This window comes from Meles meles, chromosome 17, assembly GCF_922984935.1.
Source record: "Meles meles chromosome 17, mMelMel3.1 paternal haplotype, whole genome shotgun sequence".
Lineage (NCBI taxonomy): Eukaryota > Metazoa > Chordata > Mammalia > Carnivora > Mustelidae > Meles > Meles meles.
Genome location: NC_060082.1, coordinates 38037465 through 38267328, shown reverse-complemented (window position 1 = coordinate 38267328; position 229864 = coordinate 38037465). Strand labels below are relative to the sequence as shown.

Sequence of the window (229864 nt, the reverse complement as noted above, 5' to 3'; positions counted from 1 at the left end):
CACTGTGGCTGGCCCTTGGTTGCTGCAGAGAGAGTGACACAGAGGGTTCCAGATGTTTAGGGACACACATGTGTGCACAGAGGGCCTATCCCGTGGGCACAGGGGCCTCTGTTCGGCCCTGAGGACCCCGGCTATCCAGACTGGCATCCCCTCACTCTCCGGGCACTGGGAGCTCCACGCAGAAATCCATCCACCTGGGCATGTGTTTGGCGCACTGACTACGTGTCTTGCTCGGCACTTGCCCTAGGACTTGCAGGGCCGTGTGCAAACGACCAGGAGTAAGACAGGTCCCACCTCCAAGAACTGACTATCCAATGGGGACATAGACTCGTGCACGCATCACAACAACATGAAACGACGTCCATGCTCCTGGGGCAGAACAGTCAGGCTGTGAGCGGAGGGAGCCTGCTGTGTGGCTACAGGACTGGGAGCAGGCTTTGTGCTGGATGGGCTTGAGAGCTGGAGCTTTCCATTCACCCGTCCAGGAAATACTTACTGAGAACCACCTGCCTCGGGCATCATGCTGGCACGGGTTAACCAGAGGGAAAGATGTCCTGGATGTGGGGAACAGCATGAGAGAAGGCGAGAGCCCAGGATAAAGAGGCCTGGCCTCTTCTGGAAGGTTCTGTTACCACAGCCCTGAAGGACACCTTCTTTGCTCATTCCCGTTTTCTCTACCATGACCTTGCTGCGGCTACTTTTCCCTTCTAGGTCAGAGGGAGAGCTTTCAGACTCCTCTCTGGGTGAGGCACAGTCCTGGGCCTCCCGTGGTTCAGGCTGTTAGATGGCATCTTCTCCCCCAGTTCCCTGGGATAGAAAGGACCCACGGAGACCTTCAGGCGGCTGTGAGTGTCCTGACATGCAGCCAGCCATGTCCTCCATACCCAGAGAGAAGAAGGGGCCCTGGGGATGGTCCTTGATGGAGATTATCCCTGGGGAGGCAAGAAGTGTGCCCCTGGAGTGGAAAAGTCCCCCAGAGACACGTCTGAGAAAGGACAGGAGGGCTTCCCACTGCTACCTGCACCCTCGAAACATTTACTACTAATTAATTTCTGAATTTCATCACAACGCTGTCCTGGTTACACGGGGGAAGCACAGTCAGCTTGCAGAAGGCTGCTATCTTGCACACCCGGGATTCTGATTGATGCTCCCCCAGAAATGGGGGAAGGGTGGGAGGAGGAGGGAGACGGAGAGGAAGGAGAAGGGAGATGGAGACAGAGGAGGGACCCCTGGTGGGCAGGTCCTGCTGGTCTCAGGGCTGCTGGCTGTCCGGGTGGGGGTGGGAGAGCTCAGCAAGCCCTCTGCTGAGCTCAGGCGGGAGCGGCGTCCCTGGGACCCTTGCCACCTGTGCCAGCACCAACATGGAAATGGAAGTAATAACACAGAGACATCATCACAGCCCAACACCACGAGCAGGGAGACTCACGGGCACCCGCCATGTCACGCCTCTAAGTCCCTGTTTGCACCATAGGGATTAAAGCAGAAAACTCCAGCTGCTTCCTCTCTGTCTGTTTTGTTGTGTTTTTATGGACACATGGAATTTTTACCTTTTTGTTTCTTCTTTGGTATGTATATGAGGTTGGATAGCGTGTGGACACAGCAGCTTTCCTGCCACGTTGGAACATCTGGATCATGAGACGTCTATGAGGCTTGTTGAGCATAACTGAGCACCTACTATGCGCAGGGAAGAGTGCTATGCGGTTGTCGGGCTACAGACATGCGTAAGATGCGACTTCTGCCCTTGCGTGCCTCCCTGCTGTCTCAGGAGAGAGACTGCAGCCAAGACAGCGGCTTTGCCATGAGCAACAGGCAAAGATGGAGATGGTGAGGGAGTCACGAGGGCACAGGGTGCCTCCCCACCCCCGCGCCAAGCTTGCAGGGGCGGGGAGGTGGGAAGGCTGTGGCTGTGGTCAGATCTCCGTCTAGCTGAGGCAGGAACCACAGCAGGGGTCCGAAAAGAAATAACTGAATGTAACAAACTGTTAACTTGTATAAGGGCATAAGCAGGAATTCAGCCCATGACTGGAGCTGCCAGATGTGTCAGGGGCAGCGGCCTCTACGGCTGCTCTGCTACGGGTAGGGCCAGCCACGTGAGCAACAGGAGGAGATTGGAGGCGCTGAAGCTTGGAGACGTGGAGGAGAGACCCTGTGGGACTGAAACTCAGCCTTGGAGAGGGGCCATGCCCCGGCGACGCCCAAGTGCAGGAATAGCGGCCAGGTGGAGTCCGCTGTTGCCAGCGCCTTGTCCGCAGAGCCCAGTGTGGACCCGGGGGTGGACTCATGAGGGGCTCACCGGTAGGCCGGAGACTCGCTCAGTCAACGCTGACTTCCCAGCCACAGCAAAGTGTCAGGCACTTCCTCGCCTTGGAGGCCCAGTGGCTAACACCGCCATGAATATCGGTCTTCATGGGCTTGCCCTCTGGTTGAGGGAAGCAGACAAGAAGCAAAAGCAAATGAGTGAGTGAGACGGCGCATTGGCGAAGAGAAATAAAGCAAGGGGAGGGGAGAAATGTGGGAGCCACCTGGGGGGGGGAAGGGGATCTGTTCAGGTGGAAAGGCCCCTCTGCCCAGTCAGTAACTTCCCCAGGCCTCAGCTTCCTTGTTGGAGGGAGCGGGTGAGGGGGTGCTTTTTTTCCCAGCTCTCCGACCCCAGTGGTCTGTGTTTGGGGAATGAAAGTGCCTGGAAGCAGCTCCCAGATTGTGTGGGTGGTGACCCTGGGCCACGTGGGTGGGACAGTCTCAGAGCACGCATGCTTGTGTCCCTTCCGGGGTGGGGGGCGGTTTTCACGTCCTCACCCCTGTTCAGCCTTCCCTCTCCAGCCCACGAGGGCACAACATTAACAGCAATAACAGCTCCTGGCGCTGAGTTTTTCTAAATGCCAGGATTTCTGTGAAATGTGTCATGCGTCACTTCATTAATCCCTCCCGCTCTGCCATGTGTGCTTGTGGCCTTGGGCCACCTGGTCATCACTTACCTTTCTGTCCCTAAATGTTCTCACTGGAAAATGGGGATAATTATCGGACTGACCTCATAGGGTTGTGACTGGCATGAAATGAGCGGACCCACGTGTTCAGACAGCACGCAGCAAAGGCTCTGTTGCTGTCTGGCTGTTCACACTGCACGCGCCACTGCTGAGGACAGTGAAGTTCAGAGACGGGAGGACAGTCTCAGCTCTGGCTGCTGCACCGAGCACCGTGCATGAGCTTGTAAACAACAGACACTGATTTCTCCCAGATCCAGGGGCTGGAAGTCCAAGGACCGGTGCAGAGGGGCTGGTCCTGGGCTGAGCCCCTTCCTGGAGGCAGACAGTCTCCCCGTGTGCCCTCCTGGTGCAGAAAGGGGAGAGAGGGCTCTGGGGCCTCTTTGCAAGGGCACTGATCCCACCACAGAAGGTGTACCCTCGCTAGGGCCCTGGTCATCTCCCACTGACGCCCCCTCCTGAGACCATCGCACTGGGCTCAGGCTCCCACGTAGGGATTTGGACACACATGTTCAGGCCATCACAGTGACCAAGGCAGAACGCAAGCCTGTGTCTGTCTGCTCGTGTGCATGGTCCATGCCCCACACTCCTGGGACGGTTCTCGCTAGCCTGGTCTAGGACCACCCCGGGACTGGCCAGCTTCGGGGGGCTTCCAGGAAGGGGGCAGGAGGAGCAGTGAGTGGAGTCTGGGGGGCCAAGGTCTGAGCCAGTTCAGTGGTCAGAGAGCCAGGTGGCCAGAGAGTGGGTGGAATGGGCAGAGCCAGGGAGTGGCAGGCAGGTGGGCAGGTGAGGCCGGTGGCTGGGGATCGGGACGTCAGAGTGGGTGGTGCGGGTTCTAGAGTGGACGAGCTCACAAGAAGGTGGAGGAGTCAAAAGAGGGGGCTCAGGCAGGACTCCAATTGTTAACTATGGGCCAGGCAGAGAGGGGGTGTCTGTGCCCTAGGATCCCAGCTGAACCCAGGGATATCACCAGTCTGTGGGCTCAGCCGAGGTTCAGCAAGCACCCTCAACATGGCCCGTGGCCAAGCACAAATGATAAGGGGGGGGCACCCCGCTGGCTTAGTCAGTGATACGTGCGACTCTTGATATCAAGGTCATGAGTGGGGTGAAGAGACGACCTAAATAGACAAATCAATAATTCTAAAAGATGATAAGAGTTCCTAGGAATCTATGGGAAGCATGACAGTTGGGCCCTGTCCCCTCAAGCATGCGGCAGCTCCAGCCCATTGGGCTCCAGCACACCTGGCAGAGAAGCCGAGAATCTTCCTGCCCAAGACAGAAGCCAGTGTCTGAATGGAGAGAGGATTCTTTCTCTGGACAGAAGTTTAGTTTTCTCAAACCTGATAAAAATGTAGTATTAGAAGCAGCACAGAGAGAAGACATTTGGACAAAATTCCAGAAAAAGTCAGGACGTTTGTTGAGTAAAAACCCAGGCTCAGGGTTGGACGGATGTGGAATCCCCACCGAGCCTCAGTGTCCTCACCTGTGAAACGGGATTGCGGGCTCTTGCTGGGCTGCGAAGGGAGACCTGCGGCATGGCGCGTGTCTGACTCCAGGTTTAGGGACAAGCGCCAAGCACGTGACTTCCATGTTAGCTCTCCTATTTCAGGTGAAAGTCCCGTTCAGAAAATCAGGGAAGTGGGCCTTCCTTGCAAGTGCGTGTACTTCCCGCGCATTGCTGACGCTGGTGGCTCCCGTAGGTGTGGAAACGTCTCTTACGCTGGCTCCTTTCTCGCAGCCCGAGATCCCAAGAGAGGCCAGATCACTGAAGGATCCAGCTTCCAAGAGCACCATCAGAAGCAAAACGTAAAATGTTTTGAAGTAAATTTTATTACGTTAAAAAATTTCGTGGGACTAGAGACTCTTTACACCAAATTCATCAAGTAGGATCACTATAAAAACAGGTGAGTTAGACAAAATCCATCTATCCAGCACACCTGGTGGGGTTAAGCTCTTGATGATGGCTTGGGTCATGATCTCAGGGTCGTGGGATCGAGCCCCAAGTCCAGCTCCACGCTCAGCAATGAGTCTGCTGGAGATTCTCTCTCTCTCTCTGACCCTCTCCCCACACTCTCTAAAAATAAATAAATCTTTAAAAAAATCTATTTCTTTATTTCCTCACGCCTATAGGAGATTTATAAAATACAACCTATCTGGGCTCCAGGTGCCCATGTCCTGGCATGATATTAAATGTAACATTAAGGGGTCTGGGCTGCGGTGTGGGTTGCTGGGATCAGGGCAGGATGCTTCATGGAGGGCTTTTTGTGTGAGTTGTTTTGCATGGGGACAGGACCTGCAGGCAGGAAAGGGGCATCAGAGGTCTTGGGTGTGATGCTGGTGTTGGGAAAGTGACCTCATCCAGGCCCTAGGCTTTTCCAGAAAAGCCCCGTCTGGGGACAGGGAGGTGAGGGTTCAGGGAGTAGGATGCCTGGCCCTGGCCCAGGGGGAGCAGAAGAGAGCTTGGGGTCCTTCCTCCGCAGGAGACCCTGGAGAGCACAGGCGACAGCCAGCTGTGTCACTGAGTGACACAGCAGAGTGTCCTGGGAAAGCCGCCCCCCACTGCCGTCTGGACAGTGGTCTTGGGAAGGAGGATACCCTGGCATCTCAAGGCGACGTATTTACTTACCAGTTGTCGGTCTGATTTCCAGCTTCCAGATTTTTAAGTTTGTTTTTTTTTTTCCCCTAACAAATATCTCCCTGAGGGCAGGGGCATATGAGCAATCTCTGTACTTTCACCTAGCTTTGCGCAGTGGCAGTATCGTAGCCAATGAGGTTTATCCGAGGCGCGATTATTGCTAATTGTACTTTCACCTAGTTTTTCTGTGTGCCTAAAACTGTTCTGAAAAAATTAAATCTTAATAAAAAATAAATAGAGCTCAGTGGAAAGGAACAGTAGCCCCTACGATGGGGCAGAAAAGGGAAAAATCCCCTGCCGAACTTTCAGCGGGTTTAGGGAAGAAGGAGGCTGGGTGCCTGCGTCCCGTCTGCCACCGTTGCGGGAAATCCGCCTTCACCTACTGTCCAATCAGTGAGTGACTTGGTTAGATTAGGAAACTGCTCATTTCCCAAGGTCTTCCTGTTATAACCCAAAAAAAGCTGATGGTGCATTTTCTTCTGATATTTAAATCTGCTATATTTTCTTACCCGTGATGTTTTACTTGTACTCGCTCTCTCAGCAGATGTCTCTGGAGCTCTGTCTCCTTGTCTGCATCCCCCGTGCACCTTGCTTGTCTCCAGGATGGGACTCTGGGTCTGACTTTGGTTCTGTTTTGAGCTCAGTGCTAGGATGCTGCCGTTGGTGGCCGTGCTGAAAGGCTGGGTGTGACTTGTGTGCAATCGCCTTCTGTTTCTGGGGATTTTTTCCCTAGGAATGAAGCTGACTCAACGCTGCTCTCAGAGGTGCTGGCACCTCAGGTGGGGGCTGTTGGCCTTGGGTGGCCCCGTGGATGGCGTCCAACGGGCACTGAGTGCTTGACTCCTGCAGAGAAGGAACCCTGTCAGTGGGCTTGTGCCACATGGACATGACTGTCGCTCATGACTAGACACCTGCTTTCCGGACGTGTCTCTGCCTCTGGCGGCCGGCTCCCCCGTGTCTGTAGTGCCATACGTACGTGACAGTCACTCACGGGCAGACCTGTTCATGCAGCACTTGGTAAAGTGCTTTAAAAATACAATTGCTCTCCAGTTATTCCTCACAAGCCCCTCCTGAGGTAGATGTTGTCTACGCCTCAAGGTTTTGAGGACTGGAGTCGTGGCGTTGCCGCGTGCGTCCCCACACTCCAAAGCCACAGACGGGAACTCTGGCTGCCACGCCAGGGCTGCCCACTGGCTCAGGGTGTTCTGTTTGTTCTGGAAACTTCCTCTGCAGGAGCTGTTTCCAATTCAAATGGGAGATTTGCAGGCTCAGAAGGACCGTGGAAGCAAGGGACTCTCACAGTGCCGGGACCCCCAGAGCTCGGGGTCAGAAGGACCTTGTGTCTGTCAAAAGTGACTCCCCTAAGGACACTCCTGGGATGTCCCTGGGGCCACTGTTCTCTTGGACACTCACTGAGGTTGGGCAGTCCAGCACTCCAGGGACAGGTGGGATCGGGGGTTGAAGGTGGGGAGCAGGGACTGCAGCCCCGTGAGTGCAGGCCCTGGGGTGGGGGTCTGCAAGGAGGAGGCAGCGTCATCTCCCCAGGTGAGGAGGCTCAACCTCTCCGTGGGGACAGAGAAGAGACAGCTCAGGTGAGTGGGGAGGGTGGTCCAAGCTTGGGTATTCATAGCAGGACTCCAGGTGGGTTCAGAGTTGTTCCTGCTGTCCTGGGAGCTCCTTGGGGGAGTGGGGGGTTGGGAGGTGGTTGAGACTGTCCAGGCTCATCCAGAGAACGATTGTGGAGCATGGACTCCTTAGTGTCTGGGACAACCCAGGGAACCTGAGTCTCCCTGGGGCTTCAGCCTCTGCCCAGATGAAATGGACACTTTTCATTCCATCTTCCTCGAATGGTCTGGGGGGCCCGCGCATTCATGGCTGCGACTGTGGCAGAGCCGCCTCCCATCTCCTGACCCACAGGATCTTTAGTGAAGTCTCATTCTCTCTGATTTCCAGGAAGAAGCAGAGGGTACGCAGGGGGCCCTGGGGGCCTGAGATCCCTGAGATTTCATGACGACCGCAGGTTGGAGAGGCTGTGGCATTTCAGGGAGTGTCCAACTGCATCTTGAGGAGAACGGGGGCGTCCTGCCCACAGGTCTCACAGGATGGGGGCTTCCGTGGTGTAGAATGGTCCCCTTTCTGTGTTCTCTGCCCAGAAGGCCTCTAGCTATGCGTTTTAAGTGCAGTGTTCTCCTTGGGCCCCAGGAATGTGGACCAGGACTCTCTGTTCCATGATCTGAAGGTGGACCCTGGGGCCACACTTGGGATAGGCTCTCTCGTGTCTGTGGGGATGGGTGTTTGACCTTCGGTAGCTCTTCTCACACAGAGTCACTGGGCTTCTTCTGCCTGAGAAAATCTCTTGCATGAGACCCGAGAGCAAGGCAATGACAGACACGGGAGGGCTGCCTGTAGCCAGGAACAGGAGTGGGTGTGGTGGAGGGGTGCCAACTATGACGAGGAAGGGAAGGAGGGGGCCTGCTGTGGCCAGAACAGGAGGGGGTTGCTGGCCACAGACAGGACAGGAGAGAAGGTGCCAGACATGGCCAGGATGGGCAGGGGGTGCTGGCCATGGCCAGGACAGCAGGGAGGGAAGTGGGGCCGGTTCTGGGCACCCATGGTGGGGCCAGGGCTCTGGAGTTGGAAACTGAGATTAAACTGAGTGAGCAGTGGTCCCAGCTGGCTCTTGGATGTTTTGTTTCTCTGCTCATGTTTACTGAGCACCTACTATGTGCAGGGCATTGGGCTGTAGCTTCAAGAAGGAGCAGTGTTGGTTACTGGTTTTTGGTTGCTGACTGGTTTTGGTTGCTGACCCTTGCCCAGGGTCTGCCTTCCTTGCTAGTCGAGCACAGGTGGCAGAGGCTGCGAGGTCACCTGCTCACTTTCAGGCTTCCGCGCATGCACACGGGACCTGGCCATGAGGAAAGGGCCGGTGAGGGAAGTCTCTGAGGGAACTTCTGGGAAAACTTCTCCTGGACAGAAGAGAAACGTGGAGAGATTGTACCTCCATGACGTGACGTGGCTGCATGGGACTGCATGGTCGGCAGCATCTCGCGGTGCAGGGGGGAACCGGGCAGACCCTCCACCCACAGCGCACAGCTGGGCCCTGTATTATACAGACGCATACGTGGAAACTGTTGCACCAAAGTAATTTTCCAATGATCTCTTAACTGTTTCTGAGGTATTTCACCTGCATTAGTAATTAGGATTCAACTTAGAATAGCTCCTAACCCCATAAAGTTTCTTTCTTCTGTTTTGACAAGTGGGAACTATCTGGAAGTCCCAACCATTAAGGCTAAGTGTGTTTTTTTAATTTTCATTTTTTTAATTAAAAAAATTTTATTAACAAATAATGTATTACTTGCTTCATGGGTACAGGTCTGTGAATCATCATCTTACACACTTCACAGCACTCACCATAGCACATGCCCTCCCCAGTGTCCCTCACCCACCTACCCTATCCATCCCCTCCCAGCCCCCCAGCAACCCTCAGTTTGTTTCCTGAGATTAAGAGTCTCTTATGGTTTGTCTCCCTCCCCGGTCCCATCTTGTTTCATTTTTTCCCTCCCTTTCCCCCACAACCCCACACGCTGCCTCTCAAATTCCTCATATCAGAGAGATCATATGATAATTGTCTTTCTCTGATTGACTAATTTTGCTTAACGTAATACCCTCTAGTTCCATCCACGTCATTGTAAATGCCAAGATTTCATTTCTTTTGATGGCTGCATAGTATTCCATTGTATATATACACCATATCTTCTTTATCCATTCATCTGTTGATGGACATCTAGGTTCTTTCCATAGTTTGGTTATTGTGGACATTGCTGATATAAACATTCAGGGGCACGTGCCCCTTTGGATCACTACATTTGTATCTTTAGGGTAAACACCCAGTAGTGAGATTGCTGAGTCATATGTTAGGTCTATTTTCAACTTTTTGAGGAACCTCCATGCTGTTTCCTTGAGTGGCTGCACCAGTTTGCATTCCCAATAATGTAGGATGGTTCCCCTTTCTCCATATCCTCTCCAACATCTGTTTTTTCCTGACTTGTTAATTTTAGCCATTCTGACTGGTGTGAGGTGGTATCTCACTGTGGTTTTATTTGTATTTCCCTGATGCCGAGTGATGTGGAGCACTTTTTCATGTGTCTGTTGGCCATCTGGATATCTTCTTTGCAGAAATGTCTGTTCATGTCTTCTGCCCATTTCTCGATTGGATTATTTGTTCTTTGGGTGTTGGGTTTGATAAATTCTTTATAGATTTTAGATACTAACCCTTTATCTGATATGTCATTTGTGACTATCTTCTCCCATTCTGTTGGTTGTCTTTTGGTTTTGTTGACTGTTCCTTTGCTGTGAAAAAGCTTTCTGTCTTGATGAAGTCCCAATAGTTCATTTTTGCCCTTGCTTTCCTTGCCTTTGGTGATGTTTCTAGGAAGAAGTTGCTGCGGCTGAGGTCGAAGAGGTTGCTGCCTGTGTTCTCTTCAAGGATTTTGATGCTTTCCTATTTCACATTTAGGTCTTCCATCCATTTGAGTCTATTTTTGTGTGTGGTGTAAGGAAATGGTCCAGTTTCATTTTGCTGCATGTGGCTGTCCAATTTTCCCAACACCATTTGTTGAAGAGACTGTTTTTTTCCCCCCCCAGTGGACATTCTTTCCTGCTTTGTTGAATATTAGTTGGCCATAGAGTTGAGGGTCCATTTCTGGGCTCTCTATTCTGTTCCATTGATCTATGTGTCTGTTTTTGTGTCAGTACCATATTGTCTTGATGATGACAGCTTTGTAATAGAGCTTGAAGTTTGGAATTGTGATTCTGCCAACTTGGATTTTCCTTTTCAACATTTCTCTGGCTATTCAGGGTCTTTTCTGATTCCATATAAGTTTTAGGATTCTTTGTTCTATTTCTTTGAAAAAAATTGATGGTATTTTGGTAGGGATTGCATTAAATGTATAGATTGCTCTAGGTAACATAGACATTTTCATCATATTTATTCTTCCACTCCATGAACATGGGGCATGTTTCCATTTCTTTGTGTCTTCCTCAATTTCCTTCATGAGTTCTTAATATTTTTCTGAGTACAGACTCTTTGCCTCTGTGGTTAGGTTTATTCCTAGGTGTCTTATAGGTGCAATTGTAAATGGGATCAACTCCTTAATTTCTTTCTTCTGTCTTGCTGTTGGTGTATAGAAATCCGACTGATTTCTGTGTATTGATTTTATATCCTGACATTTTACTGAATTCCTGTATGAGTTCTAGCAGTTATGGAGTGGAGTTTTTTGGGTTTTCCACACAAAGTATACTATCATCTGTAAAGAGTGAGAGTTTGGCTTCTTTGATGCTTTGGATGCCTTTTATATCTTTTTGTTGTCTGATTGCTGAGACTAGGACTTCTAGTGCTATGTTGAAATGCAGTGATGATAGTGGACATCCCTGCCATGTTCCTGACTTTAGGGGAAAAGTTCTCAGTTTTTCCCCATTGAGAATGATATTTGCTGTGGGTTTTCCTTGATGGCTTTGATGATATTGAGGTATGTACCCTCTATCCCTACATTGTGAAGAGTTTTGATGAAGAAATGATGCTGTACTTTGTCAAATGCTTTTTTAGCATCTATTGAGAGTATCATATGGTTCTTGTTCTTTCTTTTATTAATGTGTTGTATCACATTGATTGATTTGTGGATGTTGAACAAACCTTGCAGCCCAGGAATAAATCCCATTTGGTCATGGCGAATAATCCTTTTAATATACTGTTGGATCCTATTGGCTAGTATTTTGGAGAGAATGTTTGCATCCATGTTCATCAGGGATATTGGTCTATAATTCTCCTTTTTGATGGGGTCTTTGTCTGGTTTTGGAATCAAGGTAATGCTGGCTTCATAAAATGAGGTTAGAAGTTTTCCTTCCATTTCTACTTTTTGGAACAGTTTCAGGAGAATAGGTATTATTTCTTCTTTGAATGTTTGGTAGAATTCCCCTGGGAAGCTGTCTAGCCCTGGGCTCTTGTTTGTTGGGAGACTTTTTGATGACTGCTTCAATCTCCTTACTGGTTATGGATCTGTTCATGTTTTCTATTTCTTCCTGCTTCAGTTTTGGTAGTTTATACATCTCTAGGAATGCATCCATTTCTTCCAGATTGTCAAGTTTGCTGGCATATAGTTGCTCATAATATATTCTTATAATTGTTTGTATTTCTTTAGTGTTGGTTGTGATCTCTCCTCTTTCATTTATGGTTTTATTAATTTGGGTCCTTTCTCTTTTCTTTTGGAAGTCTGGTCTGGTCAGGTGTTTATCAATCTTATTAATTCTTTCAAAGAACCAGATCCTAGTTTTGTCCTAGTTTTGATTTGTTCTACTGTTCTTTTGGTTTCAATGTCATTGATTTCTGCTCTGATCTTTATTATTTCTCTTCTCCTCCTGGGTTTAGGTTTTCTTTGCTGTTCTTTCTCCAGTTCCTTTAGGTGTAGGGTTAGGTTGTGTATTTGAGACCTTTCTTGTTTCTTGAGAAAGGCTTGTATTCCTGTACACGTTCCTCTCAGGACCACCTTTGCTCTATCCCAAGGATTTTGAATAGTTGTGTTTTCATTTTCATTTGTTTCTGTGAATTTTTAAAAATTCTTCTTTAATTTCCTGGTTGACCCATTCATTCTTTAGTAGGATGCTCTTTAGCCTCTATATATTTGAGTTCTTTCCAACTTTCCTCTTGTGGTTGAGTTCTAGTTTCAAAGCACTGTGGTCTGAAAATATGCAGGGAATGAACCCAATCTTTTGGTACCGGTTGAGACCTGCTTTGTGACCCAGGATGTGATCTATTCAGGAGAATGTTCCATGTGCACTAGAGAAGAATGTGTATTCTATTGGTTTGGGATGGAATGTTCTGAATAATACATCTGTGATGTCCATCTGGTCCAGTGTGTCATTTAAAGCCTTTATTTCCTTGTTGATCTTTTGCTTAGATGATCTGACCATTTCAATGAGAGGGGTGTTAAAGTCCTTCACTATTATTTATCCTTGTCAATGTGTTTCGTTGATTTTGTTATTAACTGGTTTATATAATTGGCTGCTCCCATGTTAGGGGCATAGATATTTAAAACTGTTAGATCTTCTTGTTGGACAGACCCCTTTAAATATGATATAGTGTCCTTCTTCATCTCTTATTATAGTCTTTGGCTTAAAATCTAATTGATCTGATATAAGGATTGACACCCCAGCTTTCTTTTGATGTCCATTAGCATGGTAAATTATTTTCTGCTCCCTCACTTTAAATCTGGATGTGTCTTTGGGTCTAAAATGAGTTTCTCGAAGATAGCATATTGTTGGGTCTTGTTTTTTTTTTTTTTAATCCATTTTGATACCCTGTGTCTTTTAATTGGGGGCATTTAGCCCATTTACATTCAGGGTAACTATTGAAAGATAGGAATTTAGTGCCATTGTATTGCCTGTAAACTGACTGTTACTGTATATTGTCTCTTTTCCTTTCTGATCTGTTACTATCAGGCTCTCTCTTTGCTTAGGGGACCCCTTTCAATATTTTCTGTAGGACTGGTTTGGTGTTTGCAAATTCTTTTAGTTTTTGTTTGTCCTGGAAGCTTTTTATCTCTCCTTCTATTTTCAGTGACTGCCTAGCTAGATATAGTATTCTTGGTTTCCTATTTTTCCCATTTAGTGCTCTGAATATATCATGCCAGTCCTTACTGGCCTGTCAGGTCTCTGTGGATAGATCTGCTGCCAGTCTAATATTTCTACCATTGTATGTTACAGACCTTTTGTCCTGAGCTGCTTTCAGGATTTTCTCTTTGTCACTGAGACTTGTAAGTTTTACTATTAGATGACAGGGTGTGGACCTAGTTTTATGATTTTGAGGGGGTTCTCTGTGCCTCCTGGATTTTGATGCTTGTTCCCTTCACCAAATTAGGGAAATTCTCTGCTATGTTTGCTCCAACATACCTTCTGCCCCTCTCTCTCTTCTTCTGGGATCCCAATTATTCTAATATTGTTTCGTCTTTTGGGTATCACTTATTTCTCAAATTCTCCCCTCGTGGTCCAGTAGTTGTTTGTCTCTCTTTTTCTCAGCTTCTTTATTCTCCATCATTTGGTCTTCTATATCACGAATTCTCTCTTCTGCCTCATTTATCCTAGCAGTAAGAGCCTCCATTTTTTAATTACACCTTATTAATAGCTTTTTAAATTTCAGTTTGGTTAGATTTTAGTTCTTTTATTTCTTCAGAAAGGAATTTTCTAGTATCTTTCATGCTTTCTTCAAGCCCAGGTAGCATCTTGATAATCATCATTCTGAACTCTAGTTCTGACATCTTACTAATGTCCATATTGATTAGATCCCTAGCCATTGGTACTCCCTCTTGTGCTTTTTCTAAAAGGGAAGTTTTTCTGTCTTGTTATTTTATCCAGATAAGAATAGATGAATGACAGAACAAAATACTAAAAGGGTATCAATGACCCCAGAAAACCATACACAAGGAAATCAGAAGAGACCAGAAATGGGGAGAGAAGAAAGGAGAAAAAAATTATATATATATATATATATATATATATATATATGCATATATATATATATATATATATATATACACACACACACACACACATATATATATACACGTGCACACACACAAGCACACACACACACACATACTGGTGACTAGAATAGAGGCACACAGTTGATTCTGGGTGTATCTTGGTCTGTTAGAAGGAACTGACTCCCCAAATTTTAAAGAAAGAAAAACTTATATATTTATATATTTATAAGGGTAAACAAATTGAAGGGATGGAATATGAGTATAAAGATGAAAATTTAGGGGCGCCTGGGTGGCTCAGTGGGTTAAAGCCTCTGCCTTCAGCTCAGGTCATGATCCCAGGGTTCTGGGATCGAGCCCCACATCGGGCTCTCTGCTCTGCGGACAGCTTGCTTCCTCCTCTCTCTCTCTGCCTACTTGTGATCTCTGTCTGTCAAATAAATAAATAAAATCTTTAAAAAAAAAAGATGAAAATTTATAAAAGGATTCTAAAAAAGGAATTGATAAGATAAGAAGTTGGTTGAAAAAGGAAAAAAAAAAAAGAGGAAAGTGTATGATCAGGCTGGAGACTAGAACAAAGCTATGCATTAGATTTAGGGTATATTTTGATCTGTTAGAAGAAACTGTATTCCAAAATTTTAAAGAAGAGATAAACTATATGTATACAAAAAATAAGGTTAAACACAATGAAGGGATAGAATATGACTATAACAATGAAAATTTAAAAAGATTTTTTTAAAAGTACTGATAAAATAGTTTAAAAAGCTTAAAAGAGGAAAAAAGAAAAATTAAAAAATGGAATAAGAAAAAAATAAAATTTAAAAAATTTGACTTTGAAAGACTAAAGAATCATGGGAAAAAATCCATGAATTCTATGTGTTGCTTTCCCCTAGCTCTGGAGTTTGCAGTTCTCGTTGATCTGTGAACTTGGTCTTGGCTGGATGTTCTTGCTGATCTTCTGTGGGAGGGGTCTGCTGTAGTGATTGTCAAATGTCTTTGCCCCAAATGGAATTGCACCACCCTTGCCAGGGGCTGGGCTAAGTAATCTGCTCGGGTTTGCTCTTGGAGGCTTTTGTTCCCTGCACGATTTCCATACAACTTTGGAGGATGGGAATGAAAATGGCGGCCTCCCAATCTCTGGTCCTGGAGGAGCTGAGAGCTGGGGGCCCCCTCCTCAGTGCGCCTCAAAATAAAGCAGTCAGACCCTCCCGTCTCCCTGGCCTCTGGCCGCACTCCAAGCTCACCTGGCCTGTGACCAAGTGTTTCTATCTCTGGCACACAGCCCTGTTTGGAGTCTCCAAACCCCACAGATTTCAGCTGTGCGCTCCCATGCCACTCGTCCCGGAGGAGGAAGGAGGGGGATCTCCCTGGATCTGCCACTTCTGGGGTCCCTGCTTGAAGAGCATTGCCCTGACTGTGCCTCGGATTACGGTTTAAGGTAACCCTGAGCTGAGAGCCCCTCCTCAGCTCCGTCTCTGCCACTGGCTTCCCTGCTCCGATACCTGGAAGCTCTGTCACATTCAGGAACCACAGGTCTTCCTGTCACCCCAAGGGTCCTGAGACCACACTGTCCCTGTGAGTGCTCCACCACTGCTTAGCCCCTGGAACCACGTCCCTCAGTGGAGCAGACTTCTAAAAGTTCCAATTTTGTGCTCCGCTGCTCTACCACTTGCTGAGAGCTGGCCCTTCCCCCCGCGGTCTCTCTTCCCATTTATTGCCTCAGATTCACTTCTCCGCACATCCCATTCTACCTTCCGGATCGTAGTCGCTTTTCTGTTCCTAGAATTGCAGCTCTTCTTTGCCTCTCTCTCCTCTTGAGTTTGTCGCTGTTCCGAATGGTTTGATAACTATCTAGCTGAACTCCTGGGACCCAACAATATTTAGGTCTCCTACTCCTTTGCTATCTTGCTCAAAAGTCGAGTGAAGGAAACAGTGCGTTGTTACCAGATGAGCACTCAGCCTTTAACTCTTCTCCCCTGATTTCAGATTTTGGAAATGGGGTTCCTAATGAGACACCCACCTCTGGCCCCACCTGTGCATCAGGCTGTATGGTCGTGTCTCTTACTCCCAATGAGCAAACTAGGGTGACCCATGAGCCTTTGTCCCTGAACATATTGGTTGCGTTCAAGCTGTTACAGGTATGATGGGATGTCAGGGTGGTGTCTGTGGCTGAGTGGACCGAGGCTCATGGACCGAGGCTTGTGGACTGTGCACACAACCTTCCCAGGAGGAGGGAGACATGGGGCTCTCCAAATGCAGTCTCAAGAATCTCAAACCCCTCCTCCCCAGGGAACGCATCACAGATTGGTGACAGGCAATTAGGAAGTGTGTTTTCAGAGAGATCTCCAGGGCGGGGGAACCTGGGAACCACCGTTTACCCCACTTTGTCTCTCTCTTCATCAGGAGGTCCAGAAACTGGTTTGTAGACCCATCTGTTTGCAGAGTGCTGGGTATGGTTTAATTCTACATCCTTCTCTGGTGTGGGGGCAGGTGCACTCGCTCTGGCCAGCATGAGTTCTTTTAGTGTGTTCTGTCTGCAGGCTGCTCACCTGCCCCCAGGGACTGCTGGGCAGCCGGGAACAGCTATTGTTTCTGGAGTTTTCAGACTCCAGGCAGTGTGACAATACCCTGATTTTCATGGAGAGAGACCTGAGATCTGGTGGGCTAGTGTGGGCCTCTGCCTTCCAGCCCTTCTGAGCATTTGACCAGGGCCTGATTCCTGTGGAATGTAGCCAGCTGGGCATTTAGAGGAGACAGCTCACAGAGCCCCCACTTCCAACACTGGTTCCAAGCACAGAGGTTCCCAAAATGGCCTCTGGGTTTGATGATTCACTGGAAGGACTCACCGAACTTACACAAGCTCTTCTATTCACAATTATGATTGATTACCAGAATGGGATTCAGATGAAAACCAGCCAAGGGAGAATGTGCAGGTACAGAGCCCAGAAGGCACCAAGAGGGGAATCTCCATTCTCCTCCCACTGGAGTCAGGGGGCACAGGACCCAGAGTGGGATCCTCTGCCGTGGGGTCTAGACCCCTACGCAGGCCTGGACCTGCGTACATCCCCATAGCTGCTCTCTGGGGCTCTGTGGGCCCCGAGGCTGAGCCAGCCCCCTGGATGCCAGAAGGACCCCCCAACCTTGGGCTGGGGCCTCCCCTCCAGGCTCCTCTGTCCCAGAGGAAATGTTCCCGGCCACACGGGAGGGTCTGCCTCTCGGCCTGGGCTCCCTCTGCTTCTGCATCTTCTCTCCTTTGGGTCCAGACTGTGGCTTAGTCAATTAAATGAAGAAGTCTATGCAGTTGGGTCGAGACGGGGAGTTAGACTATGTGAGTGTTCAGTTTGTACAGAATATTAATTCGGAGCTATGGCAGTGCACAGGCTGGGCAGCGGCTCTGGTTGCTCAGAGGCCCATGTGGGCACTGAGTTCAGAGTGTGATTTCATTGTTTTGTGTCCAAGGCTTTCATAGTACAATCAATGAGCCTTCTTGCCCTGGTCACTCCGGTAAATGAGAAGTTACTCCCAAATGATCTTATCCGGTCCAATAAATGGATTAAATTATTGAATTTATTAACATCTAAATTAAGAGGTCTGAGAAAAGCAGTTCCCATTAATCACCTTGCCACAACCACCCCCATGGATAAGCGATTGGAGGAGGATTATCATTATTATCATTACTACTACTTATTTCTGGACACACACTGTTTTCGAACAATAACAGTGTTTTACAGAAGCTGCTCTGACAGTGTTGTTACTCATTTACAGATTTTCTGAGCCGGAAGCAAACAGGCAGTTGCTCTCTGGGGCTTTCTGGTGAGGACCTGGCGCGGGGAGGGGAGGTGAGACCTCTGCTCTTGGAGCAGGTGCCAGAAGCTGGATGCGAAGCTGCGTGTATTTTGCTGACCCCACGCCTCCCGGGGCACGAGGCTCTCCAGTTCTGGCTCTAGCCTACAACGTAGTCCCCCTCTCCCTCCCTCCTGACCCACTCCCACCCACCTGCTGTGTTGTTTGCTAGCCTCCCGCGGCTGGGCTCCCCGGGTGCCCCTGCAAGCTGTCATGCACCTGTGTGCTGGGGCCCTCCTGTGGCCCTCAGACTGGCTCCGCGTCCCACTCCCAACAGCAGGACACTCAAGCCTCATGGCCTCTGGAGCGAGTAGTGGTCTGTCGTCTGCTGCAGTCCCATATCTGGTCTTTTGGCAGCTCGCCTGGGACCTGACCCTTCCTGAAGGGCACGGGTACAGTCCCTCTGCTCTCCTGAACTCTGCGAAGAGCCAGAGGGGGCTTGCCCACCACCAGGAGAGACCAAAGGCGAGGTGTGTGAGGCCTTGCTGTCCCCTGTTTTGGAGCTGTCAAGATCCGCCAGGGGTTCACAGGGGAGTCAGAGGCACATTCCAGGCCGGCTGAGGGAGGTGCTGTCATCTGGCCTGCTCCCTGCCCCTGCCCCTGCCCCTGAAGTCCCCAGGATTCCCTGCAGGCTGTAAGGGGCTGGACTGTGAACACCACGGGACCACTTTCCATAGATCAGAACCCAGCACAGGCCCCTTCAAGGTGTGAGGAGGAGTCCCGGTCCAGGCTGCTCCCAGCCTTGACCCCATAGAGTACATGGGTCATGGCCTCTGACGTGGCCCAATGTGGCACTCTCTGGGCCCTGGTGAAGGCTGATCTGCTATTCTGTCCCTCTCCTCTCTCTCTCTCTCTCTCTCTTTTTTTTTTTTTTTTGTTTATTTACAGCATAACAGTGTTCATTGTTTTGGCATCACACCCAGTGCTCCATGCAGTACGTGCCCTCCCTATTACCCATCACCTGGTTCCTCAACCTCCCACTCCCCCCCCTTCAAAACCCTCTGGTTGATTTTCAGAGTCCATAGTCTCTCATGGTTCATCTCCCCTTCCAGTTTCCCTCAACTCCCTCTCCTCTCCATCTCCCCATGTCCTCCATGTTCTTTGTTATGCTCCACAAATAAGTGAGACCATATGATACTTGACTCTCTCTGCTTGACTTATTTCGCTCAGCATCATCTCTTCCAGTCCCATCCATGTTGCTACAAAAGTTGGGTATTCATCCTTTCTGATGGAGGCATAATACTCCATTGTGTATATGTACCACATCTTCCTTATCCATTCATCCGTTGAAGGGCATCTTGGTTCTTTCCACAGTTTGGCGACCGTAGCCATTGCTGGAATAAACATTGGGGTACAGATGGCCCTTCTTTTCACTACATCTGTATCTTTGGGGTAAATACCCAGCAGTGCAATTGCAGGGTCATAGGGAAGCTCTATTCTTAATTTCTTCAGGAATCTCCACACTGTTCTCCAAAGTGGCTACACTAACTTGCATTCCCACCAACAGTGTAAGAGGGTTCCCCTTTCTCCACAACCTCTCCAACACACGTTGTTTCCTGCCTTGCTAATTGTGGCCATTCTAACTGGTGTCAGGTGGTATCTCAATGTTGTTTTAATTTGAATCTCCCTGATGGCTAGTGATGATGAACATTTTTTCATGTGTCTGATAGCCATTTGTATGTCTTCGTTGGAGAAGTGTCTGTTCATATCTTCTGCCCATTTTGTTTTTATGATTATCTGTTTTATGTGTGTTGAGTTTGAGAAGTTCTTTATAGATCCTGGATATCAACCTTTTGTCTGTACTGTCATTTGCAAATATCTTCTCCCATTCCGTAGGTTGCCTTTTTGTTTTGTTGACTGTTTCCTTTGCTGTGCAGAAGCTTTTGATCTTGATGAAGTCCCAAAAGTTCATTTTTGCTTTTGTTTCCTTGGCCTTTGGAGACATATCTTGAAAGAAGTTGCTGTGGCTGATATCGAAGAGGTTACTGCCTATGTTCTCCTCTAGGATTCTGATGGATTCCTGTCTCACGTTGAGGTCTTTTATCCATTTCGAGTTTATCTTTGTGTATGGTGTAAGAGAATGGTCGAGTTTCATTCTTCTACATATCACTATCCAGTTTTCCCAGCACCATTTATTGAAGAGACTGTCTTTTTTCCATTGAATATTTTTTCCTGTTTTGTCAAAGATTATTTCACCATAGAGTTGAGGGTCCATATCTGGGCTCTCCACTCTGTTCCACTGGTCGATGTGTCTGTTTTTATGCCAGTACCATGCTGTCTTGGTGATCACAGCTTTGTAGTAAAGCTTGAAGTTGGGTAACGTGATGCCGCCAGTTTTGTTTTTGTTTTTCAACATTTCCTTAGCAATTCGGGGTCTCTTCTGATTCCATACAAATTTTAGGATTATTTGCTCCAGCTCTTTGAAAAATACCGGTAGAATTTTGATCGGAATGGCATTAAAAGTGTAGATTGCTCTAGGCAGTATAGACATTTTAACAATGTTTATTCTTCAATTCCAAGAGCGTGGAACAGTCTTCCATCTTTTTGTGTCTTCTTCAATTTCTTTCATGAGTGTTCTGTAGTTCCTCGAGTACAGGTCCTTTACCTCTTTGGTTAGGTTTATTCCCAGGTATCTTATGGTTCTTGGTGCTATAGTAAATGGAATCGATTCTCTAATTTCCCTTTCTGTATTTTCATTGTTAGTGTATAAGAAAGCCACTGATTTCTGTACATTGACTTTGTATCCTGCCATGTTACTGAATTGCTGTATGAGTTCTAGTAGTTTGGGGGTGGAGTCTTTGGGGTTTTCCATATAAAGAATCATGTCATCTGCGAAGAGAGAGAGTTTGACTTCTTCCTTGCCAATTTGGATACCTTTTATTTCTCTTTGTTGTCTGATTGCCATTGCTAGAACTTCTAATACTATGTTGAACAAGAGTGGTGAGAGTGGGCATCCTTGTCGTGTTCCCGATCTCAACGGGAAGGCTGCAAGCTTTTTCCCATTGAGGATGATATTTGCTGTGGGTCTTTCATAGATAGATTTTATGAAGTTCAGGAATGTTCCCTCTATCCCTATACTTTGAAGCGTTTTCATCAGGAACGAATGCTGGATTTTGTCAAATGCTTTTTCTGCATCAATTGAGAGGACCATGTGGTTCTTCTCTCTTCTCTTATTGATTTGTTCTATCACATTGATTGATTTGCGAATGTTGAACCAACCTTGCAACCCAGGGATGAATCCCACCTGGCCATGGTGGATAATCTTTTTAATGTGCTGCTGGATCCTGTTTGCTAGGATCTTGTTGAGAATCTTTGCATCCATATTCATCAGTGATATTGGTCTGAAATTCTCCTTTTTGGTAGGGTCTTTGCCTGGTTTGGGGATCAGGGTAATGCTGGCTTCATAAAAAGAGTCTGGAAGTTTTCCTTCTGTTTCAATTTTTTGGAACAGCTTCAGGAGAATTGGTGTTATTTCTTCTTTGAAAGTTTGGTAGAATTCCCCAGGGAATCCATCAGGTCCTGGGCTCTTGTTTTTTGGGAGGTTTTTGATCACTGCTTTAATCTCGTTACTAGATATCTGTCTATTCAGGTTGTCAATTTCTTCCTGGTTCAATTTTGGGAGTTTGTAGTTTTCCAGGAATGCATCCATTTCATCTAGGTTGCTTAGCTTATTGGCATATAACTGTTGGTAATAATTTCTGATGATTGTTTCTATTTCCTTGGTGTTAGTTGTGATCTCTCCCTTTTCATTCATAATTTTATTAATTTGGGCTTTCTCTCTTTTCTTTTGGATTAGTGTGGCCAATGGTTTATCGATCTTATTGATTCTTTCAAAAAACCAGCTTCTAGTTTCATTGATACGTTCTACTGTATCTCTCGTTTCTACCTCATTGATCTCTGCTCTAATCTTGATTATTTCCCTTCTTGCATGTGGAGTTGGTTTGATTTGTTGTTGATTCTCCAGTTCTTTAAGGTGTAGAGACAGCTGGTGTATTCTAGATTTTTCAATGTTTTTGAGGGAGGCTTGGATGGCTATGTATTTCCCCCTTAGAACCGCCTTTGCTGTATCCCATAGGTTTTGGACCGAAGTGTCTTCATTCTCATTGGTTTCCATGAATTGTTTAAGTTCATCTTTGATCTCCTGGTTGATCCAAGCATTCTTAAGCAAGGTGGTCTTTAGCTTCCAGGTGTTTGAGTTCCTTCTGAACTTTTCCTTGTGATTGAGTTCCAGTTTCAAAGCATTGTGATCTGAGAATATGCAGGGAATAATGTCAGTCTTTTGGTATCGGTTGAGTCCTGCTTTGTGACCCAGTATGTGGTCTATTCTGGAGAAGGTTCTATGTGCACTTGAGAAGAATGAGTATTCTGTTGTTTTAGGGTGGAATGTTCTGTATATGTCTATGAGGTCCATCTGGTCCAATGTTTCATTCAATGCTGTTATTTCTTTATTAATTTTCTGTTTCGATGATCTGTCTATTTCTGAGAGAGGTGTATTAAGATCTCCTACTATTATTGTATTTATATCAATATGACTCTTTATCTTGATTAATAGTTTTCTTATGTAATTGGGTGCTCCCATATTGGGGGCATAGATATTCACAATTGTTAGATCATCTTGGCGGATAGTCCCTTTAAGAATTATGTAGTGTCCTTCTGTATCTCTGACTACAGTCCTTACCTTAAAATCTAATTTATCTGATATGAGAATCGCTACCCCGGCCTTCTTTTGAGGCCCATTGGCATGAAAGATGCTTCTCCATCCCTTCACTTTCAGTCTGGGTGTATCCTTAGGTTCAAAATGGGTCTCTTGTAGACAACATATGGATGGGTCCTGTCGTTTTATCCAATCTGCAACCCTGTGTCGTTTAATGGGCGCATTTAGGCCATTCACATTGAGAGTGATTATTGAGAGATAGGTTTTTATTGACATCGTGTTGCCTTTGAAGTCTTTCTGTCTGTAGATTGTTTCTATATTTCTGTTCAATGATATTCTTAGGATTTTTTCTCTTTTTTTTTCTATTTTATTTATTTTTTCAGCGTAACAGTATTCATTGTTTTTGCACAACACCCAGTGCTCCATGCAAAACGTGCCCTCCCTATTGCCCACCACCTGTTCCCCCAACCTCCCACCCCTGACCCTTCAAAACCCTCAGGTTGTTTTTCAGAGTCCATAGTCTCTTATGGTTTGCCTCGGATTTTTTCTCTTTTATAGGACCCCCCCCCTTAATATTTCCTGCAGTGTCAGCTTGGTGGTTGCATAGTCTTTTAAGCCTTGCCGGTCTTGGAAACTCTTTATCTCTCCATCCATTTTAAATGTCAGTCTTGCTGGATAGAGTATTCTTGGTTGCATGTTCTTCTCATTTAGTACTCTGAATATATTTTGCCAGCCCTTCCTGGCTTGCCAGGTCTCTGTGGAAAGGTCTGACGTTATTCTAATGGGCTTTCCTCTGTATGTAAGGAGCTTCTTTGTCCTAGCTGCTTTTAAGAGGGTCTCTCTTGAAACATAATTCCTCATTCTAACTATAAGGTGTCGTGAGGACTTTCGAGAATCTAAAATCTTGGGAGGAAATCTCTCTGCCTCTAGTACATGAACGTTGTTTCCATTCGTGAGATTGGGAAAATTTTCATAGACAACTTCTTCCACTATATCTTCTAGACTTCTTTCTTTTTCCTCCCCTTCAGGGATTCCAATAATTCTGACGTTGGAACGTTTCATGGCATTGTTTATTTCCCTGATTCTTCCCTGATTCTGATTTTTGTGGCTTCTGAGCTGTTTGTTCCAGGCTTCCTTCTGATCCTTTCTCTCTATCTGTTTGTCCTCCAGATCACTAATTCTATCTTCTGTCTCAGTTACCTTAGCTTTTAGAGAATTTAGATTAGATTGGAACTCATTGAGAGCATTTTGAACATCATCCCTGGTGGCTTTCAGTTCTGCCCTAACATTGTGAACATCATCCCTGGTGGCTTTCAGTTCTGCCCTAATCAATTCTATTTGGTCATCCGTGGCTTTCTCCAACCTAGCTATTGCCTGGATAATTGTTAGTCTGAATTCCTTTTCTGACATATTGTCTATGTCAATAGCCATTAGCTCTGTTGCAGAAGGCCCATCCTCTGTATTTTTCTTCTGTTGGGTATTCCTCCTCCTAGTCATTTTGTTAAGAGATGACTGAACAGATGCAGCTGGACTTATCGATTGTGGTGCAGTCAATGTGTACCCTGGAATGCTTCTGGGCAATCAGGATTCCCCACCCAAATGAGAGAAAAAAGAAAAGAAAAAGAAATAGAGAAGAAGAAAGAAAAAGGGGGAAAAGAAAAAAGGAAAAAAGAGAGAGAGAGAGAGAGATAGGAAAAAAGGGAAGATAAAAGAGAAGGCTCAGCCCAAATGGGCCACAAGGTAAGATTTGTGAAGTATACAAACAAAAACAGACAAACAAAAAGACTGATAAAAGTATATGACAAGAGAAAAAAAAATATATATATAAGCAAAAAAAAGAGGGAAGAACCTCATCAGAAAGAACCCCAAGTATAAGATTTATATATTATCAGGACAAACACAAATTCACAGAAACACTGACAGAAGGAAAAATTGGAAGAGTGGTTATAAATTCTCAGTGTGGGTGAAGAAGGTTATTTTGATTCTTCCTGAAGGTATCTTGATGTTTTTGTTAAGGGACTCAACTTTCTTAAGTTACAGGGGGATTAGAAACTGGTTTGCCTATAGGGGTAGCATTGATTGGGGAAAGGGGATTACCTTGAAGTTTAACTCTATATGTATAGTAGAAAATAAAAATTAAACAAGAATAAACTAGACTAAACTAAGTTAAAATTAAAAAGGAGTTAAAAAAATAGAAAAGCAAAAGAAAACACGGGTGTATGTATCAAAAAGTTCAGGTTAGAAGGTTATTAAAGAATTTGATGTATTGGACATCTCAGTGTGGTGGTAAATAGGTTAAAAAATTATCTGTATGTATAAAAAAAAGAACCAGAATATTGGTAAAGAGTTAAAAATAAAAGTTGTATTTATGAAGTAGTGGTGGTTGTTCTCTTGTAGTCTTTTTTTTTTTTTTCTTCCTTCCTGGTTGGTTTTCTGGGGGAGGGGCCTGCCACGTGGGTTTTCAGACAATGATGTTCCCTGAGTTAGGTCCTCCCGCTCCCCTCAAGGGGGTGAGCTCTGAGGAACTGTTTTTTTCAGTCTTTTGTTCTCTGGGGGTTTTTATGTTCTTTCATCTGCTTTCTCTCGCCTTGACAGCTTTTGATGGTTTTTGGAGGTTTAGAGGAGAGCAAACTGCACCCCGACCTCCCTCTCAGAGAGAAGCCTCAGAATGTTTTGCAAAAGCTGCTGGCAGGGTTGGTTCTGAGTCACTGTCCCTGGGGATGCAGGAGCTCCTTGTTGTGCCCAAAACCAGGGCAGCGGCGGCTGTCTAGGCAGCTCCAGACCGCCAGAGAGGTTCCGAGCAGAGATCGCACACTGAGATTTTCCCGCTGTCCCGGGCTGGGAATGTCTGGTTTTTCCGGATGCCAGAGCTCCAGGCTAGCGCCTATGAGCACCTATCTCAAGGGAGGGTGTGGGACGCACGCGTTTCAGGATTGCCGTCTGGCCAGGCTCCCAGCCCCTCACGGGAGACAGACCCCACTCGTTCTCGGGCGCGGTGGCGTTCAGGCGCACTGATGGCTCAGGGACGGAGACCTGATTTCTCCGCCGCACTCTCTCTGGCTCAGCACCAGGGGAGGCTGTCCTGGGTCCGGGGACTTAGGTCCCTGACCCTAACCGCCCAGGTTCCCACTATTACCCCCCGCGATCCTTTGCTCTTTATTTTTTGAGTGCTTTCAACCAGACTCCAAGTTAATGCTGGTCCCCAGACGCAGAGCACTTTTGTGTTGGGGTGTTACTTTCCAATCGGTCACCTCTGGTGGCTCCCTCCCCCTTTTGTTTATCTTCCGATATCAGTCCGACGCTCCCAGTCTGCTTTACCTGCCACTGGCGTCTTCTGCTCCTGTAGAGATCCAGACGTGTATAATTCTGATCTCAGGCTGATTTCATGGGTGGTCGGAGTTCTTTGGTAGGTAATCAGCTCACTTTAGGGTACAGGTTGAAACGGTGTCTCCTCCTACTTCCCCGCCATCTTGACTCCCCCCCTCTCCTCTCTCTCAGGCTAAAAACCTTTCTTAGCAGTTTCCTGAGATGCCCCTTCAGGACTGTTTCTTGGGCAGTCCTGCCTTCATGCACCGTTTTCATCCCTGCAGGAGTGGGTACGGGTAGGGTGAGGGCAGGGTTGCAGCCCATGGAAAGCCCTCAGGTCCCGCAGGGGCTTGGGCTATCCCCTGAGGGTATGGGGATCCCTGGGAGGTGAGTCGGGAAGAAGGAGGGCGCGGCATCCTCCGCATGGGCGATGGGCTCCGGGCTCCAGCAGCGGGGCCAGAGTGGAAGGGCTGGGCCACAGAAGAATATCCGATAGCATGGCAAGAGGAGCTGGGGTGTCAGGGTGCCTAGGGTTGGAGGCTGGAGACTGAAACTGGTCACCGAGAAAGGCCGAGGCCGTCAGTCCCACTGTTCCCCCAGGCAGAGGTGTGCAGTGTGGTGGAAAACCACCTAGGCTCTGGCTTCTCATTCTGGGACGTGCATTAGCTGGCTGGGCCACCATCAGCCAGGGGCTTAAACAACAGACACTTAGCTCTGGCGACTGAGGTCCATTTCCGGGCGAGCTTGCCCCACGGGTGGCAGACAGCGGTCATCTTGCTATGTGGTCTCGTGGTCTCCTTTGCAGTAGCTCAAGCCTGGGTATGAAAGAGCACAAGGTCTTCAGTGTCTTTTCTTGTACGGGTGCTAATGCTGTCATGTGTGCCCCCCGTCATGACCTCAACCCGCCTCCAAACACCAGTGGGGCTATGTCATGAACTGGGAGGAAGGAAGACCTTCTTTCTGCTGGCCTTGGTGGCCTTCCTGGCCCCCAGACACTTCACGATTAGGAGGTTCTCAAGGTAGGTGTAGCAATGGGCCACAGCCCTGTGGCTGCCTGGAAAACCTTCTAGAGCTCAGCCAGGAGCTCCGGGACCACAGAGCCTGCAGACTCAGCAAGTCCTTAGGTGTATTCTTCCCTTGCCTCTGGGAAGCAGCTATTTGCAGAGGCCTGTAGAGCTTCCTCCTTTGCTTTGCAAAAAAATGTTAAGCAAACATTTAAGGATAAAGGCTTTATAATGATGAGAGCAAACAGGAGGGATACTGGTTATTATAGAATGTAAGTGTTTAAGGAAAAGAGGAAAGGAAAAGTATCTGGAAAGCTCCAGCTTGTCCTGAGCAGGTCTTCTTGAACTCACCTTTCTCACTCTTCAAACTGTGGGCTGAAGCCTCCAGACCCCGGCCTACCAGTGGCTCCGAAGAGCCTCGATGCCCAGGTGCTTTCAGGTAAACTGAGGGCCTCCTTCTTGGATCCATAGAAAGGCAGAAATAATGGCATGCCAAGACTGGAGAGGACCAGCTCTGCCAGGCCCCGAACTGGGCGGCAGGCCAGGCTACGCCCAAGGGAAAGATGGGGAGCAGAGGAGAAGGAGACCAGGGACCCCAGGAACGGCCTCAAGGACTTGCCCACCTGGCAGGTCCAGCTGGAATGCAGGGGTGCCTGCCAGGGAAGGTGCCATCAGGGTTCCCCGGCTCTCTCACACACCGCCGGCCCTGGGCACACTAAGCCTAAAATTGGACAGTTTGTCCTAACATGTGCTTTTGCTTGGCTTCGGCCACCCTCTATGGGCCTTGATCCCCTCGTCTGTGACTTGGTGAGCGAAATGCGCCTCTCCCCGGGCTGCCGTGAGGTTGCAAGAAGTGGGGCTCCCTGAGCACCTGGCCTGAGGGGCAGTGCCTGCCCGGCCACCTCTGGGCGTCCCTCCCGGTCCCAGGCAGGGGTCTGTGGGGGCCGTGAGGCCAAGGTGCTCACCCCACAGTGATCCCCGTGGACTCTGGCCTCCTCCCAAACTGCTCACCTAGCATCTCATTAGATGCAGAAGGTGAATGCCTTCCTGGGGGGCAGAGGGGTTCTCTAGCTCCCATTGGAAGCTACTTTGTACAGTGACTCTAGAAAAGACACATTTCACCCCATTCCGGAGCTGGAAGGGACCTTTGGAAGCCATTTGCTGTGGCACAGTCCTGATCAGCTGTGACATCTCTTGGTGGCAGGGGCAGCTGCCTGGGAACAGGGGCACAGGGACGGTAGGTCATGGAGCCTCGGAAAGAGGGATATATGGAGCCTAGTGACATCCATAGCCCAGGACAGCTGGGTGAATGTTGCCTGTGCGGACTCTGGACCCCTGCATGCGTTGGAGATCTCTGGGCCCTTGGTTCTTAGCGGGTCCTTGGAGGAGTGGAGCCTGGGGGCTTCCCTGGGGAGGTGGGGGTTCATGGTCGCACTGTTTCAGGGGAGTTTCCATCTCATTTCACATCCCTCCCAGTCCCACGTCCCCAGGGTGTCTGAGGATCTTGATGGGGGTGATTGTCACATGGCCCACCTCTGGCTCAGAACCACAGTGAGAAGTCCCAGTGAGGGGGCAAAGCTGGGTTAGGGCAGCCGCGGGACAGCCAGGTCTGGGTGTTGGGACAGCAGGGTGTACACATTCCAGATGTGGCCGAGGCCCAGGTAGACAGAGGCTGTCTCCCGGCCCAGGTGCCGATGGCCTGCAGGCAGGAGCTGCTCAGGAGAAGCAGACGATGCTGTCTGCAGGTGGGCGAGGGGCCTGGTGGACAGAGCGGCCCGGGGCCTGGACATGAGGCGGTGTTTCTGGAATCTCCCGGCAGCTGAGTGAGAGCCTTGGGGGACAGGAGACAGCAGTGGCAGCTTGACTGTGAGACCTGCTCCCCTGGCCCCTTGCCAGGGGCTCCCCAGGAAACAGATTCTCCCAGGAAACACTGGAAGAACACAAAGGTGACGCTCATGGACACCCAGGTCTCACATGGCGTCGATGCTACAGACGTGACAGGTCCTACGTGGCACATGTTGGTGTCACATTTATTGTGAGGGGGAGCGGCTGCACACTCGGGCTGTGTCCGTGGAAGGCACCCCGCCTGGTGGTGTGGGCCCATAGAGCCCAGAGCAGGTGCAGCCGCAGTGCGGGGAGTCGGCCCCATCTGGGAAGTGCCTGGCTGCAGGTCACTGTCTTGAGTGTGGGGTGCACCCTTCAAAGGCCTCACTCCCTTCCAGACTTGCTTTCTCCCCGCCCACCTGGCTCTTGACTGAGTCTTCCCTGGGGATCGCCCTCCGCATGGGCCCACTTCCCTCGCTTGCCTGGCAAAGATGTCGGTCCCAATAAACCTACTGCCTGCTGAACTCTGCCTCTGCGCCTGCTCCTGGGAGCCCACGCAAGGACAGCTGCAGCCCTGCAGTCTTTCCATCCCTTTACTGCCTCCTGAGTGGGAGGAAGGACAGTGACTGAGGCTGGGGACCTGCCTGCTGTCTTGGGACCCTTACGTGTGAGCTCTGCCCCGAGCAGTTTTCCAAAGCCTTGGAGATGCACGCAGAAGTGCAAGGAGACCCAAGAGAGGCTGTTGCACTCGCCAGGCGCCTGTGTCCTGTGCCCTCGGCTCCGTGGCCAGTCTTGGAGAAACAGAGGGAGGAGAGACTTGCAGACGACTGGGACTCTTCATTGACCCAGACCCACGAGCATCACAGGAACAGGCCACACTAGACCTTGCTTCTAGCCAGAGAGCAAAGATCCGTATATGGGCCAGACCCCTTGGAGTTGGGGTTCTCTAGAGAAACCATGCACACACTTGTGTGTATGTGTGTGTGTGGGGGGGTGTTAGAGGTATTTATTGTAAGACACTGACTGACCATGGCAGAGGCTGCTGGCTCTAACACCCACAGGCATCAGCAAGTTGGGGACCCAGGGACATGATGGTCGGCTGTTATCATCCCCTCTTCCTCAGGGTGTCAGTCTTTTATCTCTTAGGGCCTTTGACTGATGTACTAGATACACCCAGTGCATGGAGGGCAAGTTTTCTGATTTCCATGTTAATCTCATGTAAAGTACACCATCCCAGAGTTGCTCTGATGTGGTTAACCGGGGGGTCTTGGCACCGTGGCGCTGCCAAGCAGATGCAAATCCAGCCATCACCCCCCATCACTCCACCATGGGGCATCACCTCTGTTCATTTCAGGCAAGGGGACATGGCTCCCACCATCTTCCTGGAAGATGTCCAAGGACCTTGCCCATGGACTAAACCCAGGGACCACACCCATGGACCACAGAAGAGCAGGCAGGTGGCATCAGGTGAGAGAGAAACCAGGCACCTGCTAAGGTATAGTTGTCCCCACCTGGAGACGATGTCAGCCCCAAAGGGTTCACCTGTGTCTTCCTCCTTCTCGTGTGACTGTGGGTATTTCAAGATCTACAGCACTCGGCTGGGCCTGGCATACTCACTCTCCGAGGGCCACACAGTTAACCCTTTAGGTGATGGGGCCACGTTCATCTGCTGCATATTCTTTGTGTTACAACTCTTTAAAGACCACCGTTGGCTTGTTGGTCATATGGAGACAGTCCAAGGGCCGGACTGGCCTTCGCCAACCTTTACTCAAACTGCTAATATTCTCGGTACTCCTGGATGCTTGACATTCCAGACCCCTTCCTGTCCCTGAGGGTGCTCCCTGTCTCCCACCTCTTTCCCAAACCCAGCCGCTCAACAGGGCCCTTGGGACAGAAAACTGCAAGGTCAGCAGGACCAAAGGAGTGCCCACCAACAACCTCCACCCACCCAGAGGCCTCCCAGCAGAACCCGCCATCCTGCTTGAAGCTGCAGGCCCCCCACACCTGGGCCAGAAGGAGAGGGTCTGCTGCCCACTGACCCACGCATGGCCTGGAACCCATCCCCGGCCCGAAGCCACATTCAGGCAGGTGCTCCGAAGGGCCCTGTGGTGTCATGGAAAAGGGAGTCCCTGCCCGCAGTCCCATGAAAGCCCTCTAGAGCCCTGGCTTGGGTTGGCCGGATCACACCTGTCAGTTCCTTCCCAGGCCCCTGAGGGTGGGCGCTCTCTCGGCTAGCTGATGGAAATGGAAGGGTCTCCCCAACACAGAGTGAAGACAGTTACCCACAGGACCGGCAGCATGCCAGACTCGCCCGGAGGACAGGGTTCTCGAGGGCACGCAATGAGGCTGGCAGGGAAAGCCTGCAGGGGGATGTGGGCCGCTTGTGTGCCGGATGTAATACTGCAGTGGAACCATCCTGAGCATTGCACATGTTCTCCCTGCGTGCAGGGAAGCTGCCAACCTCTCCAGAACCTTCTCAGCCTCCCTGGTGGAAACGCTGCCACGCTAGCTCCCCGTCTGTGACCGCTTTCCCTAGTGCCTGGTGTGTACCTCCCCACTTTCTGTCTCTGTGACTCTGACGCCTTTGGGTACCCCTTCTGCAGGCAATCACATGGTGTCTATCCTTCTGGCCCTTCTGTGTCGGACTCTGCTGGGCGCACAGGGCTCTCACAGACGCCAGTGTGTCTGGTGTGCGGCCGAGGTGGAGGCCCCCACGGGGGCAAACTGCCCAGTGCATGGGCTTTGGGAGCCACAGAAACAAATTGCCCAGTGCATGGGTCCGGGAGCCACGGGGACAAACTGCCCAGTGCATAGGCTTCCAAAGTCACAAGGGCAAAATGCCCAGTGTACGGGCTTCCAGAACCCCGCTGCCAGGCCCTCCAGGGCAGAATCAAGTTATTGATGTCTTTAAAGAAGTTACGAGAGGGAAAGTGAGCTGGCCAAGTGTCCCCCCCAGATGTGGGCTGGGAAAGGAGATGGCACTTGGGGACGGAGCCTGGCCATTCCTGTCCCCTTCCCCTTGAGCCACCACCATCTCAAGTCAGCCTGGCTTCTTCCCCACAGGGCCTGTGGGGTGACCGTGTCCCCCTTGCAGTCATAAACCTTGGGTAACAAGATATCCTGGGGCAGGGAGTTGGACCCGCCGGTGCAGGCTCGCCTGCCTCTCCTTCCTCTGCGGCCCTGAGAGGAAGCTGTCATGTCCTTGGAGGCCACTTCCTAGCCTGTAAAGGGAAAGGACCGTTTCCGTGGTCCTTACACTTCCCTTTAGCAGCGGGACTCTTTCCTGGGGTAAAATCTTGCATGCAGTCTGTGGTAGACACAGAGAGCACAGCTGCTGAGTGCCATGGCGGGATAGAGCCCTGCTCATGGCCTCCCCCACCCCGAGGCCACAGAGGACACCCCACCCCACCTGCAGGAACCCCCGCCCCCACCCCCTGCTTCCTGGGTGCCTGGCAGCACCTGATTCTGGGACTCGCCATCCATTCCTACTGAGTGAGTTTCCTGCTCCCACAAAGGCCACGCTGCTGGGGATGGAGCCTAGGACACGCCTGGGAGTAGCAGTCCCGGCACATGTGCCTCCAGAACCAACTCCAGCCTGCCACGGGCACAGCCCTGTGACAGGGGTCCCTCCGTTCCCCCCGACCTCCGCAGTCCTTCTGTGGGTCCTCGTCCTCCAAAGTCCACCTGGACGCCCCCTCCCGCAGGCTTCCCCTCTGATGAGATGTCCCTCCACATGGGCATCACAACCCAACACCCACACCTCGTCCTGCTCTAGCTCTCTGCTCACTCCCCCTTGGCACTCCCCTGTTTTCTGGACCATCCCCGCTGGAGGCTCTGGTCCCTCGGCTCCCTTTGCACCATAGGTGTGACCCCATGCCCTCATCAGTGGGATGGACAGGATGCCCGCCGCACGAGGGTGCCGTGGGGATGGCTTGGGATGACACAGGCGAGACTCCTATCTCCTCAATCTCAGAAGCCCCAGCTCCATGCAGAATGACATGGGGGAGACATAGGGGAGCAACTGTGGGACGTGGGTCGGACCAAGTGAGGAAAGACCCTGGGGCCGTGGCAGGACTCAGACTCCGTTGTGCAGAGAGCTGGTTACGGCCTGAGTGTGTCCCCACGATGTTTATGGGCTTACGACTCAGTCCTGACCCCGCAGCAGGTCCGAATGCGACATTACTTGGAAGTAGGGCTGCTGCAGACGGAACCCATTATGCCGGAAAGGGATGGCGGTGGAGCAGGGCGGGGGCGGGGCTGGGGCTGGTGTCCCTGCGAGGAGGGCTCTGGACGCCGAGGCTCCGCAGGGAACGGCGTGCACAGCTGCAGCCAGCAGTCAGGGCACGGTGTCTGCGCCCCAGGGAGCACCAGAGACGCTGTAAACTGCTGGAAGCCGGGAGAGCGTGACACAGGGTGCCCCCGGCCTGAGAGGGAACGCTCTGCAGCCACCGTGCTTGGTGTCCCGTCTCCGGCCAGAGACCACGTCTCTGCTGAGTCTGTACGTGGTTAGGGCAGCCTGCCCACTACCACAGCTGGAAGCCTCTGCAGGACGGGGATCCGGGGGCTGCGAGTGACCACACAGGGTGAGCTAAGCCCAACAGCAGACCCGATGGGGCCTCACAGCCCTGGGCTGACCATGTACGGCTGAGAAGGATGGAGGGCCTCCGTGCCATATCAGCCATTGGTGCGGTGGCTCCTGGGGCCCAGATGGTGTGCGTCCTGCTCTTCCTGAGGACATGGGCCCTCCGAGGACTCTGCACAGGATGTGGCCTTATCCCCACGCCCATGGAGCTGAGAGAAGCTTCTGTGCACTTTGCGGTCAGCGAAGGGAGATGGGTCTGGAGAGGCCGTACAGGCGAGCGGCCCAAGGGAAAGGCAGCAAGAGCAGCGCCCGTGTCCTCCACAATCCTCGCCGTCTGGAAATGCATGCATAGAGCCTGGGCCCTCCCTGTGACCATGTGGGGCTGGTGGCCCCCAGGCAGGAGGGTGGGACCCTCCCAATCCACGGCCCCTGGAGGCCCAATGCCATCCTCTCGGGCCAGGAGACATGCTCTTGGAGGAGCCCTTCATCTGTTGTTGAATCATGTTTTTACATCATTCCTCAGCTCATTTCCTTGCTTGCGTATTCATGGCACGTAAGTGGGGAGACTTTCTTCTGTGTCAGGCTCCAAATCTGAGCCTGGAATTAAAGATAAAGCAGGAGAACTCCCGCCCTCCTGGGGCTTGCACTCCAAAGACGGATGAAGAGCTAGCCTGTCACGGAGACTCTGGGAGGAAGCAGGGGGGCTGTGGGAGACGCAGCGATCAGGGAGGCCCCGGGCGTGGGGCAGGGGGCATGAGCCACGTGGAGGTCTGGGGCAAGTTGCCTGGCCACATGTCCTACTAGGGAGGAGGGTGGGCCCTCTTGGGCCAGCCAGGACTTTGCATTTTGTTCTGGGGTGCTGGGCAATAGGGACCCATGGCTCCAACACAAATCTTGTGAGAAGACATGTCAGGCTCCTGAGGTCCCCGAGGGCATCTCCAGGGCTGATTGAGGCAAAGACCACCCAGACGCTTGTTCCAGAGCTCTGCGGGCCAGAACAACCTGCAAACCCACAAGACAGAAGTCCTACAAGCTGGCTTCTCCATTGATTCCCTTTTCCTGCAGCGTCTGACCTGCCAACCTGCCCGTAGTTACAGACGACTGTGTGTCACGGAGCTGGTGTGGCCTCCCTGTGGGACCACCGCACGTGTCCCTGGCCTCTCCCTACGCTGCACACACAAACAACACATGCACGTGTGTGCACACTCCACGCACATGCCATGCACACGGATATTCTGTGTGAGGCCCAGGGAGTTGGGAGTGAAACCTGAGCTCTCAGAGCCCCCTGTGGGCCTGGAGATGGAGAAGGAGGAGCTTCCGGGGCAGGCGGCTGGGGCCCCTCTCACAGCGGGGGCCCTGCCTCCCATCCCCGTCACGCTTTCCTGGGTGGGGGAAGGCTGGCCTCCTTGGCTAGAGTGGGGGCTAAAGATGAGTGCTGGGGGGCTGTAGTCCCTGTCCTGGTCTCTGGCTGGCCAACAGGACAGGGACACAGGGGCCCAGGTCACTGCCCCTCGTTCCTGCAGCTGCAGGGTGGCCTGTCTTCACAGGAGCATGGACGGGGTCCGGCTGGAAGCAGGTGGGTAGCTCCCTGTTTGCTCCTGTGTCTCTGGACCCCCTTGTCCTGGAAGGTCTGCCTCGTGGCCTGAGGACAAGGTCAGCAGCAGGTGGGTTTCAGGAGCCGTGCATGCTGAAGCCGACTCCTGCCATGGGATGGAGCTCATGTAGAACCATGCCTTCCCAGCCCAGAGATGCCAGGCAGCCGTGGATCCGGGCTGCAGAGGCCTCTGCGGGAGCTTGTGGGTGCAGGGCCCGCTGAGAGCTGGTCCTCCATCCCCAGCTTCTCCCGCATGCAGATTGATTTCCCCCATTTTTTCCACATTCACCATTTTATCTCCATAAATTCTCCAAGCTGGAGCATCACAGTGCGTTAGAGCTGTGTCTTCCATACATCAGTGCCCTAATTCATCACGTTGCTCTAGATGATGGCGGCCGAGCCCAGTAAACCCCGCACATCCCAGCTCACGGCTCGTGAATATAGAGCTTGGAAGAGACCGAGCGGGTTCCCTGTTTCTCTTCCCTGGGGGTTCTCTTCCTCGGGAAGGCTCACTTCCACCAAACTTGGGAGGCGGGATGGGGTGGGGGGGACAGGGCTAGGGAGGGGCAGAATCTTGGATTGCCTCCGTCCATCCTTCCTTTGCTGTTAACAATTATTTGCAGAGCACAAGCTGCACGCACCCACAGCTCACCTTGGATTTTAGGCTTCAGACACGGGGCTTGTACGTGTTTGTATGTGTCTGGCCTCTGCGTCATTAGTCAACACTCTGTCAGCAGAGTGTGTCAGCCCCCAGTAGCTGGGAAGACCAGCCGACCCCATGAACCCTGACGCCCAGTGGAGGCTGGTGCCAGGGCGGGGGGGGGGCACGGGTGACCCGGGGAGGCTTAGCCCTGGAGAGTCGATGCAGGCGGGGCTCTGCATTCCAGGAAGGAATGCAGGCTTTTGTTTTCCAGGAGACCAGAAAGGGGCTCTGAAAATACACATCGCACCCTTTCCAGGATGGCTAAGAGCCACCTGGTGAAGGACCGTACACACCCGTGCAAGTGCACGGAAACGCTCGGCTTCTTAGGGCCCCAGTTCTCCGAGTGGGAAAGTGAGGAAGTCCTCCAATACGCTGCCTAAGGATTTATCGTGGAGGATGAAGACTGTACACAAAGACTGGGCTACTGGGAGGCTACACAGCAATGCTTCTAAATAGCAAAATATTGAAAATAATATAAGTGTCCAACCATGTGTCTGCGTGTGTCTGTCGTCTGTCCAGGGAGGGAGTCGTGGACACAGGATAGACTCAGCTTCGGGGGATATAAACAGGATGTATGGTGTAGTCCATCTGGTTTGCCGATGCAAGTCCAACCACGTGGGTGTCCAGAAGGAGAAGGGTCCCGCGGGTGCGACACAGAGAACGTCTGGGAAGGTGAAGGGTGAATGATCGCGGGGCCAGCTCTCGGGGTGGAGGTTAAGGATTCTGCAGATTTGTGTTTTTTTTAATCTGTGTTTTCTGATTTTTCTACAATGGCACAGGTTACCTGTGTAACAAAGCATTAAGATTAAGAAACTGTATAATGCAAACCAACGTTCACAGCAGCACTGTTCACAGTAGCAAAACTGGAAACAACTGGAAGGTCCATCTGCAGACAGATGGAAAGCAGTGTGGCGTCGGCAAAGCCTGGAATGCGGTTCAGCCCGAAGACGGAAGGTCTAGGCCTTGCCGCCACGTGGATGGAGCTCAAAGACGCGCACTCAGCCACAGGAACCAGACACGGAGGACAGTTCTGCCTGCAGGGACCTGCAGTGGGCGAACTCATGGGGGCAGAGGGCTGGATGAGTTGTTCGGTGGGAACGGGGTTGCTGATGGGCAGGGGACATCCTAGAGGGGAACGGTGGGGACGGCTGCTCAGCGGCCGACTGAATTATACACTTGCCGAAGGGGAAAACGGCAGAGTTCACGTTTACGTGTATTTTACCACGAAGCAACAAAGTGAGAGGATAAAATGAGGGGGCCTTCCTGGCGGGCCGTCTCTGCAGCCTGGTTCAGCTCCGACGGGTGAGTCTGGGGAAGGTGAGAGGAGCAGCCGGCTCGTGTCCGTCTGTCCATGGGGCTGCGGGCACAGACACAGGAGCTTTGGTGGGAGACCTGGAAGCTGCCGGCGTCCTCCCCTGTGAGGAACACTGTTTTCATGAGGCTAATTAGCCCCATGTGCCGTCCCTGCGTGTGTCTGTGTGTGCACGTCAGTGTTTGCTGTGGTGAGGATATTCACGCTGATTAGAGTGGTGGCTTCAACCGATCCCCGAACAGCCAATAAGTGATCTCTTCTGGAAGCCTGTCGGCTGGCCATGCTGTGCTTCACCTGGCATCACACGTCTGTCTCTGGGCCCTGCAGACCACGAGGCCCTGCTGTTAGGTTTGCGGAGGCGACTGGAGGGAGACACATCCCCTCCTGCCTCAGAGAGACCCTGTATATCCCGCTGCCTTCACCCAAAGCCCTTTCCCTCAGTCGGACCGGATTCCCTTCCACCCTCGTCCACCCAGGACCCTTCCTCTGCCAGAGCTCGTCGTGGGAGAGCCCACCGGGAAAAGTGCCCCCAGAACATCCAAGGAAGGGCCTGCCCTCCCCGGCCACAGCCGACTAGCCGACTAGGCCCAGAAAAACCCCCTTGGGAGGCGAGGGCGCACCAGGTTCTCTTCTTTGGATTCTGGAGTGGAAGCATGCAGACGAGGGCTCATGCAGTGTTAGGTTTCTCTTGGTGCAGGGGGTAGATGAACCCCAGCTCATGTAAGCCAAGAGTTAGCAGCCACGGTGATTCCGGCTGGCACGGGAATGAGGAGATGCAGCGGGAGGCCGGGCTGCACTGCCCCAGTGAGACTCCGCTCCAACCACCCCGTTTCTCTATTTTCTTAAGTTCGAATTTGCAGGAAAAACTGGCCAGCACCGCTCTGGTCAGGCATCTACTAAGGGGACCATTGGCTCTGGCCAGGGGCAAGATCCCAGGGGAAGGATTAGTGATGGGGGGGCTTGCTCTGAGTTTGAGGGATCTCCCTAGCAAAGAGGGCAGCTCATGCCCAGACAGTCCCTTGAGAGGTGGTTGTGGAGGGGGAGCCACGGTGAGCACGGAGCACAGGAAGGCGGTCTCGGAGAGGGAGGAATGACCCCAGGGCCGGGCAGGAAGCAGGAGCAGGCGGTGAGGCAGAGGGTGTGGGAAGGTCTCCTTCACAAGCAAAGTCTGGGGCGCGGCTGCTCTCCTCTCTGGCCACCCCCTTGGCGACTCTCCCGCAGGTGAAGTCATTCTGCACGTCATTCTCCCCCGTGTGGGAGGACTGAGCTGCCCGTGAGTGTGGGCAGAAGGGGGTTTGCTCCCCAACCATTTGCTGGGCTGTGCAGGCCGGAGCTGTTTGTGAAAATTCAGTTCCAGAGACAGCCATGCGGAGCCTGCTTCCCAGCCCCCCGGGTCAGGGGCTCCTGGGGCTGGAGGTGAAGGACTCTGCACCACGGAGGCAAGTGTAGCTGGAGACCTTCCTCCCACGTCCCCGGGGGCCAAGCCAGTGCTTCTCTCGGAGTGAGGTCTGGGAGCTGAGAACCCTGAGCAGCCACCTCTGGCGTGATGGAACCGTGTAGGCCCTTGTCACCATCTGACCAGGTTCTGGCTTAAAGCGCATGCCCCTTGAATTCTGTCCCAAGGAAGGGGCGACACAGGATGTCCTCTCAAGGGCCGATGGATGAAGAGGGCCCAGTGGTGATATGATGATGGGAAGGACTGGACGATCCACTGAGCGGCAGTGGCACCGCTGGGGTTTTGGGAGAAAGATGCGGTGGACACGGGGGTAACACAGGGCAGGAAGTGTCACCGGGGCAGGGCAGGAGCTCTCCAGGCCCCTGGGGCAATGTGGGGCCAGAGACGACGGACGGACCAGGACAAGCTCAGGCGTCCAGAGTCTGGTCCCTGGGGTCAACAGTGGGCCAGGCAGGTCGGTCACAGAGTTCAAATGTCAGCTGGGTCAGTGGGTCCAGGGCCTGTGTCGAAAATACAGATCATGCTGTCAGAGATAGGGAGCTGGGGGAAGTGAGCTTGCCGTGGCAGCCAGCGGCCAGGAGAAGGTGCCCCGGCAACACAAGGTGGGGGTGCTGAAGGCAGGGTGGAAGCTGGAAGCTCCCAGCTTCCGGTGAGGAGTAGTGTCGGGCTGGGGAGGGACCGTGCACAGGGTCAGCCAGGAGGAGGAGCTCAGCTCATTCAGGGGAAACAAAGTCCCACGGGGCAGAAACCGCACATCAATGACTAGCAAACTGCTTCTCCAGCCTCTCAATGCACGGAGCAAATCTCTGTCGGAGAAGGTGAGTGGCTTGGAGCTGGGATCTTTGGAGCAACAGGTGACGAGCATCTGAGTTGCAAGTGGCAGCTGGAGGAGGGATTTTGGGAGCTTCCCCTGTATGTTCAATATCATCCCCCCCATCCCCCTCACCCCCACCTGAGTGACCCCCTGCTACACACAGAAGTGTAGCTCATAATCTGCCAAATTGTGGAGCCTGATCCCTTGGACCTGGACGCAGTAATGGCTTTGCCGACTCTCCCCCAGTCCTCGGCCAGACGCCTTGTCTCCAGAGGCAAGACTAGACTCTAGGATCTGTGTGCCGTCTAGCAACCTGACCTGAATTTCTGTCCAGGGATCCCGGTGGGGCCCCATTCTCGACTAAGAGTACTTACTCCTTCCATCAACTTCTCAAGTGACTGGAAAATAAGACAAACATAAAGCAGAATGAGGCCAAAATACGGCGATGAGCACTGAGTGGTTGAAAGGTGTAGTTTGGAGGAAGGGCAAACGGGCTTGTGAACTGAACCTTCAAAATTAGGTAAAGTGACCCTGTCCCAGGGGTGCTGGATGACCCCAGGATCCCCTGTCCCACTCCCCATGAGGCAGGGCTGATGCCATGATCGGTAGCCCCCCCCGGCTCCCAAGGAGACAAGGACACAGTGAATCAAGCCCACTGGGTTGTGTCCCAAAGCTCTAACCAGATACAGACACCTCTCCTGCTAGCGAGGGGCGGGGCCTCACACCTTCACCTGGGAAAGGCCATCTGAAGTAGGTGAAATTGTCCTCCATGTTCCAGAAACAGTGACATTGAAAATGGTCAGCACCCATCAGCCCACACATGCCGAGCAGCAGCTGAGGCTCCTCAGTGCCTGTAATGTAATCTAGTCTCATAGGATGGATGCTCTTGTGGTCCCCATTTTCCTGATGAGGAATGGAGGTGCAGAAAGGTCACGTGGACTGTAGGGCGAGGAACCATCTCACTGTAGGTTGCTCTTAGCCTCGGGAAAGAAATCCCCGGGGACAAACCCGGGGCTGGGTTTCTGCCTCCTACACAGCTCTGGGGAGAGTGAGTTTTGGGCATAATTAGACAAGACTGTGCGATGCCATAAGGCAGCCTTCCTCTCTCCACTTGGAACTTTCAGGGACTAATCAACAAGGGAGTCTTTCCCCCCAAATGCTTGCGGGCTTTATCACTCTTCTGAAGCCCTCTCCTAATTGTTAGGAGTCCAGTCCTGGGTTCTAACCCCCTTGGGCCCTGTCATCCTCCTTGACGCTCTGTGTCAGTGACACCAGGAGACCAGACGTTCTGACTGTCACCTTTGTCGACCTTGAGAGGCACACCTGCCCCCCAGGGTCCTCATGTTAAACCTGGGACCCACTAGACATGTGTGTGTGAGGGGGAGGATGTCCACAGCAGCTCCCGTCCATAAGAGACAGAGGGCAGGCGGGGGCGGGTAACAGCAAACCTCAGGTCCTTGGTCACCTTCCCTGAGAGGAGACAGCGTGTTACTGCCCCCTGCACCAGGTGGGACACAGATATGGACCCATGGACAATACGGTTCCCCTGCCTGTGGGGAGGCCTTCAAGAGGAGATGGCAGGCGTGTTGTACCTTTGGGCGGGGTGGCGCGGTTGTGCACAGCAGAATCGGGTGGGTCGAGAGCGTTGTGCAGACCCAAAGATGAATGCCAGAGGACGGCAAAGATGGTGTCTGGACAGCTGGGTCTGGAGCCATATCAGGGAAGACCTAGAAGAACAGACCCTTTTATTTTGAGCAGACGGGGAGCCACTGATGGCTTTGGATCCCGAGCTCAGAATGGAGAGCGGCACCTATTAGAAGTTCAAAAACGGGGTCGGGAAAGGCTGAGACGAGGGGGATGGCCATCCATGATGGCACACACCAGTACAAAAATCCCAGCTCACGACTTGCTTCCTTCACTCTTTCACAGAAACAAGGGACAGTCCCTCCAGGGTTCCCCATCACGGGGTCTGCGCTCCGTGTTGGAGGTGGTTCCGTTCAGAGGGACAGGGTTCATGCACCGCACTCAGAGGAGCTGTTTTTCAAACTAAGACCCGGATTCAGCCATGGCCATCCCAGTGTGCATCGGGAAGCTGTCCCTCTCTAAGGCACGGACGTCTGACCTCTCTGGCGATGAACACAGGTATGATACTCGCTTTGGGATATAACTGAAACCACCTGTTATCCAGATTTTAGTTCCCACCCAACCTTCAGTATCAGCACCAAGTAGGAGCTACCAGTTTAGAGCCTTGCCCTGTGGCACAAGAAAGGATTGTGCACAGCAGCGTTCCCTGGGAGGGGGGAGCAGAGCGGAGGCTTCCCTGCGCCCCAGGGCCCTGAAACACCATGACCTTTTTGGAGGGAGTAATGGACAGGTACATTTCTCACTGTAATTGTGACGACTCCCTCTTTCTCTCTTGGTCACGAGCCCAAGAAGCCGGAAGTAAGAGAGGGCTTTCGACAGGCTCAAGGCTTGGCTAGCATCCTCCACGGTGACTTCTCAGGCAGGGAAGAGGCAGTAGGAAAACAATGAATGCTAATTAGTTTACATTCATCAAAATTGTTACCAGGCTTCTTTTCTTCTTCTTCTTCTTCCCAGAGCTTTTAAGTGTGCGGGAGCAGGTTATCCAAATTTCACCCCTGTTTTTCAAAAATTAATAAGAGCCACACATTAGTGTAACATTCTGCCTGCTTCACAGAATATATTAGTACAGGTTTTAACTGCTGAAATTATACAGTCATAAAAAGATGATTTAGCAAAAACAATCATATCATTTGCATTCTGGGCTTCCCTGCCCCCCCCCCCCCCCCCCCCGCGGTGGCCAGGAGCCATGATCACAAGGCGGGGTGGGGGTGGGGGTAGGGGGAGGGGGGGAGACATTGCAGCCGAGTAATTACACCACCGTGATACTGCCCGAGGCCCTGGGGCTGACTGCTTCCCGGGAAATGCTGTTGGAGGGACAGGAAAGCCAGGCTCATTGGAGGAGGTGGATTAGGGACAAGGGAGTCCTGAAATCACCCCCCCAACCCGGGTCTTGTGTTTCCCGGAGGAATCCATTCTGGCCTCAGATAAGGGAAAATTAATTGGCACGCTCTTTTGTTGAAGTGGTTTTGTGGCGGCTGGAATCATTACCGCTCCGCCAGGGGAGGGACGGCACCTGCATCAGGGGAGATGAATTCTTTTACTTCCCTCTTCCCCATGTGGCACAGGACGGCAGCTGGGCACAGTACCTCGGAGCCCAGAGAAGGGCTCACACCTGTCGGGGCCAGTGGGACTAGACTGCAGACTAGGAGTCCCAGCAGGTCCCTGATAGTCCGGACCGTGGGCTCTGCAGGGAGGAGGCGCCTGGCTTTCCTCCCAGGGGAACACACTGCGGACAAGTTTTTGAAGTCCAGGGGTTGGAGCCACCAGGTGCGGCCCCTGGGGTGGGCGGAGACGCAGGGCAATCAGAAACCGGCTCAACTGAGTGAGGACTTTGTGGGAAGAGAGCCTGTGAGCCCGGCTTGGAATGCCCCATGCTGTTGGAAGCAGGTTACCTGTACTAATGTTACAAACTTTCCCACCAACCATCTGAGGGACAAACTTTCAAATCTTCATGGATCAGACAGAAAACCGAGACCCTGAGAGCTTCAGGAATTGGAGCAGGAACCATGGTGAGTAGCAGAGGGAGGCGTCAGCCCTGGGCCACGTGCTGCTAATGACCAGGCAGCACCATGTGGCATTATCTCCCGGCCAGCTCCCCGAACGCACAATCCCGGGTGCAAAGATGGGGCCAGGAGAGCTGCAGGTATGCACTGAAGCTTGTTTCATTGAGCGTTTTGTGGACTCTGGGGAGGGGACGCTGCTCTAGTATCTGTGAGACATCGAAGGAGGGAGGGAGGATGCCCCGGGTTCATGCAGCAGGGGCAGCGCACTGCGGTTGCATTGGTCCGCTGCATCGGCCCGCTGCATCGGGCTCTGGGATGCGGCAAGGGCTGCCACGGTGACTGGTGAATACAGCGTCCCCCCAGGAAAGGGTTGGGACTATCACCGAAACACAGGTGAGACAGCATAGGGCTCCCGGAGATACCTGGGGGCTCCTCAGAGGGGGATGGGGCCTGGGACTCTGGCCCCACTGGGGATGACTCTGGGGGGTCTCTTGCCTCCAGACTCCCAGTGGGCCTTTGCTGCAGCTTCCGTCCCCTCCATGAGCACAACCGAGTCCTTCAGGGAGCCTCTTTGTCCCCAAGGCCACTCAACACCCAGCATGTGACAGGGGCTGAGACTGGAATATTGGGCTCTCTTTCAAACCTTATGAGGAGTCTAAGAAGAGAGTTAAGGATTAGGGTGGGAGGCTTGAGTCTAGAAGGTTCTGGTCCTGCCCCCACTCCCGCACATGTCAGGTTGTGGGACTCCTGGCTCAGGAGCTCTGGGATGACCATCTGCATTTCCAATTTCTCGATGACTAAGGGAGTATGAGCTTTGAAAAACACTCTCTCTGTTGAGTCAAATTCGCCAATTGCTTGGAAAAAATGAGGAAATATTGTTGGGTCCCCAATGTTGGGTCCCCCAATAATGGGTCCATGATTAAAGGAGCGAGATTGATACAAAGCGAAGGTCAAGCAAAGCTTTATTTCGCGCCAAGCACAGAGAATCAAACCGACAGACTGGGGCAACGCCTCTTACAGAAAGCACGACCCCTCCCTTCCTCACAGACTAACTTTTATAGAGCAAAGGCCATGTGGTTGGGCCTGGCCACACACAGGTGGCCAATGAGATTGTAACACACAGGGAAAGCTGCACAGTCATGCTAGGTCCCACACGGGTGGCCAATTGAATTACAATTCACCCCGTAGTAGACATTTGAATTAGCCTATCACCTTAGTCAGAATGAGCACCCAAAAGTCATCCCCCCCCAAGGGCGGGGCCCATACTCCTTGGTAGCTCGGAGACAGTATGCGCCCCCACTGATTGGATGTCTCCACCTGGCCTGACCCACCCTTTTGTTTGGGCTGTTATCTCCACTTGACCTGACCCACCCTTTTATTTGGGCTTTGTTACCTAGGACTGGTTTCCGGGACTTGCTTTTAAGTAAGTTCCCCTGGGGAGGCAGGGTTAATTTAAGTTTTACTGCATAAACAACAAAATGGCAGTTCAACCGGGGTGGGGTGGCTCTGGCTGAATAGGCCCTTACAATATGCAGTCCTAGGAATTAATGATAGAAAATGAGGTTCAGCATTCTGAATGTGCGGCAGGAAACCGCAGGCTGAATGCAGCCCCAGGTCCCACGGAGCTGACGTGGATGGACAGGAGACCAACAGCAAGACAGAACAGCATGGAGCTGGGGTCATGGGAGTGGGCGGTTCATCAAGTCCTGCTTGGCTCCCATTCACAAGGGCAGGAGTTTGGGAAATGGAGACCTGCTTGCTCCTGACCTGGGGCCATTTCCTCCCGGGCGCAGTGGCGAGAGGTTTGGGTGGGTCCCTGAGACACCAGTGCCCCCCAGGACTCTGGTCACCCGATGCTATTCTGGGGTGGAGGTTTTGGAACCACAGCGTCCCCTCGGGGTCCACAGGCTCTGCACGTGATGCACTGACCCGCCTCCTCCCGCGTTTGACCTCGCTGCACACATGGGGAAGATGACACTATTTCCACGGCTCGCTGGGACAACAGCAGGGGGGTGATGTTTGATAGGTTGTATTCGCGCGGTGGGGAAGATGAAGCACAAGTTCTTCCTTTTCAAAAGCAATCACTAAGGAGAAACTTGAGCCTATGTTTGCGGGCTTACTTCCCAACATCAGCTTTCTAATTACAATGGCTGGGCAGAAATCTTATTTGAGATTTTTCTTGGTTAGCCTGGGATCACTTGCGTGGCTGCAAACGGTATCACCGTGTCTCTTACTCCTCGACTGGCTGAAATGCCCTCGATACCAGCCAGAATTCACAGAATTTGATCTCTTTAAATCATGCTTTCATGGTAAAAGGATTCAAATCCAGCAGCTTTTCCTTTTCTCCGTCAACAGATAGGTATCATTGTTATGCCCGATTCGCGTCTGAGAGACCACCAAGGAGCCAAGCACCAATGCAATTGCATGAGGGCTTATTTGACAAGCTTAAGCTTGGGCCCAAGTATACCCGACACAGTGGAGTAGGGACTTGGACCCCAAGGTGACATGCTTAAGCTTGGGTCCAAGTATACCCGACGCAGCGGTGTAGGGACTTGGACCCCGAGCTTAGTTAAGGCAGGGGTATTTATGGGTTCCTGTTACTAAAGCAGGGTGGGGATTCTTGGAACCAAAGCAGGGTGGAGGTTACTAAAGCAGGGTGGGGGAAAGTTCAGCCCTTGGGCACAGGGGTCTGAGATGGCTGTACTTATGCTAGGGCCAAACCTGAGGCGGGATGGCCTTGATTTTCTCGGCCTCCACATTTCCCCCTGAACAATTTTGACCCTTAAATCTTTAAGGTTGTTGAAGGTGGAAGGTCTCATCTTCTGTAACTTCTTCCTGCTGAGTAGGGACGTAGAGTTGTCCCTACCTATTCGGGTCATCATTGATCAGTTGGGGAATGTACAGGGGAGTAATGAAAGACAGAGGCAGCTGAGTCCAGGGGTTTAAATCAATCATTAAAGGAGAAAGAGACTGTTTAAAGTGCTAACCCGAGTAGGTCAGAACCCAAGAAATATTTTGTGATAATCTGGAACATCAAGATGGCTGCACTTACGTCAGGGCTAGACTCGAGATGGGTACAGCCTTGTTTTTCTTGGCCTCCACAATCATGATAATATGACTGGATTTGGAATGCCGTCCAACTTGATCATGTTGGGTCTAAACAAGCGAAGCTTCTCTGTGAGCCCGCACAGTTATTTCTCTACCGGTCTTCAATCGTTTTTAGGATTCGACTATAGGTCTTGATTAATATCACTGGTACATCACACAAACCCCAATTATCCAAAGTTAAATTGTTGCTCTGAGTTCATAAACTTGGGCCCTATACATTTGTATGTCTTCACGCAATTCTCGTACTTTTTTTTTTTTTTTTAAAGATTTTATTTATTTATTTGTGTGACAGAGAGAGATCACAAGTAGGCAGAGAGGCAGGCAGAGAGAGAGGAAGGGAAGCAGGCTCCTGGCTGAGCAGAGAGGCCGATGTGGGGCTCGATCCCAGGACCCCGGGATCATGACCCGAGCCAAAGGCAGAGGCTTTAACCCACTGAGCCACTCAGGCGCCCCAATTCTCGTACTTTTTAACTAATTCCTATTGGAGTCTCAAAAATTGTGAAACGATTTAAAAAGCCGTTAACTATTTTTTGGTATATACTGCATCGTGTAAATGATTCATAAATTAATTTTTTAAAAGATTTTATTTGTTTATTTGGCAGAGAGAGAATGAGCTGGCAGGGAGGGGCAGAGGGAGAAGCAGGCTCTGCAGGGCTTGATCCCAGGACCCCAAGATCGTGACCTGAGCCGGAATCAAGAGTTGGACGCTTAACTGATTGAGCCATTTGGGCACCCCTCATAAATTAATTTTTAGTTCTTCCTTTTTTCGTAAATTCCTACACAATCTGATAGACTTCACTGTGAGTCCCAGAAATGGGTATCACGATACTATTTGTTTCGATAAACAGATGGGACCAGGCAGCTTGGATTTTGTTTTTGATTTTTATGGTCTCACGCCACAAATAATTCTGACCTATAGGTAAACTTGCCCAAACGAGTGCTTCCCTGGGAAGGAAACAGGTGTTCCTTGAGCCTCCTGCTTTTCAGGTTAAGCACTTGAGTCACAGTCTCCCCCTTCCTGTCTCGGCAACGCACACACTGACTCTTGGAGTCTTTCCTCACCTGGGGTTGTTCCGGTCCCTGTTTGCACAGCAGAGAACGTTCTTCCGAGCCCCATCTTTGGGGATTCTAATGGGATTGGTGACTGAACTCGACCGTGTTATTAAAAAATGTTCCCTGTCCCAAACATGGGGCTCCAGCGTCCCAGCTGCCGGGTCAAATGAGCCGTTCTGCAAACATGAGAAGCATCTGGGCTTTTAGGTACTAATGCCTTGACTTCACACTTGCTCCTCCGGTTTGATCTGATAACAATATAGCTGATCTTTGATTTGATTCTTGGAGATACGGAGAACATGAATTTGTATTTCTCTGGTTCAGGTGGATGTTTTGTTATAACATGCTTTCATAGTTTGCTGGGGTTTATTCCTTCATTTCCTTCCTTCCTTTCCTTCCTTTCTTCCCTCCCCCCCTTTCTTCCTCCTCTCTCTACCTCTCTCCCTCCTTCCCTCGCTTCTTCCCTTCTCATGTTTAACTGTGACAAAACACGCATAACATAAATCTCACCATCTTAACCACTTCCTACCTTCCTTCCTTCCTTCCATCAAGAGCTATTTACTGACAAGATTAAGGACACAATGAAATACAGGTGCATTTCATATTATTTAGTATATGGAAGTCACAGTTCAAGTTCTGAAGAAAAACACGAGTAATGATAGCAAGCCACGTTTTACTAAATAGCATCTATGAGGTGCCTATCTCTGTAATCCCTTCAACCAAAAGCACAAATTTTCCAAATTCCTGAATGAGGGTCTTCAGGTTTGTATCTTTTTTTTTTTAAAGATTTTATTTATTTGACAGATAGAGATCACAAGTAGGAGAGAGAGAGAGAGAGGAGGAAGCAGGCTCCCTGCCAAGCAGAGAGCCTGACGTGGGGCTCGATCCCAGGACCCTGGGATCATGACCTGAGCGAAAGGCAGAGGCTTTAACCCACTGAGCCACCCAGGCGCCCCAGGTTTGTATCTTTAACAATAACTGATCACCTGCTTTCTTTTTATGTTTATTACTTATTATTGAGGTATAATGGACAAAAACAATCATATTAACTTGTAGTAACAATGTGTTAATATATATACATCCACTATGAAATGAGGACACAAGTATGCTAATTTACAACCGTTACCTCATACAATTATGTTTTAAGTTTTTTACTTATTTATTTGACAGAGGGAGTCACAGCGAGAGAGAGAGAGAGAGAGAGAGAGATAGCACAAGGAGGGGGAGGGGAGTAGGAGAGGGAGAAGGAGAAGCAGATTCCCTGCTGATCTGGGAGCCTGATGTGGGGCTGGATCCCAGGACCTGGGGATTATGACCTAAGCCGAAGGCAGACACTTAATGGCTGGGCCACCCAGGTGGCCCAAGTTTATACCCTTTAAATGACATCTCCCCGTATCTCCGAGTGCCCCTGCTCCTGGCAACCTCCATTCTACTCTGTCTTTCTAGGACTTTAACTTTTTTTTTTAGGGTTCCGCGTTTAAATGATACCGAACAGTATTTGACTTTCTCTGGCTGATTTATTTCATATAATACAATGCCCTCCTCTTCCATCTGTGTTGTCAAAAATGACAGGATTTCTTTCTTTTTCAGTGGCTGACTAATATTCCATTATGTACACTCCATTCTCTTTATCCATTCACCCGTGGACCCAGAGGTTGTTTCCATATCTCGGCCATTATAGAGAATGCTGCACTGAACATGGGAGGGCAGATATTTCTTCAAGATACTGATTTCACTTCCTTCAGATATTTTCCCAGAAGTAGGATTGCAGGATCATAGAGGAACTCTATTTTTAAATTTTTCTGGGGCCCTCCATCCTGTTTCCCACAGCAGCTGCTGCCAGTTTACGTTCCCACCAACAGTGCATGAGGACTCCCCTTTCTCCACATCCTCGCCAACACCCATTGTTCCTTGTGTTACTGATTTTAGCCATTCTGACGGGTGGGAGGTGAGATCTCCTCGTGGTTTTGATTTATTTTCCCTGATTATCAGTCATGTTGAGCATCTTCTCATGGGTCTGTTGGCCATTTGTGTGTCTTCTTTGGAAAAATGTCTGTTCGGTTCTTTGTCCATTTTTAAATTGGATTGCTCGGGTTTTGTTTTGCTTGACTATGGTTGTCACATGAGTTCCTTATATGCTTTAGATGCTAGCCCCATATCACACATGTGGTTTGCAAGGACAGCCCATTCTGCAAGGTGTCTTTCTTTTTTCTGATTGTTTTCTTTGCTGGGCATGAGGCTTTTAGTTTGTGTTTTGGTATCATACCCAAAAAAATCATTACCAAGGCCAATGTCAGAGAGCTCTTCCCCTTTATTTTCTTCTAGGATTTATGGCTTCTGGTTTTATTTTATTTTTTAAAGATTTATTTATTTATGTTGGGGGAGGTGGGGCAGGTGGAGGGAAAGTGGGAGAAGCAGACGCCCGCTGAGCGAGGGCCCAACTCAGGGCTCTATCTCATGACTCTGAGATCGTGACCTGAGTCGAAGTTAACAGTTGGAGGCTTAGCTGGCCAAGCCCCCCAGGCACCCCTAAGGTTTTACATTTAAGTAATTAGTCCATCTTAAGTTAATTTTTGGAAGTGGCTTAAGACAGGGGTCCAATTTCATTCTTTTACATGTGGATACCCAGTTTTTGCAACACCCTTTATTGAAGGGATGGTCCTTTCCCTGGTGTGTGTTCTTGGAGCCCCTGCCAAGGATGCGTGGCTTTATTCTGGGCTCTCCATTCTGTTCCATTGGTCTATGTGTCTGTTTTGAGGCCAGCACCACACTGTTTTCATGACTATGGCTGGTGATACACTTTGAGATCAAGACACATGATACCTCCAGCTTTGTCTTCTTTGAAAGGTGTAGGGGACAGAGGTCAGCCGGGTCATGGAGGTCTTGGACCACAGGTTACAGAGTTCGGTCCTCATGTCCAGAGATGGCAGTGTGGGTTACTCAGAAGCTGCTTCCGATCTTTCCAGAGGATACGGAACACAGAACGGGGGTTTGGAGAGAGGCAGACCTGGGCCCGATCTCGGCTCTGCCTCTTGCAGTGAGCCTTAGCTGAGCCAGGTTTCCCAAATAAAAAGTATGCATCTCGCAGACTGTGGTGAGGAATGCAGATAGTGAACACACGTAAAGCGCCCTAGTCCGAGGCCGCTGTGCCGTGGGCGCCTCCAGCCCGTGGTGTCCTGTGTGCCCCCTGGCCCGCCAGCCCCTTTCCTTGTGCTGAGCTGTCCGCTCCTCTCACGGGGAGGCTGTGTGACCAGCGGTCACCATGTCTGGGAAACCACGTGGAGAGGAAGGGGAGCACGCCCGCCACCAGCTCGAGGGCTGCCTGGGGAAGACGTCCCGCAGGCCAGCTCAGGAGCCCCGTGTGTTCTCTATGGAGGCAGCAGGTTGTTCCCAGCATTGCTAGTATTCCTAGTATTCCTCGTATCACCGTAGGAAGCCCTGTGGAGCCCCGACAGTATGCAGGACGGAGCTCTAGCCAGAACCAGACTGGCTCAGCGTTTGTAGGTAGACCAGATGTCTGGAGCACGCCAAGCCGGCAGTGTCCGTGGAAGAGTTCCCTCTGCCTGGCAGCCATGAGATGTGCTGCAGACCTTGTGCTAGACGGGTCCGTGTCGCCAGGCCACGCTTTACCGGGGAACATCTAGACCCAGCAGGCCGAACGCAGCCACTGCACACCAACCACCACGTCAAATGGGCAGATGTGTCTCCTGGTCCTGCAAATTACATCTGGTCACGTAGAGATTAGGGTGAGTTACAGGCTTGCAGGGAGCGACCCTTTAAAGAGGGCATGTGCACCCCGTGGTGTTTAAGTTGAGACTTCAGTGTCAGCGGGAGAGCACGCGTGGCACTGGTCGTAAGTAGCACGGCAGATTCTTCTTCCCACACAGATCGCCAGAGAGGGAGGGAAATGATGGGGGTCCCTGGCCAGACCGCGCTGCCGCAGTTCTGTGAAGGATCTGGGTCGGGGGTGCCATGTGGGCGGAAAGCCCCCTTCCCCGAGGCTCCGGCCAACTGTGCCCCTGTGTCCCGGGGGCCACGTGGGCTTGGCACAGCTCTTGCCCTCACTGTCCCCGGCACGGCCTCCTTGTCTCCTGAGGTCTTGGCCACGGGCGCTGCATTTCAGCAAGTCTCCTTCTCAGAGTGGGTTGGCCACCTGCCTGCTGGATCCAGGGACGCTGCTCCCCATGCCCTCCCACCTGCTCCGCAGCACTTCATGGTCTTGTCATTGCCCCCAGATTACAGATGGGACAACTGAGGACACAGAGATTACATCTGACCTCAGCCGACATGTCAGGAGCCTGGAACACATTTTACCTTGTGACCACCCTGCCTCCGCTTTTTCCTCCAAACCGTGGGCGCCCAATTCCTCCTACAGGATGTTCTTCTCACCCCGTCCCTCCTCCTCACCCCTACACTTACTTACCCCCTTCTCCTTTCCCTAGGACCTTGTTTCCAAGAGGCCTTAAAGATGGGAGCTAAGTTTCCTCCCTTCCTTGTCACCAGGTCTGGCATGTTTTCCATCCAATGTCTATTCTTCTGTGGGCTGGGAAGAAAAGCCTACTTGGAGGTAGACAGATGCCTTCTCAGGGAGAAAACAGTGTTGTGTTAGGAATTCAACACAGAGGCACCTCTGGCAGGGAAGCCAGCCTCTGGGTAAGGATGGGAAGCCTGGAGGGGGGATCCTGGGAGGTGAGGTCGGCCAGGACCCAGTTCCCCTGTTCTTCTAGTTTGAAGAACCTTCAGTGTTCACTGGGCACATGACATCCCAGAAGACAGTCTGCAAATCTCAACCTTTTGTGCCTGGTTATGAGTGTCCCCCACGTCTGACCAGCAGTGGGAAATTCCTCCCCAGGGAGGAGTGGGCCCTTAACCCATCTTTCCAGCTGTATGCTTTGGAGACTGTGGGAACGGAGGCCACACAGGCAGAGCCCTGGGGTCACAGGAGACTCACAACCTCCGCTTTGTTCTGTGAGACAGAAATAAACTTCTGTTTTGACTGCATGGTGCCTGCTGTCACTTTGGGGGTGTCTCACTCCCACCAGTGAGAATGTGCGGTGGGACAGGTCATGACAGGTGTCACGACAGGTGTCAAGCCAGGTGTGGGGGAGCAGCTTCCTAAGAACAGCATGTCCTCACGCTCTGGTCAGCCAGAGCCCGGCATCACCACCCTGACCCGGCAGGTCTTCAGCGAGGCTCCCCCCACAGCGCATCCTTGTGTGTGGTCTGGGAGGAAAGTCCAGGACGGCACGTGTCCCCTCCTAGGTCAGCGGGAGGTTGGAGGGGGCCAGCTCCAGCCGTGCCAGTGACATAGTGTTCAGAGAGCAGACTGAGATGTGGCCGCGTTCCCCTGAGCCTGTGGGGCATAGACACATGCAGGACAGTGTGGGACACACAGCTCAGTTACTCAGTGAAACTGAGTCGCAGGTGTGACCCCACAGCTCGGTGGCATCCCTCCCTCCTGTGGCATGCAGCATGATAGCCACAGGAGGCCGTCACGTGGTCAACCCCCTGCTCGTGCCCCTTGCTGGCTCTGCTCCACCATCTTGGTTCCTTGGCTGCTCTGCACGTGTGTGGGCTTAGCTCCCACCCCTGGGCCTTTGCACCTGCGAGTCTGTCTGCCTGGAGCGCCCTGCTGTCTGGGCCTCAGGTGGCTCAGCCTACCGGCCAGCGTATTACCCAGAGTGCCTCCCCTCTGCACCATCTTTGCCTTCCACGCTTTTGTTCTGACCAGCTCTGGCTTCACTGCTGCTGTGCCCTCCACAGCGGGGATCCTGGAGGTTCTGGATGCTTTCAGTGCACTTCCTGGCAGGGTGCTTCTGTCCACCGGTGTGTGAGCCTCATTCTTTCTGTTTGTTCCCGGCTCTGTCCCCAGGCTCTTCTGTGGGGCCCAGAGCACCAAGGTGTCGCTCTGCACCCGGGCATCATCAGCTTTGGGGCAATGTTGTGAGTCTGGATGAGATTACCTGGGAGAGGTTTTAGAAGGGAGATGAGGCTAGGTGTGCGATTTGGGGGTGCCATTCTGCTTTCCCGAGCTTGATGCACACTTGTCTGTGAAGCGCGGTTTGTAATATTTATCAGGCAGAGCCATTCCAGGAATTAAGTTTGATAACATATGTGAAAGCAGCTGGTATGAAGCTTGGTAGATTCTCAGAAAGTGTTATTTTCTTCCCTCAGAGTGTCCTTGTCCCATTTTGTTAGGAAATAAAGGTATTTATGTAAACCATTAAAACCAAATCTAGGCAAACTGACGCTGATTGATCAACCTCCAAAAAGTTATTCTTGGGTGCTGGAGGATGGATAAGGGCGGCACTATATGAGTTTTTCTGCTAAGAGGGCTCAGATTTCCTTGGAGAGGTGTGGGGGAGGGGGTGTGGGGGAGGGAGTCTGGGGGAGGGATCTGGGGGAGGGGTGTGGAGGAGGGCATGGGGAGGACAGAAAATGAGGAGAAGAGTATTTCGAGTGGCATGTGAGAGCAGAGGTGGGAACGCCCAGGATTCAAACCTCCGTCTGCGGGAGAATGTTGGCAAGAATAGAGCCATCTGAGGTGCGGCTGACTTGAGATGAGGTCAGGAGCGATGATGATGATGGTGGTGAGCCTGGTTTTGGCCGGGCTGAGTGTGAGCTCTGGTGGGGGTGGGCAACATCAGAGTGCGGCAACATCAGGCAGAAGCCAGAGCTCGGGGAGTTTGTGCAGCTCAGGAGAGAGGCTGGGCCTAGAGCAGAGGTTCAGGGGGCCTGCGTGGAGGCACCGAGGCCTGGAGGACGTCGAGGTCAGGCAGAGTCCGGTGACAACGTTCACTGGCGCCCTCTCCTCACAGCTGCTTCCTCTTCCACGTGGCTGTCTGGCTTCCCTGTTTGATTCCAGATGTCACTGCTCGTCCCCTTCCTCCATAGGGATACCTCCCTCTCAGGCTGCTGAGTGCCCAGCACGGTGCTGACCCCCTAGCAGATGTCAGTAACTGTCCAGTATGGTCTGCATCCTAAACCAAGAAGTGATGTTTCCTACCTGCCAGGTGTGTAAGCATGCACCAGGTGTGTGTGTACAATGTGTGTGTGCGTGCATGCACAATGGGTGTGTGTGCTTGTGTGACACGTGTGTGTGGGTGTGTGCAATGGGGGGTGTGTGCACGTGTGCTGCGGGCCAGGCTGTCCGTCTGCACACCTGTCGGGAGGCGCTCTGTCTCCGGGCTAGAGGGTGCGGCCAGGATTTCTCCCCTTTTGTAAAGTTACTTCGTAATTAGCAAGTGTCTTCTGCAGAGATGCTGTGAGATTATAAATAAATCGCAAACTTCACGTTCCCTTTACATTTATGGGTTGGCTTTCTTCCGAGAGGAGGAATTTTCTAGCCTGTCTCTGTGGGTGTTGATTCTGTTTTTACAAACAAACTGTCAGCATCGCGTAAGTCCCGCTGACTGAGAGCCCCAAGGGATTCCCATGGGCGTCCATCCTTGAGCCCCGCCGACACTGAGCCCGTTCATCTGTAGGAGCTGAACTGCATGAGGACGGTGAAGGCTGGGGTTTGCGGGGCTTCTGAGCAGGACAGGGCAGCAGACAAGGCTGAAGGAACTGTCTCCTATGAAAGGCTACGAGTCTGAGATGACCAGCAGCCAGGGTGTGTCCCTGTGATGAGGCAGGATGCACCCTCCACACCCACCCCGAGCCGCGGCGTCTCAGAGCCCCTGGTGGTCTGGGGGGCCGGGATGCTGGGGTCCCCCTCCTTTGGGCAGTGCCTTCAGGGGTACGGGAGTAGGACGGAGGTAGAGTGCGGCCACAAGTGCCATGGGGGGGTCCCCTGGTGTATTTGGAGGCCACCGTTCAGGTGTCTAAGATCTTACATGAGGAGGTCTAGACAAAAGCCGTCGAAGTGGAGGGTACCTCGTGCTGGAGCTGGGAGCCCCATGGGACGCACAGTCCCGTCCACACAGCGGCCCCAGAAAATCCCGCTAGCCGGGGCCTGCTTGGGCTGGGACAGGTGCCCCGCGGGGAGCTGGTCCTTCCGCCACCACCCCCCTCCCCATGCTGTCAGCCCGACTGGGGGTCCTCCTCGTGCAGATCGGCAGAGTGACCCAGGAAGTAAGACCAGGACGCCGTTGTCTCTGGCATGTGAGGACGGCATTCTCAGGAAAATCGAGGGTGGTATTAATTTATTGGTGAGTCAAGGATAATGTGAGCTCCTGGAACGCTGCCTGAGTGTGTCTGGGCCGCCCCATCACATCGAAGACTGCAAGGTTGTCCATGGAACGAAGCAGCTGTCAGAAAGCCTTGCTCTGAAACGCTGGGGGCATTCCCATTGTGTGTGCTTCAGTTTTCATGGGTACAGTGTTTTCTACAAGACGGTGCATGTCAGGCTTCTGAAAACATGCCAAGACTCACAAGCAGGGCAGCCACGCTCTCTCCAATGTTACTTGTCAAGTGATTTTCTGGAAGCTTTGAGACAAGCCAAACCATACTCCTGCAGTGGGGCTGGACAATACCCCCGGGGCTCAGACACCTGCCGGGACACCTGGAAGAAGCCTGACCTGAGCCCCTCTCCACAGTCGCACGGACGCTGTGGGCTGGTGTGCTGCCCTGGGAGGCTGTGTGCACGATGGCCCCCCCACCCCCACATCCCGGCCCCCCACGGTACAGAGGTCACCCGCCTGGGTCACGGTTTCACTTGCTGCTCACAGAACAGCTGTCGGGGTCTTGACCTGGCCAACAGGGACCTTCCCGCAGAGCTGTTACAATTCAATTTCAGTAAATATTTCTTGGCAGTCAACACTAGAACAGATGCTTGGGGAGGAGAGCTCAGGAAAGGCAGACAGTCCCGCCTTCGAAACACGGACAGCTTAGTTGGAATCCAACCAGTGTCGACTGAGGAGAAAGGAGCGCGTGAACAGAAGCTGGGGCTGGACTCACCGGGATTGCGTTTGGCCCCCAATCCTGTCGCTTGTGGGTTCGGGGGTCTGGGGGTACTGCTTGGCCTCTCAGAGCCTTCCAGAAGCTTCTGTGTCTTCATCGCAAATGGAGGGTTGCAGCCCCCCCCCCCATGGTCCCCGTGAAGATGAGTGGGGGACTGGACATGGAGCACCCAGCATGCTTCTGCGTCTAATCAGCACACCGAGAACAGCGACTATGTCTGGGGCTACAGGCACACTGGGCGCTGTCACTCGTCCAGCCCCCTCATGCTGCAAACCATGGACTGGGCAAGTGGTTCCTGCTTTCATCAGTCCTTTAAAAGCCCCAGACCCATCTTGGGGTTCAGCAGAAGGCTCATGGGTAATGATGCTTGGGCTGACTGCTGGTTCTCCTGTCCTCCTGCTGTGTCCCCAGGTGCCCTGTCTAGCGCAGGAGGCTCAGGGACACCCATGGGGAAATCTTGCAGTGGTCTGACAGCTCTGCCCCCAGCTCGCTCCCGGAGCCCCACACTGCCCATCCCTGGTAGCCCTGCCCACCTCCTTTGGCATGGCTCGGGGTGGGTGGAGGTCCCATTAACAGAGCTTCTATTAAACAGCCACATTATATCCCTTCTCTTTGACCAAGGTTCTTTTTCAAACACTAAACACAAATAATTATTCAGACGTGTATGAAGACCGTATGATTCAAAGCCGTTCCGGAAGGTTGTACAAAGAGCAGTTGCTGTGAGGGAGGAAGTAGGGGCTGTGTTCTCACCTTCGTCATTGCCGGTGTGCTGTGGGGTGGGCGCAGGTGGCTGCCGCTGGGCCCACCCTGGGAGAGTGCAGGGACAGGCTTTCTAGCCCTGGGGCTCCAAACCGCCACGCCCTTGGACTGGAGCAGCTCTAAGCACAGAGGTAGGAAGGAGGACTGCTTCCCTGGTTCTGAGACCTGGCGGAGGCGTTGGGAGTCAGGGGTTAAGTCAGTGAGTGGTGCCTCCCCTCAGGGAACCTAACATCCAACAATGGTGCCTGTGACCTTGGCAGGGGCTTCCATGAGAAGACAACCCCGGTCTGGGCCCCACTGGCCATATCCGGGGGGTGACGGTCCAATGTCTTGACACCTGCAGCCTCTGCCAAGGGAAAGCTCTGTTTCTGGACTCTTGCCCCAAGGCCTGCAAGGCTTCTGGTGACACAGGCTGCGAAGCCCTATGACAAGCAAGCCACTTCTTGCAGGACCTCCTGAGCTTGCAAGCCTGAGCTTGGCACCCCTTGTCCCTCTGGCCTCAAGGCCACCCAGCAAGACAAGCACTATCATCATGCCCTTTTTCCAGTAGAGGAAACTGAGCTCACGGTCACCGGGACCCAGGACTGTCCGTGAGCCCGTGGGGAGCGAAGCCCGCGTTTACACCCAGCGCGGCCGACTCTGTACTCAGCTGTTTCCAGTTCTTGCCTATTACAAATAGCGTTATTCAGAATACTTAAACTTTATCGTTGGAGATACAATGGTCTACGTGCACAACCACATCCTCTGTGAATGATGAGAGATGAGGATTCCACCCCCCTTTCCAAACCTTCTACGTTTTATTGCTTTTCTTCCCTTCCCAACCCCCTCCCAATTTAAAAAGCCTTCAGCATTAAAAATCATGTTTGCTGTAGGTTTTGGTAAACTCCCCTTATCAGATTAAGGAAATCCCTTTCTATTCCATTATTTGTAAGTTTTTTACAAAATCATAAATAGGTATTTTGAATTTCATCAAATGTGTTTTCTCTGTCTATTGAAATAACCATATTGTTCTGTTCTTTAATATGCTAATGGAGTGAATGATAATTACAGATTTTCTGAAGTTAAACCTTCTATTCCTGGAATAAACCCAGACTGGTCATGATGTGCTATCTTTTTTCACAAGGCACAGAATTCATTTTGCCATTTATGAAGGATTATTGCCTTTATGTTCATGAATGAGGCTATGATTTTTCTTCATTATATTTTTTGAATTTTAGTATTAAAGGCATAGTGGACTCGGAATGAATTGGTGAGTGTTATTTTTCTTTTTTACCCAAACGATTTGCATAAGATTAGACTGACATGTTCCATGAATGTTTGGTAAAACTTAACCTAAAATCACCTGTGCCTGGTGATTCTTTGTAGGAAAATCAAACAATTGATTCACACATTTTAAGGGTTTTGAGCTATTTGGACTTTCTATTTCTTCTTGAGTTCGTTATTTTATTTTTTACTTTAATTTATTTATTTTTGGGGGAGATTTTATTTATGTATTTGTCAGAGAGAGAGCAACAGAGAGAGCACAAGCAGGGGGAGAAGCAGGCTTCCCAAAGGGCAGGGAGCCCCATGTAGGGCTGGATCCCAGGACCCCGGGATCATGACCTAAGCTGAAGGGAGAAGCTTAACCAACTGAGCCACCCAGGCGAACCTTGAGTTGGTGATTTTAAAGGAATCTGTTCATAAGTTCGTGCATTTTTATGCATTCTTTGGGTATAGTTTCTCTACAGTACACTTTTTTCTTTTTCATCCCTGCTAGAACCTCATTATACCCCCCCCTTTTTTTAAAAGATCCTATTTATGTATTTGACAGACAGATCACATTAGGCAAAGAGGCAGGCAGAGAGAGAGGAGGAAGCAGGCTCCCCACTGAGCAGAGAGCCTGATGCGGGGCTTGATCCCAGGACCCTGAGATCATGACCTGAGCCAAAGGCAGAGGTTTAAACCCACTGAGCCACCCAGGTGCCCCTATACCCTTTTTATTTTTCTGATTATTTGTGCTTCTCTTTCTTGAACAATTCTGCTAGAAGCTTGTGTAACTTCATATTTTCCAAGCCCTCAGAACTGATTTGGGAGGCAGCAGGACCCTCCTTGTAAATTACAGACCCAATCCTGGGAGACCCACCTTGCAGGTGATAGGGCTTTACTACCTGGAACCCAGGAAGTAAGGTTTCCTCCTGCATCAGCAACAACCCACCAATGAGAGACAGTGACTGCGCAGCCAATGAGAAGCTACTACACTTCCAGCTCCCAGTTTCCTCCATTGGACTTTTAGTTTACAACAGCCCCTTCTTTCCTCAATGAAAGAGTCTCTTCTTTTTTTTTTTTTTTTTTTTTTTTAATATTTTTATTTATTTAACAGACAGAAATCACAACCAGGCAGAGAGACAGGCAGAGAGAGAGGAGGAAGCAGGCTCCCTGCAGGGCAGAGAGCCCGACGCGGGGCTCGATCTCAGGACCCCGGGACCACGACCCGAGCCGAAGGCAGAGGCTTCAACCCACTGAGCCACCCAGGCGCCCCGAAAGAGTCTCTTCTTAACTTGTTCTGGTCTCTTGCCTGTGGTTTTGCATAGCTTACTTACTGGAGTTTGCAATTTTTGGCTATTTCCAAAAAAATACACTTTTTGCTGGTAACATAACTGGGGTTTTTATTTTTAAAGTTAATGATGTCATAAGCCATAAGCCTTAGAGTATGGTATTTTCATGATTGTCTAGTTCCAACACTTAAAAATTTCTGGGAGTGTGGGCTGCTGGGTGGCTTAGTCCCTGAAGCATCTGACTCTTGGTTTCAGCTCAGGTCATGATCTCCTGGTTGTGAGATGGGAGTTCTGTTGTCACCTGTGCCCCTCTTGTTTGGCTTGGTGCTCAGCAGGGAGTCTGCTTCCCTTCTCCCTCTGCCCCTCCCCTGACATGAGCACTCTCTCCCTCTCTCTCTCAAGTAAAGAAATCTTAAAATACTTTTCTCTTTTTTTTTATCTACAAAGTTTTTAAAAGTGGGATTTAAAAATTCTAATTTAAAAAGTTCTAATTTAATTGCACTGTGGTTTGAGAACTTAGTCTACATGACGATGGACCCTTTATTTGGTATTCCTTGGTCAACTTCTGTAAATATCTTTTTGTTATATTGAGTCTGTATATTTCTGATAAACTGAATTGCTGATCCCATTTTAAAAATTTTACTAGTTTTTTGTCCTGTCAAATAAAAGAGGTACCTTGAACATTTCCCACTCTGATGATGAGTTTAATTTCCCTATATGTTCTATCAATTTTGCTTTACACACAAATGTAAGATTTTAGATTTGTTCTATCTTTCAGATGAGCCACACACTTGGTTATATAGAGATTCTGTCTCTATGATGCTTTTATCTGCTGAGGTCTCCTTTTCCAACAGCAGAAAGCGTCTTTTGGTCAATGTTCGCTTCACATATCTTTTGCTTCCAACATTTCCCTGTCCTTATGTTTGAACGTGTCCCTTGTGAACAGTGCATAGCTGAAATTCTAGAACATCTACTGTGACAAAGTTGATTCAGTATGGGGTGAGATTAGTCCTTTTTCACTCATCGTGATGACTGATGTGTCATCCTACTGTCTTCTACTATGTTGTAGCTTTTTGCTTCCTATTTATACCATCTGTTCCTTTGCTTCCAGACTATTAAAACTTATTCCATTTTTCCCCTCCTACTTGTTTAGAAGTTATGTTATATTCCATTTCTATTCTTTCTTGGTGACATTTGAATTTTTGCCATGCAAAACTGCTGAACTCTACCGTTAGTGCCTCAACCCTCCCACAAACTGCACAACCACGTCCTCTCTCAGCCTTCGCATGGTTGGCCAGCAGGATTTTAACGTTCTCCTTTTAAGCATTTTTATTTCCATAAGTTAGTCATGGGAATTAGATGTTAATATTATCTGTCACAGACAATGTTAATGTTTGCCCACTTACTTACTTTTTTTACATTTTAGACCTTTCTTCCAGGATCATTTTCTTCCTGGCGTGCATCTTTTAAAAGTTCCATTGGCTTAGGTAGTAAACTGTTTCGTTTTCTCTGAAAATGTTTTATCTCACTCTCATGAGCAAAGATATTTTTGCTGGGTAGACAATTGTAAGGCAAGTGTGATTTTTTCTCTTTGCATTCAGGAGATATTAATTACACTGTCTCGTGGCTTTAGTTTTGGCTGTTGAGAAAATTGCCATAAGTCTGTTACTCTTTTGAAGGTGATGTGTTATTTTTTTTTAAGATTTTATTTATTTATTTGACAGAGAGAGATCACAAGTAGGCAGAGAGGCAGGCAGAGAGAGAAAGAGGGAACGAGGCTCCCTGCTGAGCAGAGAATCTCATGCGGGACTCGATCCCAGGACCCTGAGATCATGACCTGAGCCAAAAGCAGAGGCTAAACCCACTGAGCCACCCAGGTGCCCTGGATGCATTATTTTTTAATGCTTTTAAAATCTATGGCTTGTCTTTGGCATGTGACTTTCAACGTGTGGAGGTTTGGATTTAATTTTTCTTCATCTTGTTTGGTAACTGCTGTCCTTACATTCATGTCCTTCATGAGTTCTAGAAAAAATACCTTTAAATCTGGCCACTCTCCCATTGTCTCTCTCCTCCCTGGACTGTGATTTGATATTGCAACTTTTTACTCTTTCTTCCTTGTCTTTTAACCTCCCTTTTGCCCTTTACATCTTTTTCTTGGTGTTGCTTTCTGGGAAATTCTTGCAGATCTATCTTCCATTTCACTGATCCTCTTTTCATTTGTGTCTAATACGCTACTTTTCTCACCCTCTGAGTTATGTTTTTAATAGCAAAAACTATATTTTTCATTTCTAAAACTTCTATGTCTTTTTCAAATCTTCCTAGTCATATTTGCTACTGCCTCCTGCTTGTTCACTTCAGGTTTCCAGTGCTTTCTTTTAAACATTTCATATGTGGTTATTCTCTATTCTGGTCCTGAGAATTCCAGTATATCACATATGTATGGATCCTAATCTGTCTTATTCCTGCTAATTATCACTCATGAGGATTTGTACCCATGTGTGATGGTCTCTGTGAACTCATGCTGTGCTGGCCTTGATCTGCGGAAACCTCGGGAGTTTGAAGTGCGAGCACTCTGGCATGGGTTGTGTTTGCTTCTGCCAGGAGCTAGGGATACTGCTGAGCTGGACCAAGGTCATTGCTTTCCAGTTCCTGGTCTAAACTGGGAATCTCAGAGTCAGCTTCTCTTTTTGTCATGCTTCTCTTTCTGACATGCTTTGGAATGTTTTTAGAGTAACTCTGCTCAGGTCTCTGACTATGTATGTGCTTGTGAGTGTGTCTGGGTCTCCACGAGGGTTTTCCCTACTTCCATAACCCCAGCAATGCAAAAACATTATATTTTATGAAGGATATAGCTGTTCTGAAGCTGTGGGAAGTAGAAGTTGGAGCCCGTTTTTTTTTTTTTTTTTTTTAAGATTTTATTTATTTGTTTGACAGAGAGAGAGATCACAAGTAGGCAGAGAAGCAGGCAGAGAGAGAGGGGGAAGCAGGCTCCCTGCTGAGCAGAGAGCCCGATGCGGGACTCGATCCCAGGACCCTGGGATTATGACCTGAGCTGAAGGCAGAGGCTTTAACCCACTGAGCCACCCAGGTGCCCCATGGAGCCCGTTTTTTTTTAATAGAAGGGAGAGGGGGTGTGGGAATTCAGGGAAAGGTGGAAATATTTCATCGTCATTAAAGTGAGCCTAACTAATTGCTGGTTATTGCTCACAGCATGTACTTACCCATATCTCATCTTGTCGTTGGTCTCTGGCTACCTCATGTGTTAAAGTTTGTTTTCTGAGCGCCAAGAGCTCAGTATCCTTTCTTCTTCTGAGCAGCTCAAGAACAGACTTGCCCTCTCCAGTAACCCCCATCCCATAACCACCCAGAGAGGCATGTGCAGCTGGACCAAGTATAATGCTTTATGCTATAATGCTGTCATGGACACAGAGATAAGTCCATGGGAAGGGCTTGGGACCCAGTCGAACCAGTCCAAGTCTTTCCTGGTGCTTCCCATGTTGGAGGCAGAGACGTCTCTCCTCTCAGATTGCAGATAGGAAACACATAAGCCTGAGGCTTTTGATGGCCATCTCCCATGGCATGTGGAGAGAGAGTCGATCTGTAGCCTTGGTCAACACATGGTTCTTAGCTGAGCCTCAGGAAGATATTTACAAAACGATCCTAAAGCAATGGGTAGTTTCTGCCAGTGTATAGATTGAGCCTGTTGGGGGAGGACTCCCCAGCTGTGCCATGACTGCAACATTGACCTTCTGCCCCTTGCCATCTTGAAGCCCATGCAAGGGTCATGGCTTTGAGCCATCATCCTTGTCTACCCAGCACAACAGATAACTAGGCTAATGGAGAAAGTAAGATTCAGAACTTTCTGGAGGGGTCCTTCCTCTGCTTTCAAGGATTAGCTCACCTCTGCTTAACCTCAAAAATGTAAGCTTGCTAGTAAATCTGACCACCTAGTGCCTTTGAGTTAAAACATCTGCAACATCAAAGAGAAACAATGGCCCCTTTTGAAGCGCAGAAAACTCAACTGGAAATAGAACTATTCTGGTTTCAAGTGCTATGAGAAAGGGAACTGGATCTCACTCTAACTAGATGTGGAACTGGAAAATACTCAGAGCTTTCTGGGTTTTGAAGAAGGCAAATCAATGACAAATGTTTGGTGTCTCAGAAAATAATCTTTAAAAAACCCATCGTTGACTCTTGAGTATCCAGCACATATAGAAAGGAGAAGAAGACTGTTCCAGATCATCTCAGTGACTGTCCAAGCACAGGAGGGGTTAATGACGAGAACACTCACCTGAGTCAGAATTTTCTGCCGCGCGCCCCCCCCCACCCCCACAGAATCGCTACAGCATCAGGATGGTGGGGGAGCATTAATGAAAGCTGGTCCGATGTGGAATTAATTCAATTACACAGTCAGTGGAGGAACACTCAGGTTCCCTAGAGCCAAAGTCAATTTCTTCAAAATTCCTGACGTCTTTCAGTTCAAATGCAACTAATATCATAGTCAGTCTTTAAATTCTGTGATAAAAGACAACAGGTGTGCTAAGATTGACAGGAGTTAGGTTACATTGGCATTCATTCCTCCAAAATTCTGAGCATACTTGTAAATCAGATTTTCCTTTTAATGAAAATCTGTCCGGCATGAGACTTAAGAAAATATATATTAAAAGCAAACATGGCATTCGTATTGTATGTTAGCCACTGTTCTCGATTCCTTATATGTGTTAAACCATTTAATTGTCACAACCCTATGGATTATGATCAAGACACTGACGCATGGATGGGTGATGACCTTGTCCAAGGTCACACATCAGATACGTGACATGGCATGGATTTGCACATGGCAGTCTGGTTTCAGAGTCTGTGTCCTCCTCACTACCACTGAGAGGCCATGTGGTGCGTACAAATGGCAAGGGGGCCATTGAGAACTGGGTTCAAATCCAGAACTAGTACTCAGAGATTGTGCTCAGCCTCACTACATCTCGGGTTCTCATCTGTGAGATACCATAGTACTTATGTCACAGAGGTTATACGATTTAAGAAAGTAATTGAATTTTAAAGTCGAGTGTACATTCAGGTGCCTGGCTTGAAGTAGGCATTGGATCAAGGTTTGACTGCTAGAAGATAGGATGTCTTGACCCCAGTTTTGATCTGATAGCTACAGATCTTCCTTGAGTTACAGTGGGGTTATGTCCCGACAAACCCATCACTGGTTGAGTATATCATAAGTCAAAAATGCGTGTAACACAGCTAACCTACCATAGGTCCTTGGTTAGCCTCACCTAACTTAAATAGCTCGGAATGCTTAGCTTGGCCCACGGTTGGGCAAAATCATCTAATACAAAAGCCTGTTTGATAATAAATGTTGAATTTAATGTTCAAATGTGTCATGTGATTCACTGAATATAGTGTACTGAGAGTGAAGACAGAATGGTTGTCGGTGAGTGGGCTGCTGAGACTCATGATTGCGTGGCTCATGTTGGCTGTGCCCACTGCGAAGGCAGGGAAAGCTCAAAATTCAAGATTCGAAGTCCGGTTTCTACTGAATGCATTTCACCTTCACACTACTGTAGAACGGACAACTCCTGTGGAACTGCCATAAGTCAAGAACCAGCTGTTCGTAAACACTGTGGACGTCAGAATACCAAGGCTAGTATGTTTTCACTAAGAGCCCTTTCCAACACAAACTCCTTCAAGCCAATTCAATTCTGTGGTCAGTTTTCTAAATGGTACTGTCATTGCTTCCATATTTTTGTATTTTTTTTCAATTTTAAGACATTCTTTACATTGAGATTATTTGCATTTATTTTTTGGTATGTTTTTTGGCAGTATCAAATGTGACCAATGACAGCCTCTCTGCTACTGTGGGCTTCCCCTTATGGGAATTATTTCTGCCAGGTTCGATTTCTGTAGGCCAAATCCTACAGATCTAAGCATTGTAAAGGAAATCTGGTTCTATCATTTAATTTTAGTCTCGATAGCAACTGTTTCTATTTGCAGTTTGCGGCACTGTTGAGCTCACTTTGTGTTAATAAATTTATACTAAATCTTGTTATCCTGGGGTCAATTTTTGAAGTTCCATTGTCTCTATCAAAAATGCTATTTTTTCCAGCAATAAACAATGTGAGTTTTATTTTGCTTTGAGAAACCTTTTGAGATCATTGTAGATTCACATTCCGTTTTAAGAATGCATGCGGAGAGATCCTGGGTCCCTTTGCCCAGGGTTTCCTGATGACGACATCTCACAAACTATGGTATATTGTCCCGTGTCCCCCATTCCTGCCCCAGGACACTGCACCAAGCTGGTCAAAAGACAGTACATTTTCATCACAGAAGGCCCTCTTGGGCTGCCTTTCATGGACACGTGTACTCTGCTCTGTCTGGACCCTACTCTGCCCTCCCTGTCTGCAATTCCATCCTTTCCATCACGTTCTAGATGGAATCACACACTATGTATATAACCATCCCTCAGAGCACTTCTCTGGATGTTTGTCCAAGTTGTGTGTGTCCATAGTTGGTTCTTTTCCATTGCTCAGTGGTGACTGGTGGGGAGGTTTGTTTACCCTCTGAGCTATCGAAGGACATCTGGGTTAACCCAGCTCGGGGCCAGTGTGAACAAGGCTGTTGGGAACATCCGGGAATAGGTTTCTGTATGAACTAAGCCTTCATTTCTCTGGGAGAGATGCCAGGAGTGCCAACACCGGGCCACGTGGTGGTGACATGTCTACTATCCGAAGAAACTGCCAAACTGGTTTCAGGAGAGGCTGTTCCCCTTACAATCCCACACAGCCTCTGAGAGATCTGGTTTCTCCACCTTTCATGGGGTCTATGTCTGACGTCAGCCCTTCTGATAGCTGAACAGTGATAAACCGTTATGGTTTCAATTTGCATTTTCTCATTCCATAACTTGTCATTTCATTCTTAACAGATTCTTTCTGGCCAAGTTTGAATTTTGATGAGGCCCAACTTAGGTTTTTCTTTTACAGAAGGTGTTTCTGGTGCCGGGGCTAATAACTCTGCTTAACCTTCGAGTCTGAAGATTTTCTCCAAGTTCTTCCCTAAAACATTTTACGGTATTACAATTTACATTTAAGTCTATGATCCATTTTGAGGTAATTTTGTGTAAGATGTGACCCTTGGGCTGAAGGTCTTCTCTGTCTCTGTATCTGTGTGTCTCTCCCTCTGTCTCTCTGCTGTGGATATCCATTTGTTCCAGAAGTGTTATGTTGAATTGGCTGTCTTCCTTCACTGAATCATGTTTGCATCTCTGACAAAAATCACCATTAGATGTATTTGTGCAGGCCTGTTTCTGGTGTCTCTACTCTGTTCCGCCGAGGAGTGAAATCTATCCCCTCAGCATTATCACAGGGTCCTGATTATGTGTCCTAAGCTATGAAGTTGGGTAGATTGATCCTCTCACTGCATTTCCTGTTTTGAAATTGTTTGAGCTATTATGAGCAGATTTGAGACTAGCCTTGTCCATATCTACAAACAAACCTACCTGGGATTGTGGTGGGAACTGCAAGCAGTCTGTCTGTGAGTTTGGGGAGAATTAACATCTTTATTCTGTTGAGGCTTCTGGTCGACGGACAGTATGGCCTCTTGTTTATCTCAGTCTTCTTTGATTTCTTTCATCCACATTTTGTGGTTTTCAGCAGACAAGTCTTACACAGGTCTTGTTTGATTTACGTCTAAGTAAACCTAGATGTGAATGGCGTTGTAATTTTAGGCAACTGTGAATGGTATCCTTTTTTTTTTTTTTTTTTATTTCAACAACCATGTGTTCGCTAATAGTATATAGAAAGACAGTGGTTTGGGGCCCCTGGGTGGCTCAGTGGATTAAAGCCTCTGCCTTCGGCTCCGGTAATGATCCCAGGGTACTGGGATCAAGCCCCGCATCAGGCTTTCTGCTCAGCAGGGAGCCTGCTTCCCCCTCTCTCTCTGCCTGCCTCTCTGCCTACTTGTGATCTCTGTCTGTCAAATAAATAAAATCTTAAAAAAAAAAAAAAGAAAGACAGTCGTTTTTGTATGTTGATCTTCTATTCTGTGTCCTTGCTGAACCCACTTATTAGAAGATTTTTGCGCATTCCTTGGGGTTGTCATCCAGACCACCCTGTCACCGGCCGCGTGGTGTTATCTCTTCCGTTCTAATCTTATCTCTGATTTCCTTCCCCCACCCAGCCCTAGAACTGGAGCCAGGAGAACAGGCATCCTTCCTTGCTTCGGATCTGGGACACAGCATTCTTCTCTCACTGTTGGCTGTAACGTTTGCGGAATAATTTTTGGAGATGCTCTTTACCGAGCGGAGGAGTTTCCCTCTATTTTCCTGAAAGGATTACTCATGAACGGGTGTTGAATTTTGTTAAGTGCTTTTTCCGTATCTGTTGATATGTTCTTGTGATTTTCCTTCTTCAGCCTGTTAAATATGTGAGTTATTGATATGGTGACTGATTTTTAAAGAATGGATCAGCCTTGAATTCTTGGAATACATCCCACGTCGTTGTGCCATGTGATTCTTTTTATACATTTTGAGTGTGATTTGCTGATGTTTTCTTAGGGACTTTTATGTCTACATTCATGAGGGACATCCTTGTGTGGTTTTTGGTTTGCTTCATTCTGTCCTTGTCTGGTTGGGTATCATGGCACCACCAGCTTCCGGATACGAACCAGGAAGGGGTCCTTCCTCTTTCATTGTCTGGGAGAGGCCGTGCAGAGTCGGTGTCAGCTCTCTTAAGTGTTTGTGAAATTCTTTTTTTCTTTTTTTTGAAGATTTTAATTTATTTCTTTCGGAGAGAGGGAGAGAGAGAGGGACAGAGAGAGAGAGTGAGTGCATGGGGCGGGGGGGCAGGGGCGGAGGGAGAGGGGGCAGGGGCGGAGGGAGAGGGACAAGCAGACTCTGAGCTGAGCACAGAGCCGGCCCCAGGCTCAACACCACGACCCCGAGACCACGGCCTGAGCCCAAACCAACTCAGATGCTCAGCCCACTGAGCCACCTGGGCGCCCCTAAGTATTGGTGAAATCCTTGAGTGAAATCATCTGGGCCTGGAAATTTGGGGGGAGGGTTTTTAAATTATGAATTTAATTTCATTTGCAGTTATGGACAGTTTAAGTGATCTATTTTGTCTTGGGTGAGTTGTGGTATTTTTTGTTTGTGGAGGACTTGGTCCATTTATCTAAGTTCTCAAATCTACATGTGTACAGTTGTCCCCCATTATATTACCCTTCTGACGTCTTTAGGGTCCGTAGTGATATCGTGGTTTCATTTAAGATGTTGAAATCTGTGTCTTCTCTTTTTTTTATCAATGGGTAGAGGTTTGTCCATTTCACCCAACTTTTCAAAACTCTCTGTTTTTGTTTTTGTTTTTAGTTTAATTGATTTCTGCTCTTTTGTTATTTTATTCTTGCTTTGAGTGTACTTTGCTTTTTTCTAGATTCTTGAGGTGGGAGCTTAGATAACTAATTTGAGAGTTTCTCTTGTATTAAAACATAGCCACTATTTTGCAAATACTTTCTTCTAGTCTGTGGCTTATTTTCTCATTCTTTTGATCAATATTTTTTTCTTTTTAGGGCGCCTGGGTGGCTCAGTAGGTTAAGCATCTGACTTTGGCTCAGGTCCTGATTTCCAGGGTCCTGAGATTGAGCCCCGTGGCAGGCTCCCTGCTCAGCAGGGAATCTGCTTCTCCCTTCCCCCACTCCTGCTCTTATGCTCTTTCTCTCTCAAATAAAATCTTTTATTTAAAAAATTTTTTTTATTTTTTATTTATTTTTTTAAAAGATTGTATTTATTTATTTGACATACAGAAATCACAAGTAGGCAGAGAGGCAGGCAGAGAGAGAGGAAGAAGCAGGCTCCCCGGTGAGCAGAGAGCCCAATGCGGGGCTCAATCCCAGGACCCTGAGATCATGACCTGAGCCGAAGGCAGAGGCTTAACCCATTGAGCCACCCAGGTGCCCAATAAATAAAATCTTTTAAAAGGAGAATTTTTTCTTTTTTTCAGTTTTAGAAATTTGACTAAGATGTGTCTTTATGCATTTCTGGGGGTTTACCCTTTTTTGGGGTTCACACAACATCTGGAATATGTAAGGTTAGTTCGTTTACCAAGTTTGTAAATTTTTCAGCCATTATTTTCTTGAGCCCTGCCTGCTTTCTCCTCCCTTCCCACCATGGCACTAGATCTTTTGTTATAGGCCCACAAGCCACAAGGCCTTCCCCCCTTCCTCCACCCCTGCCTTGGCAAATTTTCTGTTTCTCAGATTGGGTGATTTTGTTGTTCCTTTCTGCTGTGGAGCCTATCTACTTAGCTTCTTATTTTTGTTGCTGTGTTTTCCAGCTGTAAACTTTCCATTTGATGATTCTTTATACCTTTCATTTCTTTGCTGAGACTCTCTCTTTGCCAAGACTTAGTTGTTTTTATTTTTTTTTCCCAGTTGTTTCAAGTGTGTTCATAATTGTTTACGGAAGAACTTTTATTGTGTCTGCTGTAGAATCTTTAGCTATTTCTCCCACTTGTCATCCCCATGTTGTCTTTTTCATTCAATTAGAGATATTCTTGGTTCTTGGTATGCCAAGTGATTTTCAGTTGAAACCTGGTCATTCTGAGTTTCCTAAGACTAGATCTTATTTAAACCTTCTGTCTTATCGGTTTTCCTCTCTCACTGCTCCAGGAGGAGGGAGGTTGAGGCCTGGTTAATTCCCGGTGGAGGGAGAAGTCGAGTTTCCCACCAGGCTCCACCGCCACCTGCGGTGCGTCGGGTTCCTCGTCACTGCTGGCTGGGAGTGGGGGTGCTCACTCCCCTTGAGGCCTCACGGATACTCCCTGACGGATGGATGGTGACAAAACTTCCCACTGTTCACTAGCCTTTTCTGATACCACCTGGCAGGAAGAGGGAGGGGCACCCTGTTACTGGTGGTGATGGGTGGTCATGGTGGTTGTGATATGGTTGTGGTGGTGGGTGCTCATGGTGATCGTGGGCATGGGAGTGGGTGGTCGTGGCGACTGTGGTGGGGGCGGCAGTGAGTGAGGGTGGGTGGGTGTGGGGGTTGGAAGCCTCAGCTCCCTGTTTGGTCTGCACCGGCACTGGGGAACTGTGATGGCAGAGGTCTTTTTTGGCATGGATAGGGGTGGGGGTCACTGGGTTTGCTGTGGTGTTTGGCTGGAGTAGAGCTACTGTCTGAAAGTTTTCTGTCTTATTAGGCTGCCCTTTTCCTGGTTTGGCTAGAGACAGGAGACTTCTCAGTGCTTCTGGGTTGCCTGCTTCTTCTGCTCCAGGTCTGGGATGCATGTGGTAGAACGGAAACCCAGGGCATTCACTCTATACGGTTCCTCGGGTCCTGAGTCCATGGCCTGTTGGCCTTCTTTCCACGTCCAGAGTCTTCCCGTGTTTGTTTCATAGATGATTTTCAGGGTATATATGTATCTGGGAAAATACATTTATTTATTCTGAGGTTGTAATAGGGAAAAGTTTAAGTATATTCCATCTTCTGTCAGTCTGATTTTATACTGCTTATTGTTTCCAATCACATTCACCAATAATTGACTAATAGAATGATAGTACGCATTTCTTTCTTGGAGGAGAGAGCAAAGAATATTAGTGGCATAAAATCATAGGATATGGATGTGCGGGTTAAAACAGCCTGCTTGGGGCACCTGGGTGCCTCAGTGGGTTAAGCCTCTGCCTTCGGCTCAGGTCATGATCTCAAGGTCCTGGGATCGAGAACCGCATCAGGCACCCTGCTCAGCGGGAGCCTGCTTCCCCTCCCACCCCCCCAACCCCCGTCTGCCTGCCTCTCTGCCTACTTGTGGTCTCTGTCAAATAAATAAATAAAATCTTAAAACAAACAAACAGCCTGCTTAACTGTTTTCCTGACTGTATATTGACCACCGTGGTGAGCATGGGTATGAAATCTTGGACAGTGACCCTGGACTTGTAGCAGAGAGTCGAGCCTGGAAGCCAAGAACAGGATCGCGGAATGGATGTGGCCCATCCAGCCCAATATCTGCATGCTCCATGAAGACCGTCTGTCCGGGAAGGGTGACATCAGGGCCAGCAGCCCAGGTGCCCCACATTTCACAGAGGAGGAAGAATGAAACGAGGCTCAGAGACACCAGTCAGGGTCTGATGAATGGGAATCAAGACAGGGAGAAAGGAACTCACAAATATTACCAAGAATAAAATGCAACATTTAACAACATGGTCTGCATTGGGCTCTGGGCACTGCGCTGAGCGGCTTATGCTGATTATCTAATCTCTCCCAAGTACGAATTATAACTTTGTTTTACAGATGAGCAAGCTGAGGCTCAGGAAGTTAATTTCCTCCACAGATCAGTGGCATCAAGAGGAGGAGTTAGTTTTGCGGGAAGTCTGAAGCATCCAGCACTGTCCCACAATGCCGGGAATGCATGCAGCATGTGGCTGGAACAGTGGATTAACTTGAGGGAAGAGGAGAGAGTAGGTGGAAATTGAAGCAAGATGTAGGGGCATTTTTTGAGCAAAGGAGGGAGGGCCCAATGAGGCCTCACTGGGGGCTCCCAGGGCAGGGGAGAGGACACGAAAAAGGGAGAAGGTCCCGTCCCCACTACGTGAGAATATGGGTGCCTGGGTGACCCCATCTGTGGAGGGACCAACTCTTGATTTCGACTCACATCATGATCTCGGGGTTGTGGGGTTGAGCCCCACCTTGTGCACTAAGCTCAACGAGGGTCTGCTTGTCCATCCCCAACTCCCACTCTCTCTCAAATAAAAAAATAAATTTTTAAAAAAGTGAGAATGTGAATCTCATGACCTCTGATCAAAATCCTGGCCAGGTTATCTTTCATGCCATTTCAAAAAATCCTAGTAAGACAACCAGGCTTATTCATTCTTTCTTTTCAAAAGACAAATTTACATTAGGGGCTTTGAAGAAAAACCTGGCTAATTTTTTGATAGAAGCTTTGCAATGTGATGGGTTAAGTCCTACTCAGTTTGTGGCTCCTTGATTTGAAAATGTCATGCTCCTGAATCATGCTGAGTCATTCATTCAGGGCTGGTGAGGTCAATTAGACACCGTGTGGGTAGACAGACGACATCATCCACCTCCTTCAGGAGGGACAGAGGAGAAATAGATTCCAACCAAATTTTGTTCCAAAAGACTAGACAGGACTGGCCAAAGAGGAGCAGTGTGCAAAGAATCAGAGCAGAAGATTCCAGCGAGCTCTTGGATGAAGCAGCAGTATCCAAAACATGTCACAGAACACCTGCTTCATGGAGTGATCCGAGGAGAAAGGGGTTCCGCGGTTTGTGTAAAACTCTAGGTTCAACAATTAAATTTCTTTACTGCAGGCCTTCTCAGAGCCTTTAAAACTTTCAGGTGCATTATAAACACCTGAGGGGATGTAGTATGCACTTGTTTACAGAAATCTACCCCCACTCACCCATTCACACAATCTCTTTTCTATCTTGGAGATTTCTTCTGCCCAGTACCTCACATCTCACCTTACATTGATTATTTTTTTATTTGTCATCTCTCAAAGTATCCCTTGGAAATACCAATTATAATTTGTAAGTTCTGGGACAGGAAGAGACTTATGACCCAGAACTGAATCCCCTCCTGCAGACTTTAGTTCGTCAAAAAGGGCCTGGTGGTGCCTGGGTGGCTCAATCCTTAAGTGTCTGTCTTGGGCTCAGCTCATGATCCCAGGGTCCTGAGATCAAGCCCCCCATATCGTGCTCCTTCCTAAGCCGGGAGCAGGCTTCTCCCTCTCCCATGCCCCTGCTTGTGTTCCCTCTCTCATGGTCTCTCTGTCAAATAAAATCTTAAAAAGAAAAATGGGCCTGATGTGTGCTCCCAAGGTTACTGAAGAGCTAATATTTTCTATTTAAATCGAAACTTCGATCACAAGTCATTTTCTTAAACTCCCCAAATTTCTATCCCCAAACCTCTCAGCTCCCCGCATGAATCAATGAACTTGTTTATGAGAGGAACGTGAGCTATTTTATATTCTTTTTCAAATCAGTGCTCAGTTATAATCAGATTATAGAGGGCATCCCTCACCCCGTGCGGGTCCCCGGCGCCCGACTCTCAGCAGCCCGGTGTCCCGGCCCCGTGCTGGGTCTCGCGGGCCCTCCGGTCCAGGAAGCTGCTGGCCAGCGCGCGGGCGTGGTCTCTTCTGGAGGCCTTGGAGATCTTCTGGAACTCCTCGAAGGTGGCGTCTTTCTCCCGGGAGATCTGCTCCATCCTCTGCTCCTTTTTCCGGATGGCCTCCTTGATGCCGGCGATGTGGCACTTCTCCTCCTTCTCGGCTTTCAGCTTCAGGATGTGATGGTCCTTCTCCCGCAGGACACTGAGCTCGTGGATGTGCTGCACCTTGTCCCTGATGTCCCTCTGGACGTTGCTCCTGGCCTGCTGTCCCTTCTGCTCGGCCAGCTCGGCCAGCAGCCGCTTGTGCGCGCGCATCTGCTCCTCGGCGGCCTGCGCGCGCCGCCGCACCTGCTGCAGCCGCTCCTCCGGCTTCTGCGCCCTGTCCCTCAGCTCCCGCTGGCGCTCGTGCAGCAGGCCCTGCGGGATCTCGTGGGGCCGCTGGGAGCTCTGCTCCAGGGACAGCTTCCTCAGGAGCTCCTCAGCCTTGGCCTGGCAATCCAGCAGGACCTTCCGGGCCTGGTAGTTGACGAGGGAACTGAGGTTGGTCTCCTGGACCTTTTTCTGGGGCTCCACAGTGGGCAGGCTCTTCCGGTGGGAGGCCTGCTCCAGCTTCTCCTGCGGCTGCGGGCAGTCCTGCTCTCGCAGGCTCTGCACCATCCTCTCCGGCTCCTGCAAGAGCAGCTCTCGGGTCTGCCTCCGGGGCACAGGCTCTGGCTCGGCCACCGCCCTGGCTCGCTCCCGATTCTCCCGCAGCGCCCTGCGCGCGTGCTCTGCCGACCGGGGAGCTCTCCTGCCTTGGCTGTCCCGCCGTCGGACACGCTGCTCCTTTTGCCGCCACTGCTCCTGGCTCTCCTGCAGAAGCAGCTTGCGCTCCCTCTCCAAGGTTACCTGCACCTTCCGGTCCGAGCGCTTCAGCTCCTCCCAGGCCACTGCTGCCTGCTGCTGCAGCTCCCGCATTCTCTGGGCCTTCTGGAGCCGGGTCAGCACTAGGGCCACGATCTTCTGGTCCCTGGAGGACATGACTGCCTCCTCCAGCTTGCTCTTGAGCATCTGGGTGTGCGGGCTCTGAATCTCTTTGCTGGACACTGAAGGCTGGGAGAGCTGGCTGGCTAACGACTCCAGCAGATCACTGCTGTCCCTCTTATGGGCGCACACGCACGCCGACTGCGCCCTGAATTCTTGAGATGGCACGGAAGACTTCTCCGAGGGAGCCGAGGACAGGGACCAGTGACCTGGACCCCTGCACAGCGGAACCGCCCACTGGTCTCCGCTCTGCGCCCTCTCCACCCCCAAGATACCGCTCAGGGGGGTGTACGCTCCCTCGGGGTAAGGCGAGGGCGAGTCTCCCTGGGCCGGAGGGCCATGCTGGTGGGGTTGCCGCCGCCAGGCAGGGCTGTGCGTGCTGCCTCCGGGCTGAGGCTTGGGCCCCGGCTCGCCCCAGGCGTCCTCCAGGTGCCGGCCTCGGGGCCTGGGCCTCCTGGCGCGGTCCAGGGGCCTCGCAGCCACATCGGTCAGGCTGCGGCTTTCCCTTGGCGAGTGGGAACACCTGCGCCGGCGAGGCCCCGCTGTGGGCGCGCAGCGCCGGTAGGGCCAGGGTGCCGAGACCTCGTTCACCTCACCCGGGGTCGTGGCCCCCGAGCCCAAGCACGGCTCTGTCCCAGCTCCGGGCCCACGCAGCCGCGCCACAGACGCGTGCTTCCCGCCCGGGGCCAGGACGCAGCGCGGAGAGAAACGGCCCAAGCCCTCCATGCTCGTGCCCGCCGTGTGAGCAAGGGTCCCGGGCTCTGTGGTGCTGGGGCCTCCCCCCACCCCCGCACTCCGACCCCCGTGTCTGCGCCTGTGACGCTCTGCCCACTTCACAATGCTGTTCGGCCACTGGCCTTCCGGCACCTGCGTGGCCAGGGAGAGGGTACTGCAGGAATCAGGGGCCCAAAAGCTGAGGGGGCACTAGAAGCCCCAGTATTTCAGGCAGGGACTGACCTCGCATTTGTCTACCTTCAAGTAGCAGGATTTTAAAAGAACTCTAGTGAAGCGATCATTCCAGAACAGAACTCAGAGGATAGTCATGGTGCCCTGTGTGCAAAGTGAGCGGAGGCTGGAGCACATTCACACACTTCCCCACCTTTTTGCGGGTTTAAGTTAGCAAGCCCCAGTATGTTTTATTTACTTTTTTTTTTTTAACTTTAGAAGAGGAAAAAGACTAGTCTATTTTTTCCCTAGAGTAGCAATTACTGCCTTTGTCAAAATATGAATGTTGTGTGCACACTTCTGAAATAGCATCAGCAAATTACTGCTGAACCCACATCCATTGCTTTTAGAGTCTCTTTTCTCCAGTTTTGCAAGATTATTTTTCCTTGTTGTTTTAAAAAAAAATTTTATTTTACTTTTTCGGTGTTACAAGATTCATTGTTTATGCACCGCACCCAGTGCTCCATGCAATACATGCCCTCCATAACACCCACCACCAGGCTCACTCAACTTCCCACCTCCCGCTCCTCCAAAACCCTCCAGTTTGTTTCTCAGAGTCCACAGTCTCTCATGGTTAGTCTTCTGCTCCGATTTACCCCAACTCCCTTGTCCTCTCCATTTCCCCATGTCCTCTGTGTTATTCCTTATGTTCCATAAGTAAGTGAAAACATATAATTGATTCTGCTTGACTAATTTACTCAGCATAATCTCCTCCAGTCCTGTCCATGTTGATACAAAAGTTGCGTATTCATCCTTTCTGATGGAGGCATAATACTCCATATTATATATGGACTGTTAGGGTCTGTGATCAAAGGAACCAGACTGATGCAAAGCGAAAGTCAAGCAAAGCTTTATTTTGCACCAAGCATTGAAAATCAAACCAACCAGTAGGGGCCGTCTCTCACGAAGAGGCAGCGAGGATGACCCCAACGGACGAGGCCGCTCCTCAGAGAAGGCCACTCTGGACGAGGCCGCTACCCAGATGAGGCCACTCCGGACTATGACTATTACTCTGATGACGACTACCCGGGCTGCTAACCCAACAGCTACTACTCCTCCTCCTACTACTCCCTCCCACCAGCCTCACAGACTAACCTTTATAGAGGTGGTTGAGCCTGGCCCACACACACAGGTGGCCAATGAGATTGCAACACACCACAGTAAATATATGCGTGCCCCATTGATTGGATGTCTCCATCCGGCCTGGTCCGCCCCTATTTCTGGGGTTTGCAAGTAAATTCCTCTGGGAGAAGCAGGGTCAATTTAAGTTTACAACAAAACAGCTCCCTCTGGCTAACCACGCCCCTACATTGGACCATATCTTCTTTATCCATTCATCCGTTGAAGGGCTTGGATCTTTCCACAGTTTGGTGACCGTGGCCATTGCTACTGTGAACATTGGGGTACAGATAGCTCTCCTTCTCACTGCATCTGTATCTTTGGGCTAAATACCCAGTAGTGCAATTGCAGGTCATAGGGAAGCTCTATTTTTAATTTTTTGGGGAATCTCCACACTATTTTCCAAAGTGGCTGTACCAGCTTGCATTCCCACCAACAGTGTAAGAGGGTTCCCCTTTCTCCACATCCTCTCCAACATTTGTTGTTTCCTGTCCTGTTAATTTTGGCCATTCTAACTGGTATAAGGTGGTATCTCAAAGTGGTTTTGATTTGAACCTCCCTGATAGCTAATGATGATGAACATTTTTTCTTGTGTCTGTTAGCCATTTGTATGTCTTCTTTGGAGAATTGTCTGTTCATGTCTTCTGCACATTTTTTGACGTGATTATCTGGTTTTTGGGTGCTGAATTTGAGGAGTTCTTTATAGATCTTGGATATCAACCCTTTGTCTATAGTGTCATTTGCGAATATCTTCTCCCATTCCATGGGTTGCCTCTTTGTTTCGTTGACTGTTTCCTTTGTTATGAATAAGTTTTGATCTTGATGAAGTCCCAAAAGCTCATTTTCACTTTTGTTTCCTTTGCCTTTGGAGACGTGTCTCGAAAGAAGGTGCTGTGGCTGATGTTGAGGTTACTGCCCATGTTCTTTCTTCTCTAGGATTTTTATAGATTCCTGCCTCATGTTGAGGTCTTTTATCAATTTCGAGGTTATCTTTGTGTATGGTATAAGAGAATGGTTGAGTTTCATACAAAGCTGTCCAATATTCCCAGCACCATTTATTGAAGAGATTGTCTTTTTCCCACTGTATATTTTTTCCTGCTTTGTCGAGTTGTGGATCCATATCTGGACTCTCTACCCTGTTCCACTGGTCTGTGTGTCTGTTTTTGTGCCAGTACCATACTGTCTTGGTGATCACAGCTTTGTAATATAGCTTGGAATCATGCAACGTGATGCCCCCACTTTTGTTTTTCTTTTTCAACATTTCCTTAGTGATTTGGGTCTTTTCTGGTTCCATACAAATTTTAGGATTGTTTGTTCCAGCACTTCAAAAAATGCCAGTGGAATTTTGATTGGGGTGGTATTGAAAGTTTAGATTGCTCTGGGCAGTATAGACATTTTAACAATGTTCATTCTTCGATCCATGAGCATGGAATGGTTTTCCATCTTTTTGTGTCTTCTTCAGTTTCTTTCATGAGTGTTCTGTAGTTCCTCATGTATAGATCATTTACCTCATTGGTTAGGTGTATTCCCAGATTTCTTATGACTCTTGGTGCTAAAGTAAATGGAATTGATTCTCTAAGTTCTGTTTCTATGTTTTCATTGTTAGTATATAAGAAAGGAACTGATTTCTGTGCATTGATTTTTATCCTGCCACTTTACTAAATTGCTATATGAGTTCTAGTAGTTTGGGGGTGGAGTCTTTTGGGTTTTCCATATAAAATCACATGTCATCTGGGAAGAGAGAGAGAGCTTATTTTTCCTTGTTGAGGCTCCCTAAGGTCCAGGGAAAAGCACTGGATCTGATCCTGCAAAGGTGAGTCTGAGTGCCTTCCGCCACTCTTCACCTGTGTGGTCTCTGGTGTTCTGGAAAAGGGGAATGGAGGAGGGGAGCTGTCCTGAGGGTGAGATAAAGTTATTCCTAAGGGCTTTGCACTTCAGTGCATTAGTAAATGTTATGTTGATGTCCTGAGAGGTCTCAGTTAAGAATTGTGAGACTTAGGGGCGCCTGGGTGGCTCAATGGATTAAGCCGCTGCCTTCGGCTCAGGTCATGATCTCAGGGTCCTGGGATCGAGCCCCGCATCGGGCTCTCTGCTCTGCAGGGAGACTGCTTCCTCCTCTCTCTCTGCCTGCCTCTCTGCCTACTTGTGATCTCTCTCTCTGTCAAATAAATAAATAAAATCTTTAAAAAAAAAAAAGAATTGTGAGACTTAAATGAATATATGGGTTTACAGAAGTTTCTGAAGATTTCCCAGCTTAAGAAAAGAATGGAATTAGGGTAATGTTGGGGCCAGACAGGAAGGGAAACTCTTCAAGATGGCGGATACCCCAAAATGTCCGAGGTTCCCATCATCATCTCCTCTTGGGACGCCAATGGATCAATGACCTGCTGACAGCTCGACGCAGGCCCCTACACCTCTCCTTTTGGACTTCCCCAACTGAACCCAATACCCCTCAAACCCTGGAAAAGGAAGTAACTCTGACTGGTCGGATTACAATCCTTCCTTTGCATAGAGGAACTAACTCTGACTGGTCGGATTACAATCCTTCCTTTGCATATGAGCCGACCAATAGGAAATAGTTCTGCTTTTCAACTTTATGTAAACCCCTGCCACCTTGTCTTGCACGCGACTTCCCCGACTCACTGCCCTCTTTTGAGTCGTGGAACCTCGCCCGAGGGTGCCCACAATAAAGATCTGTTCTTGGACCCTCGCTTGTCTTGGCGGTCTCATTTCCATTTAGTTACCAAAAAACCTGACAGGTAATTCCATGTTCATCCTGTGATGTGAGTCTTAGTTGTGCTCCTTTGTCTGGGGTACAGTGGGGAAAAGTTCTGGGCAATTTTCTCCAAATATGGTCACTCCTTACAGAAGAGGACCAAGCAGGACTCTGTGAGTTACAAACTTTGCACAAATCCTCCTAGGCAGACCCGGTAGGAATTGATAACATGTCCTTAATACAAATCTCAGCTCGGGCTATGTACCCACGGTGCAGCCTCAGAGGGGCCCATCAGCATTCGGATGGGAAGAGAAGCCTGAGATTTCTTTGGTGCTACTTGTATCATCGCCAGAAAAATGCCTTTGTGATGGCAATTTTTACTAAGAGGTGACTTAAAAAAAAATCAAATTCCATCTGAAATGGAATAATTTAAATTAAGAGCTATTTAGGTATGAACTGAGTCATGCTGACACCCGAGTGTCCTAGCTCTCGTTAAAGCTTTGAAAAACACCTAGGAAATTTCCCTGCCTGGAAATCGGGCTGCAGCCAGTACCAGCCACTTCCTGCCACTGCAGAACAGGATTATGGGGGACGGAGCACAGGCATCCAAGGTCCAGGAGCCCTGCCAGCAACCCACAGAGTCCCCTCGACTGGATGCTTCGTTGCTCAAGTTCTGGCTTCTTCATCCCTGCTTGAGATCATCCGTGGATTTCAGCTCCAAATGTCACTGGAAAAGGGGAGTTCCGTCCAGCAAACACTGCTTCGTTCTGTAAAGCAAAAATGAGTTAATCCATGAAAAATGCTTTCAGCGGTGCCTGGCGTGTGGTTGCTGCCTGATAAATATTAGAATTATCATTATGATTATGCCAAGAGGAGTAAGACTGTAGCAGTGTAGGAGTGAATGGAAAGACCCAAGTTTGGTGCAAAACCAGGCCAAGAACCCAAGGAGTCAAATTCCCACTTGAGGGCTCTTGCTTGCTTCCCCCTGGGGGTTCTCAGAATTTCTTGTGGAGCTGGAGATGGCTCACCCCCGCTATGTTGCTGACTGAATGAAGGGCACAGTCTTAACTTGATCATGGCACAGGGTTAGAAGGTCACCTGGAGTCCTTGCCCACTACGTTGCTGGGAGAAACACATCTGGGGCACAGATGTGACAAGTGGTTATGATGAATTTCTAGAACCTAGGTGAGGTTCGGTGGGGTGAGGTCCAGCGCCGAAGACGAAGAAAGAATTCTTGAGACATCTGTGGTGCAAAATGGTGGTTTATTAAAGCACGGGGACAGGACCCATGGGCAGAAAGAGCTGCTGCCCTGGGTTGTGAGGATGGCAGGTTATGTACCCTGCGGTTGGGGGAAGGTGAGGGGAAGGGAGGTTTCAACAGAGTTTTCATATGCTAAAGAAGGCCTACAAGGTGCTGGGAGTATCCCAGAGGTCTTCAGGCTTGATCAATGTGGTCTTTTGGCAAGCCATTAACATCAAGATAGTCAGGAGATTCCTGCCTTGGAGGCAAGTTAACTATTTGTTTCTTGTTTATGGTGGTCAGGGGTGCCTGAGGAATGCTACACAGATTACCGAGGCGAGCGGGTGGAGAGGGGGTGCAAGGTGCCAGCTTTTGCTTTGTCCTCAGCCAGCCTCCTGCTCCCTCATCAGTTAGTGACCTTAACAGAATCCCTAGAGGAGAGAAGCCCAGTTCAGAAGATGAGTTCATCTGGGTTGTCAGTCAGGAGGGTTCCACGCAGGGCGCTGTTGGCATGAAAGTTAGGGGCAGCCGGGATCCCAGGAGATGACACCAGGACTGTGGCCACGCCTGGCTTCCATGAGGACCTCCATGTCTGGCTGGGAGTAGAGCTTCCCACTCCAGGATCACGGCAGCTGCCATGGGCCCCAGGCCAGGTGGGCAGCTTTGCAGCCCAGAGGCTTCTGTCCCTGCCCCTCCTCTGCCCCTCTGCCCCCAGAGCAGCTCACGCTTTACCTGCTCTACAGCCTGGGGCTCTTGGTAACACCTCATTGAGGAGAACTGGAGTTCTACTTATAGAGAGGGCTGAAAAATCTACTGTGTAGACAGCAGGGAGGGGTCCAGAAGTGTCTGGAAACTGAAGAAAGTGACCTGAGTGGGTCTATATTTTGCAGTGTGGGGGGCAAACGGGGGAGAAGTGAGGATTGGAGAGGGACCAGCAGGGAGATTGGTTCAGTGATCAAGGTGAGCAAAAAGGAAGGTGAACCTGGACAGGGGCTGGGGGCCAGGAGGGGCCAGGTCAGAGGTCGAGGGACCAGGACCTGAGGGTGGATTCCTCCTGGAGAAGCCTGGGCAGGTGTGAGCAGCAGTGACCAGCTCCATGAAGCAGCAGTCTTGGAGATGAGGTACTTGGAGTTGAGAAACAACAGATAAAATGCCCGGAAGGGACTGGACTGAGGTGGGGGAGGAGACACATTTCCTCTGAGGGCTGCCAAGGAGGCTAGAGAGCTTGGAGCTTAGCAGAGGTGGGGGGGGCAGGCATTGGATGGAGCCTTGGGGAGATGATGGGCTCCTCCCCCCGGGGGAGATGAAAGAGATGCTTTCCTAATGCTAAGCTGCCAAGCATTCCTCCATACTGCAAACAATCAACCTTCTTTTTATTTGGCACGAAAATCCCCAATGCATTTCCCTGGATGCCCCAGAATTTGGGCCTTCTGCCAAATAAAGATCCGGGACCCCTGTTTTTCATTTGTCGGAGTTTTGGAAAATATGGCAAACGTGCTCAGACCGCACAATTCAGATTAATCTCGGAAATGGGAGTATGCTCTGCATGCTTCCTGGGAAGCTGCTCTGGCCACTTCAAGTTCTCTCTCAGCACTGCTCCTGGCTCTCAGAGCTACTTTGTGGGTGGTTCCAACTGTCAAGTGTTCTAGAATGCACGCTGGAGTTCAAAAACTGACTGTGAGAAGAGTATACCAAATATCTCAACACTTTTGTATACTGGTTACTTGAGATGCTTTTTTTTTTTAAGATTTTATTTATCTATTTGACAGAGATCACGAGTAGGCAGAGAGGCAGGTGGAGGGGGGGGAAGCAGGCTCCTGCTGAGTAGAGAGCCTGATGCGGGGCTCCATCCCAGAACCCTGGGATCATGACCTGAGCCAAAGGCAGAGGCTTTAACCCATTGAGCCACCCAGGCTCCCCAATGATGAGGGAGCAAGGAGGCTGACTGAGGACAAAGCAAAAGCTGGCACCTTGCACCCCCTCTCCGCCCGCTCCCCTCAGTAATATGTGTGACATTCCTCAGGCACCCCTGGCGGCCATAAACGAGAAACAAATAGTTAACTTGGCAGAGATCACAATCCTGCCAGACAGGAATCTCCAAACTATCTTGATGTTAATGGCTTGGCAAAAGACAACAGTGATCAAGCCACAAGACCTCTGGTATCCCTGCACCTTGTAGGCCCTCTTTAGCAAATGAAAGCTCTGTGGAAACCTTCCTTCCTCTCACCTTCCCCCAACCACAGGGTACATAGCCTGCCATCCCTCACAACACCGAGCAGCAGCAGCTCTTTCTGCCCATGGGTCCTGTCCCCGTGCTTTAATAAACCACCATTTTGCACCAAAGATGTCTCAAGAATTCTTTCTTGGTCATTGGCTCCGGACCTCACCCCACCGAACCTCACCTAGGTTCTAGAACTTCATCACCGAGATGCTATTTTTTTAAAAAAAGATTTTGATTTATTTATTTGAGAGAAAGAGTGAGAGAGAACATGAGCAGGCAGAGGGAGAGGGGGAAGCAGACTCCCCCCTGAGCGGGAACCCAATGCTGGGCTCCCACCCAGGACCCTGGGATCGCAACCCTAGCTGAAGGCAGACGCTTCACAAACCGAGCCCCTCAAGTGCTCCGAGATGTTATTTTCAAACACAAAAAGGAATTAAAGAAGATACATTATTGGAGTGCCTGGGTGGCTCAGATGGTTAAGTGTCAGCCTTTGGCTCAGGTCATGATCCCAGGGTCCTGGGATTGAGCCCCAGATCGGGCTCCCTGCTTAGTGGGGAATCTGGTTCTCTCCCTGCCTGCTGCTCCCCCTGCCTGTTCTCTCTTTCTCTCTCTCTTAAATTAAAGAAAGAAAGAAAGAAAATACATTGTCAAAGTTAATTTCACATATTGCTTGTTTTAATGTGGCTACTAGTAAATTTAAAGTTGCCCCTATATATTATATATATCATGGTATATTTCTATTGCATTGCTTTGAGATCACCTTTTTTAAGAAGATGATTTTTGGGTCCAAGGTGTTTTTCTCACTGGCTGGATATGAGGGTAAATTATGAATTTTCCAAATGCAGCTTTGGAGTCGTTTCACAGAAACAGTCTTTCATGCCCGCCCCACGTTTTCTTCACCTCGCCCAAGAACACAGATGCCCCAGAATAACAGTATCTACAAATAGGCACAGAGCCACTCTCCAAGCAGGCACGCAAGACACGGACGCATTAACAATCCAAGAGCCACCAAACAGTGAAGGAAAAACAATCTCATGTGAACACCCAGGGCGGTCAACGGAAACCTTAGGCTCATGCCTTACGAAGAATGAAAACTGTAGTCTGTAAACTTCTTTAAAAAAAGAAAATCGTGGGATACGAGCCTGGCACCATGAAAGTCAGGTTTCCATGGAGACCAGCATTTACGCAGGGCTCGAAACTTCCACGTGGGAGCTTCTGCGCGCCTAAGCAGGTGGAGTGGATGCGGAAGCATCCCTGTGAGCGCGGTCCCTGCTAACCCCGTGCGGCTGCCGCGCAGGTGGGGCTGGCCTCCCGCGGGCACACACGGGATACACAGGTGTATCCGCGGTCACGGAGTGAGGACCCAACCCAGAGCTGTGGAATCGAGTGTGGTCAAGGGGGGCAGGAGAGGATTTTAGGCATTGGCGGTGGAGCGGCATTTCAGGATTTTGATGGTTTTCCCATTTGTCACCTTTGTGCAATTTAAAAGCAGATGGTAATTAGCTAATTCTTGTGAAGAAAAGGAGTCAAAATAGCACTTTCGAGCTAATGATGACCCAGACACACAAAATGGCACAGTTACTTACTTTTGGAATCTTACTGGAAAGAGTTTGTAATGTTAAACATTCGGAGAGGTATTTCCAGAAGAAACGTGGGGGGAAGAGTTGCACGTCATCACGTACCCGATAAGGGGTCACTTTTTTGTCCTCAACAGAACAGGCATTTTGTTGAAGCTTTTCTGAAGTTTAAATCTGAAGTTTAAGTTTGTTACAACATAAAAAAAAGCGTGGAGTTTTTAAAGTCTGTCTTTCCCTCCCCTGGTTGGTTACAATTGAGCCTGGGGTTTTTAACTTCAAAGGAAATGTGTTTTTCAGAAAGCTCTGAGCAAGGGCGGACCGCTGTGCCATGGGGGTCTGGCCCAGGTGGTCCACTGAGTCTGCGTGTAGCATAAGGCTCGTGCATGTGAACCCTTTGCTGGAGTTAGCAGCTGGGTGGGCACCCTCGGCCCTCCCCTGCCCGCCCCCCCCAAGTTCCAGCCAGGGCACCCAGCCGGAGAGCTGGGGCAGGGTCTCAGCCAGGCTGCTGCCAGAAAGTGGCCAGAGGCACCTTGGTCTACCCGCCTGGGTCTCTACACGGCCACTGTTCTGGGCAACATCAGTAACTGTCCCCGCCTCCACATGGAACGGGGCTTCTTCTTGAAGACTTGGTCCCAGGGGAGCCTTCTCTGACCTCCCTGACTGGATGGATATCCCCACTGAGGACTCTCATCCCCACTGAGGACAGCCCCATGACCGCACCCACCCCTGTCCTTGGTGGTACCAGGTCCACTGCAGGGCTACACATGGGGGCTCTGTGAATATTTACAAAGTCCTCTGCCAGGAAGTCTCCCGAGAGAACGTCCCCATCATTCACTGAAACATGTCCAATGTCTGCTTTGGCCACACTGGTTGTGTTTCTGTGGAAAGACACGAGCTTCCTTCATTCAGCCAATAATCATTGTCCTAGGCATCATGATGGATGTGAAGATTAAGACCTTGTTCCTGCTCTCTGTCAACTTGAGATACCTGGTAGATGGCAGCCATTTCCAGAAGAAAAGTCCTAAAACATCAGGAACGTCCCAGGTAAAGGGCATCCTTTCCGGGCTGGAAGCATGGGGAGTGGGGATGAGTCACGGCCGGTGTCCCTCCGTGGAATGTGTGCTCCAGGAGGACCAGCATCATTGGTTTGTTCCGTCCTGGATCTCCATGGCTCAGAGAGCATCTTCCGCACTGGGATGGAATATGTGTTTGCCGAACGGATAAGCAGATGCCATGTGTAAGAGCTGCAGCGTTAGGTTTGTAAGGGGGCTGAATGAATGCTGGGTGAACGTTGAGTAAGTGGTTTGTGCCGTGCTGATGGTGGCTTTAAAGGGAAGAGTCTTAAACCAGGAGAAAAGGCAAGGTGATAGATGAGATGAAAAATAAAGTCAGGACGATAACACTTTTAATGTAATTAACCCCTGAAGGTCTTTCTGGAAGCACTACCAGAGGCTCTCGAAAGCCATGAACTTCAGACAGGTAAGTGGCTTTGTGCCTGTGTCCCTGAGTGACCACCATGGAGGAGCTGGACTTTACCTCTGAGGTCCCCTTGCTGTGCATCACCGCCCCAGGCTGGCTGGGAGAGAGGGAGCCACTCCTGTGGCCTTGGCATCAGGTTCTTTGAAAATCTAGATCTCCATTCAAGCACGGCTTCCATGCAGAGCTAGGTTAATGTTCTAGCATGTTCTGAGCTTTTTCATGGGTTGTAGTTGGATATACGTTTCCCTGGAGGTGCAGGATTCAGGAAACTCAGAACACAGGTCAATGGGCTCCATTCTCTGGTTTTCAATGTCAGGGAGAGCTTGGTGGGCATGGTCCTTTTCCCTTCTAATAGTAATTAAATAATTCGGAAAGACAAGTTCTGATTTCTCTACTGGGGTCCCAGCTATGTGCTCAGCCACAGGTGGACCAAACAGGTGAGCACAGTTCTTGCACTGAGAACTCATGATCTAGTCAGAGGCATGGGCAAGCAAGCCCCCATCACAGTCTGTGCCACGTGCAGTCGTGGAGGGATGGAAGGTGGGTGTTGGAAACCAGTGGTCCATCTCTTGGAGGTGATGTCTGGTGGTGAGGGTTGAGCCTCTGGGCTCTGAGATGATGCAGGAGGGAGGCAGAAGGAACCACAGGGTGCAGAGTGGTGGGGTGCATTGGTCAGCCTGATGCTGGACATCAGGTCTTACAGCTCCTCCTTGTTCAAGACTCCTACTTGCAGATCTCCCGTGGCTTCTCTTGCCACTCTGAGTGAAAGCTGGACCATAGCCAAGGCCTCAGAGGCCTCCTTGGCCAGGTGACTTCTCTGACCTTAGTCCCTGGTCTCCCTATCATCCATCTACTCCAGCCCCCCTGATGTCCCTCCTGTTTCCTGCATGTGTCTCTTCTGCCTGGAAATGCTTTCCCGTCAGAAAACTGTATGGCTCCCTCCTTTGCCTCTTCCAGGTCTTCCCTTGAAAGTACTCCCACACCCCATGAGAGCTCCCCTGTTTATTTTTTAAAAATCCCACCTCTTTCCTCACACAGAACATGGGATGGACTGGAAGCTCCCCCTGACCACACCAGGCCCCTCTCTTCTTTCTGGTCACCTGGTTGCCTGATGAAGATGACCTTCCCAACTTCCCTTGCAAGCAGGTACAGCCATGTGAGCAGGTTCCCGTGAGTGACTAGTGTAACTCACTCACCTGGAAGGAAATGTTAGCCTTAGGCTTCCCTTCTTGACCATGTTCCTCAGGCTGGAACCTGGACGTATGCACGAAGACGTTATCTTAGGGGGAGGGCAGAGCAACGATGCAAAAGGGATCCTGGCCCCTGAGTGACTCTGTGGAGCAGAGACGCCGAGAGGGAAAAGTAACCAGTCCAAGTGACTGTGTACTAGATTGCTTTGCTACGCTGACTGAGCCTGGGCTTCACCTCCATCCCTCCTCACCATTCCCCAATTTATGATTTATATTTATTATCTATCTATCATATTACATATTTATTATTCTGCCCAGCACTTAACAGCACCTGACAGACCCAGTGCTTTCCTTTGTTGGCTTAGTGTGTCTTCCTTCACCGGAACGTAAATTCTCAAAGGCACAGATGTTTTGTGTTCTGTGTTCATTTTCTCCTCCCCAGTGCCTTGCATAGCATCCTGTTCACAGCTGGTGCTCAAGTAACACATCCTGAATGAAATACTGTTGGCCACTGAAAGTGAAATCATAGTTTTTTCCCCCCAAAAGAGATTCACTAAGTTTTGAAAAATATCTCATAGTGGGCAGGGAGAGGCTGGGGGATGGAAGGGAAAAGTGAGGGAAAATAGCACAGGGACCGTAGAGTTGAAGTTGGGCCGCTGCACTGTGGTCAGTTAGGGCCATGGGCACAAAGCCACTCCCCTCATGCTGGGGAGACAGGCCTCAGGAGAAACCAAACGTGCTGACACCTTGATCTTGAGTTGCTAACCTCCAAAACTGAGAAGATAGACCTGTCTTGGGCATGATCCCGCCAGGGCTATGCGGTTAGGGCTGTTTTAGCAGACCAACACAAAAGGTCCTGTAGAAAACTCACCAGCTGGAGTGTTGTGGTGGCCACCCTAACATTTGTTTTTCTTATGTTGCATGAAGAGAAGCAAGTTACTCAGAATAACTTCTCAGTCGCATCATATGTAGGTCAGAAACCATATTTGCTGGGGAGGCTTTTCTTTTTTTTCTTTTTTAAAGATTTTATTTATTTATTTGTATTGGCAAATGTACCAGGCTTCCTCAGGAAGTATTCCATGAGGCGGAATGACCGCTTATTAGAAATGTCAGGGACTCCAGCATAGATCCCGTGTTTGGACCAGAAAAACGTTGTGTGTTCCTTTCGATCCTGATGGTCACTTTACAAATGGGTTGCGCGTTGGTTGAAGAACAGAGTTCAGTAGTATATACATACATATAGACCTCTTACTACGGTAAAAACATGTGCATGGTCAAATATTTCTCAGCTTTGATGGCTTACTGAGAGGGGAAAAAAAAAAACGGAATAAGTATTCAAACGGCAGAGGTTATAGGACCTCCGAAATGTGGAAAGGTGCCCAACTCAGATTCCAGAACCCCCAAAGTGAGACCGTGTTAGCAGGAATTAACTTGTGCCAAAGTCTCAAACCTACGGTGTGCAAAGCGGCCATCTCAATTTGACAAAGCCTAAACAAATAAATAAATAGAAACCCGATAGAACCGGGATGGTTTGCTGGCGGTATCAGGAATATGGTTTTCAGGGCGCAAACTGCTGCGGGATAACGGGGAGCCCCGGATGTGAATTGCCGCCTGCTTGCCCCACCTCCTTAGTTCACTCAACTAGAGGGAGAACAGCCTCGGGCGGGGCGGTGGGCGGAGGAGAATGGGGTCGGGGGAGTGGGCCACCCCTATGCGGGTGCCGGGTTGTGCTCCAAGAGCCACGCTACCCCCTGAGGACAGGAAGCCAACACCCGACCCCCTCAGGTTGAGGCCCACCCCTCCGGAGGCCTCCCTTTTCCAAGTACCCAGCCGTCTCTAGCTGCAAGGACCGCACCCCCTCCCCGCTCAGTTCCCCCGCGGGACAGCGCCCCAGCGCAGCCGGCGCAGACGCTGGGAGAGGCCCCGGCGACTCCAAGGCACGGGCCTCGGATCGGTGCCCCCGCGGATCCTGAAGGGCAAACGCCGGGTTGCCCTGGGGGGGGGAGAGAGTCTCAGCCGCTTCGGTCGCCACGCGGGCCCCAAGGGAACACGCGGAGCCTTAGCGGGGACCGACGGCGGACGTGTCCCGGGCCCCCCGCATGGGTGGGAGGCCGCCCGGCAGCGGGGCGGGCAGGTGCAGGCGCGCGGGATTCCGATTGGTCGCGGTGCCGCGGCGGCCCCGCCCTTCGCTCGCCAGCTTCGGCGGCGGGCTGCGTGCCCGTGCGCGCCCCCGCCTGCCGCGCGGCCCCGCCCCCGTCCCCGCCGCCGCGTTCTCGAGCTCAGGTGGCGGGCGCGCGGCCGGGCCGGCGTCCCCACCCCCCGCGCCCGATCGCCCCGGGAGCCGGAGGGGGGGGCGCGGGCGGGGGGCGGGCGCGGGCGCCGCCGAGGCTTCCGTCTGGCTCGCGCGGCGGCGGCGGCAGAGGTCGCGCACAGATGCGGGTCGGAGCGGCGCGGGGAGGCGGCGGAGGCGGGAAGGAAGCTGCCAGAGGAGCCCCTCAGGTAAGCGCGGGAGCCCGCGGGCCCGGGAGGGGCCGCCGCGCCGGGACCCCCCGCGACCCCGGGGCAGGACCCGGAGCGGGGGGGTGGGTCGCGCGGGGACCCGCTGCCGCGCCGCGAGGTGCCCGAGAGTGACACGCATAGGCCCGGGGAAAAGTGCGGGTCCAGCAGGAGACGCGGGGATGCTGCGGACTTAGCGGCCGCGGTCCCCGCGCAACCCCGGCCCGGCCGCCCCTCCCCCGCCGTCCACACGCGCGGCGCTCGGTGGCGCTGCCTCGGGCTGCGCGCGCCGGGTGGGGGGTGGGAGGTGATGCCAGTGGGGGCCAGGAGGGGGGTTCCCGCAGGGAGGGGGACGGAGGAGGGCGGCCCCGCGGCCCCGCGGCCCCGCGGCCCAGGCACCGCCGCGTCCGCTCCTGATTGCAGGCGCCTGTGAGCCGGATGCGGTGCGTGGACGAAAGATGCATCATGGAATGAACCCGAGCCCGGGAGACGGATTTCTGGAGCAGCAGCAGCAGCAGCAGCAGCCGCCGCCCCCTCGCAGGCTGCTGGCCGCGGTCCTGTGGATCCAGCTGGCTCTGTGCTTCGGCCCCGCACAGCTCACAGGCGGTGAGTGACCGCAGGGCCCGCCGCGCGGGGGTGGGCGCCGGCCGGAGACCACCCTCCGCCGGGACACCCGGAGTTTTTGCGATGCCTGCGCGCGGCGCGCCCAGGGCGCACGCACAGCCGCATGGTGCCTGGAGCTGCCCAGCGGCCCGCAGCCAGGCTCCTCCGAATGGGGCACAACGAGCGGGCCCATTACCCTCACTTGGGCCGCAGGCGAGCCAGGGAGGGGGAGAGGACATTTCTGTGCTGAGCGCGCGTTTGTGGGCCTGTGCCTGGTGTCGAGCCCTCAGCGGACAGGGACCAGGTGTCAGCTGTCAGATAGAGTCCAAGGCAAGTTGCCAACCCCCCCACCCCCCTTGTGAGTGTGAAAGGTCTGAGGAACGGGCTAGTCTGGCGGAGGGACCGGTCTGTCGGGAAGTTAACTTTCTCTTACCTCTGGAGGTGCTGAGTTTCTGCACCGCTTCGTGGGTGTATGGGGGTGGGGGGGGGCCACAGAGGGTCCCGTCAGGGGTGCTTCTGGGGGATGGCTTTGCATCTCCATGGCTGATATACAGGGGAATACAGTCGAATGCATCCGTGGGAAGTGGGAGCTGGCTGAAAGAAAATGGAGAGCCTTGGTCCCCATCTGTGGCTGACCCTCTGTGTGTTGGGATCTGGGGGAGGGGGTTCTGTCTGCCTTGGTGGAGGAGGAGGAGGGAGGGAGTCCTGGCTGCATTTGGGAGCTGATTGCTGTCCCTTCCGGGTTTCTGAGAGCGCTTGCTCATGTGCCCCTGTGAAAGGGCAGACTCATATGTTTCCCAGCTGAACTACTGTTCATATATAAATAAATGATAATTGGTGGAAAAGCAGGTATCGATTGCTATGAATAAACCATTTCCTGTTTAAAATATTGCTGTTTCAGAGAGTGAAGGTGAACAAGGAGAGACATGAGTAGAAAACTAGAAAGGGGGGTGGGGAGGGACAGCAGAGGAATCCAGATCTCGGGCTTTGTGCGGAAAGATCTGGACGTCTGGAGCATGTGGGAGCTTTTGGGGCATGCACGTCTCAGGATTAGTGAGAGGATACTTGCTTCATCCTAGGGACCCGTTTTGGCTTTCTTTGGTTTTCTAACAAGGGGTGACTTTTGGGTGCTCTTAGTTCTATAGAAACGTGTCTGAGGCAGGTGTCCTCTTCACAGAGGACATGGTCAAATGGGAGGTCAGGCTAGCCACTGTGCGGTCTGAGGGGCGCTGGTTGGCCCCTACGTGCTGCTCCAGAGTTAGCTCTGCTTCTGGGTTGTGTGGGCGCAGGTGGCCAGGAGGGCACAAATGGGGCTGGGCCTCCCCCTTCCTTCATCGTTTCCCCCTGGTTCTAGCTTTGACCCCTCCAACCAGGTCCATGCCATCCTTCCATCTCCTCCATCCATTTCTTCCGCATAGGTGACGGATTGTCGGGGTTCTCTTGCCCACTGTTACTGGACGTGTGAGCTTCTCAGACTGGGCTGTGCTCCTGGTTCTGCTGTTGGTGTCCGCAGAGATTCTTCTGAAGGATCTCAGAGCTCAGGGCACGGCCCAGCCCCCTGGGCTCACATTAGTCTTTTATCTCCTCTTTGGAGGGAGAAGACATCAAGCACCATCATCCAGGCCTTGAAGGAGAAGCAGGGAGGAAGGGTTAGCTGTTCCCTCTCAGGCACTCACACGCTGCAGAAAGGATAGCCACCACCTCTATAACACGTTGCACTCCTTCAGGCTGCGAAAGTGATTTCTGGGGGAGTATTTATCGTTTCACGATTCCTCTATGGATAAACAGCTCACGTGGAGAGGGTGGGGGGCGTTCTGTGGAGTACAGCATACAGACTATCCCAGGGCAGAAACTCAGGTGGAGGCTCCAGGATGGTAATGAAAACAAATCCCTTAATTCTAGACCTGTGCTTCCAAGGTTTTGATGTGTGTTCCATCACCTGGAATCATACTGAAAGGCAGGCTCTCATTCAGTTGTCTGGGGTGGGGGAGATTCCACATTTCTGTCAAGCTCTCAGGTGATGCCTGGCTAATAGTTCAAGGATCCCGCTGAGGATCGGTGCTTTAGACCAAGGCATCCTTAAACGTGTTGTTTCTGACCCCAGAATCACTCCCAGTTAGCAAATGCAAGGGCCTAGCAGGGAGCAGAGGCCTCCTAATCTTCCCGTGGTGCCCAGAGCAGGAAACCAGCCCTCCCAGAGTGCTTTCCTTTGTTTGTTTGTTTGTTAATCAAAAAGGTGCATGTTTAATACTGTTCTAAAATGTGAACTTTCTTTTTTTTTTTTTAGAGATTTTATTTATTTATTTGACAGACAGACAATTACAACTAGGCATAGAGGCAGGCAGAGAGAGAGGGGGAAGCAGGCTCCCCGCCGAGCAGAGAGCCCAATGCGGGGCTCGATCCCAGGACCCTGGGATCATGACCTGAGCGGAAGGCAGAGGCTTTAACCCACTGAGCCACCCAGGCGCCCCGAATTTTCATTTTTGATGGCTTTCACTGGGAAAAAATACCCCAGCACAATAGTAAGATATGATAGTCTGAGCTGGGAGGAAGAAATATGTGTCTAATGCACGTAATACAGAAAAAGCCCAAACTAGATAGAGAGAAATTGAGATAATCAGAGGAAGGGGGGAAAGAACTCTGTCACAAAGGAGCCGCTTTGTTCTGGAAAGGGAGACTCACTTCAGTTCTCTGAGTTCTTGGAGAGAGTCCCTGAGCCTGTGTTGGCTAGAGGTGACTTTTGGGTGGCTCTTTCCAGGTTGTCTTTTGTAAGTTAGGGAAGTTGGGGCCACTAAGACCAAATACGCTTAGAGGACTAACAGCTAGTTTGCGGGGAGACACAGGACCTGCTGTCCCCAGAGTCTTCGTGGAGTGTGGTTTCAGCTGCGTCTGTCCCTGCAGAGACCCGTTGGGTGTTTACCTGCAGGGAAGAGGGCTCAGAGTTTGCTCTGTAAGTCCATTCCTGAAGGCAGAGTCATTAGTCCATCCCCATGTTGTCAGGAATGCGGGCAGAGCCCTGCGACTCCATAGCTTTGGGGCCTAGACCTTGGAAGCCTAGCATCCTCATCTGTAAACCAGGCATGGTGCTGCCTTGCTTCTGGGTTTGGTGTATGGCTGGAAACCATGTAGGCATGTAGTAAGTGAAAGTGGATAGTGCCAGAATCTTCCAGGCCCTTGTTTTATTCATTCAGAAAATCCCAAGTTCCATCCATACCCTGTGCCAAGCACTGATGTGTACAATGTTCTTTTACCTAGAACAACCCTCTCTTACTCTCTGTTCTTTTGCCCAATGAACAAGTTTCACTTTAAAACAACTTCAAGTGCCATAGTCTCTTTCATATTTCCGTGGTCACTGGGCTGTCCCCTCACCTGGGCTCTCACTGTGCCAGGTGTAACCCTCCCTTGTTGAGCAGTCTCATCCGCTGTACTGGATGCCCACTGAAGGCAGGAACCCGGACTTTAGTCACGTCTGTGTCTCAGGCACTCAACACAGCACGTGACACCCAGGACAGGCTCAGCTGATGCTGGCTGACAGCAGAAAGGCGTCCCGCATTATTGCCACATTGTTTAGAAAATAACAACTCCTGGCGGTCACTAAACTGCCAGATTCATGGCTAGCTATCAAGGCCACTTCCACTTGGAAGTGGTCTAGGAAGTTGGAGGTGAAATCAAGAGAGGTTCAAGAGCAGAGGTGGGCCTTAGGCTGAGGTCTGAGGGAGGGGTGGTTGGAGTGCTGCAAAGGGAGAGACACCTTGTGCCAAAGTGTGGGGGCAGTCACTTGCTTGCCTGTTCAGGGAGAGTAAGGTTGATCTAGAACAGCAGATCCACGGGAAGCCAGGAGAGCAGGGCTGATCTAGAACAGCAGACCTGCAGGGAGCCAGGAGAGCAGGGCTGATCTAGAACAACACACCTGTGGGGATTCAGGAGGGTCAGGCTGATCTAGAACAGCAGACCTGTGGGAAGCCTGGAGGGTCAGGCTGATGTAGAACAGCAGACCTGCAGGGAGCCAGGAGAGCAGGGCTAATCTAGAACAGCACACCCGTGGGGATTCAGGAGGTTGAGGCTGATTTAGAATGGCAGACCTGCAGGGAGCCAAGAGAGCAGGGCTGATCTAGAAGAGTATACCTGCAGGGAGCCAGGAGAGTCAGGCTGATCTAGAACAGCAGACCTGTGGGGAGCCAGGAAGTTTGGGCTGAACCAGAACAGCAGATCTGTGGGGAGCCAGGAGAGCAGGGCTGATCTAGAAAGGCACACCTGCGGGAAGCCAGGATGGTAAGGAGGGCAAGTGGGTTGGAACCCTGTTGTAAGGATCTTGGGAAACCGGTGAGGATTCTGAACATCGTGCTGCAGGCTGTGAGCACTTGCTGAGGGATTTAGGGCAGGTGTGTGATACTATTGAGCTGTGCTTAGTTTCCTGTTTCTGCTTGCAAATCCCTGACCTGGGGCCCTCCCCCTACCCCCAGCTGCCCTCTCCGTGTATCAGAGGTACGGCCCCAGTGTGGGGAATGGGGCTTCTTGAGGTCTTGCTGTGGCATTGGGCTGCGTATGCTCTCGTTGGAGTCTCATCGAGAAGGTTTTCTCACCTGGCAGAGTGGGAGCTTTTCATGCAACGTGGTGTCTGAAAGTCATGGTTTCAAAGTGCGCTGGATCTGTAAGCCCGAGTCCCAACTTCTCAAGCTACAAAGTATGTGTCTTCAGCAAAAGGCCACCTTAATACATGGGAGCAGCATGGAAAATCTTTCGATTTATTTTTTTTTAAAATATTTTATTTATTTATTTGACAGAGATTTCAAGTAGGCAGAGAGGCAGGCAGAGAGAGAGAGGAGGAAGCAGGCTCCCCGCTGAGCAGAGAGCCCGATGCGGGGCTCGATCCCAGGACCCTGGGATCATGACCCGAGCTGAAGGCAGAGGCTTTAACCCACTGAGCCACCCAGGCGCCCCAAATCTTTCGATTTATCCACAAGGTGGAATCTGAGAGCTTTTGGAGACATGAGAAGGATTTCCTGCAGCAGGCAGCAAATCTCTCCTCTCAGAGGCCTGAGCGGTGAGGTGGAGGGGAGTTCGCGATTCTCTTAATTCCTGCGGGGTAGTGAAGAGCATAGGTGAAGATCTCTCTCCTGTAAATATTGATTGGATACGCAAAGAAAAGCACCCATGGTCTCTGCTCCTGGCGTTGGAGGCAAATTTCAAAAGCTTCCAAAAGGCCAGGAGACTTGCCCTTTGGCCAGGAAGGTCTGCTGCAGCACGAGGGGCTGTGTTCTTCACAGAGTCACCATCAAGTTCAGACTCTGCCGCTATATCCATGTGGCTTTGGGCAGGTGCGCACCTTCTCCTTGGTTCAGTCCTTCCCATGTCGCTGACTCTGTTTGAGTCTGTGATTGTAGGAATGTGACAGGTTTTGACCTCGCTGTAAAGCTGGTTCTCTGTCTTACCTCTATGCCCTGGTCTTTCGTGAGTGCATGTTGTATGCCCTGGGGATGCACAGTGAGGGGCCGCGGTCCTGCTCCCCATGGAAACCAGCAAGTGAGGGCTGGTTTCTTCTCAGAAGCTCAGATGCAAAATGCTTGTGTCAAATGATTTTTTTTCCACATATATCTTAAATTCACTATAAAACTTAGTTTTATTTATTGTTAGTGATGAGAAAGGTGATTTTTCCCAGGCTACTTTTCTCTGTCCTTGTCTTATCTTGCAAGTCCATTTGGTGTTTGACAACTGGAATAACTACACATAGCAATGGTACATCTAAATGGACCATTGGCATCCTTGTCTCTACCTCAGGGAAAGAAGAGGAGGAAAAAGTGCCCTTCTAATTGGTTTCCATTCACATTTCACCACAACCGACCACAGCGTTTAGGACAGATACACCAAATACATAAACTCATGGCTCAGATATGCCATTTCATCAATTTCCTGTTGCATTCTCTGAGGGATGAGCTGTTTACCTGTTGCCAAGCAGGGACGACTGGAAACAGACGTGGCAGATTTTGGGGCTGGCCACTACCTGAGGGTTGGGTAGGTGTGCAAATCATCAGTCAGTGTGTGACGCGCTGGGACCCTGAGGGTCGTTTCCTCCTCAGACTCCTCCTTGGGCCTCCTGAACACGGGCTGTGTTCAGCGATTGCGTGTAGTAGCCCACTGGATCCCCGTGGTCTCTGACTGAGGCTGGCTGCCATTGACCCTTACTTTACAGATAAGGAAAGTGAGGCACGGAAGATCAGCAGTCACTCAGTGTTGCCCAGCTGGTGAGTGAGGCACAATGACCCAAATTATTGATTTTACTGCAAGCTTTTCCCGTGGGCGTGGAAATCCCTATCACTAGACCCCTTTTTAAAAAAAATTGTCTTTCAAGGTGAGCATCCCTTTTAAAGCCACAGTTACCGAACATTTAGGGACTTTGGTCCTTCCCACCCTGATACTAAAGGAATTCTTGTAACTGGAGAGGGGAAGACATCCAAGCAAATCAACCACACGGGACCCCACAATCAAGACAAAATGAAGGCCTGAGCCTTCAAATCAAAATGAGTGCCTGAGCCTTGAGCTCTAAAGGGAGGAGGGTAAGCAGCCAGAAACCCATGAACCCCCTGGCAGTTCTGCAGCCAAGGAGTGAGGAGGTGGGCAGAGGGGCACAGCATTGGTCCGGCTCAGCCTTGCTGAGGGGCACGGGGTGGGCCCACGGAGTCTGGGACTCTATAGGCAGCTGTTCCCCATCCCACCTTCTGCTTATTGTCTCTCCTGGTCCTGCTCCGTGAGGCCCTTCTCCCTGTGATTTGGCCAAGCACCAATAAAAGCTTTGTTAATGGGTGATTACTGTGTTGTGTGCACGTGTTTTCACACGAACCTTACCCCGCCTCTGATTTTCTTGACAACTGGGTTAAGATGAGATTTTGATTTTTTCCCCCCTCCTCTTTTTTTTTTTTCAATTTGAAGAAACATCTTCAGCAAGGTGGATCTCCTAAGGTGTACAGAATAGACAAAGCAGGTTAGGAGCCAGGTCTGTGGGTCAAGCCTTTCCTCTGAGTCCTGCGGGCCCGGCTGGGCCACCTGTGTACCCAGTTGTGTGATGCAGATGATAATGGAGTTAGTATAAATCAAAGTGTAAAAGGGTAACTGTGCCCGAGGGTCACACAGGTCAGGAGGCGCCCCCTCCGGAAGGTTAGCTCTCAGGTGACGACAGGGTTTGGTAGCTGATGAAAATTGCGACGGCTGTTTGCTGTGTAGGAAGACCCATCTGATGGTCCGAGCCCGAGACACTCAGTTTTAGGGAAGGATTTGGTCCCAACATTTCTTCTGCATTGAGGAAAAGATTGCTTACTTTTGTAAGACAGAAGGAATTAGCCACTCAAGAAGGAAAACAAACAAATAATCAAGTTGCTCACAAAGTGGAATTAAGAGTGTGTTTTAAAATGGCTTCTTAATTTAGAGTATTGTAATTGCTTTATTAATCTGCAGTAAGGTAAACTGGGAACATCAGAGAGATAAAACACAATAATTCCTGACGTTATTTGGAAATGACAGTGCACTTGGGAGCACACTAGCTGTGGAGCCTCCGTGACTGCCCTCTGGAGGGAAGGCCCCGCGGCCCCGGGGAGGGGGGCTGCGGGCGGACCACGTATGCACTGGCCACACGCAGGCCTGGGCTCCGGGAACGGATCTTTGTTCTCAGAAGGGAGGGAAGCTGCAGGTCCCGTAAACCTGATCAATGATCATTCATCATTATCCCAATAAATTGAGCTTTGCAAGAGGGAGGATGAGTAAGATCTTCTGGAAATGAAGGTTTGACCTGGTTGTCTGAGGTTTCTGTTTGAAATTGGTGACTTTTATCTCCTGGAATTACCGGTGCGGGAGCAGAGCTGAATGGGGAGGGTCACTCAGGTACTATATTCCTTTTCCTCAGAGTAACAAAACACAGATCTTCTTTTCTTTGGTCGGCCTGCCTTTCTGAGAGCTGTGTGTGATGACCCTGGTGAGCCAGGAATGGGGAAGTTTCTTCAGAAAGGAAGAATATCCATTCTCCGATGGGTCCTTTCACATCTGCGCGTGTCCGACATTGGAACCAATCTGGCTGGTTTCCCAATTTAGAGCCTCGTGTGGAGGATCCCGCGGACTTCCCTGATCCCCCCAACTTAGAAGACGCTGATTCTGTCCTGGCGAGAAACAACCTTGTCTTGCAGGAATGTGATCGACAGGGGGTTAATCCTGAGAGGGGCTCTCAGTCCTTCGATGAGACCCCAGCTGTCAACTGATGCAGAGTCCCAGTGTCCTACCTAAGGCCACGATGCATTTTAGCATTTTTGTTCAGGAGACTCAATGTACGTTCAGTGCTGCTATGACAGCACGTGCGCGATGGCTGCCTGGGGCCACCTCTGTGTTTAGGATGCTCCCCATCCTGCTGTGGAGCTTCTGAATTGCTGTGTGGACATCAAAGCCTTGCCCAGGCTTTCCCCTTTGGATGGTGATGGGGGACTTGGATTGTTCCTGTGGCCCTTGCATTGACACCACTGCTCTGTGGAGGAGAGGGGCTCATTTGCTTATCTCAAGAGTATATGTTAATGTCTTGAGGCTGAGAGCTGGAGAAAGCTCGGGAACACCGGCTTCTTGCCTTGGCCACCAGCTGGCTAGGGGAGGGCCCCCTATTACGACCTGTGAAACAGGAACAGTGGTGCTTCCGCCTCCCAGAGATGCTGTGGGGATCCACAGTGTTCACAGAAGTGTCAGTGCTGGCGGGATCCAAGCCATGGCCCACAGGCCGGTCACAGAAGCTTGCTCTGCTGGCTGCGTGGGCTTGCAGCGCCTCCTGCGTCCCAACAGATACAGAAAACACTCAGTGGCGCTGGCCTGAGGCCCCAGGTGGCCGGTTCAGGGACACAGACACCATAGGGAGGGTCCATGGTGAAGCTTCGTGACAGAGACCCTGGGGCTGGGGGAGGAGCGGAGAAGGCTCCTGCAGACAACCGTCCAGCTGAGTGTCTGAGCAGTAAGGATGTTTTCCAGGGAGGGAAGGTATTGAGCCCTGAGCCCAGGAAGAGGAGTCATCTGTACTGAAAATGAGGAGTGGCCCAGGACAGGTAGATGGGGAAGAGACACGGGAAGGAAGCGGGACAGACAGGTGGGACCTGCAGGTGGCACTCACCACACTGATGAGGCTTTCCTCGTCCCCCAGAGACACTGCGAGTCCACAATGCCTGTGTTTGGGGTGGGATGTGATTGGATCTTTGCTTTAGGAAGGGACTTTTTTTTAGCAAGGTGAGGGATGGAGGGGAGGTCGAGAGATTGCCACTCATTGTCTTTATTGTGTTCCGGGGTAGGGGTGACTCCGGGGGGAGGACACAGTGGGGAAAGGACAGAGCCCCGCCCTCCGGAGGTACTCTAGTGGGGCCAGTCAGAAAGCTCTCCATGGGCCCAGGAACAATTCTGGGAGGGCTCTGAGCAGAGGGGAACAGGTGCTTGTCAAGACTTTTTAAAAAAAAATTTATTTGACAGACAGAGATCACAAGTAGGCAGAGAGGCAGGCAGGGAGAGAGAGGGGAAAGCAGGCTCCCCGCTGAGCAGAGAGCCCGATGCGGGGCTCGATCTCAGGACCCTGGGATCATGACCTGAGCCGAAGGCAGAGGCTTTAACCTACTGAGCCACCCACGGGCCCCAACAGGTGCGTATCAAGGAGGCTGGCCGTGGGTGGAGATGGAGGGAGACGAGCTGCTGGTGTAGTCATGTGGGTCATGTGCAGTGATGCAGGTGAGGCCCTGTTGATCAGGAGGAGGCTGCCGCTGCCTGTAGGACATCCCTTCAGTAGCCATCTGTGTGCGGGGGACAGAGACCCAAACTGCGTGGAGGGGCTGCCAGGGCAGCTGGCTGAGTGGAGAAGAGGATTGGAGGGTGGAGCCCGGGCAGCTCGCACACTCTCCTGCTGGGAGGAGGAGGAAGAGGTGGAGGAGGAGTGTGGGAGGAGGAGGGGGAGGAGCAGAGAGGAAGAAGAAGAGCAGGGAGGAAGTGGAGGAGGAGGAGGAAATGGGGGAAGAGGTAGAGCTGGGAGGAGGGGGAAGAGCAGGGAGGAGGAGGAAGAGCAGGGAGGAGGAGGAGGCGGTGGGGTGGCGGCATTTGTTCACAGCCGGTGTCGGCAGTAATGGTACAACCACCACCTTGGAGCTCGTGCCGGCTATTGGTGACTCCTAACGTCTTGGGGGCCCGGAGATTGATTCTTATGTCATTTTCTGGGTGATGTTTGAGCACCTTGGATTCTGGGTGTGTGTGCCGATGGGCTGGAAGGAGGGCAGGGTGTGCAGGGCAGGCAGCCCACCTGTGCACAGGTGTGGGGTCTCCACTGCAGCAGAGCCTTGGTGGGGAGGGCAGAGCTGGAGGTCGGCAGGCCCTCCCTCCTGGGGACATGGTGCAGGGATGCGCATGAGCGTGGTGGTCGGGGCCGGGGCACTATGTGCTCAGTGCAGGGGGGCATGTGCATGAGTGTGGTGGTGCGGCCAGGGGTGGGCACTGGGTGCTCTGTGCAGGGGTGTGTGTGTGCATCAGCGTGGTGGCAGGGGCGCTGGGTGCTGGGTGCAGGGGCGTGTGTGCATGAGTGCAGTGGTGGGGGCGGGGCCTCCTCTCAGCTCCTGGGTGCTGCGTGCTTTCAGTCCTTCAAAGACTCAGTCTTCACGGGCTTTCAGTAAGTCTTCAAAGGAGCGACCCCTCTGTCACCCGCACCCCGTGACCAGTGCTGTTACCTCTGAAGCAAGTCACTTGACCTCTCCAGGCTTTGGTTTCTTCGTGGGCAGTTGGGGTGGTGGGGTTCCTCTGCACTTCTTGGGGGCAGGCTGTGCACATGGAGGAGGCAGGTCAGGGCACAGAAGTTTTATAAACATAAGACACAACGGGATGACTGTTGGCCTGGAAGGAGAGCTCCCTCCTCGGGACCTGGGTGCCTCAGGGCATGGCATGGAAGCGCCCTCCACATGTGGGGCCTGACCCTGGGAGAGCTCAGGCAGGGTGGGGGGGGGGTGCTCCTGCTTGGGCCCTGCCATGGGTGGACCGGGGGTGGAGTCCTGTCTGCGGATGGAGAAGGTCCTTGAGCCTGCGGGAGGGACGCACCTGCAATCCTCCCTGGGCCCGGGGCCGTTTTCGTGCTCACACAAGCCTCGGGGAGGGGAATTTGCACACATGTGGGGGCAGTGATTCACCATAGTGCTCAGGGTCTGCAGCAGGGGAGAGGTTCCTCCACATGCCCCCTCTGTCTCCCTTCATCCCAGGCACCACCTCAGCTGCTGGAGGCACTGCGCCCGTGGGACACGGGGGGGCAGGGGTTGTGTTTGGATCCAGGAGTCACCAAGGGCTTTGTCCCTGTCCAGTGCCAGCTGCACGTGGTCTTGTTCCCAAGAACCCCTTTGTACCTTTGCATACAGGCTGCTGCTTTTGGGCATCTGTGAGCTGGAGGCTCAGGGGTCCCAGCCCTCAACGGGAATGCCGAGAGATCCTCTGCCTTCCAGCCTCGGGGCCCCTCGGGACAGCAGCCCCCTGTGGGCCCGCCTGTCCTCAGGGATGTGCAAGGCTAGGGTCTGGTCTGGGGAAGGGGTCCTTTGGTGCAGCGTGAACAGCGTACTTTGCCTTGGTGGGTGGAGAGGGTCCTGGGAGTCTCTGGGGTAGCGGGACATTTATGCTTTGGAGAGCGGCTCTCATTTACATGGTAACAGGCACCTAGGCCATCCGGTCCACCCTTCATCATCTGCAGATGCAGAAGAGCTCACCCTTTGGGGCTCCCTGACACACAGAGTGTGTCTGAAAGTGGGGCCACCCTGCCCTACCTCTGTGGCCCCAGGTGGAGAAGAGCAGCCGCACTCCATGCAGATCCCCGTTCGTCCGTTTGTCTGCAGTGGCGGTAAGAATCCCTACTCCTGCCCTCCCTGCTTTCCTTCCCAGAGCGGCGTGGTCACGGGGGGCTCTCACCAGCCGTGCAGCCGCGCCTGGCCTCCCCTCCACTTGGCTGCATGCTCCATGTGTGTCTCACCTCCCACGTGCCTCAGCCTTCTCTCGGACCTGCCGCATCCATGTTGTTGTTGAACTGGGTCGTGTTCTCAGGGACATTGCTTGTGCTAAGTTGTGCAGAAACGCAAGACTGTGCCGGATCTGTTTCTCTGCGACGATCTGTGTTGTCAGTACGTTCCTGGGTTGAGATCCACACATTGAAGGGCAAGGTGGCCACACATTCATTCAGACTCATCTTTCCTGGAGAGAGATGATGCACTAGGCATGGCCCATTACCCAGGAAAAACAAGGGTAGAGCAAAATCCTAATTAGGTCCGAATCCATCGTTCTCACCACCCTAAGCTGCAGGATCCTTCCTCGGGCTGGACTGGCCTGGACTGCCCTCTGTCCCTCGTCCAGCTGCCCAGTTTCCCTGTCCCACTCCTTCCACAACCTCTTGGGTGGCCCCTGGCTTCCTCTCTGTCTTCGGTACTCTGGAAGCACTAGATGGCTGGACTGAGCCGGGGGCCATGGAAGCAGTCTGAACTAGGGGCTGAGAAAGTTGCGCGGGCCCCCACCTGGTTGGCTCAAGCATGCACCTGCTTCACAGGTGTGCTTGCCCACCTCCCTACGGCAGCCGGGAGCCGGTGGCCCCCTGGCCCTGCAGAGGAGGACAACGAAGCTCTAGGGTCCCATGTGGCCCTGTACCTTGGTTGCTGAGAACTGGGGGTCTGGAGGCAGATCCCTAGGACTGAGTCCCAGGCCTGCTGCTCCCCTTGATCCACCTGTGCCTCAGTTTCCTCGTCTGTATGATTGGGGTGGTGATGCCCACGTCATGGGGCACTGGGAGGATGGAATCGGTGTGCATGTGGAGGGCACAGAGGACAGCTTCCAGCAGTCTTTGTGGTTGCTGCATGTCTCGTCTTCACTTACAACACCAGGATCCCACTGACTCTTTACCCGAACGCACTCTGTGTGATCTAGAAGCTCTGTAACAGTTTCTCCTGAGCAGTGTGTGCACTGGGACCAAGGGCAGCCCTGGCATCGGGCCTCTGCAGGTGATAGTAGGTTCCTTTTCCAGGGTCGGCTCCGGGCTGGCTCTCCTGAGCTCTGGAAGCACAGAGAGACGGAGTCTGGCCTGGCCTCGTGGCTGGTCGGCAGGTCAGTAGGCTCCTTAGTGGTTTGGCAGCCAAGATCTGCGACCATGGGATTAAGAGATACTGTTGAATCGAGAATTTTGTTACTTCTGACTCTTCCTTCCCTTTGGCTTTGGATGCCTGGGTCACTGGCAAGAAGGGCACTGGCTTGGTCTCCTCCTGCACTCGGCGAGTGCAGCCCTGAAGGGCCCGAGTTTTTCCTCACTGTAGCCTGCCGGATTCAAGCAGGGCTTTGAGCTGCGATGGGTGAGAAACTGAGGTGGTCTTGCCAGCCTCTGCCCGCCTCCCCTTGCATGGTTACTCCTAACCATAGGCACTTAGTAAGTGCTTACTGTGTGTAAGTCCTGCTTTAGGAGCTCAGACGAGACATGGGGGTGAGGACCTGGCGTCAGGTGTGGGCAGGCCTGCGGATGGCCACCTTCTTGCTGGGGCCCCAAGTGGCCATTCCTGCCATGTGTGGTGGGTGGGGGGAGTGGGGAAAGGGAGCTCCCCGGAGTCTCTTCTCACGAGGACACCAGCCGTAGTGGCTCAGGGCTCCACCCTCGTGACCTCTGTTAAGCTCAGTCACCTCCTCCAGTTGCTTAGGGGGATTCAGGATTCAACATGTGAGTCTGGGGGTAAGGGGGGACATAAGTCAGCCCTTGGCAGGTACCTGAGGCAGACCAGTGTGAATTCTGATGAAGAGGTTCTGTGAGGCCTCAGAGCTCAGGGGAGAGCAGAGAAGGCTTCCAGGAGGAGGTGATCCCAGAGCTGAGCTCTGAAAGAAGAGTAGCATGTGTGCACATGTGCGTGTGTGTGTGTGCGTGTGTGTGTAAGAGAGAGAGAGAGAAGGGGGGTGTTAACAATCTGCTCTTTTCCAATTCGTGTGTTTTCTTAAGTCATTCCCTGAACGTTCCCTGAGGTTTGCTCTACACAGACCTTGCAGACACTGATGTGGGGCCTGGGGATGATCTGGAAGCTCACATGTGCAGTTTCCCAAATTACAGGCAGGAATGTTTGCTCTAACCTAATCAGCCAACTGCTAGACACTCCCAGTATTTGATTACAGCTGCTGGCCCCTAAAAAATCAATTGCAAGTGGGTCCCCAGGCCACCGAGTGGGCCACGTCTGGCTTAGGTCAGGTAAACATTGAATTACTGCTGGAGTCGGCCTGCGGAGAAGTGATGGGTTAATACCTGCAGTAATAGGAGGTTAGCTCTGATTGCATTTTAAGTCACTTTGAATTTATCTTTCGTGGGGCAGTTTCTCCTCTCCCAGTCAAACGTTTCCTTTGTTCCTCCCCCTCCTCCTTCCAACGATCGCAGGGCTTCTGACTGACCTGTGGGTCCGGGTGTGGTGGCAGTGCCTGAGCTCTTCAGGGGCCTCGTCCAGGCCGACGGGGCAGGCTGTGGCCAGGCCAGCTGAGGTCGGGTTCCCCGCATTCACCCCGTCTGCTCACTGCTCCCTGGGAGCCCTCTGTCTCCACCAGCATTCCAGCTTCCAGACGTGGGTGACCCCACTCCAGCGCATGGGTGCATTCAGATTGGCGTGAGGAGCCTCACATGCATTCGTTACCCAAAAAGAGTCCAGAAAATCTGAGGCTCAGGGCCAACTGCTCAGGCTAAGCAAGGGAGGACACGGTGTCCAGGGGCTTGGAAAATTGTTTCTCGTACTTACAGTTTCCTTGTTTTTGACAGAGAGAGACCACAAGTAGACAGAGAGGCAGGCAGAGAGAGAGAGAGAGGGAAACACTCTCGCCGCCGAGCAGAGAGCCCAATGTGGGACTCGATCCCAGTTTCCTTGTTTTTGAAGTTTTGGACTTAAACGCCTGGGCCGGGGACTAGAATGTTCTGGGGACCATGGGATGGAGACGCCGGGCTCACCAGGATGGGCAGGTGCCTTTGGAGTCACCCTGCGGTTGAACCCCTTGCCCCCCTGGCTGTGGCACGTGCCGCAATTTAAAAAGACTGCTGTCCCGCTGTTTCGCTTTAAATAGTAAAACAATAAGTAAGCCTCGAAGAGGCAGCAATCATTTACTGAGCAAGAATTTTCTGAGTCGTTCTGATGTGCGAGGCGCCGGGCCAGGTAGGGTGGGAGTCAGAGATGAACGACAAGCAGGACCCCAGGCCTGCGCTGTTCTGGAAAATCACATGTGGGAAATAGTCATCTTTATTTCTCCCCCCCCGAAAATGGGGGTAAAGTGAGAAATATTCCAATAAATGGCAAAAACGATGCTTCTGTCTTAGTTATCTCTGTAATTCAGCACGTCATTATGACACATTGACGTATTATGGGCTTTCTAAGTGTGATTATCTGCTACTGTTATAAACGGATAGCTTCGTGGCATAGGAGAAACTATATTTTTGTTTTTGTTTCCCATGATGGATATTAGAAACATAGTAAGTGTCCCGGTCGTTCAGATCCGTGGCCTACCCAGTGTGGGCCTTGGACACGCACCCGTGCTGCAGGGACCTTGGAGGGGGTATTAGTTACCGCTGAGCGGGTGGACTGGGGGTCTCCCAGCAGGCCGGCAGTGGAGCCAGGATGGGAACCCTGATTTCCTCTCCCTGGGGGCTCCCCCGTGACGTCACTCGCCTTCCTGCACACAGCTGGGGGTGGTAACAGTGGCCACCTCCCAGGGGTTCTCCGGCTTAGACAAGGTCACACGTGGAAAAGCACTTACAGTGGCGTCTGGGCCAGAACACGAGCTCCATGGATGCGAGCCATCTGTACCTCCTGTGCATCCCATTCTCCACAAATCCTCTTCAGCCTGCCTCGGGCAGGCGCTTCCCCTCACATCTTGGGTAATAGACTTTGTGCATTCACGAGCGACTATGTCCTCCCTTGAATTTCCCTTGGACATGTTCATGGCTGGGGGGTGCGCGGATAAGCTGAGTACTTTCTTGCAGAATTTACTATGCAGCTATTCTTCACCCTGTGGAGGATCTGTCTGCCCCATGTGTCCTCGTCTGTCCCTGTGCCAGGTCTGTCCCCTGGGGCCTGTGGGTCCAGCCCCCGGAGGCTGGGTCGTGGGGCACTGGCAGTCAGCTGCCCACAGCTGGCATGGCGGATCCCTTTCTGAGGGTGTGGGGAATGTGGTTGGTGGTGCTACCAGGGATTCCCAACACACGGGGTGATGGGTCCCGAGGTCTGAGTGAGGAAATGACAGCTCCCAGTGAACACGGTTTCCTGAACCAGACCTGCTTACGCTGATACCGGGGAGCAGGTGTCTTGGGGAACCCGTCATGTTGGGAGCATCACGCTCACGAGCACAATCCGTGGGGTTTCACTCTCCTGACCATGGATAAGTCATCAAAGCCAATGCCAAGGCTGAACTGTGATGAAGTGATTCCTGATTTCTGGGAGAAAGTGAATGAACTCTCCACACACTACACCAGCAGAGCCGTGGTCATCGCCACACTTCTGACCTTGCACGTAAGAACCGGGAGTTTGAAACCTGTCCTCACCCTGTACTTTTAGGAGAATACATTTGCACAAGTGTCGAGCTCTGCCTTGGGACACCCGTCTACGGAGAGAAATCACAGTATTGGGAAGAGCATTCCCATCAAAATAACCAAGGACTCACCGTGCACCAGGCACCGTCACTGGCTCTGCCAGGGACCTCGAGCTGGGACTCCCTGGGGGGTTGGGACGCAGTTTGACGGGAGGTAATTCTGTCTCCTGCTGCAGTGATGGGGAAGGTCTGTGTTGAGTGCAGGCAGCACCGTGGGGTCCAGGAGTAGAAACACAGGTGGAGGGCAGGGGACAAAGGCAACGCTGTCCCTGGGCAAGTGTGAGGCTCGGTGCTGCTTGGGGGGGCCTCACTCTGGCCTGAAGTGTGAGTGTGTTTTGGAGACATGCAGGCAAGAGGCTGGAAGCATTGCCAGGATGGTAAGCGTGACGATGGTAACATGGTAGCCATAGGCAGTGTTTAGTGTTGGCTGCTTTATGCACGGTTCACATGCTTTCCACATATTAATTCGTTTAACCCTGTGACTCAGGTACTGTGTTCATCCCCATTTTTAGACCCTCAAACCGCAGTACTGGGAGATGGGCGGGCTAGGGTGGTGGGGCTGGGGTCCCATCCTGGCCCATGACCCCACGGCCTCCCTGCTGGGGCACTCAGCCCCAGAGCCTTTGAGGGACTTGCCAGCCACATTGCCCTCTCTTTCCATGCACCCCGAACCCCACCCTGAGGGCAGTTAAGCCCAAAACCTCAGAGGAAGGAAATGACGAACAGGAAGCATAATACCCTGAACACTGTTTCCTTCCTAAGAACTCCTCGGGAAGGGGCACCTGGGTGGCTCAGTGGGTTAAATCCTCTGCCTTCAGCTCAGGTCATGATCCCAGGGTCCTGGGATCAAGCCCCGCATTGGGCTCTCTGCTCAGCGGGGAGCCTGCTTCCCTTCCCCTCTCTCTGCCTACTTGTGATCTCTCTCTGTCAAATAAATAAAATCTTTAAAAAAAAAAAAACAAAAAAACTCCTCGGGAAGACCTCGGCGAGCCCCTGCAGGACCCTGAAAGGAGCAGCATGTTTGAACCACGCTTTACAGCATGTCTGCCCTCAGGTGTTGGACGCTGTCTGAGACACAGCGGTTGTCGTGGCTGGGATTGGCGTCCAGAGGGCAGACGCTAGGGGTGCCGCTGACCCCGGTCCATGCATGGGGCGGACCCACACTGAGGTGTGCAGCCCAGCTCAGCCCTGGGCCCGAGGCTGGGAAGTGCTGCTCTGGGCACCGGTCTGGCTGTGTCGGACGCCGGTGGCCGAGCAGGTGTCCAGGCAGGGGCGGAGGGGATGGGAAGCCAGGAAGATGCCATGAAGGGACGGCAAGGGAGGAGCGGCAGTCGGAGTTCTTGTGTGGACCGTGGGGAGAAGTGTGGCGTCCGTATGTGGAATGGAATGTCAGGGATAAGAGTTCGTTTTAGGAAGATGGTGAATTTGGTCCCAAGACATCTGGGTTCTGACAGGTGGAATTGCCCAGCAGGCATATGAGAATGAGGACGGAGGGGCAGGTCAGGGGACACGTTGGGGCTGTGAAGGCAGATTTCTAGTCCTCTTCTGGGAAGCAGTAATTGTGATCAGTGTTTGTGGCCCAGAGAGAAGACTGAAGGTCAGGAATCCACCAGCGGCTCCCTGGGCAGAGCCTGGGACTCAGAGCCTGGCGCCCGCCCCCGAATCCCAGCTGCACAGCCCATGCATGACCTTGGGCAAGTCCTTAAGGCTCTCTGTCCCTCAGTCTCCTCACAGTGCCTAGGAGTCATTTGGAGAGGTGGGTCGGGCGCTGGAGGTGGTGCAGAGGGACTGGGGAGGGCTTTGCCAGTGTGGGAACCTGCAGGGGTGGAGGGACGTGGGTGAAGGGTGCATAGCATGTGTGCTAGCTCACTAGTGACCTCGGGGCCCGCGCTGTCATGGATGGCTCAAGGGCCCCTTGCTGCCATCGTCCTTGCTGGCATCACCTCAGCACGCAGATCTTGGACAGCAGCTGATGGAGGCGGGAGCATGGGAATGACTGGTGCAGGGTCGTCCTCTTTCTTCCTTGAGCGGGAGGGAGGAGCGGGAGAGGAAGAGGGAAGGTGAGTCCAGGAGGAGCGTACCAACGAGGGGGGGCCACGGAGAGCACATCCTGGGTGTTTGTGTGTGACCGGCTTGGCTTCTGACCCCAGACGCAGAGCCGTGAGCACAGGGAATGGCGCTGAACGTTCTGAACCAGGAAGCAACCTGCTCACCTCCAAGGGCATACTCGGCCCCTCCTGGACCCTGGGAGCCCAGGCCACCCAGGGGAGGGGCGTCCACCCAGGTCAGCCAACGGCCTGGTGTCTGGAGAGCGTGGTGTGGTCCTGGGTGGAGGAGCGTCCACGGGACTGTGTGGCAAGGCACTGCATAGCGAGGCACTGCCTTGGCTCCTGCAGGGATCTCAGGGTGACCCCGCAGCTTAGAGAGTTGAATCTTTCCCCGAATTAAAAAAGCTATGTGTGGTGTGTATTCACTGTTGAGAGTTTTCTTTTTTTTCCAGATTTTATTTATTTGAGAGAGAGAGAGAACATGAGCAGGGTGAGGGGCAGAGGGAGAAGCAGACTCCCCGCGGAGCAGGGAGCCTGACGCGGGACTCCATCCTAGTACCCTGGGATCATGATCTGAGTCAAAAGCAGATGCCTAACTGACTGAGCCACCCAGGCGTCCCCACTGTTGAAATCGTAAAGAAAACTTAGATAAACAAAATTAAGTTAATTGTCACGTGAAGTCTCTTAAAAATGAGATGTGTGTCTCTTCTACACGTGTATGTCTTTTCCTTGAAAAGGTACTATAGACATGATTTTGTAACTTGCTTTGGTTACTTAATAGTATATCATGGTATCCCTTGTGGTCTCTCAAAAATTGATCTTTTATAGCATAATTTCAACTCACTTCATAGTGTTCCACTTTGTGTGTGTCCTAAGATTAATTTAACCGATGGGCTGTGTATTCTGTGCCTGAGAAACAGGCTGGGTATCTGGTGGGAAAACAGTCCGATTATTGTGAACACAAACACTGGCTGTAGACAGGGCTGTGCAGAGAACCTGCCCGGGGCTCGTGAGTCAGGATGGCCGTTGTTGGGGAGGATTGTGCTGAGCAGAGGAGGGAGGTTCACCCGCACGAAGGTGCTGGCAGGCTTCCCCTGGGGGAGGAGGAGCAGAGCTCCTGTGTCCTGAGATGCCACAGGGTGTTCGAGAGCAGGGGGCAGCCCGTCTTTGTTGGTTGTTTGCATTAATGGCTCCAATGGTCTGTTCATGTTCTTTGTCGGTTTCTCTATTGGTGTTTTTATCTTTTTCTTATTTATAAAAACACTTCGAGTATCCAGTCTTCCACGTATGTTACAAGTACGGGTTTTGCAGCTTCCGTTTAATTGTTAATGAAGAGAAATCTACCTGCATCTTTTCTCTACATTCCTGCCAGCTGGTGTCACATGTAGAAAGTTCTTCACCAACCTGAAGTTGCTTGAACATCCACCTATATTTTCCATATTCTGTTTGAGACATTTAAACTTATAGGCAGTCTGAAAGCTCGCTTCTGTGTGTTTGGAGAAGTACGGATTGAGTATTGTCAGAAAAATGGCAAGCCTCACCCGTAACTTTAAGTCTCCTTCCGGGTTCTAGGGGAAAGCATTTCTTTCTTTCTTTTAAAAATATTTTTTTTTATTGATTTGAGAGTGTGCATGAACAGGGGGGATGGGCAGAGGGAGAAGCAGACTCCCCACTGAGCAGGGAGCCTGATATGGGACTTGATCCCAGGACCCTGGGATCATGATGTGAACCGAAGGCAGATGCTTAACGCCCTGAGCCCCCTCTCTGGGCGCCCTTGGGGAGAGCATTTCTTGAAGACAACATCAGCCCTGAGGGTTGTGCTTTCCTGTGGAAAATATCTCCAACCTGGAGAATATGCCTGAGCTGGAAATGGGACCCCAAAAAGGACACCGAGGGCCCACAGTGCCTGTAGTCCCCAGACCAGATTCGAGAAAGGGCCTTGAAGGGTAGGAGGTGCTGGCTTCGTGCTCCCTGGCTCATGGGGGCCCTTCTCAGTGCTTCTCACATGTCACCTTGTTTACTCCAAACACTACCAACAAATTAGCAATCTTGAGCACTGTTTGAGTTCCTCTGAGACCCTGAGGGAGGAGGGATGGATGCGGGAGGGAGGAGTAACCGTGGGTGAACAGGAGACAGGTAATGTCTATGGACCTCTCTGAAACAGAGCCCTCCTCTTTCCACCAGACACCACTTCATTCTCCAAGAGTGGCCCCTCACTGTTATCAGCTGGAGAGGGGAGCTGGGACCACCCCTGCTGGTGTGGCTGTCCACGCAGTGGTTAGCGGGTACTGGGGATGTGGGGAAGCAGGCGGGGGTGTGTTTGAAAGGAGACCCGCGTCAGTGGGACCCCAGCACCTGTGTGCCTGGCATTCTGGGGGGGCTTGACGGGAGCCCCGCTCACTGCCCGGGGGCCCGAGTTCCGGGGGTGCTTGACGGGAGCCCCCCTCAGGGGAGCCCCACTCATTGCTCAAGGGACCCTGGCGTTCTGCAAGTGGAGCTTGACGGGAGCCCTGTTCACTGCCGAGGGGTTCTGGCGTTCTGCAGGTGGGGCTTGACGGGAGCCCTGCTCACTGCCCAGGGTTCCCTGGTATTTTGGGGGGCTTGACGGGAGCCCCGCTCACTGCTCTGGGGGGCTGGGGCGGGTGGGCTCAGCCGGGGGCTGGCAGCCCCCCGCTGGCGGATGCAGCCGCAGCTCTGCTATTTTAAGCGTCCGCTCCGCTCCGGTGGAGGCTGCCGGCGCCTGATGCTGAATCACGATCCAGTTTGCTAATGCGGTGGAGCCCATGGCCTGCCAAGTACCCGACAGGCATCTGGCTCTGTGTGGCAGGTTCCGGAGGTAGCCGGGGATGGGGAGGGGGCCAGGGAGGCCCAGTGTGGCTGTGGTTCTTGTAGGTACCCCTGGGCGTATAGACTGACAGCAGCATCTCCGCGAGCTACCGGATTGTGGCTGGCTGTGAGATGAGGACTGTGTGCGTCAAACATGGTTATCTTCGCCATCAGAGCTTTTTTCATTCCTTCCCTTAGAGCAGAAGGCACCGACGCGCAGCCATCAGGAGGCCGCCTAGCACACGGGAGTCAGATGGAGGAGGTCGCGTGTCCTTGTCTGGGGTCCTTCCACATTTCTGAGACAGGGGAGATTTAAGCAAGGCTCCTGCAGGGGAGTTGCTCCCAGGGCAGGCCTGCCTCACTTGTGCTCTCCCTCCCCGCGCACCTGCAGGTCACAGCGGGCCTGGTATACCTCTTGCGGGGAGGTCTTCCTGCTGGACCCCCTGGAGGGCTCACCTCCTAGGAGAGCAGGGCCGACGTTAGGCCTGCGGGTGAGTGAGGGTTTGAAGGAGTAAGCTTCCCAGCCCCTTGCTCACTTCCAGAAGGCCTTCTCTGCACCCATGTGCCTTCCTGCCTCTTCCCCCATGCAAGGGTGATGCAGATCACGGAGCCAGCCAGCACCCCACCTGGCTCCACACCATGAGGGGGGACCTCCTTTCCCCCGTCGGCTGAGGTGGCCCCTCGCTGGGTTCCAGAAGTTTCTAGCACCTGAGCTGTCCATTGCGAGGCAGGATGGCGTTCCTAGAGCTGGGCTGTCATGGGAAGGGGAGCGATGGACCGCATAGGCTGCCAGGTCTCAGCGGGTACTGGCTTCTTTTTCCTTCTTCCTCGTGGGACGCATGATATTGCGGTGCAGACGCGCAGGTCACAGCCCGGGTTGGGACCATGGAGTCCTCCTTAGGGAGCGTGATTAGTGTAGGAGGCTTGTGGGCCGTCGCCGGCGCTGGGGGCAGGTGTGCCTGTGGTGAGGGCCATGGTGGCGGGCCTTAAGGGCTGTGAGGTTTGGCCCACACATTTCTTGGCCCACGGATGTGCCGCTCACAGGCTTATGAAGCTCCTGGCGTCTCAGAACAGCAAGAGTCACAGGGTGCGAGGACAGGTTCCTCCACAGCGGTCCTCCACGGCCAGCCTGGGACAGAACCGAGTCTCTTTTCCTCACTTCCAGCTCCCTCTTTGACCCGCCGCAGAGTGGTTCCAGCTCCCACAGCTCTGAAATTCTCCTGGGAGGTGTTGCCGCGGGATGATGTGGGAGTGCCAACCCACAGACACTGTGGAGTCATCTGTTCTCAGTGCCCTTGAGCTCTTTGTGGCCCTTGATGGCTCTATCTAGAGACTCCCCTCCTGTGGCCACCAGGCATCACTTACCAGTTACTCTCCTTCTGGGTGTCCGTCTGTCTGCCCGCACCAGCCAATGCAGCCCGGAGTCAGCTTCCACCCAGACCTGGGGATCCTCCTTCCACGTGGAGTTCTCCCTGCACCTGCTCATGGTCTGTGCCGCCACCTCCCCAACTTGCCTGAACTGAAGTGTATTCTTCTCTCAAAGTGCTTCTGTCCCCAAGCTCCCCATGTCCATTGGTGGCATTGTCGTCTGCCCAGCTCTCCAGGTCTGGGGCCTGGGTTCCCTGCATCCAGCATGCCCTTCCCACCCACCCTCCCCACCGTCAATGGACTGCTCATTCCAAACATTCAATATTTCTGAGTTGTCTGCTGGCTTCCACGTTTCCTGATGCATAAACCTTACCTATGGGGTTTTTGGTGTTCCTTTTCTTAACACGGATGGCATGATGGTTTCCTTCCCAGGTTCTTGTTCTTCCTTCTCTCGGGCAGCTGCCTCTCGTGTTTTGTTCAAACTGTAGTCACTTCGCAGACTTTGTAAGTGTGGTTCACTACTGAGCCCATGTATGTGGGTGACGTTTCCTCTCCTCTCCTTTCCTTTCCTTTCCAACAATTTGTGTTTTTTCCAGGAGTTCACCTTTTTGGTTTTTGTTTTATTTTTTCTTTGGCAATATTTTCTGTGTTTCTATAATAATTCTTACCTAAGTCTCTAGAAGAGCCCTCAGTCTGTCTTGATGCCCCACTCTCTGTGGTTGCATGTGGTCAGTTGGGTGAGCGATCACTCCCATTTTCCCTGGGGACGTTACCCCTGGAGCCCACCAACCACTGCCCAGGCCTGGAAGGGCTGTTCTCCAGGTTTGCTGCAATCTCTCTGCCCCGCTGTGTTGGGCTCCCCATTTTCTGAGTCTGTCTTCCCATTTCTCAGATGAACCCCGAGTTTGATGGGGTAGATGTTTTAGAAGCTCCCTGAATCAGGGGGCTTGGGTGGTAACTATTTTGGGATTTGACTGTTGAAATGTCTTCCCTCCTTACCTCAAATATGACTGATAGAGTTTCAGAGGAATCACCCTGGAGGTTCTGCCTTCTGGAACTGCTGCCGAGGAATCTGGGGTCATTCTGGTTCTCAGTCTTCCTGTGTGACTTGCCCTCCTGCCACCAGAAGCCTCAGGTCTTCTCTTTATGTCTGGTTTCCTGAGATTTCCCAGTACTGTGCGTGGTCTGGGGGTCCGTTTGGTTACCTGTCTCTTGTTCAGCAGGGGTGGAGGGCTCTGCCCTTTGCTTCTGCCTCTCCCTTTCTGTGTTGCAGCTGTGACAACTCCCCTCTTCGTTCCCCTCTTCTTCCTGAATTTCATGTCAGCAGGGCACTGAAACTCCCAGACCGACCCTGTAATGTTCTTATCTTTTCTCCCCAACTTTCCATCTCTTGGACTTTTTGTTCTCTTTTCTGAGAGATTGCCATAACTTTTTTCCATATTTTTTTTGTTGAGTTTTTTTCTAGCTGCTGTAATTTAATTACTGGGAACCCTTCTTTTTTATCTAATCATTTTTTTCCAGAATGGTGTTCTGCTCTTGTTGCATGGATATGTTCTCTTATTGTGTGGATGTGTTATCTCCTCCTCTCTTTGGAGCTATGAATGGTCATATTTCTCTTCCTGTTGTGTGTCCTATTTCTTCATATGCTGCTTCTCGACTTGGAGACTGCCTGACTGTCTGTGATTACCGCTGAGACCCACGAGGGCTGTGTGTACACAGGTGCAGTGGTCTGGGCCATGTCAGGACTCAGGACCATCGTGCAGGCGCGAGCCCAGCGCCCAGGCACCACCAGCCCCTGACATGCTTCCTTCTGCCCTTCGTGTGGACAAGAGTGTTTTCTCTATAACACTTTCTCTAGGAGTTTGATTTTGTCCTTAAAACCTGTATGTGGAATTCCGCAGGAGTCAAGTCCAGCTCCTTTCTCTGCCCCCACCTTGTGGGGTGCCGTGGCACAGAGGAGAGTGGTGCCCCGGTCCCTTTCTTAGAGGTGGGAGGTGGGACAGGGTGTGATCTCCAGACCAAGGAGCACCCTCACTCTGCCTCACCTCTCCAGACTCAAGTCAGCAGCTGCCCTCCCACCAAAGAGCAGGGACCCTCCAGCTGCATACCAGCTGCAGTCACCCACTCAGACCCCAGTCTGAGACTGTCCCCTGCATCTTGGGGGCAGAGCACGCACGGCCGAGAGAAGCCAAACACCAGAGCGTACAACCTGCCTTCAACCCTGAGATCAGCCCGTTTTGGCTGTGCGAGTTGGGGCCAGTCAGTGAGCCCCTCGAGGCTGCAGTTTCCTACTCTGTCAGAGGAATGATAAGGTGCTTGCCTTCCAGGGCCGATAGGAGGGTTCAGAGATATGATACATGAGGTGCTCAGAACCCTGCCTGGGACCTGCTAAGCCGTACGCACTGACTTCGCCCTGTCACTGAGCTCCCTTGTCTCTTCTGGGAAGACCTCCGACTTCCCTGTGCAGGGCTGAGACTCGCACTCGGTGCCTCCGAACGCCACGCTCATGTCCCCTGCCTCGCCTGCCGAGCTGCTGTAATTATTTAGCTTGTGTCTGTCGATCCAACCAGACCAGGCATTCTAAATCCTTCTGTGCTGTGGGTCCTTCCCTGTGGCGTTCTGCTGAAGGTGGTGGACTTGTTGATAGAACTTTTTTTTTTTTAAGATTTCATTTATTTATTTGAGAGAGAGAGAGCGAGCATGAGAAGGGGGAGGGTCAGAGGGAGAAGCAGACTCCCTGCTGAGTAGGGAGCCTGATGCAGGACTCAGTTCTGGGACTCCAGGATCATGATCGGAGCTGAAGGCATTCACCCAATTGAGCCAGCCAGGTGCCCCCAGAACATTCTTACGTGTAACATAAAATGCAGAGGATCATCAAGGAGAGTGATCATACTGACATAGGGTTATTAAAATATTTTTAAGAACAGATCTGTGACATGGTGTGTGTGCATCTTTATTAACACATCAAGTAATGAGATTTACCACCGGGTCTAATGAGTGCCCTAATAGCAAAGGAAAGATGCGCATAGATGATATTTTGAGATACAACAAATGGTATGAACACCTCCATGACTTCTGCTGCTGACAAAGTTGCAGGGACTTCTAGCATCACTCACAGAATCACTCTGCCTTCCCGAGGAGAGGGAATGCTGCTCTTCACCAGGAGATGAGCGGAAATAAAACGTACTTCTTTCTAATCTAAGACCTCTTGGATTCTGCAGAGAACATTATCTGGACTGGGAGCTTCTAAGAATTCACTGTTCCATTTATCTTTATAACTTCGGTCTCGGGTACAGAGCTTGGGACACAGGAAGGACTTAGCCTGTTTCTTTTAAGTTAATAAACTTAGGACATACCACAAAACAGGTGAGGCTCCTTCCTTGTAGAAGCTAAAATCTGTAGGCAAATCACTGATGCAAGATAGAAGCTGGGAGATGCCGTACGGCAGGCAGTTAGGAAGCTAGATGGCCAGGGACGCATGTGTGTATATGTGAGTGCATGTGGTCAGGAGTGCCAGGCCTGGGTGTGTGTCCATGTGTGTGCATGTGCGGTCAGGAGTGCAGGACCTGGGTGTGTGTGCATGTGTGTGCGTGAGGTCAGGAGTGCAGGGCCTGGGGGTGTGTGTGTGTGCATGTTGCGTGCATGCATGGTCAGGAGTGTGGGGCTTGGGTGTGCGTGTATGCGTGTTGTGTGTGTGCATGGTCAGGAGCATGGGGCCTGGGTGTGTATGGGTATATGTGTGTGTGCACATGTGTGGTCATGAGTCCAGGGCCTGTGTATGTGTGTGTGTGTGCGTGCACGCATGGTCAGGAGTGTGGGGCTTGGGTGTGTCTGTGCACGTGTGCAGTCAGGAGTGTGGGGCCTGGTTTGTGTGTGCATGTGTGTGGCCAGGAGTGTGAGGCCTGGATGTACATGTGCATGTGTGTGTGCACACGTGTGGGAGGAATGCAGGGCCGTGATGGAGCTGTGTGTCTCTCATATGATGTGACTCTGGCTGTGAATCTGTCTCCTTGACTGGAGCAGGATTTCCATGGACACAGACCATGTTTTATTTATGTTTGTGCAATGGGAATGATATTTTGAAAATATTAAGTGGATGTATTTTCATTCCCTAATAATCATGCTCCCTGCAGCCTGGCCTGTCCCCAGGGCCAAGGAACGCAGCCCCAGGAAGGCCAAGAGAGGGAAGGAGGCCTCGAGACAAAGGTGCCACCTGCCACGACAGCCAGGGGAGTGGACAGTCCTCCCTGCTGGGGAAGGGCCCTGAGGAGACACAGCTGAGGGCACTACCTTCCTGCATCTGTCAGAGACCCTGGTCCCTTGGCCTTGCCAGTTCATGTCTGCCACGGAAGGGAAATGCTGCAGTGATGGTAGGGCTCTCGGCTGCCATGCGGTGCGAAGGGAGCCAACACGGCCGCTTAAGGCGGCTGAGGGCGGAGGGCCAGGGTGCACAGGGGGTGGCTGTGGAGAGGAGACGGGCTGGGGATGGGCAGGAGCACAAGGCTGAGACTCCGGGCAGGGCAGCAGCAGGCGGCTTTGACGGGGGACCTCACATGCCCAAGCTTTCACCAGCGGCAGACTCGGGCCCTGGATGCCAGCAGGACACCTGGTGGCCATGGGGCGGAGCCTCTGGGAAGAGGAGCTCCAACCCAGCTTACTGTGCCCGCCACCCCAAGGACATCTGGGTTTCCCTCCCCAGATGCTACATCAGCACTTGGGGTGCAGGGTTGGAACGCCCCCTCCATGTGATGGAGCAAAGAGGTGGCGATGGGCCTGCGGCAGAGCCCCGCGGCACAGTGGGACTGCACACGCTGTTCTCATCACTGCGCACCTGCCCCCAGGTCAGCACAGTCCCCGGCGTTGGTCTTCCCTCTACCCAGTTGAGATGGGCCTGTGAGTCCTCTGCCTTCATTCTGTCGTGGGGGAAGGGGCCTGAGTACCTGCTTCCATTGGTTGTCCCCGACCAGGACGGGGCTGAAAGCTGCTGCTGTAAGTTCCCTCTCTCCTATCTTCCCCACCCTCCCACATGCCAAGATCATTTATTTAAAAAAAAAAAATCAATAAGGAAATTCCCAAAATAAGAGGATTGCCAAAGAATACTATCATTGGATCAAATGGAGCCATGAAACAAAATTCAGAGAAGACATGACTCTAATAGAAACATGGTCACAGTGATGACGAGATGAATTTTGCAGGTTACAAAGGCTCTACAGAATTCTACAGAAAACAACTCAAAATGTACACGAAGCTTTGTTGATGTGTGCATTTTCCTGTGAACTACAGGTGGAACTTGTCCCAATTTCACCAAGGAAAGAAGAGCAAGTGTCCTTTCTGACTGTGTGACCTGGCCGCACTCCGGCCACTCTGCAGGGGGCACAGGGTCCCTGATGGCGGAGGGCAGCCCCCATGCCTGCAGGAAGAGGCAGATGGGGGTTCCAGGCCAGTGTTAGGACACGAGGAGTGTACCTTCTCCTGGCCTGGCACCCAGGCTGGGACTCCTGTGTGACTGTCCCAGGGAGTTGGCAGTAGACATAAAGACTCTGTGAGATCCTATGTTAACACGCCTGCTAATCATTTGGAAGCTCCTGTTTGCCGGAACTGTGTCTTCTTGAGGGGCGAGCTGTGGTCTGGCTCTGGGGAAGCACCAGACAGAGGCCGGTTCCCTGTCGCTGCCATCCTTCTTTTTGGCCACAGAGGCAACCTTTCCCCCCAAGATGGATTGGAGTCTGGATGGGATTGGGATGGGGACAGGGTTGGGAAGGGTCGGGATGGGGTCAAAAATGGGTCAGGAAAGGGTCAGGAAAGGGTCAGGATGGGGTCAGGACGGGATGGGGTCACAATGGGGTTGGGACACAGCAGGTGTAGTGTCATCTGTCATCAGTAATGAGAACTCTTCTAAAAATTTTAAGGAGCTCTGCCATTTTCTTCTGCTCCTGGATGTGACAACGGCAGCCCAATGCCTCTTACAAGACCCCCGCCCCCACCCCCACCCCCGGTTGTTGGACTCCGGATTTACGAGGGCTCTTGGGCCCAGCATTGCACTTGGTCCTTCCTTCGTGCCCGCATGTCCTGTGCTGTAGGGATGAGGCATGGGGCTCTTGATGTCCCATGACTTGTGTGTGGTCACAGGGACGTGGCAGAGCCAGGACCACAACCACCACAAGCCCTCCTGAGCTAGCCTCTCAGTGCTCAGGGCGCAGCTGGGAGTCCCTCTGAGAGAATCCACCCGTTCTGTTCCTAAATAGTCTGTGAGCCTGGGGGGCACACACCAGGGACTCTTCTGCCTGGTGTGGACCTGTGTGTTTTCGCTGTGGCTACCCACTGCCGTCAGAGGCAGGGCGCGAGTCAGAGAAGGGGCTCGATGCTGCTGCTGCCCACCACTCGGCAACTGTGGGTCAAGTCCCCACCCTTTCCTCGCGCCTTGGCTCCTGGTGCGAGCCCGACTTAGCCTGTGCCACTGGGCTTGCACCAGCAGCTAACCCTCTGGTGCCTGCCCCGCTGTCCTGGCTGGTCGACCTGCTGGCTCCTGCGACCGCACCACGATTCTCCCATTCAGTCAGAACGCGGCATGTGCTGGCCATAGAGGGGTCTGCTGCTCCCAGTCCTCCATGGATTTTGGCTTTGGTCTCATGAGCATGAGTACACGCTCTAACCTCGGGGTCTCCAAATCCCTGTGTACCTGGGTTGTGCCAAGAAAGCAGGAGCTGGGTGCTGAGTACAGCTGTGACCCCCGGCTCCTGCCCTGGCTCTACTTTCAGCCCACTGTCCTGTCTGGGCAGAGTTTCACTTCCATTTGGAGCCTTATCCATGGGCATGGGGGCAGAAGGGGGTTAGGCCCAGCTTTCTATTTTGATCGGGGGCAGGCTGGAACACATGGAAGCAGAATTTGGGGTTATCAGCAACCTCCACTCCCAGCTCTCCTAGTCTCAGGAAGTGAATAGGAAAAACCATGGGTTATCTGTTCTGACTTGGTGGTTTATAGTCTCATTCCAAGAAACCAGAAACACCTTTGCGTGAAATCACCTTTTCCTGGGGCAGCATCTCTCCCCTTTCTGCTTTCTGTGCCCTGCAGCCTTATGTACCATGCATGCCCCTGTCCCGTGCCCCTCAGGCTCCCCTGGGTTCTCTCCTCAGGCCTTTTATGCCAGAAAGGGCCCAGCAGAAGCAGACTTAGTGATGGATGGATGGATGTCGTAGATGGACCGATGGATGGACAGACTGGTATGGATGGATGGATGCACAGCTGATGGGACAGACGGATGGTCAGTGGGTGGATGGATGGTTGGTGGATGGATGGTCGGGCATAGATGGATGATGGTCAGTGGATGGATTATGGATGGATGGTAGATGGACAAATGCATGGATGATCGGTGGACAGATGATTGATGGACAGGTGGAAAGATGGATGGGCATAGACGAATGGATGGTCAGTGAAGAGATGATGGACGGATGGTTGATGGATGGTCGGTAGGCAGATGGGCGGATGGATAGATGGATGGTCGATGGAAAGATGGATAGAAGGGTATAGATGGATAGATGGGCATAGACAAATGGACAGACGGATGGTCAGGGGGTGGGTTATGGATGGGTGGTCGATGGAAAAAATGGAAAGATGGGCATAGATGGAACAGACAGACGGACAATAGGCAGAGAAGAGGGACTCTTCCTCTGTGCAGCCACTACAACTCTCTTTCCGTCTTTCTTTGGAAAAGCAACCCACACCCGCCTTGTTATCGTGTCTGCTGGACCCAAGCACACCCCCAGCTGGGAGGTTGTGTGATTTCTCTATGACCACCACTAGATTAAAAGTGTATCCGCAGTGGGAAAGCCACGGGCGTTCCAAAACTTGACGGGCTAGATCTCTCCCTGAAGCATAAACCGCAGATCACTGTTCTCCCTTCATGTTTAGGAGCTGAAAGTTTTCCGACTGGAAACGCTGCAGGCCTGCCCTCTCACACTTGCTTAACATGCCTTCCAAGTGCTCCCAAGTGTCTTCATTCTTTCCATAGGTGCTGCCAGTTCTCATCAAATTTTAAGTTTAAACAAAGACATTCAAAAAGCAACCAGGGAGAAAATACAGCAGGTTCACTGACAGCAAAGTGAGCATCACTGATGATGCCATGTGTCGCAGTTTCTGCCTTTCACTCCCTCCCGGACTGGACACCATGAGAAACAAAGGCGCATGAGTCCCATGCAGCTGGTCCCCTGGCCAGAGGAGCCACAAAGCCCTGTGACAGCCCCTCCCTCAGGCCACCTGTTCCAACACCAACACCGTGGTCATGCTTTTCTTGGATGGCGGTGGTAATCCCAGCCACTCAGAGAGGCCTGTACTGCACACCCCTGATGGGAAACAGTAGCAAGCACTTAGATCCAGCTCTGGACCGTAGAGGGGGCTTCCCAGCACCATGAGGAGACCTGCTTCTGCCTGTGTAACCATCACCTGGGCCCCAAACACAAGTTTTCAGTTTTTTCTTTATTCTTTGCATTCCAAGGCAAACTTGTGTACCAGCCACGCTCTGTGATTTGCTGCAAAACCACAGATGAACCTGCATACTCCGTGGCTGGGGCCGAGCAAGAGCAAACATGGCTTGGTGATCTCAGTCGTCCACACTGGCTGCCCCAAAGCCCTTGCTGACTTCCGAGGCACTGTTGGTTGGCACGAGGCAGAGATGAGGTTCTCAGGGCTGAGCTAACATAGCTTGCCTGGCTGGCTCAAGCTGCATGGGGCCGCCACTCACAGGACTGTGTGCGCCTCCCCCAGCAGCGCTGGGAAGATGCCATCTGCTCCCGCAACAGGCTCCGGCAAGGATCCTGAGATGCCCTGTCCCAGTTGGGAGCGTGTGTGCCCTCCTCATCTTCCCAGAGAGATCACCGCCCACACACATTGAAGGACACGTGTCCAGGGTATACTGAAGACAGCAGTAAAGTCACGGACGAGGCAGCTGGAGCACACTTCATGAGCCCCCAAGGGGCTCTCTGCCTCCTGTGCTCTCCCGGCTGTCGCCCGCCTGCATCTTGCTTCACAAAATCCCAGCCCGGTCGCTGCAGAGGGATGAGTCTTGGGGATGGAGGCACAGATTCCCCTGTCTCTGATCATGGCTCCTCCTGGTCAGGTGCTGGTTACTATGGGAGGCAGCTGTGGGGGGCAGCGGCTTGTCGGGGACGCTACAAGCAGCCATAAAATACATCAGATGCGGCTCGTGAAACCCTGGGCTCCTTTAGCACAGCCTGTTGTATTCCCGATGACAGACACATGTTCCTACAGGAAATGGTACAGTATGTATGTAAATGACACATCTATATTCACACACACTACCTGGATTCCAGCAAGCGCCACTGGGATGAAATGACCTCGGTGAGGTCTTGCAAAAATCACGTCTCCTGCTGCTGGCACCTGTAACAACTTCCAGGCGTCTGCGTTCTTGAACACCAGCCTTCCCGGCCCATTGAACCCACATGCATTCTTAGCATCTGTCCGTTTCAATCAGAGGTCAGGAGTTGTGTTTAAGGCTGTAGTTTGGATCTGAGACTTTAACATTCGCTTCCTGGCCATTGGTGTGAGTTATTCTGCAATCCTCCGTGATGGGAAGTCGCTGTGGGAGGACCCAGACCTGCCGCTCTCCACCAGCCGTGGCAGCTTGTGTCTGCAGAACTGTTGGCCACAGTACCAGCACCTCCTTCCAGGGTGAGTGTGAGGATTCAGCGGGATTGCACACATAAACCACTCAGAACGTGTCTTGTACTATCACCCATGCAAGAAAAAAATGACTCTGCAAGAAGTTAAAATGAAATTAGGGCTTTCTGCTAAACCCGGCAGATTTAACACGTGGAGAGTTTTGTTTTTATTTTTTCCTTTCCCAAAACTCCACTAAAATGAGAGTTAAGGAATAAGAAAACACACAAGCCCCCAACAACACTTGAAAACAAGAGAAGTGACGATGCAGAAACAGTTTCTAATTTATTTAAAAGCAGAGGGTGGACTGAGGAGTTGGCAGAGCCACGAAGAGCAGCATGAGGGCTTGTAGAAGCTGCGGCAGGCGAGGGGCGGGCACACCTGCAGGAGCAATCAGACCAAGGTGCTACAGGCCTGGGCCTTGGGGTGAGCCATCCCCAATGGCCCCATGTGCTTCGCGCTCACCTTCACTCCAGCCCAACCAAAATTCGAGGGTACCAGGTGCTGCAGAGAACAGGAAAGAGGCAGCAGGCCCAAAGTAGGGGCTTTGGGGAAAGCATAAATCCAGACCAACACCCCTCCCACAGCTTTCCCACCTCTGCAAAAACAGCCCCCTCCAGGCCACTGTCTTCATCCCTTCCCACCGGGGAGACAGTGGAGGCCCTCCTCCTCCTCCAGAAAGATGAACAGCTTCAGGGTAAGGAGGGAACCACCTGTCCTGACCAAGTGGCTGAATTGCCTTCTGAGCCCAGCCCTGTGCCAGGGTTCAAGGCCTGGGTGGGGTTGTATGGGGAGGGGCCCCAGGCTGCATAGCCCTGCATTCAGATCCAGAACTGACTTCTGGTGAGCAGCCTATCCCTCCGCAGGCTTGGACCCCCCCACCCAACCTCTTGGGTCCATAGGAGCTGGGGAGCTGCCACACACAGATCTGTTTTCTTTTCTTTTTTTTTAAATGTAGTCTTTTTATTTTTTAAGATTTTAATTTACTTCTTTGACAGACAAGTAGGAAGAGAGGCAGGCAGAGACAAGAGGAAGCAGGCTCCCCGCTGAGCAGAGAGCCGGATGCGGGGCTCGATGCCAGGACCCGGGGATCATGACCTGAGCTGAAGGCAGAGGCTTTAACCCACTGAGCCACCCAGGCGCCCCCACAGATCTGTTTTCTAAGACACACCTACACACAGCATCAGAAACTTTTTCCAAATGAGCCTTACCTGTCACCCCCAACATAGAAGACATGAGATGAGTGGTGGTCCCATAGCCCCCCCCCCCCCCCCCCCCCCCCCGGGCCTCGCTGTCCATCTGAGGGAGACCCTGATGCCCCCTCGGGGGAAGACTTGCTGGAAGGTCCTGTAGCACCTCCCCACGTGTAGATGTCTGCTCGCCCCTTTCTACCCAATGTGGAGCAGCTGTCTGCTGAATACCCACCCAGGCCCCAGGGGACACTCCGCTCCGCCCTCGTGGCTCAGTGTGGTCCTCCGTGTGGAGACAGCTTTGGGCAGACGAAGGTTAGTGAACCGCATTGTCACAGGGTGGAACGATGGGAGAGCCACAGCTCGGCCCCAGGGTTTGCCATCGAAAACTAGGTCCAGTTCGCCTGTCCGTCCTCCAGCCCCCACCCTCCGGAGGGAGCAGGGACCCACTTCCCACATGGGCCACCGCGATGGGGGGCCGCCGGGTCCCGTGCCCTGACGGGCTGGCTGCGGGTTTGAGAGGCCCCCCGCTCCTCAGGTTCCGTAGCGACCGCGGCTCCCTGGGCCCAGGACAGTGAGGTACTGGGATTACAGCTGATCGTAACTACAGGCCAGTCAGAAACCACAGAGGCAGGGTGACGGCGGGGAGAGTCCCAAATGCTGAGTGCATGTCTTCAGGAGCCTCAGCCTCCCGGGTGTCCGCTTGCATCCTGGCGGGGAAGCGCCCTCGAGTGTGCGCATGCGCGTCCAAGGTCGGTTGGGGCTCCACCTCCTCCGCACGGCTGATTGTGTCACGGGCCACATGGGTGAACTTCAGATGTAACCCGCTCCTCCACCCAGGGACGGCTTGGTTCACTGACGCCCCGCCCCTAGTCATGTGACTGGTGTTTCTGATGTGGCGCATCTCCAACCTGGGTCATCCCGCTCGTGGACCCACCATGGGTAAGAAAGAGACGTAGCACCCAGGGGATCCTGAGGAACAGCGGCGGGGGCGGGGGAGGGGGCAGGCAGATTCCTACTTGCCCCCACCCACTGCCGCTGTCACCTGGGCGTTCCTCCTTCCCGATCTCGGCTTGCCCCCATCTCAGCTAGATCCTCCCGTACCCCCCCAACCCGGACGGCCCCGTGGTCCTCGACCTCGTCAGCAGGCTACCACCGCCTGCCTCTGGGTAACACACTGTGCTTCTGAGTTGAAATGATCCTGGAAACACTGTCATCCCCCCTCTCTCCAGCCGCCTGGGGACACGGGGACCTGGAACATGGGGAGCAGACCCGGGAAGATGGAGGGGCCCAGGCTCCTAGCTGCACCTCTGTGCTTCCACGCAAATCCTCTGCTCTGGGGCCTCAGTTTACCAGTCCAGATCCTTCTCAAATTACATTTGGATGGCCTTTCAGAGTTTTCGGAGAAGTTAGGGGTCCTTGCTTCCCTGGGTTCCCCCCCCCCCCCCGCAGAGGTTCAAGACAGACAAGGTAATTCCAGATCTCTCTTTTTTTACATAGAGTAACAAGGCTCTGGAAGCTAATGCAATTTGCTGAAGGTCATGTGTCCCTGAGGTGTTAGAATGGGTAGCTGCCACCGGGTACACCAGCCCCTAAACCCCATGAGTGATTCCATGTGGATTGGTTTTCCTCATGCAGACTTGAGGCCAGAGCTGCTTTTGTGCCCAGCCTGTCCTATTTGCCAGCTAATGAGACCAATTGTAGGCTCCATAAAAAAATTAAACAGCAGCTGCTTCATTTTCTTCCTCTCCAACTTTGAAATCATGATGACCTCGTTTGCATGGCAGCTCCAGCTAGGGCTGTCAGGGCCTATAGCGCCCAGGAACCCTGAAATGTAAGCATAGTCCTACTGTGTTTTCGGGTTGGTCAGAGTGAAATATTCTGAGCACCGGCATTCACAACCCGAATCAGTCACCATGCGCATGAAGCACGGGATACCTGCTCAGCCTGGTGGCTCTAATCGATAATGCCATTCAGGTAGGAGCAGCACCTGTGGCTTTTCTCTGGAATACTAGCAAGGAGGTGGAAGGAGCAGGTGATGTGAGCTAGGGGAAGATTAGCTAGATGTGGAATCCCAGACCCCAGATGCTGCTGTTTTAGCAATGGTCACAGAGGAACAGTGCAAGTCTTAGGCTCACCCCTGTCGTCAGTGCAGATCCTCCCACTTTGTTCTGGGTTCTGGCCTATGACAACAGTATGGACTGCGTCTTGGCACTAGGAAGGAAAGCCTAGTTCGCTTCTGTGTTATAGAGGTTTGGGGAGCTTATAAAATTTTGCAAGAAAAATAATAACAAACCCTGAGCTCTTTCTGAATCAACAAACACCTGCTTGCATTTTTTTCCCCTTTGCCTTCATCTGAAATTACTGTGTTCCCATCCGGACTGTTCACAACCCCCCACCATCCCTGCGGTAATACAGTAAGGCGGCATTTCACGCCGTGGGTGAGGGTGGAAATCTGTGATGAACGGGGTGTCTTTCAATGCCCTTTAGTGAGTGTGATTTTTTTGAAAGCAAAGCTGCTCATTAGCAACCCCAGGCTGAGCAGAACAGCCTACATCATGTGTAGCGTTTCCCTTCATCCTCCAAGGTAGTGTTTTTGCTGAGATCAGAGAGATTGATGTTTGTTTTGGGAAGGGGTGGTGTTCCATTAGCCCGGTTTCTGCTCCATCCCCTTTCTTCCCCAGCTAACTCCACTGACAGCATATTTATAACACAGTTTCAGAAATTTAGTAATTCAAATAGGATATAACAGTTCATTCTCAATGTCGGCCAGACAGCACTTTTATCCCCTGCATCCATCTGTTTTGTTCTCCTGGTCTCCCAGTGCCTGCCCCGCCTGCGGCCATCGGTTTTCAGTGTGCAGGACCCCGTCCCGGAATGAGACCTGTCAACCACGCCCATGGCATCCCAGTGCCCGTGGCCAGGGGACACTCCCTATAAACCTGTGGGGCCTGAGCGCTGCTCCCCCAGTGGGGAGGTGATTTAGGGATACCACTAGAGGGAGGTCATGTGGTCTGCAGGCGCCTGGGTAGATTACTACCCATCAACACAGAGCCTGTCCTTGTATATGCTGCCTCAGGAGAGCCCATTTCACTCTGTCCATCTGAGACTGACTCTGTCAAGATCCCCTCGGGCCAGGTCTTACCCGCCCCAGTCTGATACTCCCTTGCCAGCAGGGTTCGTTAAAACAGTAACATGGGCTTCTTGATTATAAGCGTTCATCATAGAGAATTTGGAAAACGCAGAAATATGTAAAGAAGATTATCTATAAAAGTTGCTCATCAGTCCTGAATCCCAAATAACACAGGTCCTATTAGGGCATCTGTCTTTCTCTTCTGCACACGTGTGTACTTTTTGTGTGTTAAAAACAAGGATCGTGATGTGTATGCTATTTTGTGGTTTGTTTTTTAAATTAACTATGTGGGGAATTGTCCCATAATCACCCACATTTAGTGATCATAAGATCTTGAGAGCCTTGTGTGGTGTGAACGGATCATTAGCGACGATGGTGGTTTGGGGCCTGCTGTGTGGGGGCTCCTGGGGAAGCGCTGTGGGGCCGACAGGCATGTGAGGGTTCCTGGGAGGAGGGTGATAGGGAGCACACTGGCTTGCTGCAGTGAGGCCGGAGCATCACAGCCGGCCAGCCGTGCTGAAGGAACAGTTACAGGGTGCTGCAGAGGTTGGCTCTGATGCACTGCCCTCCCCATTTGCAGGACGGCACCAACCCAGGGCCTGCTCGCCCCTGGAGATGGGGGAGCCTTTGCAGGACCCCAGGACTCCCTGAAGTAGAACACAGCCTTTTCCTGCCTGCACCTGAGAACGTTCCCCTCCATCTCTCCACCACTGGGCCCCAAGGGAGGCCCGCCCCTCCCTTTCAGGCACTCTTGGTGCTGGAGCTTTTGTGTGGATGGGGTTAGAACTTGGCGGTCAGACGCGAGTGCTGTTGAGAAAGGTCACATGGGGAACCCTGATTCCCTGTGTTTCATGAAGGACAAATAAGGTCAGAAAAGCCTGCCTGTCAAAGATCTGTTGGGCTCAGACGAAAACACCAGTTGTTGGTTGGGTACCTCTTGTGCTTGGGGATGCCTTTCACCTGAATCTGGTGTATCCTGGAGTAGCTGCCGAGGGGGTCAACTCCTTCTCACTTGCGCCAGACGTCTGTACTGGGGATGAGGCTCTGCGGGTAGACGGAGGGCCGAGATGTGGCAGATTCCTGCATTTTTCTAGATTAAATGTGACATCCTCAGAGCTACTCACTGCCTGGCTGGGATGCTCCTTCCACAGTCCTTCCATGGTCCTTGGGTCAGGCAGCCACCTGGAGTTCCCATGGTGCTGGCAGAGAGAACGCTGGGCTGTCCATCCTTGGCGGCTGCCATGTTGCCTTCTGGGGTTGCACAGGCCTATGTCGCAGGCCTGGCTCCTCCCAGAGGGCTCAGGCTGCATCCCCCAAAGCTGATCATGATGCCAGGCCTGCTTCCCTGGCCCCTACATGCCCCTGTTCCCCGGCTGTCCCTGGGACAGAGGCGGCTGGTGAAGGGTAGATAACATTGGGCAAGGTGCCAAAGGAAGGAGGTGGTCCACACGCGGGTGTGGGGGCCTGTGGGACGGTGAGGGTGTGTGTACCCTGCCATCTCCTTGGTTTCCTTTTACCCTACAGCCCTGTTGACCTGTGGCAGGAAGCTGTTTAAGGCCTTGCCCTCCATGCTGGAGGTGGCTGATGGAGGGACAGACCATCAGAAGGGTCATGTGTCTGCATCTTACGGTCAGAAAAGAACGACAGAATGGCAGACTGTGCGAGTTTGTCGGAACTAATTCATGTTGTCATCCTAACCCAGAGGAGAGCCTTCTATTTAACGCCCTGATCCCTGTGTGTGTTGCTGGAGGTCAGTTTGGCAGTGGTCGGAGGTACAGGTTCATTGGTCAGGGTGCCCATTGTTGGGGGTGCTGCACCGTGGCCTCCCCGAGCAGGTGCAGACCTGGGCTGGGGCCCCGGGGTCCCCTCATTCAGAGCTGCGTTAGTCTGCGCACTCCATTAAACTTTTTGGTCTCAGATTTCTCAGCCATAAAATGAGGGAAATTATTTTGGGTGACTTTTAAGATTCCTTCCAGCAGGAACATTCTGTAACTTGTGTTTGGCTAAAAAGCTTCAGCTGATACATACATACATATTATTTTGTAGTTTTCAAAATATTTTTTAAAGATTTTATTTATCAGAGAGAGAGCACGCATGCGCACGAGCTCGGGGAGGGCCAGGCAGAGGGAGAACCGGGCTCCCCATGGAGCAGCGAGCCTGATGTGGTACTCAATCCCAGGACCCCAGGATCATGACCTGAGCCCAAGGCAGACATTTAACCGACTAAGCCACCCAGGCGCCCCCCCCCACCCCTGCCATTTTCAACTTACTAATCAGCTTTGTAATTTATCCACGTGTTTGTGGGATGCTGTCAGCTAATAACCCCGAGATTTCTGTCAGTGATGAGGTGTGAGTGCCCCACCTCCGGCTGATAGACGAGGCTCTCCGGGTATTCTGATGGGCGGTTTTCTATAGAAAGGCTTGTCTGTTTCTCCATGTTGTGATGCAGTCTGGAGTAATTCTGTCGTGTTGGTCGTGTTGGTCGTGCATTTACGGAGCAGTATTGAAACTGGAGTGGAAACCACGTTAGGCATTAGCACTGTTATCAGTTTTATAGGAGCTGAAACCGAGTGAGAGGGTTTTGGAATAATTGGGTAATCAAAGCGAATTAAATCAAGAGGGGGAAAATATCAGTTTTGGCATCAGATGGGGAGAGCGACGACTTCCACATCTGTGGTCTTTATGCATTTTAATCAAGTCTAAATTATGCCATTAAGATTTACTTTTGCTGCATTTACTTAGATGCTGTGACGCAGCTGACTTTGTATTCATCTCTGGATACTTCTCGAAACAGGGAAGCATTCTCACGGTTCCCAGGGGGAGAGTTGCTTCCCTGCGGGGCACTGCGTGCGGGCTGGGGCCTGGCAGGCGCCATGTCCCCAGGCCACAGGGGCTTCGGGGCAGTGGGTGTGCACACCATGTGGCAGGTGTGACTTTTCCGTGATCAGCAGTGCACCATGCTGGGACACAGAAGCAGCTCCATGGTCACGCGCCTGGTCTTGCTTTCTGGCCTTGTGGCTGTGTTTCCCAGGGGATCCTGCTTTTTCAGTGAAGTCTCTTTAGCTTAATAAATAGTAACAGTGATCAGTGTTCCTTTATTCCAGATGCTTGTTAAATATGTAAAGGGATGCCGTGTTGAACTGTGGCATGATGATATGCCATATTCACAGACAAAATTAACTTACAAGGCTTTGATTACCTTTGTTGCATTTTTTATCTTGTATCAGAAAATCTGTCCCAAACCTGTTCTTGGACTCAAGTGCTTTCTGCATGTTTTCTGTTTGGTTTCCATCTGACTCGCTGGTCTCCAGGAGCGTGCCCATTCTTGTGCCCAGGCCGGGGAGTCTGACTGCCATCTCGTGCTGCCCACCGCCCTCCTCTCCAAGTCTGGCTCATGATATACAAAAGGCCAACTCCAGGGCTCCGTGTGACTCTCTTGACTGTTTGCCGAGGACAGCATTCTGGAAGTATTTGTTGTCCTTCTGACGTTCAACAGCCAAAATTTGCAGACATCTTTAGGGCAAGTTCAGAAAAGAGCCCGAATATTTTTGGAAATGAAGGTGGTTCTAGGAAATCTGGCGATTGCCCTTTGTGAAGTCAGATATTTTTGTTCTTGAGGGAACTGGTTGAATATTAATGATGTAACATATTAATGACGTTATCTATGCTTGTTTTGAACTTACCGTGTGCTGGTATCACATTACTTATATTTGTCAGTAGCTCTAGAAGCACAGCTGCGGCACAGAGAGGTGAAGTAACTTACCCGAGAGCACACAGCTAGAAGAATCGCCGCGTCAGGATACAGAGCGCACAGCCTGCCTCCACAACCTGGAGCGTCTGTGTTATTTAAGTAAATTTATGTGTGGAAATAGAATGACAGGGTAGGGTATATTTAAAGCAGGGTCTTTCAAACCTTTTTTTGCCTGTGAACTGTGGAAACAAATCTCGTTTCCACTGCAGACTAACAACTAATAAAACCATACGAAAGAGTTCTCCCCCTTACTGTGTGGAATGCACTCTGATTTTTTTCTTTTTTACTTTGTTTCCAAAAAGTGCCTGTTTTGACCCTTAAAATTTATTTTGTGACTTGCTGTGAGTCTATGACCTGCAGATCAGAAACTCTGGTCAGTCCTCAATGTAAGCTCGCTTTCTGGGGTGGGAGGGGGCGGGCTCACATGGTTTGTTGAGTGAATGCCCGTCGGCAGCTTTCCCCCAGTGCCCGGCACTGGATGTTGACCCAATGAGTGTGTAAATAGGTTATAATAACCCCTCCTCTCCTCCTTCCCTTTTCCTTTTAAAAACAAAGAGCTGAAATTTCGGCCAAACATGGATATCACCTGGACTGGAATTATTAAGTGGAATAACCACTTAATAATGATTTTGTTGCAGAAATATGAGTTATAAGTGAATTTTTGTAAAGCAGATTCCATTTTCACATCGATTTTAATTATAATTTTAACAGTGTTAAATTGTTAATTTGCTGTTTTTCCTGAATTCCAACTTCTGCGAGGGTCTTCTGCGGCCCACCTGGCTTCTCCTGGCAAGGTGGTAGGCCCAGGGTGGGCTCAGCTCTCCAGTCCACAGTAGCCCAGGGCCACCTTGCTCGGTCCTTCCCACACTCCGTGGAAGATGTCTTTCATCAGGGAGGGGGGTCCTCCAAGTGTCCCAGCCTGACCCTGCCTAGGATGGGCCTCCCAAATGTGTAGATGGTGTTTGGTTGGCTCTGAGGTGGCTGGAAACTTCTGGCAAGCGCGTGGTTCCAGGTTCCCCGACCACCATCTGTGTAGGGCATTGCGTTTGAGAATATTGGTATTGAGGGTTGATTTATTTGCTGGTTAGGTTTTGCCTGACGTCATTTCCTCAGCGTCGTCTCTGTGGCTCTTGTCATTGATAATGCCTTTAGACACACCCCTAGCTCTGGAATTAGGCAGGCTCTCCATACCCACCTTCATTGGAATAATCAGTAAAGGCCACGTAGAGATGGGATTTCTGCGGCAGAGGGAAGCCCAAGAGGGCGTCTGTGGTGGTGCGGAGGTGGTCGGAGGCACCCCTTGCCCGCAGGCCCTGAGGACCTGCCCAGTGGCTTCGTGTTGGTGCTTATAGCTCCACAAGCCAGGTGCCTAAGTTTCCAGGGTCTTTAAACTTAGGAAAGGTGTTCCGAGGGTCTTCCCCTGACATGACAGGAGGAAGGGCTCCTCCCTGGCTGAGACACACCCATGTCGCACTCGTGTCTCAGAGACTTTGTCCCCCTCACTGGTGAGGAGAAGAAGCAAAATCCGTGCAGGGGAAGCCCGGTGTGTTCAGATTGGCCAGATGGGAGCTGTCATGTTGCTAGGGACTCTTTGGTTCACGCGTGGTCACTGGGCCACCCTGCCTTTACTCCGGGCCACGAAGGGCAGGAGTCCTGCGCCTTGCCTGGCTACTTCTGGGTCAGGAGCTGCTCCCTGGGCTCCAAGCTACGGCCTCTCCTGAGGCTCTCACCGCCCAGGTCGTCCATGCTGTACTGTTGTCAGTGGGGGCTCCGTGGCCGGCTGCCCCAAGTTGGCATGTGTCAGGTCACACAAAAGTTTCCCTAGTCCCATCTCCCTGAGACCGTGCACCAGGAGGTGTCAGGGTTGGGGAACCACGAGGATTCTTTTCTGTGTGGTGATGAACCCTTCCCCACGGCTGTTTGCTCAGTCCTGTCTGAATAGGTATGGAGACACCAAAGCGTTGACAAATTGTCCTTTCCCTTGAAGCGCTTGCAAAGTCGTGACGATGTGAGCCCCCGCTGCATGAAAGGCCTGCTGGGGCAGCAGTGGGAGCGGCCATGAGCCCCAGGCTAGGTCGCCCCAGTGACCGGACTGGCCCCCACCCCCAGCGTCCTCTCCAGGGTGGGGCAGGCCTCAGACCCCGGCTTCTCTGTGGTCCCATGCCCACCAGTGGGGCAGACAGTGAGTGTGGGGGGCTCTGGAACCTGGCTCAGATGTGCAGACACGTGAGCTTCACCTTGGCAGGGATGCACTTTTCTTATCTGCCCCAGGACCCTCTCCTCAAGTCAGTGCATACAAAATCAATTTCTCTGTCTCTATTCTGTTCCTTCCTCCAAAGACTCACCCAGCAGTTTACAGAGAAATGGAAACCAGCCCGACTTCTAAATTGATTTGGCTGCATTTGATACAGTCTTCCTTTCTCGAATATGACTTTTCAGTTATAATAAGCCCAAAGATTGCTTTTCACACTGCTTTTATTTTTATGATTCTTTCCAGAGACTCTTATGTTGCTCACAGTAAAACGGGCTGGTGGGTTTCAACAGACTCCGAACTCTAACCCTCGTAATGAACCTGAGGTTGGGATGCTATTCTCTGGGGTGAAGAACCCACATTCCTGTCACTGCCCCTGCTTTTAGTCGGAAGAAAAGGGAAAGAGGAGATCTCACCTTCTGCCCAGAAGCCAAACCCAAGTTACAGTCCTAGCTCTGGTCTCTCGGGCAGTCACAGATGCCAGGGTCTAGGAGGGTGTCACAGGCTGGGATTCTGGGATGGGCTTGCAGACCCAGGCACCAGGTGCTGCCCCACCCTGCAGGCTGCTTCCCAGGACTCGGGTCCAGAGAGAAATAGTGTCCCTGGGGTGTGGGGATGGCTGGCATTCATGTCTTTGCCTCTTTAAAGTGCCTGTGTAGCTTTAGGCAGACTGCATGTGTCTGGGTTCTCCAGAGAACACAGGGCCAAGGAGGAGCACTATCTCCTTCTCTCACACACATGCGCACACACACACCCAGGAACCGGCTGACACAGGGATGCAGAATGGGAAGTCCAAGTTCCGCTTGGTGAGCCGGAGGCCCAGGAGGGCTGTGATGTGCGCTCCAGCCTGTGTCTGAGTCTGAAGGCAGGAGGACACTGATGTGCCAGCCCGAGTATGCAGACAGAAAGAAAGAAGTCTTTCTTACTCAATCTTTAGTTCTGTTCAGGTCACGAGATTAGATGAGGCCCACCCACGTCAGGGAGGGCAGTCTGCTTTACTCAGTCTACTGACTCTAGTGGTGATCTCATCCGGAAGCACCCCGCAGGCACACCGAGAATACTGTGGGACCAAATGTCTGGGCGCCCCAGGGCCCAGTCAAGTTGACATGTGAAATGTCTCTTGTACATATATGTTATGTTCTGGATTGAATTTAGGAGGAACTGTTAGGGGATACTCTCTCCAGGACTTACTAAAATGGGATCTTCCCTTTTCCTTCCATGTCCCCCAAAAGAAACATTGGAAATCATCCTGTGAACTATGTTCTCCTTCCTAACCTGTGGTTGCTGGATTGTAAAGCAGAATTTGGAGCCCAGGAGGGCAGGTTCCCAGAGCCAGACCCTCTGAGCAGGACAACTACCCCAGCACGGGTGTGCATCTGGTGGATGGATCCCCATGTTACAGGAAATGCCAGAACAGCCTATGGAGATGTGACTGAGGCTGGGGACTGACCCTCCAGGGTACTTTGAAGAGTGGCATATGGAGCTCTGGCAAGACATGGAAGATGGTGGTCTCTCGCTTGATGGGATGAGGTGTCCAGAGTGAACCATGTGCTCTTCTTACGCCATCCCACTTTCTGACAGCTGTCTCTTCACTCCTGTCTGTGGCTGGGCCTGGCCAGTGGCATCTTGAGCCTCGGACTGTCTGGATGCAGAGATTCAGAGGCTAACTGTGGTCCCTTGTAGGCAGGGGATGGGGGCAGGGAAGGAATAAGTAAGGAGAACACAGAGCTGGGTCCCTGAGGAAATTCCTCTGTCCTCAAAGCATAGTTTTCCCATTTATTGTGAGAACAGGAGGCATTCTGATGGATCCAGGGCTGGCGCTCACAGAGGCTCAGCACTCACCTGGGTTATCTCTCCTCTCACGGAGAGTGGCTCTCTGCCTGGGGTAGGGGGTGTGACAAGCTGAGGGTTTGTGCCTGTGATTGGTGATCACTGTGGCTCATTTGTAAGTGGGTGTGACTGCCCAAAGAGTGTGTGTTTGAGAGAGAGACACATGGCTCAGTCCAGTCCCAACCTAGACCCACCTCTGGCCCTATGTTGCAGAGGGCGGAGGAGGGGGCGTTGTGTGCAGTAGAGGTGGATGGGAAGAAGGTTGTAAAAAAATTAAGGCATTCAGTCCACTCAGGGTGGATGAAGGGAGGGGGTAAGAAGGTGTAGGAGAAAGCTTGTCTGTGCTGGGGGAGAGCACTTAGTGCCTCCCTTATCTGTGGAATCCATCCATCCATTCATCCATCTACCATTTATCCATCCATCCATCCACCCACCCATCATCCATCCACCCATCTACCCACCCACTGTCCATTTACCATCCACCATCCATCTATCCCCCATCCATCCACCTATCCACCTACCCATCCATTCACCCTCCATCATCCCCCATCCCCCATCCACCATCCACCCATCCATCAGTGATCTGTCCATCCATCCATCCATTCACCCACCCACCTACCCACCCATCCATCAATTCTCTGTCATCACCCCCATCCACCATCTGTCTGTCTATTCAGCCACCCTACTCAACCATCTACCATCCTCCAATCATCCATCCGTCCATCCCCCATCCATCCATCCCCTCATCCCCCCATCCATCTATCTACCTACCCATCCATCCATTCTCCATTGTCCCCTTGTTCACCATCCTCCATCCATCTATCCCCCCATCTACCCTTCCATCCACCCTCCATTGTCCCCTCATCCAACATCCATTCATCCACCCATCCATCTATTCATCCACCATTCATCCATCTACCATCCTTCCATCCACCCACCCACCCACCCATCCATTCATCCATTCATCCTCCCTCTCTCCCTCCCTCTATCCTTCCCTCTTTCCTTCTCTCTGTCCTTCATTAGCAGCACATGTGGCATGCTGGAAGTGAAGGATAAGACATGGTCCTCCAAACCCAGGAGTTCACAGCCCAGTGGCAGAGGCTGTGAGGCAGAGCACAACACTGCCAGTGTGAAGGGTGCTCTCAGAGAGCTGGGCACAGGTGTCTTGATGGGAAGAGAGGCTCTGGTCATACTTTGCAGAGGGAGGGATGGCTCTTGGGGAGGTACCCGTAAGCTAGTCCCAGAGGGTGGATACACCATGGGGACCATCCTTTCCTCAGTGGGGGTTCTGAAAAAACCTTTCTTGCCTTACTGGAAGTCAAGGCCCTCCTATAGGGCTGGGTCCTCTCTCTACCCACACGCCTGCTTCCCCATCTGCTCCTCATTTGCAGTCTTTCTTTCTCCCTGCTGTGTGGACACGGGTTCAGATCTCTTTCACTCTCAAATTTTAATGTGGTAACAGGGAAGCCCCTCCCTTGACCCTAGTCAGGGATGGCTTGTGCCCTGTGATCTTCTGTCCCCATGCAGCACTATGAATGGGCAGTGCACGTTCGCTGCAGCCTCCCCCTGACACATGGGGAGGCAGGCTTCCCCAGGCCCATCCAGCCCTGTTGCTAGCCTGGCTCCTCCCTCTACAGCCAGCGGCTGCATATTGCGCCTTTGCCCAGCTGCCTGCCTGGGCGCTGAGACGCCTCTCCTTGCCTCTGCAGCCTTGCCCAGGCCATCTTGTGTTCTCATGCCCTTGGTGCCTGCCTCTGTCTGAGGCATGTGTCGTCCTCTCCCTGTGTGTGTTCCCAGGAGGCCGTCCAGCTGTGCCTTCAGCCGCCACCTTTGTGCATACATGCAGCTCAGAAAATCATGGCTTCAACTTGGCTCTCCAGCTGGTCTCCCCCACCTGGCCTCGGTGTCCTGAGGACTCACACTCATCGTATCCACCTGCTACACTGGGACTGGTCCCCAGGCCGGTCTTCACCGCGTCCCCTCTCTCTGTGTGCAGTCTCAGCGCCCAAACCTGGCAGCTGTCCTTGACGCCTCTCTTAACCCTTCCCCTCCCCCCAGCCACTGTCCCTTTGGTCCCTGAATTCATGCATCTGGGTCCTTAGTATCTTCTGCAGCCTTGAGACTCCACATACCTCAACTGGTAGCCCTCTCAGGAGCCGGACTGGCTTCTCAGAGCTGTTTGGAGAGCTTTCCAGGAGGACAGCCCTTCCCCCACCCACCCAGAGAGTACCTGGTCTGTGGGTCTGCTTTTCACAAACCATATTCCAGATCCTGGTGCAGCTGGGGTCCGGGAGGTAATTCTGATGGTCTTTCTGCCTCCTGAGGGCTCTGTGTAAGTCCTTCCTCTGCCTGGGTGCGAAGGGGCTGAGATACTGGTCTGCTCCCAGTCATGCCTTTGTTCAAATCTCAGTCTCTGGGGTTAATATCCAAAGTATACGAAGAACTCAAACAACGCCCAAAGATTAAATAATATAGTCAAGGGGCGCCTGGGTGGCTCAGTGGGTTAAGCCGCTGCCTTCGGCTCAGGTCATGATCTCAGGTCCTGGGATCGAGTCCCACATCGGGCTCTCTGCTCAGCGGCGAGCCTGCTTGCCTCTCTCTCTATCTCTGCCTGCCCCTCTGTCTACTTGTGATCTCTCTCTGTCAAATAAATAAATAAAATCTTTAAAAACTAAATAAATACATAATATAGTCACGAAATGGGCAGAAAACATGAACAGACACTTCTCCAAAGAAGACATCCAAATGGCCAACAGACACATGAAAAAATTTTCAACATCACTCGGCATCAGGGAAATACAAATCAAAACCACAGTGAGATACCACCACCTCACACCAGTCAGAATGGCTAAAATTAACAAGTCAGGAAACGACAGATGTTGGCAAGGATGTGGAGAAAGGGGAGCCCTCCTGCATTGTTGGTGGGAATGCAAGCTGGTGCAGCCACTCCTGAGAACAGTGTGGAGGTTCCTCAAGACGTCAAAGATAGAGCTGCCTATGATCCAGCAAGTGTGCTACTAGGTATTTACCTGAAGCAAATGACAACGCTGATTCAAAAAAGATAACCTGCACCCGATGTTCATGGCAACATTATCTACAGTAGCCAGGGTATGGAAGCAAGGCAAGTGTCCACTGATGGATGAATGGATAATGAAGTTGTGGTATATGCACAGCAGAATATTACTCAGCCATCAATTCGGGAATGAAATCTTGTCATTAGCAAAGACACGGATGGAGCTCAGGGGGTATTATGTTAAGTGACATAGTCAGTCAGAGAAGAAATACTTTATGATTTTGTGGTATCTCAAACGCAAAACAAGAGGAGAAGCAGAGCCCTGAGTACAGAGAACAGACTGGTGGCTGCAGAGGGGAGGGAAGAGAGGGATGGACGATGGGGAGAGGGAAGTCCGGTTTCCATGAATGGGAAGGATAAGTCCCAGGAGGGATGGCACAGCACGGGAAACAGTCAGTGCTGTTGTCACAGCGAAGTGTGGTGATAGATGGCAGCCACGCTCATGTGACCGCAGCGTAACGCGCACACGTGCCGCATCACCGTGTTGTGTGCCTGACACGAACATCACAGCTTGTGTCCGCTGCACCTGAAAAACCAAAACAGCACAATAGTCTCCGTTCCTCCACATCTCTGCTGCAGGCATCAAGTCTCAGCCCTGGGCCCACATGCGGCGTCAGGGTCAGGGTCCGTCTCCAGCTCCCCCTGCGTCATCCCCCCGGGGCTCCTGCTAGAAGGGCTGTGCTCCACCATCCACACTCCACTGGTCCCCGCCTCCCTCTGGCCCATCCTCCCTCTGGCTGGCTCCCTGGGGGCCTCAGCCCTCCCCTGCTCTCTGCATGTATCCCAGCCCCCTGGGGCTACCTGAGGCTGTCAGACTCCGAGGGTTGACGTTGACCAGCCCCCACGGAGGGGGCACCCTACACTCTGCTGCAAACTGAAGACACGAAGCCAGCATGTTCCTGCTGTCCACCCCCAGCAGTGTTGATCCCAGTCCCTCCTTGGTTCATCTGTGGACCCTCAGGATGCCCATCCTGCTCCGTGGATCCACGCTGCTTCCACATAGCCCGGCATTTGAGGGTTACCGCTTCCCCTGCGTGGGGTGAGGGTGGAGTCTGTGGGAGTCCATGGGCCTTCACTCCTCCCTGGGACATGCTTGGGGGTGACGTGGGGCAGTGGTGGATACATCACAAAGATGAACAGGTGACTCGTCCTCGGAGGGCTCCCAGCTCAGCACCGGTGGCAGTTGGAGCACAGAAAGGGTGGCTGGGAGGTTAGGAAGGTACCCAGATCCTGGGGAAGTCTGGATGAGGCCTGGCAGGTGGGGCCGGCGTGAGGGGCGGGGAGGAGACGAGTGTTGGTGGCTCAGGCCTGTCCCTTGAGAATGCCAGCCCTGCCAGTCCTACATCCTTGGTTCTGTCCCTGAAATGTTGTCTGTCCCGCTGGGTGGCTCAGAGTCCACGCCTCCTCCCCGACCCTCCCGCCTCACCCCCCTGCAGCGTCTTGCACAGTGTGGTTCCCTGTGTGGCTTCCTTCTCCTCTGCCCCTCCCCGAGCCTCCGTGAAGGGCTGTGGTCGGCCGTGGGCTGGAGGATGCTAATGGGCTCTGTTCTAAGCAAGAAGCCAGTGCAGCACACAGCAGAATGCAGACGTTCTGGGCTGACTGGAGTGGCTAGGTGTTCACGGTGTGTGACAGTGTCCGTCACGGATGCAGGAAGGGCCCCAGCCTCGGAAGCGCATATTCAGAGGCTCCTTTTCTTCTCTCTGTCAATGTAGGATTGGATGATCTTCCGGTGTGTGCTGACCCAGGTGTCCCCGAGAACGGCTTCAGGACACCCGGTGGAGGGCTTTTCCTTGAAAGGTCTGTCACCCAGTTTCATTGCCAAGACGGGTTCACGCTCAAGGGCCCTGCAAAGAGGCTGTGTGTGAGACATCTCAATGGAACCCTCGGCTGGATCCCCAGCGATAAGCCCTTCTGTGCACAAGAAGGTAAAGTGCCCGCCCCATCTGTGGAGGCTGCTCGTGGGGCTGTGGGGACCAGCCACGCCAGCCCAGGGGCTTACCCCACGTGCTGGCAGGAGAGCGTTGTGGCCAGGCCGGGGACGAAGGAGGCTCGGTGTCACAAGTCACCGTGTTCCTCCTCTACCACGATGACAACCCAGGTCCTGGTTTCCGTTGAGGCAGGAGAGCAGCTCAGGTCACACGAGGGGTGCTCACTGCTGCGTCCCTAGCCAGCCGCGCACTCCCAGCCCCGGCGCCTGAGAAAGCAGAGTACATGCTGCTCAGACCTGCCCATGGAGGCAGGGGGGACATGTGGTACTCGGGAGATCCGCTTAGTCACCGTCGCATCTGTTCCAGGCGAGGTTCAATAGGGAGACAGGGCGGCACAGCGGGCATTTATTTCCAGCAGTTACCCATGGTCTCTCGTCATGGCGAGTTACCTGCCTACCTCTGGCAAGCGTGGCGGTGTCTGCTCTATGTGGTTCATGCTGCGTGGGTGCGTGTGAGTTCAGAACACTGCTCGGAGGTTACCTGGCGGCGGGCAGGGGGCTGACACACGGGAGGCAGTGCCGGCACGGGCAAGGGCTCCGTCTCCCTGCCCACCACCCCTGACCGTGGGTGTGGACGGAGCTTTCTTGATCCTGACAGCTCACTGTTCCTCGGACTTAGCATAGACCGTGTTTATGGAAGTCTTCAAAGCACTGAACTTGACCATCACTGAGCACAGGCGAAGGTTTCCCCAAGCTGAGAGCATGCATGGCCTCTGCTTTCATTTTCGAGGTCTTTTTCTAAAAGAGTCAAAATGAAAACAAAGAACTAAGGTGAACTAAATCACACAGAGAAGGACAGGTGTGTGTGACAGGTGGAATCGCAACAACACAACAAATGAACAAGTAAGAGAAGCTTTGGAATGAACGTGGCCGTGGGAGGGGTGGGTGAGTGGGGCTGAGAGAGCTCCAGCTGTGAGGTGGGTCGCAGGAGGGAACATGCGCCCAGGAGTACTGTCTGCGGTACTGTGACCACGGTGTGTGGGAACAGGCGGGGACACCCCTGGCGGCACTGTCGGAAGTTCTGAAATACGGAATCACCGTGGTTACGCCTAAAAGCAAGAGTACGTGGTTGGTCAACTACACTTCAATTAACAATGGTCAGTGTCACCATTCAGAACAGGTGCTGTGGGACTGGGGTAGATGCTGTGTAGGGAAGGTGCTCCCTGTGTTGCAGTTAGGAGTCCGTGTCACGTGATATAGAACGCTTTTCTATATTTATTGAGATAGGCGTGTGGTTTTTCCTCTTTAACTTTGCCGTCTTGCAGGTTACACAGGCTTTCTCTTGAAAATCAAAACAAATTTTAAAAAGGATTTTAGAAATAAATGAATATTTTCTGCTATACGCAGCCCATGCAGGCTGTGGTTTCCATAAGGTTTCAGTAATGAAAAGTTTATTTGGTTTTGTAGATCAGCTTCCCTGATAAATCCTTTGGCCCAAGATACTCAGCATTTAAAACCCTGACAGACTCTGGAACGTACCAGGATGAGCAGAACACGCAGGCTCCGAGAATATTGCTCGGAGACAAAGGCCTTCTATTGTTTTATCATCCTGGGAAACAGAGCTTATCTAAAAGAAAACCTCTTTCCAGCCCTGTCCTAACTACCTAATGAAGTATGCCCCAACTTATAAGGCCTTCATCTCCCGTTGCTCGCTGTATCTCAGACACAGACACATGGACCTTCCTGTGTGTGGGGGGGTTTTTAAATATTTTATTTATTATTTATATGTCAGAGAGCATGCAGGAGCAGAGGGAGAATCAGACACTGTGCTGAGCCGGGAGCCTGATGTGGGACTTGATCCCAGGACCCTGAGATCATGACTTGGGCCGGAGGCAGGTTTCACCGACTGAGCCAGCCGGGTGTCCCCCTCCTGTGTGTTTTTAAGGACACATGTGTTCTCCTGGCTTTTGCACCTGCTCTCCCTCTGCCTGAAGCTGCCTTCTTCCAGACCCGCGCGATGAGGCCACCTTCCCATGTGGCCCTGCCTCATAAACATCATCTCCTCAGGGTGCTTGTCCCATGCACCCGGATTCCAGGGGCCCCTGGTAGGTCCCTGTGACCTCAGCACCTGTTCCTCCTCATGCGAGTGGCAATCACTGCATGTTAGTCTCTAGCTCACGGATTTGCTAACTTGTTAGCGGCCTTCTCCATGTGGCAAGTGTACGATTCCTAACTCTCCATGCCCAGCACCTGTGGCTGGTGCTCAGTGGGTCACCAGTGGACAGATGGATGGTTGGATGGATGAATTTCGAGTGTTATAAATGCAGGTGTAAACAAAATCCAACAACATCCTTTATAGCAAGACTTCCAGCACCTTTCCTGTGTGGATATGAATGCTGCGTCTCCAGGGTGGATTATGTAGTCACGTTCCTGGAAACACTTCTTAGGGAGAATAGGTGTCAGAAGTTGGCACTTGAAGGAATCAGATTCATGTTCATATATAACCGACATTTAAAAAGGCCAGTAAATATTGGTCGTGATATGTATTCTTAGAACTTTGCCTTTTCTGCTCCTTAGGACCCTGCTCTGTGCTAACTAATGTCATCACCTTAATATCCCCTCTTTGACTTGTTTCTATTAAATCCCCTATACACAAGCAGGACTCAGATGCAGCGATGGGGTGGTCTGAGGAGAGAGGATGTCTCAAAGTGGAAGCTTTGCAACCTCTCAGTTGCATCCTCTAAGTGCCCGTTTGTGTCTGTCTGTGTAGAGTTTGATCATGTCCCCCACTCCTGCCAGAGTCAGATCCCAATGGAGCTTTACCTGTCATCCTTGGTAACGGCCTTTTTGGAGCGGCTTTTAAACATTCTTTCGGCTGATGGGATGCACTCATACTGTAGAAAATTTCTCTTATTTCTGTTTGAAACTTCAGAACTGATGAAGATTATATGTATTCGTTTTGGGGCACTAAAGATCCTGGCTTATCTGTTTCCATAGATAAGAGGTACATAGTCACGTCTGGCTAAGGATGGCTGGCTGGGCCAGGCTCGTCTTTCAATCTCCCCTCATCTGGTCATCAGGCACCAGATGCCAAGGGTAGGATCTTAGCCCAGCTCCGGGGGGCTGACTCCTGTGAAGCTACAGCTGGTCTGTTTGGTTCTGTCCTTTATCCGGACCACAGCCCTCCTGGCCTCCTGGCCGTAGCTTCTGTGCCTGCTCCTAGCTTCCTGGCCGGTGCGTGTCTCTGTCACTTAGCAGCCAGTCCCCATGGTAAGTCCATTGCAAGCAGAACTTGGGAGGCCGTAGCACCCTGGGATCCTTGGGCCATGTGCCCCGTGGCAGCCCCCAGCTCCTGGCTGTGGACACAGGCATCTGGTCAGGAGTCCAGGGTGCTCCGTGTGAGTGACCACTGTCTCTGCTCAGCCAGCGGCCCTGTGCCCACGGGCCCTAGTGTCCCTTCTGCCCACTGGCTTTACTCCCTGATGCTGGCTGCCTGCTAAGGACCTGGGTTAGCTCATGGAGAAGTCGGAAGCCAGTCAGGGGACCAGTGGCTTAGTCACGTAAATCAGCGCCATGGGGTCAGTTGGCAGCTGGGGTTTTACAGAGGGGCGCCTGGATAAAGGTGTTTTTATTTGCTGTGAGTAATGCCTGCGTTAGTGCTACTGAGAAATGTGATTTCCCATTTCCATTAAGAAGGCAGCAGTGGTGTGCGAAGTTGTCACTTGCCTTGTGACTCCAGTTGAGATCATTCTGGCATTGACTTTGGGGGAATTTGTCTATTCTGGTAGAAAAATTATTGGCTAAACGTGAGAGATTGGAAACCCCTTTCCACAGTCTGAAGCTCAAAAATGAGAGGTCGAACTAGAACCAGAACAGTTTTCCAGCAAGGACGCTTCCTGCTGAAATTTGCAGACAGAGGGATGATGGGGGTTGTTCGGTCCCACTTCCTCGACATTTCTTCTTTGCCAGCCACGTGCGGAGTGCCGGAGTGCAGAGGGCATGTGGGAGAATGCAGGGGCGCAGTCCCTGTTCTCCAGCTAATCTGGATAGGAAGGCAGATACCACACCCAAGCCTTGACTTTGAATGACCCTGGGAAGGCAGCAGATGGCTACATCCCGTGCTCTCCCTTCAGCCCGAGCCTACCCCATTGCTGACATTCTCTTTTCTAGAGTCTGTTGTCAGATTCTTCATTGGTCCCTGTAAACCCAGCCCCAATCCCACATCAAAACTCCCGGGATGTGCTTTTTAAAGCCACCGGTGTTCATGGCCGTGGGCTGCTGGTGTCCCTTCGCTCCGCAGCTTTAGGACTCCTGGGCTCAGGCCTCAGAGCCAACAGTTCATGGTCAAGTCTCCCACTGACACCATTCCAACCATATGGTTGATCCAGAAGGCTTTTGGGAGTGGCTGAGAAACCCAGTCATAGAGCATTGAGAAACTCTTGCAGAAAGTTTCTGTGATTGTCAAAACGCTGTTCTTGGATTTTGCTTCATTTTTAAAACTTGCGAAGCTTGGAGCACAACCGCTCTGTATGCCGCCGGGCTGGCGGCACGAGGTTATGCGGGGACACACGCTGAATTGGGAGGAGACCGTGTTCGAAGTGGTGGGTTATAATTTATCCACTTTATTTTATCTCTTAATCATCTTCTGTGTGGACTCCCTGTTCCTGCGCGCCTCGGACGCTGGGCTGGCTGCCTCCCCTTCCGAGTCTGTATTCTGCTCTAACCTGCTTCCAGGAGGCAGGTCACCTACCTGTGGGGGCCTGTGTGGTATTGGCGGTTGCATGTTCTGTCATGTTATTACCCGCGTGGAGCGGATCAGGTCGAAGGGAGGCGCCAGCAGGTGTGGCCCCAGCTCGTCCCCCACTGTTCTGCAAGGCCTTTTTTCTTTCTTCTTTTTTTCTGCAAGGCTTTTCTTCTGCCCCAAGGCAGGGGCCGTGAGCTGGGCAGGACCACGTAATGGGTCATTGTGAGCCCCCAGCTCTTGACCTTCCTTTCTTATTTCCACAATTGCCTGAGGCTCCACTGCATGCGAGAAGGGTTCCAGGCTGGAGGTGAAGCTACTTTCATGGCTGGATTGGGACATCTTGTCCTCTGTCCCCTCCAGACCCCGGCCTAGCAGTCAGTATGCGAGGGCCTTTTATCACAGGGAAGCCCGAGGCTGGGTCTGAAAATAAGAGCTTCGTGCCAAGCTGGGAAGCACAACAGGCTGAAATTTAAAAAAATAACGTGTCCTTTTTACACCTTTGCAGATTGCCGTATCCCTCAAATCGACGATGCTGAGATTCATAACAGGACGTACAGACATGGAGACAAGCTGATCGTCACCTGTCACGAGGGATTCAAGATCCGCTACCCTGATCTGTACAACATGGTTTCTCTGTGCCGTGAAGATGGGACATGGGACAACCTGCCGCTCTGTCAAGGTGGGGGCGGGGGCTGGGAGCACGTGTGTGTCTCCCCACTGGGACGTGAAGGGAAGCAGGGCCCACCGGCTCTGGCCTTGGCATCCCCATGCTCTCCCTGCAGTCCCCACCAGCCCCACCTGCCCGCCATGAGAGCCCAGACCAGAAAAGCCCTTGTTCTTGAGCACGTTGGCTTCTCCAAGTCTTCTAAGAAATAGGCGTTTTGTAACCGGGCTGCGAGCACAATGATGAACTATGGCATTTTTAATGAAAGCAGCGGAATGTTTATACTTATTTCAGTGGTGGTGAGGGTAGATTAAAGGCGAATCTTTACAGAGGCTACTTTTTCTTACCGTTATCCATTTTTATAATGCATGAGGAACAGAAAAATAATCAAATTCAGATTTTATCCAAACTACACAGTAAATATGAATCCTCTTGCCTTTTTAACATTTGCCTGGGCCAACATGGAGGACCCTGTTTGTGAAAATAAGTCCTCGCGTGCACATTAATTCTGATTTTATTTTTTTGACGTGTGACTTAAAAGCCAGTGCATAATTCATTCTTTGGGGAGCAGGATTGTTTGCGCCGGAGCCTTGGCGTGTTCTGGTCGAGACGAATGCTAGCTCTGGGCTCGAGGTCATGGCTGGCAGGCTCTGATATTACTCTGCGTGCCCCAGGGTTGGAAATGAATTATTTCCTTCTGTGAGGGCTTAAGAGTCATGGCCCCTTGCAGAAACAAAGGCTCTGGATCCGGAGGACCAAGGGCAGCCAGGCCACCCCCTTGTGCGCTTCTCTGCTGAAACTCCCTGTGCCATGTGGTCTGCACAGATGACATTTCCTGGGACACATGTGCTCCGGGGGCACTTCTGGGGAGGCTGTGGAGAGTTGTTGTGTGATCTGAGGTTGGGCTGAATGTTCACATGAATGTTATCAACCACTGCTCCCTTTCCTTCCCGGGGCCAGGAACGCTCCCTCGGATGCCAGCCCCCTCTGCCTTCATGAATCCCACATCCCTCCAGGCCCCCTGTTCTCCTGCCCTTTCTAGAGGCTTCTTCCTCTTAGGTCTTGCAAATACCTCCTGCCTCTTTAGGAGTTCTTTTGGTCCTTATTATTTCTTAAGAAATGCCCGAGGGAGGCGTCCTCCTCAGGGGCTCAGGTGTGGCCTCCTGCTTGCTCGCCAGGCCCCTCCGTCCACCACCCTGCGCTCGCATCTCAGAGCGTCGCCCAGTGCCTGCTGGCTGCTCTTGGAAGGAGCCCGTCCTCGGATAGCACCATTACCCACACCCCTTCCCTCTGGGCGTGTCCCCTGGTCTGCGCCCTGACCTTATCTCGGTGCAGAGGCAGGTGGGGGCCTGGTTGCCCGAGTGGGGGCCTGGCCACCTGAGCAGTGACTGCCCAGCACGGCATGGGCGTGAGGGGTCTGGCGGCCTTAGACGGCCTGACACCTCGGAGCCCCGGGGAGAGCATGACTGGCCCTTAGCATGATGTCTCGTCCTGTGGCTTTTCTTTGCACCTCCAGATCCGGGGGAGAGAGCCTGATGAGCCGGCTCGCCATTGCCTGGAAGTGCAAATAGAGATTGCACCAAGCTATTGTGTCAAAGCCTGGTGTCTGCTGCCATGCTTGGGATGGGCTGTCCCCAGTCAAGGAGCATGTCTCTCTTTCTCTGGTTTACTACAGGAGTTACAATCCCTTCTGGCTTCTTTTGGGGCAGGCGAGTAGGCGGGCATGTTCCAAGGCCATGTTTTCCCTGGGAACTTTGTGTTTTGGAGAGCAGTGTCCAGATGCCTGCTGTTCACTGTGGTCTGTCCATTTGATATTCAGGGGACTCCAGCTTCTCCGTGGGGGCGGCCAGGAATGACACTCCTTCTTGGGAGGAGTCGCGGACATGATCCCTTGTGCCAGCTCATTTGAATGGCACTTAGGGACTCTGATACAGTCACTTGTTCATGTTGACATGCTTGTCTTGCTTTTCTCAGTTATGGATTCTGTTTATTCCTGAGTCCCAACCTCCCCTTACTCCCTGACATTTCACTTTTCCTGTGAACACAGTCCATGTTCAGCTCAAATGGTAAATCCTTCCAGGCTGTGGAGAAAGGATGTGGCCAGGTGTCTCACATGTGGTCTGGGTGGTGGTAGGTCCATGGATCTCTGTGGCACGGGACACTGTCGGCCCCAAAAGGAGCATCTCCCTAAGTTCTGCATGCCAGAGCTGCCCTGGCCTCCCCTTGGTCTCACGCCGAAACATAGATCCCACGTACCAGCTTACTGACCAGGGCAGTCGGCGGAGCATGAAGCCGTTCGAGGCTCAGAATGTCAAAGCAAGCCAGCTCGGGAGCAGAGCTCAGACATCTGCTGCCATGGGCATGCTATGATCTGTGCTCGGCAACTGGAAGAGAAAGTTGGGATTTCCATTATACGTTATTTACTTCACACACAATTAGTTCTCCGCGGGAAGAGCCCCAGCTCTGCAGGTTCATTATTTCCTCTAGTGAGACCACTGACACCGACAGGAAATGCCAGGATCGCAGCGGGGGCCACACAGAATGGCATTCTGTGCCGCTGGGAATGTTCCCCGGCAGCTCGGGTTTCGACACAGAAAAGCAGCTTCCGTTTGGCAGAAGCAGAAGTGTGGGGACACAGACAGCATGGAGAATTCTGGGTGTGCTCTGGGGGCTCGCGGCACCCAGCCCCGTACCTGCCGTGCATGTTCTCGGGCTGCGCGCAGACCCAGACCAGGAGCCCCGCGGGACGGCCCAGCGGGGTGTGTTCTGAGACGCCCTCTTTCTGGGTAGTTCTCAAGGCTGAGAACATGTCAAGTGCACCTAAAATGCAAATCGATCTTCACGTGCCATCACACGGGGTCGGCAGGCCCCTGCCTCCCAGTCCAAGCAGGGGAAGGGGGTTTATGCTGCCACCTCCTCAGACTCCCCAGGTGTCCCCATCGTTGAAACAGTTGGGGTGTGTGTTTGCTGCACAGCACCTCAGAGCTTCTCACCCCCAAGAGCATGTTAGCATCACCTGGGGAGATTTTAAAAAGTTGGGGTGCCCTGGCCGTACATAGACCTAGGGCTCGCAGCCAGGATGGTGTTGCTTAAAGGTTCCCGGGTGATTCTGAGGTGTGTCTGGGGCTCCCTGATCCCAGCTGCCTCCCTGTTCCCCTGGGCCTCTCTGTGTGGTTTGCAAGTGTGATGTTAAATTCTGCAACGTGAATTGAACAGAAAAGTGGGTACGGGCATCTGGCTGAAGAACCCTTGGAGGCGGGCAGGGGGCCAGGGCTTTGCGGGTCTCGGTGCAGAGGGGACCGAGTTTGACCGTCCCTCCTGTTTTCCTCGCCACAGGCTGCCTGAGACCTCTCGCCTCTTCCAATGGCTACGCGAACATCTCCGAGTTGCAGACCTCCTTCCCCGTGGGGACGGTCATCTCCTACCACTGCTTCCCTGGGTACAAGTTGGAGGGGGCCGAGCACCTCGAGTGCCTACACAGCCTCATCTGGTCGACCAGCCCACCCCGGTGCCTTGCTCTGGAAGGTAATGCGTCCACTCTTCGGGAGGGCGACTCACAGTTACAGCGGGTGCTCCTGCGGGAGGTGACAAGCTGGGAACCCTGGTCAGTGAAGCTCCCGTTCCCTGAGTGCACACGGCCCTGAGCCAGGCCGTGAGTCTGGTCATCCCCCAAGAGGCAGGACCTACAGCTAGTCGTAAAACGGGCTCCCCACCTCTGAGGCTTAAGGGGATGAAAGAGAGGAGCTTCAGGCATCAGAGGTTAAACTGCAAAATATTGCCAAGTTAAGTGAATGTCCTAAAAAATTAATTTTCTCTGCACGAAATGAAAACAGACTGTATTATGGTGTCGTTCATTTTCCCCTTGCCTTATTGTGTTGTCCGTGCTTCTCCCTTTCCCGTGCATTTTATGGCTTGGCTCGAGCCGTGGCTGGCACACGCTGGAAGCCTGGAGCCGAGGGCTCCTTTCTTCCTGTTCTCCTCAAATGTGTGTCATTACCCTGAGCAGTGGTTCGCAGTAGTGGGGACAGGGCATCCAGGGACAGCAGCAGGCCCGGGTCTGAGGGGTCTCCTGCTGGCGAAGGTAGGCATACTTGTTCAGCTCTGTTTCATGTGGGTCTTGAAATTATGACTAAAGTACACATGCCGATTTGCATGTTGGCCTCTGAGCACAGTGTGCAGGAAGGGTCTACAACAGGGAAGAGGAAAACAAAAGCAGGCTCCAGTTAGGAGCCCCCCGGAGCTTTTCCTGGAAATAAGACACGATCACATGACGTCCTTTCAAGGGTGTGCATGCAGCAGGGAAGACGCCACTGGACCATGGGTTGCGTGGAGTGCTGACAGCCAAAAGAGGCCAGAGGGGCGTCCTAAAGCAGTGCTGGGGGAAGGGCAAAGGGGGGCCCCTGGGACAGCGGCAGGCATGCCCTTGTGAGTCCGGCCCCCGCCCGTCCCAGGTCCCTAGGGTTGGGCCTCCAGTGCATGTGGCAGGTAAGACACGGTATGCATGGTGAAAGCTGAATTTCAGATAAATGACAAATCATTTCTTAATTTGAGCGTGCTCTCAGTATTGCATGGGACTTAACTCATTTGTTAAATTCTCAATTCAGACATAACTGAGCACCCAGTACTTTCACCTGTTAAATCTGGGAACCCTTACCTGCAGGGATGGGGTGTCCCTCATGTCCAGAAGTGCAGGCAGGTAGAGGTGAGCCTGGGCCAGAGGAAAGGGGCTCCTCTGGGCCTGGGGGTGTCTCGCTGTTCAGAAAGCCAGAACTAGATTGGGTGGATGGTGTCATGGTTACAATTCTATTGGTCCGAGATGCCTGTTTCAGGATCTTGACAAGTTTGGTTTAAATGTTTTTCGATCAGTTACCTTCTGATAAGCTTCATTTTGAAACTTTGAGAGCTGTTTCTGTGGAGTCTGGGGGATCTGAAGGGAGCAAATAAAACAGACCCTAGTGTTAGTAGCTGGTAGCTAAGGTTGGAACACAGAGCTAGAGCGCAGCCCTGTCCTCCGCCAGGGAGGGCTGTGGCCATGGGTGACCACAGTGGCCTTTCCCCTGAGCTTTTGGTGTATGTGTGTGCACGTGTGTATGGGTGTGTGCATGTGTACATGTGTGTACACATGTGTGCGTACATGTGTATGTGTTGAATGATCTTCATGTGTCTGCTCTCCCTGTAAAGTATCTGGTGGAAGCTCTTGTGGGAGCTTGAACTGCTAGCTGGGCAAAGATGCCAAAACTGGGATTCAGAACCAAGAGGCACAGTGCCGACTGAGGGATTTTTGCGTTTCGAGACTTGATGGAAACGGGGCCAAGTTGAACGATGGGTCGGGGTATCAGGCGAGGACTCATGGAAGATTATCCGGATGCATCAGATGTTGCTGTTTCTTCAGCCTTACTGGAATCATATGCGGTCTTTGAAAGGAGGGGTCATGCTGCCACGGGCCCTCCGTTGTCAGTGACCCATCCCCAGGGACTCTGCCCCTTGCCTCTGTCGCCTGGTTCCCCCTTCAGTTTCCCATCTTTCTTAGCACACAGTCTGATTTTTCTTGATGTCCCAGGGAAATCCTCTGCATGGTGCTGGGAAGCATGGAGCCCTCAGGGGCTTTTAGACGTAGGGGTGATCTGACCCCCAAGCGTTTGGATCCGGTTGGCTGTGCCAGGGAAGTGGTTCCCTTCCGTTTTGGGGCTCCCCGGGACCCACTAGTGCATCGGCTGTGGTCTCTACCCCAAGCCTTCTCCACACCCATCAACAGCCAGGAGATGGGGTCCCTAAGTGGGTCAGGAGGCAGCGTGCAGTGTTGAGCAAGAGCGTGGACTGATGTCCGACTGGCCGGGCTCACACTGTGGGTTCCCACATCACTTAGCTCTGTCAGCCCTGTTCCCTCACCTGTCGCATGGGGCAGATGGTCATCGTGCCTCCGGACACCGTGAGAATCCAGTGTGATAACAAACATCACATGTTTAGGGAGGCATGTGGCACATGCTGGGTGGTCCCTCCAGGGCCACCATCATCATTCTTCTCGGAATTCTGTGCAGAGGCACATTAAATAAGTGAGAACCTGGGTGTGGCCATGTGAGCCCAGTACCCACACTTTTGTGCACACTTGGGATCGTCCTGGGTGTTCTGGGGCTTGCATGGAAAGTGAATCCCACGTGTCAGGGGGAAGTGCTCAGCAGCATCAGTGATGCCGTTGGTTCTGAGAGCTTAGCATGTGGCCAGAGGTTTGATGCCACTAGCCATTTAGCGCCTTGTGAGGCAGGCACTGGTTTTGACCCACTTCACAGATGGGCGTGCCCGGGCTTGTAAAGTTCCAGAAAGTCAGCAAGTGACATAGCTGGGAAACGGGTGCACTGGGACCCCGACATGGGTCCTGTCCTGTCAGAGCTCGCGCGTGTTATCGTCAGGGTACGTCACCTAACTAGCTTGTTCTGATCACTTTGCAGCCTTGTGGGCAAGCAGTGTGATGTTTTTATAACCTTTTCTTGCAGAGTCAGTTTGGAAGCACTAACACATAGGAAGGGGTTCGTCTTTCTAGACTGGCTGCTGACCCTGTGGAGCTCTCCACCGCAGGGAATGTGTGGCAGACAGGAGCCGCTCACTGCCCCCCTGGCACCCCACATCCCCATCATGGTGCAGAGCCCGGCTGGGTTTGTGTCTCCTCTCGCAGGCCCAGATGGACACCTCAAGGGTGACATGACGTGTCTGAACCCTCCATCTCTTTGGCTGTGGCGGCTCTTTCTGCCACGTGGGGCCTCCTGTCCTCAGTGGGCCACGGGGCATCTTCTGAGATCAGGCCTCTCTGGCACTGGCGTCAGGCAGCCCCACTCACATATCAGCAAGCCCAGAACGGATGCCTCACTTTGTGAAGGAGTTTATGCTTTGGAAGGAAAAGCTCTGGCAGCATCTTCAAAGGCTCGGGTTGTGTTTTCTGATGTCTGTGCACTTGTACTGAGAGTAGACACCCCTGGAGCCTGTGTTCCCTGTAGCTGAGCTGGGGGCAGGGGATAAAGCAGCAGAAATCATGAGGTCTTGAACCAAGTTGTTGGTCCATCCTTCAAAAATAGCTGCGTGCGTATAAATGTACTTGGCCGGAGCTCCACATGTCCCTGTGTGCCAGCCTGGCTCACTGCGGCCTCAGGGGTTGTCATCCCTGTGCATCGTCCATTCTGTCTTCATCCCTTTCTGTCTCTTTCATACACACACACACACACAATCAAGACATCTTTAGAAAAATGAAGAAACTCCTGACCTATAACAACGAATGTGGACATTTTCATATTTACAAGTGCTAGGACTCAGTTTATGTTGTCAGTGGTGTGTCTTGAACACCTGTAGGCACAGGGCAGCACCAGAGTGGGCACTGGGGAATGACAAAGAAAATACCAGAAGTAATTTGTTATTCCAAAGAATTTATACTCTAATGGGAAGAAGCAGGTGATAAGTCCCCTTATCCTGGGCCCAGTGCCATTCCAGACATTACCTGTTTGGCATACGGCTACCTTTACCAAGGGGCACATGAGTGTCGTGCATTTGGGAGGGGTGGTGTTCCTGCAGGTGGTATCACAACTGTAAAAGGAAAATTTCTACCTGGGGATTTGCTGGGGTTTTGTTTCTTTCTCCTGGAGAGAACAGAAGTAAGTTTTCTCTCTTGCTTGAGCTTTGGAGGAAGAGGAGTCTGAGCATCTCACTCTTATGGAGGGCTATGCATTTTGAAGCTCGGTAGGGCTCATTGGCTTAGGCGGCATGCCACTGTGTGTGTGAGGATGCCAGCCCAGTGGTTGAAGGGTAGGAACATGGATGATATTGAGGGGTGTACAAATAAGTCAGTGAAAGACCTGTGCAACAGTACTTACAGGGGGACTAGCATGCACCCTGGGGCTGTCAAGGAAGAGGTGCTAACTGCCCAGAATTCTTCCCTACGTGGGCAAGAACCATCCAAAAGCCTTAAGTATCCAGAACATTCTCCTCACATTCAGGTTTTTGAATGGCCTAGAAGTAGCTCAGAGTGGTGGGGATCTGCTGATTGGCATTCCTGGTTCAGGTTGCCAGCAGACTACATCTTTGAGGGGGGTGGCAAACACTGGGAAGGCCGATGGTTAAAGCTCAAACGTGGAACTTAGAATCCTTTATTGTGACCGACTCCCCTCCCGATTAAAGATTCTTTCGTTTCCTACTGTTAAGAGAATTAGATCCTTTAATTAGAAGTCCTTTCGGTAGGTATCTATGGAAAAAGATGGAATGAAATCCAGAAAGGATCAAGATTTGCAGTATCATCCAGGGGACCCCCACATCTCCTGGTGTAGAGACAAACAAGGGTTATGATTATGGCCCCTAGGACTGTATATATTTGCAGACTTTAAAAGCTGCTGCCTGAGGGTCTGGCTACCAGTCAGCCAAAAGCAATGTACTAAGTGAGATTCCTACTGACAGGTCTTGGCATACCTTCGATGGGGAGACTTACCAAGAATAGATCAGGCAGTTTAAACAATCACAGAGGTTTGAGAGACAGCCAAGAGCTAGGGCAGGGTGACAAAGAAGTTTCATCACCTCCAAATGTCACTCCAAGATGGAGAGAGGTAGCTATTTCACCTACCCATAAAAACAAACACAGAGAGTCAAGCAAAATAGGACACAGAGAAATGTGTTTCAGAGGAAAAAGCAAGATAAGACCCAAGAAAAAGACCTTAGTGATACAGGGCTAAGTAATCCTTCTGGCAAATAATTCAAAGTAATGGTCATAAAGATACTCACCAAACTCAGGAGAAGAATGGATGAACACATGAGAACTTTAACAAAGAGACAGAAAACAAGAAAATACTGAACAGAAGTCACAGAGCTCAAGAATACAAGAACTGAACTGAGAAATATACTAGAGGGACTCAACAGCTGATGAACAGAAGAGCAGAAGACACAGAAGCAGTGGAACTCACCCAGACAGTACAGCAAAAAGAAAAAAGAGACTTTACAAATGTAGGTAACATAAGGGATCTCTGGGACATCCCATGGAATATGTGATGGGGACATCACATCCACATTGTAAGCATCCCAGAAGGAGAAGGGGAGGGGGAGAAAAATTAATTGCAGAAAAAAAATTTTGCAGCCCAAATTTCCTTCATCTGAGAAGGAAAGAGACAGCCACATCTAAGAAACACAGGGAGTGCCAAATTAGATAAATCGAAGGAGCTCCCACACAAAGACACATTATAATTAAAATGTCAAAGGGTAAAGAGAGAATCTTAAAAGCAGCAAGAGAGAAACAGCTTATTACGTGCAAGGGAAACCCATGGACTATCAGCAGATTTCTCAGAAACTTTGCAAGGCAGAAGGGAGCAGCAGGACATATTCAAAGTGCTGAAGGGAGAAAACGTCCAACCAAGAATATTCTACTCTGTAAGGTTGTCATTCAGAATGAATGGGGAGATGAACAGTTTTCTAGACAAACAAAAGCTAAAGGAATTCATCCCTACTAAACTGGCCTTACAAGAAATGGTTAAACTGAAAAGAAAAGGCACTAATTAATAACAAAAAAATATGAAAGTAAAAACCTCACTTGAAAGGATAAATACATAGTAAAGGTAGTGGCTTAATCACTTATAAAGCTAATTTGAAAGTTAAAAGACAAAAGTAACAAAATTAACTGTAACTACATTAGTTAGTTAACAGATACATAAAATAAAATGATACAAAAGGTGTAACATAAAAATGTCCTGTTCTGGAATGCATTCAAATTTATGTTGCTATGAACTTAAAATGCACTGAGGTAAATATAGGTACATGTACATGAACCTGATGGTGACCACAAAGCAAAAATGTATAGTAAATAGACAAAAGAGAGTGGGATCTGAACATAACACTTGAGAAAGTTCTCAAAGCACAAGGGAAGAGAGAAAGAGAAGAAAGGAACAGAGAGAAACAACAGCCAGAAAACCACAAAATAGCAGTAAGTACACACCTATCAGTAATTACCTTAAATGTAAATGGACTAAATTCTCCAAACAAAAGCCAGGGAGTGGGTTAATGGATTAAATGAGGAGACTCATGTCTCTGCTGCCTACAGAGGACTCCCTTCAGAAGTCAGGGCAGGGACTGAAAGGGAAGGGCAGAGAAAGTCATCCCATGCACATGGAAGTGAGTGAGAAAACTGGGGTAGCAACATTTCTATCAGAGACTTGGAGACAAAGACTATAACAAAGGACAGTGAAACATCCTTGACTCCCATACTACAGAATGATAAAGGTGCCAATTTAGCAAGAAGTTGGAGCATTTATAAATGTATTTGTACCCAACACAGGAACACCTAAATATGTAAAGAAACATTAAAAGATCCAAGGGGAGAAGTTGATCCAGCCAATACAATAATAGCAAGGGGCTTTAACATCCCATTTACGTCAGTGGGTGGTTGTAAGGAAAGGATAGAAAGTCAATCAGGAAACATCAGTCTCAAACGACCCATTAAGCCAGATGGATTTAACAGGTATGTACAGACTATTCCATCCAAACATAGCAGGATACTCATTCTTCTCAAGGACACGTGGCGCGCTGCCCAGGGCAGGTCACGTGTTGGGCCGCAGAACAACTTTAGTTTTAGTTTAGTTTTAGACCAAAACCCTATCAAGCATCTTTTCTGAACAGAAAGGTAGGAAACTAGAAATCAAGGGCGAGAAGAAATCTGGAAAAAGTACAGCTATGTGGAGTAAACGTATATGACTGAACAAGTGCTGGGTCATAGGAGAAATAAGCATATGGACCAATGAAAATGGAGATGCACCATGGTGAAATCACAGGACACGGCAAAAGGGGTTCTAAGCGGGAATTTCATGACAATACAGGCCTACCTCAAGGAGCATCTCAACAATTGAGCGTCACAGCATAAAGAACTAGAAAAGAAACAAATATCCAGTGTTAGTAGAAGGAAGGAAATAATAAAGATTAGAAAAGAGGGGACGCCTGGGTGGCTCAGTTGGTTAAGTGTCTGCCTTCAGCCTCAGGTCATGATCCCAGGGTCTTAGATCCAGTCCCTGCATCTGGCTCCCTGCTCAGCAGGGAACCTGCTTCTCCTCCTGCCTGCTGCTCCCCCTGCTTGTGTGTGCATGCACGCGTGCTCTCTCTCTCTCAAATAAATAAATCTTAAAAGATCAGAGAGGAAAAAATGGCAGGAAATAAATGGCTGAAAGGACAACAGAAAGATCAATGAAACCAAGAGTAGGTTCTGTGATGAACAAAACTGACAGACCCTTAGGTCGACTCCCCAAGAGGAAAAAGAGGAAGAGCTCAATTAAATAAACTCATATATGAAAGAAAAGCTATAACTGATACTACAAGAAATACAAAGGCTTCTAAGAGACACTATGAACAATTACACATAAGCCAGTTAGACAACCTGGGAGAAAGGAATAAATCCATGGAAACTTAAAATCTTCCCAAACCGAATCAAATAGGCTGATGTATAGGAAGGAGATAGAGTCAGAAATCCGAAACCTCCCAGCAAACCAAAGTCTGGGACAAGACAGCTTCCCCAGGGAATTCTACCAAACATTCAGAGAAGATTTAATACCTGTTCCTCTCAAAGTCTTCCCAAAAGTTGAAGAGGAAGAAATGCTTCCAAACTCATTTTGTGAGGCTAGCATTACTCTGAACCCCAAACCAGACAAGGAAACCACAAACAGAAAAAGTTACAGGCCAGTATCCTTGACGAACATCGATGTAAAAATTCAACAAAATATTAGTAAACAGAGGCAGAGAGGGCCAACAGACACACGAGAAGACACTCAGCATCACTCACCATCAGGGAAATAAAACCAAAATGACAGTGAGATCCCGCCTCACACCTGCCTGAGTGGCTAAAATGAACAACACAGAGATAACAGGTGTCGGCAAGCTTGCAGAGAAAGGGGAGCCCTCATGCACAGTTGGTGGGCATGCAAGCTGGTGCAGCCGCTCTGGAAAACAGGATGGAGGGTGCTCAAAAAAATTGGGAATAGAACTATCCTATGATCCCTGAATCACACTGCTGGGTATTTACCCAAAGCAAATGAAAATCTGTGTGAAGGGAAACATGCACCCCATGTTTGTAGCAGCGTTATTCAGAACAGCCAAGATACGGATGAGCCCAACTGTCCATCAAGTGATGAGTGGATGAAGAAGTCGTGGTGTGTGTGTATACAGTGGAAAATTGGTGAACTGTCATATTAGGAATGAGATCTTCGCACTTGAAACGTCTTGGATGGACCAGAGGGTACACTAAGTGTCAGGCAAAGACAAATACCACATGATTTCACTTAAACGTGGACTCTAAGAAACTCTGGTTGCCAGGCTCACTGTGGTGGCCATAGTGCGGTGTGTGTAGACATCCAGTCCCTACATTGCACAACTGGTGTAACGTTGTGTCATAGACTCCACAAAAGGAAGGAGGAGGCGGAAACACAGGCATCCGTCCAGGAAGGTAGGGGCCTTGGGGGTTCTTGCACTTGCTTTTCCCAAATAGGGACGCAGTCACTCCACTTGCCATGACTGGGGCAGGGGCTCCCCATGCAGACCTCCTCCACAGGCATTTTCCCAGGAGCAGGCAAGCTGGACCTCGTTAGAAGCTGGACATCAGAGTTTTTACATCCGACATCTCATCTACAGTCCCGCAGCTTAGGATGCTGGCTCTGGTTTCCACCTTTCACCAGCCCGTTTCAGGCCCGATTACAGGGAATGTGCATTTCGATTTCCTGAAAACCCACCAGCGCCTATGGGGCCTGTGTGGGTCCATAGCCTTCTCCAGAGAAAGAACAAAAACAAGAGTGCGAAAAACCCTGTGTAGCCGAATGTGAAATCCCTGGAAATGTTCCGATTTAGGATCAACACTGAAAGCTACTGTGGATGTGGAGGCATTGTCCAACCCCCTCAGGTCCCAGAGGACCCTGTGCACTTTTCCTGGCAGGAAGCACCTCGCAGCCATGGAGCGAACCCACGAAGGGGGCAGGAGACATGCAGCAGGAAGTCAGGGCCTTGTCACATGGGACCTGCCCTGCTCAGGTCAGAGGGCTGAGGGCTCAGAGCCTGAGGGCTCCTTGAGGTCCGGGATACACTCAGGCCATTCCAGCCCCCCTGGGCCTGTGTCCTTTCCATCTTACATGAGGAAAAATCGGAGCACGTGAAGAGTTCATCTGGGATGCGATCATGTGTCATTGTGTTACCCGCCAACCAGTCAGGACTGTCTCCGCGTGGGGCTGGTGCCCCTCCTGCCACCCCCACCAGACCAGCAAGCTGGGGAGCATCGGCTTTCTCTGCCCTCCTGCACACGATCCCCAGAAAGTGCAGAACAGTGTCCCTTCATTACCTGGACACACTCCTGCCCTGGGTTTTAAGTAGCTCAACAGGACTGGTGGGACCAAGTCACCGCGGGATTGACTGGTGCTGAGTCTGGACCATCAGTAGTGGAATTTGGAGTTGTGGATGCCTCAGACGTCTTCAGAGAGACTTTCTCCCTGACCCCATATGCCACAGTGCCTCCTTTGTGGAAATGAAGCAGCACGGACAGAACTGAGTGGCCGTGTCCCAGGCCCGGCTGGGTGTGCGAGTCGCTTGCGTGGGGCCCTCATGGCTCTCTGTCCCATCCTTCCTCCCCTGCACTCTGCACCAGGGAGGGCAGCCTCCAGAACTCCCTTTCCTTTGGGCAGCATGACTCCGGGGGCACCAGCAGGAGCTCAGGCAACTGAACGTCCTTGGTTCCCTCCGCCGGCCTCGGATGCCTGTGCTATGCCGGGAGCTGTGCCCGGAGCTGCGGAGGTGCTGTTAATACACAGTCACTCATCCTGACAAGCACAGTGAGAGGTGTGGAGCCTCCCAGCAGAGTGGAAACGGCTCCAGTGGCCTCCAAGCTTGCCCAAGGTCACCAGCTCACAGGGGGTCCTGCCCATGCGCACTCTAGACGGCAGCCCCTCCAGGCACTTCTAGGACCCAGGGTTTCTGCTAGAGGTCAGGCTCTGTGTTCTAAGCCTCGGTCCCTGAGTCCCTTCCTCCCATGCAAAGGGACCTGACTTGGGGGCGGTGGTCCCCAGGCTCCTTTCCGGCTCCACACTGTGCGACTCTGCTCCTACCCAGAGTGCACTGCTCCAGGGAGGCTGCAAAGGGACAGGTTGCAAGGAGGGTCTCCCCCAGTGAGTGCCCCAGAATTCCTGGGCCCACACCATCAGCCCTGGGCCTGCATCACTGGGAAGGGAGCCGTGTCTGCTGAGGGTCATCTTGGCACCAGGCATGTCACTCCACATCTTTATTCAGCCCCGGAGCCACTCCAGGCATTCTTACTCGCTCTCTACCCAGAGAAACCGGTCTGGGAGCCCATGAGAACAGCCAGGACTCACTCCGCAGCGATACTCCTTCCGTGGGTCTGTGCTGGCTTCTCTGTTCCACTGCTGTTCCCAGCACCCTGGATCTCCATCCTGGAGGAGGTTTCAGAGGAGGGAAGATACACACTGTGATTTGGCCCAAGCCACAGGGCAGGTAATGGTGCTGGAGTGTTCTTCTGCCTTCCCTCCCTCTTTCCCGGGAGGGCTGTGGCGCAGCGCTGGGGTGCTCTGAAGCCCGCAGGACCTGCACTCCCCTCAGCTGGCATGACACCAGCAGGGACCCGCACAGACCTCCCACCGCTCAGAACACACACGTTGGCCAACTGTGTGGTCCCCTGGTCCCCATGAGCCTCCACTGGGCTCTCTAGCTCCCTCCAGACTCACCCCTGACCCAGCCGCCCCTGCATTTGGTGTGAAATGGAATCAGAAGAGGGAGAAGAGCAGTGAGTGCCTTTTTTCTCTCTTTTCTTCTCAGTGCAGCAATGGGGCTTCGGCTCAAGGGAAGACAGGGTTTCTGCTTTATCTGCTTGCCTGCCTGCACCCTTCTCTCGTGTTCTCTCCTGCGTGCAAAAGGTTTCCACGGGGCCAGGTAACACGGGCTCAGGCTCCGGCTTCCCACCTGGACACCCCGAGGTCTGGGGGCTCCCCAGGAAGCAGCGGCTGGACTGGGCTGTGTTCCTGCACCCCCACCCCAATGCTCTGTGCTTCTCGTCCACACTTCGGGTTTACTCGCAGGAAGAGTAAAGCGTGGTAAAGCATGCGTCGCTCCTCTCTTTCCGCCTCCTGAGGACCTTGAGGCCAGAGATCGAAGTCACTGGCCGTCGCAGCCCATGTCCTCAACTGCCAGCCTGCCAGAGTGTGAGCAAATGGTTAACTTAGAGTCTTCGTTAGGAACCTGGCCTAGGTCAAAGTCTGACAGCATTTTTAGGTCTTACTCTCAAACACGAGAGACCCGTCCATGTTCTGCGAAGACAAATGTGCGTCCTGGCCTGGAAAAGAGGCTGGCAGGGGCTCTCACCGCCCGTGAGCAGATGACCTCGGCTTGCGGAGCCCGTGGGAGCGGCGTGGGGACTGAGAATGTGCGAGGCTCTGTGGCGTTTACCTTGGCGCCTTGTACCATCCTCTGTTTGCTGGTATCAGAAGTGCCTGTACCAGGTGCAGCGTGATCCCAGCACGGCCTTCCTCTCAGGAGGAAATGCAGAACACAAGCAGTCTCGCTCACTGTTCTCAAGCAGCTGTCGGTCATCGTGGTACGAGTCCACGCTTGGCTCTCGGTCCCCGACGGGCGATCGCAGGGACACTTCATCGTTTCCCGGGGTCACTGTGCTCATGTTTTCCTCTCTCTTGCAGCAAGTACTCCGGCTGCTGCAGCCCCTTTCCTTCCCAGTCACGCTCTTCCCCGCTCAAGAGCCGACCGTGCTGTGGCATCGAGAACCCTCATTAGCTGTTTCCCCTTCTACACTGAAAGACCAGAAACACTGGTCTTTCTGTACTCAGAGCCAGAAGGCCTGGTCCTGGTTCCTCCAGGAGGACCGGGTCCCTGGGCTCCCTTGTGTCTCCTTCTTGGGCTCCTTTCCCTGGAGCTGCATGGCCCCTGGCCTGGTAGCCCTGTGCTTCCGCCCACCTCGCAGCCTGAGCCGCTGGAGGCCCCTCGCAGCACCTCGCCTGCCTTCCAGCCTCAGTAGGAACAGGTGGCCATGGGCGCCGCAGCGTTCCTGGACTCTAAGAGCTGGTTTCCCACCTCATTCAAGTAAAGAGATTTACGTGGAAGTCAGACACCAGGAAAGGCCAGCAAAGCCGGCCGAACCCTGGGGTGGCTTCTCCGCCCTGTCGGAATCAAAGGACACCAAGGAGGACTCGAACCACCCCAGGGATGGGGTCCCATCCAGCTGCAGCCCTCCCTCCCTCGGCTCCCACCCGCAGGTAGCCCGGCCTGTGGGGGTGGGTTCTGAAGCCAGGCACCTCGTTCACTTCTTCATGGGGGAAGTCTTGGATGCAGGGCTCGGGGCTGAGGGCGCATCCCTGGCCAGTGAGCAAATCAGACACTGGACACCCTCCTTGCTGGCGCTGTGGGTCTGATGAGGCCCCGAGTGTGGGGTGCTAGGAGGGACCAGTGGCCAGCATTCTGCTGCAAGGCTGCGCATCCATGGCGGGAGCCTGGCTCCCAGGGCTCACGCTTCTCGACAGGTCTGAATCCCACACCTTCCAGGGAACTCAGGCCGGGGCGGGCTTGTGGCTATCACCAAGATGATTCTTGCTCTGCCTTAAAACCGCCTCTGAATTTGGAGAAACTTGCAGACGTGGGAGCTGAGGTCTTTCCGTTGTGCTGTTCATATGTCCAGTCACTGAGAAACTTGCAGACGTGGGAGCTGAGGTCTTTCCGTTGTGCTGTTCATATGTCCAGTGTGGGACTCATGACCACAAAGCTGCGCTCAGGGTCTGAGCCACCAGTCGCGCTGAGGGAGCGACCGTGTCGTGCTCAGAAATTTCATCCTGGGACAAAGGGGAAAATCTCTGTTTGTCCCCAAACTCCAGAATATCTCCCCATTCGCTGCTGCTCCAGGCAGAGTTTCTTTCTTTCTCTGCTGTCTTGTGTTTCGCGGTAGGAAAACCTGGGCGGTCAGGTGCAGCGCAGAAGGCCGTAGACCCCCAGCAGGTGGCAGTGGCAGCGCCGGCACGTCCGGGTGTCTGAGGGGTGGTTTGGGGCCACTCCCCCTCCGCTTTTCTTCACAGGTGGTCTCCAGAGGGCCCTGCTTTCCCCCCAGTAATTAGACATTTCGGGGACAGGCTGGTCAACCCATCCTACCTTTCTGCGTGTATCTCAGGGTTTTGAATCATTCATTATTTCCGTAGAACCTGTCACTGTCTTGCCTGCGTTCAGTCACTTTCTCTTTTTGTGCAGGAAGAGCAATTCTCATTGTTCTTGGTTTTGTTCTTGCAAAAAGATGGTGCCTGACTCTAAATTGCACCCAGCTTTCTGTGGCAGTGACAGCTCATTCTTCTCCTGGGGGCCTGGCTTACGTTCTGGCCAGCGTGTCCTGATGGATGAGATTCTAATGCGGTTTCCAGCACTTGTCTTCCTCATGCCGGGAGAGGCGTCGAGAAGGGGGCAGTCACTGGAGTTTGAAAAAAGGCAATCACAAGTGAACCTCCATCCGTATTTTCCTACCACAAATACCTTATCCCTGGGGGATATTGTTTTGGCTCAGGAAGAAAAGTGATTTTCTAGGAAGCATGGTAGCCCAGAATTCTGTAGCCTGCCCTAGCTGAGGAGCGTCAGGGGACCTGGCTACGCTGTGCCTGACATTATCAGGACATGGGCCCTTTGTGTTGACTCTGGGTGACTTTGTCTTGTCCCCAGAGGCAGTGCTCCCCAGCCTGGTTTCTGCTGACGCAGCCCAGGGAGGGCTGGAGGCCTGGGAATCCACTCTCCAGTTGTCCTGCTCCTGTCCCCTGTGGCCTGGCCACGGTGGGGCACGCAGCTGGTTTAGTGCCCTATGAGGAAATCTCAGTGTCTTGTTGTTTTGCAAGGATGCTGATGTGAGCCGGGAAACCCTCCTGGTCTGGAGGGCTGCTTTCCTGGGGACCTGGGGACTCAACCTCGGTTGCAGGCCAAGCATGGCTTGTGTTCCTTACCTGAGGCCCACAAAGCACCATGTACGGGTGACTTACACAGCAGGGTCAGATGTCCTCGCCCTTCTGGAGACTGGAAATCTGGGAAGAGTTCACAGTGCCGTGTTCCCTCTGAGACCCGGGGTGGGACCCCTCTCTGCCTCGTCCGGCTCCCAGCATGGCTCCAGCATCTCTCGCTCGTCCTCCCAGAGCTGCAGTCTGCCCTTCCCGCAGGGACACCAGTCACGCTGGAATGAGGGCTGCCCCTCCTGCAGGAGGACCTCCCCGTAATCTGATTTCATCTGCAGCACACAAGATGAGTTTCCAAAGGAGGTCATGCTCACAGGTGCCTGGACTTAGGACTTCAGCATGTTTTTTTTGGGACACAGTTTAACCTGCAGCTCATGTTCTCCCTTTGGCTTAGGAGTAAACAGACACCCTGTCTCCCCTCCACCTGCTTCCAGTTTGGAAAGGTTTTCTTCAAGGTGTCCCCAGCCCATTGACCAGCCTCCTCCGGACCTTGTCCTCAACACTGCCCCAGGCTTGTGTCCCCTTGGGCCCAGTGCACAGCACCCTCTGTGCCCCTGGAGGCAAGGGGGCTCCCCCACCTCCTCTTCCTCTGTCTCTTTCAATCTCCATCTGCCCCCACACAGCCCAGCAGATAAAGAAATTGCTGCTCAGACATCTGCCCTTGGGTGGCCTACACGCCCTTCCCTGGGGCACATGTGAGACCCCACGCAGGACTCAGGAGGGAGTGAGGCTCCAGAGTAACCTCATTTAAGGTCAGATCCTAGCTTGGCAGTGTATTTGTTGAGTGACCTTAGGCAAATGACCTCACCCTGCTGAGCCCTGCTTCCCTTACCTGTGCAAGTGAGGCCACCAGGAACCCGCTGTGCACGGGGGTCATTGGGATTAGGTGGGACGGTGTGCGTGCAGCCCTCAGGGTCCGTGAGGTCAGGTCCCTCAGGGTGGGTACCTGTGGAGTTGTGGTTGCGCTTCCTGCTTACGTTTGACCTCACTGCCTGTCATGTGATGAACAGTCACAGTAGCCGTCCAAGACCCAGGTGTTCTTTCTCATTTGTACAGATGGTACTGTTTCTGTGTCATGGGTGGTGGGCACACTGGCTCAAGACAAGGGGAGGTGGACGCTGTGTGGTGGCTCATGTCTGGTCAGGATTTGAACCTGGACATGGAGCGGCTGTGGGCCATCCTGGATCCCTGGCAGTTCCGCCCTTTCCGCCCTGGCCCCTGCTCTGCCGACAGGCTGCTGGCCGGCTGCTCCTTTGTGTCCTCTCCTGCACACAGCATCGCGGCCAGCACTTCCAGATTGGTTCTGGTGCTAGGAGCATAGGGCACTTCTTGCAGAATGGCCCAGTGGCTGGGACACACCGTGGAAACCTTCAAAGCATCTTTGTCAGAGGAAGACGGGGCATTTTATTTTCCGCATGTAACGTAGAGCCGTGCCCACGCTTGCAGGCGCACCATGCAAGCGCTTACTTCTCATCCATGAGGATTTCTGAGTAGCAAGAATGAGAAGGCACCGATGGGATGGAAGTTTGAGGGTCAGAATACTCAGTAGGCTAGTTTTGTCGTGGAAGGAGAATCTGAACATGGCCCGACACCCTGGCTGCGTTGACCGGCGTGGGGTCTGATGGTGGGAAGGTTGGCTGACTGCCCGCAGGGGCAGAGCAGACCCTCGCCTGCCAGACACACTCCTCTTCATCCTGAACCTCTGCCGGCTTCCCCTTTCAGAGAAGATGCCCCAGTTCCAGCGGGGTCTCCGGCCGGAGGGGAACCCTCTTTCGGAAAAGGTTTGCAGACGTGAGGAGGCCAACACACGGATCTCTTGTGCTTTGTGTCTCCCCTGCGGCAGTGAAGGCCCTCGGAGCTCCGTCGCTGCAGAGATGGAAGAGCAGCCTCGTCAGAGCCCCAAAGTTGCCGTCAGCGATCCCTGTGGCCGAGTAGGGCAGAGAAGCCGTGTGCACCCCGCGCCCTCCCCGTGCTCCCCGCAGTGGCCCTGTGTCTCAGCCCCAGCCCGCCTCACATACAGCCACCACAAGCGAGGATAGCACACCCGTCCTCGCTCTGCCTGGGTGCTGTGTTTCTTTGTCCCCCTCCCCCAGTGTGGCGGCCCCACGAGGACATGGAGCTGATGCCCCCACCCAGCCCAGGGCGTCTGCGCAGTACTGATCCTCACCAGTCTGTCCGCTCGCATCGGAGTAGGCAGACGCCAGGCTCCCTGCAGCCTGTGGAAAGCAGAGCCCCAGCCTCATCACCACCATTTGCTTCCTCGGTGGACACATGTATTGGCCTTCCTTGTTGTTACAGCAAAACAGAAGTGGAAAATACGCCATGCTCCAGGACGTTCACTGACTTTCCCTGAGCGAAAGGCAAAGTTTCAGGCGTCCCCTTGGAAACAGCTGGGACTTAGGCCTGGAGGTCTTCTGTCCAGCTTCCTGGAATCGTGACCCAAATGCAGAGCAGACAGAGAGTTTTCTTTATTGGAAGCCTGCCGGCCACTGATGGCCAAGGCGATGATGCTGTGTGTCTGAGCACGGCCTGCGCCCCCTGTTCCTGAGGTTGCCGCTCAGACAGCATGCTTGGTGCCTCGAGATGATTGGCGCTGGCCCCTCGGAGCTGCCGGCTTTCCCCCCGCGTCCCCACGCTCCCCAGCCCTGCACAGAGCGAACTTGCCAGTTTCCTCCAGGTCTGGGGCAGCACTGCCCGGGTGTCAGGACGGTCTGACTTGCCTGGGACCCCCACCAGGTGGCGCTGAGCTGATGTGTTCCCACAGGCTCCAGGCTGAGCCCCAAGCTGGTGGTCCGGAAGCTGTAGCTGGAAGCACGGGTCTGGGGGAAGATGACCCACCGCAGCCACCACGGCCACCTCATTCTCACACCGGCTCTTCTCGCTGCCGCCAGCCAGCCACGGGGCATGGGGCCTTCGTCTAGCATCTGAGGCCGCACCCTCACATGGGATCTCCCCCTCAGACTCGCCTGGAGCCCCGACCTCGTTGGGACTCACCAAGCCATGCTCCCTGGTGACGCCACGTGCGGGCAGGATGGAGGAACCGCTGACGTGCAGCTCAGAGACATGGAGACAAGGACCACGTGCAGTGCAGATGGCAGGTGGGCGAGTGCTGGTGGGCCGTTGATGGGCGTGTGTCCCCAGAGATGTTCCGTGGCCCCAGCAGAGTGGAAGTGCATTTTCACGTGGTGGCGTTTGTGCACATGGGCTGGTCACTTGGGCTGCAGGGGCCCAGCTCTTGGGACCCCTGGGGGTCGTCTCTGCTGTGGTCAGCCCGAGGTTCGGCCCATTTCAGCCTGGGCGTAGCATTTGTCATGTCAGCTCATATTCCACTGACAGGAACCCAGCCACCAGGTGGCTTTGACCCTGGCGACAAGCTGGCAGTTTGGGACAAGTAGCCCCCCAGCACCCACACCGCAGGCGGACGGTCCTGGTGCACAGCTCTTGGCTCCTGCAGGATGAGCACTAATGCACGGGGCAATGTACTTGTCCCAGCTCCGGGACCACTCCCAGAATAGTTAGTGGCCACGGGCTATAGAACCCCACGTGCTTCCAGCCCCACGGCATGCTCTGTGTTCGCGAGGTGCAGACTCCACGGGCTTATCCCCCTCTGTCACCCAGAGAGAGACAGGTCCGTGGCTGAGGACTGAGGTGGGTGACCAGAGGGTCAGGCCAGGCCTCCCCCGCAGGTGGCCTCCCAATCAGTCCTCTGTAGGGACTCGCCCACCACTGCCAGCCCACCCGTAGCTCTGCTATGTTCCCCCCGGATACCTGTGAGGACCAGTCTGTTCCCTCGGGAGCTTCTTTCTACTCACCTCCCCTGTCTCATCCCCGTGCCAGGAGCACTGGCATCCCGGACCTCTGAGCACTGTCCTCAGCTCAGTCCTAAATAGCATCCCCTCTGCTGAGGTCCCAGGGGCTCTAGGTAGCCAAGTCAGGTGTTGCTTTTCTGCTCCCAGCTTTCTCACTTGCCGGGAGCCACCCTCCTCCCCAAAGTGCTCTCCTTCCTTGGCTCCAGTGACATGGCCATCCACTCAGCCACTCTTGTGCCCCCGACTGATTCCAGCATTTGGACCGGGACCCTCCCTCCTCAGGGGAGTTTGCCCCATGCTATGGTTTTATTTCTGTGCTGTGCGTCCAGAGCTTCAGGTGAGCCGCAGACGCTCTCCATGGCTGTCCCATCCCACATGGACACTCTCCCCTTAGCTGAGACAAGCCTGGACAAAGCCGGACCTTGGTGCCCCCTTTCCAGCAGTGAGCAAACCCACCAGGACAGCCCCTCCTGGCAAGTAGCTCCACTATCAGGCACGGAACGTCAGAAATCTGGGAGACACCCTCGGTACTGGACTCCAACCCTCAACAGTCCTGTTGTCCTGTGCTCCTCACGGTCACTGCCCCAGTCCTGGGCCAGGCCCCCTCCTTCCTCACCTGGCTGTGGCCTGAGCCACACTACAGCCTCAACGCTGCTGTCCCTGCTCCCAGCGGGCCATCTCTCTCAAGGGTGCCCATTCCTGCCCCCAACGGACCATCTCATGCAGCAGCGCCCGTCCCTGCTCCCGGTGGGCCATCTCACATGGTGGTGCCTGTCCCTGTTCCCCAAGTGCGCAGCACACACAGGCCAGACCCTGGGCTTCCTGCCTGGCCACCCCTCCACCCCCTCTCTGGACCCGGGGCCACCATTCCTGCCACTCCCCCTGCCCCCGCTAGCCCTGTCCTGTGCCTGGCCCTCTGCCAGGACGTTCCTCCCAGCAGTGCCTGTAACCGGCTCCTCCCTGCTCTGTGGGCATTGTGTGTTTGTTGTGCGATGATGAAGGTGCCCAAGCTGCTCATTTGCCCACACTGAGGGAACCAGCAGTTTGGTTTCTGTTTTCTAACAGTTTAGACCGATTGCTGTACAGTACTTGATAAACATGGGTTATAGAGAAAACAGGAAAACAAAGACCTGTTAGAAGTTCCCCTTTAGATGATTAGATATGACGGTATTAAAATTGTATTTTAATAGAAACGGAAAGCACTCTCGGATGTTACAACAAGGTCAAATTGAAGGTCGGATTGCTACAGCCATTTCTCATTGGTTCCTCGTGTTGTGGACTAGAAGCACATGGCCAGGGTGCCTGCATTGGGCTGCAGGCCCACAGGCCATGGTGGAGACTAGCTGCTCCCCTGTGGCCTGCTCTCTCCCAGGCATCCTGCACCAAGAGCACCTCTTTCCTGGGCTACATCATGGCCAAAGTGGTGGTCAGGCTTCGCTGACGGCAGCTTCTCCTGGCTGTCCGACCGCTCCAGGCCTGCCTGCAATTCTGGGGCACAATGGGGAGACAACAGCTGAGTCTCCAGGGGGGCCCTGGCAGTTTTCCTATCTCCATTTGCGGGAGTGAATCTGACCTGTGGAGTTGGGGTGTGGCTGGAGACTCATGTGGCGGAACCGTGGCGTCAGGCCTCTGGAGAGAAGCAGGCCCAGCAGGATGCGTACAAATGTGCACTACTGTGTGTCTCCGTGATTGTGTTCGGGTATGTCATACGTGGAGTCCTAGTGTGTGTGCCTGCTATGTGCATACACGTAATCACTGCACATACACACACGGTATGTGGATCCCATCCGTGCATGTGTGCCTCGTGTACATATGTTGAATCCTAGCGCACGTGTGCACGCGCGTGTGTGTCTACAGTATATACGTAACCCCTGTGTATGTGTTCACGCCGTGCCCGTGACCCTGGAACAGGTGTGCATATGCATGTACCGTGTACACATCTGTGATCACAGTGCATATAACCTACCGTGTGTGTGTGCGCGCGCACGCACGTGCGAGAGATCACGGCAGCCAGGACACCCCGGGAGGCACCAATGTGCCATCTGTGAGCCCGAGGTCCTGGTGTGCCCCTGCTGTGAATCAGTCCAAGTCTGGAGGTGGAGCAGCAGCGGCCCCAGTGTCCAAGGATGCAGGAGAGGCTGTGCAGAAAAAGCAAGCGTCTCCCCCTGTGCCGTTCTGCTGCGTTCTGTTTGGGCTTTCTGCACGATGATGATGCCCCCACACCGGGAGGGGCCACCTCAGTCTGTGACTCAGACACGAGTCTTCCCCAGGGACACCCCTCACAGACCCAGAAGTGATGCTTTACCTCTGTCTGAGCACCCTCGGCCTGGGGTCCCCACATCATCCATACAAGGAGCTGGGACACGTGGACCTCCCGGCGGGCTCGGTCTACTCCCAGCTTGTCTCTCCTGCTGCTTCTCCTCCTTGTGCCTGGCCCTATTCACCCCCTCGCGCATCTCCCTTGGGCCAGCGTCATCATGGGACCCGAGCTCTGGGGATTTTCCATTTTTCTGCGTGCATGGCCACGGTTCCCTGGCCCGCCCTCTTGGGGCAAGCGAGCTGGCCCAGGCTGCACGTTGGAAGTCTTCCCACCCTGGATATTGAACCCCCACAGGAGGGTGTGTGAGGCTGGGACATTCTGTTCAGTGGATGGGAAGGGAGCCTTACCTGGCCATGGAAATAGTCCCTTGGTTACTTATTGTCTGTGTTTGGTGAGTCCTAGGAGGATGGGGACAAACAGAGTGTCTAATTTCAGCAGTTATCCAAAAATGTGGTGCTGAACAAATGAATTAAGAAATGAGTGAAAGAGTACAGTCAAGACAAAAATGTGAAACGGTCCTTTGTTCAGAAACTCTGATGTGGGTGTGGTATGGTTGGGCCCACGTCTGTGCCAGAGTGGATGCCAGGTGGTGACAATGGGGAACAGGACGAGAGGTGAGAAGTCACTGTTTCCACCTAGACCCATGTCAGGCTTTCCTCTGGGCTTCACTTTGCCAGGCTGCCTGACCCTGGGGCCCGCCTGGCCATCCCCCCTGGGGCTGCAAGCCCCTCACACAAGATAGGCTGGGGTCATGCAGGGGTGCCCAGAGGCTGGAGAGTTTGAAGCCAGGATGGTGCTGGGGGGTGGCTCTGTGGCCCCATCAGGATGGAGGGAGGCCGGCCGACTGTGTCACAGGGAGGCCCCAGTTCTGGAGAGGCTGGTGCGGACCATCTCCCAGTGGGATTGCTGGGGGCGAGGTGCTGCCTTCAGTCCGTCAGGCCCGCGAGTGCTTCAGGCCCCTGTGAGCCAGGCAGCCCCCGTATCTGCAGAAGGCTCCTTACAGGAGGGTGTTCTTGCCCAGGAACAGGGAGAAAACCCACCTCGGGGCACATCACTCCCAAGGCAGCAGTCAATAGTGTGGGTGCTGCTTTCCCAGGCCCAAGGTTGACCAGGAGGAATTGGGGGAATCCAGGCCCTGGCAAGTGTTTTCCTCCCCCCACACCCCCCAGGAGCTTCACCCTGTGGCTGGGAGCACAGACAGGACCACGTTCGTACCTGATGGGAGCCCCTCTGCTGGGCCGGGCTCACGACTGCTCGTGGGTGTCACCCTCTCCCCCCAGGGGTGAGGAGGCCGTTAGAGCAACTCTCTTCCTGAGCCCGGCCCAGCCTGACTCTCCTGCTCCTCCGGTCTCCAGGTACTGTGCCCGCGGGTGGATGGGCCGGTCCTGGGGCAGGAGCTGCAGGTGGGGGGAGGGGGTGATTCAAAGGGCACTGGCACCGTGTGGTGTTCAGGGTTGTTCCAGGGACCGGAGGTGCTGCTGGTCGTGCTGGGCAGGTGGGAGATGCCTAACCCGAGGCTCCTGGGCTTAAACCCTCACCCTGGCTTTTTCTGGGCTCATTGAGATGCTGTGTGTTATGCAGAAGAGAGTCTGACTTCTCTCAGCTCATTTACAGGGCGGGTGAGGCCGGCTTCTCTTGCAGGAACGAAGAGCCTCTTCCTGAGCCCTTGCTCCCCCTCCCCAGGCTTGCACACGAGAGACTAAGTGTGGGGAACAGGACACTCTGCAGCCCTGTAGCCAGCAGGGAGTCCCCTGCTCTGCATAAAGCAGGGGGCAGAGCGGACACAGGGATGCTGTGTGGGCTGTCTCAGCAGAGCCTGTAACCACCTGATGTCCTGACTCCAGGGCTCACAAAGTCCTTGCTTGTAACTCATGATTTCTGGAGCTGTACGAGACATGGAGGGAAGCTGCCTTCCAGAAGAGTCTCTGTTCCCACCACCCTGGGCTCTGAGTCCCGGTGGGTGGACCAGCAGGAGCTCTGGGCCTGTGGTTGCTCTTTGACCAGCGGGGTTTCCAGGAACCTGTGGGTGGTTTGCAAAGCTTGCCATGTGCATGAGCCCCTGTGGTGGGGGCTGCCTGTCCATGTGGGCGCATCTGCCTCTCGGGGGGATGGAGAGGAAGGGCCCGCAGCTGGCTGGATTGTAATTAATGCTTCCGTTGTCCATCTTGGCTCCTGACAGCGCACAGGTGGGGGCTTCCTTGCCCCAAAGCTCATGGTTACTCAGGCACGGTTGTCAGAGATGCTGCAAGCTGTGAAGGGAAACACTTCCTTTTCAGGGCACGTGCGTCTGCACCTGCCGCTGGCGTCGGGACTGAGGCCTCTGCCGGGGGTGGCTCACACGGGGCCTCAGAGCAGATGTGGCTATGACACGTGTCAGAGTATGTGCATGCCTGTGGGGCGGGGGAGGGTGTCCCGGCTACATCAGGACCTGGTGGTGCCCAGCTGGGCCACTCCAGGCATTTGTGTCTTGCTGCTTCCGTGCTCCTGCCCGTCCTCATGGGCACCCGAGGAGTGAGGAATCCGTCATTCCCTCATTACACAGGTGATGAAGCTAAAGCCCCCAAAACTCAGTCGAGCTGCCCAGCACACCGGGGCTTATCAGCTCAGAGCTGTGATCTGCACGCAGCTCTGGGAACGTACACAGCCCGTGCTTTTTTGCGCCATGCTGCCTCGGTTTCCCTGCTGGATGGTTCGTCTATTCAGCTTCGTCATTCTGTAACACGTTGTGGGACCCTGTGCGTCGGGGTTGATGCAGTGATAGGGACAGTCCTTTGTCCTTGAAGCCAAGGCCAGGAAGTCCTGCCATGACCCTGGCTCCCTGGGGCTAGGGAACATTCTGGTAGTTTCCGATCCTAGTGGCTCTGGAACTTGCTTGGAGTGCCTGCTGGGAAAGAATCCCATGGGCCGTGTGTCCCTGACCATGGAAAGGGCCTCCCCTGGGCACAGTGCTGTAGGGGTTCTGAGCTGTGGAGGGACCTCCAAGTCGGGACGGTGTTCCTGCCCCTGCCTGCGGGCCCCTGCAACCTCAGGCCCCAACCTCGACCTGCACTGCCCTGCAGGCTGCCTCTCCCAGGCCCCCGCTCAGAGCCTACAGGCTGGGCCAGTGGGGAGGTTGGCCGTGGGGTCCCAACCCCTGTGCCCTGGGGCATCCCGGGTGGTGTCTGAGTCTCCCTGGGCTCTAGCCTTTGCAGGCTGGTTCCAGCCTCCACTGGGGACCCAGCAGCAGGACCACCACATGCGTCTGCACTGCCGGGGGGCGGGGTGCTGCCGCTCTCTGTCCGCCTGTAAGCAGTCCCCGTGGGCGTTCCTCTCTCCAGATTCTCAGGCCCTGGCTGGCCCTGGCTGCCCACTCACATGATGTCAGAACAGCCCCCAGACTCTCGTGTCCTATAGGTGAGGACACGGAGGCTCAGCGGTGAGAGGCCACTCAGCAGCCAGGCAGGGTCCCGTGAGCTTCTGCTTCCCCATCTCTGCCAGGAGCCTGGTAGATCTCACTGCCCATTGTTCACAGGCCTGGAGGAGGGCGTGAAGGGCCTCTCACCCCTACGCCTGCGAGCGGCTCTGTGCCTGGGGACCCATCTTTCTGGTGGGCCCCGGGGCTCCCTGCACACATGGCCTGCGTGTGGGGCCTCCCACGGGCCGGGTGGTGGGCTTCCGTGGATGTAGATGTGGAGCAGGCCGCCGCAGAGTCTGTGCTGTGTCTCCTGGGGATGTTTCAGCAGATGGGCAGCTCTGAGTCCTGAGTAGAAACTGAAAATGACGTTTTCTTTCCCCTCAAATGGAAAATAGAAGAGTCAGCAAAACCATAAATCGTGGAGGGTAGGATAAGCTTTCACTGTGCAGGGAAGAGCATCAAGGCCGGGAGAGGCTGTGTGACCTGCGTGAGGTCACAGAGTGTGCGGTGGCCGAGCCAAGCCCCAGACCCAGGCTCCTCCCACACCACCTGCTGTCCCGCAGGGGCCAGCCCGGGGTCTGCATGCAGCCAGCAGGGTTGAGCCGCGCCCCCTGCAGGGCCCCGGGGGATGGGGATGGGGACACCCAGGGAGGTGGACAGCCCCCATGATAGCCTCTGCAGAGGAGTAGGCTGGCGCTCGCTGCTCCTGTCAGTACGGGCTTCGTCTGGAAATGCGCTAATCTCACCAGCCTGGCTTTGGGGCAGGTGACACGTGTCATTAACACAGTCGCTCGATGCCATCCCCGAGACACGCATGCTCTCCACTGTGGGAGACGACCCTCTGCTTTACCAGGGGCTGCCAGCGCCGGCCGCCTGTGCTCAGCGTGTTTAGCAGGTTCCTGGTGACCCTATGGGGGACAGGTCGCAGGTCTGGTGGTGCATGTCCAGACGCCCCTTCCTGCTGGATGTGCGTCCTGACCGGCCAACGGGAGGGCCATGGTGCTGACGCTGCTCTTCTCCCTGTCACCCCAGTGTGCCCGCTGCCTCCAACAGTGAGTCATGGTGATTTCGTCTGCCACCCGCGGCCTTGTGAGCGCTACAGCCACGGGACCGTGGTGGAGTTTTCTTGCGACGCCGGCTACAGCCTCACCAGTGACTACAAGTACATCACCTGCCAGTACGGGCAGTGGTTCCCCTCCTACCAGGTCTACTGCATCCAGTCAGGTAAGCGTGGACCACCTGGCCCACGCCGCGCTCGGCCACCGGCCATGTGCCCCCTCCAGTGCCAGGATCAGGGACACGGCGTAGAGACCCCTCTCCGTGTGTGCCCGTCCCTGGAGAGGAGGGACAGCAGCCTCTGTCGCCCCCAGCCTGTCCCACCCGGGGGCAGGGACCTCAGCCATTCTCTCCTGTGTGACCCAAACCCAGCCGTCCTCTCCTGTGTGAGGACATGTGTCACAACCCAGAGGATGGCATCTCAGGGAACACCTGGTCTCAGAGACGAACGCCCAGGACCCTTGAAAATGTTGGTGCTTCTTGGCACATAATGAATCACTGGCCTCAGGAGTCCAGGGTAGTGAGTGGGAGACAGAGACCAGGCACCCAGCCTTCCACCGTGTTCCACATGCCCACCCCTGCCCACTCGCCCCAGCATTTCCTGCCTCAGCAGTAGTGATGGCCATTGTCTGTGGGGGCAGCGCCTCATGACACAGGGCCCTTGGAGGCCCTTGGATGGCAATGGGAGTCTGAGCATGATGTGTTGGGAGGCGGTGGCAGCAAAGGTGGATGGTAGGGGGCAGATAGGGCGGCCTGGGCCCCGGGGGTGGGAACTCCCTTGGAAGACAGTCAGCTGCCCCTTTTGCAGGTGTGCTGATGACCAGAGGCGGCGGGTCGCGAGGGCCATGGTACACTCACCCTGTATCCCTCTGTCCATTTCTTCAAACTTTCTGGGGTACATTGCAAGCTCACTTCCCTGGGGAGACAGACTCACCCTCCCCAGAGAGGCAGGAGTGTTTCCGGCTGGGTGCCAGCTCTCAGCCCCATGGGGAACGCACCCCTGAGGGCCTGTGGGCACCAGCAGAGGCCACAGTGCCGAAGGAGTGTGGGCCATGGCTTCTGGATGTGGGGAACCCCCAGACACATGTGATAAGCATGTTATTTCCCAGAGTATCCAGCATGGGGACACATGGCCACCCTAGTCCCGAGGGCTCACATGCTGTTCTGTTCTCTTCCTGGCAGAGCAAACATGGCCCAGCGCCCACGAGACCCTCCTGACCACGTGGAAGATCGTGGCATTCACGGCGACCAGTGTGCTGCTGGTGCTGCTGCTCGTCATCCTGGCCAGGATGTTCCAGACCAAGTTCAAGGCCCACTTCCCCACCAGGTGAGTGCTGGGCTCTGGTGCCTCGGGGCGGGGGGGCGGGGGTGGTGGTGAGAGCAGAGGGTCCGGGATCAGGCTAGGCAGATGGGGGATAGCTGGGAGCAGGTGTCTGGGGCCACGCGGGCTGGACGGGACTCGCCTCCCTCTCTCCCACCTCCCTGTGAACCCCAGGAGCTCTGGGGTATGGTGAAGGGGTGCACAGAGTCGGGGCTTCCATCATGCAGGGCCCCCTGGGACCCCATTCCCATTCCCCCCAGTGTGCACGTGGCCCACAGGAAGGATAAAGTCACGAGCCTAATTAGGAGATGCAGTGAAGATGTGTGACGCAGCAGAGATTCAAGAACAGCCTCTCTGGAAGTCTCCGGAGGGCGACCTTGTGCTGGGTGAGGCATGGGGGATGGGGCAGGACTGGCTAGTCCTTCCCCCGCCTATGGATGGAGAGGCTTGGGGCTCATGCCTCTGTTGTCCCCATGGCCATCACAGAGGAGCAGCTCACTGGGAATAAGTACACCAGCTCCTCCGCGACAACAGGGCCGTCACTGCAGGTGCTTGCGGCCTCGTTCCTGGGAGGAGACGTTGCCAGGAGAGCCAGCAATGAGTGTGTAGCCATCCGGAGGCGGACGGCGGTGCCCTGGCCACCCTCCCCGACACCAGCCGCCTCCCTCCACGGAGTCCTAGCGTCTTGGGGCTCCTGTGCCCTTGCTGGCCTCCCCCCAGGGAACTCGCACTTCCAGAAGCATCTGTCTTCGTGCACGGGACACTGTCACCCCCAGAGCCCTGCGTGCCACCCATCAAAGGGGGCGCTGGTAGGGGAGAAGGAGTCTCTGACGAATCACCTCCCTCCCTTGCCTCAAGGGAAGTCCGGGACCATCATTCCTGCTCTTAGTCCCCGAGAGGGGCTTCAGGGAATCCGCTCCCCAAGGGTCTGTAAAGTGACCAGACTCTTCCGCGTGAGCATCTCTGTCTTAGAGTACTCCCTGGTTTGGGAAAAGCCACGCTCAGCTGTGCAGGTAGAAGACCACGTTCCTCGGAGCAAGCCCAGGACAGACTCCTCCCAGGACAGACTCCTCTTCAGGCGCACGGGTGTGGGCCCTGGAGAGCTGCTCGACCAGCGCATGGAGGGGCTGAGCGCTGTGGGGGCTGTGGACGGGGCGCACCCCGGAGGAAGGGCACTGGCTCGTCCTGGGCACGAAGACAAGAGCCGGCGGCTCTCAAGGGCTGGCGGCGAGCTCCTCTTTCATCCCCGCCTTGTTTCCCGGGAGCGTGGGCTTTGCTTCTCACTCTCTGGAAGTGCGCCCCACGTTTCTGCAGACTTGGGCCTGGCACTGCCCTCCCCCAGTGCCGTGTCCAGATGCGGCATTTCCCTGGGCTTCGGAGCCCCTGCCGCCAGCACTCTGCGACGAGGGTCTGCCCGCCGGCCACCCATCTTCTTTCCCGATTGGTTTAGTCCTGGCGGCAGCGCTCACGCGGGGGCCCCACAGAGGAGCCAGTCCACTGGCCGCCTGCAGCCACTGGGGCCCCATGGGGACCAGAGAGGTGTAGAGAGGTGGTCAGACAGGGCCTGTGGGGTGATAGGACATGCAGGGGTGAGGCCAGCAGCTGAAGCCACGTGGGGGACCCTCCCGGCTCCCACAGAGAACACGGTCCCTGCCGGTCACCCCGTGTGGCTCTGGATCAGGAAGCTGCTGGGTTGGGGGTTGGAGCTGGGCCCACATAACCGGTCAGGCAGAGACGGAAGGCTCGGAGCTTTCCTTTTATCCCTTTGACTAAAATTGTGAGCAAAATGGCCTCAGCAGCACAGGGGGCCCCTTCCCTGGTGGGGCACGGGGTCCTGGTTTCCTGTCAGTCTGTGGTATCTTCTATGCCCAGCAGGCTCCACAAGGGGAAGGAGGAACCCCAAAGGGGCGCGGGGGCCCAAGACCAAGGAGGGCGCTGCAGGCGGAGTGTGGCCATGGGGCAGAGCGCCGCCGTGGGCCAGAGGGGGCCCAGGAAGGAGGCTGGCCCTTCCATAGGAGCTCCATGTGGGCTCTGTGGCCGTCGAGGGCACGGGGGCACTGGGGGCCTCCATTCAGGGGACGTGCTGTCTGATCTGTGGACATTGCTTTCCTTCACCCAGGGGGCCCCCACGGAGCTCCAGCAGTGACCCGGACTTTGTAGTGGTGGATGGCGTGCCTGTCATGCTTCCATCCTACGATGAGGCTGTGAACGGAGGTGTGAGAGCGTCAGGCCCAGGGTACCTGGCCTCCGTGGGCCAGGGCTGCCCCTTGCCAGTGGACGACCAGAGCCCCCCAGCATACCCTGGCTCAGGGGACATGGACACGGGCACGGGGGGGTCAGAAGCCTGTGACAGTGGCTCAGCCTCCTCCGAGCTGCTCCAGAGTCTGTATTCACCTTCTGTGTGCTTGGGGGGCACGAACCCTGACAGCGTGGACACGGGGGCCGGCATGACAGGAGAGACGGCGTCTAGCAGTCCGGGCATCGACATTGCAGATGGTGAGTGTTGGCCCTGCACCCGGCACCAGGCCTCTCTGCAGCCTGAGCTGCTGCTTGTCGCTCTCCCTGCGTGTGTCCCTGCCATCCAGAGTGGGAGGGCTGGGGGGGTCAGTTCTTGGTTTCATAGTCTCCACGAGAACTGGGATGCATCCTTCCCTATTCCTGCTTTGGACAGGGTTCTGGGGACGCTCAGAGACGGTGACCATGCACATGATCAGGGGATGGGTGTGTACGATAGGGCGGCCCTGGAGAAGCCTTGTACACGCGGGGCGCTCTCAGCAGGCGGGAACTAACAGGCACGTGTGCTTGGCCGCTCGCAGCTCATGGGGAAGAGAGAGACCCAGCTGTGTCCCTGGGGAGGCATACGGCACACGGTGCACACAGGAGCACCTGCCCCGCCGGTGGCCATAGCTGCCCAGAGATGGCTTCTCTCTGCATGCCCGCTGTCCCTCTGTCCCCACATCCTCCCTTTCATCTGACTTGAATCCTAAGGGCACATGGTTCAAGTCTTTCAACGTTTCATTTTTCATGAGCTAGGTGTAAGATTTTCCACCAGAGGAGTGGTTTCTGTGATGATTAACCAGTAAGAGTAGGACTTAACATTTTCTTTTCACTGACACCAGGAATCACAGATATTGTAATCAAGCTTTTAATCCCCGATGCTTGCGGGGGTGAGTTAGTAACTGTCTGTCCTTTCACAGAGATCCCGCTAATGGAAGAAGACCCGTGACCAGCAACGCCGCAAAGATTCTCCTGCCCCTGCGGGGATGGGAGCCGTGCCCCTTGGAGTGAGGCCCCAGGGAATGGACTGTGGGGCCGTGGGCGGGTTTCCTGCTCACCTACATGGAGACCGTGACTCGCATCATCCATCTTGGGCTCAATGCTGCGGTGGGCACTCTCGGGGAGCAGCGACCGGGGGGGTCTGGGCGGTCCTGGTGAAGGGGTCTGGCTGTCCCTGCTGCAGAGCGGGGCGGCTCCACACATGTCCCCTGGACCCCGCATCCCGTGACTTGTGCTGCGGCCACTGCCTGCCGCCTTTGCAAGCATGTCCCCCGCCGATTCGCCCTGCGGTCTGCTCCGCGCAACACGGCTGCCGTGTGGCAGGCTCTGGGGCACATGGGGGCTTTTCCTTGATCCGGACACCGTACTGGATGCGTGAGAGAGGAAAGGAAGGACACAGGCAGACTCCGCTTCCTAGAACCTCATCCACAAGTGCAGTTGAGCAGCTCTGAGTCATCCTTTGGTGAAACACGGTCATTTTCTGTGTCGCGGGCTGGCGCCCCACTGTGCTCTGGGTGTCTCATGTTCGGGACTTTGTGGACAGTCGGATATGCTCGGACGTGTCTCCTGGTGGACAGGATTACAAGGCAGCATTCAGCTTGGCATCTCAAGGTGTCCCTTGACCGTGTGTCTCGAGAGTTGCAAGTCCCCTCCCATCGCCTGTTACGATGTTGCTCCCACTCCCAGAATGCAGCCGTATGTTTATTTTCCAAAACAGAACCTGTTTCTGTCAACATGCTCCTCCTCCAAATAAAGTATGAGGCTGGGTTTTCTTCTTTCTGGTTCGTCTGCAAAGTGTGCAGGCTGGCCTCCCGGCCCAGGCCACTCCCCCGCTCCCCGTCCCATTCTGGGGCCGTGGCCGCCTCTGCCGGGAGGACCCCCAGGCCCACTGGTGCTGTTTCTGAGAAAATGATACAGAAACGTCTCCTCAAACATGCTGATCTGTGGATTTGATGTCTGTCCTCCTCTGGGCTGTGGGTAAATAGAGATAAAACTCTGATCGTAAAATTCTCCATCATCAGAGCACGGAGCTGGAGCTTGGTCTAATCCTATTTTATCCTGACACAGACTGATTGAAAGTTAACAACGTGACAGTTTGAAGCATGGCTTTCATAGTGGAGCAGGGCAGGCCCAGGAGGGGCAGTGACCCTGGCAAGGGGGGCTGGAGGCAGCGGCTGCAAGGGCTCGCCAAGCTGGCCCGGGCCGGGGGAGCGCTGCATGCACGAGGAACAGCGTTTAATCACGAGAACTTCTGCACAACTTTGCACCATAGGTGCACAGAAGGAGCTGGTTTTCATGAGTGTTCGTGCTTAAATGCCACCCTGCCCGCCAGGAGGCAGAGGGCGTGGGCGGCTGGGGGTGCCCGGGTCCACTGTGGGCTGCCGCCTCCAGGCAGCTGCCCCAGGGGCCAGGCCTTCCCCATGCCTGTGCCTGTCCTCCCTTCGCCCCCACCCCCCACCCGAGGGGAGGGCATGTCTCTGAGACCAGCAGGCTGGCCCCTCACTTTCTGGAATGGGGCAGGTGGGAAGGGGGCAGCTCTGGCCTTGCCTCCTTCTGGGAGGTGTTCTCTTCCCAAACTAGCGAGCAGCACCCCCGACCCCTGTCAGCCGAGCACAGGGTGCCCCCATCCCCTGCACCTGGAGTTGGGTAGTCACACGTCCAGGCATCAGCGGCAACTGTGCTGGAAGCATAGCAGCCGGTTGCAAAGAGATGCCTGCTCCTCGGTCTCAGTCTAGCGGGATCCCCTGGACCCACCCCCTCCGTCCCTTTAGCTTCTGACTGTAGTCTCGCCCACAAATGCTGCTTGCTGTGACTTCTCATCTCGGTGAGGTTGTGTGGCAGGAGAGAACGCCTACGACATCCCCACACGTCCTGGTCCTGGCTTCACGTGAAAGTTCCGGAAGGCCCTCTGACTCTGACACCCTGGGGACCTGTCGGTAGTCAGGCTGGGGTCCCAGGGTGGGAAGAGCACCCTCCCCAGCTCCGCACTCTGCCCTGGGGGAAGGAGGCTCCTGAGGCTGGAGCCTGCAGCCCAGAGCCCCGACTGCCCGTGGTCTGCCCGTGGTGCCCCCGGTTTCCAGGAACCAGAGGGGAGTTCTCTACTGCAAGTCCAGCAGACGTCCCAGGACATCCTCACATTTCACTGCCATGAGGCTTGTTTTAATTGCGAAGTTTGACTTGCTGGTGTGTGCTCTTCAGAGCCTTCCCCACCAGCTTGTGCCTGTCCCGGCATCTGCACGAGACTGCCTCCCACTCCCTGGCCATGCAGCAGGCCCAGGCCAGTGGGGAGTCTGAGGCTTGCGGCCCCACCTGCTGGGTCCAGATGCCCCTTGTGCCCCTGTGCAGCCACCCTCCACACCCCACGGCCCCGTGTCCCCATGGGGACAGCACAACATCACTGGACAGCATGGCTTGGTCGCGGCCACCTCCCCGCTTCCAGTCCTGCCTCTGCCACTAATGCACTGGGTGTTTGGATGCCGGGTTGCCTCCTGGGGCTTCTGTCTCCTGATGTGGAAGTAAGAGCTGGCTCCCTTTGGGCCTTCCCTGCTGGGCTGTGGCTAGGGCAGCGAGTACCGCGCACACACCCAGCAGGTGTTGGTGAGCAATGGCTGTTCTCCCTGTTGCTGAGCAAGGGTGAGGCTGTCACATGGCTCATTTCCAGGCACCTCTCACCTGCCTGGGTCCCTGTGACCCCGAGAATGCTTGCAGGCGCACCGTGCCAGGGGTGCCCCCAGTGGGTGGGCAGAAAGGTGGGATGCCCCTTTCCCTGGACCCAATCCCTCTCAGGAGCCCCTCCCTGGCTTCTATATGCTGAGGCTTCCATGAAGGGGGAGGTATCTGATTCTCAGAATGTTCTGGAAGCTTCAGCTCAGGGAGGGCAGGACAGCCTTGGGAATTTCCCTGAGGACTCCAAAGGACCCAGATCACCTCCACAGGCAGCCCCATAGATTAACACGAACCTGCCTCCCTAATTTTATAGTCTGTCTTGGATTGAGGGCATAAAAGTTAAGGCCCATCCATTTCCCAAGGTGATCAAGGGCAAAGCCCACAATAAAGATGCATGGTCTAGCAGCAGGCAGAATAGGGCCAGGGAGAGCACAACCGCTTGGCAGAGATGGCAGGTCCTGAGCACAATGGCCTTGAACTAATCAAACTTAATGTGGAGCATGTAGCGTCCACGCAGCCGTGGCAGGCAGAGCACTGTCTCTCTGCTAGGCTGGGAATCCCTGGGTATCTGCTGTGCACGGTTCTGAGGGGCCCGAGGTGTGGCCTGGCCACCTTCCCTGCACATCAGTGCATCCAGAGCCTGTGGGAACGCTGGTCCCCAGTCCTCCGAGACAGCGGGATACAGAAACCCCAATGCCAGGGATAGAGGATGGAACCTGACGGAATGAGAAGTGTTTGCTAAGGACCCGCTGTGTGCCAGCCCTGTCTCAGCTCTCCAGGCTGGCGCATGTGGGCTGGTAAATGGGCAGGTGCCAACTGGGAGTTGGGACGCAGGGGACGCCCACCCAGGCCTAGGTGCTCAGGGAGGCTGCCATGCTGGAGGCAACGGGGGATCCCTGGGGGCAGGGGGAGCAGCAGGTGTGTGGCAGAGGGGCAGGAGAGCTGGGCTGACTAGGGGCCCAGAGGCCAAGAAGAGAAAAGCAGGCGAGGAGAGGGAGGACAGGCGGGCAGAGGTGGGACTGGGAGGAAAGCAGGGCTGGCAGGGAGCCTGGATGCCGCTGGAGGAGAGTGGTTCCCTGGGGACTTGAACCTGCTTGAAGCTGGGAAGTGTGCCCGGAACCTGAGCTGGCAGTGAGGCCCCTCAGCTGGTGGAGCCAGTCCCACGAGTCACCTTCTGGCTGCCCCAGGGCCCCTGCCTCTGTCCCCACCAAGGTCTCCTTCCCCGGTGCGTGGGCTTAGTCAGGGGGGCGTCTATATCAAGAAACCCTACATTTACCTCCATCAGGGAGGGTGGGGACGAGATGCCACCCTGGGCCAGCCAGGGCCCCTCCAGGAGGCAACCGCAGGCCCAGACCAGTTACCAGGTTGAGCTGGCCACAGATTCGAAGTGTGTGGGGAGACGGGGGGGGGGGGGGCGGGGGGAGCCGCACGTGTTGCGTGCCCACCCTTGGCTCTCTCCTACATCAGCCCCTTTCCCCGGTTAGACGTCCGTGTGCACACAGATTTCGGTACTTTTATAATTGACTGTATATTTCAGAGCAGCTTTACTTTTACAGGAAAATTGAGCAGAAAGTAATGAGTCCCACGGTGCGCGGTTTCTCCCGTTTTTCTGTCCTGCGCTTCCATGGCTGGCCTGTGACAACAGAGAGCCCCAGGGGACACGGCACAGGTTCCATTCGCTCTCTGAAACCTTTCTTAAGCTGAAACGGCAGAAGTCGAAGCATAGCCCCTGCTTTCGGACAGTTGCGTTAGTCCACTCGGCTTTTAGGAAAGATGTATATTTGTACCCGTTTCTGCTAACGGGGGCAAATCCAGAGGGGACGCTGCTTTTATGAAGAGAGCTGTCATGGCTCTGATGCAGGTGGCAGGCTTCCGGAAAGCAGGAGATCCCTGTCCTAGCAGCTCACATGCATGGTTTATGGCAGGGTCACTCCTGGTGACACACCTCCTGTGGGTTTGGACGAAGCTGCGGTCATGCACATCCACGTGACACTGTCACGGAGCAGTTTCTCCGTCCTCGAAAACCCCACACCCACCTGCTCCTCCTTCCAGCCCTGAGAACCCATGACCACCACTGATCTTCTGTCCCAGAATGTCACCTCGCTGGGATCACACTGGGCCACATGCGTGCAGGGCTTTCACAGAACGAGGAACCAGCCTAGAAACTCCAGAGACCTCAGATGTCCCAGGTTGTGTGGCTGGAGGCAGCACAGGGTCAGCAAAGCTGTGACCAGGGTCTCCTCCCCAGCCACCTGAAGACCTGCAATGGAACACTCCACAGGTTCCCCGAAGACCCCAATCTGGGGTCAGACAGATTTCTTCCTGTTGTCCTGTCCCCGAGCACGTGGAGGAGGCCACCACAGGCCTGAGAGATGGGCCTCCCAGAGACCACGGGGACCTCTTTGTACACACACCAGCCACTTTCCCACCTGCCCACCCTGGCAGGAGCCGCTCAGCACCAGTGGGACCCCTGGGGCACTCTGATGGCAACACCATCCTCTGCCTTGTTCCCGCAGCTGTAAAACGGGGAATAATAGAAACCGAATCTATGCAAACTTGTCAAACCGTGCCTTGCACGGAGGACCTATCCCGAAGCTGCGAGCTGCAGGCACGATTACCTCACTCAGCCAGCTAGAGGACACTGGGTCCCCTCCCTGACATCCTGGATGTAGAGTTGAGCCCCCTTGCTCTTCTCCGCAGCACGCCTCCAAGCCCTGTCCTGTTCGCAGCTGAGGTTCCCTCTGAGCCCAGAGGCGTGGGGCAGACCCCTGGGGGCACAAGTGTTCCCCCCACCAAACCACAGCCCACAGGGACCATCCACTCATTCCCCCAAGTATGTCCTGGAGGACAGCATGACAAAAGGGAGGGGACTCTGCAGAACGCCTTCCCCTCCACCCCACCCCCATGAGTCCAAAGGGCAAAGCCATTTTAAGAATTCATTTTTAAGAATGAAGTTAGTCTGACTTGACCTGTTCTGTTTGTTAACCTCCGATCTCACTGTGATTCTGATCAACCACCCCTGGGGATCTGAGATCTAGAAGCCATCCTTTTAGTCATGGAGCCAGATGCCGATATGACCCAGCACTGAGTTCCCACGTCCACAGGCCCCGCACCTGCCCTCTCCTCTCCGGTCAAGCGCCACCTCCCAGGGCTCCCGTGGACCCCTGATGTGGGCGTAGCCATGTCAGCCTCGGGGTCCTGGGGGCCTGGAGGGTGCTGGCTGCACTCTCCACCCTGCCCCTGCAGGTATGCCCCTCCACCATAGCTACACCAGGCAAGACCGCGGCGTTCAACTTCACGTCCTTCACCAAGGCGAGGCTGTGAGCAGCCCCAGCCTCTGCTCTTGTCTGGTTTCAATGCCACCATGACTTGGGCCATGGGGCCGTGCCTGGCACGGAGTAAACGGCCACTATTGCGTCTGTCTCCTGTGTATGCCCAGGGAATCTGGAGATGCCCCTGCCCCCTCGTCTCCTGTCGTCCCCGGAACAAGTCTCTGGGGCAGCAGCGTCCCCGCAGCTTGCTCTTCCCGCTCCGCAAGACCCAGGAACCCTCTGAGGCTGTGTGAGGCCCTCCTGCAGCCCCTGCCCTGTGGGCGTGTTGCGTCCAGGCCGCTCCCCTGGGGCATCCCCGGGCCCTGCTCCTGCCCTCCCCAGGGGCTGCCGTTGCAGTTACCCAAGTGGGAGCTGGCAGGACTCCAGATGGGGCTTCCTGGGGAACCTCAGGCCCTGAGACCAGCCCCTCTTGACCCTAAACTTACTGAAATCTGGTGTCCCAATGAGGATGAGACTGAGCTTTCGGAAAAGCCTTGTAGAGAGCTCAGCAGGGAGGCCTTATCAGGATCAACGGATCACCTAGCCCAGTGGCTTTCAGTGGGGGAGCTCTTGCACCCCGGGGGGAATTTGGCTGGTGCCCTTCTGGGCTGTCACACCATGGGGGGATGGGCATTACTGGCAGCCTGGGGGTCTGCAAACACTCTGCCTGCACAGGACAGCCCCGGACAAAGAGTCACCCCAAACACTGACCGTGCCAAGGGGAGAAGCTGTGGTTTAGGACATGCTGCTCGAGGACATGTCATGGACTCAGCTGACTCAGGTGAGATCTGACTCGGTCTCTCTTGCTCTGGATCAGGGCCCTGGGCCCCCCTGCAGAGGCCTCTAGAGCCTCTCTCAGAATCACGTCTTCAAATGCATAACACAAAAATCAGTGAATTACATGGAAGCACAACTATGAAAACACTTTTTTAAATTTTTTAGATTTTTTAATAAACATATAATGTATTTTTATCCCCAGGGGTACAGGTCTGTGAATCTCCAGGTTTACACACTTCACAGCACTCACGATAGCACTTACCCTCCCCAATGTCCATAACCTCACCCCCCTCTACTATGAAAACATTTTTAAAACTAACACGTAACACAGTTTTGATCTCCTTTTCTTGATCACGTTAAAGAACAAGGTAGAGCAGCAGGTCTGATCAGGACCCTAATGTGAAGCAGCGGGTGCTGTGTGACCTGTACATGCCCCACCCTGGGGAGCAGACCCCTGGAGCCCAGAGCCCACGGGCACGCATGTGCATGGATGTGCAGGGGAGGACGCAGCTGCTGGGGCTGCGCCTGGGAGCCGCGCCAAGCAAGGACACGGGCGGCAGCTCTGGGTGGGGGCTACTAGGACCTGGCTCAGGTGTGCAGTCTCTGCTCAATGTCCCTGCTTGGACCCCTGGCTCAGATGCTCCCCACTCAGACCGCCTCACTCAGACACTCCCTCTCCTGCTTGGATGCCCCCCGCTCAGACCCCTCCACTAGGACACCCCCCCCAGCTTGAATGCCCCCCCCCACTCAGATGGCCCCGCTCAGATGCTGCGTCACCAGCACCAAGGAGAGAAGCCAGAAGAAACATGTTTTCAAACTATTGATGGTAAAACAGAAATTGGGGTCCACCATGCTTACAGAAAATACAGAATTTTCTTCATATTCTCTCTACAGAAACAATGATAGGAAATCACTGTCCTAGAAAGAGGTGAAAGAACAGAGGCCACAGCATGCAGGCAGGCATGTGATGGACTACTGGCAGCGGGTAATCGGTCATTTATAGACTGTTTTGTTATTTCCGTCTCTGTGTGCCATCTTTGTGATGTCTGTGGTGCCAGCTTATTGAGATCTATAATTTATTGCAATTTTTAGTCTAAGGAAATAGTCAATTTTATACCGCACATGCTAATTTGCATCCTTTCTCTTAATGAGAGCCCCGGGATGGCGGCCCTGCCAGCTCGCTGAGGGGTGTGGGCGGCCTGGGTGACCCCCACATCCCTCCGGCTCTGTGGTTGAAGCAGCCCAGCCAGTGCCCAGGTAGAGATGCAACCCCTGGTAACACGGGGGAGGTTGGAGGACACTGTGACCGGAGGTTTTCACTGCATTCCCTGGAGCATTGTCCCTGGCAAGGCTCCCCACCATCCTAGGGCACTAGGGAAACCATTCCACACATCTACATTTCAAAGGCTTAAAAAAAAAGCTATTAAACCAATATATCTTTAAGTGTTTTCCCATAGCCTGAGCCTTCTCCAGCCTTTTCCAAGCTTGTTCGGCCTCCTTGTGGCCTGGAGTCCCTTGGCCCAGTGATGTCACCCCGTGTTCAGGCAGAGCTCCCACCTGGCGACGTCACCCCCGTGCTCAGGCAGAGGTCCCACCCACTGACGTCACTGTGTGCAGGCAGAGGGCGCTCCCACCTGGTGGTGTCACTGCATGCAATCAGGCGGAGCTCCCACCCAGTGACGTCACCATGCAGCCAGGCAGAGCTCCCACCCCATGCTGAGGTGCAGCTCCTTGCCCTCACTCAGTCCGTGTTGCTGACAGTCCTGTGGTTTTTCTATTTACTAGACAAATGCCACCATCTGGTGAAGCCAGGAGACCCGGTTTCCGGGTCTCTGTCACTGAATGTAGGACTCTGAGCTGATGTCCTTCTCCCCTTCCCGTGGCTCCCAAACTTGTCAGGAGAGCACTTGGTAAGACTGGGTGGCCTCTTGCTGACGTAGCCATGCTTTTAGAATTTCCAGCTTCTGGGGCACTTGGGTGGCACAGTGGTTAAGCACCAGGCTCTTTTTCTTTGTTAAAGATTTTGTTTATTTGCGAGAGAGGGAGAAATAGCCAGAGAGAGCAGGGAGAGTGGCAGCAGAGGCAGTGGGAGAGGCAGACTCCCTGCCAAGTAAGCAGCCCCACGTGGGGCTCAATCCCTGGACCCCGGAATCATGACCTGGGTTGAAGGCAGCCGCTTAACAGAGCCACCCACGTGCCCCTAAACTTTGGACACTTGGTCTCAACTCAGGTCATGATCTCGGGGTAGTGGGAGCCCTTTGGGAGGCAGCTGGAGCATTACACCCTGGAGGCCTTCCCAGGACAGTCCCACCTGCTACTGGGCTGACCCCTTCCTCTCAAGCCCCCCACAAGGACCCCTGTGGGTGGCCGGCTGCCGGCAACTTTAGGTCAGCCTGCTGCACACGGGGGTCGCAGGCCCATCCTGCCTGTGCTGAGCACTCCTGCCCCAGGGCTCAGCATGGTGCCAGTGCAGGGGCTCCTCCCAGGCCCCCCAGATCCAGGGGAAATCCCCAGCTGGGGTCCACCCACCTGCTGGGGGACACAGATGATTTTACATGCTCTGTGGGCAGCCTTCTTCGGAGATTCAGGTTTCTGCTTCTTAGCCTTTGCGGGAAGGAAGGCGGGTCCTGGAGTGGTCCTGGCACAGGTGAGCTGAGCTGCTGACCCCACCAGCCAGTGATCTCCGCCCAAAAGCCCAGAAAATGCTGGGTCCCAAGGACACTGCCCCAGGGAGGCTTGCTCAAAGAGTCAGGTGTGGGCCAATTCGGAAATCCCCTGAATTCCACCAGTGTCCACAACACAGACATTGAAGCCTCCATGGTGCTCTGTGCCCAGAGGCCCCTGGGGGACCAAGCAGACCTGCTGGGAGGACCAGCAGGCTCTGCCCCAAGGACAAGCCCGCACTGGAAGCCATCAAGGCTGGGCAGGGCTTTGGCGGCCCAGTGCCAGCAGCTGTGGCTGTCAGCCGGCACCGCCTGGCCATCAGACCCACGGCACGGGAACATGGTCCCCTCTCCTCCACACACCAATGGGCCCTCCACGGCAGACCAGCTCTGGCCCCTCCCAAGGGCATCGGGGATGCTGCCCCTCCCACCTACCGGGCTCCCTGTCTGTCTTCAGCTCTCAGAGTAAGGATCCCTGAAGGTCCTTGGTGCCTGGAGCCCTACCCCACTGCCAGGCCTGTCCCTGCTCCCTGCCATCCCCGGCCGCTGTGGCCTGGGCCTGGAGGCTCCAGGAGGAGGGGCAGGTTGGCCTCTGCTGTAGCTATTCCTGGGGTTCAGCTCTGTGTCTCCCACCTGGTCAGCAGTGAATGCTCTTTGAGTGAACAAATGAATGAATGAACGATCTCGAGCTTCTGGGAATGACTGCAAATAGCACACAGTTTTGTGCACTGCCAGAGAGGGTTTGGGGATGGACTCGGCTCTCATATGAACAAGTGGAGTCTGTCCTCTCCAGAAGGGGGTGTCTCCTCCGTCTCAGAGTGGGGAGCCTGCACCCTGAGATCCAAGGACCCTAGACCCAAAGAGCGGAGCTTCTGGGGTCCTCTCCTGCCAGACCCTGGGTGTCAGCCTGGGAGTGTAGGGTTCAAGGGGGGACCTGGAAGCATCCCGGCTAGGCTGGTCCCCTTCTCGCCTGCTTTCCCGGAAGCCACAGAGGGATCGTTCCTGTGCTCCCAGGGCTGCTCAGACCCCAGGCAGAGATGCAGGATGTGTTCCCTTCCAGGACGTTCCACTGGCACTGCTCCCTAGCATCCTCCATGTTCGTCCGTGTGGCAGAAATTCCTTCTTTTTCAAGCCAAATACTCTCCCTTTTCGTGTTTGTGCCACACTGTGTTTATCCATCATCCATCAGCAGACGTGGGCTGCTGGCACCTTTCGGTTGCTGTGAACATGGGGTGCAGAGAGCTCTTTGAGACCCCACATTCTGTTTTTCCGAGGCTCGCTGGGGTGGACAGCTGGATCGTGTGATACTGACGGGCTCCATCCTGCAAGGAACCATCTGTTTCCCTCAGGGGCGGCACCTCCTTAGCCCAGACCCAGAGTCAGCCCAGTCCCGACACCGAATGCCCTCAGCCCTTGCAGGACACACTGGCCTGGTGCTTTGGGCCGCACGGGGACCTGGGCTCTCAGTGGCCCGCTGGAAGGCACCGCCGGCCCTGGCTCTCCATCTGCCTTCTGGGCCAGCCCGCGGCGACAGAAGCCTCCCCGGTCGGAAACAAGGGCCTGTCTGCAGGTGGTTGGTGTGGGGCAGTAAAGCCAAGCGGCACGAACAGGGCAGAGGAGAGAGGGAGCAGAGGTGATGGTCTGTTCTTGAGATGTCCCTGCTGGGAGCTCGGTCTTGCCCTCTGCAACGCCAGGTGCCCCTGTCTGGGAACCCCCCAAGCACAGGAAGGACGGGCAGTGCTGCCACTGGCTCCTGCCCGCCGGTCCCACGGTGCCCTTGGGGCTGCTGACGTGGTCGTGAGTTTGGGTGGGTTCCCGGAAGAGCTGGGGGACCCCGCGAGGCAGGATGCGGACAGGCGCACCGGCATGAAGCTGACAGCCTCGTGGAAGCTGGGTCTGTCCTTTCACGCCAGGGTCTGGTCTGGGGACAGCACTAACCCCGGATCTGCCAAAGTCGCAGCCACCTGCCCCGCTGGCACGAACCACAGGCCTAGCACAGGGGTGTGCAGACTTCGGTCTTTAAAAATCCGCCAAGGCCTGTGTGAGCACCCTGACTCAGACGACAAAGTGGGGGCGGAGGCAGGGCTGATGGCGCACCCGCGGTCACCTTGTGACCCCACAGTGGAGTGGGCTCAGGGCCACAATGCACACACCAGGATGCACACGCGCACCCCAACTGCCAAGCCGCCCCAGGCCTGCTGGGTGCCAGAGATCTCTGGGCTCTGGCACCAGGCTGGCTGCTGGGTTCGGGTTGAGGCCCTGTGCTCACGGGCAGCGTGACCTTCAGTGTGTCACGTGTGCAGCTGTACCACTTTGCCCAGGAGCTGGGCACCTGCCGAGAGGAGGGTCGGAGCGCTCACAGTGGGTGCTCCTCAGCTGTGGGGAGGGAGGACCACAGACACCTGCAAAGTCGGGCAGTCACTGGGGGGACCTTGAAGACGTGCTCGGGGGAAGGAGCCTTCTGCATAGGACTCCACTTATGCGAGCGGATGGTGGAGACATCGAGACCCTGGCTCGAGACCCAGGGCTGGGCGCTGGAACCCGCGGAGGCCGGGAGGGAAGGAATTATCTGGCAAGACGGCACCATGCAGCCTCAAGAGTTCGGATTATGCAAATGTTTTCCTTTTTTGAAACTCAGTAAGTTTGACCTGAACATTTCACTCTAAGTACATTTACCCCCCAAAAAAAATCTGTAAAAAAAAAAAAAAGTTTAGCTCTAGTTAATGTCACACACAGAATTTAGGGGGAACTCTGCAAATGTTCATGGTGTTCAAATCCCCATCCTGACAAGGCCCCTGGGCACACCCCTGTCTACCCTGCCTCAGTGTGTGAGGCAGCTCTGTCTCCCGCATCCCAGTCCGTTCATCAGGCCTCGTCCCAGAACCTTCCTCCTCCTGCTGTCTCCAGAAGCCTGGAAGAGCGCCCAGAGTTCAGCCACGGGAGTGACAGGGCCTCAAACAGCACCAGGCTCACCTGGCCAGGGGGGAAATGCTGCGGGGGGGAAGGGGTGGGACCTGAGCCCTGCTCGGTAAGGATGTCTGGTTCCCCCACGACCCATGGGGAGACCTTGCTGCCAGTCCCCCTGCCCAGTCTGCTGGTCACCACCTCACCCCTCCCCTGGCCCAGCCCAGAGACAGCTGTGAGGGGGTGTCCTGCCCTATCTCCACAGCAGGGCAGGGACACAGCAGGGCCCATCTGCACACGTGTGTCGTTGTCAGGACACGGAGTCTGTGGGGCGCGCACAGAGAGAGGTTTACGGGAAGGAGCCGGCTCTCGAAGTCAAGGAACCGCAGAGCCCGTGTTCCTGCTCAAGGCCGGGGCCTGGCAGCCGCTGTAGGACCATGGAACCCGCAGAGCCCGTGTTCCTGCTCAAGGCCGGGGCCTGGCAGCCGCTGTGGGACCGGCAAGAGTTGTGTCTCAGCTTTAAGGCCATCAGGCAGGATCCTCCCACATTCAAGGGATTGATGGTCAGCCTTGTCTGCCACTTGGCCCTCAATGGATTGGATGAGGCCCACCCTCTGGGGTGCGCAGTCTATGGATTCAAGTGTTAATCCCACCCAGGAATGCTGGGAACAACATGGAACTAAGTACCTGGGACCCCCATGGCCCAGTCATGTTGGCCTGTAAGACTCTCCATCACTCACGCCCGGAGCCAATCACCGATGGCCCCTTCCTTGCTAACAGGTGTCTGGCAAGTCTGGCATTGCCAAGATCCCAGCCCTGAGCTGGGACACAGGTGTCTGTCCCCAAGTCAGCAGACCCTGCCGTTCTCCGACTCTCTCACCTCGGCTGCCCCCCACGGGGAGCTGAGCCCAGGAAGGCTGGGTATAGATGTTTCTCAGTCTGAGGGGACTGGCCGCAGCCCCTGGCAGGCACACATCCCCTTCTCCTGCCAGCAGGTACCCAGCACGAGGCAGCAGACCTTTGGTAAGAGGCACCCTCTCCGGCCTTGCTAACGGCATGGGCATAGCCTGAGGGAGGAGGCAGAGTTCTTCAGCAGCCCCTGGGGGCCCCAGGGCTCCTCCGGGCAGGGCTGGGGGGCAGGCCCCACTGGCTGCAGCAGGAAGCCAGGAAGCAGGCAGGGGCTGGTGCTTAACCCCCCCACCCTCGTGAATGGAAGCACCCTGTACCAGCTTCCCTCTGCCCCACGCCCTCCAGCCCCCGCAGCGTCACGTCTCGTTAACAACAGCCCGACATCGGGGCTTGGACCCAAGCAGGCGCCACAATCAGCTCCATGCCCTGTTCCCCGCTGGCCTGGCTGTGGAAGTGGAGCTGAGGTCTGAGAACCTGCTTTCCTAACCAGGGGGTCTAACCCGTCAGCGCTTCCCTGGACTTAGAGGGGAGTCCCCTGTTGGGCGGCCATTAACAAAATGTGCCAGACGGTGGTGGGGGTCTTGAACAGGACCATTGTTTCTGGCCGTTCCAGAGGCCAGGAGTCTGGCGGGGTTCTGGGGAGAGCCCCTCTTCTGTGGCTCACGGCCACTTTCCTGCTGCCTTGCCACGTGGCAGAGAGAGCGCTGTTGTCTGTTTGCATGAGGACACCACCAGGGGCCCGTCACGAGGGCCCCGTCCTCGCCACCTCTTCACCCTTCAAATACCATCACCCTGGGAGTCAGGGCTGTGCACGAGGACTTCAGGGGCTCACAAACATTCAGTCCCTAGCACCCCCCGGATCTTGCCTCTCTGCCTCCAAAACACCCATAGCACAGACTGCATTTGTGTCTGCAGGCGACGGGACACGCCAGGTGAGGACTGGGGAGCTGGGGGAGCCCAGGGAGAGACCAGAAGCACGGTGTGCGTGGATGTGACCTTGCCAGGTCAACAACACTCGGTCCAGTCGAGCTGCAGACGCTCCAGGCTCTTCTCTCTCTCAGGACACAGAGGTTTCTAATGCCGGACGTTCCAGGCAAACAGGGACAAATCTCCTTGTTTAACCCGCACTTTGTGACGAGGGAGACTGGGCTCTTTTCCTGTGTTTACTGGACTCCTGGGTCACGTCTTGCATGGTTTTTTTACTAGGATTTCTATCCTAGTCTATCTATCTTCGGAAAACACGCTTCATTCGTGGGCCCTCTCTAGCCCTCTCCATCCCTCCAGTGGAAATATACATCAGTTGTCCGCTCTCTGACTTTGCTTATGGACTTTTCTTGTCCTACAGAAGGCCTAATTTTCACAAGGCAACATATTTTTACCCTTTCTTTGACGGCTTACAAGGTCCCCTCCTCAGCTAGGACGAATTCCCTCACCCAAGCTTTTACAAATATGCCCCGAAATACGCTTTTTACAAATATATGCTTTGACAGATATGCTCCTATTCTCTTACCTCCATGTTTTCTCTGCATGCAAATACTTAACTCACACAGAACTTGTTTCTATATGCACTTGTGGCAGGATCTCTTTCTGGTCCTCTGGAAGTCGGAGAAACAGCTGTGTTGGGTACAATTTAAGTAAACCACCTCTGTGTCTGGCTGGAGATGCCACTGTCACAGTGTGGCCCCCTCTGTCCGTCCACATCTCCTCCTGGGCCCTGTCGTCTGTGCGCCCCCCGCCCCACTCCGGGGCCCAACCCGGGCCGTCCAGGCACTGAGGAGCAAGTCTGCGTCGTATCATTGACTGAAGCTGGCCCTCTCTCCTTCCCACTTTTCTTCATGAATATTCTCTGAACTTTTGAAACCTGCAAGTATTTTATCCACGTGAAATTTAAAGTTACTTTATCCAGCTCTTGAAAGTGGTATTTTTAGGGACGCCTGGGTGGCTCAGTCAGTGAGTGTCTTACTCTTGATTTCGGATCAGGTGGCGATCAAGTCCTACATTGGCTTCTGCACTCAGTCCACAGTTTGCTTGAAGATTCCCTCCTCCATCCCTCTCTCTCAAATAAATAATCTTTTTTAAAAAGTAGCATTTTAATTATAATTGCACTCAATGTATATGTTAGCTTCCTAAGGCCTAGCATGTTCTGATATTAACCCTTTTCCACACAGAAACCCGTCTTGTATGTCTCCAGCTGTTGAAATTCCATTTTATGTCCTTTGGTCCATCTTCTTATTTGAAGCAGCAGCATACCTTTCTTAGCCTTAGAAAGTGTATAGTTTTGTTGCTCTTATGAATGGGATCAAAACTCTGCATTGCTCTGCCTTTCTAAATTCTACCAGTTGTAACAAAACCTGATAGATTATCTAGGTATGTTCCCAGTCATCTGTGAATGAAGGTATTTTCTGTCCTTTCCCAATATTTATTGCGCTGGGTTCACTTTCCCATCCCACAGAATCAGTTAAAACCTCCAGCACCGTGTCGACCCGTCGTGGTGAGAGCGCCCCAGAGCTTGTTCTTAAAAGAACAGAACGACTCAAGCATTTTCTATTTGGTAAAATGTTTGATCTGGGGTTTCAGTAACGAGTTTTTATCATGCTTAAGTAGTTTCTCTCCACACTCAACAACTTCTTAGGGGAAAAAAAGAATACATACCTGTCAGACTCATGATAGAAGTACCAAATATCTGTGAAATTAGGTCCATAAATTGTGAGGCATAAATCATATTTCCATTTTCTCTGCAACACTATGAAATTCATCATACTTTTGTGGTTAGAAAATTCAAAACAACAAAAAAATCATGCTTTGGAAACCTCACTTCCCCCATCTCCCAGCGGGGCGTCTGCACCAGGGTCTGTGATCCCCAGCCCGGCCCGCAGCCCAGCAGCCCACTGACTGCAGGACCTCCACGTGCTCCACTAGCCCTGGGGAGTGGCAGGCAGAGGGGAGGGCAGCTGGAGGGGAGAGAGAGGAAAGCATGGGAGAGGCCGGCGTCCAGGTGGAGGCCAGGGTCAGAAGGGTCTGAGGTGGATAGCGGTGGCTGCCAGGCCCGTGATGGAGAGGGGACAAAGCTGGTGTCTTTGCCACACCTGCCACACATGACCCTTATGTTCCTGAATGAATCACTCCAGGGAGGGCTGTGGAAGCAGGTCTGAATCCCACCGTGGGCAATGCTCTGCCACCAGGGGCATGACCTTGAGTCCCCAGGTCTCCTCCTCCAGAGGTCTAGGTGCCCCAGCTTTGTGTCCACAGCCTGACCTGCCCCCTGGGGAAGGAGGGGTTCGCCTCCAGGGCAGCTCAGGGATGCACAACAAACATGCAGCCTGGGGGCCTGACTCTGCTGCAGGTCAGGGCTTCTTGCATCCCCCGCCCCCACAATTCCAGACTTGGCTGCTGCTGACCTCCAGTCTCCTGCCGGCGGGGGCCTCCAAACCCCAAGTCTTTCCTGTCCCCCCAGGGAAGGCGGTAACAGGGGCATATGGAGAGCATCCCGCCCCCACGCAGACTCAGAGGAGTAGCCCCTCTACCCTCCATCCCTGCCCGTCTGCGAGCCCCCCACCCCCCAGTCTGAGGCAGCAGAACGACTGCTCCGGCGGTCCTGAATGTCAGGGTACAGGCTTTGCCATGGCCGCATGGGGACAATAGTGGGGACAACAGCGGGGACAACGGCAGGGACAACAGCGGGGGCAGTGAGCCCGGACTGTGCCTGCCTGAGGGGCCATGGGGGCCCAGGAGGTGCTGTCCTGCCACAAGTAGGGTGTCCGTGAGCCAGTGTCCCTGTCGTGGGGGGCTTTCTGCACACAGGCCGCCCAGGAAGACCACCAGCCACATGCCTTCCCCTTTAAGAACCCCAGCAGGCAGGACAGGATCAGACATGCATACACATGACACAAATTCATATTTCTCCATATATAGATGTAGAACTGTGTCTCACCAACTTAAATATTCTCCAAGAACATCCCCGGCGTCTTCGTGTGCCCCAGGATGTCAATGTGCCCTACTTTCCTCAGCCGGTGTCCCTTTGCTAGGTGGTTCACTTTTCCCATTGTCTGAGAATCACAGACAATGCTGCAGGGATCCAGCCACTCAACAATATAATTGCAAAAACAAAAACAAAACCCAAAACCCAAAACGGTGAAGCTGTAAAACTAGTGTCAGAAAAGACTAAGAATTTAGTTCCCAGGAGGTCTGAGGGAGGGGGCTCTCGGACGGAGTCGGTGCTCTCACACAGAAGCTAGAGGGAGACAGGAGGGGCTTCAGAACAGTGCGCTCTCGGGCATAACCATGCTGGCCTGGGCTGCTGGGTCATGTGGTCCAGCTGGAGGGGAAGAGACACAGACCAAACTCCCTGCACTCAGAGTCCTGGTGTCGTGAACCCCACCCAGGAGAAAAATGGCAGCCAGAGGACCAACCAGGTAAGTCGCTCCATGTCCAAGGGGAGGAGACCGGGGGGTGTGAGAGGCTGTGGATTTGGAGGAGGCCCCTCCTGCTGGAAGCAAATATCAGGATGGGGGAGACACCTGTCTCCCAGCAGGGAGTTGCACTGCTTTGGGTTGGAGCACCCTGCTTGCCCAACAGGTTGGACAAACTTTCATGAGTTTATTGCCCCTTGATTCTTCTTCTCCCAGGAAGTGGCGGGTCTGGACATGCGGGAGGCGGCTCTTTGTTCAGCACGGCTGCTCTCCCCTGAGGACTCCATTTGTCCCCCCCCACAGTGGGCATCGGTCTGCCCCTGTGAGGTTTGGGGAGGGAAGAGGCTGAGATGTGACAGGCCCTGTGTCCCTCCAGGCAACCAGGGGCCCGAGGGCTCCGGGAAGGGCTTGTAGGGGCTGCAGTTATGCATGTGTGCACATGCACACACACGCACACATGCACGCATGCTCATGCACACACTCCCAGGGAACACTCCCAGCCGTTTGCTGTTGTTTACAAAGCATTTGAACAGCAGGGCAGGTGCGCGAGTGAGGACAGAGCGGAGGACCGCTCACAGGAAGCCCCTCAGGAGCGCTGGTACAGACCGGGAGTTTATATGCCCAAACTATGAGGAAGGTCAAGGGAACAGGCCTGGGGAGCTGGCACAATTGGCCATTCCCAGCCCAGCAGTCCAGAGCGTCCAAAGTAACTGACACAGAGAGAGAACATGAGCGTGGAGGCATGCAGACCCAGGGAGTAAGACACAGAAGGAGGACAGCCAGCCCCCGAGCGCACACAGGCGCGCAGAATCCATGGTCCCAGGCATTCCCGGCGCCAAGCAAACCCACGTCTGCAGGCGCACACATCAGTCCTGGGAGGAAGGCGGGATTCTCTGTGCTTTCTGGAAAATTAGGTCTGAGCTGTGAGAACTGAGACGTGGCCAGGGAGGGTGTGAAGGAGCGGATGCACTGGCCTGTGGATCACAGGAGGAGCCATGTTCCTGGTGGGAACACCAGGCTGTCCTTGAGTTGGTACAGCAGTGACTGTTTCCCCTCCCGGGCCACAACACACAAGGCCAAGGCACCACCTGCCCGCGCCCCCCCACCCCCGTCCCTGCACTGTGCCCCATGCCCTCCATGAGTCCGGAAGTCTGGAAGGTCAACCTCGGGGGCTCTAGGCTGGCCTGCAGGCTGAACCAATGGCGGGAAGCAAAAGACCTGGGCATTGGAACAGAATAAGGGCTCAGACCCCACATGCTACAGGGACTCAGAGGAAAAGGGACTGTAGTGGGGGAGCTGGAGTCTCCACAAAGCAATCGGGGGGAGCTAAGGACAGCATAACGGGGAGGCTGGCTGGGGGAGAGGGGATCCAGACAGAGGTAGGAAATGAGCCAGGTACTGTCCCAACGACTCCAAAGGGCCTTCGCACCTGGATACATGGCTCCGGGTAGCCTGGGTGTCAGTCACCAACGTAACTTTCCCCTCTTCCCATTTAAACATTGATGGGGATGGGGGTGAGTCCCCACTAAAAAATAGGTCTAACAGTCAGTCTATCCCCATTCCTAACCACAAAGTTCATAAGCCTGCATGGGGGAGCCCAGAGGCAGATAGGAGATCTCATCCCTCCCCCCAACTGCCTGGCCTGGATTCCAAAACACAAAATCCACAGCGACCCAGAAAACCAGTGGCTCCATTACAAGCAGGAAGGAGCCATTCTTCTTCTGGACAGCCCTTTCTTCATGCACCTGCTCACAGACTCCACTTCCAAGGCCGATGGGGTGAGCAGCGAGAGGTGGCAGGAAGGAGGGACACAGGTTGGAGCCACCCCCCCACCCCCCCACCCCCCCGGAGCAGTGGCTCTGAGCACAGGACTTTCATACTCAGAGAACAGGCTGGGGAGGACACTCGTCATTCAGGGGAGTGGAGGCATGATAGACCCTAGACCTGGGAATTGGGTTGGCAGAGATGAATCTAGAAAGGGAAACTGACACAGGGGTAAGTGAGCAGAGGAGCCACACGCCCCTCTGTGGACACATGCTGTGTCTGGACAGATCCCTGCCCCCCTCCAGAAGGAGTAAAGCAAACCCAAAGCATACTGTGGGACACAGGAAACATCCATCACCCTGCCGACTTAGACAATGTCCCGAAGGGAAGCTAAGAAACCCTACTTGGCATTCTGCAAAGGATCTGAGCTCATGAAGCAGAGCTGAGGGAGAACAGTCTAGGATGAAGACAAGAGGTCTTACAGGGACGATGAGTGTTAAATTTCACATGGGTGCCAGATATCACCCCACGGATGGCTCTCTAACCTCAGAGGGGGAATATGTCTTCACCACAGAGGGCCGATGCTTCCTGTCCCAACACCAAAATCACAGTGAGCACCGTGGGAAATGGAGAAGGTCACCTGCAGACCTAGCTCCCCATTACAGCAGATACAGGGGACAACGTGAGCTAAACACACTGAGAGGAAACAGACAAACCCCTGATGTGGGACAGTGTACATGTGACATCCTGGAAAAGAGTGGGGCTTCAGGAAGCGACTGCTCTGGGTTAAAGACTAAAGGGACCAAATGTCAGAAAGTGATGTGTGAACTTCGACCATGCACGGGACTGGGGGAAAGTCCTGGGGGGGACAGTCGGGGAAGTCTGAATATGGACTGGTTTTTGGATACTGGGGAATTAGTCCTAGTTTTTAGGTGCAATGCAGTATTAATATTAAAAAGAAGAGAACTTCCTTTTAAGAGACCCTGCTGGAGTCCTTCAAGGGGGCATATTACAGTAGTTGCAATTTGTTTCCAGACAGATCAACATTTAAAATGTGCATGTATTACAAATGAATAAAATATGGATTATTGTGTCTATGTGATGACCTCTGTCTTATCCTCCCAGCTTTTGCATTTGGTAACTTTTCACAATAAGAAGTGGAGCGTGGGGGGAGCCATGTTGCGTGGGTAAAGGGCTGAGCTGGCTGTGATCCACTAGTCGGTAGGAGCAGAAATGAGAGAGGGGCACCTGGGTGGCTAAGTGGGTTAAGCCTCGGCCTCTTGACTGTGGCTCAGATCATGATCTCGGGATCTGGGGTCCTGGGATCCAGCCTTGTGCTGAGCCCTACATGAGGTTCCACACTGGCCGTGGAATCAGCTCGAGAGTCTCTTTCCCTCTGCCCCTTCCCCGCCCCTGCTTGTTCTCTCTCTGTCTCTCTCTCATTAAAAGGAAGGAAGGGAAGAGAATGGAGCCCCAGCATGGGAATGGGTGGTGTTTCTAAAGAAGAAGTTGCAGCTAAGAGAAAGGATTGGGAGCAGAATTAACACTGCTCACAGCCGAAGTATAAAACAGTCTGGATTCCAGGCAAAAGCAATTAATTTGACTCATTTCTAGAAACCTTCCATAAGTAGTCTTTGATTATAAAGAAATCCAAGAAAATACTATCACCATTCTCAGAAAAAAAGGAAAATTTTAGATTTGCTTTATAAACAAAGAGATGGATTTTATGTTACGAACTTCTTGGCAATGTTAAGTATTTTCTTAAAGTTACCTCCAGTGCGCTTTGAGTGAAGAAAGTAAGGATTCAAGAATATAATCCCCAGCCAAATTACTTGTGATATGTGGTATAAAAATATTCTGTATAAAAGCATTTTCATGTATGGGCATAGAAAACATAACTTTTGGGAGAAAAGTTACATACATAAACATATGTCCCATTCAACCAAGAGCTAAATTTGGAACATGACTGGTGAAGCCACATCAAATGTGTTTGTGGGTCCTCTCCCACTGGATCTGGATCCCAATTTTAGTGTAGTCAGATTATGGCTTCCTAGAGCAAAGCATGACTGTGCAGAGTCCCCTCACCTCTTTCTTCCGGCGTTGGCGTCCTTCCCAGCGCCAGGCGGTGTGATGTGGGGCGCACACACCACCCCCAGTTGGAGGCACCTGTTCCCGTGTGCGGTGTGTTGGAAGGTGTTGGAGGCACCCACAGGGCCTGGAAGGCATGCACCACCCCTGGCTAGAGGCTACTCTCCAGAGGTCATGGGCCCTGAAAGAACATTGTTGCTGTTTTCTCTCGCAGCCATGAGTAGAAATAAACCATTAAAGTGGCAGAGGGCTCTTCCAGGGGGATCACCCAAGAATATTTTTTGGCATTTTCACCCAATACCAAGGAACTTTAATAGTGATTTTTCTACATTGAGAGTGGTACAGCGTTTTTGTTTAATTTTTAAAAAAATAATACGGGGCGCCTGGGTGGCTCAGTGGGTTAAGCCTCTGCCTTTGGCTCAGGTCATAGTCTCAGGGTCCTGGGATTGAGCCCTGAGTCGGGCTCTCTGCTCAGCAGGGAGCCTGCTTCCCCCTTTCTCTCCGCCTGCCTCTCTGCCTACTTGTGAACTCTCTGTCTGTCAAATAAATAAGTAAAATCTTTTAAAAAAAGGAAGCAAATATTGTTAGTCTCTGTATCATCTTCCATCTAAAGTGTGTGGATGTTCTTTTATGTTAATTATTCCTTGAAAAGAGTATAAGCAGTGTGGCCCTGGGAACGTAGTACACACATGCACACACACAGCTTGAGAGAGGAGTGAGGAGACGAGACACGGATGAACCTTATTCCCCAGGCCGCAGAGATCCCCTCCAGGGAGATAGTTACGTGCCTGGGAAGTCTGCTTTGATGGTGATGTGCGCACACGCATGCACACGTACACTCACACGCACGTACAATGCACACATATATGCACGCGCACACAGGTGTACATGACCACTAGTAGTTGTGAATTCCCCACGCACGTGGCCTTTGTTCTGCTGAATGGCAGATGCAAAATCAGGGGGTCCTAGCGTCACTGTGGAACACAGAAAGCATTCAGGGAGGCCAACTGGGAATAATATTCACTAACTCTTGTCATGTGCCCGAAGCCATTCTAAGCATTTAAGTACAACACCTCTGTGAGGTGGGTACTATTAGGACCCCCACATTACAGGGGAGGGAAAGTGAGGCTCAGAGGGGTTAAGTAATTCATCCGAGGCCCTACAGCCAGAAGCAGCAGGACGTGGGGCTCGAGCCAGGCTGCCCTGGCAGCAGGGTCTGCACCCGTGATTTCATTGCCCTGCCCTCCGGATGCCTGCGGCCTGTGGCGGGCAGAGGCACCTGGGACAGGAGCGCAGACACGTTTGTCTCAGTGGCATCCTCTTTCCCGACTTCCAACCAACTGCTTCATAAAATAGTCTGTTCTCCTTAATGCGTGGTAATGTTGAATTTTTCTGTAGCTGCCAGGAGGTGCCATGTATGGCGTGTGTGGGCGTGCGTGGGTGCACGTGTGTGCGTGTGCAGGAAGAATGTGGGCACGGAGGACAGTCTCAGTGTTTTCCTGCTTTACATTGTCATTTTCTGTAACATTTTCTTCTTAAAAATAAAGTCATCCAATTCTGCCGTCACCGCGTGATGGCTGCATAGCCAGTAGCTGGAAAGAAAGTCATCCGGGAGTTTAGCAGCACTTACAATGGGGTGGGTGACAAACCCCGTGTGGTCTCTTCCTTGCTTGCTGTACTAGAACTTCCAGCCGACAGGAACCAGGTGCCACCTTTGAGATGGAAACAATCATTTAAAAGGAAGTCAAGGGGCGCCTGGGTGGCTCAGTGGGTTGAGTCGCTGCCTTTGGCTCAGATCATGATCTCAGGGTCCTGGGATTGAGTCCTGCATCGGGCTCTCTGTTCAGCAGGGATCCTGCTTCCCCCTCTCTCTCTCTGCCTGCCTCCCTGCCTACTTGTGATCTCTGTCTGTCAAATAAATAAATAAAATCTTTAAAAAAAAATAAAAGGAAAAAAAAATAAAAGGAAATCAACACAATTTCAGAGCTGCAATGAGCCATGGGCTCTTAGCAAAGAGGAGGGGCATGAAGACCGCAGGCTGGGGGTTTGCCCGTGGCCAGAGGCAAGATGCCAGGACAGAGCTCAGGAGGGTCTGGCTGCACAGAGACCCTTCTGCTTACTCGTGTGTTCACCGCAATCATGGGCCAACCACAGTGAGGGGCTTGGACGGAGCAGGGTGCTCCTGCGCATCCACGGTGGACAGACAGCCAACTTCCCACGGTGACAGGGTGTGTGAGGGAATGAGCAGCACACAGACTGGGCAGGGTGGCAGGCAGGGAGGGTGGAGTCCCACTCCCGGTGAGAGGCAGGCAGTGGGAACCACAGGGACAACGGAGGGGAAGAAGGACAGGAGGACGGCAGGAGGGGCAGGGGACGGGAGTCAAGTTTGGAGGCTTCCAGAGGGACAGGGACAAGAAGAAGCTGCTGGAAGACTGTCAGTTGTGGGACTCCCGAGTCTCCGACCTGACGTGGAGCTGGGTGGGGTCAGCCATTGGTGGCGGTGGCAGGACCCGGCCAGTAGAGAACCAGCCCAGCTGTGCCCCCAGGGTGGCCCGTGACCCCACGTGCCCTATGCTGTCTTGTGGCCTGCACATCTGTGGCATGCCCCCTGTGGCGTGCGTGTGCATTGTGGTCCTGTGACAGGACCACATCACCATGACAACAGTCGCGTGGTCCCCGCACCCTCCAGGATGGGCAGTTTCAGGCCACATGCTGTTGTCACCCTGATAACAGCCTCGGATATCCATCCCAGGGTCACAGTGCTGGGCTTCGTACGTGGTGCTGCCAAGGAGAGATTCGGTGAACACCTGTCAGCAGGGGACAGAAGGGGCAAGGGCCTGACTTAGGGCTGAGCTGATGGGGACGGATAGGGACCTGGCTGCCAGGAAACAGGACAGCCCTCTCTGCGTGCAGGAGCTGCAAGAGGAAGCCGGCGCCAGCATGCCTGGCATGGGAAGGCTGACCTGGGGAGGGAGCTGGCAGCTCTGGGTCTGACCCGATCCAGGTGACCCACTGTGTCACAGAGCATGGCCTGGAGGCCGAATTGCCAGCACCTGCCTCTTCTGGGACACAGGGAGTCAACACAGACACCGTTCACCATTGAGTGCCCCTGAAGAAGGCTTTCCGGCTGGCGTCTTGGGAAGAGTCGAGTGTGGGCGAAGCGAGGACTCGGGGTCCATCTCTACCTCCTCCCGCCCAGAAGAGGAAGGGAAAAAGGAATATCTCAACTTCTCATGTTCTCACAACTGGAGTGGCCAGGAAAACGTCTCCCCTGATACACACTCTTGGTGCCCAGGAGCCGGGAGGTCAGATGCCCGCCCGACCCAGCACTACCACCCGCGCGGCCTGCAGCCAAGCCTGAAACTGCGGTGTGCAGGCCCGGGGCCCGGGGTCACCCGCTTAGGCCAACGGCGGGGTGCTCACGAGCCCCCCGCCCCATGGGGGGAAAGGTGTCCACCTTGACGGGGACCTGGGGAAGGAAAGGGAGGGCAAGGAAACAGGGCCCAGGAGGGAGCAGCTGCGTCATCCTGGGACCAGAGGGCCCTGGGTCTAAAGTCTGCGTCTGGGCTCCAGTAGAGAGGAGAGAGGCGAAGCACCCATGGCTCCTGGTAGTAAAAAACTCTGCTTTGGCCAAAAAGAGGTGAAGAAAAGGGGGACAAGGATGAGGGCAGCAAGAGGCGCTGCAGATCCCGCGGGAGTGTTTCTGAAGGCCGGGAAGCCATGGTCGACCCACACGGAAGGGCAGTATCCACTCGTATAAGGTGACTTTCTCTCCAAAGGGGGAGCCCCAGCCACAGGCTCTTCTGGAGTTCAGGGCTCCACCAGGAAGGCGTGGGCTTCCCATGTTCCTGAGCTCACCATGAATGCCAGTCCTGGAGAGCCACGAATGACCTCGCCCCGAGTCTGCTGGACACACTTTACTTCTCCGACATCTGTGACCCATAGCAGACGGGCTGTCCCAGCTGTACTCCCCGTGCATCCCCTTTACGGGGAGGGGGAGCACCCAACAGCGTCTTCCAGGACTTTCTGATTACAGGGCATGGCCCAGAGGTCCTCGCAGGCTGCCGCAGACAAAGTCCATGCCCTATGGTCCCTAAGTGCGGCTGCCGAAAGCACAGTGAAGTCACACGGCTTTCCACCAGGCTTGCTGGTGTTCCCACTCTTCCCACCAGTGCTGACTGAGCACTGGCTGCAAGTGGTACCCGGAGCCAGGCCAGGGACGGAAAGGTGCAGATAAGGCTGCATAACAATCCCTGACATGCTGGCTGAAAACAGCCCCGGTGTGCTAACCCGCGTCTTCTGCAGGTCAGAAACCCAAGTGTGTTGCTGGGCTCCCTGCTCTGGGTCTCGCAAACCTAAAACCACAGTGTCTGCTGGGCTGCACCAGTTTCCAGAGCTCGGAGTTGCTGGCAGAGGTCGGTCTCGCACTCTGTGGGTGGAAGCCCCCACGTTCTTGCTGACTTGTAGCCGGACCACTTGCCCTCTGGGGGCCGTCCTCAGGTCCTGACAACGGGGCCGTCCGCTTCTTCAAGGTCCACTAAGATGGAGTTCTGTAGACGTGACCTGGTCAAGGGACAGATAACCACCCCCCCCCCCGGGCATTGCTGGCCCCACATGCAAGGGGCAGCTGTGCCGGGCGTGGACATCCTAGTGGCCTGTCAGCGATCCGCCAGCCCAGCGCACCTGCAACAGGCTCCATCCAGTGGGACACTTCACTCTTCGTGGTGTTTAAAATTTCTCCTTCTTGAGACCCACACGATGATGACCTTCCTAGTTCCTCTTTCTCGGTGTTCCTATTTTCCTGTCCACTTACTGTGACTCTTCCTCTCCTTGTAGTGAGAAATACTGGTCACATGCATGACACTCTGCTGTCTGACAGTTACCGATCTGTAGTTCCTTGTCTGTCCTACTTTTGTTGGACATTTGGGTGATTCCCAATTTGGTGATGGTATTGGTTACCTACTTTTGTATAACGAATCACCCCCCAAAATTAGTGGCTTAAAACAGCCTGTGCTGTGTCACTGTTTCTGGAGGCTGAGATTCTGGACCTGGCTCCCTGGGTCCCCTGACTCCTGCCCCTCCCATGGCTGCCGCCCAGATGCTGACCGGGGCTGTGATCTCAAGTCAGCCTCTGCCTGGACTGAAGTCATATCCATGTTTACTTGGGTTGTTGGAAAGGGTCACTTCTCACAGGCTGTTGGATTAAGGCTTCGGCTCCTCACTGGTGGTTAGTAATCTGGCCCCCACCCCCGCCGGCACTCTGTGCCACAGGGATGTGGCCATGAGGCAGCCTTGCAGGTGGCCTCCTAAGAGAGCCAGTAGCCAGTGAGAGGACCGGAGAGAAGGTGTGAACAGGTGGAAATCACAGTGTTTGTGAGTTCATCTCAGGAGTGGCCGCTGTGCGACATTCCATCAGTGAGAAGCAAGTCGTCGGTCCAGCCCACACCCAGAGGACAGGTTTCAAGGACAGAAGAGTGCCAGGGGGTGGAAATCCCTGGGCACTGTTCTAAAAATTAAGCACCCTCCCATATCTCCTGAGGCGTGTGCCAACTCCCAGCCATACCTGGGCAGGCACGGAATTTCTGGGTGTCAGGAGACGTGGACCTTCGGCTGTCCCGGTAGTGAGTGCCCGCTTCCCCCAGTGCCCATGCCAACTCACATGCCCACTGGCAACATTCCTGTCACTTCATATATCACCAACGCTTGTTATTACCAGAATTTTTATTTTGGGTCAACATTTGACTTTCTCAGATCAAAGGATGAGGTCTGGCCTTTCTCATTTATTCCATGACCGTCTTCGATTTGCTCTTTTGTGGAGGGAGTACCGACCTGCCTCTTTTGTCTGTTTCCCTGTTCTTTCCTTACTGATTTGTGTGGCTTCGTCGTATAATCTGGATTCTTGCTTCTTGGTGGTTATGGGAATTGCGAGACTTCCTAGTTTTCTTTCCTGCCCCTGCAGGAAATCTTTGGATGAAGGGGTCTTATTTGAACATAATTACATTTAACAGTCTTTTCCTTTACAAACTCTTACTCCCTTTCCTTGGCCTTGACTTTGCCGGTCTTCTAGATGCGGTTTTTCACCGATGTCTCCAGCTGTCACCTCTGTCCTGATGCCTCCCCGCCTGTCTTCACGTACGACTTCAGCTGTCTGCTCAACGGTGCCACCTCCCCTTCTCACAGATAGCCCCACACCAGTGCACCCTGAACTGAGCTCAAACCACCCTTCCAAGTCCACCTTCTGCCATGTTCCTGTCCTCCCTGTGTTTCCTGATTCCATGAATCAGTTAATGCACATACAGAACAGAGCAGAGCACATGGCAAGCCCTCAGTAAACGTCAGCTCTGGATATCACGTCCCTCCCACCCGGCACAGTGCTTGGCTCATAAAAGCACACAGACACTTCATTGGTGAATGTAAATGAGCAGCACTTCCCAGGAGGGCGTGGGGAAGGGAGGAACACCCCAGACTGTGTTAGGATGCCCAGAGACTCCCAGGGCCCACTAATCAGCGCTGCTTCTGGCCCCAAGGGGCTCAGTGCTGCTCCTGGCCCCAAGGGGCGTAGTCCTGCTCCATGGCCCTGTCTTTGGACAGATGAAGTCACTGGGCAGGGTGTGTCTGTGTGTGTGTGACAACTTCCATGTGAATGGCCAGAACCGCCAGGGTCTCCTCACATGTGGCCCTTGAGTGAGCCCCCCATTCTCTCTCTCTTTATGGCTTGGGAGGAGCTAGTGACCAAAGTCTTTGCTGCTCAGAACTGAAGACTGTCCCTTGATTTGTCCATTAAAATCCAGAGTAGTGGGGTGTGTGGGTAGTTCAGTTGGCTAAGCATCTGCCTTCTGTTCAGGTCATGATCTCAGGGTCCTGGGATCCAGCCCCCGCACCACCACGGGCTGCTCTGAGTCTCTCAGGATCTTGGAAATCTGGCTGGAGGTTTGGACAAGGGTTGGGAGCTCTGTGCGGGGAGTCTAGGAGCACTGGAGAGAGCTCCTCCTTGCCAGCTCAGCTGTGCCTTTGTACGGTTACTCCAGGTCTCCTCTGCACCAGGGCAGGAGGGGTGGCCTTGCTGGCCTGGATGACCCCAATGACAGCCCAGGGGCAGCCCTGTTCCCTTGGCTCCAGGGCGCCTCAAGCACCCAGCACCTACGTGGCCCAGCCTCCAGGCTCCCAAGCCCACGGGTCCCCTACATTCTTCCTCGTACCCGCAGCCGCAGAGCATCCGGGGCGCCTCCGATGGGCCCTGGGGTTGGAGCAGGAGGTCCCTCCACGGGTCAATGAGCTGAAAGAGGTGGCCAGGACTGCGGGTCCGGGCCTGACGGGGGCGGGGCTTGCCTGAACCGGTAAGTGGGTGGGGCCTGGACGATGGGAGGGGCGGGGATGTGGCAGGGTGGTAGGCGGGGCCGAACTGGCAGGTAGGAATGAAGCAGGCAGGTGGGCGGAGCCAGAGCTGCTCCGGTGGGCAGGGCCGGATCTGTCCGAGGGCGGGGATAGGGGCGGAATCCGAGCAGGTGGGAGGGCCCGGATCTGTCCGGGGGCGGGAATGGGGGTGGGACGGTGGGTGGGGCTCGGCGGGGCCCTGCCCCGGACCTTCCGGGAGGAGGGGCTGGGAGGAGCGCCAGGAGGCGCGGGCGAGCCTTCCGAGGAGGTGGCCGCCGGCGCCGGACGAGGACCCGGGCAGGGGACAGGACTTGGACCGGGCTGCGGGTGGGGTCGGGCGCCACCCGGCGGCGTCCTGGGCTTCTTTCTGGGCTTCTTCCTGCTCTCCTCCCGGGACCCGCGGTGGCCGGTGGGTGACCCACCGCGAAGCCCTGACTCTGTCGAGGTCCTTTGCACCCCATCTTTGGAAAGCTGCCAGACTTTGTCACTTTCGCTTTCGTCCCCACCTGGAACGGGGCAGATGGCTTCACTGTCTTAGAAAAGGGAGCCAGCCAGGCCCGCGGGGCCGTGGAAATCCCAGAACTTAGACCAGCTGCCCCGACTACGGTCCCGAGCCCCGCCCACCGAGAGCACCAGGAAAGCAGGCTCCACGGTAAATATTGTTGGCCTTTATGTTATCAACAATCTGCCCATGAAGACAGGGGAAAACACGACTGGAATGACATCCTCCCAGGCGTGAGGGTGGATTTGGTTGATTTTCTTAGGGGTGAGGAGTGCCCTGCCCCAGGAAGCCTATCTGCAGAGACCATGTTGGGTGGGAATCCGTGGCAGGGGCCTTCTCCTCCCCGTGGGTTGTGTGTGTAGTCACTTAGTGTTTGAACACACCTGTCCTGCACAGTGACCCACAGACAAGCAGCTTAATTAACCTCAGCATTCTTAGAGTGTCCCCAAGCAATGAATGACCCAATCAGTATGATGTCCTGTTTGAAGTCAGGCACAAATACGATGCTGTCCTCTTGCTCAGTGCCTGGAAGGGAGACCTGGGGATGCTGATGCTGGCAGTGGCCACCCTGGGGAGCAGCCAGTACCCCACCAGATGAGCGTGGCCGAATCACTTTTCTCTGTGTTTACTCAGCCTGGCTGAGCGTTGACAAATCTGTCCAGGACCCATGGATCCCTGACTTACTTCATCCTTGTTCTCGTGGGTAGAACACAGTGGCCAGCAACTTACCAGTGAGGCAGGCACAGCCAGTTACAGGGGACACGGTGGGGCAGGGCCGTGGGGGAAGTTCTGTGGTACTATGAACTAATCCCTTAATTGTGGGGTTGCAGGCAGGTTCCATGGGGTTCCAGAGGAAGGGCCCAGGCCAGAGCTAATTACTAAGCACACTTAAGCAGTCACCCGTGCCTCTCAGCCTCCACTGTACCCCCACCCTGAGTTGTCACGGGATTGTCCTGAGTGTGTCAGCTCTAAGCAAAGCAGGGAGTGTTGAGATGCTATGACCCGAATGCAAAGCTGGCCCTGCCAGGTTTTTGGCTTTGTATTTTTGGAAGAAAGACTTCTTAGGTGGTTGTGTCTAGCATCACAGAGCCTTCTTTGTTCATTTGTGTGCATGAGGAAGTTCAGCTTTGCTGAGTGTTGAAATCAGAATAGGCCTGCTTGTTCATTTCTGCATGCTTATAGACTCAGCAGAAAGCTCTGGAACATGCAGTTCCTGGGTCCGGATGTGCTCGTTTAGTGCTTCGTTTCGTGGAAGGGAATGCAGCCGGCAGGTCCAGACTTCAGTCTGGCTGCATGCTGGGGTAACCGCCAGCGCTGGCTTTGCAGCCCTCACCCCATGTGTGCTCTGCTCTGCAGGGCCCCCACTCCAGGCTGCTGCACTGTTCCTGCCCTCCAGAGGCTCCAGGTTCAGGGTCATCCCTTGTGAGAGCCGCTGAGTGCAAAATTGTGTGCCGTCATTTGATGGTTGAAAGAGAGCCAGCGTGGGCTGCTCAAGACAGCAGGGCTGTGGGGAACTACTTGTCTTCCTCGGGATTTAGAAATGGCAGTCAGGGACTGGGTCGGGCAGGGGAAGAAGGCCCAAGGATAATATTTGAAGGCTACGGATACACAAAGATGGGAAGGCTACGGATACACAAAAGTGAAGGCCCTCACTGTCAGCCACGTGCAGTCCAGATCCCCTGCCTCCCTTTCCAGCTTTGGCCACTCTTTTTGTGTCTCCTGACATGCTGACCTTCCTGAAGATCTTTTTTTGTATGCCTCACTTTCCTTACATTTGCTCTCCTGCCCAGGATGCCCTGTTGGGTAATCCTCTGCATGTCAGAGGGCACCTTCTCCAATGAAGACCTCACAGGCAGAGCTGGAGAGCCCCTCCTCTGGCTTCCATTGCTCTTTGCATGGACCTCTGTAGGTTCTCTTGCCCCATCCAACCCCCCACCCATTGCCCTTCAGATGGGAGGGGTCTTTGCCCCACTTCCTGCAGCAGGGCCACGTCTCCCTCATCTAGGGACCCTCTGAGCCATTGCTGGTGTTTGGCGTAGAGCAAGCATTTGGTAAATAATCCTTGGTTGCAGCCCAGCCACACGCAGGGCACAGGGAAGTGCCTTGCCCACTCGGTGCAGAAAGTGTGGGCTGAGCATTCTTCCTGGCACTCAGACTGGGTACATTTAGTGCAGCCAGATCCCAGGGGGCTTGAGGAGTTGGTGTTCAGTGCAGCAGCAGGAGTACAAACCCCAGCAGACCCCACTGCCCCCAGGACAGAATGCAGGTCCTTCTTGGCAGCAGAATAGCCTGTCTAGCCCCAGCCCCACCCGTCCCACAAGCTCACAGTTGCACCTTCCCGGCCACTCTACCCATGGGGTCTGGGCTCCCTCCCACCCTTGAGGGTGGGGATGCTGCTCTGTGGGGATGGCTCCCTGCTCTCCCTGGCTGACAGCTCCTGTGGCGGGGCATGGTGATGTCACGAGAGGCGGGTCCACTGACATGCTTCTCGCTCTGAGTCCAGGTAAGGCCAGAGCCGGAGAGAGTTACTGGGAGCACGAGTGTTGGGGATAGTCCAACCTGTGGGAGCAAAGGGGATCCATGAGCCAGGGGGTGGGGGAAGGAGAAGGGAGAGGTGGAAAATGGAATGACAGAAAGATGGGAGGAAAGTCAGGGATGACAAACGAGGAGGTACTGCAAGAAGAAACACGGGTCCAAGAGTCCGTGCTGCAGAAGACACTGGGGAGATTCAGACAAGAATCGATGAGGAGGTGGTGGGCTCCAGGAGGGGGTCTCTGTAGGGAAGGCGGGGGGCCAGCAGAGGCCAGCTAATGGGCAGTGGAGACAAGGGGCCCTCCTAAGGCTTCATGTCTGAGGGACTGGCCAAGAAGGGAGCAGTGATCAAGTCAAGAGAAGATTCTGTTTGTCTTAATGATAAGAGATCTGACCCCTGTTTGGGAAACAAAAGTGGGAAGACCCTGCAAGCTTCTCCAGCCACACACCTGGCTTCCAGGTCACCCTCATCATGATAAGCATACAGAAAGGGGACAAGGGAAATTAAACTTGTCAAGGATGCCCAGATGGTGGCCATAGGAGGACAAGAACCTGACTTTTCCCTCTCTCCGCCCAGGGCGTTGGCCCCCGGGGTCCTGCATCTTGGAAGTTACCACCCACAGCTAATTGGAGCCGAGTCTCTGGCCAAGTCCACCCCACCCAGAATGGAGCCCAGCCTCCCGGCCGTCAGCCCAGGGTGGATCCCACCTCTTGAACCTCCCTAGGGTCAAGGACACAGGCTTCCAGTAAGGGCAGGTTCCCCAGCCGCCCCACCCCTGTTCCCAGTCCTTTCTGAGCCACCAGTAAAATCTTCCCTCCCACATTCCTCCCCACCCTTGGCTGGGGAGACGCAGGACCCCTCCTCCTGGCCTGGCTCACTCTGCTCCCTCCCTTCTCAAGTGTTGTGTAATCTCTCTTCACATTTCCATTCTACTTGTCTAACAGATCAAAGTTTAATAGGTTTTCCTTCCCTGTGCCTCCCGACAGCTACCTCAATTTACATCACAATGAGGATAATTTCTGCCGTTGGAGAGATCTCCATCATTACTTCAGGGAATGCAATGTGGGGCGTCTCAGCATTCTGCTGGGGGCTTTGGCTCCCAACCTTGCGGCTGCCCCTCCGTCCAGGCAATTTGCTCGGCCACCTGCATGCTGACTTTACCAGATTGCATTTGGGGGGACTGTGAGAGCCTCGGATGTGAATTTTCTGCAGATGGAGAGGGATATTCAGTTCCTTAGTGAGCTCTCTGTTCTCAAGGAGTTTAAAAGGGGTCCTGCTAGTTTTGGTCTTTAAAAATCACCCAATGGAATTACTTTCTTTAGTCAGCTGTTTTAAACCTGTACTAAGGAATGTGTAATGAACAGACGGAAGAGAAGCCATTTTGTTGGGTTTGCAATATACTGTCTTCAGAATATGGGTGCCTCTGCATGCCTCAGTGGTGTGGGGGGGACCACCACCTGAAGACATTAAAGCCATCAGGCAAGATTTTACATAACTTCCTGGGAGGGCAGAAAAGGGAAGCAGCAGATCGCCCCAGCATTGGGAGAAGCTCCGTTTCCTTCTCAGTGCTCTGCTTCAGTGGTTCCTAAAGGGAGTGCGTTTCCAGCGAGGTGCACTGGGATAAATGATGTCTGTGTACTTAGCAAGAAGCGGTAGCGGGTTTCGTGTCAGTAACCGGCTGCTCTGGGTTGGGCACGGGGGTGACCCTGGGGAAGTACACTTTCTGTCGCCAGGGCAGGGATGATTGTAGTGGTGCTCAGAGAGGCGAGGCGCTTGCTCCAGGTCACACGGCCATTAAACTGGGAGCCAGCACATGAGTCCAGCTGCAAACTTGGTCCTCATTCCGATTCCCCCCGCCCATCAGATGCAGAGCTCCAAGCGCGCGTGGGTGGGGTGGACAGCCCCTTCTGAGCCCGCGCTGGGGAAGAAGACGTCCCCGTCGGAGCGAGCGCCGCTCCCCGTGCGCCCCTGCACCTGCGGGCCCGCGGAGCCCGCCTCTGCCGTTCCCTGCTGGTTGGCGGGGGTAGCGCCCCGCGCACCTGTGTCCTCTGCGGCGCCTAAACCCTCGAGGCCTGTCCCAGGCCTCCCTCCCAGAGGCTTCAACTTATCCCCATTCGCAACCATCTGATGCTACACCTTCAGGGCTGCGAAGAGTTGGGGGCGAACTCAGAAGTGATCCCGCAGCATCTCGTCAGCAGTGAGCGGTGACAGAGGACAAGTCACTTGCCACTCAGGCTGCAGTGGTGGGTCGGGGAACACCCCCCCCCCCCCCCCCCCCCCGTCAGGATCTCCTGGAGGCTTGCTCCAAGGGCGGAGTCTCAGCTCCCAGCCCAGCCTGCTGACTTAACCTGCTTTTCAGCAAGGTCTCCGCGTGATTTCTCTGCAGAGCACGCACTCGGCACTCGGCACTCCAGCTCTCTACTTGCTTCCGGGTATATTTCATCTCTGGTATTTTGGAAGATCAAAATGATGACTAAGTTTGCCGCTGGATGTAAGCCCCAGTCCCCAGTGTAACAGCTGTGTGAGCTGGAGCAAGCGTCCCACCTCTCTGAGCATGGGTGAGATCATGTCTGCAGCGAGGCCAAGCTCCAGACATCTCCCACCGGCAGGACCCCTCCTCCATCTGAGCCCTGGTGGTGTCCTCCTCAGTGCTGCCTCACTCAGCCCTAACTTACCTAGCCGGACTGCTTAGAAATGTCCCACTCTGATGGCAGCCTTTGCCCCAGAAACCCGCAAGTCCTGTGCTCACCACGGTGCAGTGAACTTCGGCTGTGTCCCTGGCTTGGTTGAGCCTCAGTCGCCAAATGCCGGCGGGGATTTCATGGAAGGGCCTTTCAGGTCCCACAAGACCCTTCCTCAGTCACCCCCATGATTCGGCGACGAATGCTTTTGATTGTGAAAGGGTAGAGTTTCCCTCTCTGGGGTCCCAGAAAGGGAGTTGCCTGCCTGCCTGGCTCTGGCAGCCACCTTCTGAACAGGGGCTGGGCCCGAGGTTTCCAAGAACCTTCAGTTCTCAAGTTCCATGTGCCTTGACTCACAAAACGGTCTTGTTTTTTTCCAATTAAAATTCCGCTCCATAAGAGACCCAGCTGTAGCTTCGAATTCTTCCACAAAGACGATCACTGTATGGCATAGAAAAACAGTGCACAGTGGCCTCTGGGAGGCTCTGTCCCTTGAGCATCCGCCTTGGTTTCTGCTGAGGTCATGACCTCAGTCTGGGTTGTGAAATCGAGCCCCGTGTCCTGCTCTGTACTCAGTGCGGAGTCTGCTTGAGATTCTCTCTCCCTCTCCCTCTGCCCCTCCCCACTGCTCATGCGTGCGCGCGCTCTCTCTCTTTCTCTCTCTCTCTCTCTCTCTGTCTCTAAATAAATAAATAAAATCTTTAAACAGCAAAAAAGAAAAGAAAAACATGTGCATAATGTTTTCTGTTTCTCCTCCTTAATTAGCTTCTCTCCTTTAGGAAAAGCAAAGCCCGCCCTTCTGATTTCACCAAATTAACGCTGACCACCCTCGTCACTGATGAAGCTCCTGTGGTCTTGGGAATGGAAGCAGTGGAATGGTCGGGGCCTGGGCCCCTAGAGTGAGGAGGCCATGTCTGGAGCTCCCTGTGTTAGGCCTGGGAGGTGAGTGCTCCTGATGAAAATAAATCTTCAGAGAATGAGCAGGGAATATTACTGGGGTGTTTAAGCTACGCTACTTCAGGTATATAGCATGAATAAAAATGGGGTCCCTGCCCTTAAGAATTGTGCATTCTTGGGGGTTAGGCATGACATAATGAATATGTTGTCATACGGGTGTGACCAGCACATCAGGGCGGGGAGATAAAATGGGCCCAGAGGGGTGTGAGGAATGTTTGGTAGGGGAGCTGGCCCTGTATGAGCCCATGGGACAGACAGAAGCCCTCCAAGCCTGGGGTTCAGCCTCAGCAGGGAACTTGGGTGGAGTGTAGGTCCCGGGACTGCAGGCTAGGTCTGGGGCAGAGGCCCCGACTGCTGGTACCGCCTGGAAGGCAGGCTGGCTGAGTTCATCCACAGTCCGTGGCACCTGGCCCCAAAGCCTTCGGCCCCGAAGAGTGGGACCTCCAGGGGCACAAGGAGCCAGTGAGGCTGCTGACCAGAGCTTAGTGAGAGGTGTGTGTGTCCCCGGGAGACCAGCTGGGAGGTGTCCACCCTGCCCAGGTCGGGGAGAGGGCAGAGCCATGTCCAGAGGGGAGGGGAGTCGATGCTGGCAGTGTCCTGGGGTGAATCTCGCAGGATTGGCCTCCAGCTGCACCGACGTCACACTGGAGGCTTCTCCCAGTTTGACCTTGCCTACCGCTCTAGGGTTGAAGAATATGTAGGCTGAAGACGGAAATACATAACAAGGGTTGGGAAGGTTCAGATGGGCTCGGATTTGGAGGGAGTGCTACAGTGCCCAGAGGGATTTTCCAGCTGTGTCCAGACGAGCAGGAAGAAGAAGGGACAGACTCACTCTCGGATGCTGATGGTGTAGCGCTCACAGGTAAGCGCTCCCTGCCAGGAGGGACATGACCGGTTCCGGCTCCTGCCCGGACCAATCCTTTCAGGGACTCAGAGGATGCACACCAGTCCCCAGCAAGCTGGCAACACTGCCTGCAGGGTGGGGGAGGGGGGAGTGGTGGCCACGGAGCAGGAGGGATGGCCCAGAGGCGGGATGAGGCAAATTCAATCACTCAGGGGACACCTGCCACATGGTACATCCTGGCTGCTGGCAGCGTGGCAGAGAACCAAAGAGAGGACACCTGTCCTCAGCAGCAGAATTCTGATTTACAGAAAGATGGCTTTTAGAAGGACAGCATGGCCTCCCAGGTGCCCCCTGGCAGGTCTGTGTCTGCGGGATGCCGTGTTCCACTGGTGAACACGTGTGTCCTTTGACATCTGAGTGTTTTTCTCGGTGAGACCTCCTCTCACCTCCTCGGTGAGACCTGCCCGCTGTGGGCCACCACCAGCCCAGCTCAGACTCCAGGTGCTCACGGGGCCCAGGACCAGGAGGGTCTGTGAAGGATTGAGGGGCCCCCTGGCTGGGGCTAAGTGTGAAGACACGTGCCCAGAACTCATCTGAGCTTAGCCAGCCGGTCTGCTGTCCCAGCCACTTGCTCAGGAAAGGGCACCTGCTCCCCTAATGGCTGGAATCAAAGCTAAGTGGATTCTACTCAAATGGGAGGGCTGCTGGCCCTCTTCCCCCCAGTCTCATTATCATAATTAACGGTGCTTGGCAGGGGTGATGGGCCTCACTGACTGTGCTACTCCCGCCGCCCTCAGAGCCCAGACCCCAGCTAGCTCACGTACCCGGACTCATGCTGTCTCTGGCCTCTTTGTGACTGGGCATGATGTCCTCGAGGATCGCCAGGTCACACCAAGCATTGGCGTCACCTCTGCATCAAGGCTGACTCGTACATTGTGTGGACACCACGTCTTGTCAACCTACTCTTCTGTCAGTGGACGTCCCCACCATCCCCAGACCAACTAAACCATCTCTTCGTGGGGACCCATGTACCTATACTGTTTTCACGTCTCTGGTGATTTCAAAGGACAGCTGAGTTCAAGAACCTTCCATCTACACCAGGGAGTCTCGGGTTTGCATGTGCGGAAAATTCACCCTTGTTGAGAGTCCAGAGGCCTGTTGTAAGGCTGTGTCCTGTCCCTGGACTTCCTCCTCTGGGCTCCCCAGAGACTCTGACCTGCCATCCTGAGAGACCTTCCTTGCTCGTCCGTCCTTTGTTGAAGTGTGAGCACACCAGGGCTGGGGAACCGATGCACCAGGTCCTCGAGCCTCTGGGATCTTGAGTCCACGCCAGACCCAGCCGGTCCCCAAGCCCATCCTGCAGGCTCACCAGGCTCTGCCACAGGCTCCCAGACAGGACGGCAACTTCTACCTCCCCTGAACTGGAACCCTTAGCCTTGAACTGGAGCACAGTCCTGCTGCTGTGGTGCGTGGTGTGAGTAACCAGCTCGTTTGATCCACATGCTAGGAGGTGCAAATTTCACGTGGGCTTGTGAGCAGTTTCTTAGGTTTAAATGAAGAAAACCGGGCCCAGCTGAGCCACCCTACATGTGAATAAATGCGACACACTTGGCAACCCGTCACGGACCTTGGTTTCCCACCCACATCTGCTGTCACAGCGGTCTACCTGCTCCCAGGGATTCCCCCGTGCCCCCTGTCTCCCTAGCTCAGTGCAGGCCTGGGACACAGGCTCTGCAGCCCTCAAGGTGAAAGTGGCTGCTGTCCTGTGTCTTTCAGAGCCATGTAACACCTCTGTAACTGGGCTACCTTCTCTCTATCAGGTTGTTTTTTGGTACCACTGGGGAAGATTTGGATACTAGCCCCCCTCCCCAGAATCCCTGTTTCTGTTGCATGAATTTGTACAGCGCGGGATTCTGGGGGAGGAACGCGTGTGTCACTGGATGTACACACCATTAACACCGTAAGCCTTGTCCGTCGTGTGCTCCGTAATGATTCAGGAGTGCATGTCCATGTCCTGCACCTGCCGCTCCCAGCAGCTTTTGGTGTCCGATCTCGGCAGCAGAGCCTGGGGAGAAGTGAGCGGGTCCTTTGAACTCTGCTCCACATGCACATACCCTTCCTGCTCCCCCTGCTTTGCCCAATGTAGAGGCCCTTGGTCTTCTGTCTCGGATTGTTCACACCTGCTGTCGTGTGCTCCCGCGTGCTGCCTGCCACCCTCTCGCGGACGTCTGACAGGGTCTGGAGCAACTTCGCAGCTTGCTTCTCATTGTTAGATTCGACATGCCCTACAATAGGACCTGTTCAAATTTACTTCAACCCACATTGGCTTCTGGCTCCCATTCCAGGACCCTCCGCTTGGGCAGTCACACCTTCCCACGCCTGTCGGCTTACCTGTCCTGGAGCTTGATCCCCAAGCAACCTTCAGAGGTAGAAATGTAGTGTTTCACACCTTCCTGCATTTCATACGATAATTGGTCTGCATAGTCTCTTTGTTGTACAACATAGGCCCAAATAATTTTCTTTAAAATCTGGCCTTACCCATCTCACTGTACCACAGGCTTGACAGCTCAGCATCTTGGAGTGTGTTGTGTGGGGCTCCCGTATAGCCCTCATTACTGCCATAAGTTCAGGGCCAAGCTCCGAAACATGCATTTGGGGGATGACTCCAGGCAAGAAGTCTCCTGGAACAAGGCAAAACCGAAACTGGGAATTTGACCCTGAAATTTGACTTCTGGGCCAGTGTTTTCGCTTGCAGGGGTTTTTCTGTCTGGTTACATAAGACGAAATTCATTCTGATGTTTGAACAAAATAGCAGCTGTGAGACAGCAGTGTGGGCCTCGAGCGAGCCCTTCCTGCAAATACTGCTGGTTTGGTACCAGAACACGTTTGTCTTACACTCACTAAAAATCCTAATTTGTGAAATCTAAGTTTCTATTCTGTTCAAGGACAAAGGTTGGCAAACTGCGGTATTTGGGCTGCAAAGCCTGAAATATTTACCATCCGGCCCTTTGTAGAACTTTAAAAAAATATATTTTTAAAGGATTTTTTTAAAGGTTTTTTTAACTTACTCATTTGAGAGAGAAAGAGAGAGACAGAGAGGGAGTGAAAGCATGAGCAGGGGGAGGATCAAAGGCAAAGGGAGAAGGAGGCTCTCCACCGAGCAGAGAGCCCGATGTGGGGCTCGATTCCAGGACCCTGGGATCATGACCTGAGCTGAAGGCACACACTTAATGGACTGAGCCACCCAGGCGTCTCTGCAGAACGTTTTCTGAGCCCCGCTCTGGAAGGTGAAATGTGCTGGTTGTTCCACGTGAGTGATGAGCTGGAAGGAGCAAACGTTGGGAGGTCTGTGAACCCCTGAAGCTAGGGGCAGTTTGGTTTGTTAGGCGTATATGCATTTTTGGAGATCAAGGAATCAGAGCTATGGGAGTCTCAAAAGGGTCCATGACCTCAAAGCATTAAGAACTACTGTGGAGTGTGGTCCGTGGCTGGACAGGGCAGGGAGGCTGGAGGACGTGTGTCCCTGCCTGTTACTTTAGGGCTTTGTTCCCACCATGAGACAGGAAGAAGGTTGCAGGAAACAGAGTGTGGTCTTCCCTAACCACGTGTCTCCCACATCCTCCTTATTCCTCCTGCCTCCTTCTAAGCACATTTGAGAATCTCTGCGTGTTTCTAGGAGAATCTGCCTCCTGAGAACCACGTCTCCCACTGCGTGGCCCAGTGTGGACCACCACAGCTGCACCAGAGTCTGGAACTGCAGCCCGGAGCACGTGCTGGGAGGCGGACCCCGATGTGGGTCACCACCAGAGACCTGCAGTATCTCATCTCGTCTCCGTGAAGGCGCCAGGCTGCCCTTCCCTGGCTGGTTTGCTCAGGAATCGGGAAGGCAGGGATGGTGTTGTCCCAGAGCTGGTGCCTGCGCGGGTCTGGCGCTCTTCTGAGGCTGCCATGGGGCCATAACCCCACATCTGGCCTCACCCGTTCCTACTTGCTTTCTGGCGAGTCTCCACCTTATCTACCCAGATCACGCTGAACTTGAGTCCCACTTCCCAGAATGCAGGTGTGTCTACTGTAAACTCAAGAACACTGGCTCCAAGACCCACCTGAACCCAAAAGAAATTCACCGAGGAAGGAAGAGGCAGTTCTGCTGTCGGTACTCCGTGAGATCATCCCTGGGAGAGACAACCGCAAGCTACGTGGGTGGAGAGGCGAGGGAATAACTTCCGGCTTTAATCACCGTGTGCCTCTGGTGAGCGGGGACAGGAGGAACTGGAAGCTTTGCCGCTGGGCCACAGTGCTGGTGAACACAGCTTTCTATTACAAATGTTTAAATCACCAAACTTTTCCATTTTGAAATGGAATCACAGCTCTAATCTAATTCACCCATATGCATAATTTTAAAGAAATCAACATAAGGTGCCCTAACAGGAATATCCAAAAGAAATTAAAGGGAAAGTCATTTATGACGAATTAATAGAAGCCGCACACGAGGAGGCAAAATGAGTGATTTGGACTCTCCCGTTCATGTACTGGATTTAAGAGACGAAGGAAAATACTCAAGGGACATTTCTTAAACTTTTTTAAAAATTACATTTGACATTTAGAAATTAGGGCCGAGTAAACTGGCTCACGTGTATGCGCACACACTCGTGTGCACACACACACGTGCACACATGTGCATACAGACCGATGTGCGGCACCCTTGGGAACACGTGCACACACGCAGAGGTGAGTGCACACACTTGTGCACACGTGTGTGCACAGACAAAGCACACATGTGTGTGCACACACACATGCATGTGTACCCACACGGTTCCAGGCGTCCCCCCACCCTGGGGCCTGGGCACCATGAAGGGATTTTCCTGGAAGGGTGAATAAGTCCCCTTAAAGCTCCAAATGGTAAAGGTCCAAGCTTCCCTAGATTCACAAGGTGGTCATGTGCTTGGAAAAGTCAGTATTTACGAAAACAGTGCGAGCAACATGCTGTTGGCCCTGAGAAGAGTCAGGCTCTGAGGTGGTTTTGAGCATGGGTTTCACCCCTGCGGTGGCCTGGTGGGACAGTCTCCTGCTGCGGGCACCCAGCCAGCCTCCTTGCTCCCTGGGGGCCTTCTGTCACTCCTCTCCATGATTAGAGCCCCCTGTAGCCTCCCACGTGCTCACGGGATGCTCTGGCCGAGGCGGCTTCCCCATCGGGAGCCCCTGTGTATCCAGGATGTTTCATGGATAAAAAGCAGTTTTCTTCTTAGCAGAGACAGTTCCTTCCACAGATTGCCAGTGGGGTGACTCATTCCCCTTTGTTTCTCCTTTTTAGCAGCACGCATCCTTCCCAACGCTTGCTGCACTGACGGCAACATAGCCGTCAGGGAGACAGACAGCAGACAAGGAAACCCGTGGCTGCACAAGGTAATTCAGGGCTTAGATCATGGCTTTCATAGAAACACACAGGGTAGTTTCCAGAGAGTCATGGGTGGGGAGTTGTTGCAACTAGCGAGTGTGGGGAAAGACTCTTGAGGAAGTGTTGATGTGAGATCTACCCATGGGAGTGGCATACAGGAAACAGCACGTGCCAAGGCCCTGAGGTTGGACAGATTTGGAGGAGGCAGATGGAGCCCCGTGTGATGGAACTCCCACATCAGACTCTGAGCCTCTCCTTTTCCTGTTCTTTCCTCGGGTCTCTCCTCAAAATATCATCAGGGAGGGCTTTCCTGGCCACTGCACAAACAGCCGCCGGCCCCCTGGCGCTGGCAGTCCTGGCCTCCACGTTCCCGGTTGATGTTCCTTCTTCAGTTGGGTGGCGCCTTTTCCCACTTCCCTGCACTAGAACAAGCCTGGGAGGAAGAGTGTGGCCTGTTTGTTCACCGCCTCCTGTGTCCCAAACAGCGCCCAGCACATGGCAGACATGCAGATGATGCTCGGGAGACAGGCGGAGCCAGACTGCAGAAGTGGGAGGAGGGGAGCCACCTGGGGAAGGCAGAGGGGTGCCAGAAGCGAGCGAGGATGGGGCCGGGGTGGGTGGAGGGGTGTCTCCAGGCCACGGGGAGGGCGAGTGGCCCACGGGAGGTGAGGGGCCTCTGCTGCTGCGACCCCGGCCCCGGCCTCGGCCTCAGGAGGGAATGGCGGAGAAACCAGGGGCCCTGGTCTACAATCTCGCTCTGCGGAGTTCTTCCCCCTTGATTAGTAAATGCGCGGTTTGGAGGCTTGGGGTCAACTCCGGCTCCACGCCCACTTCTGATTTGCTGTAATCTATGTGTCTCAGCCTCAGGGTTTCCATGGAAACCCCACCACAGATCAGCCCCAAGGCGGAGCAAAACCTCCGCAGAGTCCTGGTCCAGCCCCACGGGACGCTGCTGCCGAGCCTGCAGGTTAACGCTCTGTGCAGACGCGCACCTGCTTCCTGTTCCCCTCCTACCTTCTGCCCATTCTCCATCCCAAGAGTCACAGAGTACTTCCTTCCCTTTCGAGGTTCCATGGGCAGCAGGCCGAATGCGTCCCAGGCACGGGAGGTGAGGCCTCTCTCCACCTGGTGCAGGGCCGGGGACACAAGCTGGACGCAAGCAGGGATGCCCTGACCTGCGGCCTGCCCACCCCATCACGCAGGCCGTGTTGACCTGCCATATCTGATGCTCGCGTGTGTGACGCGACAGGCCGTGTGTATGTAGCGAGGGCAGAGGGGTGGACGGGCCCGTGCCCTGGGCAGGGTAGGTGGGGAGCTTCCACGGAGCCATCGGCAGGGGGAAGAGGGGTCCCTGGCAGGGGAGGGGAGAGGGGAGCACAAATGTGTCTCTGCCTGCTGTTTTCGTCAGCTTCGGCGGCAGACCTTGAGTGAGAGAGTACATGAACGAGTGAATGAAAAAAGGACTTGTTATAAAGGTCAGGTATTTCTGAGGTGCTTAGAACAGTGCTCACCACCCTGCACTGCAGTGCAGGTTGGAGTGAAGAGCACCGTCTGCACTGACACGTAAGCCATGGCCACGCCGGTGGGGTCTCGGGGAGCTGGCGCGTCGTGGGGGTGCCCCTGATGCCCAGGGACCCAGTGCGATGCCTTGAGCTGGGACGGCTGTGTTTTCATCCTGCCTCCTTCCCCACAGGATCATGGGAGGCCACCTGGACCTTCTGTTGGGGGTAATGCTCATGGCCGGCCCTGTGCTAACAATTCCTTCCTGCGCCTCTGATGGCCAGAGGGCCTTGTATCGCTCCTGCAACCTAACCCAGGTGCCGCCGATCCCCAACACCACCCAGATCCTCCTGCTCAGCTTCAACTACATCCGGACTGTGACAACCACGTCCTTCCCCTTCCTGGAGCAGCTGCAGCTTCTGGAGCTCGGGACCCAGTTTACCCCCTTTACCATCGGCAGAGAGGCCTTCAGAAACCTGCCCAACCTCAGGGTCTTGGACCTGGGCAAGAGTCAGGTGGATTTCCTGCATCCCGACGCTTTCCAGGGGCTGTTCCGCCTGCAGGAACTTAGACTCTTCCACTGTGGTCTGTCTGATAAGATATTAAAAGATGGTTATTTCAGAAATTTGGAGTCTTTGTCTCACCTGGACCTGTCCAAAAATCAAATTCATAGCCTTAACCTTCACCCTTCATTCTGGGAATTAAATTCCCTGAAGTCCATTGATTTTTCCCTCAACCAGATACCTGTCGTGTGTGAACATGAGCTTCAGCCGCTGCAAGGGAAAACGCTCTCGCTGTTAAACCTCGCTGCCAATCGGCTGTACAGCAGGGGCTCCATGGACTGGGGCACGTGCATGAACCCATTCAAAAACATGGTCCTGGAGACCCTGGACGTTTCTGGCAATGGTTGGACCGCAGACATCACGGGCAACTTCAGCAGGGCCGTCAGTGGGAGCCAGATCGCCTCCCTGGTGCTGGCTCACCACATTATGGGGCCTGGGTTTGGCTTTCAGAACATCAGGGACCCCAACCGGGACACGTTCGCTGGCCTGGCCAGGAGCACTCTGCTGTGGCTGGACCTGTCCTATGGCTTCATCTTCTCCCTGAACTTCCGAGTCTTTGAGGCCCTCAAAGACTTGAAGCTCCTGCAGCTGGCCCACAACAAGATCAACAGGATTGCAGAAGAAGCGTTTTATGGCCTCGACAGCCTCCAGGTTCTCAACATGTCCTACAACCTTCTGGGGGAGCTTTATGATTCCGATTTCTCCGGACTCCGACAGGTAGCCTATATTGATCTCCAAAACAATCATATTGGGATCATTCAGACCCAGACCTTCAGGTTCCTGAAAACGTTACAGACCTTGGATCTGCGGGACAATGCTCTTAAAACAATCTCTTTCCTGCCAAGCCTAGACACTATCTTCTTGGGTAGCAACAAGCTGGCGGCCTTGCCAGACGTGGAGCTTAAAGCCAACTTCATCCACTTGTCAGAGAACAGGCTGGAGGATCTGGATGATCTCTACTTCCTCCTCCAGGTCCCTGACCTCCAGGTCCTCATTCTGAATCAAAACCGCTTTTCTTCTTGTAGCCGAGCTCGCGGCCCGGCAGGGAGCCTCAGCCTGGAAACACTTTTCCTCGGAGGAAACATGTTGCAGCTTGCCTGGGAAACCGGCTTCTGCTGGGATGTGTTCAAGGGGCTTTCACGGCTCCGGGTCCTGTATCTGAACAATAACTACCTGACCTTTCTCCCGCCGGGCGCCCTTGGCGATCTCAGCTCGCTGAGGGGCCTCGACCTCAGCTCCAACAGGCTGACGGCGCTCGCTCCTGGCGACCTGCCTTCCAACCTGGAGGTGCTGGATGTGTCCAGAAACCAGCTCCTGTCCCTGGACCCCGACCTGCTGGCGTCCCTCACCGCCGTGGACATAACACACAACAAGTTCATCTGTGAGTGTGACCTCCGTTCTCTCGTTGCTTGGCTCAACCAGACCAACGTCACCGTGCTTGGGTCTGGTGCAGACATCTCCTGCATGTACCCCAACGCGCTCTCAGGGACCCCCCTCTCCTCTGTCTCCATGGAGGACTGTGATGAAGAGGAGGTCTTGAAGGCCCTACGGTTGTCTCTTTTCATCTCCTCCACGGTGACCCTGACTCTGTTCCTCGTGACAGTCTTTGTTTCCACCAAGCTCCGGGGCCTTTGTTTCGTCTGCTACAGGGCGGCCTGCAGACTGCTGTCCATGGTCCAGTCCGAGTGCCACGAGTCCGAGCCATACAGATATGATGCCTACTTCTGCTTCAGCAGCAGAGACTTTGAGTGGGTGCAGCGGGCACTGCTCAGACACCTGGATGCTCAGTATAGCGCCCAGAACAGATTCAACCTGTGCTTTGAAGAAAGAGACTTCGTCCCGGGGCGGGAGCACATTGCCAACATCCAGGACGCCGTGTGGGGCAGCAGGAAGGTGGTCTGCCTTGTGAGCAGACACTTCCTCCGGGATGGGTGGTGCCTGGAAGCCTTCGCTCATGCCCAGAGCAGGTGTGTGTCTGATGCAGACGGCGCCCTCATCCTGGTGGTCGTTGGGTCCCTGTCCCAGTACCAGCTGATGAAGCACCGGGGCATCGCGGGGTTTGTGCGGAAACGGCACTACCTGAGGTGGCCCGAGGACCTCCAGGACGTGGGCTGGTTCCTTCACACACTCTCCCAGCACATTCTGAAGAGAGAGAAGGACACCATTAGGGATGGGAGCATCCAGCTGCAGGCTGTGGTGACCGTCTCCTAGTAAAGAGCATTTCCCCCTAATCTCACGCCACAGATAACTCTTATTGTTTTGGGGTCCTGTTTTGGAGGTGTTTTTGTTTTTGTTTTTTTCCTACTAGGAAAACAACATAGCTCTGAATTCTAATAGCCACATAATGCCTGGTCTCACTGACCCGGAAATGGAAAGGAATCCTGTTCTCTCCAGACTCACCGACCGCAGGACACACCTTCGTCATGAGAAAGGCATGAGGAGAGGCAGTCCCGGTGGCGAGAGCCTTTCTCTGGTGCTCGCTCAGTTAGCAAGGGGTGCCCTGTGCTCTGCAGAGCAACACTGAGGAGGAAGAATGGAAAAGAGGGTGTGTTTCCTGCTTCCACCGCGGGGACGATGCTGCTGCTGGTTGCTGGTCCTGCTCTGTCTGAGATAAGCACTGTCCCCACAGAAGCCAGCAGGAGAGGACCTGGATCTTGTCGAGACCATAGCACTCTCCCTGTTCCTCATGAGCTCTTCTTCTTCACACGTGGCCTGTGTTCCCCTTCCTTCTCTCCCACACCCCGCTCATCCACTGTGCTACACGGGGAGCCTGGTTCCAGGCCTGATTCTGCTGCTCAGGCACTGTGTGACCTCGAGCACGATACCCCCTCTCTGGGCCTGCTTTTTTATCTGCGGGCCAGGTGCTATCTACCAAGGACCTCAGCCTTCTCAGATCTTCTCCTTAGTTACCTTGCTGGCCCCAAGGGCCTTCTGGAGGAAGTCAAAACTTCCCTGAAGTTGTATTTTTTTTTATCTTAAAATCTTACAAGAAGTCTCTGTATATTTTGCATTCTTTTTGTATGTTTATTTTATTTTTTATTTTTATTATTTTTTAAAGATTTTGTTTATTTATTTGACAGACAGAGATCACAAGTAGGCAGAGAGGCAGGCAGAGAGAGAGGGGGAAGCAGGCTCCCTGCTGAGCAGAGAGCCCGATGTGGGGCTTGATCCCAGGACCCTGGGATCATGACCTTAGTCGAAGGCAGAGGCCTCAACCCACTGAGCCACCCACAGAAATGTTTTTTTGCAGAAGTATTAAGAAAATTTAAACCGAGGAAGGTGTGCCAGAATATTGTCTGTGGCTTTACCCACAGCCCCCTAAGCCCAACAGCCCCAGCTCGGCTGCCACGTTTGAGGGGCGCCCTTAGGCCAGGGGCCCAGCATCCCAAAATGTCTCTCCTGTCCCCTGGCCCTGACTCCTCTGGAACATCCCTCCCCTCCCTCGACCCTCCACCTCTTCCTTCTGGAAAGTTCTCCCAGCTCTGCCCATCCATCCTTTGTGTTCTTCAAAACCCCACCCACCCAGCCTCCTGGGAGGCCTCCAACCCAGAATGCTCTTAAATTCTCAGCACCTAACCTGTTCTTCTAAGACAAGCACTTGTGATTTCCTGTGAGAGCCATGAGCCTGTCTGGCCACTCACCCCTCTGGACTATAAGCTCCGTGGGAAGACCTTTCTTCTGTGTCCCACCCTCACTGGCTCTCAGAGACCACGAATGGTTTTGGGAAGGAATTCCTTCTCTCTGTCTTCCTCCTTATCTGCTTGGTGAATTTCCTAGCACAACTGCCCTTTCCTGTAACCCTACAGATTTTTGTCACTGGCCCAGACAGCGAGCCACTGATGGCAGGGACGTTGTCTTATTCATCACTGTATCCTGATCCATAGCACATGCTTAAAGTGTGCTGGGAAGCCCAGCTCCTGGGAGGTGCTGGGTGCTGGGCGGAGAGCAGAAGGGCCAGGAGCCAGAGGCTCATTTCAAACCATGCAGCATGGTGTGGGACTCCTGGGTAGGGGGATGGTCTTAGCCTCTATGAGTAACCAGGGGTCGGACTAGAATGAGGAGAGGGAGAGATTAGATGGGGGGATGGAGGGATGATGGATGGTGTGATGGAGGAATGGGGTGATGGAGAGATGGGATGGAGGGTGGGGGGATGGAGGGGTAGAGGGATAGGATGAGGGTGTGGAGGATGGGGGGTGAAGGGATGAGGGGGATGGGGGATGGGAGAGAAAGGGGTGGAGGGATAGGATTTCTGAGGGATGATGGTGTTGGGGGATAGGCTGATGGGGATGGAGGAGTGGGGAATTAGGGGATGGGGGTAGAGGCGTGGGGCATGGAGGGATGAGGGGGATGGTGGGGTGGGGTGATGGAGAGTTGGGGTGATGGAAAGGTGGGATGACGCAAGATGAAGGAAGAGAGAGAGAAGCAGCTTCTTGTGAGCGTTGTACTAGGAAATGCAGTGACAAAACACCCACCACATGAAGGCTCTGCTGTAGGAACGGTTGTGACCAGGAATCAGGAAGATGGTAAAAGGCTACTGACCTGGGACAAATCTTCCTGCCCCCGTGGGGTTGTCATGCTTCTCCCCGCGCCGCAGGAACCTGGTCTTACATCAGGACCGCTGGAAGGGCATTCCCTTGTCCTGGTGGGGCGGGGGACTTGGGGGCAGTGCTAGCCCAGGTACCCCCTTGCTTTGGGGGACTGTCCCCATGACTGTTTTCTAAGCCAGATCAGACCTGTGGAAGGACAGGGGTGAGTGTATCTGTGGGAGCGGTAGGCTGGAACAGGAGGATGGAGTCCATTTCACAACCCTTCCTAATCCTCTGACTCAAAAACCCTAATAGCAGTAATTTTCCTAATGAAACACATTTAGAAAGCACCTTTTTGATGTTTCTGTCATAGTTAATGGGGAGCTGTTCACCACAGATATCCCGGCCACTGTTGAACTTGACAGGCCACTCTTTATTCCTGAATTTCTCTTCTCTGGCAAAGACCCCAAACATTTTTACAACCTTTTCATTTGCCTTCCCTCCCATCAGCAGACCCAACAGTTAGAATTCTGCTCCAGGCCATTTTTCTAAGTGTCGCTTCACAAGAGCTGGAGAAGGAAGGGCTGGTTGCATCATGTTGGGACTGTGACAAGCGAACAGTGACTGTCTGTGGAAGTCCTGCTGCTTCCATGGGGACCCCGAGCGAAGCTGGAGATGCGAGTGCTACGGACAGACCATGCAAGGAATTTGCAGGACCTGCTTGGCGCTGTGGTCGGGGTTACCTGGACAAGGTGGCCCCATTCCTGACTTTGAGCTGGAGATAGTGTTTGTTTTCTGAGGGCAGGCACTTCGCCTCCCCAGAAAGGTCACCTCCCTGAGACATGATAAATCTCAGTGACACCATGTCTCACTGGGGCCCCAGGCCCTGCAGGAAGCAGGTGATCTCTTGGAGTTTTCCCGCTGCCCTGACCCAGGCTTGCCGCTGGAGCAGCCCTGAGGACTTAACCCTTGAGGCTGCGTTCGTGGTTTCCGATGACCTTGGCCATCACTGGTTCAGGCTCTTCCCTGATGCTGCTGTGTTATAGGTCCAGTGTTGTCCAGGCCTCAGGTCGTGCCAAGCCTGGAGAGGTTTGCAAAAATAAGTCACCAGGGTTTCTGTGTGCCGGGCCATTATAAACAAGAGGACTTTTTGGAAAGAGGGCCTGGAGTCACCACGTGCTTCTAAGGAAGACCATGAGGCACAGGAGTCAAAGAAAAGGAGAGAGTCTGGTGTGCTGTTGGCCGGCACAGGTGCAGCCCCTAGATGAGCCAGGGCTGCGTCCCCAGCGAGCATCCTCCGAGGACGCCACCGCGGAAAGCACTCTGCTCGTGGCATCCAGCCAGCTGGGTGCTGTTGAACTGCTTGGAGCCCCAGGTTAGGGGGTTTTTATCATTGACCCCCCCCACCACCTCCCAATTAGAAGAAACAAGGAGCATGGTTCCAGCACAAAATAACTATGTGTCAAGGCCGGGTGGGGCACGGGGAGCGCACAGGCCACCCACTCTCTGAGCTCTGTGAGGCTGGACGCCCATCCTTGCGCTCCTGGAAAACCAGCCCGTTATTTGAGACGGAAACCTGTGGGTTGTTCTCTAACATGAACATGGATCCCACGTGTACACGTCGATGGGTTTGTATACACATCTGCCCAGATGTGAGCTCTTCCTCAGCCAAGACAGGGAGTGTTTCCGTCACCTTGAGAACTCCCTCCTGCCCCTCCCCTGTAGAACCTGCCCTTCGCCCCAACACAGCCAGCCGGGGCCAGGGATCCTGCCAACATGGGTGAGTGGAGCCTTCTAGAACTTCACATAAGTACAGTCATTCAATTAACCCCCTGTACCTGGCTGGACATTGAGCAGTTTGCTCCTCTTCCTGTGTTTGATGGGGTCACCAGCAGGCATCTGCCGTGTCTCCCACGGAGGCTCGCCCTCCCCCACGGAACGGGGCTGCTGCGCCTGGAGCAGGTGCAGCTGGTCCTTCACGGCTCTTTGCACCTGCTCCCATTGCTCTGGGGTAACTACCCGGGGTGAAGGGGTTGCAGGGTAGTGTCCATCCGGCACTTTCCAGAATGGCTTTCATGGCTGCCAAGGGCAGGAGGCTCTGCTGGCCCCACAGCCCTGGCCTGTGGCACCTGGCCTCCCACCTGCTTTTCCCTGCGGACCCTCGTGGTGAGCACCAGCACAATCAGGAGCCGGGTGGCCAAGGGTGAAGGCGGGAAAGGCTGTTGGGGGCCATGTCCGCTACCCGCCTGCACCTGCTGCGTCCGGGCTCCTTGCTGGAGGCCCCGAAAGCAGGCGGTGGGTGGGCATACCCCTGCACACGGCCTCAAGCACTGCACCATCTTCCACGCTTTCACGGGACGAAATACAGACCCATGAAGGATGAGCGACCCGCTCAGCTGATAAGTCGTCCACACCGGCCCACTCAGCTGGTAAGCTGTCCACACTGGGGTCTTCCAGACTCTTCTGTTCAATCCCACGTGGGGCCTGAACTCGATCCGTGACTCCGGAGCGAATTGGCAAACTCCTCTGAGATTACGTTTCCTCACTTGTTTTATGGGGTGAAGAGCAGGGTTTTATCATGTTTGGCGTCTTGCTCGGGTGGGGCGACCCTGCGGGTCTTCACTAGTTCTGCTGTTGAGTCTCCTGAGACAGACAGTCCCTGTGGGGCGGTGTCTGCTGCCAGGGACGGCGGGGTCTTCCTCCTGAGCATGGAGGCCCCTTTGGGACTGTCAGGGACCAGCCCACGGGGCCGGCAACAAAACCAGTGAGACGCGCGTGCTCCCCGCTCCCATCTGAGGTCTGAAACGTGCTTATGTTTGCAGTGAGGAAGCTGTGCTCTTTCCTCCATCTTAGAACCTCCTGCGCATCTGAGGATGGACCCTCACATTATGTCAGGAAAAACAGTGGTATTTCAACAATGTTCTTAGCCACCCTGCTTCACCCTCACAATGCAGACCCCAGTGAAGCTAGGTGGAGGCTTACGATGAGCTGTAACTGCTTTTCCATACCTGTGGGGGAGTACAGGCGGATGGAGGAAGCAGACGTGACCGCTAGATGGCAGCCGCGAACAACAAGCTAGGTTTCTAGTGGTGCCTGGCCGGTTCCCCAGGAGGCCCAGGCCTGCCCCAGCTGACCTTCCAGAGACAGTGAGGCCACAGGGGCAGAGGGCCTTCATGTCTGGGCTGGGTCTTTGCACAGAGAGCTCCAAAGGGCAGCAGCGGTCTGGGGCCTCCTGTGGTCCCAGGGTCCCAAGATCGATGGCCGGCAGCTGTTGGGTGTAGTTTTGTGAGTTATGGGTTA

At 53.3% G+C, this 229864-nt stretch overlaps 3 protein-coding genes and 1 pseudogene across 10 annotated transcripts; 3 read left to right on the top strand and 1 right to left on the bottom strand.

Annotated features, from left to right (window-relative positions):
- The first annotated feature begins 5719 nt into the window (after positions 1-5719).
- Positions 5720-5847, top strand: LOC123928500 (annotated as a pseudogene).
- Positions 5848-73297: 67450 nt separating this feature from the next.
- CCDC185 (coiled-coil domain containing 185) lies at positions 73298-75106 on the bottom strand. The gene has a single exon (XM_045982291.1). It carries the CDS (start codon positions 75104-75106, stop codon positions 73298-73300), a length of 1809 nt encoding a protein of 602 aa, XP_045838247.1.
- A 14134-nt stretch (positions 75107-89240) lies between these two features.
- SUSD4 (sushi domain containing 4) lies at positions 89241-178968 on the top strand. Of its 3 annotated transcripts, XM_045982064.1 has the most exons (9): positions 89241-89366; positions 89787-89969; positions 139421-139633; positions 144885-145058; positions 148380-148568; positions 173577-173768; positions 174783-174927; positions 177041-177417; positions 178119-178968. In XM_045982064.1, the coding sequence occupies exons 2-9, from the start codon at positions 89822-89824 to the stop codon at positions 178145-178147; spliced, it is 1467 nt and encodes a 488-aa protein (XP_045838020.1). In that variant the 5' UTR covers positions 89241-89366; positions 89787-89821; the 3' UTR covers positions 178148-178968. The 3 variants fall into 3 exon arrangements, with proteins under 3 accessions (XP_045838020.1, XP_045838022.1, XP_045838021.1); XM_045982066.1 differs by lacking the exon at positions 139421-139633; XM_045982065.1 differs by lacking the exons at positions 89241-89366; positions 89787-89969 and adding an exon at positions 122316-122492.
- Positions 178969-207297: 28329 nt separating this feature from the next.
- TLR5 (toll like receptor 5) lies at positions 207298-225001 on the top strand. Of its 6 annotated transcripts, none has more exons than XM_045983329.1 (6): positions 207298-207715; positions 213559-213721; positions 214421-214598; positions 218634-218829; positions 219895-219983; positions 221669-225001. In XM_045983329.1, exon 6 carries the CDS (start codon positions 221673-221675, stop codon positions 224247-224249), a length of 2577 nt encoding a protein of 858 aa, XP_045839285.1. In that variant the 5' UTR covers positions 207298-207715; positions 213559-213721; positions 214421-214598; positions 218634-218829; positions 219895-219983; positions 221669-221672; the 3' UTR covers positions 224250-225001. The 6 variants fall into 6 exon arrangements, with proteins under 6 accessions (XP_045839285.1, XP_045839281.1, XP_045839282.1 ...); XM_045983325.1 differs by having other exon boundaries at positions 219892-219983; XM_045983326.1 differs by having other exon boundaries at positions 218257-218829; positions 219892-219983.
- Positions 225002-229864: the final 4863 nt, after the last annotated feature.

Coding starts and splice junctions, on each gene's coding strand:
- CCDC185 (XM_045982291.1), bottom strand. CDS start 75,106: ATGGAGGGCTTGGGCCGTTTCTCTCCGCGCTGCGTCCTGGCCCCGGGC.
- SUSD4 (XM_045982064.1), top strand. CDS start 89,822: ATGCATCATGGAATGAACCCGAGCCCGGGAGACGGATTTCTGGAGCAG. Junction 139,634..144,884: donor GCCCTTCTGTGCACAAGAAG/GTAAAGTGCCCG, acceptor ACACCTTTGCAG/ATTGCCGTATCCCTCAAATC. Junction 145,059..148,379: donor CAACCTGCCGCTCTGTCAAG/GTGGGGGCGGGG, acceptor TCCTCGCCACAG/GCTGCCTGAGACCTCTCGCC.
- TLR5 (XM_045983330.1), top strand. CDS start 221,673: ATGGGAGGCCACCTGGACCTTCTGTTGGGGGTAATGCTCATGGCCGGC.